The sequence below is a fragment of the Harpia harpyja genome, chromosome 1, assembly GCF_026419915.1.
Source record: "Harpia harpyja isolate bHarHar1 chromosome 1, bHarHar1 primary haplotype, whole genome shotgun sequence".
NCBI classification, from domain to species: Eukaryota; Metazoa; Chordata; class Aves; order Accipitriformes; family Accipitridae; genus Harpia; species Harpia harpyja.
This window is the reverse complement of record NC_068940.1, coordinates 29,288,758-29,557,255: the sequence shown is the minus strand read 5'-3', so window position 1 is coordinate 29,557,255 and position 268,498 is coordinate 29,288,758. Positions and strand designations below refer to the sequence as shown.

Genomic DNA, 268,498 nt, shown 5'->3' with positions numbered 1-268,498 from the left:
GAATCATACGAACAGAAAAAAGACACCTTCTACTGTAAGACATTTACAATATAAAGACAAGACAGAAGTATGTCCATTTAAACTAAAATTGCAGAGGATACAAACCCTGAATTCTAACTTTTTGTCTTTAACTTGGCTTCTCCAAGACACAATCGTGCGCACGCAGAACTAGCTTATTTTAAGCAATGTTTTAAGTTCATACTAACTGCTATACAGAAGGAAGGCAGGCACTGGCAGACCTCTAGCACTACTGATGCTTGAGCTAGGAATCCAGTGGTATTGCAGCTGCTGGGGCCAACCACATTAGTGGTTGGACCCTGAGTGCTGTTTTGTGGCGCTGCAAAAGGTCCAACTCTGCAGGAAAGACCATAGTTCTCACGGCAGGATCAGGGACATGTTACCAAAAAGAACTCCCACAGAAACCAGTAAAACCCAAAGACATTCAAGAAGACTCAACATTACACATACTCTTCCAGGCAAACACTGTGAAAATTGGAGTACTTCTACTCACAGACTTACATCACATTGTGTAGACCTTCTTACACATAAAGCCAACTCCTTCAATTTTGCTAATAAGTTAAAAGGGACATAAACCCCAGTTTGAGGCAAGTTTTGAGTTCACTGTATTCACAAATGTTAGAACTTAACACAAATATAACCTATACAAACGGAAAGAGCCAATAATAAATAGCCTTGGGCCTTTAATATTGTGCCAAACACCGTCTCAAGCACATCACCTTCCAGACCAGTGGTCTGCCAGTTTTTATTGTGATAACTCCCAAATGACTCCCAAATGCTCACCTTCAGCCTCTTGAGCAACCACTGCATGAGGCCCTGCTGCGCAGCCTCTGTGCACATCTCTGGTCGGAACTCTGCCATGTTCTCAACGATTGCTAAGAAGAAAGACACAGAAAACAGACGTTTTTCCCCACCTGCAGTTCAGCTCAAGCCTGCATCAACACTGCTTTGCCAGGTCCTTCCTAGGGCTGCACCATTCTTCTCAAAGTTACATCTTATTCGCAAAACTACCTTTTTTTTTTTTTTTTTTTTTTTTTTTTTGAGTGAGACTTAAGCTCAGGTGTATGATACTCTCTCAGTTTTCACATTGCCCACACAGTCCATCCTCAGTGTAACACCAGCTCCTGCTGGAAGAAACCTAAGATACTTCCCTTTACTCCAGCAGTAATTCTCACTGCACAAAACTCAACTAACAACAGCAGCAGTAAAAATTCCAAAACTCACGTTTCCAGCCTCTCTTCCTTCTTCCAGTCCTCGGGAGATCACAATCCCAAATGACTGAAAGGAGTGCATGATGGTCTAAATGCTAATAACAGCAACACAGTGCAAAGCAGTTACTGTGCCGTGCAAAGACTGGGGAACGGAGAGGTAATGATGTACTTATATGAAATGCAAATGTTTTACTACCTTAAAGTTAAATATATTGCTGAGACATAAACAGCTCTCATAACAGAGTATGTAGAGCTCACAGATAAGTACACAGTAAATACACAGGCAGTGGAGCACTCCTGGTGTGGTGCAGTTTCATCCATATATCAACACCTCCCTACGTAACTGCTTTGGGAAGAGGCACCTTACCAGCAGTCACGCGACAAATGCTGGCTAAAGGGACTAGGATTTACCATGAGTTAAAGTTACGCTTGAACAAAAGCTGCACTAGGTCCTCTACCGTAGTGTTGGCAGTTCAAGGGAAAAGGAGTAGGAAGGAAAGGAAGGGGAGGGATAACCCACCCCCTCTTTGTACAAAATACAGAAAGAAGCGAGAGGCTGTGCAACAGCCACTTACCCAATGTGTTGTGGACACCATCAGCTTCCTCCTTCACACTTTCATCCAGGCGCTCTAAATTCTGGACCAACAAGGCCACGACCTGGCCCTCCACCTAAATCACCAGGGTCATGGGAAAGATAAAAAGATAAGAAAGAAGACTGAAAAAAGGAAGATGAAGGAGAAAGAATGGGGTGTTAATAAAAATCAATAAGCCCTACTGAAACATCCTGCCAGACATGATCAGGAGACATTAATAATCTTGCTCTAAAATCTCAGAGGAAGCAAAGGAATCACCAAGTAAATCTGCCACTATGTTTGTCCTAATTAATTAAACAACTTTTTTGTTTCAGATTAAACAGAAAAACATCTGGAGGAAAACATGCACCTTGTCACAGTCTTATTTCCTGAACCAGCCTGACTGATTTATAATCCCCCAGAATTCTGAAGTGCGAGGTACCACAAACCACCACGGATGGGCTAGCTGTCAGCTCTGCAAGCAGCTTCACTTTCAACTGTTTGCTGCTGGTCTGCCTGCATTTCTGTTATATCTTCCACCTTAATAGCTACAAGAAGCTGAGGGAACAATGCCTACACACACAGATTGAAATCCAAAAGCCGAGTGATCACTAGTTGAAGCCTTGCATTTAAATCCTAGCAAGATGAATGTACCAAGTTGATTTCAGCAAGCTAATGAAACCCAGACAAATCAACAGCAGGAGCAGGAACCCACATCTGCAGGTGGAGCCTCCTAATCAAAAAGCTAACATAAGAAGTACGCTTTTAAAGCTGCAATTGGACAGAGTCCAGCTTGACTTTGGCTAAATTTCCATCGTGGACATAAGCTTGGAAAAGTTAAACAAAATAACATTTCCAATTCAAACACTGTTAACTAGCTTTGGGCCCAGTGAACACAAGGAAAAAATACAAGTATCAGCTGCTGTGGAAGGTAGTAGAACAATCTTCACAGATGCCCCACATTACACCTACTTCCTTCAAAAAAAAAAAAGTAATCTAAAAATCAGATATCTAAAGATATCTCCCAAGATATGCCTGACCTGTTTCTTTCAAAGAGGACAATAAAACCTCTAAAACTTGGCTATTATCAGTGGGCTGGTGACAAGGAAAACAGAGAAAGAACTTCACTTGATTTACTACCTCTCCGCACATTTTATAGAAAACACCTTCTCTAGCAGTTCCTCTCTACCATTTCATTCATCCAGCAATCTTTCCACGAAGGCAGAGTAATTAAGAACAGCCCAGAGGCCATCTGGAGGAACTCGGCTCCGGGCCACTGCCATTAACCTTTGGAAGGTAACATTATAGTGACTGGACAAGAAGGATTGTAGGAGAAAACAGAGTGGCCAAACAAAGCAAACAAAAGAAAACCCGTAATTCCCCGTCTTCCAATTTCAACATAATAGTTATGGAACAAGACACAGCCACAGTGATTCACAAACACCGCAATTCACTAGCAGAAGCTGCACGAAGGTAGGACAGATGTGTAAATCTCAAGTTTTGCTGGGCATCACTTCTCTGGAAGGCTTCTGCTCGGTTTGGCATCCTCCTCCCGCAGCCAAGGGGCAGGAGGCATCCAGCACAAACACCATGAAAAGGGGAAGTCCACCACCACAGAGGCCAAGAGGCACTCAAGACTTAACCAGGCAGGGAGCACTTAAGACTGAGCAATGCATCTTCTACTGCACATAGATCGTTTTCTGGGGTTCTTTAATCTCTACGCCAAAAAGGATCATTACCTCTAAACCCTCCTCCACCCTTAAAATGCATTAGCTCTGTTACACGAAAACTTTCACGCTTTTACTTCTTGTTAAGAAAAATGCATACCCTCGCTATAACAACAGATGTCCCAGTTCAAGCACAGATTTTTGGGTTTGAAACAGAGTTATTAGGCAGAAGAATACCAGTCTCAGGTGCAAGAGGTTAGACTGCAAGATCACAATGGCCTCGCTGTCCTTCAGATAACAATCTGATCCCTGCCACAAACTTCAATTTTTCACGGGTGAACAGAAGTCACCTTTTTCCGGAACAAGGAAGAAAAATGCAAATTGAGCTCCAATTTTCAATAGGACACTGTCCAAACCACAAATATTACTTCATTCTCCCTCCCTGCAAGAAAAAATCTCCCAGCCTACACAAATTTTGCAATATGAGCATGTTCCTTCCAAAAAAGAAGTGGTAGACAAGGTGCAGGAAGAACCTACTCCCCAATCTCTGGCATCCCATCGTGGTCCTCAATACAGCATTTCAGCTACAAGAGAGCAGGCTCCTCAGCTGGCTAACTTCATCATGGTTTTGGCAACATGCATAACCACAGCTGCAGAAAGCGTAGCAGTTCAGAGTATTTGCTGCTGTGCTGCATAAGGCAGATGTTGTTCAGGCATTGAAATAATCTGGAGTTTACTACTTACTAGAGCGTCTATGAGGACTTCAGCTCCTTCTTCACTCTCATGGAGAGTATCTATATCAGTCAGTTCTTGAAGCAAATCTACCACAGCTATGGAAACATGTGTTAGGGACAGGTGTTAAGGATAACCAACACAGAGGCAGACACATTTAATATCAAAAGTAGATTGTTCTTAGGCCAGCGTGCTCATGACACGATCCAAAACAACTGGTAATACATTACAGCAGTGGGGCACAGGAACACCAGAGCCAAGACCACAGAGACTACTTCAGCAATGAGTCCTCATAAGCACCAAAATCAGGGAATCCTAACGATTAGGAATGATAAAAACAAATGTGATTGTGTGCTTACTGTATCAGGCAATTTTACTGTTTCTTGATGATACTTATTTTTTTATTTTTTCAAATCAAAACTGCTAGAGTTGGTATAACTAGGCACCATCTTGCATTGTTAAGATTGAATATAAGCAAAGAGAAATGAGTTACAATAATCTGATTTGGGTATTCTGCTCTCAGTGATACCCCTGCTAACCTGATATGGCACACACCTAACAAGGCCACTGCAGGAAGCAGGAGTGATCACCCCCTTCTGCCTGGCCCAATTAGGACAGCATGCTCCTCTAACCGCGGACCTCGCAGGAACAGCATAGCTTCTGCCAGCCCAATTTTCACTCATTAACTCTGGGCTGCATAACACACGGTTCCCCTGACTGCTACACAGCTCTCTTGTACGACGAGACGTATTCCACCTCATTAGACCCACTTTCCTATTCTCTCAGACATGCTGATCAATCTTGCCTGAGTCCCACTGGGGTAGAACAGGATATGCAGTTTTCTGCATGTCCTATATAAAAACTTTGTGATGAATCACTTTAAAATGCACAGGCTAACAATCCAGCCTCCCAGTTCTCCTATTTGTGCATTTGCTCAGACACATAAGCAGCAGCAGGAAAAGTATTTTCATATATCTTTTCTTAGCAAGGTTTCGGTCATGACTTACCTAGTCTCAGGAAAGACTGAGAGCTGCCTGTCCTAGTCCCAAGTTAACCTATGTCTAGGCACTGCAGAAGATGTGTATCAGTAAGACTACTACTTTCTTCATGCTCTACAGCGCTCCTTAACCAAGCCAAAACTATCTGTACATTTTCTTGATGGGTAGATGCCACTTCCACTTGCAACTGCCATCAAGAACCAAACAGAAGGGTGGTTACTCCTCACTGGGCAGTCACTCATGCTTATACAAAAACAAGGGCAAAGGTGCCAGAGTACAATTTTTAAAAGCAAGTTGGAGCACAACTCAATAAGCAAGTTAAGAGAAAATAACCTGCCTTACATTTATTCTGCAAGGAATCAACTATTAATTAAAAAAAGCTGGAGGAATAGGCCAATAGGAACCTCGTGAAGTTCAACAAATGGAACATCCTGTACCTGGGAGGGAAGAAGCCCTTGTGCTGGGGCTGACTGGAGAGGTAAGCTCTGCAGAAGAGAATCTGGAAGTTCTGGTGGACAAGTTGAAGACGACTCAGCAGCATGCCACTGCAGTGACGAAGGCTAATCACAGAATGCACTGCATTAGCAAGAGCAAAACCAGCAGGTCAAGAGAAGGAATTCTTACCTGCTGCTTGGCACTTACGAGGCAACATGTAGAATATTTTGTTCAGTTGTGGGCTCTCCCAATAAAAGAGAGACTTGACATACTGGACTCAGGAGAGTGGAAGACCACTGAGATGGTCAGGGGGCTAGCACATGATGTATGAGGAAAGACTGAGGGAATGGCATTTGATCCACCCATAGAACAGAAGGCTAAGGGAGGAACTAACTGAAGACTACTGCTGCCTACTGGGCGCTATAAGCCAGATTTTTCCGAGAGTGCACAGCAAAGAACTCTAGCAGTCAGAGGAGTTCATCTTGCAGGGCATTCCTGTCTAGGAAGCTTCTGTTGAGGCTTCCAGTGAGAGTATCAGTTGTCCTATAAAATTTAGGAGATAGAAAAGCAAAACATCACTTGAAGCTTTCCTGTCTTTCATTAATAAAATCTTGTCAGTGATCATCTTTCATTCACATGTTTTGTGTAAAACTGCATGAATCATTCAGCAGATTATTTGCTCCCCTGGACATTGCTTTTGTCTCCTTGTATTAGTCCCTCAAGACACTACATTTAAATCACATCTGAAGAGCCATTTGTTTAGTTCTCTCCTTGAAGAACTCATTTTTAAAATCTTTTTGCATTTAACAAAAAAATCATTAGAAAACTTGAGCTGTATCAATTTAGTTTTATGTCTAGATGCTTCACTTTAATAGTGTTTCTATCCTGTATAAGCAGCAGCAGCACAGTGAAGAGGCATTACTACAGCCTGTGTCCTGCTTCCAATGGATCTGAAAACACTTCAGCAGTTTTATAATAAGAAATATACTTTTCCCAAAATTGCAATTCACAGGCCGAATTTCTACCTGTAAACTAACTCACAAGCAAGTTGCAACCCAATTAAAAAGAGTTCACAGGAAAAATACTGGCAAGTCTCTGACAGCAGCAGTGACCCCAGGACACAGCTTGTCATGGCTGAAAGGACAAAGCAAGCTGTATTCCTGTGCACTCCAGCTAAGAATTAGGTCTCTATCCCAGTCAAAATCCCCACAGTTTATATTTTTCCTGTGAATGAGAAATTCAGTATAAGCTTTTAATGCCATGCACATAGTACACAAAAAGCCTGCAGTGTCTGGCAAAAAAAAAGTAATGAAACTATGGTAGCCATGAAACTGGTTATGCATGGTAGGTGTTTCCCATGTTAACAAACATTTACTTGAGAGTAATTTCCATTACAGATCACAGATAAGGAAAACTGTGGTGTTTGCTGTTTTGCAGGGACCAGCATTCACTACATCAAGGTTCAGCTAGATACAAGTCAAAATACCCAAACATGTAAGCAGTGCTTTCTAATATAAACTGGTATGCAATAAAATATTTGTTCTGTTTTTATCTTCTGATCACTGCACCCACTTAGAGAGAATGAATTATGAATTCTTAATACATAGTACTTAAGGAAAAGTGCTAAAAAAGAAAAACAAGATCTGTGCATCGGACCACAACTTTTATCACTAACAGTCCTTTTAACATTGCGTATTTCAAAACACCTGAGAAAAGCTGGTAAGTATTATCTACTTCTTTACACATAAAGAAAGGATGTAAAGAATAAATTACTTTCCTAAGGTCATGAATCAATAAAAAGGAAAAAACAAGAGACTGCTGTAGTCCCAAGTCTAAGTCCAGTGTCCTTTCCACTGGGCTTCACTGCTCCCTCCATTCACTAAAGTTTGTCAGAACACAGACACACGATCTCTCAAATCATGTCACAATTTTTCAGCTTAACCTACGGTAGAATATTTTACAAGCAATGCAAGCTGAGCTCTACTTTTAAAGACTGCACAATGGTAAGCCAGGCATAGTTCTTTATCAGCTGAAGGCTAAGCATCAAGGTACCAGGATATTCAAAAAATGACACTGTTTTTGTTCAAAACTACCAAAAATCTTTAACAGTAGAGACAGAAAACTCTCTCCGATATGTCCTCAGATCTTCAGAGGAACAAGAAACAGGTGCACACAAGGATCAGGATCAGTGAGACAAGAACTAACTGAGCATGAAAATGTCTCTGGATATTTATGTAACCAGAGGGACTACCCACAACCTCAAGCTCTGAGTACACCAAATTAAAGGTGTGAACACAGGAAGAATTTACCACATTTACGAACTAACATGTAGCACTGTGGTGAGCTAGTCCATGGCAAACAGCTGAAAGTGTGACAGCTCAGCTCTCAACAAAAAGGAGTAAATCAGTCTCGTTTTTACCAGGGGCTATTCCAGACAATGTTTGCACACAGTTCAAGGCTATATGCTGTGAAGCCCATACCTTAGGTTTTCCTATATTGTTCATCTGTTCACACTCTAACACAGCCACTAAAACCTAGATGAAAGGGTCATAAAACAAGAAAGGAGAATAACAGCACTGAAAAAATTCAGAATCAATATTACTTGAACAAAGGCGGCTTTCACTTGGAGGGGAAAAAAAAAAAAAAGACGACGTAAATTCAGTGCAGTGGGAAAGAAGAGAAAAACATACACAGGAACCTGTGAAAGCAGGATATAAGAGATTACAGAAAAGTCTGTAGAAAGCCTCTCACGTGAGTGCTGCTTTAACAACTGAAGGATATCTGTGTTGTCATGTCCCAGCAGCCCGAGGAGAGACTGCACAGCGTTCAGCTCCACCAGCAGGTGATACAGGTCTGGCATCGTCGCAATCACATGCATTTCCTGAATGATGTCATTTAAATCCAGTTCAGACTCCATGAACCTGAGGCAAGACAAAAATGGTTAATAAAAAGGCAAAAAGTACATCAGTTGTGTTCAATGCACAGCTCTTTCCAAAACAGAGACCACCACCTTCCAGGAGATACCAGGAAAGACTTGTCACCCCAGCTGCACGTGGTACCGACATTTCTGATCCTCTGTGGTCACATCAATGTCACTGAGTCCAGAACTCCTAGAGGCAGTCTGTGCCTCATCCTGTCCTGTGCCTGCCCCTTGAAGTTTAATCACGTAGTAGAATAAGCCTTCCTACTACCTAATTTACATAGAGTAAATAAGCAGATTTGTTCCAATTCTGTAAATCAGTTCTAGAACTTAAAAAAAAAAAAAAAAAATCAAGAGGTTGTAGCTACACATGAAAAAAACTTTGTATATAAACTAAATTCTCCAGAGTGATGCACCTTCCCTAGCCACCACATATTAGTATGTGCATTGTATTAGTCTAAGGTGAAGTCCATAAAAAGAATTTGGGTAAGGGAAAGAACAACAAACTGGACAAAAAAATAACAGCACTCAAGCGTAGCAAGAAATTCACTTAACGTGAATAACAAAACTCCATGAAAGGAGGAAGAGGCTCACTAGAACCGCAGGTGTGGAAACACACAAAGCCTGGCTTTCAGACCCCATCCAGTGATTTGCTCACAGCATCTGAAAGCTCCATAACATGAAATTATTTTCTTCCCACACAGCCCGCTGACTGCATATGCAAGCATAACACCTTCACACAAAATGATGGCATGAAATCTTTAATTATTTGAAAAGCAAAACTCACCAATCCAGGACTCAATCTTTCAGCCCACCCCCCAAACGCCTACCACCTGCCTATCAGTGAGGAAGAGACCACTGCTCGGAAACAGCGCAGAGGAGGAGACCCCTGAAAAACGAGAGATCTGCGGTGTGGCTGATGACTCTCCAATGCCAACTGCCAAGAGGACTGATGTTGGGAGAGCTCGTTAGGGCTCACTTTTGAGAACCAAGCTACTTACGTAGATACCTAAACCAAAACTAATGAAACCTTACTGAATTTGTGCGCTCCCAAAATAAAAACAACATAAACTCGAGTTTTAGTACCGAAGTTTCACAACCTCTAGTATTAACAGAAGCAAGAATTTAATAAACTAGAACTTTTCCCTTCATCGCTAATTATTCTCTTCGTGCTGCCAACTACACACCAGCCACCACCAGAGTCTTGCTAATGCCATTCTTATTTAACAGTTAGTTTCAAATACAATTTAGAAGAATTACGTGGCAATAACTGCTGTTACATAAGCCTTATGTAACTGAAAATGTCTGTATAGTCAATAAATTAATTTAGGGCTGAAACCTAAAATCAAAGGAAAAAAGGCTAACAGAGAGGGTCTGAACATAATCTTACTTCTCTGGATTGTCAGGAAACTTTATCCGCAGCTCCTGGTTTTTGTAAGATCTCTTCTCAAAGGTGAGAATCATCTTCTTCACTGAACTTTCATCCAAAGGTTCTTCCTAAACAAATTGGAAAGGGCAGAAAACAGAGCTTAGGATGGCTGGAACGATTACCCAGCAAAACACGAAAGAGTGGGTACAGTGACGTGGTGAGACTGCAGTCGGGCCCAGACCCTTCAGGAACAAACAGCAACCCCTGGAAGTCTCACTGCAGAAAGCTGCCAAAAAACTCAGACACCATTGCTATTCCCTTATTGATTTACTCCAACTCTGAACCGAGCAAGCTCCCCAGAGCAAAACCTTGTCAGTCGGGTTTTTATAAACCAGGGGTTTACCAACAGAAGGTTCTTTGGAAAAGAACCAGAAGAGCTTCCCTGCACTTTCTGAAACTAAGTATCAGTGAAAAAAACCCACAGTTTTGCAATGGCTCATCTTTCTTGAGCTGTTCTTTTACACCTGTTATTACCTGGCACCATCAGTGCAATTGAGGCTTTTTGCTTCTGACATAATCTGCATTAGCAGTTTATGCCCATGGACGGTTTCTTTTCATAAGTCCATTGTGCTATTTCTTTTCGTAGGTCTACATATAACTGCCCTGAGTTTATGTTCTTTTGTATTTTCCTCACTTGGATAAGCTTTCACTTCTATTTTAAAGTCTTTTTCTAAAGGAAAAAAAAAATAATCAATATTTTACTCGAGTAATTTCTTTTTATTTTTTTAAGTTCTTCTAAGGTGTTTCTCAGTTGGCATTATACATTTACTGCACAGCAGTAATATAACTTTAGTTACCTCCCTGACACCTACAAACACGATTCTGTTATTTTGTTTGTTTCATTATTTTAATGCACTTCTTTTATTAAAACACTGATGATGCAGATTTTCCCGTGTAACCTCTTCCCTCTCCTCTATTTGCCTATGTTACAATCACTGTTAAAGAGAAGTTCTCAAAACAAAAAACAAACCAGACCCCTTCACATCTTAAGCCAAGTTTTGTGTCCCATCTCCTGTTCAGGATTAAATCAAGAGTTGCTTCTGATGTTGAAGATTCTTTGGTTAGCGACTCTAAGCAGCAATCTTGTACAAGATAGAAAATTTCTATTTCTTCAGCAAACTCCATTACAATAATAACACCAGTCCAAGTCTTCCATTATTATTGGATTTCCTACGTTCTCAGGCCCAACCTGTTTTAGCACCATCCCACTCATGTCACCATCCCACTCATGTTCAGGTAATCAATACTACAGTGCCCAAACCACATTCTTCCTGCAATGGGATTTCAATCCACAAAGATACTGTCACACATGCTGACACTGCTTCCCTCTATTTCATTTGACTCTTTGCTTTCTCTAACATACATCACTACAATATCTCCATTTGTATCTTGTATTTAATTTGAATTCAGTATTACAGTGTCCTGCAAATTAGCTTCTTTCCATCAAATTTACTGGTACAAAGTACATTTTGATGGCACTTACATTAACTGCATTCCAAGATAATAAACAAGAGGTTTTGGTTCTAAAGAAACCTTGGACTTCCAGCCCTTAAAATGTCTGGATGGGAGAACTGCACTTGACAAAGACGAGGGACTTGTACACTGCAGGAATCCACAAGACTCTAGCCAGTCAAGAGGACTTTTAGCCACATCCATTCGTCCTCACTGGAGCTCAAATGCTACAAAAATCCTGCATTATCCTTCTCCACTATCAGCAACAACTGTAATGGCAATAGCTCAACATCAAAAAACCAAGGGAGATTTTCAGAGACGAATGCTAGCAATGCTGTATACAAAGGACAATGATATTTTACAAACCTACATGATTCTGCAGTGGTGAATATTGCTTGTTTTTTTTATCAAACAGGACACAGACAGCAGGAAGCAAATATCTTCTAGATTTATACCAATCCATGTGTCACATTTATAAAGTGATCTTTTCCCTAGCCCTTGGCAGAAAGGCCAATGCTGCATTGGATTTCTGTCTCCAAGGCTTGAAATCATTTTCCCTTGACAGCTGCTATCCCCCTCCTCTGACCCAAGACCTTTCTTGTATAGAAGAATGTTTGTTTATTTGCTGCTGCTGCTGTACAGCTACAAAGAGGGGGAGAGTGGCAGAAGCTGCATGGCTAGGGGTACTGATGAGAACAATAGTTAGGAAACTGGTTAGAATACAGAAACTATTTCCTAAAAATATATTTTAGGAGGTGATTTGGGTATTCCCAGCCTAAAACAGAGATTAGGCTTGAAAGCTTCCCCTTCCCCCTCCCTTTTGCCCCCCTCCTTTAAACCTTCAGAGGATATCTTTGAGAAGTCCTGTTTGAAAATAATGAATACCCCGCAGGGCAGGAAAGTAAAACCATAACCTTAAGCTGTACGAGGCATGTGAAAAATCACCAGCTAGTGTCATCATCTACATGGTAAGAAATGGAAGTCACAGAGAAGTGATTTAGTGTTTGCTTATTTCCCACCACCTCCCCTTTCCCACTGGATACTAGTGATTTACTTCCTCCTCTTCCTCTTCTCCATCCCTCTCAATTATCTGAAGAAGTTTCTTCTTCTCATCATCAGTTTCTTCCAGCGCAACAGACTCCTCTTCCCTGTGACGACTGTGCTCTCGTGCACTAGCTTGTTTCCGACGTGCTTTGATTTCTTCTTCCTCTTCATCACGGGGTCTTTTTGTCCCTCTGTTAGGCTAAAGTCAGAGAAATAAGGTGAATGAATACAAGTCTTTTGTGACCCTTGCAAACCAAAATACCAGTATTACAAGACATACTGAGGAAATTCTTACAAGTTGTTTAAAAAATTTGCTTACACAACGCTTAACAACTCTGAAAACTAGGAAGGAAATTAATTTAGTGAAGTGGAACGTCACATGAGTAGATGAATGGCTCTGCCAAGAGCTATGTCAACATCCTACCTTGTTTGATCTATGAACATGACTCATGGGAAAATATCGTCATAGGCAGCAAAGACTAGTATTGCAACAATAAGAAGTGGCCAAACCAAACTGTTCAATGTCTGTACAGCTGACCATCTTAATGATCAGGAATCAGCTAAGTCAGCTGAGACAACCTCATGTTTTACAGACAGAAGACCAATATGCTCAAGCAGGTAGCAGTGAAAGATAATTTTTTACCCACCTAGTATATGAGATTATATTGAATTCTTGTGTCAATCCTAATTCACCTTGACTTCACCCATCCTTCTGTCGAAAGTTTGCTGACACTTGAATGCAGAATCGGAACCTAATTCAGAGTACGCAGGACAGGAGTACTGTTGCTTGCTGCAATTCTGCAGGGGCTTGGCACCAGATTAAGTGGTGCCCGTGCTTTTACAGTTTGCTTGGAACAACCTATTATTTTATTCCACAATTTCTGTTTAATTGTCAAAAATAAACGTAATTTGCCAGGGACAAGAAAAAGTCCATTAACCCTCATCCCATGTTTTAATTTAGGCAAAAAGCATATGAATGCATTTGCAATAGAAGGAAAAACTCTCCCTTCAAAAACCATAAGGATATTAAATTTGGTCTCTCTTTTTTTTTGAAGGACAACCAAGCTGGAACAGAAGTACTCCATGCACTATAACTACAGGAAAACAAAGTTTAATTCTTTACTATTTAAAAGGAGCCTGTGTGTTAAGAACAATGAAAACAATAAGAAAAATATTTTTACTTTCTATCACTGCTCAAGTTGCCTGGTAGATGATTTCATAACCCCATTAGGTCTAACATTTGTCCAGCCTATTTCACAAAACATTTTCTGGCAGGAAGACCCCACTCTTCTGCTCTGTGGGACCCTTTGTCTAAAAGCATAAAAGTCACATCATGCTTTCATGAACATAAGGCCTGCTTTTTAACTGAGAAACGGATTCTTTTCAGTTTTGATTCAAAGAAAGATGCAGAGGGAATAGATGACACTGTCATGCTCCTGCCAGGCCCAGCACAAGTGCAGGCATCAAGGTAGGAACTTCCAGCTCCCTAGCAGGTTGGGAACTCATGGGCCCCAGAGGGCAATAAATCTTTCAGCCAATCCTGCTACGATTCCGATGACGATGCACATGCTGCAGACCAGCTACGACTGCTTCTATGCACAACCCAGTCTACAGATTTATTGCAATATAAATGAAAAACCAGCAAATAAAAGCTCTGCTCTCAAGAAAACTCTGCTTTCAGGAGAGATGTAAAAGGAAAAAAAAAAAAAACACAACAAAACAACCCAAACCAAAAGAGGACCACCCCGAAAAGCACTTGAAGTATTAATTATAATGAGAAGCAAACTGCACAGCAGACTGACCAAGATCACATTGTTTTCAGGGTTACAATGTTGTCCACTTCGAGGAAGATGCAGAATCAAGTTTCCCAGACAACATATTAGCACAAATCAAAGCTCTAGACACTTGCTCCCAGCTAGACCTATTCAAACTCTGTTATCTATCTCCTTTCTCCCTACATCTTCTCTGCTGTTTCCATTATGGATGGTACATTCCTGACTTAAAACTCTTCTAAAGTGCTCCCATGCACTTTTAAAGCAGTTACTCAGCTCATAATTCAATAGCCATAAAGTAGAAGCATACCTGGAAATTCTTTGAAATGAAAAATCTATTTGCTTGGAGGGTTTTGTGGGTTGGGATTTTTTTGTTGTTGTTGTTGGGGGTTTTTTAAAGCAGATTCCTATTACTTATCTTCTAGGTACATTAAAATATAATTTCACATAGATCCATTTGGAAACAAATGTGTCATTGTCAACAACCAATAATTCAAACCCTCCCCAAGCAATCAGCAAACCAATAAAGAAAAGAAAAAGAAAAAAAGGTGCTCTTCTAAATGACATCATCTAAGGAAAAAACTTCAGTAAATACATAATCCTTACTCAGTGCCCTTAATGGCACAGAGGTCTCTGACCTTCGTATGTCCTTCCACTCGCTCCTCAATAATACCCAATTCATCCTAAACCACCTTTGACAGATTAATGTTACAAACACAGATATAGGAATTAGTGACATAAAAAGTCCTGAAATTTACAGCAAAAAGCCCTGCAAGACTTGCCTTGGATGTTCCTAATTTAGGGAGTCACAATTTCATTCCTCACTCTCATTTCTAAACATTAAAAAAGGAACAAAAACCTCAATGAGACTGCAGCTGTAATGAGGGACCAAGGGACACGGTGGTTTGTCAGATGCAAAGTAATGTACCATGGGAAGAGACTATATCACCAGAACAAAATCTAAATTAAAACTCCATCGTGAAACCAGCCCCATTTCCTCCGAGTACACAATCCTTAGTATCAGAATTTACACCCTGTTTCAATCTCAATTATTTTATCCTTTTTTGTATTTATTCATTGTTGGGGGGGAGGAATCTTCTATAATACATAACAGAAATCATTATGATAAATTATGGAAGTGCCCTGCATGCAATTATTAATGCTGCCAACATATTGGCAATAGACAGTAACTGAATTCCCGGGCAAACGCTATTAAGCAGGCATTAAGGTTTTTCCTTTTGTTATTGATGTTACGCAAAACCTTACTAAGAATATTGCAGTTTTCCAGCCAGCACTATTAAAACTAAGAAATCAAGGCATAAGTGAAACACCTGGGTTTCTGCTCATTTTACAAGAGATGCACAGTCATGAACAACTGATTTAAGGCAAGCATTAGCTTCTGTTCGTTGATTTTCATCTTTGGTTTGCATTTGTATTTTCTGAAGGACTGTTACCAACCAACAAGAATTAAGCAAGTACATTGTTGCACTGAAACTGGTGCGTTTTGCTAAGCAAACACATATATTTTGTCTAAACACATTTATTTAAATAATTTCATAGCTTCACACACATCTACACAAGTTTTGCCTTTCTGGTAGAAAAGGGAAAGTTAATCGCTTGATAAATAAAATGTGGGGTTTTTTACTCAGTTGTGCTAAGGTGCATTTGGCAAGAAGATGGAATTCATTAGAAAATGCACAAGAAAAGCATTTTTAAATTGTTTTGTTAGTTAAGCTTAATTTTGTTCCCATTGAATGCAGTGCATTCACAGTAATTTATTCTGAACACATTTTCATTTAAATCTAACACTGATATCACTACACAAATAACAACAAATACAAAAGGGTTTTTAAAAAGCTGACATTTATAAAATACAATAAAGTAAACAAAAGCTGGTGATTGGTAAAGGCGGAATTATCTTTCTGTTTCTCTTCTAGTCTTTAGCTGTACTTGCTTTGGATGTTCACTGACATATCCTAACCTGTTACAGCCTGGGTCCCAGGCTTCGGGTGGCAGACCTCCTCCAGAAATACACACCAGACACGGGTCATCGTTTGTGCACAGACACGTAACACAGAGCCTGCCCCTTGGTCCGGGCAGCAAAAACAACAAGCACCCGCCTTCTGTGCTGTAAAGGTGAGAGAAATGACATCCTAAATTGAAGAACAATGATCTGCCCAGGGCCCCTGCCTGGTCTCCCTCAAAGCAGTGATTGCACATTAGTATCAGGATTAAGTATCCCACAGAATCTAAAAACCTATTGTTTAGGCCCCTGATCGCTTCCAGCCTTCTCCAAACATCAGGAAGGTTTACAGAAGTCTCAGTAATGGAGTTTCGTATTACTAAGACATCTGCTTTGTAAGTAACCTTGTTACTGTGAAGCTTAGAAATTATTTGTTAATGAAATCTGAAATAAATCTTCATAAGTGATGCAGCTTCTTTTGTGACCGCATCTCAGCCGGCTGCCGCCTGCTCAGAAGAGCCACTGCAGAAAAGCTACGCATTAGCTGTCAATTTAGGACTCCTGAAAGCAAGGTCCAAATCTCCAGAGGTATCTTCACTAACTTCTTAATTTGGTTTCCAACATTTGTGATAAACCAGGCTACTATCAATCTTACTTTCCGTTGTTTTTTCTTCCTGAAGCACAACACTTCTAAATGGCGCAGGATGAGCATTAAAAACTGGAAGAACTGGCACCAGGAAAATCCGGAAATCTCAGGAAGTCCCAAGAGCTCCAAAATCATACAAACTGAGGCAAATGAAACGGAAGATGGGCACGGTACCTACATGCATACAGATTATTACTTTCAGAGAGAATGAACCCCTGTCCCAGACTTGCTCACGAGGAGCGTGGCCATCGGGACCCCTGCGGGGAGGTGCGCAGGGCAGGGATCTTCCTTCACAGACTTCTACACATGCCCCTGTTCAGTGGCCAAAGGTAAAACATCAAAAAGTAAACTAAAGATTCACTTGCGACCCCATTAGGGTACCAACACAAGTTCTGTAGCATGGGACCTGTATTCCCCAGCAGCTGAGCCGGTGACAGCTCCTCGCTTTAACCCGCAGGCAGGACAAGAGCTACCAGGTTAATAAGGCTGTAAGTCGCCAATGACCTGCTCGGCTGAGCTGCCTCTGCCATTAGATGCATCCGCTGCATTGCAAATTTACAGTAAATTATCTATACCAGCAGCAGAAATTATGATGTGCCTCCACTGATACGTGGAGATCCATCCCACTACAAACTGCACTCAACCCATTCAAACAACGAGGAGATCACCCAGCTCGGTGAAGTCAGACTTCATCCCATTATTTACTGCTTCTTCTGTTATTCAATTTTACTAATATTCCATTAAAAAATTAGCAATTTGTAATGATCACTCACAGTGGTGAAATCTGCATTTAATGAGAATTAAAATAATCTCCCTTATTCCCTCCCAAGACAATTGAAAGAGATCTCTGAAAAGAACCGGAGTTGGCTTTGTCCCCTTAATTACCCTCCGTAACCGGAGGCCAGACACAGAGGATCTGGGCACAGTCTTTCTGGGCAGAACAGCAGCAATATTTAATCATCAGTTTAGACCATCTGCAACTGTTTTGCAGCAACACATAAAGTTTATGGATTCCTGAGCTTTGTATAAACTGCCAGGTGCTGTTTAATTGTATTTTTTGTTACAAGAGGTTCCTTTTCCCACTCTGACAGACACTTGGTGCTGAATTGGTGGCACAGTGCCCGGAATCTTCCATGCCAAGTTTGGCAGTGAGGGAGAACATCTTCTTGATTAAGCAAGGGCACAGATTAGGCATTTAGAGGAGACAAATTCAAAATAATGTAAGAGAAAAGCAATTATTTTGGGTTGTGCTGAGGGAAGCTGAGAAGACCGACTCATTTTCAGCAAGAGATTAAAATCAGACAGCAGAGGTGTACACCACCCATCATCCAGCCCACCCGTCTGACAGCTGGTGCCACCCCTGCACCCAGGATGAATGAGGAGATCTTGAGCCAGCCTGCTGCTCAGCCCAATGCAGGAAACCTCCCAGACCCGTGCTCAAGTTAACCTTACAACTCCAGACAGAAAACTGGAGCAGGTGAGGGGCTGTTGTAGCAGCCAGCCTCCTCCCAGGGGCAGCAGCCTGTCAGCTGGGTACAGCAGGCAGCCTGGAGCAACACTAAGTCAATTTATCTGCCACGCACAAGTCAGCGTCCTCTCTGTGGCACAGGCACAACAGAAGTCTGATTATTCTGAATTTTATTCATTCAGTGGACAAGAATGTACATTTCTAAAAATTATACAGGAGGGCACCTGCTTCGCCTGTCTCTGAGAGCCGTGGCAGACGCCCGACCCACGCAGGCTGGGAGGCAGCGAAACCTGTTGTTTCCAACTTTTTTTTCTACCTTTCAGCCAGAATTGCCCTCACAGAAGGGAATCTCATTTTCTCAGAATCAGAGCTATTTATCTGCCTTCTGCTCCTCCCCTCCTTTCACCTGTATTCACCATTGTACCTAATTCTGGAGGTCTGCATTCAGTGATACTGAAATCCAACACTTACTCTGAAGCATTATCTCATCTACTGACAGAAGAATCATCTGTATTCAGGTGAGAGACCAGAAGAGCACAGAGCCAGGACAAACCCTTCAGGAACAATTTCAGTAGTTGGTTGAAAGCTGCAGAATGGTTTGTCCCACAGCTAGGAATAATTTCAGCAGCAAGAAATGAAATTAAAATTTAAATACCCAGCAGCTAAGCAGCATTTCTTTACCTCTAGCCCCCACAGAATACAGCCCCACGTTGTCATAAGCAATTACCCACAATGCCATATAGAAAGCTCATCCAACAGAAAGCTGTACAAAATCAAAGTGATCAAAGCAAAGTGGATGCACACTTTCCTCCAGAGCAGAAGGGAATCCTGTGGACTTCAAATTTCAGAAAAAGAGAAAAACCAACAAACAAAAACTCAAACTAGAACCTGGTTAAAAAATTACAACAAACAGAAGTTCAGCGCAGGTTTACCGTTCTGTGCCTTAGGTATAAATCGCATTACTTTTCTGTGCCTTAGGTATAAATTGCATCACAGAACAAGTACAGGACAGCATCATTAACCATAACTGAGGCGGAGAAGACCAAAGAACTAAAGGAACATGAGAAATGATCATTCTAATTTGTTATTGAAAAATCACAGAAAAATGGTAGGCAGAGAAATACAGAAGTAGGGCAGGTCTCAGAACGGCAGGACTATGCCATCAGCACCACACAAATGGATGAAGTAGGAAGGATGTTAGAGACAGACAGAGCAATCCACAGAAGAAAACATCCTGGAGCTGAATCAAGTAGGAATCTAGTGGAGTTCTCAGAGAAAGGCTATTCTTACAGCCATACTCCAGAGTATTTTGATGCCACTGGGAAAAGAAGAAGGCAAATTTCTCAAACCCAAAGGTAACTTTCCCTGTGCATCCCAAAATAACACATTCTGAAAGTACAGACATGTCCTGAACAGCAGGATGCTCTTTTTGCCTCTGAACACTTGTGGTGCCTCCACAGACTAATGCATAAGAGGATGGCACATAGGAAGGAGTTCCATAAAGAATCCTGTGTTCTGAATTAAGTAGATCTTGTCATGTAACTCCCACACTCAATTACTTTCAAGGTAGATAACGTCTTAGAGTGCTTTTCTTACCCACTGATTCAGCAGGGAAACACCACTGCTGCAGCTTGCCTAAGTAACAAGCCAATGCTACTGCGTGCACAAATCACAGCGGAAGCATCAAACATTACTGCAAACCAGCGCTCTCGTTCCCCAATCCACAGGGGAACACGCCAAATCCACTCTCCTGAAAATAAATACACGATTAACCGCATCTGCTTATAAACTGACCTCCAAACGACGAATAAGCAACAATCACATGCCAAGAGGAGAAAAACGCTCACAAGATAAAAGGAAACTTTCATAAGACGGGAAACTTTTTCAGAATACTTTGGTAAAAATCAAATTAAATGGGTTTTGTCATAAAACAGGTAGAAAAAAAAGAACGAGACCGCAAGCCACGCAACAAGCACAGGCTTTGCTGTGGGAACAGCGAAGACACCAAACCGTGCCGGTCTGTGGGAGACACGGCATCAGCAGACCCCCCCGGTAACCGGCTCCCACTGGGGCACCGCTTCTCGAAGCGGGGGGAGGGGGGGGGCAGGGGCCCCCAAAACCCCGCGACACAGTAACCGGGTGCCCCGAGAGCGCACCGGGCGCGGCTGGGCAAGCTCTGCGCGGCGGCCCGTCCCAGGCCCGCGGCCGGAGCTGCAGCGGCACCGGGCCGGGGGCTGCCGCGCCAGCGGGGCTCCGGGGCTCGGCCTCTGCCACCCCCCAGCACGGCCCGGCCTGGGCCGCGCTCGTCCCTCCCCGGCGGGGCGGCAGCGAAGGGCCGGGGCTGCTCCCCGCGCACCCAGCGCTCCCACCTGACGGGCCCACGCCACCGCCGGCTCCGCTCGGTGCCCCCCCCACGGCCCCGGGAGCCGCCGCGGGGCCGCTCACCTGGTAGCTGAGCAGCTCCCCCACGTCCATGGCACCGACCGGGCCCCGCCACCGGGAAACTGTCGCCAACGACCGGGGCCGCGCGACACCGTGCCGTAAGGCAGAGAGCGCAGGCGAGCCAGGAGGGCGCCACTCTGCCGGAAAGCGAGGCGGGAGGGCCGCTGACGGAAAGCGAGAGGCGCCACACTGCCGCAAAGCAGCCCCCGGGAGGCTTGAGAACGGGAGGGGGCCGGGCAGCCCCGCCGCGGCGTGGGTGAGGGGTGGGCGGCAGCCGCGTCCCGTGGGCCGGGCCGGCCCCGGGGGCCACCCCACAGCCCCAGCGGCTCAGGGGGCCCCGGGGGCTGGACCCTGCTCTGCCCCCGGCCCGGCCACCGCGGCCCTGGGCCGCCCCCGAGACCTCCCGCCCCCTCCCACGGCGGGCTCGGCCTGCTGCGTCGGCCTGGTCGGGGGAGCTGCTGGGCCGGAGCGAAACGTGACCGACTGATACCGAGGGAGACGGGGGGGGAGAGTGGCAAAGCGTGCTGCCTGCTGCAGAACAGCGAGAGGGCGAGCCCCCTCCGGGGTGCCAGGGCCCCCCCACGAGCCCTCGGAGACCCTCCCTGCCCCCAGCCGCAGCCCCGCGGGGCGGCCGTGCCCCGTGGGGGGAGCAGGGCGAGCGCCTGGTGCCCCCGGTGAAGCGGGACCTTGGGTCCCGTCGGCAGCTGTGCCACCGGAGCCGGGCGCTGCGTGGGGCCGGGGCTGCCGTCACCCCGGGGTGGGGGAGTGGGGTGTCCCGGGGGAGCGGGGTGTCCCAGCGGAGCCCCCCCAGGAGCTGACCCTCACCGCTGCGGAGCAGAGGCACCGAAAACCAGTGGTTTCTTTTGACACGTTTTCCGTAACCTTCTGCGGATCCTTCCCGGGGCTGAGGCTGGCTTGGAAATGCAGGAGGCTGTTGCCAGCATGTATTGACAACACAATTCTATTTATATACAGCATCATTAACCGCTGTCACCTTGAAAACAGGCCAATAACTGAGCACTGAATGCAGCAGGAGGGGACGTGACAGTCCCTCTGTTTGCTGAGGTCGTGACAAATAGTTCTGTAATTCAACAAGATGCAGAACAACAGACAGATAGAGGCATTTTTCAATTTAACAAATATGAATAATTAGAAGAGAGTCAGCTTGGCCAAAATCTTATTGAACTTATTTCAACTATGCTTTAAAAAACAGTTTCGAGCTAAAATAATTTTTCATAACATAATGATCATAGCTATTATGCAGTTATCTCAGTAGGAGTGTGGTTTGAGAACACTCACGAAATTAAAAATATATATAATGGTTTCAAAGAAGTCCCTCACATCCCCCGTTGTTTCACTAAAATATAGGAGATATCAGTCATGACAAAATTAACTCAACAAATCTGCATCTTAAAGACGAGATAAATAGAAGATAATTATTGGATCAGCTGGCTTTCCTTTATTGGGCGTTCAGATAATTCACCAGCTGTGAAACCAGAACATTTGCAGTCACACCAAGAGTACTGACACATACTTGGGGACATGATACAGCTATTGGGAAGCCTGACCAGCGACGGCAATAAAAGCAACGAGCAGTTGTAAAACACATGAAGTGCAGCGGGAGATAAGAACTGACCCTCCATCTACAGATGGAAACACCGGGCACCACGATCGCACCCACGGCGTGGAGCCAGGAGACCCAGCGGCAGGAGCTGGTGTGCAGCGCTGGCATGGGGGGGCACGGCACAACCACGCCGCCGGCTCACAAGCCGCAAACACCCCTTTATCGGTACTTTGATTTGGGGGGGGGCTGCCGGCCTCGGTGTGCGGCAGGCAGAGCGACAGCAGCCCTGGGACACCGAGGGTTTGCTGGCAGCATCGGTGTGCAAACGCAGACAGGGAAATGCGCCCAGCACTGGGTGGGGGTGTTGGGGGAGGGCAAAGGAAATAATCTTCAAATCGGAGAAAAGAAACATGAACACAGCTTGCGAGGCCGGCACCTCCCGCCTGAAGCTTCTCCTCATTAGACAAAGGGATGGAAAATGGTCGATTCCCTTCCCTGGAAGGACCGTGAGGCCAGGGGGGACATTCAGAAAAACAAAGTCAGGAATTTGAGAATTGGCTGCTGGGTTAACTGGCTTAAATATAACTTGATAGCCAGGAATCTATAGCCTCGTGGGAAAGGCACAAAAGCTCAGATGCCGTTTCTCACCCTGACGGCTGGAAATCCAGCAGAGGCACGGCCCACCACCCCACACCTGCGAAAGCAAATCAATTGTGAAAGCACCAGCACTGAAAGGAATGAATGCAGACCAGAGGCTGGGCACCAGCACCTCCTGTCCCTTCTGCCACGCGGGGAGGACAGTCGAAGCCCCTGGGATGTGGCTGGGGACGTAGCCGGAGCACCGGCTATGGCAGGGCTTGGCAGGCGGCAGCACAGGAGGCGGATGGCAGCGGAGAGCGGGCAGGAGCCCCATGGATCCGCCGAGCCGTCGTGCTGCCGTGGGAAGGGTCCCGGCCCACGCACCCCTCGTCCCCAGGCTGTCCTTAAAGCCCTGCTCTATCTGCAAACAACATCCAGAAGTAACCTGCAAAGGCTTTCCCTTTGCTGTGAAGTTTTTGCCCAGCGCTGCGAGCCCTGGGGGTGCTGAGTGAGAGGAAGGCAGCGTGGGGAACCGCAGAGCGCAGCACCATACAGTTGTCTTTGAAACAGCCACCAGCTCCTGCCGTGCCCCCTCCTGTCCCCGTGCTCTGCTGGCCTCATCACACTCCGAAACGGCCGTATTGCTGCCCAGGAAACCCAATTCCCACTAAGCTGCTGCAGGGCAGGATTCAATAACAGAGAGGTTTTATCCAATAAGGGGAGTTGGAGCACGGGGACAAAATATTGACTTAAAAAGCAAAACCAAGAGCAAAATCAAAGTATAAAAAAAGCCCTCAAGGAAATGAAAGGATGGGGACCAGCCGGTCGCCCTGGGTGGTGGGCTCTGCTTGAGGCCCGCACCAGCCTCTCCCGGGGAGCTGCGGGAAGGGGCTGGAGGCTCTGGACAGGCTGGAGCAAACCCTGCAACTTAGCTAGGTCAGGAGAGCGAGGACCCTAGCAGAAGCCGGCTCCACATCCCCAGGCACCCACCCTCGGCAGGGGCCAGGGCATCGCCGGTGCCCTCGGGGCTGACCGTGTCCCTGCAGCCCCAGGACTGCCCGGCCGGAGGTGATGGGACCTACAGCACATTTCCCCACTCCCTCGGGGACACCCCCAGGGGTCCAGGGTGTCTCAGGACAGCCCAAACCGGACCTTTCCCGACCCCTTTCCCCTAACCACGCCAGCACAAACAGGCACAGAGGGCTGGTGGCGGCTCAGCTGGCACCACGGTGTCCCTGGCTGTGGCTCTGGCCCTGGGGACAGGCACGGAGGAGCCGGGACCCAGCAGCCACTGGTGATGGGGAGAAGCTGCAGCTGGCAGCATGGCACGAGTGCCGGTATGGAAACAACGGTTCCGGTTCCTCGGCTCAGCACGGCAGGGCAGTGGGGGGATGCTCAGCACCGCAGCTGGGAGCGGTGGCGGGAGGAGGGGGCAAGGAGGAGAATCCCGGTTTAATTTTATTCTGAGTTCAGGTTTCAATCCAGATGCCTCAAGATCTAATTCCGAATAAATAATTGTACTGAGTAACCCTGGTCCCCCGGTGATTAACTAAACACACTGAGGCTCGCTGAAATTGAATTAGTGGTGTGCACTCAGCCGTTATTACCCTCCCCACGTCATGAATATTAATGAGGGGTTATTAAGAAATGTAAATGATGCCTCAGGGGGTTGGGAGCACAGGGGGGTGCAGGGCGGTGTGGGCTGATACGACAAACCATTAGGAAAACAGCCTGATTGAAGCCACTTTTTAATTATGTCAGATCTCGCTCTTTCTTGGGTGCAGCAGTGTTTCCGGATGCTTTCGTTTTTATTAAAATGAGAAAAAGGGAACAAGTTATAGCTGGAATGTAAAATGAGCATTTGCAAAGCGGAAAAGCTGCAGCCACCGAGCACCCTGGCAGCGGAGGGTGGCAGCAGGGCCCTGCCCGCAGCTGCCTGCACCCCACGGGCTCCCCACTGGGGAGCCACCAGTCTGGGCCAGCTCCCAGCCGGGCTCCCCCGCGCTGCTGGCACGGAGAGGGGGACGCCGGCACTCCCGCAGCACCCGCACCCCAGCCTCGGGGGCTCCCGCAACCGACGGCTGTTCCCCCCCGCCGCAGCCCCGCTCCCTGCAGCCCCTTCCCTCCCAGTTCAGCATCGCTGGCCAGGAAAGAGTGGCTGTGATAAAACTCATGCATTTTAACAGGTTCTTGCAGGCGCTCCCCGCGCCGCCGAATAAAAGCTGACAGGTGCAGCTGAGTTAATCAGAGTGGATAATGGAGGGAAAGAAAGAAATCTCAGACCAAATTGCTGCAGAAATCATGAGCCGGGGCTCAAAACTATCCAATTAAACTGGGATGAAGCTTAAAGGGGAAGACGGCCATTCTCCAAGCCCAGCATCCCACTGAAGCAGGAGAAAGGGAATGGCTGCAGAGCCCCCCGTCCCCCCGTGGGAGGGCAGGGGGCTGCCGAGCGCGGAGGAGCCCCCATCCCGCGGGAGGGATGTGCTACCGGGGCCGTGCTGGGTGTCTGGGTCCGGCCAGCACTGCCACATTGGCGGTTTGCTTGTAAAACAAAGCAGGCCTGGGGCTCTTCTTCCAGAGCGCGACGTTGGATCAAACGCTTTGTTGGGGCGATGAGCACGGCACATGCCCAGCCCCGGTTCTGCCATGGCCGCCATCCTGCCACGCCAATGCCAGCTCGCCTCCGTGGCTGTCTGTGACCTGCCCGCAGCGAGCACCGAACCCATCCCCTGAATGGCTTGGGGAGGGCTGGGCTATCAGACGAGTTAAAAAATGTGCGTTTAATGTGGTCGAGGCCCATTACTGTGGCCAGTAGAAATCTGCCAGCATTACTGCGGCGTTATCACAGATAGATCGGATGGCCTGGGATGGGAGCACGCACGGGAGTTTGTTAGTATTCAGGTCTCTCCACACTGATAGCTTCATAACGCCAGGCTTGCCTCTTAATTGCACCCGTAAGCGTTGAAATTACCGAAGGGTAAAATGCAAATGGGCTGTAACCTTTCCAGAGCTCACCCCCGCACTCCGTGCCGAAAGGGAGGTGCCTGCATTTCTTTCCCTTTTTCTTAATTGCTAAGGGAGCTGCCAGGCGATTCCCTCCCAAGGCCCCAGCAGGGAGAGGAGAGACCCTTCTCCAGGGTCGCATGCCGGTTCCACCAAGCTGGAGGCAGCGGAGACACCGGGACGGCCCCGGGAGCTGCCTCCCACCCTGGGATGACTGCGATGCCTGCTCCAGCCCCACGGCACAGCACCATGGCCGGCCGAGCCGGGGCTGCGAGGGCCAGGCACTCCGGTGACAGAGCAGAGCGCGGAGCAAAACTTGCAGCCTTTGCCCTCCCTCTCTGGTGCCGCCTTCCCAGCCCAAAGGGGTTTGGTGCAATGCCTGCCATGGCTCCTGGCCAGGGTCCCGGGGTGCTGGGTCCTGGAGTGCTGGGTCCCAGGGTGTGGGGTGCCGGGGTGCCAGGGCAGAGCACTTGCCGAGCCGGCCAGCACCACAGGGGCCGGGAGGTGCAGGTGCTGGCGGGAGAAGCCAGCTGTGGCATTAAGGTTAATGAGATTTTCATGAACCTGCCGATTCGTTTGGCGGGCAGGCGGGGGGGGGGGGGGGTGGGACCTCGCTAATTAAAAGGAGCTGACCTGTGAAATCAGGCTGTGAGAGGCTGGGGTGAGCAGAGGAGAGGGTGGGCAGGGGGGAAAGCAGGGGAAGATGTGCAAGGGGTGAGGGTGGCCAGTGCCTGCGAGCCCCGGTGGGGTGGCCATGGCCATGGCCAGACTGCTCCCTCCTTCCCGCCCGCTCCGGTGCTGCTCGCTGTCCCAGCACAGCTGGAGCATCTGTGCCAGAGCGGCACCTTATTTATGGCTCTGCTTCCCCGAGTTAAACTCCACAAAGTGTGACAATCAAAATTAAAGATTTCTCCAGAAAGGCAGCCTGGGGGGAAATCACTGCGGAGGCCGACAGAGATTTCCCAACAGTGACTTTTAAATTAAAGGGGAAAAAAATTCCTTTAATTTGGTGGCGTGCTTGGGATGCAGCTCACTGGGCACGTTATTATCCAGCTCAGCAAATGCTCCCAGAATTCACTTGCACTCCAAATTGCCGATCCCTCTGCGCAAGGCAGCGTGTCCCCACCTGTGCCAGCGTCCACCAGCACCGGGGGCCTGCGGCACAGCCCGGCAGGCGGTGAGCGGGGCTGGGACCAGGCTGTGCCCCGCCACCCCAGAGTCGAGCCCTGGTGGGTGCCCCCTCCCCACGGCCTGTCCCAGCTCCCAGACGGTGGTGAATGGCCAGATTCTGCTCCTGCACAGGACGAGCCCAGCCCCCAGCCAGCACAGCCGTGCTCCGGGACCCCCACGCCGGCACAGCCGATTCCCATTCCTGCTCCCAGCCCCTCCTGGTATTTAGTGCTGCAAATCCGGATCGGTCAGGGCTGGGCATATCGGCACCGCTGGGCGCGCGTGTGTCTGCCTGCCCGTGGCTCACCCGCTGAATCCCCGCCGGTGCTGTTGGCCCCTAATAAGGGGCTGGGGCAGTTGGGGGGAACCCGACGTTTTAAGACTTTCTTTCCAAGCAGAGCATGAGCTCTTCAATGCTGCTGAAAGCGAGACCCTGCCTGCAGCCCTGGCCCAGGCGCCGGCTCTGCCGGGGCCTCCTGCACCGTGTGGTGAGGACGGTGGCTGCTCCAGCATCCCCATGACACTGCCACACACAGTGTGCCCAACCACCGGGGCAGCCGGCACGGTCCCTTCCCAAATGCAGGGCTGACTCGGGTGCTCACCCCAGAGCCCCAGGAGCCTCCACAGACCCACCGTGTCGGCACGTCCGCGGGGCCACGGGTGTGCAGCTTTGCCAGCTGGATTGCACACTGGACCCAAAGCACCAGCAGACACCGTCACTGTCAAAGCCTCCTCGTTGGGATCGGAGGTACCCGCACACCCGAGATGCACCTCGCCCTGCTCTGCCATGCCACACCGCGGCACAGGGAGCACCGTGGCACAGCAAGGCACCACGGCACAGTGAAGCACTGGGGCACAGTGAAGCACCGCGGCACAGCAAAGCACCAGGGCATGGTGAGCACTGCAGCGCAGAAAAGCACCGCGGCAGAGCAAAGCACTGGGGCACGGTGAGTGCCGGGGCACAGCGAAGCACCAGGGCACGGTGAGCACAGCGGCATGGCGAAGCACCGTGGCTCTGTGCCACTCCAGGGTGCTGCAGGGACACGGCACTGCCCAGTGTCCCCACAGGGATGCCCCGAGGCCTTTCCTGTGCCCCACGGATAGGGACACAGCTCCTGCCTCCCACTTAACCCTGGGCACCTGCCAGTGGCTCCCACCTGGCTTGGGTGGGGGGCACGGCAACAGGGTTTTACTGCCCGAGCCGGAGAAGCTGCCGCTTGTCCCCGGCGTAGGAGCTACCCAAGGCGACAGGGGCTGGCAGCACGGGGCTGGCCCTGCCCGGCTGGGGTGCGGAGCTGCGGGGGGCGCGGGGGGCACAGGCAGCCCCAGACCTGCCTGTCCTGGCACAGCTCTTCCCCTTCCTCTCCCCCCGCCTTCAAGATGAAGCAATGAAATTATTTTTCTACTTGAGTAGTTTTCAATTTAGATTAAGAAAAATCTGTGCTCCGTTAGCGACGTTGCAGTAAATCACGAGCAAGCGGCACTCCGCAGCTGACAGCCCGATCGCTTATCGGCTGCAAACCTTTTTTCAAGTTGACAGGCTCCAAGTGTGACATTGAGCGAGGGCAGCGGCAGCTTGGCAGGCACGGCGCGCGGGGAGGCGGACCCCCACCCGGCACGCTCCCCGGGGCACCGTGGCTCAGCCGTGGCTGCGGGCAGCACACAAAGCAGGCAGGCAGTCCCAGGCAGGATCAGGCCTTGGGCATCACAAGCTGGGACAGACCAGGAGACGCAGAGGTCAGCGCCGGCCCCTGCAGTGCTGGCTCTGCCACGCCGCGGCACCGCTCCTGGGGCCATCGGCGGGAGCTGGCGGGGGGGACGTGCTGGCTCGCTGCCGTCCCACCGGATCCCCGCTGGCCCCAGCGCGCCTCGGCAGCATGCTGGGGCTACACCGCCAGGGCCGCTTGGTGCTTCAGCCCTTGCTCTCACCTATCCATCACCGCTGGCGACACGGTGGCACCCAACGCGGCTGCGACGGTGCCCATCGCCGACTGCACCGTGGCCACACCGGGAGCGGATCCCCATCCTCGTGCCCATCTCCATGCTGCCGCAGTCCTCGTGCCAGCACCATCAAAAGGAGCATTTGACAGAAAACAAACCTTCTTTTTCCCTCTGGTTCTTCCAGCTCATTTATCGCTTGCACGGGGCAGGCAGAGCTGTCAGTGCCTGAACCTCACTCATCCGTTTAACCTTGGGGGAAGAAACACATTTGTGCCGGATAACGTGCATCAGATGGTGGCACGGGGAGCGCCTGTAGCTGCTGTGCCTGATGGATGGGCTACACGGGCCTCGCCTGACCTGTGCTTGTATGTTATCTGCATTGCTGCCGGAGGCTTTTCATCACGCCGACAGCTCCAGCATCACCTGCCTGGCAGGAGCTCCTCACCAGGGATGGCTGCCAGCAGCAGCGGCCAGGAGGGGCCCGGCCATGCGGCTGCGGCTGGCACCACGGCACCGTCGGAGGCGGCGAGCCACCAAGCCAGGGGAGGGGAGAGGCCGCCGTGCCCGGGGGAGGGCTTGCAGGCTGTGCCCGTGCCACGTGCCTGGCTGCGGTGGGACTGGAGGGACTGGGACAACCCCGCCGGGAGCAGAACTGGCGCCTGCCGTGCCCATGGGATGGAGGATGCCCTCACCACCAGCAGTGCCACCGGCCATGGCAGAAGGGAGAGAAGCTGTTGCACTTGTCCTTTGGGCGACATTTTGCCAACGAGGGGTCCTGTGACAGTGACGGAGAGGGTACGGAGCTGGGCAGCCCAGAGCCCTGGTGACGAATGAGCGCTGCCAAGTGCCGACACAAAAGCCATTTGGTGTGGGGAAATGATAGATGCTAACACTAATTTTAAGCACAGGCAGCCGAATTCCTCCAGACAGTCGCGGTACTCAGGATTTAGGGCACAGCTGCTGGGTTCAGATAAGGTGTGAAATCAGCCCGGCGTGCAGGGTGTTACTTAATAATGAACGTCTCATGATGGATGGGGGTGGCTCAGCGATATAACCTCCACATTTGGAGCCTTTCAAATCTCTTGTCATCAATCCTGGTCCCTGCCGGGCCATGGGAGGGGGAGCTGGGAGCTGGCAGCGGGCGCACGCCCCTCCAGGCTGACACCACAGCTTGGGCTGCGCGACTCCCCCCCCTCCTCCTGCACCACCGGCACCTTTGCAGGCTGGTGGCAGCACCAGAGAGGTTCTGGGGCCAGATCCTGCCTGGGCTGGGGCGGCTGCGGCTGCTCCCTCCAGTGCTGCCGGCAGTGTGGCCCCATACACCTCCTCTCCTCTCTCCACGACCCCGACGCATCGCTGGCTGCTCCCACGTGCCGGCAGAGATCGGGCTGCCAGCGTGAGGAAGAGGACGGCAAGACGTCATACCCTCCCTGGGGACATCACTGCTTGCCCAGCACCGCGCCGTGCCTGGAGCAGCTCTTGCCGTGCCACGGCGAGCGGGCTTTGACCCACGTGGGCAGTGCAGGGACACGGCGCCAGCCCAAAATATTTATGGTAAAAGTGATACTGGAAATGGCAAGTACTGTGCTTGTCTGTAGCATTTAATCTTTCTCCTGACCTTATAAAAAAATCTATTTGTGTTGAGATTTTAAATGCACTTCTTAAATCACCCACTACAGGCTTCACACCATATTAATTTCTGCTCAAGCAAATGAGTTTGGTATTTGCTCTTTTCCAGTACCACCAACGCCAGAGCGCAGGGAGGATGCACGCCGCGTCCCCCCCACTCAGACCTGCAGCCTGTGCCCTCACCCCGCGCTCGCTCACCCCTTGCACGCCCCTGCGTGCACGCTCACACCCATGCACGCTCACCCCCTTGCCTGCCCCCACGTGCACATGCTCACCCCCATGCACACTCACCCCCCCCATGCACGGCCACACAAGCACCTTTGAATGGATCCCATCTCCTCCAGCTCAGGGGAGAGCTCTGAGCAGGACGGCCACTGCTGCCACGTCCCGGGAGGAGGAGGAGGATGACTCAGCTGGGGATGAAGGCCAGGAGAGGCTGGCACGGGGCAGAAACACCCAGCCAGGCTCCACGGAGGCGGTGGTGGGCTCGCCTGGGCACACGGCTCCTGCACACACCGGCCGCCCCCAGCACCCCCCCAGGCAGGTCCCTGCAGCTGCGCAGCCCCCCGAGGCGGCCAGCCCTTCCCGGGGGCTGCAGGTGTGCCAGGGCGGCCGGGGCAGAGCAGTGCCGGGGACACGGGCACCGCTGCAGCTGGAGCAGACGAGCTTTCGGACGAGCTTGCCGGCACAGCGCCATCGATTTGGAGGTGATTGCTGCCAGGGTGAGGCATGGTCAGCTCGCCTCATTATTGTGCAAATTGCTGGGAATGCAAATCTGGGTGCACCTGGGGAAAAATGTATTAACAATATTACTCCTGATTAAGGTCGCAGGGCACTTTCTGCTTGTTCAGTGAAGCCTGGGCTCCCTTTCCTCTTTTGAATCTAATGGTTGGTTTATTTTTATATCTGTGACTGTGAGGTTTTATCAGGTGCTTTCAAACTGTGCTCTTCCAGTCTCTTGACAAGATCCCGCCGGCAGCACCAGCTGCCCTCTTTGGGGTGCGGGATCAGACGGTGGGAAATCACTGATGGCAGACACCAGCACCCCTCCTGGCGTGGAACGGCTCGCGGCTGCTCCAGCCCCAAAACCTGCCTACCTGCCTTTCCCCATCCCGCAGCTTGAAACTCCCGAAGCGGGAGCACCGCCGGCTGGGCACCACCAGCCCTCACGTAGCACGGCATGGCATGGCACGGCATGGCACGGCACAGCCCCAGGCTGCCATGGGCCCTGTCTCCTGGCAGGCAGGGACTGGCCATAGGGCAGGCGGGGAGAGCTCATGATCTGCTTAACTGGCACTGATTTATTGCCGAGGAAATGCTTAATTTAGGCAATGTATTTAAAGGAACTAATTAGAATTGTATTAATATTTATGGGCCTTATGGAGAAGCTGATAGTTGCTATTTGAGGGTATTAACTGTTATCTTATATTGGGCAGGACCGTGGTGTTTGGAGGCAACTTTAATTGTGGTGAAAGCAGTCGAGATCTTGCCAGAAGCCAGTGACAGAAGCCCACCCGACGCTGCATGTTTGCAGTGCTAATGAATATCTGCTGGAATTAATAACCCTGCCCACGTGGTCCTCCCCCCCAAGTGGCTGAGCATCCCTCCGACAAGGGACAGGCACAGCCACCTGCTCGGGACCATGCTGCGGGTGAAGAGGAGCTGGGGAAGCCAGAGCCCTCCCCTCCTCTAGTGACACGGAGCAGCGGCACGGTCCCCACACTGGGCGTGATGCTCCCGGTCCCACCGCTGCCGGTGCTCCCATCCATCCAGCCTGGAGAAGGGGGCCGGGAGAGACCCGGGGGCAGGTGGCCCCAGCAGCCCCCAGCTCATCCGTAACCAGCTCCCTGCCCGCACCCGACCTCTCACTATAGCAAAGTTCACATCAATTTTCCTTCCCCTCATTTGTCTGTAAACCATGAAGAAAAATCACCGCCGTCTGCCCGCATCAGGCCGCCGTGGTGATGTATGGCTGTAATAAAAACCCCATTTTGGGAGGCCGCCTTCCCCGTGCCGCCAGCCGGCGCGCCTTGCATGGCCGTGCCGCCGGCCGGGCTGCGCCGCGTGGCACAGGGCCGGAGCTGCCGCCTGCCGCAGGCAGCCGTCGCCATCCCAGCCCTGGCCCCCCCCGCGCCTCCATCTCGGTCTCACTGCACCCGGCGGCTGGCGGTTATGGATAGGAGCTATTAGAGCTGGTATGGAGCAGCAGCCTCTGTGCTGCGTTCAGGCAGCCGGTGCCGTTAACTCCCAAGAGCCGGATCGTGGGGGACAGCCCGACAAGGGGCTGAGCGGGGGGGCTGGAGTGGGCAGCACCCTGCCTGGGCTGGGCACCCTCCTCGCCCCGAGCCGGGGGACGGCCCTGGGGCCACACGCTGCAGTCCTCCCTGAGCTCCCCATGCAGCAGTCGCAGCCCCCACCGACTCCGGGGACAGGGTGCTGGGGACAGGGTGCTGGTAATAGGGTGTTAACCCCACCCGCCTGCCTCACACAGGGACTTTCATCTCAGCAGCCGCGGCACCAGCTCGGGGCCGAGTGGGAGCAGGTGTGGAGGGAGCTGAATAATAAATTGGCACTTTCAGGAGGTTTTAATCTTTTCTGTTTCAAGTTCCTCTCTGTCTCTGCCTGCAGAGCTCGCCAGCGGCCACAGCCAGCAGCACGTGGGGAGGGAGCGTGCACGGCACCGTCCGGCTGCTGCTGGTGTGACACAAAAACCCGCTCCCCCTGAGCAAACGCCGCCTTTGAGGCACTCGGGTCCCCCAGCCTCAGCTCCCCAGACCTGTCCCCGGGGGACCGGGGGCACTGAGGCACTGCCAGAGCAGCTGGGCATCACCCACCAGCTTGGGACCAGCTCCCCAGTGATGCCCGGAGCGATGCCCGGAGCGAGGGCTATCCTGTGGCCGCTCCGCGATTCATCGCCCCCGCGCCTGGCAGCTGCCACTCTGTGCCCTTGCTCAGCCTTCCCGGGAACATCCCCAGCATCTGCAGGCAGCGCACTCATGCACAGCCCACTCCCCTCTCTGGGCTCTCATTAATTAGCAAATTAATAAGATGATATCAGTGCTGACAGGAGGTGTTTCTGGGGAAGACCTGCAGGTCCCTGGCGTGCAGGCAGGGGTGCCAGGCAGGGACGGTGCCACCCCTATGGGAGCCGCTTCTGCACCTGCCCCAGCCGCACCCTGCGCCCACTGCCCACGCCAAGTCCATGACCAGCTCCGGACGGCAGCGGGAACATGGAAGCTCTCGGGAGAGGCACCGGGCTCAGCTGGTGCTGCAGGATGGCACCGAGCAGGGAAGGACACAAGCCCTCAGCCCCAGCCTGGAGTCCAGCTGGCAGCAGGAGCGGAGGCTGGCACTGCGACAGGCACCTGCACCCCATCCCACCCCCAGCACAGCAGCGTGACCTGCATCCCCTGGCCATGCTCTCCCCGAGGACCGAGCTGGGAGTGAGCGGATGCGGGTGCTCGGCCAGGGCAGTGCCGGGGGCTGTGCCCACAGGACCCCCATGGACCAGGGAAGGGGCCGTATCCAGGAGGGATGTTTCACAGCAAGGTGCTGCCCAGCTCCGTGCAGCCGCGCGAAGTGCCAGGGCCACCACACCAGCTGCCTGCTGGGGGAGGCTGGGCTGAAAGCCTGGAGCAAGGGGCTGGCTGGGGCCACTGGCCACCATGAGCAAGCCTGCGCCCCACACGCCAGGCACGGGGTCCCCAGGCTTTGCCAGGGTCTGGGCTCACAGCTCCAGCACAGGTGGACGTGGCTAGGAAGGAAAGCGGGAAGGTGCTGGGGAGCACGTGGAGCCGTGGAGGTGCGGGTCAGGCAAGACGGTGGAGGCTGTGCTGCTGCAAGCCAGGCGTCCTGGCAGCTTTATTGCATGGGGCAGAGCGTGGCGGCCAGCAGCGCCGCAGACCCCAGTCCCCGTGCTGCCAGCCCTGCAGGGGGGCCCAGGCCCCGCTGCCGCCTCCTCCTCAGGGTCACTCCTTGGCTTTCCCTGGGGGACAAAAGGGGACGGTGAGGATGGGGGTGCAGGCAGGGCAGGGGGAGGCAGCGGGGTGCTGGGGAGGAGAGCTGGCCCCGGACCAGCTGCTGCACTCACCCCCAGTGCATTCACCCCCCCCAGCTTCTGCCCCCCAGCCCCGGGCACAGGCTGCCCCCCCCCGGCCCGCACCCCCAGGGATGTGGCACAGCTGAGAGCAGCTCTCGTGGTTCCGGTGTTGCATGGAGACACAACTGCTGTGCCAGGGAAGCCGAGCAGCTGCGGTGGCTGTTCAACCACCAACAGCCCCAACTGCCTGTGGCTCCACTCGGAAACGAGTGTCACAACCGGGCAAGTGCCCACACAGTGCCGGCCCCCCCACCCCGCTGGGGCCACCACGGCTCCACCAGCGCCTGCTCTCCCAAGCACACACCCTGTGCCAAATGCCTTCGGCAGGGATGTGGGAAGGCAAATTGCAAAAGCAGGCTTTTCCCCCTGCCCATGCATGCTGAGTGCCTCGGTGGTCATGTTTCCTACTTTGATAATCAGGCTGCAAAATTATGATTACTAACACCGTTGCCTGGTTCTGACCAAAGACGACGCCAGCTCCCAGGACGGAGCTCTGAGCTGGTTGAAATCACCCAGCATAAACACCCGGAGGCCACCATGCCGCGTGCTGGGGCCCAGGGACGCCGTGTGCTGGAGCGATGTGGGATGCTGCTGCTCTCCCTGCTGTGGGGAGGCTGCTCTCACTCCATGGGGAGGCCGGCAGACCCTCTGGGTCCAGCTGCCCAGCTGCAGGCAGCTCAGCTTTGTGCTCCCACCCCCTGCCCAGCCCTCACCTCTGCCAGGGCAGGGGCAGCCCAGTCCGGCCCAGTCCAGCCCCTCCTCTCACCCAGTTGCTGGCAGACCTGCTGGCACTCCTCCACCGTCCTGAAGTTGTTGGGGTTCCCCCCACAGCCGCTGTAGATGAACGGCTGGCAGGTGCCCGTGGCAGGGTTGTAGGCGTAGTGAAGGAAGCGTCCCCTGCACGGGCCAGGCACGGGCGGGAGGTGACAGATGTTACCCGAGGACACGGGGCCGTTGGAGGCAGCAGGACCCAGCCGGTGGTCCCAACCAGCCGGCAGGAGCGGGAGCGCGGTACCTCTGACCGGAGGCAGGCAGCCGCGGCCGCAGCCTGTGAAGCAGCACTTCTCATGGCGAGGACAGTCGGTGTCGTCGCTGCAGGAGCTGTTGCAGGGGGCGAAGGTCTGCAGCACCTTTCTCTTGGGGCAGACGCCCGGTTTGGCTGCAGGTGGGAAAGGAGACGGGCTCACACGTGGGGTCTGTCCTAGCCGCGGCCCCTCTCCCACCGAGCCCCCCGGCCGCCCTTACCTGGTACCGGCTGCGTGCAGTGGATGTGGCAGCCCATGTTGCAGCACTTCTCCCTGCCTCGGCACTTGCTGTCGCTGCTGCACTCCACCAGGCAGATGCTCACCAGGTTAGGGTCCAGCCGTGGACAGAAGCCCCTCTTGGCTGGGGGTGACCAGCAGGGTCAGAGCCCCACCAGCCCCTGCCCGTTCCCACCGCCCGGCCCACCCCCGGGGTGCCCACGCCCAGGTCCTGCGGGCAGGGAGCAACGGGCACCCCTGTCCCCCTACACCAGAAGGACTGAGAGCGGGGGGGATCGGGTGCAGGGGCCACCCACGCCGGCCCTTGTGGGTGATGCACCCCACGGGCAGCGGCTGTGCTCGGAAGACCCCGGCCCCGGTGCATTCCCGGGACGGGGCAGGGGGCTGGCAGGGCTGCAGGCCCTGCTCCCCGAGGTGGCTGCAGTCCGTGTCGTGTGTCCCCCCCCCCCCGCCCCACCTTGGAGGGCAGAGCACGGCTCGTTCAGGGCAGCTGGGGGGGGTGGCAGGGACCCCCTCACCTCCGATGGGGAGCCGGCACTCCTGTCCGCAGCCGGTGCTGCAGCAGCGCTCGCTGCCCGGGCAGTCCTCGTCCGAGGAGCAGAACCTGTCGCAGGGCTTCAGGGGGATCCTGCTGGGCGGGGGGCACTCGCCGCGCTTCCCTAGGAGGGCGGGCAGGGGGTTAGGGTGCGAAGGCGGGCCCCCCACCCTGGGCAGGACCCCCCCCCCCCGCCGGCGGGGCCGTCCAGCGCCTCGGGACCTGCCGGCGGGTGAGGCGGCCCCGGGGGGGGGACACGCCGCTCCCGTGGGGGGGGTCCAGCCCTGCCGCTCGGGTGCGGGCTCCGCGGCAGGCGGGGACCGCGGGGCCGGGCGGGAGGTTCCCGGCGGGACGTGCCAGCTCGGAGCCCGTGCCCCCCCGCCCCTCGCCCCCGCCAGCGGACCCCCACAGGGGGGGCGAGGGGACACCGGGGACACCGGGGCGGTGGAGGGGAGCGGGGCCGAGCTCAGAGCGCACCCCGGGCCGGGGCTCACCTGGGAGGAGAAGCCCCGAGGCCGGCCGGCAGTGGCCGGGGAGGCCCGGGGGTGCCAGCAGCAGGAGCAGGAGCAGTCCCGGCATCATGGCGCTGCCCCCCGAGCCGCCCGCGGCCGCTTTTAAGTACAGTCCGGGAGCCCCGGCCCCGGCCCGGGCCGGCGCACAGCCCCGCGCCGGTCCCCGCCTCCAGGGACGGGGACTGGGACGGGGACGGCGCTGCCGGAGCCCGGCGGAGCCCGGCCCCGCTCCCCGGCCCGGCCCGCTCCCACGGAGCAACAGCCTCCTCTGCCGGCCGCCGCCCGGGATGCTGCGCCGGGATCGGGCCCCCGCGGCCCCCGGAGCTGCCAGACCCCGCGGGCGGGGGGCACGGGGGGAGGAGAGCGCAGCCCCAGCCCCGGCACCTGCGCGGCACAGCAGGGAGGGGGCTGCAGGCGGGGGGGGGGGGCAGCAGGGAGGGAAGGGGGCCGCCCAAGCTGGAGGGACTGTTCCCCATGGCTGGGGCATGGTGGCAGGAGGATATGCCAAGCTTCACACCACCGTGTGCCAGCAGGACCGGAACACGCCATCGCTGACGGCACGCGGCTATGGGCCGTAACACGCGACGGGCACGCGGTAGCCTGGGGAGGAAGGGCGCGAGGCCGAAGCCCCACAGAGTGAGGAGCTGCCAGCGCCAGCTGAAGGACAAGGTGCTGCTCCAGAGAGACTGGTGACTTCCACATCACCACCATGGCACCGCGGCATGTGCCACATCGGGGCAAACGTGTCACTTAGGGGGACCCCGTGCACATAAACCGGGGACTAGACTGCTTTCACAGCCCCCGGGTTTCTTGCTGATGTTTCCCTTTGTTTCAGACCCCGAGTTTCTGTAGCAACAAGTGCATTTGGCCACTTGGAGCAGAGATGATGCAAACAGGAATTTCCAAGCACGGAAATACGACCGTTGAGCTGTAAAAACGTTTATGAGACTGCAGAGGTCACGTCAGCCTCAGCACAAAGATGCCTGCTTCCAGCCGGGCTGGCCTTGCGACAAACCCCCAGGCAGCGAGCGTCCCTGGCGTCCTCCCCCGCATACCGGGACCCTGGCTGAGGCCTTTCTCCCCATCTCCAGCACCAGCAGAGGATGAGCCCCTTCCACCAGCTCCTCAAGAACCCAAGTCCTGCCCCTCTCTGCCCACGGGCTGCCCCCCGTGCCTTGCTGCAGCCCTGCCAGCCCCCCCCTGCACCCAGAAAGCCAGGCTGCCTCTGCCCCACCTGCTGGCAGCACCGGCTTGTGCCCTTTGCCATTCAGCAGGGCACAGCGAGCTGTGCCGGCGTGGCTGCAGTTCAGCAGTGAGAGGTGCCACGGTGTAGACCCCCCGGCAGGGATGCGTGCAGCCTGGCCATGCCCTCGCACTGTGTGGGATGGGGAGCAAAGGTCCTGCTTGGTGGAGTCTCAAGGTGTGGCAGTGGCAGCACCGCAGGATCCCCGTGGGCACAGAGCAATCCTCACCCTCGGCATGGTCACCCTTCGCACGCTTGGCTGCGCCGAGCTCTCTGTGACCTCCCTGCACCGTTAACCTTGGGTTTCCCCACCCCATCCAGGGCCACCTCCCGCCGGTCCCGGTGCGTGGCGAGGTGAAACGCAGCCCCGGTGCTGACCCCACCAGAGCACCCGTCTGCCGGGACAAGTCTGCAGCCAGCCGACGTGACAGCACCCAGCCGCCCGCTTGTCCCCGCAGAGGAATGGCGCTCGGTGTGCGGTGTGGGACAGCGGGTGCGCCCAGCCTGGCACGTCGCACAGGCTTCCCACGCTCTGCTTCCCCCCGAGGCCACGCTCGCCCGCAGGGACCCGGCCGGCTGGCACCTGCGTCTCTGTGGGCAAGCACAGCACGATGCGGGTGCCAGGCTGGGACCAGGGCAGGCAGGCACCAGGTCTCCAGGGTGGGCATGGCCGGGGACAGACCCCCAGATGCTCTGTCCCAGAACACCCCCGTGCCATGCTGCCAGGACAGCCACCACCCTCTGGGCCACTCTGGATGTGCCAGCCTTCCCCCTGTCCCGTCCTTCCCAAGCCGGAGAGCTCCAGCCCCTTCCTCTGGGCTCCCCGTGGCTGTGGGGGTGGCCCCAGCAAGTGGCCGCATCTCCCTTTCCCCCAGGGAGGGTGCTGTTGGGTGCTGACGTCCCCACCCTGGCTGCAGCCTGGCTTCTGGGGCTGAGACGGGGCCGTGGTAAATGATTTCTCAGGCAATAACACGTCGTGGGGTTGTTGCTGCCTCGGGCACAACTGTGAAACGCAGCAAGAGTTTCGGCACCCAAAGGTTATGTGTGTGGTGGCCCCTCCCCAGCCCCACATGGATATAAACCCCCGTCAACCTGCGCTGGCCATCTGGCACCCGTGGGGAGCACCATGAAGACTGCCAGCATTTTGCTCGTGGGCATCCTCGCCCTGTGTGCCCAGCTGCAACCAGCCACCGCGGCTGCCGGGGGCAAGGGTGAGTGCTTGGGGGGCACAGGGCGGCCGCGTCCCGCCGGCTCTCAGGGTGTTGCGGGACTGGGTCCTGCATGGGATGAGCAGGTAAGACCAATCACACCAGCACAGAGCCAGGTGCTTCCCTGGCTCCAGGGCACACCACGCACCACCACCAAGCCGTGAGGCCCCGGCTTTGCAGCGAGGAGAGGGGCTACCAAGGTCTGTGCCATGCGGGCAGCGCAGGCAGGCGGGGGGGGCTTGGTGGCAGCAGCGGGACGCAGCAGTGTAGCGGGAGCCCTCCTGCCCGCGGGGCGCACCGGCCTTTGGCTGCCAGCCGGGTGCATGGCTGAGCCCCAAAGGGGTCAGATAATTCCCTGTGCGTCAGCCCATGGGCACAGCGCGGGGACCCTGAGCTGCCGACTGGCAGGGCCCGACATCTCCCAGAGGAAGGGGTGTCCCTCTCTATCTGGTCCCCTGCTTTCCCCGCTCAGGGCCAGCAGCGGGAGGCCAGCTAGCCGCCCAGGGGCACCTCGCCTGACCCAGCAACGCTCCCCTTTTAATAATTGACTGCCCTCCCTCAGCAGGCAGGGAGACGTGACTCCAGCACCTTCCCTGCTGCCATGAAGGAGCTGCAGTCACCCGCGGGGCTTAGGTGCAGCCAGCGTGACGGGGCTCAGCAGTGGTGGGCACTGCCACCCAGGAATGCTGCAGGGAAGAGCCTTTGGGATTGGGCTCGGGGCTGCTGATCCCGCATCCTCAGCCAGGATCCTCCCCTAGGATGTGCCTTGGCATGGGGAGGGCTGCCCGCAGCTGTGCTGGCAGACCCCCATGCTGCCCACGGCCATCCTCGGCCTCTGTCGAGGAAGCGCCTGGCAGAGCCAGGGTGGGGACAGCAGCATCCCGAATGCCACGCAGTGGGAATGGGAGCCAAAGCATTTCTGTCTCCCGGAAAGCGATGCTGACTGAGTGGGCTGGAGCCGCTGGCCCTGCCGCCAGCACATTCTGTCCCTCTCCAGCTGCTCTGGCTGGCTGGGGTCAGCTCCAGCTGGATCGGCCGCTCGGCAGCCAGCCGGGCACGCTGGGGCCAAGGCACAACCTTGGGCAAGCCCGCTGGCACCCACGCTGCTCCCTGCAGCTATCGCCTTCCTCCACGGTTTCCCCCTCATCTCCTGCCATGACCCCATTTCTGGGCTCCCATCTGCTCCCATCCAGCTGCTCCGGTGTAGCCCGGCTGCAGGCATCCACACTCACAGCCTCCCAGCTCCGGCTGCTCACCGCCAGCACCAAGGACATCCCACACACTGGGGCAGAGCAATTACAGGGTCAGACCAGGGCAATAACCCTCAAAGGCAGGCACCGCCGGCAGCACTGGCATGGGAGCAGCAGCTCAGTCATGGTGGGACACCGGGGTGGCCCCTGCCCTGGCAGCAGGGACGGTGCCGCTGGGTGGGCAGCGTCGGACTGGCAGCAGTGCTGCTGCTCCAGGAAAAAGCTGCTGCTGGGTCTCGGTGGGCTCTGGGTGTGCAGCACAGGCAGGGATGGTGCGGGTCCCTCACCTCCATCCTGGAGGGCAGCGCTCACACCCGCCCAGCCAACGCTCACACTTGCAGCGGCCACGTTACCACCCCATCCCACCCCGGCGACCGGAGCACCGTGCCCCAGCCCTGGCACAAGGGCTACCAGGCTGCAACACCTTTATTCAGTGCCGCCTTTATTCAGTGAGTCCCAGTGTCAGCCCCAGGCTAGAAACACCAGCCCAGCCCAGTTCCCCGAAGCACTGTCCCCAGTGGGGCTCAGCCGCACGGGCAGAGCGGGAGCATCCCGGCCAGCCTGAGCATGGCCAGGTCCTGGCAGCCTCCCCAGCATCCAGCCACCGAGCACCCCAGCCCAGAGGGTGCAGAGACAAGGACTGCCCTGCTGCTCTCCCCGCCGCCCCAGGCCTTTCCCCTGTCCCCATGCGTCAGCTCCCGCTGCCGATGGCGGTGAAGCACAGAGTGGCGGCTGGGCTGTCCGTGCTGGCTCCTGTTCCTGCATAAACACCTGCGGCAGGGAGGGGACCGCAGGCAAAGGCAAACAGTTACTGATTTACTGCCACTCCGCTCCGTGCCGCATTGTTGACTGTGGGGTTAAATTACCTGGAGACGGACATCGGCAGAGCGGACACCGGCTCGTGACTCAGGGCAGGGACCGTGTCCCCAGCCCCACACATCCCTGGCCCACACGGGGCTGCAAGATGCTCCAGCCCAGAGCTGGGGCTGCCCCTGGAGCCTCTGCCAGTGATGAGGGCACATCACCGGAGACGGGATAGGTCTCACCCTCCTCCCCGTGCAGGAGAGGCTCAGCCTGTGACCGTGCCCAGGATGGGGCCCAGGGAGCCAGGATGCTCTGAGATTGTCTCCCAGCAGAGGGGTCCAGCCCGTACCCCCCAGCCAGGCAGCACCGGCACCGCACGGAGGGACCCGCGTTGTGACGGCAGCCAAACAACCCAAGGCGTTGAGCCGAAACCAGGAGCCACGCCAAAGGGGCCAGGGTCCTTGGGGCCCCCCAGCGTAGTGCTGAGCTACTCCCCTTCCATCAGCAGTCCTGGAGGAACTAAAGCCACCACTGATAGCCCCTGTGGAGGAGACGGGAACTGGCAGAGTGGCAAACACTGATGAGAGCAGGACAGCCATGCCGGGTGATCTGGGCTGCTTGGCTAGCTGGGCCTATCCAAATAAACTCCGGCTCGACGCTGCCAGGCGCCGCGAAGCATCCTGACCCGCCGGAGGGCTGCCCACGTGCCGCGGGAGGGGTATCCCGGACAGCCGCCAGGCCAAGGGGGTCTGGGGTCCTATGGCCACCAGCCCTGCTGTGCGCCGGAGAACAAGGCGTGCAGCCAGAGCATGCCGGTGGCTCGCACCCCGCCAGCCACTTGCCCAACCGGTGTTGCCGGACAGTCCGGGCTGCATCCCTGGGGCTGTTGGAGTCTGCAAGGATGGCGGGGGCCGTGGGACAAGGCTGCGGCTGGGCAGAAGGAGCTCCTGTGGCGTGGGGGAACCCTGGGATGGGCGCATGCCCGGAGGCACAGGCAGCCTGGAGGGCCCTTCAGTCGAGGAGCGAAGGCTGGAGGAGAACACGTGGCTGGAGCAGGAGCCGGGCGAGCGGCAGCAGCCGCCGAGCCGCAGCCCCCGTCCGTGCCGCCAGCTCGTCCCGGCCTCTGGGCATCAGCGGCCCAGGCCGGGGGCTCCGCTCCAGCTCGTGACCACGGTGGCAGGGACGGATCGCCCCATGTCCCTGGCGCACCCGCACCTGCCACACTCCCCGCCGGCGGTACCGGCTGTGTCCCCGCGGCCTCTGGCGGCCGAGCCCCACGTGGGGCCACGACCGGCCCGCGCCGCGGCTGGCTCGGCGGCTGGGGCCGGACAGGGTCCAGCGTGCGGCACACAGGGGCCGCGGCTGGCGGCGGTTGGCTGCCGTTCCTGCCAGGCGAGTTTTCGGCGTGGCCGCCCGGTCTCCTCGAGGCTCCCCCTTCCTGGTCGGCAGCCAGCAGCGGCAGATACCTGATACTCGGGTTGTGCAAGCGCGAAGGGGGAGCCTGGCCCTGCCCGGCCCTTGGGAACCACCCGGAAGGCCGAGCCCTGCCACCCGCCGGCCCCACCTGGAGAGGAGCTTAAAGGCCGGCCGGGCAGCCCCGCAGGCGCAGCGCCGGCTCCCGCACCATGCCCAAGGCCCGCAGCGTGCTCGTCCTGGCGGGGCTCCTGGCTCTCTGGGCAGAGCTGCCTCCGGCATCTGCCCAGAATGTCACCAGTGAGTATGAGCGCACGGCTCGGCATGGCACAGCTCGGCACAGCACGCCCCGGGCAACCAGCCGGCATCGTTCCCAGCCCAGGGGGTCTTCTGGGGTGGGGGTCGCGGCCGAGAGCCAGCCGGCAGCCGGCGCAGCCGGGCTCAGCAGCATCCCTCAACCCAGCCCCAGGGCTGGCGGCAGCATCTCCCGCCTCGGGATAGCGGCACTCGCCCCGCCGTGGGTCCGGCAGACCCGGCGCCCACCCACGCCCTCCACCTTTGCCTTGCAGCAAAAGCCGGCGTGTGCCCGGACCCGGCGACGGAAGCGGTGAACTGCACGGTGGGGTGCCAGTCCGATGGCGACTGCGAGAGCACCCTCAAGTGCTGCCCGGCAGCCTGCGGCAAGGCCTGCCAGAAGCCCGACGGTAACACTCCCTCTTGCTCCTGGCCCCTGATGCCTGGAGCCAGCCCCGCTGCCGCGAGCCGACAGCCCGTCCCAGCCAGTGGCACCGGTGCTCCGGGACGCGGTCGCGGCCGTGGGCCTGGGCGCCCTTTGCGCGTCTGGCTGCAGCGCGGTTATCGGGGGCTGCGCGGGGATCCCGGCAGGGTTGGGGTGTGCTCCCGCAGGGCCGTGCTCACCCCTTCCTCCCTCCAGCGACACGGGGGTTGAGCAGACGCCTCCGAACGACGCTGGGGCCGGTACAGAGGGCAGGGGCCCGCGCCAGTCCTCCTCGCAGCCCTTGCTGCCCGCTCAGCCTCGTGGGCGGCCGCCAGCCCGGGACGTGGGCACTGTCCTGCCTCCCGATCCCGTGCCTGGGAAGAGTCTGCCAACGGCGTCGTCCCCGGCCCCGCCACTGGATGTGGCCCCACAGCCACCCGGCTGAGTACGCTCACTGCACCTGCCTGCAAGGATAGAGCTGGCCTGGCTGTGCCGCAGTGGAGGACAGTGTGGTACAGAGCTGGGAGCCCAGTACCGGTGGCAGGCAGCGGCAGGCAGCGGGACAGCAGGGCAGGGGCCCCGCGCAGCCGAGGCACAGGCTGTCTGAGGGGCACATGCCTCCCACTGAGGCCCAGGCTGAGCCCAGGCACCACGGGCGCACAGCTGGGACTGTCCACAGCAGCTGTGGGGGAAAGCGGGGACAACACCGCCGTCGGGGCTGCGTTCTGCGGCTGCGCGTCCTGCGCCGGCCACGCGCCCCTGAGCGGGAGGCTGAGCGCAGGGACCGTGGAGGACCACCACGCCACGTGGCCTCCCTGATGTGTTCCCATCAGGTCAAGCTGGCAGGAGTGCCAACAGGCAGAGCCGTGGGGTGGGGAAGCCGCTGGCCAGCATGGGGGTCCATCCTCCATGGCAGCCAGGGGCCAGGGCCATGCCCACAGCTCCGGGAGCTGCAGAGTTGGCCCTGCCCTCATGCCAGGGCCAGCAGGTCTCAGGCCGTGTCCCTTTGTCTTTGCAGAGAAGCCTGGCACCTGCCCACCCGTCAGTCCAGGGATCCCCATGCTGGGCGTCTGCACAAACCAGTGCAAGACGGACTCCAACTGCTCCGGGAGCCAGAAGTGCTGCAGGAACGGCTGCGGCAAGGTCTCCTGCGTGACGCCCCTCCACTGAGGTCAGCTGGGCACCCGCCAACCCCAGGGATCCCACAGGACCCGTGGCATGGCACTCACACGCCCGTCCCGCTCACAGCCCCCTCCTCCCTTTGCAGGCACAGCCGTCTCTTGCCAGCCTGGCCGCAGGGAAGCTGCTGCCCGACGTGAGTCCTGCATGCCCAAGCACTGGCCCCGCACCATCCCCGCCGGCCCGGCCGCGGTCCCGGCTCAGAGCCTTCAGCCTCAGCTTCCTCCCTGGGGTCCCCTGCTCGGGGCGCGCCGCAGCCCCCTGCACTCTCACCAATAAAGCAGCCTCTCCCTGCCATGTCCATGGCCGCCTCTCTGTCCCACCGCGCTCCCGGCCAGGAAGCCGCTCTGCCTGCTCCCGGCCACATCCTGCCCACCACAGCTGCTGCTGGGCGCCAATGCTGGTGCCAGGGCCGCCTAGAAGGGCTCCACATGACAAGTGCCAGCACTGACTGGCTGCACCGTGTCTCCAAGGGTCCCCAGCCTGTGCCCCTGCCCGGGGCTGCCCCACAGCCCCATGGCTTGGGCTGGCCCATGGCCCCACAGCCCCACGGCCCCACAGCCCCACGGCCCCACAGCCCGGGCTGCCCAGGCATGCTGGCTCCTCCGCCTTTGTGCAGCCACGCTCAGAGCGGGGCCATTGAGGTGCAGCCATGTCCACGTCCCCTTGGAGCGGACCTGCTCTCTGCCCTGCAATGGCCGGGGGACGGGGAGGCTGCCAGTGTGTGCCATTACACGAGCATCACCCAAACCCTCTCCTGCCCCACATGATCCCAGCCCGGCAGTGGCACATCACCCATGGCAGAAGCCTGAAGGAGCCGTGGGCAATGAAGCCCACAGACCCCTGCCCCATGCCTGCCCCTGCCCCCTCCCTCTCCTGCCTGCTCAGAGCCGGGCCCCGCTCCTGCTCCTGCCTCGCTTTCCCTGGCACCTCCTGCTCCTCGCAGGGCTCCTGGCACCCCGGCCCTCCTGCGTCCACCCTGCTCCTGCTCCCAGACCCCAAAACCAGAGCAAGCAGTCCCACCTGGGGACTGGCACCCCCAGACCCCCCGCCTTTGGCAGGGGACAGTACACAGCCCGGTGCCTGGTGCCGGTTCCCCCCTCTCCCTGTGGTGTGGGCGCAAGCTGGTGCACCCCAGCTCAGCGCCACGGCTCTCCACAGCAGCTCTCCCTGCTCCGTGTGTGCTGGGAGGCAACCAGCGATGCTCCCCAGGCAGGACCGGGTGGACATTGAAGACCGGGGACAGAACACTGCTCCCCTGTGTCCCATCCCTGCTCGCCAGTGGGGAGCGCAGGAACTGGGGCTCTGGGAGCGCTGCCCGTCCCCCCGGCCCGGCTGCTCGCGGGTCACCGGTGACCTGGAAAGGCCGTGCTGTGGAGGATGCGTCAGCCACGGGCCGCGAGCCCAGCGCTGCCCCGGGAGTCTCCCCCGAGCTGGATTGTTCGTGCGCAGCGCTCCCACGGTCCCGATACAGTGCTGCCGTGGGAGGGAGCAGCTCGGTTCGGCTGGCCCCCACCCCAGCAGGGTTTAAATCCCAGCCAGTGGGCCCAGCAGCACGGCTCCCCGACAGCAGCACAATGCCAGGCAAGCGCACCCTTCTCCTGGCACTCCCTGGCACTGTTGGCGGAGCTGCCGCCCACCCTGGCCCAGCAGCACCGTGCTGGGTACCGGAGCACTGCCCCCGCGGTCACCCCAGCACCACGCCGGGCCCCGTGGGGACGCTGGCCCCCCGCCATCCTGCCTGTCCCCAGCAAAGCAGGCGAGTGCCCGGCGGGGGGGAGCGGAGCCCCACGCCCCCCCAGGCTGTACTTGCCTCTCCGACCACAGCTGCCCCGGTGCAGAGAAGTGCTGCCAGAGCGGGCAGGTCAGGACCTGCCTCCTCCCCACCGCAGGTACCGCCGGCTCCCCACGAGAGACACCAGCGCCGGGACCAGGCGATGGGTGGGATGCGGGTGGGGGCCGGTGCCTGTGTTGGGTGCCTTTTGTGTGAACCCCACTCCCTGGGCACGTGGCCGCATGGAGCATCTCCCTCTGCAGAGAGCCCGGGCTACTGCCCCCGCGCCGGCAGTGCCAGCGTGGTGAGGTGTGGGATGAGCTGCCACAACGACACTGCGTGCAGCCCCGGGGAGAAGTGCTGCACCCGCAGCTGCTGCGCCCGCTGCGTGCGCGCCGAGCCAGGTAAGGCTGCCTGGGTGTCCCCATGCTGGGCTGAGGATGCCACGGGACAGCCCCCCTGGGTCCACAGCCCCCCATCACTCCGTGGGAAAGCCACGGGCACTGTGGGGCCAGGCCGGCTGCACGCCGAGCCCCAAGCCTCCCCTCTTCTCCAGCCAAACCCGGCCTCTGCCCGCGGAAGCGCGCCCAGAGGAGCACCGCTGCCTGCCCCAACCGCTGTGCCGATGACCGGGACTGCCCCGGGGACCGCAAGTGCTGCTTCTCCGGCTGCGGGCTGGCCTGTGCCCCCCCGGACACAGGTACAGCCCCACCATCCCTCCTTCTGGGGCTGGGTGCCCGCAGGCTCCGCTCCCCCTGGGCCTGGGGCTCGCCAGACCCGCATCCCCCCCTCCCAAGCATGTGCTCCCCCATCACTGCCCATGGCTGCCCCACGGCCACCCTGCGGCTGCCCCACGGCCACCCTGCGGCCACCCCACGGCCAGCCTGCAGCCGCACTGGTGGTAGCACGGCTCTTCCGCCCCTGCGAAGTCCGGCGTGTGCCCTGCCGTGCTGCCAGAGAAGCCCCAGCGGCCATGCCTGGCCGAGTGTGCAGCCGGTGGCAGCCGTCCAGCGTGTGCCGCCGGCTGCGGCTCCCAGTGCCGCACACCCACCCTGGGCACAGCCCTGGCCCTCGTGAGCCCCTGGGCAGGAGCAGGCCCTCGGGGTGCTGCGGGAAGGGATCCCTGCGCCCAGCTCCTCTGTGACGGGTGGGCGATGGGCACGGGGCTGCACCCCATCCTGCACCCCCCTCCTGCAACCCATCGGGGCTGGGTGCTGGTGAGGACTGCAGCCAGGGTTGTCCCTCACTGCTCCAGCTGTCATCCCATATTGAGCTGTGACTGGTCTCACTGGGTCAGACTGGTGTGGGTGTGAGGTGAGCGGCTGAGGGCAGCATGGGGCTCCAGGAGGGAGGATGGGGGGGCAGGATGGGGACGGGGGGGGGGGCAGGATAAGATGGGGGCAGGATGGAGGCGGAGGCTGTGCCAGGAGCGAGGCTGGGGGAAGCAGGATCCCGGCACCGCAGTGGTCCCCTTTGTCACCAGGGTCCCGCCGTGCCGCAGCCAAGCCCGGCGCGTGCCCCGTGGTGCTGCGGGGCTCCCTGGGACCCTGCCTGGAGCTCTGTGACACCGACGGCGATTGCCCCGGGGCCGCCAAGTGCTGCACCACCGGCTGCGGCCACGTCTGCAAACCGCCCACCGAGGGTAAAGCCACCGGTGCCCTGTGGGGCTGGGACCCCCCGCGTCCCCTCCCTGGCCTGTCCCAGGCTGAGCCCTCCAGGCCAGGGCTGGCACCCCCTTGGCTGTACCCACCCTTCCTCGGGGCTGCCCCTTGCCGCGACCCTCCGAGGGGGCAATGGGAGTACGGACACCCAGCTGCTGTCCCCATGGGGCAGGAGCTGGGAGAGGGGCTCACCCCCTGCAGGCAGGGCAGCTCCCCCACCCCGGAGGGGTGCCCTGCCCATAGGAGGTGAGACCCTCACCCCTCCTTCTCTCGGCATGTGCCAGCGCGGCCCGGGCTCTGTCCCCCCGTGGCTGATGGTGACCGGGTGGCCGAGTGCCTCCTCCTGTGCCTGCAGGACAAGGAATGCCCCCCCGGCCAGAAGTGCTGCCTGCGGGGCTGCGGCCGGGCATGCGTCCCCCTGCTGCGGGGTAAGGCCCCCCCCCCCCCCAGCCTGCCACCATCCTGGGTCCCAGCACCCCGGGGGCACCGCGCAGGTCTTGCCACTGCAGCGGGTCCAGCCTGGAGGGGACTGAGGGGTGCCCAGGGTGGGGGCACGCCAGGGCCCCCCATCTCTCAGGGCGGGAGCACCCATCCTGCACTGACCGCCTCATCTGTCTCTTCCAGGGACAGCCTAGCCCCGGCCGGGAAGGGCTGCGCCAGGAGCTGCTGTTTCGGGGCCTCTCCTCACCCCGCTGCCATCGCACCCCTGTGGGTGAGCAAAGAGATGCTGCTGCCGGCAGTGCCTGCCACCCCTGTGCCCATCCCTGCGCCGGACCCTCCGCACTGCTGGCAAGATGGCACCGGCATTGCTCTGATGGGCCCTGGCCAGGGTCCCCGACGCCCCCAGCCCCTCCCAGCCATGCCACCAAGGGCTGCGCTCCCCCCGCACTGCCCCACGCCAGGCCAAGGCTGAATCCCCGTCAGCTCCGTCTGCTTCACAGCACTGAAACAGAATAAACCGGCACATGGCCGCTTTCTGCTCTGGATTGCCATCCCTGTGCTCTGCTGCAGGTTCCCGGGAAGCGCAGGCAGCCCTGGGCTGCGCGCAGGCAGGGAGGTGCAGGCAGGCACCCAGCAGCTGCCCCTGCAGGCAGGCGCTGCCCTGGGGCAGGGAGAGGTTCCCGTTTCCATGCGGGTGCCCTCCAGCCCCGTTGGTGACCGTCCCACCAGGTCCGGGGGCCGCTCCGACGTCCCCTCAGCAGTCAGGGATTGGAGTGCAGAAACCAGTTCCCTCGGATTCCTTGCACCGAGGAAGGGCTCATTTGCATCCCAAAGTGTGAAAACCTGGTTGGAAAAGCAGTCACGGGTCAGGGTAGATGAAGCACTGGGACAGGGAAGGGGGCAGGGAGCAGCACCCATGTGCCAGGGGACCACGGCAGGACCTGCTCACTCCCGGGTCCCAGCCCAGCCCCATCACCGTGCTGGGACACCGAGCTGGCCCAGGACACCTCTCCCACCGTGTGGTGCCAGATCCTGAGCAGCCCCGTGCACGGAGGCTACGCCTGGCTGAGCCAAGCCATGGCTGTGGGTCAACACCATGGTGGCAGAGCCGGCAGAGCCCCTTTGGCTGCTCCCACTGCAGCACCGGGATGAAGCCATGGGGTCTGTCCACGGCCCCCACCCCAGGGAGGCGAGGGGCAAGCAGGGCTGGAGGGAAACCCGGGCAGGGGGTCGCAGCCGGCTGTGGCGGGGGCGGGGACGGGGCTGTGCGCTGCAGGGGACCGACCCCAGCTGCCCTCCCCGGCCCCGCGGGTCACCCTGACCCAAAAGTGCGGCTCGGCCGGAGATAAGCGGGATGGGCTGGCGGGGCACCAGCAGGTTCTGGGAACTGCCCCTCCTCCTGCCCCTCCTGCCTGTGGCATGGCCAGCATGCCACGGCCGGCAGCCCCGGCTTCAGCTGCCTGGGCACCCCTGCCAGAGACTTTAAACCTGGCCCCGGCTCAGCTCCGGACATGCGCGACATCCCCAGCAGCACCATGAGGCCGGGGGTTTTCCTCCTCCTGGGGCTCCTCATCCTCAGGGCAGAGCCGGGCACTGCACCGGAGGAGAAAGGTGGTGAGTACCAGCAAGCAAAGCCAGCAGCTGCCAGGCACAGGTATCCTGGGGCCAGCTCCTTGCACCCTGGCCCCCACCACGTCCCCTCTGTCCCTGCCTGACACGTGCTGGTGGGCACCATGTCCTGGCCAGCTGCAGTGCCTGCGCCGCAGCCCCCGCTGCCTCAGGGACCCCAGTCCCACCCTGGGCTGCATGGGCATGTGCGCATCCCCTGCACCCCCATGTGCATCCCCTGCACCCTGCGTGCACAGCAGCTGTCAGCACCCAGGGGTGCGGCAGGGACCCTCCCGGCCTCGCTGGGCAGCCCCACACTGACACTGGCAGACCTGGATTTGGGACATCTGTGCCCACGGACCCCAGCACCTGGCCTGGCGCTGAGGAGGGATCTCCAGGCAGAGCGGGGTCTGCGTGGCGAAGGCGGGAGCAAGGAGGGTGCTGGCAGGGGCTGGGCAGGGGGACAGGGCTGCACGGACCCCCCGCACCTGCGTCCCTGCAGTGTCTGGGCTCTGCTCCTCACGCCTCCCATCCCTTCCCCACCCTTGCATGCAGCCCCCGACTACGGGGACGGACCCAAACCCCGGCGGAGGGGCCCCGGGCTGTGGGTGCCGCTTCCTGGGCACAGACCCCCAGTGCCGGGGCCCCCCTGCCGTGGGGGCAATGCTGGGGGCGGTTGTGCCCAGGTGCAGTACTGCTCTGCCAGCCCCAAGACAACGTCCGGGTTCCTTCTTTGTTTTAACCAAACAGCTGCTGTTTGGAGTGAAACCTCCCGGCAGCGTCTCTGTTTGCAGCCCAAACAGCACAGCCCTGCCTGGAGCCGGCAAGGGGTGTTTGCAGAAACTGCTGCTCCCGCGGAATCTCCCGGCTTGCAGGCAGGAGTCAGGCACAGGTGCCAGCTGGAGCTCGCCCACGCCTGTGCCGAAGGCAGGGCTGTCCCGATTTTCCCAGTGTGGCCGACATGAGCACAGGGTGCCAGGAGGAGGAGGAAGAGGAGGAGGAGGAGGCGGCAGCAGCGAGGAGCATGCCACTTGCAGTGAGGATGTACAGGGCAGCAGGATGCTCAGGGATGGATCCTGACCTCCAGCCGGTGCTGGCTCAGTGCTGGCTTCTCCCTGGCAGGGCCAGCAACACTCCTTGTGGCACTCGCTGCCTTGTGAGGGCACACACAGCCCCGTGCCGTGCCACCCTGTGCCGCACAGGTCTCAGTGTGGGGGTACGGCAGCCCCGGGGCCGTGTCGCAGGGGAGTCTCCAGCCCCGCTCCAACCAGTCCCTCTCCTGCCACGGCAGCAGGGCTGCCTGCACCCCAGGCTCTGCCTGGCAGCCCCAGGCATTGCCATCAGCCAGGCACTGCCGTGCCAGTGCATGTAAGCCAGGGCCCCCGAGAGGCCGAGCTCCTGCCCAGATCTTGCCCCCCCAGGCTGCACTCCCCGCTTCGGTCCCCTGTCCCCTGTGGGGGGGGACCCACACCCTGCTCCCTGGGGACAGAAGATGAGGAGCTCTGCTGCCTGGTGCTGCCCTGACGCTACCGTCCCACCGCAGGGGAGCCCCAGAAGCCGGGGAGGTGCCCGCGGGACTTCATGCGCTGCCTACGCCTGGAGCCCCCCCTCTGCGCCAACGACTCCAGCTGCCCTGGCTGGCACAAGTGCTGCCCCCGGGAGTGCCGGCTCCGCTGCACCCTCCCGGCAGAAGGTAGGGCACCGCAGCATGGCCACTGGCACCACCTCTGTCCCAGGGCAGCCGGCAGCCTTCTCCATCCCTGTCCCCATCCTTGTGCTGTCTCCATCACCATGGAGCAGCTCTTCGTGCGCTGCTGGCAGCCTCCTGCCCACGGCTCCCAAGGCCGGCATGGGGCATGTGGAGGGGTCCGGGACAGGGCACGTGGCAGGGTCCAGCCGGGGTCAGACAGAGGGGTCTGGCAGGGGCAGGTTTCCCGGCGCTGCCCCAGGACGCCGCTGGTGCAGCCTTACCTCTCAGCCCCACGCCACTCGGCGTTGCAGAGAAACCCGGCGCCTGCCCGGCGGCAGCCCCTGAGGGGCTCTTTTACCCCTGCTCCTTCCCCTGCCTGGAGGACAAGGACTGCCTGGGAGCGCAGAAGTGCTGCCCGCTGGGCTGTGGTCCTGCCTGCTTGGAGCCGGTGCAGGGTAAGGCCTCCGCGGGGGCCGGCTGGGAGTGCGGCAGCAGGAGAGCCCAGCTCACCGCGGCACCCCTCCGTGCTGTAGACATTTGCCACCTCCCCACCACCATGGGCTCCTGGGGCGGCCACACGCCGCTTCCCCTACACCGGCAGCTCCTGGCAGCTGCCAGGGAAACCCAATGCTGGGACGCGGCTGCTGGGCGCCGGGAGTGTGTGGACCACAGTGAGGGACCCAGGAGCCCCGGGGCAGGCAGGGCAGCTGGTTGGGTATGCTGAAGCCTCGCACCCGCTCTGCTATGCCAGACCGACCCAAACCCGGGAAATGCCCCACGGCACAGCCGGGGACAGCAGGGCCGTGCTGGGAGCAGTGCCGAGGCGACAGCGACTGCCCCGACGTGCAGAAATGCTGCAACAGCAGCTGCGGCAGCCGGTGCCTGCCGGCAGCCCCAGCCGGTGAGACGGGACAGGACGGGCAGCGTGGGCAGGGCCATGGCTCAGGGACCAGGGGTGATGCCAGCCCATCAGAGGATGCCAGCCCTGCCCCAGCCACCCCGCAGCCGCACCACCAGCGGAGGTGCCGCCAGGACCAGGACTGTCCCCCGTCCAAGGTGTGCTGTCACCAGCGGTGCAGCCGGGAGTGCCAAGCACACAGCCAAGGTGAGGTGGGTGGGAGCCGCCCCGGAGCTTCGACAGCTCTGCCCACCCCTGGTACCCACGGCTATGCCTCCGAGCGGTGCCGGGAGCCAAGGGGACAGGGACCCCGGTGAAGCAGAAGGGAAGGGCTGTGGGGACCTGCACCCCAGCCGCCTCCGGGTTCCCGGTGCAGAGCTGCCCTGCACCACAGCTGGGACCCCTTGGCACGTGCAGGGCAGACGCTGCCCCAGCCCCACTGCTGCCTGCATTGCAGAGCGGCACCAGGGGAAGAGCTGCCGTGGAGACGGGGACTGCCCGCACCCGGAGACATGCTGCCAGCACCGGTGCAGCCCTGAGTGCCGCACCGAGGCAGCAGGTGAGTGCCGCGGCTGGGGCAGGAGCCACGCGGGGCCACACTGCGCCACGCTGCCTCCTCAGCTGCTGTCCCAGTGAGGGCCAGGGCAGGAGGGTGTGGAGCGGGGCTGGGTGGGCACCCAGGACTGACGGCGGGGACGGATGCATCCCAGTTCCCGTTGGCATCCCCGGCCCTATGTGCAGCCACAAGCCATCTGCCTCACAGGGGCCCCCACGGCCACGCCAGCCTGGCAGGAGGGGATGAGGTGCCGGAATGACAGAGACTGCAGCAGCGGGGAGACGTGCTGTGGCGGCCGGTGCACGGGGTTGTGCAGCGCCGAGCACCAAGGTGGGACATAGGGGGTGGCTGAATATGGCGAACAACAGGGGCAAGGGCGGCTCCCCTCCGCAGCCCCCATGCCCCGCGGCAGAGGGGTCTGGTGCCAGCCTCATGGTTCCTGCGGGAGGAGATCCCACAGGGCAGAGCCGTGCTGCGGTGCCTGGTGCGCCCGGGGCCACGGTGCCCACGGTGCTGAGGGGGCTGCGGTGCCAAGGGGGCTTGCGTGCCCCACGGGGGTGTCAGGGCTGCGGTGTGGGTCCGTGCAGCCATCCTGGGGCACTGCAGCCACCCCGCACCATGCCCTGCAGGGAAGGCTGGCTTCTGCCCAGCCCGTGCCGGGCTGTTCCCCAGTTACGACTGCAGAGCCTGGTGCTGGCACGACGCCGAGTGCCCCGGCAAGGAGAAGTGCTGCCTGCACGGCTGCGACTATGCCTGCCTGCCCCCATCCCGAGGTGCGAGCCGTTTGGCCCCACGCCGGGCAGGGTAGGGGCAAGGAAGCAGCAGGCAGGGGTTCCCCCCCACAGCTCTGGGGGCTGCGGGTTTGGGTGAGGGAGACCTGCCGTCGCCCCCCAGCCCCACCGCCCACTGCCCCCCAGAGAAACCAGGCATCTGCCCCCTGGCCGAGGAGGCACCGACCGCCGCGGCCCCGTGCGGCACTGCCTGCGCTGGGGACTGGCAGTGCCTGGGGGCCGAGAAGTGCTGCGGCAGCAGATGTGGCCACGTGTGCTCGGCCCCCGAACGAGGTGAGGAGACAGTCACCGGAACAGCGGTGCCGCACGACACTGGGCACGCTGGCAAACCTCCTGCGGGGCAGGTTGTGGGACGGTGCTGCTGCAGGGCAGGCGCTCAGAACACCTGGGCTGCAGCCATCAGGGTGCCCCGAGGCTCTGGGAAGGGGGGTGCCCGCAGCCCCTGCTGCCCCTTCCTGCCCCTCTCAGACAAACCCGGCGAGTGCCCGAAGGTGAAGCCGCGGCAGACGCTGGAGCCATGCGCGGAGGAGGACTCCTGCGCCCACGACAGGGACTGTCCCCGGCAGGAGAAGTGCTGCTTCTCCGGCTGTGCCATGCGCTGCACCCGCCCTGCCCGAGGTGAGCACGGGCAACCCGGCCACCGGCACAGGGCAGTGGCACACGAGCGGGGCTGGGACCCCACGTCCTCGCCCGGGTCCCTTTCTCCCACAGAGCACCCCGGGGAGTGCCCCCGGGCAGAGCCATGCTGGGACCCCCGGCGCAGGCGCGGGAGCCAGTGCCTGGATGACAGCGTCTGCCGGCGAGAGGAGAAGTGCTGCGACACCGGCTGCGGCTGGGAGTGCCTGGCTGTGCCCAGAGGTAGCGGGAGCAGCCAGTCTAGGGGGAGGTGACCGCCAGCCCCCCGAGGGTGGCCAGGTGACAACGGGTCACCGTGCCCCTGCAGAGAGCCGGGACAGGGCTGGCGGCCCGTGCGTGGAGGAGTGCGAGGGCGACTCGCAGTGTCCCCAGGGACAGAGGTGCACCAGCACCGGCTGCGGCCGCGTCTGCATGGACATCCCCGGAGGTGAGAGCCAGCCAGGCTCCCCGGGAGCCATGCGGGGCCACCCCGAGGTGCCCCACGGTGGGGTGCCCTCAGCCGGGTGCCCCCCAGCCGGGTGCTTGCCTTGCAGGCAGAGTGGGAGTGTGCCCCATCCCCAGGGAGGCGGGGACGTGCCTGGACCTGTGCAGCTTCGACGAGGAGTGTCCCTGGGGCCACAAGTGCTGCAGCAACGGCTGCGGCCACGTCTGCACGCCAGCCTCTCTGCAAGGTCAGCCCCTTGCACTGGGGAGCGTGTCCCCCCACCTGGCTGAGCCCAGCGGGGACAGAGCCCGGGGTCCCCTTGGCACCGACCCCACAGGGGCATCCTGGCCCTCCCTCCCCAGCGAGGTCCCCACACCATGACCGCGCTGGAGCCCGCTGGAGCCCACTGGAGCCCGCACATCCCGCACCCTCCCCGCTCCAGGGACGCAATCTACCCATCCTTCTTTCTATGCCTCCTCCTCTTTCCGTGCAAGTGATGAGCACGCATAGCCTCCGCTCAGAGCCACCACATCACTGTCCTCTCCTGCCTGCAGAGCGCGACGCCACAGTTGTGCCGCAGCACGGTGCTGAGCCATGCAGAGAGGAGTGCGAGGCCGACTCGCAGTGTCCCTGGGGACAGAGGTGCACCCACACTGGCTGTGGCCGCATCTGCATGGACAGCCCCAGAGGTGAGATGTGGCTCGGCCAGCCAGGACCCAGACATTGCCCCAGGAGCCATGGGGTGCCCCCCAGACGGGTGCCCCACGGCAGGGTGCTTGCCTTGCAGGCAGAGAGGGAGCATGCCCCATCCCCAGGGGCCGTGGGACGTGCCTGGACCTGTGCAGCCTCGACGAGGAGTGTCCCTGGGGCCACAAATGCTGCAGCAACGGCTGCGGCCACGTCTGCACACGGGTGCCTGGCGGTAAGGGGGACCAGGGCCGCAGAGCCACAGCTGGCACCAGGGCTGTCACCGGGGCACGCGGGGTGCCAGCTAGACCTGTGTGAAGGGCACAGCCCTCAGCACGGTCCCAGCTTGGCATCACCGCAGGGCCAGTTCCTGCTGCTGCCCCATTGCTCTGCTGCCAGCAGAGATGCACTTTCGGGGTGAGGGGACCCAAAGGGACATGGAGCAGGATGAAGCTCTCACCAGAGCTGGCCGTGCTCAGCTGCAACCGTGACTGCCGGTCCCTCTCACCCCGCAGCCTCAGGGCTCCCTAAAAGCACGTCCTCCTTTTTAGATGCTGCGTGACAGGAGAGCAGCTCCTCTGTGGCAGGAAGACGCCTTTGTTAGGGAACACGGGACGGTCACAGGCCCCAGCTGGCCTGTCCCCTCCCCACCACCTCCAGCAATAAAGCGTGTGCGTGGCCGCCTCCAGCTGCCTCTGAGTCTTGGCAGCGCTGGGCTGGCCCCACCGGGCCCTGGGATGGCCCCTCATGCTCCTGGAGCAGCCGCAGCATCGTCCAGGGCTCACCAGGGAAGGGATGGTCCCGCCAGGGCTGGGGCCAGGGGACTCAGCCCATGCCGGGTTCGGTGCCACGGGGCCAGCGAAGCGATGCAGACACAGACCCGGGTCTGGGGCAGGCTGCGGGATGGGCACCACCCCGGGCATCCATCAAGGCAGGGGCCGTTCCTCCTCTGTTAGGTCGCTTTAGCTCCCAGCCGGGTCACGTCAGCAGTTTGAGGGCAGATCTGGGGCTGGGACCCCATCCAGAAGCAGCAGGAGCTGCAAGGTGGTGGCCGGGGCGAGATCTGGGGCTGCCACGCGGTGCAGCTGAATGCGCCCGTCGCCCAGTCCCAGCAAGGGAAGGCGGCCCAGAGGGACGGGCGCTGCCTGCTGCTGCCCGCACAGGCAGGAAGGACAAGACCCAGACGTGCTCAGCCAAGGACCCGTCCTTGTATTGAAGTGTCACAGCCCCAGGGGAGGGCTGGGCTCCTCCGGCCACGCACCACGGCACAGGAGGGGACAGCCGTGCTGCTGCGGGCACGTTTCCCTGCCCTCGGGCTGGCAAGCATCCACGGGTGAGCCGCAGCCCCCAGCACGGCTGCCCTGGGCAGCGGTGCTCATCGCCACCAGCCCGGCGGGGAATGGCTCCCTGTGGGGACGGGGACGGGGACGGGGCCACTGGCTGCAGCTTCCCCCGGGCAGGGGCCGTGCCGAGGCCACCGTGCTCTCCGGGCTGGCGCTATCGGGCACCTGGAACTGAGAGACGGGGGGTCAGGAGCGGGGCTGGACCGGGCATCGCTGGGGGCAGGAGCAGCCACCGGCCGCAACACACGGCACGCACATATGGCACACGGCTAGTTACCGATGTGGGAGCAGGCTCGGAAGCACTCGCCCTCGGTCTCAAAGTTGTTCCTGTTGCCGCCGCAGCCGCCGTAGATGAACTCCTCGCACCGCTGGCTGGAGGCGTTGAAGAAGAAGCGGCGGAAGAGCGCCTTGCAGCTCCCGCAGACGGAGGGCAGGTAGCAGAAGTCTGCGTGGTCCAAGGGGGACGGGCTGAGCCAGGGATGGGACGGGGACGCCACCGGGCTCGGCACACCCGGGGCGCTCAGAGAAGTCTGCCCAGCTCTGGTCCCTGCTCACCGGTGAACACTTCACACCAGCAGCCAGCTCTGCGCCTGCCCACCCTACGGCCCCACACACCAGCAGCCCGGGCGCTCCCCCACCACACAGCGTGGTGCCCCCCCGGCGTCTGCAGGACCCAGCAAGGGCTTGGGGCACCCCAGGGAACCCCCTTCCCAGTCTGCTTGGCTCACCCCTCTTGTCGCCCACCCCTGCGCTCACCACGCTGCCACTCCAGACCCCCACTGCCGCGGCACCGAGCCCTCACCCAGCACCGGCTCCTGGCACATGTAGCCGCACTTGCTGGGGCAGCACTTGGTGGCACCGGGGCAGCCGGCATCACTGGTGCAGCGGGAGCAGGAGGCACCCCTGCGACAGGCACTGCAGTCTTCATCCAGCAGGTCCTCCACGTCCGGGATGTGGTAGCAGTACCCGGGCTTTGCTGCGGGACACAGAAACCAGGACACTGGGGAGGGCTGCAGAGCGGGGGGCTGAGCAGCCCCCCAGCACCCCAGGGCCGGACCCCCAGCCCCATGCCCCTGCGGACACCCAGCACCATGTGGGGCAACGGGGAGCACCAGGCAGCAGCGGCACCCGGAGCATCCCTGTCCCTGGGACGTGTCCTGGGCGCGCTCACCCATCCCCGGCTCCTCTCTTCCATCTGTGTGCGGTGCTGGGCCAGACCGTGCGGCCAGGGGGAGCAGGGCTGCGATGAGGAGGAGGAGGAGGAGGAGGAGGAGGAGGCGGCCGGGCGGCAGCTCCATGGTGCCCTGGGTAGCCGGATCTGGGCCCCGGGCGCAGTGGGCTGGGATTTAAGGTGCGCGGGCGGGGTGGAGGGAGTGGGGCTGGCGCCGGAGCCCGGCTAATTCCTGCCATGCGGGTAACGAGACACACCCAGGCAGGGCCCGGCCTCCCCGGTGGCATCCCAGCCACAGCCCTCGAGCCGGGGGGACCGGTAGGACGGGACAGCTGACCCGGCGCAGCCCTCGGGGAGCCCGGCTGGGCGGCAGTGGCGTGCCCGGGCTGGGTTGGGGGCACCGCCGGCGCCCACCCGCAGCCCCTTGGGGATGAACCAGTGGTGGGGGGATGTTGGCGTCGGCCTCTCCGCTACCAGTGAGCGTGGCAGTGTTGTGCGAGGGCATGGAAAGCCGTCGGCTCCGGCGCAGCCATCAGCCAGGGAAGGGTCTGCTCTCCCCGTGGTGCAGGTCCTCGGGAAAGGCTGTGCAAGAGCAGTGCAGGGGACGTGCTCCTTCTCGCCTTTCTCCCGCACTCCCTCACGGCTGACGGAGAACATCCCAGGCGGGATGGTCCCACACGCGGGGCTGAGCCTGTGGGTACCACCTCGCTTGCCAGTCATCACTGCTGTGGAAGGGACGTCCTGCAGGACGGTGATGCTCCCATCCGTCCCCCCCCTGCAGGCACTATGGGCCCTTTGCCACCCACTTCACCACCTTCTCCTGGCTTGGGGCCATCCCCTTCACCCGCTCCCCTCCGGGGGATCTGCCTGTGCAGAGCCATGCCCTGTGCCCCCCCAGGACCCCCCCCTGCTCCCGGCAGCAGGTCGGGGTCCGGCGGCTGCATGGTGCCGGCATGAGGGGCATTCCCAGGGGATGGGACGCAGCTCGCAGCCTGCCTGGCTTCCAGCCGGGGGTCCGGACCCACGGCAGCACAGGGCTCCTGGCACTGGGCTGGGTGGCAGGCAGGTCCCCGGCATCCTGCCGGCACCCGTGGGCGGGCGTGGGGTGAAACCTGCCAAAAGGAGGGAGAAACAGATTAAGCTGTTCCCATTCAGCAGGAATAATTGTCTTCCTAATTACTGCCGTAATTACTGTCCCAAGGGGGAAGGGGAGGGCGAGGAAAGCTCCCGTGGGGAGAGGCCAGGAAAGTCAGACCAGGGGTGGGGTTTGGAGGGAGGCACCACGACCCACCCGCGACCCACGGCAGCTTTTCCCTGCCTCTCCTCCAGAGCTCCAGGATGGAGACCCCGGCAGCATCCCCAGCACGGGACACGGCGATGTGACAAAGCCTGAGTGGGGCAGGAGTAAAGCCGGAGTGACATGCAGTGGCAGTTGAGGGGTGCAGGGTCAGGGTGGGCGGTGGGAAACGGACCCCTGTGCAGGGACCGTGGTGGTCCCGGGGCTGTGGCTCAGCAGCTGCCCTCGGCACATCTCCCACAACATTGAGCTGTCCGGGACATTCCCAGTGGCACCAAAACTCCCAGCCCCACACCCCGCAGGAGGGCAGGGCCACAGCACCAAAATCCACCGGGGCTACATTTTTCCCGCTATCTCTCTGCGGTATCTCAGCTGCCCGGGTGATCACTGTAACGACTGACATTGTCTTCCAGAGCAGCCCCTGGTGTCCCCGCACAGGTGGTAATGACTGACATTGTCTTCCAGAGCAGCCCCTGGTGTCCCTGCACCGGTGGTAACACCGTGGCTAAGCTGGGCAGACACCATGGTGGATGTGGAGCCAGTCCCACGGGTGCTGGGGCTTGGGACAGCGCAGGGGGCGAGGGGGGGGCTGCTTCCAGGTAGATATTGGGGTTGCACACAACAGAAAACCGTGCCCCATGGGGCACCCGTGCCAGTAACCCCTGCCCTGCCCTGCCACCGTGTCCAGCTCACACGGCTGGGGACGCACAGCGTGAGTAATGGGTGCAGCCGCGCGGGGCAGAGCCACCGGCCAGACCTCCACCGCGGCGGAAACAGTGACCAGGGCAGCCTGGCCCAGGGAGCACCCAGGAATGTGGCACCTCCCAGGGCGGGCACCCAGCAGGGGCGGGGATGGGGACAGAAACAGCGCTGTGCCACCGGGATGATGCTCCTGCCCAGACCAGGGTGCACGGCAGGAGAGGTGCTGGGGGAGCCGAGGGGCAGAGCGGGTTCCCCTGGCTGCGGCGCGTCCCGGCTGGCCCCACACGGAGCCTGCTGGCCTGTCAGGATCGATGCTCCCCGGGGCTGACACAAGCTGGGCGCTGTCCCTGCTGCCCACCCAGGGACAAATCCTGCGGGGAGCGGGGACGCCCCGGCACAGCAGAGCCAGCGCGCCCCGCTGCTCCTCTTCTCGTGGCTCCGTGTGCTCCCAGGATGTGTCATCCCGCCTGCGTGTCACCTCCATCCCGCACACAGGGACACACCAACGGGAGAGGGTCCCCACACAGCCAGGGGCTGGCAAGTGCGTGGTGCCACCCAGCCAGCCTGGACTGCAGGTGAGCACGCAGGGTTTAGATGGCACATGCACACGCAGCGTGGGCTGTACACACACCAATGCATGCACATCCATACGGAGCGTGGACTGCACATGCACGCACATGCACACACATGTGTCCACACCTGGCCGGCTTGGATTGCACGTGCGCACACACACATATGCCTGTGCCAGCAGCCTGCCCGGCCGAGCGTGCCGGAGCCCTCCAGCCTCTCGCAGGGACAGGTGCTCCCAGAAGGGAGCCAGCAGGGAAAGCCCCAACAGCTCTGGTGCTTCCATCCTTGCGACACGCCGCACCAGCAGACCTGCCTGCAGCCCCATGCAGCGCTGGCACGGTGCAGCCCTGGGGACAAGCAGCAGCTCCCGGGACGGCCCCTGCCACCGGTGCAGCCTGTGGCACACTTGCAGAACCCCCACTCGGCACAGTGTTGGGGGTGGCTTCGGGGTCCCCAGGAGAGCCAGGGCCTGAGCGATTGCCGTGGGGCTCCAGGCACGGGCAGAGCTGTGGGTGGGAAGCGCAGCCAGACCCCGGGAAGGGCTGTGTGCCTCCAAGTGACGGTGCTGGTGCAGATCCATGCTCATGCCCGGAGCCCCTGGTAGCGGGCAGCCACTGGGGCCAGGGTGGCCAGTCCCGCCAGCCCCATGGAAGGGAGCGGGAGGCGAGAGGCAGCTCCAGCACCGCATGTCAGGGACCTGGCCACCCGCTCCTGCTCCGGCAAGGATGTGGGACCCTGTGTTGCAGTCCCAGTGCCCGGTCAGAGCCCCCATGCAGTCTCCAGCTCCCTGCCCCCAGCACCGGGGTCCCGCAACCCTGGCCAGTCCTGGTCCCCAGCTGCCACCCCAAGGCGAGGTGGTCCCAGTGAGCGGGGCTGAGGGGCCAGTGGCAGCGCAGGGCTGTGGACCGTGTCCGGTCACAGGATGTCCCTTGGGAGCCAGCGATTGTTCCCAGAGGCAGAACAATGCCCGGAGAACTGCCAGGGCACCACGGGCCGCTCCACAGCACCCAGCCCGGGAGCCACCTCCGCTGCCTCGGCAGGGCCAGCCACACACCGGGGTCCCCTGGCCCCTTGCTGCTGCCTGGCCCATACCTGTTGCCCACAGCGGGAAGCTGTGCTGGCTGCTCTTGTCTTGTGGCACAGCAGTGCATGGCACGGCACAGCATTGCAAGGCATGGCACAGCATTGCATGGCACGGCACGGCATTGCACGGCACGGCATTGCATGGCACAGCATGGCATGGCATGGCACAGCACTGCATGGCACGGCACGGCTCTCTCAGGGCTGCACAGAGCCCAGCACCGAGCAGCAGCACCTTTGTGCCTTGCCGCATGGCTTGCCCAGCACCAGCAGCCCGCGGGAGGGAGGAGACGGGGGGGGTTCACGCTTGGACGGAGCGTGCCCGGCACTGGGGCACAGACCGGCTCACTGGGACCAACCTCCAGCCCCATGAGGATTTAAACCCCTGCCTGTGCCCGGACAGGCAGCCCCCACGCTGTCCGCCCCGCGCCATGCGGCTGCTGTTGCTGCTCCTGCTCCTGGGGCTCTGCTGCCTCTTGGCCCGGCTGGTGTCCGCAGGTGAGCGCGGGGTGGACGCGGGGTGGGCGCAGGGAGCCGGTGGGATGGTGCTGAGGGAGGATGCGCAGCCGCATGCACAGGGACAAGCGTGACCGTGGCTGGGGTGCAGCGTCCCACACAGCGGTGCCGTCTCCCCGCACATCCTTGCACGCTGCAGAAGTGACCGGCAAACCCCCCGACAGCTCCCCTGGGAGGGGTGCCCAGGGTCTTGGGAGCCCTCGCTCCCAGGACCCCACTGCGGAGCTGCCAATGCGCCCCAGTGTGCTCCGAAGTGAGAGCCTGGGACATGGATGCTCCTGTCTCTCCCCAGGATTCACCTAGCCTGGACCCGGACTGAGGACCCAGCGTATGCAGCCACCCCACACCAGACAGCCGGCTGGCCATGGAGGGATTCATCAGCTGCTGGATAAGCACCCGTCCCCCAATCTCACCTCCACCGCCTCACCCTCAGCTCCATGCTGAGCATCAGCATCTCTGTGTCCCTCCCACCCCCCAGTAAACCCAGTCTGTGATGAACACTGGCTGGCTCCTGCTGTGTCAGTCTCCTGGCGAGCCTTCACTGGCCTCCGTGGGACCTTCAGCCCCTGCAGGAGGGATGGGGTCCCGGGCAGGGGCTATGCCACCGCAGCCGGCGGGTCCCCATGGACCTGCACATGAATCCTGCCCAAACTCCACGGGTCCATCCATCCCTGCTGGGACTGGGCTCGTTCCTATTCCTGGAGACCCTCCTGGGAGCAGGCACCCAGTGGGACCCCTTTATGCCCCCAGAGAGGACCTGGGCTTGCCCCAGGGCCATGGCGGCACAGCCAGCCCTGACCTCACCTTGGTACGGCTCCACAGCAGGAGTGTGTCGGGGCTGCCCTGAGTCCTCGGGGGTCAGCTGGGGGTGCCCCTCACGTCCTGCACAGGCAGTGGTCCCCCAGCTCCTGACCCCACTGCCAGCACAGCATGGTGCGGCATGGCAGGCACAGGCGAGGCTCCAAGGGGTGCATGAGCTCCCAGCACCCCGGCACACTGCCTGTGCAAAACCACCAGCTCTGGGACCCATGGGTGCCCATGCCCACGTGGCTCCTGGCCAAGCCCTGCCACGGAGGCTGTTTTCGGAGGATGCCAGGGGTGCTTGGCCACGAAGCAGCTTGCCCCAGGGAGCCCCAGGGGGCTGGGGGGGACGCACCCTACAGGGAGGTTTCTCCTGGCCCGGAGATGCTCTGCTGGTCCTGGGTGGGCACCTGGTCGAGGCTGTCCCTGTGGCTCTCCCACGGGGGACATAGTCACGACACTGTGCAAAGGGCCCTGCTGAGCCCACACCGGGCAGGAGTGGGCATGGGAGCTCCCCCTGCCCAGGGCAGGGCTGGGGCAGGCACGACGGCCTGGCCGTGCCAGGCACTAACCAGGGACAGCTTGTGACACCAAGCCAGTGGCCCAATGTGGGGTTTATTAGGAAAGAGAAGGTCCTGCCCAAAACGCCGTTGGTGCCCGGGACCGGCCCTGGCAGAGTGAGGCAGAGGAGGAGGCTGGGGGTGGCCGCCCCTGCGCCTACCCACCGCGGGCTCTTCTCGCCCCACACGCTCCTTGTACACCCTGCAGCATCGGTCACCAAGCGTCATCATCATCAATGTCGTCATCATCATCACCATCATCGTCATCTCCGTAGTCGTCGTAGTCATCGTCGTTATCGTCATCATCATCACCCCTGTCATTGCCATTGTCGTCGCCATCGTCGTTGCCGTCATCGTCACTATCATCGTCACCATTGTCATCACCATCGCCATGCTCATTTTTATCATCATCATCATCGTCGTCGTCGTCTTCATCATCATCATCATCATCATCACTGTCACCATCCTCCCCACTGTCGCCCTGGTCAGACTCAGGCTTCTCTCCTGCCTCAGGCTTCCCCTCACTCTCCGGCTTCCCCCCACTCTCTGGCTTCCCCCCGGTCTCTGGCTTCTCCCCCAGCACAGGTTTCTCCCCAGCCTCTGGCTTCCCACCAGTCTCTGGCTTTCCCCTGGTGTCTGGCTTCGCTCCAGTCTCTGGCTTCACTCCGGTCTCCGGCTTTGCTAAAACCGCTGGCTTTTCCCTAGTCTCATTCTTCCCCCCACATGCCGGTTTTTTCCCTGAACTGGGTTTCTTCTCAGTGTCCGGCTTCCCAGCCAGCGTGGGCTTGTTCCCTGCCATGGGCTCCTCCCCGGACACCGGCTTCTTCCCCGACGTGGGTGTTGCAGCAGCCACCGGCTCAGACCCAGGCAGGCGCTGGTCCTTACCCACCCGCTCCGCACCCGACTCCCACTTCCCAGCCGGGACAACTCTGCAGGGCTGCGGACAAGGCACCGTGCTGGGCTCTTCCCCAGGCAAAGGGCTCTTCCCCGGCAGAGTGATTCTGGGCTGCCCTGGCTGCAGCCGCCTGGCAGGACCTGCTCCGGGGAGCCCTGGAAGGGAGCAGAAAGCAGCAGCGTCAGCTCCGTTGTGCTAGTCCTGCACTGCTCTCCTACCTGAAGCTCCAACCACAGCTCCCACCCATGGATCCCACCCATGGCTCCTACCCATGGCTCCCACCCATGGCTCCCACCCACCAGCACCCTGCGTCACCACACAGGGCTCCTGAACTGGCAAAGCCCGCAGGGATCTGCCCTTTGATGGCTCAAGGTCTCAGACTTGGCACTTTGATGCTGAGCTGGGGCATCGAGGTCAGGACGCTCCCGGCGCTCGCAGCAGCCGGGTTTGCCGTGGTGCCGCGCGGCTGCCTTCTCCCCTGTGGCTTTTCCCAGTGGGTTTTCAGGGCTCTGCCTGCCTGCTACTGCCCGCACAGCTGGGGCAACACAGCCGCCCGGGACCACGCCAGTGCCTTCCGGCACATGGCAGCATCGTGGTGGTGCCGGTGCCCGAGGGGCCCTCACCCCCGGCAGCAGCAGGGCTGCAGAGGAGCTGCCGCGGGAGCCGCAGCACGCCTGCCTGCCCGGGCCCTTCTGGGTGTCCCTGGACCGGGGCCAGCACCCGCCCACGGCTCCACCTGCGCCGGGGAGATCGGGAGAGTCGGCACCGTGCCACGCCACAGCCCACCCCAACGCCCACGGCGAGCCCCGCATCACCCGGGCTCATCCCCACCCCGCTCCCCCCACGGTTTGCCCGACCCTCGCAGGCAGCGGCACTGGCAGCTGCCGGCACCCCCAAAGCGCTGGCCTCCCCGCCGGCTGCTCCTGCGGCACGCCGAATGCCGCCCGCCGGCAGACAGCCAGCGGGCTGATTGCGGGTGCAGAGCTTGAGGAGCTGGACCGGAACTTGGAGAGAAAAAGCAAGAAAATGTATGTGTGTGTGTGTGATTGCAGCAACTTCTTAGCAAAACAAATACAAATACAGCATGTGCTATTTAACCAGGGCATAAATATATTGCTAAGCTTATTTAGGAAGTCAGTCTACGCACTCTCCTGTTAAGCAGCAGCAAACAATCCCACTCGGCAGCAGAGCAGTGCAGCACAAGGCTCCCCGCTGGCCCCTTGACATCGCTCTGAGACAGGGAATGGGACCAACACGTCAGCAATGGAGGCACCAGCACACCCGGCTTGCTGGCAAAAGGTGGGTTATATCGTAAGGCTTAAAACCAGCCTGTAAGCTGAGACCAAAAGAGACTCAAGTTCCTAGAGCAGAGCATTTGGAAAGCGATGACATTTCTGCTGACACATTTTCATCAGCGTGCGATGGCCCCAGTGTCTTGTTACAGAGCAACAGCAAACCTGGCTCCTGCTGCACTGGAGCTGTTGCTGCCTCAGAGTTTGAGCTTTAGAATAAAACGGCCTGGCTGGCAACACTTGCAGGAACATTTGGAAAGAAGGGGTTCCGTAAAATCGCAAACACTGCTCTCAAAATCACTTCGTGGCTCATTCAAAATAAATGCCATTTTCACTTCTTTGAAATTTGGCCATTTTTCCCAAGAAAAAAATATGAGCAGAAAAAATACTCTTCTTTCAGAATTTCCCTTCTCCCAGAGCAGCACGTCCCCAGCAAGGCTGATGCTTTCAGAGGGCTCATGGGGGGAGATGCCCTGAACTTGCCACAAAGCAAAGTGCAGGGGCAGCTGCCAGCCCAGGCGAGGAACATGCTGTGCCCTGGTCCGAGGCAGGCACCGGCGGATGGGCAGCAGAGCTCAGCCCGCTGGAGCTTGGCTCTAACAACCTGCACCTTCTAATTTTGGCTGGAGCTGCCCCGAGCAGGGCTGTGAGGGGTGAGGGTCCCCACTTGCCCCACGGGGGCCCCAGTCCCGTGGATGGAAGCTGCTCTGCCCAGATGGGAGGGACCATCCCGCCCCCCCAGGCAGCCCAGACTGGGTCCAGTCCACAGCACCCCAGGGCTCTGGCTGGGCTGATGTTTCCACCAGTCCCTGCCCCGGTCACTGGTTCGACTGACAAACCTCCCGAGCATTCCTACACCTGCATGCTGGTATCACCGCCGTCTCCGTCCCCGGCAGGAGTTTTGCCAAACTCGAAGATTATAAAATTTAAGCAAGGGCTAAACCTCACAAGGGTTACAACTCTTCACAGAAAGCTTTCATAAATACAAGGATTAAGACAGACATTTAAACACACATCACTGAACATCATCATCAACACTGATCTAGTTGAAGATGTCCCTGCTCATTGCAGGGGGGTTGGACTAGATGGCCTTTAAAGGTCCCTTCCAACCCACACCATTCTATGATTCTATGAAAATATGGAAAATATTCTTAAAATCTAGAGAGGCTGGGTGTTTCCAGCATGCCCATACTTGCCTGCGGTGGGTGCTGCCTGCAGCTCTGCCCACAGGGTGAGGAGCCCCAGCAGGAAGATGCCTCTCGCCGTCATGCTGCCGGAGCCAGTGGCCAGGGCTGAGCCGGGCAGCAATTTAAAGTTCCTCCCAGGCAGCCCAGGTCTGAGAATGGGAGGAAGCAGCTCCAGGTGACTTGTAGGAACCTCCCACGTTTTACTGTAATTCTGTTTTCTAAAGAGCCACTCCAGCTGCCTTTCTCCACCCACAACCAAGGCAGGAGCAGGATCCAGAGTCGGCTGCACGCCGCAGGGAGGACAGCACGGGGACCGGGAGGAAGGAAGGGGAAACCTTGGCTGCACGGAGGCAGATTCTTCACCGCAGCTCTTGACAGGAATCCCCACCGCCTTGCTGAGGGCTGTAACCGACCCCTCCACCACTGTTGCCCAGCAGTGCCCAGGGACAAACCATCCTCCCTGAGCCCCAGCGCGCAGGACGCTGCCGGTGCCTGCCCGCGACGCCGGGTGGGAGAAGGCAGGGCTGCCCACACGTGCTCCCATTCGGCTCTGTTCCTGCTGGTCCCCTTGGCAGGTCCCCACCCCGGGGTCCGGGATCCGTCAGACGGCGCTGGTCCTGCCACCAGCGCTGCCTCTGCCGGGGCATCTCCCACTTCCCGAGAGCGTTCTGGGAGGTGTGTGAAGGACGGGGCCTCCAGCGCCGCTGCTTTATTAAATGGGATTTGCAAAGACAGTCCAAGTTAGCTGCAGGGAAGGAAAGCGCCAGCCCAGAGGCAGCCCCATCCAGTACAGCACCTTCTGCCACCGTCCCAGGGGGAGCACAGCACTCGCTACTGTCACTTTGGTGAACTGCTGTATTTAAAAACCAGCAGGAATAAACATCTCCTGGCAGACAGACCACTCCTCGTACTGCAGCACCACCGGTTTCTTTTCTTCACGTCACTGCTGTGTTAAAACTGTGAGGGAGAGTACGGTGGGAAGCGCTTACATGCAAAACCTGGTGCAGTTTTAAAGACGAGAGCTCTCGACCAAGACAGGGCATCTCCTGGCAGAGAGCAGCAGCTGTGCTGCTGCTCAGCAAGATGTCTGCGGAACTGTGAGCGAGCTGTGAGTGAGCTTTATCAACAGGAGCGGCCACCTGCACTGCCCCAATGCTGGGCTGTGCCTGCAGGCAGGAGCCCATCCCTGCCCCGCAGTCCCAGCCGAAATGGGCGCAGGGGATGAGCACCCACCCAGGCAGCAGCGCTGGGGAGCTCCCTCCTTCCATATGCAAACACCCTTTGCTCCCAAGGCTGCTGTTTCGCATGAGACTCTATTTGCAGATCTTTGCAGGCCCAATATTCAAGGCTTCATTTGAACGTCTGTCTCTAAATCCAATATTTTGTTTTCTTGTTCCATTCACAAGCAGTCTGCTCCAGCTCTTTCAATGTTACTAATGTAAATTGCCAGGTTTTGGCATCCAAATGAGCGAGCTCAAAGTCTCCTCAGCAAATTAACGCTGTCTCCCGGCCCCACGGGGTCCTTCTCCTTTGTGGCCTCCCCAAATCCCTTGTAATTGCGGGACAGCCCCGCGTGGAGCTGGGCACGCACCGACAGCAGGCAGAGCTCGGTGCGATCCTTCATCCAGCCCAACCAGAGACTCCATCAAGGCACCCTCAGAGCAGCTTTCTGGGAACTCTTGAGCATAAATTGCAGAGTTTAGTGTCCACGCATGACTGCCCAATTAATTTACACATGAGCATTCAATAATTGTATGCATGAGCACCAAATGACTTCACACAGGAGCACACATGCACAAATGCCAAATTAGTTCCCACAGGAGCACCCAAACAGCACAGCACGGGGACCCAGGGGAACACACGGTGTCCATAGGCAGCATCAGCACCCAGCTGGCGCACGCGTGAGCACCCCATCAGCCCAAGGGCTGTTTTGGGCACAAATTGCCTGGTTTAGGAGCACTGCCTGTGTGGGAGGAGGCCACGGATGTCCCCAAGCTGCAGCCAGTGGGCGCATCTGTTATCTCTAATCAGTGAGTAGAAGTTTGTGTTAACGGGCAATAGATTAAATTAATTAAAAATTCCCTTGAGTTGAGAATATTTTGCCCACGGCTGAGACTCCCCAGCCCAAGGACAAGGCTGAGCAGCCCCTTACCCGGTCGAGTGCTCGCAGTCCCTGGAGAACCATACGCAGAGGAACCATTTCCCCCAGCAGCTGGGGACTGGAGCTCAGGCTGCTCCCTCCACTGCAAATCCAGCAGAAGGGTCTGCTCCGATGAAATGGTGCTCCAATGAAATGGAGCTCTCTGGGGGGAAAAGTCTTGGGATTTCAAGGACGAGCGCTCACCCAAGGCAAGAAGAGCATGGGAATCTGCCTTCAAACCCGAGGTCCAAACTGCAGGCCTTCACCAGAGACCCACATGAAGAGTAAATGAAAAATTAAATGCACTGCCACATGTACTTCCCTTTTTGCTGCTTCTGATTTCAGGGTAAAGACTTACTTAATAAGTTTGAGATAACAGATTAAGTAGTACCTTCAATTATGTGAGTGCTAACCCATTTAAATTAAGTTATTCTCAAGTCACACAGACGTGCTAGTCGGAATCTGATTTTGCAATTTTTTCCTTCCCTATTTAACTATTTCTTCCTGAATTATACACAAACCAAAGTGCAATCAATATTATAGGAGAACTTAAGGACTAGTCTGGCCGGGACACACCAGCACCAGGCAAGAATGGGTCGGGTTTGCTGGATCAAAAGACAAAGTTTAAATCTGCAGCTGTGGGGTGAGTGAAATTAATTGGTTCAAGTTTGACATTATTTCTACAATTCTAAGCAAGTGTGTGCCACTTGACACGAACACTGAAAAGGCAAAGTTCCTGCCCAAAGAGCTTTCCATCAAAGTCACATCAAAGCGATGCAGGGGCAGTGCAAGGGACGCGACTCAGGAGCAGGAAGCTGCATGGCTCCATGCTGCCAAACCTGTGTAGGAAGAGGGCTCATTGCAAGAAATATGCTTTAAGTACAGGTTTAGTCTTCTCCTCATGGCCGTGACTCAATTTGGATGCAATTTCTACGCAAACCACCCATGTCTGTTGAAGATCCAGTGTTCCACACCTCACAGCTTCACAGCTTAACCCCGACAGCCCTGTGCTTATCGCGCGTTGCCGTCACTGTTAATCACCGCCGAGCAGGACACCCCACGGAGCAACCTGTGCCATCCTGCCGGTGTCGGCAGCGTCGACTCCCTTCCACGCACCCAGCAAACCATCTGGAACAACTTGTGGGACTGCAGGGCTCCTTCCAACCCCGGGACTCCCGCGGAGGAGAGCTTTGCCTCTGCCCCTGCCTGTCCCTGCCTCTGCCTCTGCCCCCATGTCCTCCTCCTCTTGGGAACAACGCCACCGTTTTGGCACATTTCCATTTTAGCAGACCATAATCTTGGTTAACATTTAGGGAACTAATGAAGGAGAATGTCTGACAAGCACATTTCTCTACCAAAATAAACGCCTTGGAATGATGAACCCTGCAGGTCCTGTTCCAGCTCCACAACTTGGATCCTGCAGAGCAGGATCATACCTGCACCCATTGCACACGGCAGCACAGGTCCATGGAGAGCGGGATGTGCACCAGAGCCCTCCGGCTCACTCTCAGGAGCAACTAGCGATTGTTGTGTGCCCACCAGGAACATTATCTGGGTCTCTGAATGCTTTTCAGTCATGTTTCCCCTCTCCTCAACAGCCATTTCCTGACTCTCATTGATTACCTGCAGCGCAGCACCAGTCTCATGAAACATCAGAGGGTGAATAGAGAAAAGCAAACCAAAAAATCACATCTTCTGCTGTGGCAGGATGTGGCAGGCGTGTGCAGCGCCTCACCTGCATCTTGCAGATACTGGTGCCGCAGTCATTTGCAAAAGAAGCAGCCAGAAGAAAGAGCAAATGCCCACGGTGACAAGCAGCACTGCTCCTGCACCCGGATCCTCCCAGGGACGGCTGGGCTGTGGCTGGGGCAGGTCATCACTAAACTGATGCAAAGCTCGCAGCGTCCACATAAATCTGGCTTCCACGGGGCTGCAGGAGCTCACCTCAGACCCCCCCACATGCCCAGTCGGCTCCGCAGACACAGAATATCCTGACACGGATTGATGGGAAAGAGGCTCTCGGCATTCAAAGCGCTTGGTTTCTCTCACTCTTCTGTTCTCCTTCCTACCCACCTCAACCCACTGAAACAAGACTCCTCGGCGATGTCCTGCCCGCTGTCTTTCTGTGAAGGCTGGTATAATTTTACAGCATTTGATGCTAAGAAGTAATGTTATACAGGTAAAGTTTACAGGCTACGATCCCGTTCCTCCTTCCTGACCCCCTGCACTGCTCATCCTCTTACGCCGCAGCCCTGCGGTGACCTGCAAGGGCAGACCCAACACCATCATGAAGATCCAGCTGGATAACAAAGCTTTGCCTGCAAGAGTCTCGCTGCCAAATCAGGACATGGGATTGGGTTCAACAGGCTTTCCGCTGCCACCAAAAGCCTGCCTGCCCCGCAGGCCTGCCCACACTGACGACACTGAGGGACAGATGGGACTTGTCCGAAGTCTCTCTGTGAATCAAAAAGAACTCGGGTAACCTCAGCAGTGAAACAGTTGTCTGTCTCTGGCAGACATTCGCAGGTTGGCATGTTTTGTCATGTGCACCTACCGCAGAGATCCGTGGAAAAACTACCATTAAAAAACAGGGACTAGACAAGATCCAAACAAGTCATCTCATCAGTTACATTTAGATGATCCCTGACAGACATTGTTCACATGCTCTTAAAAAGACATCCCCATCCCTGCAAAGATGGGGACTCCTTTATTGAGAATTTGTTCCAGGATTTAAGTCTTCTTGTAATTGGAAAGTTTTTCCAAAGATCTGATCCAAGTCTCACTTGATTCAAACCAACACAAGGACTTCTCGTCCACTCACGGTGGCTACAGAGGGCAGCTGATCACTGTCCTTTCTGCAGCACATGTACAGAGCTGAGCCCTCTCTCCATCGAGCTCTCGCAGGTTAAACAAAACCATCCTTTTCACCTTTCCCCAGGAGTTTCTACAGCCATAGTTATTTTTCCTCTCCTCTGGACAACATCCAATTTTTGTTGCTAATAATTTGAGGCAACCAAAATAAGCACATAAAAAGCCCAGTGCTGATGATCATGAAGTTATGGCAATACTGGTGATGACTCGATCGGCCCCACATCCGCCGGCCAGGTTTGTGTAACAGCCTAATCTCATCCCGGGCTGATGCAGCCCCAGCCAAAGCGGCAGGAAGGAGACAACAAGGGCAGGAGCCTCTTCCAGCACATGAGCCCGTGAGTCACCCAGCCTCTCCCACAGCCAGCTCTGGTCTCCCACAGGTGCCGAGCATGGTTACTGCTGGGCCAACAGCTACGGCAGAAGAATCACACTGGTCACACGGGGGGGACGCAGCCACAGCGACAAATGCTGAGACACCAACAGACCATCCCCTGGAGGCACCACTACCGTGCCCGCACTGCAGACGCTGGGCTGGAGCATCTGGCAAAGCTGGCAGGGAAGGAGAAGCCGCTTTCCTGCTTGGCAGCATGGTGAAGCGCTTGCCCCCTCGCACACAGGGTGCGTGAGCACAGCGAACTGGAAATGACTGCTCGAGTTCTGCGCCATCCTCCACACCGGCCGCTCGCGATGCGGGACACTGAATGGCCTCAGCATCACACGCTTTGGGAAATCCCGTTCGCTTTTGTCTTACAATCAGCTTGGAAGTAACAAGGAAAAACGCTACCAGCAAAACAGCAAGTGATTTTTAACGTTAGACTGTTATCCAGCTGACCCAACAGAAAAGCTTCTTGTTGACTGTGACAGATGTCAACAAGACGATCTAGAAAATGACGGACAAGTTGCTTTGACTATTCTGCACATGTTAGAGTCTAAGATGAGGAAACGCTGGAGTGTTTCCTCAGATAAACAATGAGACTCCAGAAAGATGAGAGACTTGAGGAAAAAGACAGGAAGCTGCTACGATCAGAACAGCAATGAGTTTATTTTCCTGTTTCAGATGTAGAAAATAACACAAGGAATGCGCAGATCGTGGAGGGACAAACATTCACATTTCTGCAGCTGCAATTACTTGGGTCTCACGGGCAGGGTCAACGTGAGACCAGTTTCAGCTGAGACGGGTCCTGTTCTTGGGTGGAACAGCGCGACTTTTTAAGGCTTTGGGATTTATGGTTATTTTAGTCGACTGTCCATCGCTCTGCATTCCTCCATGAAGCTGCACTTCTTTAGAACTAAGGATTTCTTCACTGCTGTGAAGTGTGTTCACTTCACACACTGCTGCATGTTCTCACGCGCCCTCGCACCTGCGCGCGTACGAGCGGCTCCACGCACGCCAAGGGGTGAGGTTTAACATAACCCACGAGGGAAAAACAATGCTGGAGGCACGGAGGGAAGCCATCGTGGGTGCGTTAAATTCAGAGCGGCGACGCCAGCCTGCCTCGCCCGCTCGGGCTGTTTGCGTTCGTCTCGCTGCTCTGCCCCACCGCCGCCGCTGCGGCGGGGCCCCGGCGGGAGGCTGCACCCCGGGCCCCGGCCGCGTCCCTGCAGGCCAGGCCGCAGCTGAACCGGCAGGACGGAGGCCGCTCGCCCCGCGGCCGCCTCCTCGGAACCCGCCCCAGCCCCAGACACACACCGCGTGTCCCCCGGGGCTCCCCCCCGTCCCCCTCCCGCCCCGCTCGCCGCACCGGGCCGCACCGAGCCCGCCGGCGCCGTTGCCGTGGTGTCCCCGTCACTTCTGACGCGCGGCCGGGGCGTCGCGGACCGATGACGCGCTGGGCCCCGCGCTTCCGGTGGCGCGGGCGGGGAGCGGGGCCGGGGCCGGGGCCGCTGCCATGGGCGCCGCCCGCGATGCGGAGCAGCAGCCGGGACCACCGGGCGAAGAGGGCCTGGGCGGCGCCGAGGAACAGCTGGTCAGCACGGTGAGGCGGGGCGCCGGGGCCGGGACCGGGCGGGCAGCGGGCGGGCCGCGGCTGACGCGTGTGTCCCGCAGAGCCCCTGGAACATCATGATCAAGCACCGGCAGGTGCAGCGGCGCGGCCGGCGCTCCCAGATGACCACCAGGTACCGACCGGGCCGGCGGGGAGCTGGGCCGGCGCGGGAGGGGAAGTGGGCCAGGCAGGGGCGGCGGTGGGGGAGTCCGGGCCGGCCAGACCCCGGGGGGAAGGTCGAACAGAGGGACTGGGCTGGACCAGACCGGCTGGACTGGGCACGAGACCGGAGGGGACGATCTGGGTTAGCCCAGAGCGGGGCAGAAGGTGTCCCGCACCCCCCCGCCTGACTCCTCCGCCTTCAGCTTCGCGGATCCAGCCGTGTCCATGGACCTGTTGCGAGCTGTCCTGCAGCCCAGCATCAACGAGGAAATCCGGGGCGTCTTCAACAAGTACATGAAGGTGAGAGCTGCAGGGACAGGCCCCGACGCCCCCTCCCATCGCGGGCTGCGTACGGAGAGCTCAGCTCCCAGGCACTACACGCGGCTGTTGCATCTGTCTCATGGCCGCCAGTGTGTGGGCGCAGCGTGGGAGCTGGGCCCCTGTGCCTGCCCCGACACTGCCTGGCTGCTCAGGCTCTGACCCTCTCCTGCCACTTCCTCTCCAGTTTTTCCAGAAGGCAGCGATCAACGTGCGTGATAATGTCGGAGAGGAGGTGGACCCAGAGCAGCTCATCCAGGAGACCTGCCGGAGCTGCTTGGAGCAGGTGGGTGCTAGTGAGGGGCTCTGCTCCCTCAGCAGAGCCTGGCACCTGGCCGAGCAGAGCAGCCTGGCTAGGACGTCCTTCTTAATGGCTTTGCCATTAGCCAAGGTGGGGAGACATCCGCAGCCCGTGCGTGGTTGCTGTGCTTGGCTTCATTCTCACTGGGAAGAGGGGAGCAGTCAGGGCCGGGCAGCTCGTGCTGCTGCTTTCCACTGCTGCTGTCGGGACGTCTCGCATGGCTGGAGCCTCCACAGAGATTGGCCCCTGTCAGAGAGTCCTGGGGGGGTAGGGCAGGGTTTTTTTCTTTTACATCTTGCTTTTGTGCCAGTTGCCCAGACTTTATCATGCTCAGATTTTGCTTTTGCATCTCACCATCCGTGAAAGCGCTGCATGGCGGCACTCTGAAAGCAGAGCTGTTACAGGGCTTTCAGGTAGATACACGGAAGTGGGGGTTGCTGGCAGGTCCCTCTCTGGACCCAGAATCGGGTAACCCTTCTTTCTCTTCCTGCAGGCCAAACTGCTGTTCTCTGATGGTAAAAAGGTTGTTCCCAGGTTGCCCCACGAGCAGGCAGTACCAAAGGTAAAATTTGTTATTGTTCCCAGAGGCTTGAATGACTTGTAAGAGCTGGGAGAAGGAGGAGAAGGGTTGGAATTGCTTTGTTCTCTGCCTCTTCTTGTTCGTTCAGTGCACTAGCAAGTAGGCAGAGCTGGGGGTTGTTAGGCTAGGAGGGAGCAGTACCTGCAGGGCAAGGAAAATCCCAGGCACAGTCGCTGCTTGTTGCAGTTCGGTGCTTCTCACTGAGACGGGGTGGGGTTGGTGTTTCCCTGCATGCTTGTTCTGCTCTCTGCCTTGAGTGCAGCGAAGGAGAGAGCAGCCGGCTGGATGCGTGGGGCCCTGCCCGCCTGGTGGGGAGAAGGGCCCTGCTCATCCCACTGCCATTCCTTTTCCAGCGTGCCCGACAGGTGGATGAGGAGCTGAATCGTCGAGGGAGCCCTGTTCCCAAAAAGGTAGGAGGGTTTTCCGCACAAGGGATTTTATGTTTCAGGAAGCCTGCTACTCGTTCCTGGCCATTCCCACAGTATGAGCGCGTGCAGGTGCACGGCAGCTTTTGGGATGCCTTGGAGGTGCTCGCTCTCGTGCCAGCCAGCTTTTCTCCTTGTGACAAAAACGGCAGCTTCCCTGGGAAGGGGAAGGTAACCGAGAGGGTTCTCTCAGCCTGCACAGCTGAGTCACTGAAGGATTTCTTCCTTGCAGAGAAAGGGGCGGCCTCCAGGACAGAGCCTGTCGAACGATCGTGGGGTCTCAGGCATGGCTGCGTGAGTATGGGTCCTGAGCTAGAGCCCTTATTTTGGGAGGGTGGGGGGTGAAATGAGGCTGCCCAAATGAGGGGTACAGAAACCCCATGGTCTCCTTCCGCTCCTGCAGAAAGGAGAGGTGCAGGGGAGCGCCAGAGGGCAGGCAGGAGGGGTTTAGGTTGAGGTGTTACCCCTAGGAGGCAAAGACCTTCAAGGAAGCGGTTTTAAACAGACCTAAAGGGGTGAAAAGGTCTCGGTGGACCATTCAGAGTGGGCAGCGTGAGACACGGGTGTCGGTGGGATCTTGGCAGCCAGGGAGAGGAGAACGTGTGGCAAAGATGAGGGTCTGGAGCTGGGCACCGTAGGGGAATGCAGGGTGTGAACGAAGGCAGGTCTGGAAGGGTTGGGGCTCAACCCCTGCTGCTGGTGCCACAGTGGTGACTGCGCTGGTCCCGCAGGGACTCGTTCTTACAGCGTTTTCCTTCCCCTCAGGTGGAAGCTCAAAGTCTCTGAGCCCGTGAGAAGGGATGGACCAAAGGTATTGGCTGGCCAACACTGCTGGGCTCACCCTCTCCTCCCCTTTGCTTCTGCCAGCAGAGCCCTACTGCTGTGGGAGCAGAGGACAGCGCCGGGAGCTGTGCTCTGCCCCGATGGGCTCCTGCAGTGCAGGAGAGAAGCAAGAAGAGGAGCGAAGTGCCTGGAGGCCTTTGCTTGTCTCCCCCAGGCACTGTAGCCTGTAGCTCTGCGGTGTGGTGCCGCTGTTAGGAGACCTGGGGGAGAGCAGTGGTAGCCAGGAGGATCCCACAAGTGTTTCCCATGAGGGAAACTGCTTAGATCAGCCCAGAGGGAATGTAACTTCCCTCCTCTGCAGAAGTCCGGAGGTCTGTGGCCAGCTCCCTCCCTCCCAGGCCGGGGGCGGTTCCGAGGTTCCCCGTCAGAGAGCCGAGGCTCGTGGAGCATGGGCCGGCAGCAGCTTCATTTCTAATGTTGCCCCTTTTCCAATTGCTCTGTAGTGGGATCCATCCCGACTGACTGAAACCACAACCTTTGTGCTGGGATCTCGAGCAAACAAGTAAGGAATGGCCCTGTCGATGGAGGGTGGTGTCTCCAAGGCAGGAGCCCGTAAGACTCCTCCCGTCACTTCGCTTCTCTGCCTCGAAAGCAGCAGGAAGGGCTTGGGGAGGAGAGGAGGTGTCCCTGTACCACCGCAGCCGCCCTCCGCACCGGTGTAACATCTCTTTGTGTTCCTCTTTCAGAGCTCTCGGGATGGGAGGAACAAGAGGGCGACTCTACATCAAGCATCCCCACCTCTTTAAGGTCAGATGCCGCTGCAGGACGCTTCCTCCTTCGGGGTTTGCTCAGAAATGGTTTCTGTTGGGAATCGGGAGCGTGTGCTTCGGCTGGCTTGTTTTCTTCCTCCCCCATGCCCTTGTTTGTTACCTCGGAGCACGTACACACGCGGTCCGGCTAGCACACTGGAACATAAGTTAACGGCTTAGCGCAGCCTCCGAGGTGGTGGGTTTGCCCGGAGCCAGGGCTTGAGGTTGGAGAAAGAGCAGGCAGAGCTGAGCCCTCCGCGCCAGCAGCCCCCGGCGGGCAGCACCGCCCGGGGAGGGGGCAACGCGCTGGAGTGGGGCGCAGCGTCCCAGCAGGAGGGTGGTCAGAGCGGAAGGTCTGTTGCCTGTGTTCAGCTAGGTCCTTGCTGCTTTATTGCAGTACGCAGCCGACCCGCAAGATAAGCACTGGCTGGCAGAGCAGCAGCACATGAGGGCCACTGGGGGAAAGATGGTGAGTACGCCCGGGCTCGCGGCTCCTGCAGCCGGCGGGAACCGCGCAGAGACCCACCGCAGGGCTAGGACGGGCGGAGGAGCGGCGAGCCAGGCCGCAGGCGGCACGCTGCGGGAAAGGCGGCTTCGGCAGGAGGCTAGGCAGGGCGCGCGGAGGCAGAGGCGCTGCCGGGGCGCAGCGGAGCTCCGTCCGCTGCCCCTCGGGATTTGGGCGAGGGCGAGTAGCCATGGCCAGGAGGTGCAGCCGGCTCTGGGCCAGCCAGGGACGGGGGACGCAGCGTTGCCCTCGCCACCGCCGGAGCGGGTGCGCGGCTGCCCTGAGGTGTCCCCCCGCCTTGTGCCGCAGGCCTACCTCCTCATCGAAGAGGACATTCGGGATCTGGCTGCCAGTGACGATTACAGGTGAGGACTGAAGCAGGGGTGCCGAGCCTGGGGCTGCTGCCCTGGGGGGCTTCCACCATGCCCGCCCTCACTGCTGCACTGCAGGGGGACCCCGTGCTGGAGGGGCCCTGTTCCGTGCCAGTTGGGGGGCTCAGTGCCAGGGGCTAGGTGCTGGTTGGGGAGTTGGTGCCGGGGGTCCATGGTTGGGTGCTGGGGTTCGGTGCTGGCTGGAGGTCTGTGGTGGGTGCAGGGGTCCGTGGTGGGTGCCGGGAGTTGGGGTTCGGTGCTGGTTGGGGGTCCGTGGTGGGTGCTGGGGGTTGGGGTTCGGTGGTGGGTGCGGGGGTCCCTCTGTCTCACCCCTCCTCTCCCCAGGGACTCCGTTGACCTGCGGCTGGGAAGCCCTTCGTCCCGCCAGCATGGATGACGGAGAAGATGCAGAAGCACATGGAGACGCTTCGCCGCGGGGGGGACGCGCCGCCCGCCGAGGGCCACCCCGAGTCCTGAGGCCCCGCCCCCGGGCCCCCAATAAAGCCGCTTCGTACTCGTCTCCGCCGCCTCCTGGGGACGGGGGGTGTCTGGCCCTTTAAGGACCCGCCGGGACCCGCGGCTCCGCCTCGCGGGGTCAACGGCCAATCGCCACCTTTCCCCGGCGCCGCCCGGCGGCCAATCGGCGGCCGACCGGCAGTTACCGTGGCAGCCGCATCCCCTGCGAGCGGCGATTGGCCGGCTCGAACGGAGCTGCGCGCGATTGGCGGAGGGGACGCACGTTGGAAACATTCAAACGGGGCGCGAGCGCGGGACGGGGCCGTCGCAGCGGAGAGTGTCCTGTACCGCACCGGGATCGGGACCGGGCCGCACCGCCGGAGAGACCCCCGCACCGCCGTTCCGGACCGGAGAGCCCCGCTAGGAGAGCCCGGACCGCCGCTCGGCACCGGGAGAGCCGCGGCGGGGGCCGGGTCTCGCGCCGCGGGCGGGCGAGAGGGAGGGAGTGGAGCCCCGTGCGGCGCCGCCCGGGAGCGGGAGTCGCGGCCAGCGCCCGTGAACCGCCGGGTAGCGGTTGCCGGAGGCGGGTGCGTCGCCCAGCGCCCCCGGGAGCCGCCATGGCCTCGCAGAACGCCGACCCCGCCGCCGTGCCCAGTGCAGCCGCCCGCAAAGCGGCCGAGGCGGGGGCCACGGCGGCCCGCGGCTCGGTGGGGAAGAGGTGAGCAGGGGCCGGGAACGGGGCCGGGGGCCGGGGGCTGCCCCGCCGGACCGGACCGGTAACGTGTGCTTCCCCCGCAGGCTGCAGCAGGAGCTGATGGCGCTCATGGTGAGTGGGGGTGTCGGGGGGGGGGGGGGGGGGGTCGGGGTCCCGGGGCCCGCCGGTGGGGGGGTTGTCCCGGGCCGCCCTGACGCGCTGCCTCCGCAGATGTCCGGTGACAAAGGCATCTCCGCCTTCCCTGAGTCCGACAACCTCTTCAAGTGGATCGGGACCATTGACGGTGCTGCCGGCACGGTGAGCGACCGGGACACCGGCTTGGGGGGGGGCGGGGGGGGCTCCCTGGCCCCGCTCCCCCCGGCTGAGGGCAGTTTCAGTCCCATCCTGTCCCCCCTGCCCCCAGCTGGGGCTCCCCCTGCATCCCAGGGGTTGGGGCTGCCCCCCCCCCCCCCCCCCCCCCCGGCCCTGACTCCTGCCCCCCCAGGCCTACGAGGAGCTGCGGTACAAGCTGTCGCTGGAGTTCCCCAGTGGGTACCCCTACACCGCGCCCACGGTGCGGTTCCTGACGCCCTGCTACCACCCCAACGTCGACACCCAGGGCAACATCTGCCTCGACATCCTCAAGGACAAGTGGTCGGCCCTCTACGACGTCCGCACCATCCTGCTCTCCATCCAGAGCCTGCTGGCAGGTGGGGCCCGCAGCCACGCTGCAGGGGGGTCCTGGGGGGCAGGGGGGGTGCTGGGGCTGCCCCCGCAGCGCTGGGCAGCGGGGGCTCAGGGTTCCAGGCCACCCCACCTGCTGACCTAGTCCCTGTCCCCAGAGCCGAACATCGAGAGCCCCCTGAATACGCACGCTGCCGAGCTCTGGAAGAACCAAGCCGGTGAGTGGCCCCCCTTCACCCCCCACCCCCGGGGTGGGCAGCAGCGCAGCCCCCGACCCTGCTGTGTCCTGCTGCCTGCCTGGCTCTGTGGCTGCCCCGTGACCCTCAGCCCCATGCCCCCCCCTCTCTCCTCAGCCTACAAGAAATACGTGCGGGAGACATACGCCAAGCAGGCCAAGAGCCAGGAAACCTGACCCACACTGCTGCCTCTCCCTGTTGTGCTTGGGTCTCTGCCCGCTCCCTGTCTGGCCGCTCCCCCTGGCTTTCTGTATCATAGGCTGTTTTTAAATTAATTTTGCAGTACGAGCCACGGTTAATGTATAAATAAATGCATGTTTATAACTTCTTCCAGGGGTTTCATTGCAGCCTGGCGGCCCTGTGAGTGCCCGGAGGCGCCTTCTCTGGGTCAGCCTGGCCCCAGGGTCCAGCCAGTGCTTCTGCGAGTGTGGGCAGGAAGGGAGGGACGCTGACGCCCGTGGGGTAACAGGGGCTTTATTAACACTTGGGGTGCCTGGAGCTTGTCCTTCTTACCTCCACAGGGTGGGAGCAGCCCCCAGCATTGCCTGCCCAGGGGGGTAATGCAGCGCTCTGGCCCCTGCTCTGTGATGCCTGAGTGGGCATGGGGGGTGCCAGCCCTGCCACCTTCTCTCCTGCCCCCCAGTCAGAGGACCCTGCAGCAGTGCCCAGCGTGAGACCCCTCCCGAGCCGCCCCAGCTGCAGGGGCTGCAGTACCACCTGTCCCTGCCGGCTGCGTGGCCTCCACTGTCCACGGTGGGATGTTGGCTCTGCTCTCCGTCTCCACCAGCGTGGCTCTCACCTGCTCGATCTCTTCCTCCAGGTGCGGGGTGGCCGGGGGCTGCGCAGGACCCCCCCCTCGCCGGCTTCCCTTGCGGCTGGGCAGCCCCCGGCTCCCCAGCCCACTGCTCAGAGGGGTTGTGCCCCCCCCCTGCACGGAGAAGAGCTGGCAGAGGTGGTGGGCTCGGCGCAGATCCTGCAGGAAGAGCTCCAGAGCTGAGAGGAAGAGCACCCACAGCCTCTCCAGCTCCCGCCGCTCCTCGGGGCTCGCTGACGCCTGCCGCAGCCCTGCCAGCAGCATGCGTTGCAGCCCTGTGGGACGAGGGGCACTGAGCTGGGGCGGCCCCAGAACCCTTCCACGAGCCCTGCTGTGGGTGCAGGGAGGGCACCACAGCCGCTGCCCAGTGCAGCAGCCCCCTCCTTACCGGTGCTGAGGTCGCGGGCCTCCGCGCTCCTCCTGCGCCGCTCCTCTCGCAGCCAGGGGCTGTCAGCGCTGCCCCCGAGCTGCAACACCAGCAGCCGGTGCCCGGCCATGGCCTTGCAGAGGGCGGCCTGGGCTGCTGCACACGTCCCTGCTGCCCCTGGCATGCGGCACGCAGCCCCTCTCCCTGGTGCCATCGTGCCCTGTGAGGATGGGGCAGGGTCGGGCCCCTGCGTGGTGTCCCCTGGCTCTCTGGGGGGGTCAGCTCCCCTGTGCTGCTGCACTGCAGGGATGTGACAGAGTCTGAGACGTGTCCGTGTGCCCCTCCAGCTGCAAGGTGGTGGTCTTGCTGTCTCCACGTAGGCCAGGCGCTCTCTGGCCCCTACCCACCCCAGCCTGGGAACTGTCCCCCCCCTTGTCCCCGTAGTGCGCTCCTCCCCAGCTGGAGAGGCTGCACGGAGCCACTGCAGGTCCCCGGGGAGCAGTGATGCATGGTGGGCTGGCACAGGCTGTCCAAGCACACAGGCTCCAGCATCGCCTTGACCCTGCAGGGAGGGGGGTGCTGCTGCTGCCCCCCCCACCCTCAACCTTCTAGCCAGGTCCTCTGTGCCTTCTGGGTGGGACATGGGGGTCCTGAGCGGGTAGGCAGTGGTGGCTCCCCAGATTCCCTGTGGTCGCTCCCCAGATCCCCTGTGGTCCCGCAAGCAGGCAGGAGCAGATGCCCAGGACTCCCAGAGCTTTGCTGCCCACTGGGACCCGCCGGGGCCGTGCTCCCTCTCCCACTGGCGTGTGAACTGGCTGCTCCGCATGGAAAGTCTGAGCTCAGCGCTGGCGCCCGCCCAGCAGCCCGTGGGAACCACGGTCCCACGCTGCCCCTGTGCCCCACTGGCACAGCCCCGCGGGGTGAGCCCGACCAGCATGAGGCATCCATCCAGACATGTGCACCCTGGGGAGCGGTGCAGGGGGCATGGTGCTGCAGCCCCCTCCCCACACAAACCCGGTGAATTTCCGCACCAGCAGCTCAAGCCTTTCCCCTTTTATTGAGGCTCAGACTGAAACTGCATGCGACAGGCTGGAGGAAAAGCTCGGCCGCCAGCAGCGGGGGCAAGACTGGAGCCCTGGCGCAGGGCAGGGTCCCAGCCAGTGTGGGCGGCCGGGGGCCAGGTGCTGCGGAGCTGCTGCTCCCCGGATGGTGGTGGAGGAAGGCTGGGTGCAGCGGCCGGCCCGAGGAATGTCTGGTCCCTTACTGCACACCCTCCATCATCTTCAGGAACTCTGCAAGAGAGCAGCACCCTCAGCCCACGGCCCTGCCCGGGCCGCACAGCACAGGGGCTTGACCGGGGCCATTGCTCACCATCGAAGTCGATGCGGCCATCGTTGTTCTTGTCTGAGTCCTTCATCAGATCCTCTATGTCCTCCTCGGTGACGTGCTCCCCCGTGGCCCTCAGGATCTCACCCAGCTCCTCTATGTCGATGAACCCGTCCGCGTTCCTGCAGGAGGGTGAGGGCAGGATGTGGCCTGCTCGCCCCCGTGGGCAGGATGGGCAGGCATCGCCCCCCCCACTCACCGGTCGAAGACGCGGAAGCAGTTGGCCAACTCCTCCTCAGACTTGCCCTTGGCGTCCTCCTTCATCTGGCGCACCATCATCACCAGGAACTCCTCGAAGTCGATGGTGCCGCTGCCTGCGGGGAAGAAGCCGAGTGCGGGTCAGGCTGCCCATCTGGCGCCCACCGCCCGCCACCCACCGCTGAGGGCTTCTCACCGTCCTCGTCCACCTCCTCTATGATGGCGTCCAGCTCCTCCTTGGTGGGGTTCTGCCCCAACATCCTCATCACTGTCCCCAGCTCCTTGGTGCTGATGTCCCCACCACCATCCGCATCAAACATGTCGAAGGCGGCCTTGAATTCTGTAGGGAAGGGGGGGTCAGGGCCGGGCAGCGTGCGGGATGGGGGCCACAGCAGCGGGACAGAGCCTGGCCCCGCGCCTTGGCAGGGTCTGGCCCCTCTCCCCACCACCCCCGTGCTCACCCGCGATCATCTCCTCGCTGAGGAAGGCACGGGCTTCCGCCTGCTGGTCTGTCTGCAAGGCAAGGGAGTGGGGTCACCGCGGCCGCCGGCATCGTGCCTGGGAGCCCCTGGCACAGTGCTGCCCCAGGGGTGCGGGGAGAGCCCCTGCCCAGCTGGAGGACGCTGCCGTGCCGGGGTGAGCCACGGCCCCTGGCAATCTCCGCAGCTCTGCTGCTGCTCAGGCGCCTGCGAGGGCAGTGGGCTGCAGGCAGCTGCCTGCCCCGGGGCCCCCTTGCCAGCGGGGTGGGCTCCGTGGCGCAGGGGCCACGGTTCCCTTGTGCAGCCTTGGCATCCCAGGCACGCAGCGCTATTTTTGGGATCTCCTCAATTCCCCTTATAGGGATCAGCGGGGCTGCAGCCACCGGCACCTGTCGGCCCCGATCGAGTTTCTCCTGGAGGCGCGGGCCGGCCGCGGAGCCGGCAGCAATGCCGTGTCGCATGACCCAGCACTCGGCTTTCAGCCACCCCCTGCCACCACCACCTCTGTGCAGCCCTGAGTTCCAGCCAGGGCTCAGCCAGCGTCTCCGGGCACCCGTCCCCCTCGGGCACCCGTGCGGTTCTCCCGCGGGGCCCTGCACCGCCCCAACACCTCCCTGCCCTCGCCCACCCCGGTCAGCCCAGCCCTGGGGACCGTCTCCCTGCCGACATCCGCGGAGGCACCTTGGCAGCCCAGATCCCCTGGGCGCATGCGGTGCCTGATGCCTCCTGCCCTACCGGGTCTCGCCCCGGCACGCAGCACATGGCATGCAGCACGCAGCACGCGGCAGCATGAGGGCTCTTACCATTGAAGGCATTTCTGCTGCTTCCCTCCCCCAGGGAGTCACCACCTCCTGCAGCAGAAGACCCCAGAAGCTCGCTGGTGCCCCTGGCGCCCCAATTTGTAGGGTCCCCCGCCGTGCAGCGTGCCCCCAGCTGCTGGCCCCCCCCCCGGCCCCGGCAGCCTATCAGCTCCCCGGTGGCAATCCGGCCCCGCTCATTGGCAATGGGTGCATTTTACCTAATTTAGCCAAAGCGCTATTGGCCAAGAGCTGTGGATTAAACGTGGGTCTGAAGCTGGGATAGAAATTCAAGCCCTCCGGGGAGGGACACCGGAGCCTTGGCAGGAGGGCAGCTCTGCCCCCCCCCCCTGCAGCAACCCCCCCCCCCAAGGCGGCTCAGCAAGGAGAGGGTTAAAAATAGCCCCGGAGCCGCCAGCATCACCCAGACAAGGGGGCCACGGCTTCCCCCTGCCAGAGCTGTCTGCCCCAGCGTGGGCACGGACCATCGCCCACTCCGCTGCCGAACCCACAGCCCTGCCTGGGACAGGTTCCCAGCATGGGGCCGGGCTCCCCCTGCGGCGTCCCCTCCCTCACTCCCGCAAGACCCCGGGGACTCCAGCCTCACCCCCGCCACCTCCAGCCCCCTCCCTTCACCCCCATTTTCTCTTCGGTGGGCCGGGGCAGAGCTGCATTGCAGCACCCTGCCCCAGACGAGGAAGGGGCACCTGGGTAGGCCCTGGGGCACGAAGCCCCTGAGGGGACACGGCACATGCCCCCCTGTGGTACTGGGTCCCCGGTGTCATTGGCACCCAGCTCCCAGGTCCGGAAAAGCCCCCATCTTTCCATGCTGCTGGTAGAGTGGGAAATCTGCCTGGGCATCTCCTTGAAGGTTCTGCCCTCGCACACTGCAGCCCATGCCAGCCACCTTTGCCAGGACCCGGCCAGGGGCTAGTGGCTTTGGGGACGCACCAGCCAGGTGGGCTGTGCCCCGTGGTGCTCCGAGGGGGTTGCATGGGGGCTGGGGGGCTGCAGCGGGGTCAGGCTGACAGCACCCTGTCCTGCAAGGTCCCAGCACCGGGGACCTCCAGGAGGTTCCCTGGCTCCTGGTTTTGCCGGGACCCCCCATTCCCCGTGTGGGAGCTGGGGACAGGTGTCCCACCCTGCCTGGAGGGCTGGGGAGGCTTTGGGGCCCCCCAGGCACTGAGTGCAGAAGCCCCCACAGACCCAACCGTGCTCAGGGGAGCGCAGGGATCCCCGTCCGAGCCCAGGCAGGGGTGCAGGGTGCCGGAGCAGGGCGCAGCGGACGAGCAGGGGCAGAGGGATGGCAGCAGCTGGGCTGGTTCCTCGATATTAATAGACATTCCCAAGAAAGCAGCGAGGAGGCAGCGGGCGCGGTGCTAAATAAGGCAGGGTGAGCGCCCGGGGTGCAGCCCAGCCGCACAGGGTGCGTGGCGAGGGGCGGCGGGGTGCCAGGGCAGCCCAGGGTACGTCCCGGGGTCTGGGGGGTCCCGGGGTCTGGGTCCCGGGGTCTGGGGGTCCCGCGGTATGGGGGTCCCGAGGTAGCAGGACCCCCAGCCCCTCCCAGTGCCGGGGTGCGGGGCTCCGGTGGCCCCAGGCGGGGGGACCCGGGGCCCTGCCAGGACGGCCCGGGCAGGGGACAAGGGGAGCGGGGACCGGGGTGCGCTCGGGCAGGCGCCCGGCTCGGCCCGGGCGGGGGCGGGCGGCGGACGACAGGGACCGCGGGCAGCGCCGGGCAGCCCTGCACTGACCCGGGCCGGGCCGGGCCGGCGCCGCCGCCGCGATCCGGGTTCCCGGCGGAGGCGGAGCCGCGCGGGGAGGATCCCGGGACGAGCCGCGGCGGAGCGGCCATCGCTCGGCACCGCCCGGCTCGGCACGGCACGGCACGGCCCGGACCGGGCCAGCACGGTACGGACCGGGCCGGCAGCGCCCGCGGCGGGGACACGGCTGCACCGGGCCGGGGGCGGGAGCGGGAGCGGGGCCGGGGGTGGGGGGTCCCGGGGCCGGGGGGTCCCGCGGACGGGCTGTCCCAGCCCAGGCCCGTGCGGTGCCCTCGGCCGCCGGCGTGGCGGGCAGCCCCTGGCCCCCTGCCCGTCCCGCCGCGCTGGGGCGACCGGGCCTGACCCCCGCTTCGGCAGCTGGGCCGGACGGGATGGCCGCCCGCATCCTGCACCGCCTGCGGCACGCGCTGGCCGGCGAAGGCGGCCGGGAGGAGCGGGCGTGCGGCGGCTCCGAGGCCGAGGACTGCCCGGAGAGCTCGGAGCTGGAGGACGACACGGAGGGGCTGTCGACGCGCCTCAGCGGCACCCTGAGCTTCACCAGCCACGAGGAGGAGGAGGAGGAGGAGGATGGTGCTGGAGACGAGCTGGGGGAGCCACCGCAGCCGACCGGCACGGCAGCGGGTGCAGAGGACGGAGGCAGGTGCTGGGGCCGGTGTGCTGGGGGGGCCCGGGCGGCCGGGGCAGCAGCACCCTGGGGGGGACCCAAGCGATGGTGGGGGCCGGCGGCCCGGAGACGTCAGGGCGCTGGCAGAGCCCCGTCCCCACGACGGGTGGGCTGACACCCCTCTCCCGGTGCAGAGTGGGGCCCCGCGGCGGAGCGCCCCGGTGGCAGCCTGCTGACCCGGCAGCTGCAGGAGCTGTGGAAGAAATCGCGGGGCAGCCTGGTGCCCCAGCGGCTGCTCTTCGAGGTCACCAGCGCCAGCGTGGTCAGCGAGCGCTCCTCCAAGTACGTGGTGAGTGAGCCCGGCGGGGCTGGGTGGGCGCGGGACGGGCGCAGGGGTGGGCGCGGGTCCTGCTTCCTCCTGGGGCAGGGGTCCCATGGGGCTGGCGCTTATTTCTCTCTGTCTTTCCCCGTGCTGCTCGGACGGTGCTGGCGGCTCAGATGAGCCTCAGGTAACTATCACCGACGGGTGCTGTGGCGGCCCAGCCTGCTCCCCCCCTGCCTGGGCAAACCCCCCCGCAGCCCCTCTGCGGCCGCACACCCGGCTCTGCCCGTCCCCGCGGGAGCAGCGTGCCCGCGGCACCGCCCTGATGCCTGGCTCCCCCACAGCTCTACACCATCTACCTGATCCGCTCCGGCCGGTTCGACAAGGCCCCCGCCGCCATCGCCCGGCGCTACTCGGACTTTGAGAGGCTGAACCGCCGCTTGCGCTGCCGCTTTGGCTGCGACATGGCCGGCATCGCCTTCCCCAGGAAGAGGCTGCGCCGGAACTTCACCGCCGAGACCATCGCCAAGCGGAGCCGAGCCTTCGAGCAGTTCCTGTCCCACCTGCACTCCATCGCCGAGATCCGCCGCTCCCCCGAGTTCCTCGAGTTCTTCTTCCTGCAGGACCTGCAGGCTGCACAGCGCCTGACCTGCACCGGCATGTACCGCGAAGCCCTGGCCACCTGGCCAACGCCTACCGGCTGCAGGACCGGCTGGGGGTCTGCGGCTCCGGCCGCTTCCTCCTGACACTGGCCGGGCTGGCCGTCTGCCACCAGGAGCTGGACGAGCTTGGCGAGGCCCACGGCTTCTGCGAGCAGGCGCTGCAGCTGCTGGAGGCCCAAGGCAGCCACCCGCTGCTGGGGCCCTTCCTGCAGGCCCACGTCCACCTGGCCTGGAAGGTGGGCAAGGACAAGCGGCGCTCGGAGGCCCAGCTGCAGGACCTGCGGGAGGCCGGGCCGCCCCTGCAGCAGCAGCCCACCCTGAAGGAGTGCCTGATCAAGGAGCCTCTGGAGTGAGCGTCGTCCCACCGCCGCCGCCCACCGCTGGCAGGAGGGCAAGGCGCCGCGTGGGGCTCGTTCCCCCGGGGTGGCCGGGAGCAGCGAGGGTGATGCCGTGGTTGGGGATGGGGCAGGGAGGCAGCACCGTGCTCCCGCAGGCAGCACAGCACACGCCTGGGAGCTGCCTCGAAAATGCACTTTCTCTGTGGTTAGTCTGTCCCGCGGGCCGGGCGCTCACCAGTGCTCACCACCCGCACTGGCACGGCCGGGAGCCGGCTCCCCCTCTGCAGGGGGCTTCTAGAGTGGACGGGACTTTAGCTGGGATATACTGGCACTGCGTTAAGGGAAGGCTTCTGGCAGGGTCCGGGGCTCTTGCCAGGAGCTTCCCGTAAAACCTATATAACAAAAAGGACTTTATTTAATAAAGTCTTGGTGGGAAGAAGAGCAGGGCGCCTGCTGTGTCTGTTCAGCTTCAACTTCCCCCAGGGCACCATCGGCAGGAAGCCTCGAGCCCCCCACCCTGAGGTGGGAGCTGCCTCCTCCCCTTTCCCTGGCTCCCAGCGGCTGGGCCCTCTCCCAAGCCCGGCCCTGGGAAAGAGACCGAGGTCGAGCAGAAGCAGCAACTGACAAGCACCGGGGCACAAGGAGGGCAGAAGTGAGAAGGGGAAGCCATGTGCCACAGTAGTGCTTTCCCTTCCTGCGACCCAGCCTGCTGTGGAGGCAGAGCCCCCCCCCGTGCCCCCAGCGCTGCCCACCCTCCCCCTGCCAGGAGAGGCTCCCTCGGGCGAGCACAACCACGGGGACTAAGGGGACAAACTCCAGGGCACGGAGCCCAGCTGTTCACCTGACGGCTTTATTTAAGGCAGGTGAAGGGTGGCTGATCGTAGTGTGTTAGGTTACGTGCTGTGCAGCTGGCAGTCAGTCACAGTGGACCGCCTCTGTGGGTCCCCACCTCGCCACAGAGGGCTTCTGGCACCAGCACTTGCTGCAGTGCTGGATCCAGCCCGGTCTCCTTCGACGCTTCTTCCCGCTGCCGCCCAGGTCCCGCCTTGCCCTCATCTGTTTTGGTCCCGGGGTCCCTCCTCGGTGTGCCGAGCCCCAGCCCACGGGGTTCCTCAGCTAGAGCTTGCTCTGGTTTGGCTTTTTGCTCCACCCTGATGACTCCCTCCTGCGCGCAGGTGACAGCCAGGACCCCATCCCGGCGCCACAGCCGTCCCTGCACCAGTCCCCGGCACCCACCTGCAGAGAGAGCCTGTCAGACCCTGGCCCGCTGCCCCCCCCCGGGACAGGCAGAGCTGGCTTTTGCCACATGGGTCCCTGGGGAACATGGTGAGGACTCACCAGCCCAGGGGCTCTCGCACTCATACAGCATCCAGTGGTCTGCTCGGAAGGGCGCGTGGAACCACATGGAATGGTCAAGGGACACCAAGAACTTGATGTGGTACTGCCGGTGCGGGAGCAGAGCCGTGCCCAGGAAGGCATAGTCGGAGATGTAGGCGGCCACGCAGCAGTGCACCTTCATGTCAGTCTCTCCTGCAAAGCAACCGGCACTGCCCGTCCCCCGCAGGGTGCCCATGGGACAAGCCTGGGCACATAGCACGAGGCAAAGCCCCGGGAGCTCTGCTTCCCTGAGGGTCAGCTGCTGGCCAAGCAGAGCTGAGATGCTCTTTCAGACCCACTCCCCTTGCTGTGCCCCCTGGGGAAAGCCCGCCGTGGCTGAGCACAGCACACAGGCATCGCTTCATGCTCCAGCACCCACATCTGTGTTTCAGCCTCGAAATTCCCAGGCTTTCCTGCAGACTTTGGGCGCAGGCAGCCTCTGAATTGCAACCCTCTCGGCCCACTCCGTTGCGAGCGTGCTCCACAGGGCGAGCTTGAGCCTGAGCCCTCGGCTTGTGAGGCAGCTGGACCACCCTCCTGGTGGGACCCACCTATGTAGCCTCGTGCTCGCACCCAGAAGAGCTGCTTTGGCTCCTGCGGCTCCAAGCAGAATATGTCTGGTGGGTTCACGGGTTTGATATCAATCGGCACGTCTTCGGCTTGAATCTTGTTGAGATGCTTTCTGTATCTCTCCGCCAAGTTAGGATTCCTGTAGACCAACACAGAGAAGTGAGGTTAATGCCATGCAGGCCAGGGACACGTCCTGCTGGCAGCAGCTTCAGCCCAGGGACCCAGGGCCACACAGAAAGGCAGGAGGGACACGGCTCCTGCCTTGCCCTGTCCTGCTTCTTTCTCTACTCCCTTCCCAGGTGTATTTGGGAACTCCTCAGGCAGTCACCCCAATCCCTGCACCTCCCTAAGCCGCAGCCACAGAGGAGGGCATCCCTGGCGTGCCCCTTCCATCCCACTCACTGCAGAAACTTCTGGATAAGCTCCTCTTGCGTCAGCAGCTCCTCAGGGGGTGGCACGGTAGGCATGGTGAACTGGTGCTGCACTGGGCTCCCTTGGGAGAGCTGGAAGGAGGCCTGGCAGGTGAAGATTGGCTTTCCGTGCTGGATGGCCTTTACGGAACGGACAGAGAAGCTCTTCCCCGTACGGGTCCGCTCCACCTCGTACCTTGGGGTCTCCTGGGACAGAAAAAGAGGGCGTTCTGCTGTTGGGCCACCACGCACCACAGAGGGGACCTGACCTACAGAGGCCGAGCACGGGGGCCAGGCGGGCGGAGCCTGCTGCACCCTGAGCTGGCAGTGCCCCCCACACCCCCCCCTCTGCCCTGCCGCAGCGGGGATGGCGGCACCTCCTCACCCCTGTGGGGCTCAGCCCCGGCTTCCCCAGCCCCTCGGTTGCTGGATTCACTGCCCGGCCCCGGTCCCGCCACAGGCCCCAGCCTGCCCGACCCCCCCGCCCTGCTGCCGCCTCTCAGCCCCGGGCACCCCACGATCAGCATCCCGCCCCGGTCCTGACCGGCTCCCCCCCACCCCGGCCCCCCAGCCGCCGGGTCTCACCGGCTCGGCCCCGCTTCCCGCAGCCCGGTTCCCCCCGGGCCCGGCCCACCTGCCCGCACGAAGTAGCAGTGCAGCGAGTGGACCTGCTCGTCGCGGCTGACGGCCCGGGCGGCCGCCACCAGGGCCTGCCCCACGATCTGCCCGCCGAAGAGGCGCTGCGTAGCGGGCACCCCAGTGGTGCCGGCCCCTGCGGGGGAGAAAGCGGCGGCGGTGAGGGCGGCGGCGGCGGCGGGGAGGGCGGCCGGGACCCGGCGGCCCGGCGGCCCGGCGCACCTGAAGAGATCGAGCTCCAGCCGCTCCAGGTTCAGCACGCTGGTGATGAGCACGCTCCGCAGGTCCCCGGGCGGCGGCCGCCCCGGCCCCGGTCCCCCGCCGTCGCCCGCAGCCGCCATCTCCTCTGCGACCCAGAACCGGCGCCACTGACAGCGGCGAGATCCGGGCGGTGCGAAGTACCGCCCACCCGCGGGGCGGGGAAGGCCAGCTGATTGGGCCGCCGAGCCGCCAGTCACGCGGGCGGTGGCGGAAAACCCTGGGCCGGTTGGCTCGCTTCCTGGCAATCGGGAGAGGACGCCTCTGATTGGCCAAATTCCGGTGGGCGGTGCCCCAGCTGGTTCAATACAAAGCGGCGGGGGGCGGCGGGCTCTTTCTGGGGGCGCGGAGACCGCCGTGCCGTGCCGTGCCGTGCCGTGCCGTGCCGTGCCGTGCCGTGCCGTGCCGTGCCGTGCCGTGCCGTGCCGTGCCGTGCCGTGCCCGCCATGGAGCTGGGGTCCCGCTTCAGGAGCTACGAGGACTTCAGGGAGCGCTTCCGCGCCTACAAGCTGGCGCAGGGGTGCCGCTACGGCCTGCGGAGCTGCGTCTCCGTCCGCTGCCACAACCGGCAGCACGGCACCGCCGTCCGCGAGGACGTCGTGTAAGGGCTGCCCCGCCGCCGCCGCCGCGGCCCCCCCCGGTGTGCTCGGTGCTCGGGGCTGGGGGGGTGTCGGTGGTCCCCGGGGGAGGCCCGGCGCAGTCTCCGGAACCGGAACGCCCCGCAGGCAGGGCCGTCAGCCGGTTGTCGGTCCCCAGCCGGGTGCTGTTCCCCCGGGGCCGGAGCTCTTGCCGGTGCCTGGCTGCGTGCCCTCACCAGCGAGCCGTTCCCGAGGTCAGCAGGGTCGATCCCGACAGCGTCGCACGCCTGCGGAGAAGGACGCCGCCGGTTATGTCGCGCACCTGCCGTTCTCAGAGTCTCGGCTGTTCTTGTGCCGCCCTTACCCAGCTCTGTCCCAGCCCTCTCGCTCCCCGCTCCTTCCCCGGCTAGTGCTCCGCTGTCCTGGGTCTGCTGCTTAGCTCTGCTTTACTAATTCTCTCTGCCTCTTGTTGCAAAACCTGTAGCTTGGATCTTTGAAGTCATCCTTCTGGGACGTGGCTGGCCAACTACAGCTCCCGCCTTTTTCTGCTCAAGGGAGCAAGACACTAAATATCAGCATCTGTTGGCATTCCCTGGCTGCCTTTACCTCACCGCGATGGAGGGGTGTTGTCAGGTTTCCCTCTCGCAGTACCCGATTCCGCAGCCTTTGCCTACCGGAGCGGGTCTAGTGATAACGTCTCATTTCTGTCCAAGTTGGTGGATCCGCTCGTGTGCGCAGAGGCTGTAAGGTCGTTCTGCAGTTACACAACTGCTCCCCTTGCCTTCTTAAAATGTAATTTAATCCCATGCCTTGAAGCCTTTCTTGCAATGTTCTAACCTGCTCCTCCAGACGCAGAGGAGTTGCAGAAATGATATGTGCTTTAGGGGAGTAAGACCGAAACATGCAGGTATCGAGTTTGGGTCAATGGCTTTGCAACAGAGGCGCCGTTGGGAATGACAGCCAGGGCTGCTTGGTGGTGTCTGGTCGTGGCTGTTGTAACTGTTGATTCCGTCACTCCTCCTGCGTCTGAGCTTTCTTACCCCAGGCTTTGCTGAGCAGAAAGCCAGCCTGCGTGTCTGACTGGCATACGTGGTTTTCATGTGCTCACTAATTGAATATAGAGTTGGCATGCAAGAAAAGTCTAAACTAAGTGCTGGCAGCCTACACCACCATTGCTGACCCCACTAACGCTTTCTCAATGTTTGCAGGTTCATGCAGGTGAAGTTTGGTTGTGCCCGGACCCAAAAATACAGCAAGAAGAGAAAGCAGCAGCCCAGCTTGTGTCCGGCTTATTTTGTGTTGCAGTATAAGGAGGACATTGACCAGCTTGTGATCAGTGAACTGAACAGTGACCACGTTCATGCGGACCCGGTGTTTTCCCTGACCAGAGCTGCCACCGCGACGGCAAGCACCACGGCACGCGAAGGCCCTGCAACAGAACTGTGTGAGCAGCAGCAGGCGGGTGGGACCAACAGCAGTGCTGAGGCGCATGAGGACTCACACACGGTCGCAGGACAACCGGTGGACGGGGCGCCTGCTCCGTACCAGGCTCCCGCACTCCCTGAAGCAGCGAAGGAAAATGCCTCAGTGCTCATCAGGGTGGCTGAGGTCATGAAAACCTTCCTAAGGGTGGACAGGGGCTCGTTGGCCTCCATCAGTGCAGACAGTGACCATGGCCTGGACAGACTCAGCTTCCAGACCAGCAAGATGAAGAGCTCATTTATGCAGTTCCCCGAGAGCCTCCTGCTGCACAGGGCGCTGAGCGAGGGGGGACATGTTCTCTGCGCTCTCCTTGTAGAGAGTGAGGAGCGAGTGGGGAAAGTGGTGCACTTGTCACTGCTGAAGGATGACACAGCATCCAGTGTCAGGAAAATGCTGACCGTCTTCAAGGAGTTCAACCCCGAATGGCAAAAGGTCCAGACCGTTTTTGTGGACGTGTCCTTCTTTCACAAAGCCATCCTCCAAGAGCTCTTTCCTGCTGCCCAGGTGCTCCTTTCTGTCTATCACACTGTCCGACTGCTCGAGAAGAACGTGAGGGAAGCAGAAATCTCCTCTTCGCTCAAGCAGAACTTGACGCTGGCCTTGCAGAAGGCCATGTTTTCCCCTTCAGCTGCAAGTCTGGATGCCCTCTCCCAGCTGGTGAAGCGTGTGGTCAGCCCAGAGCTGTACAACTACCTGCGAGCCAACTGGTTCTCCTGCGAGCTGCTGTGGTGCCTGCATGCAGAGAAAGGTCTGCAGTCCTGCAGCACGCACATGGACAGCCTGGACCTCATCACGCACCGGATATCCAGCCTCTTCGGCCGGCAGCCGTCCTTGGAGGCGAGCGTTCTTTGTTTTCTGGAGTGTGCGGACTGCCTTGATTCCACGAGCTTGGAAAGCCTGAACCGGGGCTCCTTGAGCACCGAGGAGGATGGTTGGAACAGCCTCCAGGAGCAGCCTGATGCATGTGCTGGTGCCGCAGCAGGACCAGGCCCCGTTTCTGACTCTCTGGCTCTTGCCGAGCGCCCCGAGCCCACTGGGCACACTGCCACGGCGGGGACGGACAGCATGCTGGCCACACTGTGGGAGAGCTGCACGGACCTGGGCTCCTGGCTGTGCCTGAAGGAGTGGGAGGTGGTGCAGACGTCCACCCAGCTGCTCAGCCCGGTGCTGGGCAGCCTTACCGTTCGGCTGCTGGAGGACGCACACCGGGTGAGCCGGGACTGCCGCAGCTGCAGCTGCTGCTTCCACCGCCGCTACCGGCTCCCCTGCAGGCACGTCCTGGCCGTGCTGCAGGCGCACCGGGGACGTGTGGAGGAGGGCATGGTGTGCAGGCGCTGGCAGAAGAGGTATCAGCGGCTCCTGGCCCCCGGGGCCGGTCCCCCGGGCCGCGGCGGGGGCTCGGCGGGCAACCGGCCGGAGGGCAGAGGGGAGAGAGTCCGGTCCCTCAGCCTGGAGCTGGCCAACCTGCTGATGCAGTGCGAGGGGCAGGAGCTGGAGGAGCGCAGCTCGGCGCTGGCGGCGATCCTGGCTGCCTGGGCTAGGTCACCGGGGCCGCCGGCCGGGAAGGAGGAGCCGGTGCCCCCGCACTGCTCCGGGTAACGGGGACACCGAGGAGATGCGTGATGGCGGAGGGGAGCTCCCGGCCGTCCCCGGCCCCGTGCGCTGTACCGCGGCCGCTCCGGGCAGCGCCCGGACCCTCCGGTCCCGGCAGCGATGGGCCGGGCCCGGCCGGGGCCGGGCCCGGCCGGCAGGGGGCCCCAAACGCCGCCCCGACGTCATGGCGCGCCCCACGGTGATTGGCGGCGTCCCCGGCAGATAGCGGGGCACGCCGGGATACATCCCCCCCCCCCCCCCCGGAACGGAGCGGGGCACGCCGGGATATGTCCCCCCGGTAGCGGCGGCCGCGGGGAGGGGACGTGCCGCCGCGGGGCCGCGGCCGAGCGTTCCCGGCCCCGGCAGGGCTGGCGATGGCGCAGGCCCCGTCGGGCCCGGGCCGCGGCTCCCTGGTGGCCTACGAGCTGGGCGCGGGCGGCCGCATGGCCTCCGTCAGCTTCCAGAGCGCCGCCATGGGCGGCGTCTTCGCCCGCTTCCCCCGGGCGCTGCTGGTGCACCGGGCCGCTGGCCCGGCCGGCCGGGTGCTCTACGTCTTCCTGGTGGCCGGACCGGCCCCGGGGTTGCGGGGCGGCATGGCCAGGGTGGTGCACCTTGCCGTCCCGCGGGACGAGTCGGTGGGGAGCCTGGCCCGCATGTACGGGGCGTTCCGGGCCTTCAACCCCGCCTGGGCTGAGACCCGGCTCCTGCTGGTGGGGCCCGGCCTCCCCCAGCCGCCTGCGCTCGCCCAGGCCTTTCCGTCAGCGGAGGTGCAGCTCTCCGTCTTCCACCTCTGCAAGTGCCTGCAGCAGCAGGTCCAGCGGCTGGCCTTGGACGGCCGTGCCGAGCGCCTGATCCTGGCCACCCTGAGCGACACCGTGTGCGCAGCCACCGAGAGCAGCCGCAGGAAGATGCATGCCCTCCTGAGGGACCTCGTGGCGCCCGACTTGCTGCCTCAGCTCCATATTCGCTGGCTGCTCGATGATGAGATCTGGGCCGCGCTCGATGATGAGATCAGGGACAGGAGTTGGGGGGAGGCCAGTAACTACTTTAGGGACCTGGAGATCGTTACCCAGGGATTAAGCCAGGTTTTCAGCGCTGAGCTCTCTCTGGAGAGCTGCATCACCTCCTTAGCCTGGCACTACCAAAAGTGTGTTTCTAAGAGCCCTCCTGATGCCGCGACGTGCTCCGCTCCCCATCCTGATCACTGTGCCGCTTGGGCAGCTCCCCAAAGCCTGCCTGCCTCGGGTTCGCCTCTCGCCCCTGTGGCGTGCCAGGGTAAGCTGCCTCAGAGCTCTGTCCAGGCCTCCCCCACCACAGCAGCAGCTCAGCAGCAGCAGCTGGTGCCAGCTTCTCTCACAGCTGCTAAGAGTCCCGTGATTGTTCTCCAGAGTCGACTGGCAGCTCCTCAGCTCCCTGCAGCTTTTCAGCATCAGCCTGAAACCCCCCAGGCTCTCCTCTTCCAGAACGAGCCCATGAGCCCTCAGTCCTCATTAGATCATTCCTCTCCTGCGGCTAAACTGGAGGCCACAGAAAACCTGGAGGGTGACAGTGAAGAGGAGATTAACAGAAGGACTGAGGAAGGCATCAAGCAGTCTTTGAGTGATATTTGCACAAAGCCCGCTGCCAGGCTGTGCCTGAGCGAGTTCGCGGTAGTTCAGAAGTCCGTGCAGCTGATAGGCACCGGGGAGGATGCTCTCAGCATACAGGTTCTGGAGGATGCCCACACGGTCGACATGAAAGGCCTGAGCAGCTGCACTTGCCACTTCAACCAGGTCTTCCAGCTGCCTTGCCGGCACATCCTGGCCGTGCTGAATTCGGACAGGAAGACCTTGCAGCCAGAGATGCTCAGCAGACAGTGGCAGAAGGGATGTGATGCCCATCAGGCCGGGCAAGACAGTGCTGATGGCCTCTTGGAGATCTGAAGAGCTCCTGGAACGAGTCTTTGGATAAATCCCTGGTGGTGTCCTTCCTCACAGCAGAGGTCAGCCGGCTTCTCACCCACTGCAGCAGGGAGGAGTTTGAGCACAGGTACAGGACACTCCGGGAGCTGGCTGACAGCTGGATTGGGCCCTACGTCGAGGTGAAGCTCTAGCACTGAGCGGGAGCCAAGCTGGCGGCTCTGTGTGTGAGCCCTAGGGAGCAGCGGGGCAACAGATGTGCGGGAGACCTGTTTGTCACTCTACTGGTGTCCCGGCTTCCACATGCACTCCCCTCAGCCTGCCACCCTCTCAAGGCTCGGCATGGAAGGGGTAGTTTGGGCTCCTTATCTGCTGAGTGAGTGTCACCTCTTGCACAGGGCAGCTGAGGAACCAGATTGGGAACTCCAGATCATGCTGGATGGGTAGCTGGCCGCTGACCTGGCTAACAGGAGACATGGCTGGGAGCCAACCACGGGTGGTGTGGTGTGGGAGGTGACGGTATAATAACATGTGACAAAATTACTTGATCTGCAGCCAGCACCTGCAGGTCCTTCCAGCATCCAGCTGCGATGTGTTGTGCAAGAAAGCCAATAAATTGGCATTGTATTGCTCGGGAGCTGCATCTGTCTCTGTGCCAGCGCCTCCCTGCCAGCAGGATGGGGACGGTGGGGCTCACTTGGCCTGTGAGATCAGGCAGGGCTTTGGACGGTGCTTCTTGGTGGTCTTGTCTCATTGCGGTGCCCTCCAGTTAGTGGAGTGAGCCGGCTTGTTAGGAGGCAGCAGATCCAGAGGGTGGCAATCTCTGCTGCCAGCAGCACAGCCCGTGGTCTGGAGCAGAGGAGTTGTTTGTCTGGTTACGGCAGCTGCTTTCAGTTCCTCAAAAAGGGGAACCCGCCCTCCCTTGTCAACAGCTCATGTGCTGGGGGAGGCAGGAGGGGTGCTGGGGGTCACAGCAGGGCAAACAAAGCTGCGGTGAGGTGGAGAGCAAAGGCTTTAAACATACGGGGTGGGGGAGGAAAAATGCCGAGAAGAGTAAACAAGGCCTGGTCCTCAGGCATTGTTCTTGGGCTGGGTGAGCTCCCCATCCCCCCCTTGCCAGCAAGAACACCTCCAGCACCAGCAGCTCCGAAGCCTGTCATGTTGGGACGCGGCGGGCTGTGTCCTGCAGGATGTGGCGGGGGGCATCAGAGACCTCGCTCATCGCTGTGTTTCAGTCACAATTGGTGTTTTCCCCCGATTGATGCTTCTTTCATTAATGTTTTTGGTTTCGGTAGAGTTGGCCCGTTGCAGGAGCAGGACTGCTGCGTGGTTGGGGATTTCCTCTTGATTGAGGGTTTTGTAACATTATCTGATAGTATCAAATCCCGCTGACTAAATATAGTGTAGTGTTTCCTAAAACACCCTTCTGTAAACTTGGAGCTGCTTGTTTCACCCCTTAGCTGTGCTGTAGAAGTGGCCTGGAAGGCTCTGCCTGCCGGCCCCTTCACCATCTCGCTTTCTGGCGCGTGTGGGCACCCCTCTGATTTTTGGAGGGCTCTTCCCTATGCCTCTTGCTCTGCACAGCTCCGACCCTGCCTTCCCTCCAAGCCCAGCACAGGCACTGCGGAACACCAGCTGCCATCCCCACCAGCCAAAGGACGAGGGGTCTGGAGGAGGGCCCAGTGCCGGCTCCTCGAGCTGGGGAGTGCAGGGCTCCCCCTTCCCAGCCGGCGGGATAGCTGGACCCTGCACCAGGTCACCGTGACCGGCTCTGTGGCCACAGGCATGTGCCTGAGCAACAGCTGCTGCCAGCGCACCTCCCTGGGTGCTGCGGGTTTCCCTCCGGCATCCGCCCCGTCCCCCTCCACATTAGGAGCGCAGGAAATAACTCATCCTCGCTCTTGGGGTAAACATCTTTCCTAAGAGTGAAACTCGCCTGGCCGGGACAACCACCCGGCTGTAATTTACCCTCCACGTGAGCATCGTGCCGTGCCCTCCCCGTGCTCCACCTAGCCCAGCCCTTGCTCTGATCCACCTGGGTGATCCCAGCTTCATTCATGGGCCACGGAGAGGTCCTGAGCCCGGCTTTGTTCCTTGCTGGAGGGGGAGCTGCTCCCACAAGTGGCTGCTGAAGCGCAGGGGGGGTCCTAGCCATCTGAGCCCTCCTTTGATGGGACTCTTCCCACCTTACTGGAAGGCAGCTCCCCTGAAGCACCCCATGCAGCCCCACAAAATGCCCTGACATGGAAGGGGAAGAAAGTCCCCTTGGCTGGGGACTAAAAAAAAAACCCAAAGCCGCAGCTTCCTCCCCCAGATGGGAGCCGGGCAGCACACCAGCCCCCAGAGCTGCCCAGCGCTGGCCTTGCCCTGTTGAGGACTGGCCTGGCGCTGGGCTTGTGTCGAAGCCTTGTATCGCAGGGTGCCGATTCCACCAGTGGGGCCGGGTGTCCGGGCTGCAGGGGCTCTGTGGGTCCTGCGGTGCCCACCCCAGCCGGCCCGGCTCCACCGGCACCTTGGTGCGCGGGGGCCTCCCCGCTGCCAGCAGTTAGCACAGCCCCCCGATGGCAGCAGGCCCGTGGTGGGTTGGGCAGCAATCCTCGCTCCCTCTGCGTTGCTCCGTGTGCCAGCACCCCCCACAGCACGCTCACTTTCTGGCTGGAAGCGCTTTATTACTCGCTCTGACCTGTGGCACCCTCCTGCCCGCGCACCGGCCCTGCCGCACCCGTCTGCATGGAGGAAAGTCCCTCTGACGCGCTGCCCGTGCTGTCGTGTCGGCCCTTCGGTGGCATATGCCATGTGCGCAGGCGCCCCGGGGGTGACAGGACAGCTAGGGGCACGGATCCTGCCCGGGCAGCCCGCCGGCTGGCCATCACCAGTGGGGCTGTCGGCGTGGGTGGCAGCCCAGGGCAGCACCCTCCACACCTCACTCGTGTTGGCAGAAGCTCTTCAGTGGCGGGGGCAGGTCCAGGCCGTCGATGGCCAGGCGGTGGACAATGTGCTTCTGGATGACCAGCCGGCAGAGGGTCTGTAGGGAGGGAACTGGAAGACAAGAGAAAGAAGCAGCTGAGCTGGCCAAGTTGCTGGTGAGGCTGAGAGGCAGAGGGGTGTGGAGGAGATGGGCCCCAAGGCTCCCAAGAGGCACCGTGTTTTAGGGCAGCAAGTGGGTGAGGTTTGCTCTGCCGCAGGAGCAGGCATTGTCCTGCCCTGGGCTCGAGCCAGCTGTGCAGAAGAGCTGGTGCCAGGCAGCTCCGGCTGGGATGGGAGCTTGAGGGCCCTGGGCAATGAAGCTCTTCCCGTTACTCAGAGGCAGGTTGAGAGGACAGTTACGTGCCCAAGCCGTGCGTTACGGTGGCATTTGTTTTCTCTGGGAGCTGTGGAGCGGCTCCCTGGGGTTTCACGTGCCCACACCACGCTTTCCTTTCATCTCGCTCCCTTGGTCTGCTTCCACCGGTGCCGTGCCAGGCTGCCGGGTGGGCGCCTGCAGGCCGGGGCTGTGCTGCCTGCAGAGATAGCTTCTGCGATGCCTTTGAGACAACCACCTTCTGAACCGTTCCCATGGCCGCCAGCACGGGCTTTGCCCGGTTCCTGCTCCTGTGACACGTGCCCCTGTGGGATTCCTCTTTCTGGAGCCCTTGGTGGCTCAGTGGCGTGGGTGCAATTAGCTGCGGCCGGCACTCTACTCAGATCTTAAATGATCTGACTCAGGTGCAGCCTGTGGGCCTTGGTTCATCCACTGCCTCCAAGAGCCAAACTGGAGGAGAGCACCCCGGGGCATTGCACTCGGCTGGAGTGGAGCTGCAGCTGGGACCCGGCCATTTCATCTGCACGCAGCTGAGCGCATCTCTGGCTGGGGGGCTGGTGCCTCCGGGGGCTCGCCTGGGGCAGAGCAGAGCTCTGCCGAGTACTACCGCGCTGCGCCCCGACCTTGGGGCTGTTTTTGGATGGCTGGGGTGCTTATCTCCGCCTCGGCGGCATGGGGCTGCGTCATGCCGAGTGCTGGGTGATGGGCAGCTGATGCCCTTTGCCTCTCTTGCTCCCCGCCCCCGTGCCACATCGCATGTTGCCAGAGGCTCAGCTGCTCACTTTCTGGTTTTCACTTCACCAGCCAGACCCCATCCAGGAACAGAACTGCACTGAGACTGATTTTTAAACGCTGCGGAAATGTTGCAGAAACCAGAGCTACTGACATCTTATTGGAGCGGGAGGAAGCCAGATTGCACCTCTGCAGCGGTGCCTGTGCCAGCTTGCGGAGCTCGCAGGGACCCACAGCCCGTGGCTGCGGCGGGAGGAGGCAGCTCTCTCCAGAGGTACGTGCTGCCAGTGCGAGTCCCTTGCGAGTGGCCGGCGATGGGACACTCGAGGCGGCTCAGCAGCCTCCTACAGCGTGGCGTCCAGCCAGTCACCCTCAGCACGCTCCTGGGGCAGGGGGGCCTGGGCAGCTGGGCACATTTAATCTCCCTGTTTTGGATAATCGGCTCACAGCAGCTGGCAGGGAGAATCATGCGTTTCAGCCCTGAGACAGAAGCAGCTGAAGGTTGCACCAGCGGGAGAAGCGGTGGCTCCTGGCGGTCAGGGGCAGCCGGCACCAGTTCTCCTTCTGGCTCTCGTCTCACCTAATCCTCGGCACCTGCTGACTTGTCCAGTATGGTGGTAATTAGAACTTATTAGCCTGACTCCTCGCAAAAGCCAGCGACCAGCACTGGCCTTCCCAGCCCCTCCCCAGCCACCCAAGGGATGCAGGATATTGCCCAATCTCTGATGGCATCATGGGGTGTCTGCCCTGGGCACCCCACAGCCCGGGCACGCGGCAGGCACGGGGGCATGGCGTGCGTGCCAGGGCGGGCAGTGGGGCGCAGCCAGATGTTTTGATGCCAAGGCAGGACGTTGCTCAGCTGCGGGCTGCCGCATGCCTGTGGGGCAAGGCTGGGCATGGTGAGGGCTCACCAGCCCCCAAGAAGCAGCTCCGTAAGCACCGGCATTGGGCTCCGGTTGGGGGTGTCCGTCTGGCTGGGGACATGTGGCGCAGCAGGGGCACAGCTCCGTGGTCCGACAGCCCCCGGTCCGCAGCAGCCCAGAACACTCGCCCCCCTCACTCTGCTCAGGAAGGGTGACCAGGCTGGGCTCAGCCCCGACCGCCAGTGCTGGGAGCTGGCGCGAACTCGGCCCCGGCGCAGCCCTCGTGCGGCAGAGCTTTCGGCAGACACTGCCCATCAGCGGCAGTGCGGGGTCTTGCCCAATGCTCTGCAGGGGCCGGGGGCTCTCCTGTGCCTTCTACCCTGTGTCACTCTGCCCCGTGGCACGTTCTGACACTCCCACTGTTGGGGACTAGGGGGTGACCCCACCGGAGCCCCCCCCCCGGCTCCTGGCCCGTGCAGGACATGCCCCAGGGAGGGGGCAGGTACCTACAGCCGTATTCCACCGGGATGACCCGGACGCTCTTGGTGGAGGCGAAGACGTCGACCACGGCGTAGAGCGGACGGGTGGTGGGCAGGTGCCTGGCGCTCGGCCCCATGTCCCTCTCCGTTGATGACGATGTGCATGTCGGCGGTGCCGTCGGGCTGCAGGGCATACAGCACGCCGATCCGGCTGCGCCGGGCGGTCGCGGGCAGCACATTCGCCTTGTACAGGTCGTTCCAGGATGTGGCTGTAGCGCCCGGGCCTGCTGCGCCCCACCAGCGTGTCGCGGGGGATCCTCACACCGCTCGATCAGCAGGAAGGGCTCCCAGGCCGGGCTCCGCACCCCGCACCTCCTCCCCATCCACCGTGACACGGTTGTGGCTCCGGGTGATGGCGAACACCCAGGTGTCCCCCATGTTGACCAGGTCCGGCAGCGAATACTCAGGCACCACCTCCAGGCTCTGGGGGTCATGGGCTGTCAGCCCCACGCGCAGGTGCCCAGCAACCAGCCCAGCTCCTTCTCCTCGATCTCCACCAGGAAAATCTGCCCGGGCAGCCAGCGGCTCCTGCTGAAGCAGAGCCCGTTGGCGAAGCTTTCCACCCGGGTGGCCCGCGTCCGCGAAGCGTCCAGGCGGACATTGGTGCCCGTGGACGTGGTGGAAGCGCGCGGCGAGGCGGCACCGGGCAGCCATCGCCGCCACCGCTATTTTTAACCATCCCCGTCACAGCTGCTGTGAGGCGGGTGACGGCTCCTCTGGGCAGGGACAGCCGGGATGGCTCGGAGGGGTCCTAGTGCCGCGGGGGAGGGTGGGAGGGGACCCCCTGTCTGCTGGCGCGCAGCCAGGCCCCACCGGCCTCTCCAGGCCTGCAGGCGCTCCATGCAGTGCCTGCCCGGCGCTGCCCACCTGTGCCTGGGTGCCCGGCAGTGCCCGGCTGTACCCGGTGATGCCCAGCAGTGCCTGGTGGTGCCCGGCTGTACCCGGTGACGCCCAGTGGTGCCCAGCTGTATGTGATGATGCCCAACAGTGCCTGGTAGTGCCCGGCTGTACCCGGTGATGCCCGGTGGTGCCCGGCAGTGCCCAGTGATGCCTGGCTGTATGTGGTGATGCCCAGCAGTGCCTGGCAGTGCCCAGTGCTGCCCAGCAGTGCCCGGTGCTGCCCGGTGGTGCCTGGCTGTATGCAGTGATGCCTGGCGGTGCCTGGCTGTACCCAGTGCTGCCCAGCGGTGCCCGGTGCTGCCCGGCAGTGTCCAGCTGTGCCCGGTGCTGCCCGGTTGTATGCGGTGATGCCCGGCAGAGCCCGGATGTAGCCAGCGGTGCCCGCTGGCACCCAGCTGTAACCGGCGGTGCCCGGCCGTCCCCGCTGTGCCCGGTGGCAGCCGGCAGTACCCGCCGGTGCCCGCCGGGCGCCGCACCCCCGCCGCCGGCTGCCGCCGTCGTGCCCGCAGGGGGCCGTAGGCTACCGCCGGGGCCGGGTCCCCGCTCCCTCCCGTGCCGGGGCTCCCCGGACCCCCCGTCCCGTCCCGCCTGTCCCCCCCCCCCCCGTCCCGGTCCGTCCCGCCGGTCGGGGCCGGAGCCGCTCCCACGTGCGTACGCGGGAGCGGGGCAGGGGCCGGCCGCCGCCGGGGCGCTGATTGGCGGCCGCGAGGCCCCGCCCCGCTCACGTGAGCACCGGAGGTCATATGGGCGGGTGTCATGTGCCCGCCGGGATCGCCGCTTGCGAGAGCCGCGCCGGGAGCGGCCGGGGTCAGCGAACCGGGCCGGGGGGGGGGGGCACCGGGGGAGCGGGGAGGCCGTGGGGCGGCGGGGCGGCCGTGGGGCGCTGCTGGGGCCGCGGCCGGTCCCGGCCGGCAGCGCCCCGACCTCCCCTCCCGCCCCCCCCGCAGATGGGGCCGGTGCTGCTGGGCGCGCTGCTGCTGGGGCTGAGCCGGGCCGCCCCCCCGGGCCACGAGGTGACCTTCCTGCCGGGGCTGACCAAGCAGCCCTCCTTCCGGCACTTCTCGGGCTACCTCTGCGCCGGGTCGGGCCAGCACCTGCACTACTGGTACGTGGGGCCGCGCCGGTACCAGGGCTGGTGCCAGGCCGCGCCCCGAGCAGCCGGGGCGGGGGCTCGGCCGGGCACTGGGGACTGACGGCCGTGCGTCCGCAGGTTTGTGGAGGCCCAGAGCAACCCCCAGAGCAGCCCCCTGGTGCTGTGGCTGAATGGGGGGCCCCGGCTGCAGCTCCATGGAGGGCTTCCTGAAGGAGCACGGCCCCTTCCTGGTCAGTAGTCGCAGCCGTCCCGCGCCTCAGGGCCGCCGGGGGGCCGGCAGGCTGCGTGGCATGAGCCGTCTCGCTGGGGCCGGCCTGGTTGTGCCCATCGGTCACTGCCTTCCGCTTCCCCAGATCCAGCCTGACGGGGTCACGCTGAAGTACAACGACTACGCCTGGAACAAGGTAGGGGCGCAGGCGCTGCAGCCTCCGTGGCTGTGGGGAGAGGGTGGCCCTGAGCCAGTTTCTCCTGCCCTCTGGACGAAGCCCTGCCCAACACGCCCTCCTCTTGAGTCTGCTGTGGAGCCGGGCTGGAATGTGGCTCCCCCAGCACAGCCCTGGGGCCGGCCGGGCACCCGTGGGTGCCACCAGCAGCCCTCTGTCTTGCCGAGCCAGGGGTGGGGGTTTTCCCCTGACCTCCAGCTCCTCTGCTGTCCCTGCAGATTGCCAACGTGCTCTACCTGGAGTCCCCCGCTGGCGTCGGCTTCTCGTACTCCGAGGACAAGAAGTATGCCACAAACGACACCGAGGCGAGTGACCCGGGCTGCTGGGAGGGACCTGCCTCCTGCCTGCCCCTGCCTGGGCGCTGGGGGTCCTGCCTTGCTGCCTGACCCCCGTCTCCTCCTGCCTGCAGGTCGCTCGCAACAACTACCTGGCGCTGAAGGATTTCCTCCAGCTCTTCCCCGAGTACTCCAAGAACGATCTCTTCCTCACGGGGGGAGAGCTATGGGGGGGTCTACATCCCCACGCTGGCGGAGTGGGTGATGCAGGACCCTAGCCTCAACCTGAAGGTGAGCGGCTGGGCTCTGCCGCTGGCCTGGCCTGAGCCAGGGAGCAGAGGGCTTGGCAGGACCTCGCTGGGGCTCTCGAGTGGTACCGGGGTGGGACCGGCTGTGCAGCCGGTGTGCAGGGCCCCCTCCGGGGCGTAGGGCGGGTCTGGCCCCGTGGCCTTTCATCTTCTCCTGAGGTGCTGGCAGCGGCTGCTGGCAGACGTGTCTGTCCCTGCTGTGTTGCATGGGACCGGGGAGTGTTCTCAGGCACCCCTGACCCTTCCTGTTCTCTCTGTGGAGTAAACAGTGCCGTATCTGTTTCCTGCCTGATGCCGCTGTGGCTGCGGCTGCCCTGTGGGGAGCTAGAACACAACAGCGTTGTTTTCTTCTTGCCTTGCAGGGAATTGCTGTGGGAAATGGCCTCTCATCCTACGAGATCAATGACAACTCCCTGGTTTACTTTGCCTATTACCACGGCCTGCTGGGGACTGAGTAAGAGGAGAGGGAATGGTGCTGCTAGATGCGCTGTCCCTGGGCGAGCAGGACAGGGGCATGGCCTGGGATGGGGCTGGCTGGGTCGGTGGTGTGCGGGACAAGGGAAGCTCCTGGCCTGATGTGGGCCAGCAGCCGGGCTGCGGAGATGGCCCTTTGTCCTGGGCAGCTCCCATGGGCAGGCGCATTTGTTCGTGGGGCACACAGAGCACCGGGCCGAGCCACGTGCTGTGCGGCCACTGGGCAGGGAAGCTGCGGCACGGCTGTGGCCACGGCTGCTGGCTTTGTGTTGGCGTTGCCATCTGGGCAGTGTGGTCCAAGTCCCCTGGTCTCTGCCTGCAGGCTGTGGAGGGACTTGCAGGCCTTCTGTTGCTCCAAAGAGAAGTGCAACTTCCATGACAACTCCAACCTGAACTGCACGCTCAAGGTGAGGGGAGCTGGAGCCCCTGAGCGCATGCCCAGTGCCGGTGTCTGTGAGCAGCACCCACCTGCCCGGCTCTGGATGGGCCCGTGTCCTTCGAGTGTCCTGCTGAGTCCCAAACCCTTCTTGTGGCTCGTTGCAGATGGAGGAGACGATTCAGATTGTGGAGGAGTCCGGCCTCAACATCTACAACCTCTACGCCCCATGCGATGGCGGTGTCCCTGGGAGCATGAGGTGAGAGAGGCCCCAGGGAAAACGGGTCTCCAGGCACTAGCTTGCTTTGATTTGCAGCGTGTGGGGTCCTGGCTGGCAGAGGGACATGGTGGGCTGGGCAGGGGGTCCCTCTGGGACAGGCAGACCGTGTCTGGCTGCTGTTGAGGACTGCCCCAGGGAGGGGCCTGAGCCCTTGTTCCTCCAGAGCTGTCAGCCCGTCCCCGTGCTCGTTCCGGCTGCAGGTACGAGGGTGACTGTCTCATCACACATGACCTGGGCAACTCCTTCATCCGGATGCCGATGAGGTTCTCCTGGCGGCAGGTGAGCCCAGGCATCCGTGTCACCGGGCTGTGAGCATCCTCTGCCCGGCCAGCGGTGCTGCCTGTGGGCAGGAGGGGGCAGAGAGCGGCTGCTCCCGTGGGGTAGCACCAGGTGCTGCTGTGGTAGGGACTCTCCCAACTCTCTCCCAGAACCTGTTCCGGATGCCGGTAGCCCGGAATAAGGTCCGGATGGACCCACCCTGCACCAACTCCACAGCCCTCAGCATGTATCTGAACTCCCCAGAGGTGAGGAAGGCTCTCCACATCTCCCCTGACGCCCTGGAGTGGCAGGTGTGCAGGTGAGCAAGCTCTGGGCGGGGAGGGACCGCCGCGAGCGTGAGCAGCCACGTGACGCTGACGCTTCCTCCGCAGCTTTGAGGTGAACCGCTACTACAAGCGCCTGTACATGCAGATGAACGACCAGTACCTGAAGCTGCTCGGAGCCATGGTGCGTGCGGGGGAGCCCACTAGGCCCTGGGACCTGCTCTGCCAAACCAGCCTCCTGCCTGGCCAGGGCTGCTGCCCTGCGAAACACTCACCCTCCTTCTGCTCTGCAGAAGTACCGGATCCTGGTGTACAACGGGGACGTTGACATGGCCTGCAACTTCCTCGGGGATGAGTGGTTTGTGGACTCCCTCTGCCAGAAGGTAAGTGGGCAGAGCAGGGCCTGGGCCAGGCCGGTCACCAGTTCCAGGCTGTGCAGTCGGCTGCGCGCCGGGGCTGGCTGCGGCGAGAGTGTGGGCAGGGCTGGCCGCCTGCCTCGAGCAGCCGGGGCACTGAGGGTGCTGCTGCCGGTCCCAGGTGCAGGTGGCTCGCCGGCCCTGGCTCTACACTGAAGGAGGCGAGAACCAGATTGGGGGCTTTGTGAAGGAATTTACCAACATCGCCTTCCTCACAGTCAAGGTAGGGCCAGGGGGCTCTGGGGAGACAGGGAGAGGGCTGCTGACCCTGGTGTGGGCGGGCGTGCCGGACACCAGTGCTGTGGTCAGAGCGGGGCGGTGCTGGCTGTGCTGCGGGCAGCGTGGGGCTGGAGGTGGTCGCAGGGCTGCGGCAGCCCCATGGCCGGCACTGATCTGCTGCTGCCCGTTTCCCACAGGGAGCTGGCCACATGGTGCCCACGGACCGGCCGCTTGCTGCCTTCACCATGTTCAGCCGCTTCATTAAGAATGAGCCTTACTAGGAGCTGTGGAGGCAGCGCCTGGCGCCCCGGCTGCCCTCACCACCCGGCACCTCCCACACAGCCCATCCTCCCTGCCGCTCAGCTGCGCCCGGGCTCCCTGCTCCATGAAAGGAGTCACTCCTGCAGCCGGTGGGGCTCCCTGCTCCGGCCCTGGGCTCTGCCCAGCCCTGCAGGATGGTGCTCGGCCGGACAGGGTGGAGGACGGGGCTGCCTGCGGTGGGTGGGGGGTGCGGGCTGGCGGGGATGAGTCCCAGGGCCTCTGTCCTTACTGGGTGAGGAGTCCTGCCCCTGCTGCAGCCGTCTCCTCGCTTGTGGCTTCCTGTCTCACCTCCTCCCTGTCTGGGCAGGCAGCTACTTCCCTCTTGGGAAGGGAGCAGTCCCCACCACTTCCCCTCTGTCCCGCGGCCACTGCACGCACACAACCCTGGGCAGGCTCCGAGGCAGCTGCCCCCTGCTAGGAAAGCACAGTTCACGTGGTGGCTGCGGGCAGCTGGGCACTGCTCCTGCAGGGGCTCTTTCTCCTCCCCTCCAAACTGCTCCCACATCTGATCCCGGTGAAGGAGGCTTACCACAAAGACAATCCCACTGCCTGCTCACTGTCTGGGGCACACAGTGCTTCTGGGAACTCGCAATAAACTCTCTGAACAAGGTGGTTCTGCTCCTCATTGCCCAGCTCCTCGCGCTGCTCTGCTACCCCTCGCTTTGCTTTCCTTTGCTCTCCGAGGAGTACCAGTATGTGCTGAGCATGCAGCACAGGTGAGTGGAAGGTGAGGTGAGGCCTGGGAACAAGCCACCCACAAGAGCAGGGGCAGCGCGGTTGCTCTGAGCCCCTCTGCCACCGTTCTGAGCTGTGTCTGCCTCCCAAGTGCCTTGAGCCGGGGGAGCAGTGCTATCTGCTGCCTTCCCCATCTCTCCCCACATGCTGGCAGCCATGCAGTGCAGCGTGGGCACATCCTCCAAGCAACCAGGCCGCGCAGGTTGGAGTTGAGTGGTTTATTAGTGTAATGAGAAGGGGTGCAGCAGGGGTTCCCAGAGCGGCCATCTCCGCCTTGCTGCTACCCACCAGGGCACAGGTGTCCTGCAGGACATGCCAGTGGTACCGGGGAAGCTGCTTCCTACCTACAGTCTACGGGTCCAGCCCGGGATCTGCCCTCAGTCCAGGGTGAAGGAGCGAGTGGGGAGAAGAGCTAGAGCTGGTGGGGGTCCATGCTGGGCTCTGCAGGCTGTGAGCTGGGGTAGGCAGGGGCGGTAGGGACTGGGCGGTATTTCTCAATCACTTCCCGCAGCCCCTTGGAGAAGTGGAGATCAGCTCCCACCGTGAGGAATCCCTGCGACAGGGAAGAGGATTAGGGCAAGGCTGGGTGTGACTGCACCCTGCCCCAGCAGGATGTGGTCCCTGCGCCTGCTGGGGGGGGCCCAGGCTGTCCCCATCCCGCCACATACCGCATGGTTGGTGACCACCTCCTTGGTGAAGTCCATGCCTTCTGGCAGCGGGATCTGCACGCCCTTTTTAGTCCTCTCTGCAGGGAGGGAGAGATGCTGTGAAGCCGAGTCCCACTGTACCCCTGCCCCAAGCCTGGCTGTGTGCGGGCAGTGGTGATGCCTACCGTTAATGAGTGGCATGATCGTCAGCTGCAGCAGGGTCTTCAGTGGGGCCTGCAGTGAGAACAGCTGGGGAGAGAGAAGTGTGCGTGAGCGCACCAGCAGCGGCAACAGACCTGCCTGCCTGGGCCGGGCATGCCCGCACTTAGCACTGGGTGGGCTAGAAGGGGTGTCCTGCGATGCGCAGCCCCTGCCTGAGCCTGCCCCGTGCTGCGGCTGGGGCCTAGCAAGGGAGGCCGGACCCCCCGGGCTGGCATGGGTCTGCTCACCGCTAGCGACTCCAGCGCAGACTGCTTGGAGTAGATGCGAAACCTGCAGGGGAGAAAGCAGCCATGAGCGAGGCGCGGAGGGGACCTTCCCCGCAGCCTGCGCAGGACCCCAGCACGGGCCGTACCGTCGCAGGTCCAGCTGCACGCGCAGCGCCTTCCCTTGCAGAAACACCTTGGCGCTCAGCTTCGTTTCCTGAGGAGAGAGAAGGCTGAATCGTAGCCCTGCTGTGCCCACTGCAGGAACCTGGCCAGGCTGGCTGCTCCTCTTGCTCTCCCTCTGCTTTGGGACACCGGAGCCTTCCCACGCGGGGTGGGAAACACTCTTCCCGTGTGCACTGGGGTGGCTGGACAGGGAGCCCTGGCCACGCGCACCCCTCCTAGCCAGCCCCCCCACTCACCATGGCCATGCTGGAGAGCTGGACAGCAGGGCGGCCCGGGGGCACCAGTGAGATGTTGAGGAAGGCAGAGACGGAGACCGAGGTGCCCGAGGGTTTGATGATGCAGCGGGGGGGAGCCGACACCTGCAGCACCAGCCGCAGGGGAGCATCCACAGCAGGGCTCTGAGGAAGGCAGGTGAGCTGAAGGCATGGAGTGGGGCAGGGCTGTGCTCTGCCCCAGTGGCTCCCCCATGCCTCCCGCCCCGGCCGGGTGTTCCTCTCACCAGCATGAAGATGGTCCCGAAGAAGGTGGCTCTCAGCAAAACCTCCAGGTCCTTGGGCACCTTGCAGGGAGGACAAACCACCGGAGGGTAAGCTAGCAGTTGCTGTTGATCCCAGCAAAGCTGCTCCCTGGATGGCACCTCTTCTGCTCTGCAGGCAAAGCCCAGCCCTCCCTCCTGCCTGGCAGTGGGCCCCTGCCCGCAGAGAGCTGCCTGTGCATAGCTGGGTGATCTGGCACTGCTTACCTTCTCCCCCTGGAGCTCTATGGTCAGCACACCTGCCTGGAAGTACGCGTGCATGGCCGAGTCAAAGAAGTACTCGGAGAAGGCAACGTAGACCATACGCTCAGTCTCCTTGATCACCGGCTCCACCGCGTGGTTCTCCAGCTCCTGGTTCTCTCTTGCACGGGGGAAGAACATGCCCTGGGCCAAGAACAGGAGACGTTTCTGCAGCCGTAGCGCAGCCCACCCTGCTCGCTCCGTGGTGCCCAGTGTGCAGGCTGGCACAGCCACCCCCACGGGGACGGTGGGAGGGTTGGCAGGGCAGGATCCAGTGTTCACCTTGAAGTCTAGGTCGAGGGTGTCCGTGGAGACAGCTGGATCCCGTAGGAGGGAGTAGTCAATCCCAATGTGCTCATCCACATAGTTCCTCACTGCCAGGGAAGATGTGCTGTTGTGACCAAGCCTGCGGGCTGCCCGGCAGTCCGATGCCCAGCTCTACCCTCCCCATGGTGAGCGGAGTCCGGTCCCTTCCCCCAGGGCAACACTTACCCGGCACCGTGTCCAGCACGGAGTTCAGCAGCACCAGGCTGGCATGCTCCAGGGACGGGCAGATCTGAAAGGCAAGGGCCTGGGCTAAGAGGGGAATTGCTCCCAGGTCTGGACGAGGATCCCAGACCCTTCTCCTGCTGCGGGGCAGGGCAAGGCGAGGTTCCCCCAGGCTCCATCGCCTGTCTGCACTCAGCCATACCTGCTGGCTGAGGAGGAAGCGCATCCCTGTGACGATGAAGGTGCTCAGGAACTCATAGACCTTCCTGCAGGACACAACAGCAGCTCTGCAGCTGCCTGCCTTCCCCTGCGGCTCCAGCCCTGTCCCTCCATCCCCATGTGAGCACACAGCCTGGGATGGGGAAGTCCCAAGGGCGCAGAAAGGGGGGTCGGGGAGCTGGGCACAGGAGGAGCTGGCCCGGCAGAGGACAGGGCTGCTGTGGTGGGGCTAGGTGTACCTGAGTGTGCCGGAGAAGCCTGCGTGCATTCTGGCAATAGAGGCATTGCAGGTGATGTTAGAGATCTTCAGGCGCCCAGCCTCATCCTTGACCAGCTGCAGCACTGTGTGAATGTGGACGCCATCCGCAGAGGCATTGATGGACCCGATGTCATAGCTGGAAGCAACAAAAGCAGATGAGAGGAGTGCACAGCTCCTACAAGCTGCAGGGCAGGGCAGCAAGGCACCCATGGCATCCAGCGGGCACAGCCAAGCAGTGGCTGTGGCCCAGCGGTGGGGTAAGCTGGTGCCTGGGGGAGCAGGAGGGGGGGTAGCTCACAAGAACCAGTAGAGCAGCTGTCTCCGGAAGCGCAGGCTGATGGAGGCGTTTTTGATGTTGAAGACAAGGTGCTGCTGAGGCTGGAAGTGCAGGTCAGAAAATGCCAGCTGCAGGTCCATCACCTTGACCCTGCAGGGGAGGGGATGGAGATGGTCAGATGGATGTGGGGAGCTGTGTGTGCAGGGAGCGGGCAGCACTCACTGGCTGATGTTGTAGTGGAACTGCCCCTCCTTCCCATGAAGGTCCGACACCGTGATGTTCTGCAGCTCCTGCTCCACGAAGCGCAGCCCCTCCTGCTTCACTGCAAAGCAAAGCGAGCCTGGGCTGGCCGCAGCCAGGCTGTGCTGCCCTCCCGGCAGCATTGCCCCCAGCCAGTCCCCCAGCTCCTCTCCAGCTGCCCCACACGTGGGCAGGGGTCCCAGCCAAGAGCCTTACCCAAGTGCAGACCCCAGGAGCGGCGTCCCAACCTCCCTCTCACCCAGGCCCTGAGATCGGGGTCCCGTCCAGCCCCTTACCCAAGTCCAGCCCCTTAGAGGTAATCCGGATCTTGCAGGCGGGTGGGCTGTGCGAGGCCGTGACCAGCCAGGGCAGGAGGAAGAGGAGGAGGCGGCAGCTGCTGGCAGCCATCTCGCACCTGGAAGCAGAGAGCAGGGTCAGCACGGGCTGGCCCAGAGGGGCACGCAGGGGACACCCAGCCACCCTGGGAGGGAGGCGGCTGCTGCCCACCCTGCTCGCAGCCCCAGGGCAGGGGATGGCCCTGAGGAACTCCCCACAGCTCCGCTGCTCCCCACACCCCAAAACCCCCCGATGCTGCCCAGGTCCCCATCACCTGAACCCCCATGGACCAGCAGCCCACGCATGGCACAGCCCCCACCCTAGGGTGCTGCGCACAAGCCCTCAGTACAGACCCTGCGGGACCTGCAAGGTCTCACGTCCACCGGGAATACTGGCTCCAGAGCGTCCCACCCTGCCCTGAACACACCCAGCTCCCAGAACTGCACACCGAGGCGTGAGCCCAGCGTGTGCTGCTGCATTGGGAACCCCGGCCCCCGCAGAGAAGGGAGCCCTCTCCTGTGGGGCTGCCCCACAGCCCTCCCGGGCAGCCCCAGCTGCTCCCTGCCCCAGAGATGTGCTGCCTGCCCCACACACTGGGCTGAGACGAGAGCCGGAGCTTCCCCATCCAGCAGTAACAGGCAGAGCTCCCTGCAAGACTGTGGGGACGGCCCAGGGCTCCCCCCACAGCATTTTCCCCCACTTCTGTGCAAGGCAGAGGACGGGGGACCCTCCTGCCCAGGGCCCGGAGCCGACGCCATCCTTCCCCGAGGCTGTGCACGCTCCCGGGGGTTTGCCTACACAATGCCAGCTCAGTTCGGATACTTACAGTGAGGCTTGTCCTCGGCTCCCCTGGTGTGGGGAAGCTGAATCACATGAAGGGAGGGAGGGAGAACACCAGTAGCTCCAAGAGTTTCTTTTGAGCTGGCTGAGGTTCCCCTGCCTTTATATATCCCACCAGCTGCCACTCCTTGTGAGCCCACAGCTGGGAGGAGACAGCGGGACGGGGAGGATGCAGGTCTCCAGCACGCTGAGCTCCGGCTGCCTGCCAGCACAGGCAGAAAGACGGTGGGTTGCTCAGACGCCCAGACTCTGGGCTGAGCTCACAGCCTTCCTCCCCCACCGCAAACACAGCTCCCCGCGTGTCCCGCACGCGCAGCCACGCACCACATCCCTGGGCCTCGCCAGCGCTCAGCCCTGCGAGGGGCACGCGTGCAAATGCGGTCAAGGGGTCCGTCGTGTCGGGGCAGCCCCCCCAGTCTGTGTTATGAAGCCTCTGCCGGTGGCCGAGCTCCCCCAGCCGCCCTCTGCCAGCTCCAGCCCTGCCCGTCGGGGTCTGCGCCAGGGCCGGGGTCCAACACAGGCCCCGTGGCTCCGGGGGTGCCAACGGAGGCTGGTTCGTGCCCATCTGTGAGGTGAGCCCCAAGCAGAGAAGCTGCCGAGGCTGCCCGATCCTCAGCGCTCCTCCGACAGCCACTGCCCGGGCCCCTGGCACAAACTGGGCAGCTCAGGGTCCGCAGGACGTGCCTCTGACTGGAGTTCCTAGCTTGCTGCCGGCAGCCTGGCAGGCACCGGGGCTTGTAGGGGTGATGCCAAATTGGCCCCAGCAGCACCCACGCTGCCATCCTGCTCCATCCCACCCTTGCAAACACCCGTCACACAGAGGACAGGCAGCTCCTCGGGCAGGGGCTGCCTCCTCCCCATGCTCCCGAGGGCACTGCCTGCCCCTGCTCCCACCACCCCCTTCGGCCGCTTGAGTCTCCTCACTCCAAGGATCGAGGCTTCACGCTGTCCCTCCGCAGAGTCCCCTCTCCCTCCTGGGCCGTGCAACAAGGGGTTGGTCTGAGCCAGTGCTTTGCGTGCTGGGCGATTATCTGTGCTGTAGGGCAGCAGAGCCGGACTGTGCGGGGCTCGTGCTCCGAACGCAGGGAGACTTGGGAGACTTAGTGCTTACACAGCACTTATCCCTCCAGAACTGCTTTGCCAGCATTAACTCTTTAAACTGACCCCGGTGCTCTCAGAGCAGAGGGCAGGACTTCTGGGAGAGCCAGCAGGTCAGGCTGCCGCCCAGGAAGATGGAAAGCCCTTCGCAAAGCTGGGCAGCAGGGATGCTCCACAGCCAAAGGGCAGAAAAGGGCCCCACAGCTGCCCCAGCCCATCTCCACGAGGGCCGTGAGCCAGCGGTGCCCATCGGCTGCCAGCGAGCCGAGGCCACAGGCCTGCGGCAGGAGGTTGGCTGCGTCTCTGTGTGCAGAACAGCTGCGCCGATGGGCGTGTGTGTCCAAGGGCTGGGGGCTCCACTCACAGCCCATCCCCACCGGCTGTGAGGGGACAGCGGAGGCTCCTGCAGCCCCCTTCAAAAACTATCCCAGCCCAGCAGGAGGCAGGACCCAGTAACTGCCACGTCCCCCTTCCCCACCCCACATCATCCTCCAGCACGTGTCTTGGGCTGGATGCAGACTGCTCCTGCTGTGCTGCGAGTACCACGCTCTCTTGCAGGGGCTGAGCTCCCATGCCACAGGCAGCAGGGGCACGTCTGCCCCAGCAAGCGCGCAGCCCGGGGGTCCGGGAGGACGCAACCGGTGGGCACAGAGGAACCAGCGAGGTGGGCCCCGCTGCCGCCCCGGCGAGAGCCGCATCCATGCTGGGGAGCGCAGCTGGGCACGCACCCCAACAAGCCACGTGGGAAGGCAGCCACGCCGTGCCTCCTGCAGCAGCAGCTTCGGAGCAAGGAAGCGATATCGAGGAGCGCGGGCCGCCCATCTCTGCGCCAGCGTCCAGCTCCACCTGCGCAGCACCGCACCGGGTGCGGGGCAGGTGCACGGCTGGGCACGCGCCGGCACAACCGTCCCATCGCGCGCAGCCACCGCCTGCCACGGCGGCCGAGGTGCGCGGCCTTCCCCGGACCCGACTCGGCGGGCCGAATTAGCAACTAAACGAGCGGGCGCGCAAGTAGGAACACGCAAGCGGGGCGCTCCCCGAGGGATTCCTGTCCGCAGGCTACACGGGGACCACGGCCGGCGGCTCGGGGCCAGGGCCCGGCCCACGGGCCAAGCCGTCGGCAGGGAGCGGCCGCCGGGCCCCGCCCGGGCGGCGGAAGCCCCGCTGCGGGCACCCAGCTGGGCCGCTGCCGCCGGCGGCCGCCCCCGCCGGCACATCAATGCGCTGCCGCCGCCCTCGGGCCCGGCCGCCCGCTCCGCCCCGGCGCCGCCGCGCTTCAAAGGGCCCTTTGGTGGCGACCGCTCGGGGCCTCGCCCTAGCCTGTGACAGGAATCGCCCGCGGCGGGCGGGCAGGGCCGCTCGGCAGCGGCCGCCGCGGGCCGCAATGACAGGCTGCGCGGCCCGAAATAGCGGCGGCGGCGCGGCCGTGCCCGCAACGGGGCGGGCCGCCGCCGCTGCGCCACACCAAAGATGGCGCCGGGGCAGGGCGGAGGGGGGCCGCCGCCCGCCCCTCCGCGCATGCGCCCGGCCGGCCGGACGAGCGCGGGCCGGGCTCCGCGCAGGCGCGCTGCCGGCGGGCCGGGGCGCGGGGAGTGTGGGGGGAGCGCGCATGCGCCGGGCGGCGGGCGGGCGGCGGCGCCTGCGCAGTGCCGAGGGCGGGGCGGCCCCGCGCCTGCGCACCGGCGGCCCACGGTCCCGGCGCAAGATGGCGGCGGGGCGGGCGAGGCGGAGGTGGGGCGGCGGCGGGAGACGCAGCGCTGCCCGGTGCCTACAGCTCCCGACCTCACGCCCAGGTAAGCGGCGCTCCCGCGCGGCCGGGGCCTGCCCTGGCGGAGGAGGAGAAGGAGGAAAAGGCGAAGGTGGAGGAGGAGGAGGAGGAGGAGGAGGAGGTGGGCGGGCGGCGGCGCAGGGGGAGGCGGCGCAGGCCCGCGGCCGCCATCTTAGAGCGCGGCCGCCGCCGCCGCCGCGCCCGCCCCGGCTGCCCTGGTCGCCGCTCTCCCGCCGCGCCTGCGCGCGTTCCGGCGGCTCCTCCCCCGCGGCGCGCCGTAACGGCCTCCTGTCTCCGCAGCGGCCCCCGCGGGCCAGGCGCGGGACGCCCCGCTATGAGGATGCGGCCCCGGCGCGCCAGCGGCGAGCACGGAGCGACGGCCACGCGTCCCGCCAGGCAGCCCGCCACCGTAAGTACTCGCCTGCCCGGGCGCGGGGCCGCCCGGCCTCCGCCCCGCTTAGACCGTGCCCCCGGACTCCTCCCGTCCAGCCTGCAGAGTTGCCGCCGCCGCCGCCTCCGCTCCGCAGTCGCTGGGCCCCCGGCGCCCGTGGCTGCCCGCCGGTGCCGGCCTGCCGCGCCGAGGAGCTCCGTCCCGTCACCGCCTCCGGGAGGGCAGCCCCGGGAGCTGCCTCCGCGCTGCCCGGCAGCATGCTTTCCCTCGGTCCCCAGCGCGCTCGCCGCAGGTGTGCGTGCTGCCTCGGGAGCTCTGTGCTCTGCTCAGCCCGTCCCGCCTGGCCAGGCGCAAGGGCTGGCTCTGGGGAGAGGGAGAAGTACCGACGGAGGGAGGCGGTGGCCTGGCTTCCAGCCTCCTGAAGCAGCCGTGGCTCTGGGATGAGGGAGAACCTTGCAGTGTCCCGGGGGGCTCTCACTGCTCTCCTTTGTCTGCATTTGCTGTTGTCTTGTGTAAAATCCTACCTCGGTGAAATGGAAACAAATAATGATCCTGTTTGCTGTACTTCTTTGTGTCTTCTTCCACCTTGCTGTGGTCTCTCTGGTTGTGCTGCTGCTTCTAGGTTGTAAGCTCTCTGGGCAGGGACAGCGTTCTACTGTGTCTGTGAAGTACTGTATGCATTGCCATGGTGTATAAAAACATTACCGTAATCACCATAAAATGCTTACTCTGGGTCCCTTTCACTGTCTTAAGTCCCAATACTAGTTACATAAAAGTAGAGTTGCTTCTGTCAGGATTCCTGTTAGTTTGCTTTTTTCCTTTTCCCAGCCATTAAGGGTACTTGAATTTAATACTCATCGACACTGATCGAGTGATAAAAGCTTCTTGTCTACTTCCACCATCCTAGTTTATCCCTACATGGGAGAAGGCAAAAACAGCGAACCCTGTTTGACAGCCATTCTGAGCGATCAGTGGTGAAAAACGCTGGCAAGTCACTGCAGCTGGCGTGTGCTATCCAGTCTAGGAAGATCTCGATACCTAGCACTATCTGTAACTTCTTGAAGTACATCCTTGGCTCACTTTGGGAGGTCTGGTCCTGTCAGTACGTACCAGTTCATTATAATGTGTTGTCGGCGTAATGTGCAGGACACATCAGCACCTGCATGTGCAAATACGGTTTTAGTGTAAGGAGGAGGGGCTAAACACATCCTTCAAAAGTTACTGCACCTGCAGTACTGCCTGGTGAGGCTCCTGCCTTGCAGCCCTGGGCTCCGGTGTGCTTCCTTGCACTGACGTCCCCGAGGCAAGTCTGAGCTGCTGCTGTTGGCTGGGCTAACCTTGCTGCCGTTCTGGCAGCTAGCTGAAGTGAAGTGACTGTAGAGGGCATGGTGGGGTTGGAGTTCAGGAGGAAGTGTGAGTAAACAAATATTGCGCAACGCTCACCTGCTGAGGCAATTAAACGTCCCTCCGTGGTTGCATTGGTACGCTCTGTAGCAGACGCTTTTGCCTGTGGGCTTGGTTATTGTTATCTGCCGAGTTCTGAGCAGCGACCAAAGCTCCAGGTTTCTGCAGTGTCCCACAGCTTTCCTTGCTTGCCCTGGCTGGAAGGATGGAAGCATCTTCCAAGGTGCTGAAAGGGTCAAGTTCCTCAGCCCTGGCCTGCATCGCAGATTCTGCAACCAGTACTATAGACAGCTTGCTTAGCTAGTGCCTGCTAACGTTTGATAGTTGTTGGCTCCTACCATTCTGCTCTTCTGAAATAGCCAGCAGAGTTTTTACGGACAGGAATGGGAGCAAAGGTGAATAAATCCAAATAACTTAGCCTGCAAACCAAACCAGAGTTTGTACTTAAGAGATGCTATACAAGGGAGCCTGCTGCTGGGGCTACTGTGGTGTTCAGTTAAAGAACACGCTTCTGTATCCAAGATTGTACTACTGCGGCCCTAACTTAGATGTTGTGTAGGGTGTCTCCGAAGGCCTGAATAGAGTTAAGTAACTGAGGTAGATGGTAATTATTTAAAATGCCTTGTTTCCCCCTAGTTCATTGCCACTGTATTTAGGGCTGCCAGAGAGGAGCAATCTGCAGTGCTGTTTCAGAAACTTCCCTGGGGGGGAAGAATGGTGACTAAGAAGGGAAAAGCCTGGCTGTTTTTCTCTCCAGCTGGCAACATTAAATTATGATTAAGGGGAGCTTTATTGTTTCAACGGACCTTCTTTTGCATAACTGTTGTCATGCAGATGAAAAAGTACCAAAGGCTAAAACAGCCTGGCTGAGGCTTGACAGCTGGTCTGGGCCTGGGACATACTGAGGAAAGTAGTTCGGGAGTTCCCCACTCCTAGCCTGTGGTTTTCTGAACCACAGAAGTTGTTACTAGTGAAGCACTAGGTCTATTTTATATAGCAGAATTTTTTTAATAAGAGCCTTTTGTTTAAATTATGTGCAGTTAATGTGTGTGTGAATGTTGATTTAAACTGTCTCTGAGGATAACATCAGATATGGCTAGTAGTATTAGCGTGGCAGAAGGTGGTACATGTTCACAGAGGAGTGTGTTTTATTTTTTTATGCTCTCAGTCCTGATGTATGGGACCAGACACTGCACTCTTAGGAGAGATCTAGCTGAAAAGTGAGTATTTTGAATGCTGGCCTTAAGAACTCCCTGGTTGACACCATTTAAAGCTCAGCATTCCTCCTCACCAGTTGTATCTAGGATAACAGGTACTTTTCAGGGCTTAGGTGCTGTTTCATGTGTACTGGTTCAAACCCTGTTTTATTGTCAGAACAAACTTGTAGTGCCACAGCTGAGTGGGCCAAGTGGATCTGGGATCTTTCCTGCTGTAACACGGATTTTGTGTCTGCTTTTTTCTAGTGTGGTTGCTGAGAAATGGCCAATGAGAATCACGGAAGCCCTGCGGAGGAAGCATCTCTCATGAGTCACTCACCTGGCACCTCCAACCAGAACCAGCCCAGCTCCCCCAAACCTATGCGACTGGTACAGGACCTGCCAGGTACTGACTCTGCTTTTGGGAAGGCCCAGCATGGAGTTCTGCAGGGCCCTGGTAGCAGGGGAGAGAAGGTGAAGCGAGGCCGCTGAGGGAGGCTAGGAATGATGCATATTTCAGAGTGTGCTGTGGCAGTGATGGGGAGCTGAAGGGCAGGGCTGTTGTTCAGGACTGCTCCTCTCCTGACTCTCACTGTCTTCTCAGATGAGCTGGTGCAGGCTGGCTGGGAGAAGTGCTGGAGCAAGCGGGAGAATCGCCCTTACTACTTCAATCGCTTCACTAACCAGTCTCTGTGGGAAATGCCTGTTCTAGGACAGCACGATGTCATTGTAAGTAAGCCCTCATCTCTGAGGGGAGTGTGCCAATACTGGGATATTCTGCAGGGGCAGATGCCGTTATCTTGTGGACTTCAGATTGCACGTGTGGGAGGGTCTTCTCTGCCTTCAGAACTGTTCGCTAAGTCCATCATCTGACTTGGTTCTGATGAAATGTTCCTCTTTCAGGTGCACACTCAGGTAGTGCTGTTCCGGGTGTAGTGCGCTGCTCATAGAACACTCAACCTGGGGGAGTTGTGTTGCATTTTTCACATCTAAGTCTTAAAAAAAAGCATACAGACACAGGTTTAGAACAGAATTTTTTAGCTTTCTGTAGGTGTGAGTATTGGTGTCCTTATTTCCACCCATGTGGGAACCTGGGACAGTGAAATGGGAAGTTAAGAGGGCTTATTGCCTTTGGGACTTGGCGGTGGCAGCTGATGAACTAACGTGCTGTTGTTTGGATGCTCGTAGTCAGACCCTCTGGGATTGAATGCAGCTCCGATGCCACTGGAAGGTGGGATGATAGATACCTCTGTGGAGAGCAAGCAAAGAAAGAGGAGATTCTCTGAGGAGGTTCCACCGAGTGGCAACAGTGTGAAAAAGCCCAAGGTGGGTCTGGGCTGTGAAACAAATACTCTTATGGATATTGTTCAAACTGAAACCTAGGGGGTCTGGAGCTTGGACCTATGTTTTTTTGAACTGCGCAAGGTCAGGCCACCCTAGTATAACTCAAACTGTGACAGCTGCCACTCGGAAAGTACTAAAGTGGAAGCAGACTCAGGTCCTGCCAAGTTGTCATTTCTCTCTTACAGCCTGAGGTGTGGTATGGGAGTTGGGAGATAACAGATTATGACTGAGAAACATGGTAGCTTGTATGTCCGCATTAACTTATGCCAACAGCAGGCAAAATGTGCTCTAGCAATTCATGGAGGTATCCTGAGTGGTGTACTGGTGCAGGATTGTTAGGTACCTTGGGCTGCTTCCCCTTTACCTGTCTCTGTGGGGCAGTAATTCATCTTTTACATGCCCAGGCGGACGTCCCAGGGAACCCAGCTGCTCAGCCAGTGCCCAGCTCTCCCAGTATTCCAGGAACCTCTGTTTTGAAGGCATGGTGTGTTTCACCTGAAGATAAACAGCAGGCAGCTCTTTTACGACCAACTGAGTGAGTTGTCTCCATTTGTCTTCTTTTCTTGGTGGTAGGTTAGAGGCACCTGGTTTTCTAGACATCTTTGAAGAAGAACCTGAGGGACGTGACACCCCCTTATATCTTTGCAAGGAGTCTTGATAGTTCAATTTTCCTGGCTGGTGAAACAGCCCAAGGAAGCATCTTTAGAAGTAAATTTGATAATAAGCCAATGATCTGGCCCTCCTGACAACATTTGCTTCTGCCGTAGAGTATATTGGGACCTGGATATTCAGACAAATGCAGTGATTAAGCAGAGAGCACCATCTGAAGTGCTTTCTCCACACCCCGAGGTGGAGCTGCTTCGGTCCCAGCTCATTCTCAAGCTGCGGCAACATTATCGTGAGCTCTGCCAGCAACGAGAAGGTGAGTTTCTGTTGGGCTCCCCTTATTTGTCTTATCAATCCTGCGGTACTGTGGTGTTCTTCCTTCTGGTTTATGTCTGTCTTGACCTTGTGATCTCTTCTTGTGATGGTTATGCTCTCTGCGACATTGTTGGTTGTGAACTTGTTTGGCAGAACTCCAACGTGATGATCCTCAACGGAGCTTCTGGGCGTCTCTTTATTGTATTGATTAGACCCTTTTTCTGTGCTTCTCCAGGGATTGACCCCCCAAGGGAGTCCTTTAATCGCTGGATGTTGGAGAGGAAGGTGGTTGATAAAGGGACAGATCCTCTTTTACCGAGTGACTGTGAGCCAGTAGTGTCTCCTTCCATGTTCAGAGAGATCATGAATGACATTCCCATCAGGTACTGTTCAAAGACAGGGCACCTTGCTGGGTTGTTTTTCTATCGGTCTGGTCCAGTGATTTAGCAGCCACGGTTCTGTGCTTTTGTATTTTACTTTTGCTGATGAAGTGGTAGGGTGCTGGTGATGTAAAGCTTGGGAACTGGACCTGGCCTCCATGCCTTCGTGGCAGCTGTGGAACTGATGCATATAAATTTAAACTTTCCACAGGTTATCCAGAATCAAGTTCCGGGAGGAAGCCAAGAGACTGCTCTTCAAGTATGCCGAGGCTGCGAAACGGCTGATTGAATCCAGGTGGGAGTTCCTCTTACAGTGCTGTCATGTTCAGAAAAGAGAAACGGGTGATAGGGACTTTCAGAAGGGGCTGCTGCATCCCACCTTATTCAGCATTGGTCATCATCTTACTGAGGAAAAGCAAAGTTAGGAACGTAGAGAAGAAAAACAATAGTGCTGGAGGCATCCTTTGATAGTAATGTTAGAGTAAAATCTAATGTTGGGAAGCTGAATGTATGCAGAAACAAGTGAGAATCTGTGAAATACTGGACGTGGAATGCCTTCCGTCATTTATCCCTGAGAAAATAAACAGGAGTGCTTGGGCACGCACTGCTATTAAAGAGCAGCAAGCTTACACTGGTATTTTATTATACCATGTATGATTTTTCTGACAAGTTCTGCCACAGGACAGAATTGAGGAAGATGGCCTTGTGGGGAAAATAAAAAGCTTGTTAACGGGGTAGTTTTCTCAGTCACAAGCTCCTAGCAGTGGCTGCATTTGAAAATGAGAGGCAAGATCAAAGTGGACCATTTCCATGGTAGGTAAATGCTTTATCTGCCTCTTCTGTTGCAGAGAGGACAGCAGACAGCTACGCTGTGTTTTGGAGAGAGCATGGCAGTCCCTAGTCATAGAAATGTCTGGAAGCACTTTCCAGAGGAGGCCTGGGGCAGGGTGACAGAGTGGGGCCTGGAGCAGAGTGACAGGATGGGGTCTTGAGGATGTGTCAGCAGCTGTGTTCCTCCACTGACAGAAAACCGTTGCGGTGGGATAGAATATATATTGCCGTGCAGCCGTGGGTTCAATTTTGCTTCTCTGCTTTGTGCAGGAGTGCTTCACCAGACAGCAGGAAGGTGGTGAAGTGGAATGTGGAGGACACCTTCAGCTGGCTGCGACGGGACCATTCTGCCTCTAAGGAGGACTACATGGTCGGTATCCCTCTGCTTGTGCAGCTGTGCACAGGGAGCCAGGGAAAGGATGGAGGGCGTGTTGGGGCCAGATAAAGGTCCTTCTGGAGAAGGCTGCGATTGTTTTCCTTTGCTTTGTGAAATGGGAGTGACAGCGGCATGGAGACTGTGCATGCCTCTGGGGAAGTCCGGTGGTGGGTTGTGTAAGGGACTCTGGTTCTCTGGTTCTGCAGGACCGCCTGGAGCACTTACGCAAACAATGTGGGCCCCATGTGTCTGCTGCAGCAAAGGACTCCGTTGAAGGCATCTGCAGTAAGATTTACTACATATCCCTTGAATACGTCAAGCGGATCCGGGAGAAGCATCTTGCCATACTCAAAGAGAACAATATATCTGGTACGCAGTCAGCTCTGAAGAGCTATAGGGCTACAGCACTGCAACTTAAAGGCAGTGCACTCTGGCCTGTCCCCATTCAAATAGCATTACCTGTTGAGAGGGCTGCTCTGAGTCCACGGGGTTGAATTTAATCGAGTCAGAAATAGCCAGTCCAGCATAGGTCTTAGCTGACAGAGTCACACAGTGCCTGTGCAGTGGCAAGGTGTCTTTCATCAGGTACTGTTACTGGCTGTAATATCAAATATCATAAATGTATGATTTGTCAGGATGAAGTAGCTTGTTAGGAGCTGACCACACTGAACAGGGCGTTAGTTCATTTCCCTGGACCATGTTTTTTTGCTCTGCTTCTTCACGAATTCCTGGAGACAGCTGACAATCCCCTTCCCAATGCCAAGCGCCCTCTCCCTCCCTATATTCTCCTTTGCCACATTTCTTGGGTTCTGAGCACCTTCTGCACTACTCTGCCTCCCGGCATGTCACTGTGCACCCTTCTTCCTTTCCCGGCAGAAGATTCATGTTTCTTGATCTTTTCTCTGTTCTTTCTTCCTAGTTTATGTCTGTACTTCTGCCTCTAGTCACCTTTTCCTTCTTCTGTAGTCCCTGCTTCTTTCATCACCACGGTTCTGTAGTCCTTTTCCTTTTTGGGTCCTAGCTCTCCTCAGACTCCCTTCTTTAGACCCCGGTGTTTGCCTTTTGCTGCTTGTTTTTGCTGCTTGTCTTCCCACCCTGTTGAATCTGTGACTCCTTCCGACTGATCTTTCCCATGAGCTCTCTTTTTTCCCGCTGAAGCCAAGGCTAAGCTGCTGTCTGCAATGGGTAACCACAGGGTGGCAGGAAGATTCCTTTGCCTCCTGCGCTTGACAGCCTGGGAGTATTTATTGTGCTTTGGATGAGCTTGGGGCGAACTGAAACAGTAACAGTAGGAACAAGGAAAGTGTTTTACTTGTCTGGAAGGTGCCTCACGATGATGGGATGGTTGTGTGTGGTCTACAGGTCTGCTGTGTTAGAGATGGAGAAATACTGTGAAATGGGTCCTCTCTGTGCTCTGGCAGTGGGTGATGGAATTAATTTGGGGAATCAGCTCTGAACCTAGGTAGCTGCCCACAAGATCTATGAAGGACCACCATGGTGTTTTTGGGGGGACCACTCTGCTCTTTAGCCCTATTCCTGTCGCTGCATGTTTTGAGGTGGAAGGAAGATCTCTCCCAAACGTCCTTGGATTCTAATGGGCTGCCTTTCTCTTTGTTTCTCTGTAGCTGAGGTAGAAGCTCCTGAAGTCCAGGACAGGCTCGTATACTGTTACCCAGTGAGACTGGCCATCCCCTCCCCACCACTCCCCAGCGTGGAAATGCACATGGAAAACAACGTGGCATGTGTGCGGTACAAGGGGGAGATGGTGAAAGTGAGCCGCAACTACTTCAGCAAGCTGGTAAGGGCTGACTGCCAGTCCTGCATGACTGTCGTGGTTTAACCCCAGCTGGCAACTGAGCCCCACGCAGCTGCTCGCTCACTCCCCTCACAGGGGGCTGGGGGAGAGAATTGAAAAATAGTGAAACTCGTGGGTTGAGATAAGAACAGTTTAATAGAACAGAAAGGAAGAAACTAATAATGATAATAACAACAATAATAAAATGACAATAATAATAAAAGAATTGGAATATACAAAACAATTGATGTACAATGCAATTGCTCACCACTTGCCGACCAATGTCCATTTAGTTCCCGAGCAGTGATCTGCCCCGCCCCACGCCAACTCCCCCCAGTTTATATACTGGGCGTGACATCACATGGTATGGAATACCCCGTTGGCCAGTTTGGGTCAGCTGCCCTCGCTGTGTCCCCTCTCAACTTCTTGTGCCCCTCCAGCCTTCTTGCTGGCTGGGCATGAGAAGCTGAAAAATCCTTGACATTAGTCTAAACTCTCCTTAGCAACAACTAAAAACAGCAGTGTGTTACTGACATTATTCTCACACTAAATTAAAAATATAACACTATACCAGCTACTAGGAAGTAAATTAACTCTATCCCAGCCGAAACCACAACAGTGACTTGTCACAAACGGCTCTTTAGTGGGAGATTTCATTTCTCCTTGTCCTCTGAGAGGAGAGACTGTGCAGAGGGATGGAGTGCTGACCTGGCAGAGGCTGTCAGACACTGCCCTAATTGTAGCAGAAATGAGGACAGCTACTTTTACCTTAGTCAGGGTCAGGCTTCTGCTGGGAATACTTACAAGGTGTTGCGTGTATGTTTCGGATATGTACTGTGCTGCAAGTATGGTCGTACTCACAGCAGGGCAGCCCTTCCTGAGAGACGCTTGCTGATGCGGTACATTCATTCGTGCTAGTAAAGAGCTTGCACTTCATTCACACGGCAAAAGCAGATGTGCTGACAAGCCTCCATGCAGAGCCCCACCTGCTCCTGTTGTTCATCAGTGTCCCTCTCCATGTCATGGTATGTTTGTGTACTGTCTTACCTTTGTTGATTCTGTTTGTGTTTAATGGCTGGGCTTTCTCTTCCAGTGGCTTCTCTATCGGTACAGTTGCATTGACGACTCTGGCTTTGAAAAGTTTCTGCCCAGGGTTTGGTGCCTTCTCCGCCGATATCAGGTACTGTCTTGTCACAGTGGTTGTACATCAGAAAGCCTTAGTTATAGTGGGGAACTGAACTTGTTGTCTCTGCTCTGGGGGAGGTCCACAGCTCTGGGAGCCTGATGCAAAATAGGTTTTAAACTGGCTCTGATGTCTGCTCCCAGTGTTTTGAGATAGGACTGCGGTCTGGGGAGCAACTGTGGTCTTGGCAGGAGACCTCAGTGGGGGTAAAGATAAATTTTTATGAAAGAGACCTTCAGTAGTTCTTGACTCTGAGGACCAGCTGAAGGTTCATGGGGGATATATGTGAAAATTGACAGTTGGTTTGTGGGGCCCGAGTTGGATGAAATATCTAAAGAACATTCTTGGGTACATGCAGGGGACCTACACAAATTTGAGAAAGGATGAGGGGGCCCTGCATACCTAGAGGAGTGGGTGCATGGACATATGGCCCTGGGTCTGTGGTCAGTGAAGGGAGCAGCAGGAACAGCGAGTGCAGGCATGGCTCACCAGGGTTTGCTCTCCTCAGATGATGTTTGGTGTGGGTCTGTACGAAGGAACTGGCCTGCAAGGGGCACTTCCCGTGCACATCTTCGAAGCCCTCCACAAGCTCTTTGGAGTGAGTTTTGAATGCTTTGCCTCGCCCCTGAATTGCTATTTTAAACAGTACTGTTCGGCCTTCTTGGATACAGACGGGTATTTTGGATCCAGGGGGTGAGTCTTACGTTCCGGTGCCTTTGCCGTGTTTCTGTGTGGGTGCGTGCACATGTGATGACTCAAGACAGGCTGACGTGTCTGTGCGTTCAGGGCAGTAGCTGGGTGTGTACTTCAGGCTTGCCTAAAGGCAATGAGTGGACACAGACTGGCTGTGAAGCAGTCAGGAGTGTGTTGTTAGTCTAGTTAGAGGGCTCTGGTCCCTGGAGTAACGCAGTTTATAGGTCTGCCAGCGCTTGCCCTTGTTCTGAAGAATGGGAGACCTGGGCCATCGAGGAGTCAGCTTGAATCAGCAGTCGCCTTCAGTGACTACAGGTGGAGCGTGTCCCCAGTGACCAGTCCCGCTGTTAGAAGCGGCAGGCCCTGTACTGCTGGGGGTTTAGGCTTTCTGAGAGTATGACTGCCTGTTCTGAGGAAAGGGATGCTTTTTAAGGTGTGAAAATAAGAATTCTAGCCTCTCTGATAGAGATCTTTGCCTTTTTCCTGCAGCCCATGCCTGGATTTCTTCCCTATAAGTGGCTCTTTTGAGGCAAATCCTCCGTTCTGTGAGGAGCTGATGGATGCCATGGTCTCTCACTTTGAGGTATGTTCACTCACCTGTGGAGTTGTTCTGACTGGAGCTGTGCAGTCAGTCCTCTTCTCGCCACTGCTCCCGTGCCCTCGCAGCAGGGCTGTAATGCAGAACGCAAACGACGGTGACTGCTGTGGCACCGCTCTAGAAGCAGAAGTGTTTCCTTTCCGTAGGACTCATTAGACATGTCGTTGCTCAGCCAGCACTGAGGTTGTTCATTTTCTTGTTGAACCAGAAACTGCTGGAGAGCTCCAGTGAGCCTCTCTCCTTTATCGTCTTTATCCCTGAGTGGCGGGACCCTCCTACGCCAGCCCTGACCCGCATGGAGCAGAGCAAGTTCAAGCGACACCAGCTCATCCTGCCAGCCTTTGATCATGAATACCGCAGCGGGTCTCAGCACGTCTGCAAAAAGTAGGTCTTTTTCTTGGGTCCTTTTGGGAATGCGTTTCTGAAGCTGTATGGCAGACGTATCTTATCCCAAGTTGAAATCAATGGGAAGTAAGGAGCAGGCAAGGAGAAACGCAGCACATAATCACCCTGGATTTTTAAGATAGGCATACAGAGTGTTGTGAATTTCACGTTCGTTTAATGACTACCAGGGCATTTCACTAACAAAAAGCTTGCGAGTGGTGTATCCTGTGGTTACAAGTCCAGTCTGAACAGGTCATACATGTGGTGCTGTGGTGATCATCTGTGCTGCTCTGCCAGCCCTCCGATCTGCTGAACCAGCTGAGCAGCGTTTCCTGGGCTGCTGAATGCTGCAGCAATTTGGTGTCATGTGGGGGGAAGCAGAAGCAAGGGGCAGGTAGGACCTTAGTCCTCAGTGGAGCAAGCTGGCTGTTGGTCCGCTGTTTAAGCAGCAAGTTCAGGCAACAATGATTTTAGGCAACAAGTGCTTAAACACTTAAGTTCTCTGTACCTGGTTATGACTGATGCCATACAGTGATGACTCTCCTTCTGCAGGGACAGCAGTGTCCTGCTGCACATGCTGGTAGAGAGCTACGTGGCTATGCAGCATCTCTGCTTCTCCTCTGAAAGTTTGCGAGCCTCTGCCTTTACTCAGCAATGCCTGACACTGTACTCTGCCTGCTCTTTTCCTCAGAATAATGAGAGAAAAGGACAGAGACGAATACTTGTCCTAAACGTGACACGCAGGAAGAGGAGGGGCGGGTGCTGGGAAGTGGGTCTGGTGGCAGCTGTGTGACTTCTGGGCAGGTGGGCCAGGGGAGATGCTGAGTGCCTGTTGTCTTCCCTTGCAGAGAGGAGATGTACTACAAGGCCGTGCACAACACAGCCGTCCTCTTCCTGCAGAACAGTGCGGGTTTTGCCAAGTGGGAGCCCACGCCAGAGCGGCTGCAGGAGCTTGTTGCAGCCTACAAGCATTCAGGCCGGACCCTTAGCTCCTCGTCCTCCTCATCATCATCATCCTCTTCCTCCTCCTCCTCCACAGCAGACAAAGAGCGAGAGCTGGGCCGAGAGCAAAGCAGCAGCCGGGAGACTAATCCCAACTAAGATGCAGAGGTGCGAGGTGGCAGGGGAGGTGCCGGCGGCCCCGAGGAGGCCTGCCGGGACAGTGGAGAGACTGCTGGCTGCGCAGCACCGGCCTGGGGGACTCTTGCGCAGCAGCTCCACGGCACCTGCTTTCCTCTGCGAACTGCACGCCGACCCCGCTCAGGAGCGCTGGGGAGCCCCCGGCCGCCGGCAGGGAGAGGAGGTTCGGCTGCGGCCCTTGCCGGAGGGCAAGGGAACCCGGCGTGGCGCGGCAGGAGGAGCAGGCAGCCCCTTCGACGCCGGAGCGCCGAGGGAAGGGGCAGCCAGAGCTGGGACGCACGCATGGGCAGAAGGATGGCAGGACAGATGGAGGGACAGATGACAAGCACGAGTGCTCGGCGCCTAAGCGCCGTGGCTGGAGGGGCCCCGGCAGCTGGCCGCAGCCCGGCGCCGGCAGGAGAAGGATGGGCAGAGCCCGGGGGCTCCTGCGGCCGGACTGGCACCAGCACAGCTCCGTGTCCATAGTGTAAATAGTTCTGTCCATGGCGCCCGTGCTCCTTGCAGGGCTGCTCCCATCGCATCCGTGTTTCTTTCCCACATGTGTGAGTCCCGTGTTTGCCGACGCTGTGTATAGGGGAGGAGCGGAGAAGAGGAGTTTCTTTGGTGTGTAAAGACGTCTTTGCAGCTGTTTTGTAGTCGTTGTGGTTTTTACGCGGAGCCTCCGGGCTTTATTTAACCTCCTTGGGTTTTGTTTTGTAAGGATTAATTTAACACCGCTAACCATTTTATTACTTTTATCAAGAAGAGCAAAGTCTATTTTTGATTTCTGTTTCCTAGTTCTTAGGAACATTAAAAACCAGCATACAGCTCTGCCCTGTGTCCGTGCCTTTCCTTCTCTGTCGGCCAGGGGCCTGTGGTCACCCCCTGTCCTCATCTCTCTCTGGCTGAAAGGTAGAAAAGTGTTGGCTTTTTTTTTTCCAGAACTCTCTAGCGTCTGACCCGTTCTGTGCTGCAGTGCCTTCCTGGTGACTTTTTTTGCCTAATGACCAGTGCGAACCCCCTAAAGCAATCTGACCACTACCCTCTTGGGTCATTGTCTGCTGGTATGGTGAAGAGTTTGGCTTTCTCTTCCCTGTAACGACCCTTTGAGAAGGTGCAGGCAGCTGTAATCGCCCTCAGCCTCTTCAGGGCAGAACAAGCCAGCTTCTCCATGCAGGGTTTCTGCTCCGGGGTGCTCGGCACTTTGGTAGCCCTTTGCCCCCCATTCGGAGAGGCCCAGGCTGAGCCGTGCTGCAGGCACAGCCTCATCGGTGTGGAGCAGTGACCGATGCGGTGGTGAGAGAGCTTGGCTGGGCTTTCCTGCAGTCAGTCCCTAACGCTGGCCTGGGGCGGGGGGATGGCTGCTCTGAGGGGGGAGATTTCCTGGGGAGAGCAGCCTGGGGGTTGATGCACCATGCTCTTGAAGTGCAGACTTTCCCTGGCTGGACTGGTCTCGCTTCAGCTTCCAGCCATTGATCTTACCCTGTCCCTGGCTGTTGGATTAAAGAATCTTTTACTACCACCAGTCTCTTCTGGTCTAAGGAGGTGAAGGCAGCTCTGGGGGTTAAAAGCTGTGGTAGTTCTCTGACCTGGCTTTTCTGGGGTTCAGGAATTTCCTGGCTTCACCTCTGCCTCTGGATGGGCTGCAGGCACTGTGGAAGCCAGTGCTCCCCAGCTGGGTTTCCCTGGCCCAAAGGAAAACGGCTCCAGGGTGGGTTAGCATTGCCTGGAAGCCTGTAATCCTGCAGCCCGGCGGGGCTGCATTTCTTGGCACAGATCAAATGGGTCCTCAGGTTTATTAGTTAAAAGCTGGGAGATGAGGAAGTGCCGTGAATCCTGGGTGCGTGTCACGCACGTGCTCTGCAGCCAGCAGCACGGGTGCCGCTGCAGTGCCGGTGCTGCTCTGCAGTGGGCAGGAACAGCCCAGCCCCATGCGCTGGCTGCTCCGAGTATCCGTAGCTCTCCAGGGATGCTTTCAACAACAGACGAGGAGATCGTTGACATCATTTAATGACACTTGGGACAGTTGGGAACTCCAGCAGTGAAAGCAGCAGTTTGTAAAGGCTTTTTTTCCTTTTATTCGCTATTTCAAGCCAAGGCAGGCTGCTCCCGAAGTGCAGGTGACCAGAGATGCACGGATGCTGGGAAATGTCAGCAAACCTACTCCTTGGTCAGTCTGTCCTCACTTGTTTGTCTGTCCTCCTTTGTCTTGCTCCCTCAGGTGATGGCCAATTACCTTGTTAAATATGTAGTTGCCATGGTCTCACAGTGGAGGTGTAAGTGACATCGTAGCGTGGCTTCCTCTCTAGAACACCTTGTTTATCTGGACAAAGCAAGACATGGTAGAAGGGGAGCGTCAGGTTGACTGCCGTGGGTTTCTGGGTGCTGTCATCTCTGGCACTTCTCTTGAACAAGTGAAGGGGACGGTGCCTGAGCAGGAGCGTGCTGGGACCCTAGCCAGGAGCCGAGCCCCGGCAGCAGCGGTCCGTGGGCTCTGGCTCCGGAGGAGCGCAGGGACGAAGCGACAGCTGGTGGAGGGGCCAGGGGTGCGTGGCCGGGGCAAGGAGCAGGTTCTGCTCACCGGACTGAGCTGCCCGCTCCTTGAGGCAGCGAGACCGGCTGGCTCAGGGCACCCCCATCAGCCTGGCGCCAAGACAGGACGTGACACTTCCCACTGAGACACTCGGCGGTGGCCGTCCTGCAGCGCCCAGGACTGCTCGCTGCCCAGCCGAGTCTGTACCAAGGGGGAAGCCAAGGGCAGGTGACCGAGGATGGGTTGAGCTGTGAGAGGGGCTGCAGTGGTGGGGGCAGGTGGGGGACACAGCTGGGAGCGGTGGGGGGTACAAGCAGGACTGGGGGTGATGAGGTCAGCAGTCACACTGGGAGCTGGATGTTACCTGGTCCCCTGAAATAAAAGCTCTTCCAGACTCTGCCAAACCTTGATGATTTGAACAAAAAGGCCCCTCGCTAACGCTGCTCCGGGCAGCTCTAGCCCAAGTGGCTGCTCTGGTGCAGGCTGGAGCTGCAGCCCAGCACTGCGCTCGTCGGGGTGTGGACAATAATTACCTGGCAAGTTCACAGAGCTCAGTGAACAGAGTAGAGCCTTGTGTGGTGAAAAACTGTCATTTTCTCGCTAACTGGCATAGACACCCTGCCCTGCGCCCCGAGGGGGCTGAGGGCAGCAAGGTGCGACCCCATCACTGATGAGGGGCTGGAAACCCCCCAGAGCACCTGAGCTCAGGTGTGTCCCTGGGTTGGCTGTCACTGCGTGGGGTCCCCGCTGTCGCCCGTGCAAGCACTGCTGCCCGTGGTGGACAGTCGCTGCTGCTCTCCTGCCTGGCAGTGCAGCAGGAGGGAGGTTTGCCCTGTCTGCACTGGGAAGGAATCAACGCTGCCAACCTGCCCTCAGCCCTGGGCAGTGGGGGGGGGTGTCTCTGGCAGATGCTGCCCCTCAGGGCTGCTGGAAACACCCCTGCAAGGGCTGCAGCCGGGGGCGGGGATTTGGCATGGGCTGGGGAGGCACAGCCTGCGGAGAGGGATGCGACAAGTGCTCGGCCGTGCCCAGCCAGGCTCTGGCAAGTGCTGTGGCCCCCATGTGCCCCCAGCTCTGGCTCCCCAGGGTGCAGGAGTGCGGCGAGGTGGCCGGGCATGTACTGGCGGTGCCGAGCATTTCTCTGCACCCCGGGATCCCCCGTGCTGCGGGTGATGTGCTGGGCTCTGGGCACCTCATGCCTGCAGCAGCTTCTCTCCCCGGGGCTGAGCAGGAGCTGCCCGTTCCCAGGCCAGGGAAAGGCAGAGGGTCTCCCCGTGCTTTGGGGGGCCCTCAGGACCCCGATCTGCAGCCACCCTCTCCCCCGGGCCGGGGGGGGGGCTGCAGGGCGCCCGGGGGCCCCTGCCTGCAGTCCCCAGGCAGGGAAGGAGCATCCCCAGGGCTGCCCGTGAGCGAAGGGGCGGCGGGGCCGCAGGGAGCAGCACCGACACCCGGCAGCCCGGCGTGGGGGGGGGCGCCCGGGGGACCCCGCTGCCCCAGCTCTCCCCCAGGATGGGCCTGACCCCCTCCTAGCGGGGCTCCGGCCCCGGCCCCGGCCCCGGCCGAGCATCCGCCTCCCGCTCCGCGTTGCCAGGCCAACGCCGCGGAGGATGCCGGCAGCCCCTGCGCCAAGGCTACTGCCTCCGCAGCGTGGCGGGCAGCGCGCCCCACGCCTCTCCATGGGGCGCACGGCACCGCCGGCACCCTGCCTGCCTCCGCGGACGGGGCCGCGGGGCCGGGGACCGACCCACGGCCGCCTCCCACCCAGGAGCCCCGGCGTGGACCGCAGGTACCGGGGCGGGGGGGCGGGGGGCGGGCTGGGAGCCTGCTGGTCCCGCTGCCCGGGGGCGGGCGGGGGGGGCGGGACGGATTGCAGGGCAGGGGGTCCCTGAAGCCGGCAGAGCCCGGTGTCCGGAGCCAGCCCTGCCCCGAGGCCCCGGGGAACCTCCACGCACGGGGGAGGGACAAGCTGCGCCCGGGACGTGGGCCCCCACCCTGCAGCCGGTCCCGGCCCCTGGGAAAGCTGACTCCCTCCCACCCAGACACGGACGCCGGGATGGGGGCGAGTCCCAGCGCCGGCGGGCACCAGCCGGTGGTTAGAGCCGGGCCGGCCCGGGGAGGGGGCTGCTGCCGGTGCCCCGCTCTGCCACGGAGCCCCAGGGGGGTCCGACCGGCACCCTGCCCGTGGGGTGCAGCAAGGCCCGGGAACCTGCCCCCCGAGCCCTGGCTCACGGCGGCTTTCCACTCCCCCCCAGCCCGGAGAGCCCCCAGCCAGCCCTCCGGGAGCATGGCCCAGCAGGACGGCGAGCGGGGGCCTCAGCCAATGGCACTCGCGGCCCCCGAGCTGGAGTGCAAGATCTGCTACAGCCGCTACGACGCCCGCGCCCGCAGACCCAAGCTGCTCCGCTGTGGCCACCGCCTCTGTGCCAAGTGCCTGCGCAAGATGGTGGCGCTGGGGGATGCGTCCCCCCGCCAGCTCCGCTGCCCCTTCTGCCGCCGGCACAGCCCGGTGCCCGGTGGGGATGTGCAGCAGCTGCAGGACGACGGCGAGGCGCTGGCACTGCTGACGGGCCGTGAGCGGGCCAAGAAGCGGGGTCCCCCCCGGTCCCCCGAAGTCCTCCTCTGCCCCAGCGTGCTGGAGCCCGCGCCCGGCCCCGACTGCCTGGTCGTCACCATCCTGGAGGTGCCGGAGGACGTGGCCCCGCCGGAGGGCCTGGGTGGGCTGGAGGTGGTGCGGCTGTACCGTCCCACCAGCCTGGGCGCGCTGGCCTGCCACAGCCCCGAGCAGAAGTGCCGCTCCTGGGGGTGGCGAGCTGTCCCCCGCTTCATCCTGGGCGTCCTCTGCCTCCTCTACTTCAGCTCCCTGCCCTTTGGCATCTACCTCCTGCTCATTGAGCACCACAGCCTGGGCATCGTCCTGGTCAGCCTCGTGCCCTCCACCCTCCTCCTCTGCATCATCTACAGCCTCTGCCAGTGTCTGTGCCGGGAGGTCTTCGGGTTCCCCCACTCCTGACCCTGCATGGCTGAGCCCTGTGCCCGCCAGGAAGGCTTTGGGCACCTTGGAGCGTTGTCCCTTGGGTATGGGTGTTCCCCGACCCACAGCTGACCCATGGCGTGGAGGTCTGCCTGGACCACGGGGAGATGTTCAGCGCATGTTGCCTTCCCTTGCAGAACAGTGCGGGCTTTGCCAAGTGGGAGCCCGCGCTGGAGTGGCTGCAGGAGCTCGTTGCAGCCTACAAGCATTCAGGCCGGACCCTTAGCTCCTCGTCCTCCTCCTCCTCCAGAGCAGAGAAAGAGCAGGAGCTGGGCAGAGAGCAAAACAGCAACCGGGAGACTAATCCCAACTAAGCAAGCATGAGTGCTCAGTGCCTAAGCGCCGTGGCTGGAGGGGCCCCGGCAGCTGGCCGCAGCCCAGCGCCGGCAGGAGAAGGACGGGCAGAGCCCGGGGGCTCCTGCGGCCGGACTGGCACCAGCACAGCTCCGTGTCCATAGTGTAAACAGTTCTGTCCGTGGTGCCCGTGCTCCTTGCAGGGCTGCTCCCATCGCATCCGTGTTTCTTTCCCACGTGTGAGTCCCGTGTTTGCCAATGCTGTGTATAGGGGAGGAGCGGAGAAGAGGAGTTTCTTTGGTGTGTAAAGACGTCTTTGCAGCTGTTTTGTAGTCGTTGTGGTTCTTATGCAGAGCTTCTGGGCTTTATTTAACCTCCTTGGGTTTTGTTTTGTAAGGATTAATTTAACACCGCTAACCATTTTATTACTTTTGTCAAGAAGAGCAAAGTCTATTTTTGATTTCTGTTTCCTAGTTCTTAGGAACATTAAAAGCCAGCATACAGCTCTGCCCCGTGTCCCTGCATTCCCGGGACTCCTGGTCCGCTCTCCCCTCCCCAGCCAGCTCCCCTGACCCCGCTTGTCACCCTGGGGCTGTGCAGAGCCACTTGCCACGAGCCCGACCCCGGGGGACGGGGGGAGCCCAGCAGGTCTGAGCCCGGACCCGGCAGCCGATGTCCTGTTCAGCGAGCGGATGGGCGCTGCCGCTCCTTCCCATGGCCCTTGTATGCAATGCCTCCTGCGGGTCCCTGTCAATGCATGTCCGTGTCCCTCCCCGTGCCACCCCATGGCACAGCGCTGTGACAGCCATCCCAGCCCTGCGCCTCACATGTGAGCCCACCCCACACATGACTGTGGATGTCCAGGGAGGGGAAAGGGGAGGAGGTGTCAAGAAGGAACTGAATCACCTGGAAATGCTGCGGCTCTTCCTCTGCCGAACAGGGGGACCCCCCCTCGGGGACCACAGCCGGCGGTGGGGCCGGTGAACCCCCGCAGCCTGGCCGGGTGTGCAGGAGGGTCCCACTTCAGGCAGCATGGGCATGTTGTCGTCGGGCAGACGGGGCTGGGCGAGGGGCTCGGGGCAGGCTCTGCCCTGCTCCCTGGGGGTGGTGAAGCTGCCTGCAGCAACACTGCAGTGCAGGTGCCCACATCCCCGCTGGCACCCCTGCATCCTTGCTGGCATCCCCCCCGCAGACAGGCAACACCAGGAGGCCCAAGACAGTCACATTTATTAGCGCTCCATGTCCCTCCCTGCCCACACCTCCTGCTCTCCTCATCCGGGCAGCTGCCGGATCCTGTGGCCGTCTGTCCTCCCCTGCCCGGCCATGGGGCTGTCCCCTCCCCACAGCCACAGCCCCCACCTGGCCCCTGGGGTCAGAGCATGACAGCCCCAGCCCTACCCCTGCTCCAGCACCGCCGGCACCCCTGGGGGGCACCCGCTCTCACCGGTGGCAGATGCCAGCATTGCCGCCACGCTCCAGATCTTGGGTTTTTGGGGCTGCTTGCCCTGCCCAGGGCCTGAACCCCGCTCGGGGCTGCCCCCGCACCCATCCCGCATGGGGCTGGGGCCAGGGGGGGGACTTGGCGGGGTGCCCTCACCCTCGCTGTCCTCGCCATCCGAGGCACCGCGCAGTGCCCAGCCAGCTTTATTCTCCTTCTTGAGGCGCCGGCGGGCGTTGGCAAACCACGTGGAGACCTGGGTGAGGCTCATCCGGCTGACCACGGCCAACATCACCTTCTCCCCCTTGCTGGGGTAGGGGTTCCTGGGGTGCCGTGCCAGCCAGGCCTTCAGCGCTCCAGTGCTCTCCCGCGCCGCTGCCTTCACCCGCCCCGGCTCCGCGGGCAGCCCCAGCGGCACCTCGTAGGCTGGCGAGACCTGGAGGGGGCAGAGGGGTGTCAGGGCAGGATGGGGTGGGGGGCACCTGCAGCCAGAGGAGAGGGGCTGGGCGATGTGGGGGCTCAGCCCTTCGTGCATGGCACGGGAGGGGGCAGAGCTGGGTCCTGCCCATCCTTGCCCTCTCCCGTGCCCGGCACTGCGCACTCCAAACGGCCGAGGTGCAGGAGGGTGCGGGGGGGATGTTGAGGGAGTGCAGGGAGACCAGGACAGCAGCTCCCCAGCCCCGACACGAACCACCCCACACAGCCCCAGCCCGGTCCCGGGGGGGAAGGGGGGGGGGGGGGGGGGTCCCACGTCCCAGCCCCCCAAGAGCTGCCGTGTGGCACTTACCGAGGGCGCCAGGAAGCTTAGGGGGGGCGGCAGCAGGCTGTAGCCGGCCAGCACGGGGCAGGGGCATGGGCAGGGGCAGGGCAGTAGGGCTTGGGGGGGTCCCTGCAGGGCCCCCCATGGCACCCCGCAGCCCCCCGGCTCTCGGCCTGGACTCCCCTTGCCCTGAGGAGCTGCCATGCTGCAAGGAGAGGAGCCAGGGAGCTGCTCCCGGGTATTTTATAGCTGCCGGGGTCCGCGGTGACTGACAGCTGATTAGGGGGTATTAGCACCCACGAGAGTGGCAGCAGGGATCTGGGGCAGCTGATACCTCCCCCTCCCCAGCTAGTGTCGGGCAGGGACTGGCAGGGAGCATCCTCCCCGCCTGCCCACCACCAGCCAGGATGTGGCCAGGACCCATGCCAGGACCCCCCCACCGGCCCCCCAACCCTGCATGGCCACAGCGCAGCCCGCAGGGATGGGGTGCAGTGGCACCGGGGGCTGGTGCATGGGGGCCCATGTGAGCCCCCTGGCCACGGGGACGCAGCGCATATGGGGACACACATGGGACACAGCACAGCCGGGGCTTTATCGCAGTGCCAAGAGCCGTCAGTCCCCGTCCTTGACACCAGCCCTGACCTGGCCCCAGGGCAGGGGTCGGCAGAGCCCCCCCGTGCCACAGCGGGCCGGGTCACAGAGCCGGAGGCCAGCAGGAGAACTTGTGCACGGCCCAGTAGGACTTGAGCCGTGCGAGGTGCTGCCCCAGAGTCTGCTCCTCCTCCGGCTTGGCCAGGTCCTTGCCCAAGCCCCAGTGCCTTGCCCAAGCCCCAGAATCTGCAGCTGGATTCCCCGCTCTGGAGGGATGAAGGGGAAGGGGCCCCGTGGCCCCAGGGACCCTTTGCCTGGGTGGGAACTCAGCCCCGCAGGCACCAGGGCTTTCCTGCCTGCTGTCAGAGCAGGGGCAGGCAGGGCAGCGGTGGGCAGCTGCACAAGGGGCCCCGAGAGCCCACGACCCCCTGCGCCGCCCGGCTCCTGCCGCTCTGCCTCCCGCTCAGACTGGGATTATCTCACAGGTTGTATCCATCATTAAATACCGACTAATAACGCTCTCAAGATATTAAATATGTAACAAACCCGCTTAGCGCTGGCCGGGGACGGGAAGGGGAAGGTCACTGGTGCTAATGAGCCCTGCCGCATCTCCAGGCTCCCCGCAGGTCCCCGGTGATAGCAGAAGGTCCCAGGGCCGAGGTGCCAGTGCTGAGGGGCCCCGAGCTCCCACAGCCCCGCTGTGCCCCATGGCCAGAGCCCCAGCAGCACCCAGAGCTCCCCGTGTGCAGCAGCCAGGAGCTCTGGTCCCGTCCATCCCAAACCCATCCCCACCTCGGGATGGCCACGACCCTGCAGCAGCCCCGTAACCTTGTCCCCACAGGACTCCTGAGCCCTAATCAGTGCCACGGCAGCACTGCAGATCCGCTTTATTAGATAATGGGGCAGTAATCTAGGAAAGCGCCTGCGGATTGCTGCTGCGTGCCTTAACCCTGCGCGGCACAGCTGGAGAGGGAGGGCCACGGCCAGCCATCGATGTGGCGGATGGACACAGCTGGATGCTGACCGAGCCACAGCCAGACAGGCACAGCCGCATGCCGGCACGACTGGGCATGGACAAGGTGGCAGGCAGAGGTGAAGGCAGCGGGATACAGCCACGGCCAGGACAGAGCCACAACCAACTGCGGCCGATGCTGCTTGCCCAGGGGAAGTGCGGGGCCACCCACTCCCCGCTCCCCCAGCTAGGCAGGTCAAGGGGTCCAGCCCACAGCAGCCCCGGTGCCCAGGCAGGCTGGTACCTGCAGCCCTGAGGCAGGGGACGAGCAGTGGGCTCCCTGGAGCCGGTGGGTACCCCCAGCAGCCGGGGCAGGGAGGCTGCTGCTGTCATTTTGGGCAGAGCACGGGCTCTGTGTTCACAGCACAAGGCCCGGTGCCGTCCCCGTCCCCTGCATGAGCCGGATAGGGAGCGCGGCTGAGAGCCCAGTGATCACACCACACCAGTCCCGCAGCCACGGGGCTCCGGCCTCACAGAAGCTCTTGCTGGAGTTGGGTGGTTCCAGGTCTTTTTCCCCTCTGCGGATAATCAGTTTAATGCAAAAGCATAGAACTAAAACTCTGAGATTAGCTGTTATAATCACATGTAAATACTTCCAGACAATCCGCTCAGGGAGGGGCGGCGTATGTAGTTTGGGACAGAGTTACACGGGATTTAGGCTGTTTACTACTCGATTAATTTCATGACTCCAGCCCCAAGCCCACCGTTGTACCAGCTGCCCGGCTCGCTTCCCAGGAGTCAAGGTCACTCAGGCAGGAGGAAGGCGATAGCAGAGGGCAGCCGCATCTGCCAGCAGCAACCTGCCCGGCCCCAGTGCCAGGCTCTGGGGTCCCTGCGGCCCAGCCCCGGAGGAGGCAGTGGGAAGGCTAGGCCTGCCCGGCCCAGCTGGCTGGGGGTACGACCACAGACGCTGCAGGCAGATGCATACGCAGGTTTCAATCCCTTTTTATTCATAAGCATAGTCAAAGCTTGAGAATGTCAGAATCGATCCCCTCCCGCAACCACCTACAAACCAACTCAAGTCCATCCCTCTTCAGAAGAAAAATAAAACATCTTCCACCTATGCTTCTTCCTACCCTGGGTTCCTCCAGTCCAAAGCCCTACTGCTGCCTGCCCGCAGGCCGGAGAAGCCAAGGGAGGGACGGCTGCCCTCACGCCAGGATCGCACACCCCACAGCTGCGGAGCGGGGAGCGCGTGGCTGCGGCTGCACACACACCTCTCGTACCGTACTGTGCGGCTGCGCTCTCTCCCAGGATCCTCGCGTGCTAGGCAGACGTCGATCCGAGTTTGGCCCACACAGACATTATTCAGGAAAAGGGATTTCAGACCATCAAGTGCAACAGGCAAAGAGACCGTCCACACGAGAGCGCTGCCACCACGCAGCCTGCCTCAGCGCCTCGGCTGCGGCGCAGTCTCTGCTGGAGACAGCTGCCTGTGCCGGAGAGGATGCGCAGGACCTTCGCGGCACGTGGCCAAGCAGCAGCATGCCCCAGCCGTGGCACGCTCAGACACGTCCCTCGTAGCCCCGAAGCAATAAGGCAACTGCTGGCTGAGGAGGCTCCTGCCTGGTACAGCTGTCCTGCTCAGCACGGGTGTCCCAGCACCAGCCGGGCCCGGCCCCGGTGCTAGTCCGCCAGCGTGATGACGTCGTAGTGAATCCCCTGCTGCAGCTGCTGGATCTGCTCGGCCGTCGCCTCGGCAGTGAACACGCCCTGCGCCTGGGCCATCGCAGCATCAGCCACTGCTGCAGAGCAGAGGGGGGTCAGTGTCTCCTTGCGTCCAAGGGCGGGGGAAGAGCAGGCGGCTGCCCAGGGCCCCCCTCCGTGGGGAACAGGCAGGAGTACAAGAGCACAGGGGCCACCGTGCCTCGTACGGGGCTCCAGCAGGGAGCTTAGCTCTGGTTAATTCTGCAAACACACGTCAGGGTGTCTCCACCCTGTGGAAGCCGCTGCACCTCCCAGCAGGGCAACTCATCTCCGGGGGGAGGGAGCTGATACTATTCCACAACGGATGCGCTGGGACCAGCGAAGATCTCCCCCTCAGACACCAAGGCTGGCCGCTTCCCAGAATTACAGGGAGGCAGGCAGCAAGGTGGCAATCTAGCCTTGCCAACCCCAGACCTTCTGCCAAGGACTGCTGCGTGGCTGCCCTGCTGGCTACAGCAAACGAGCAGCCTCTGCAGGCAGAGCTGGTCTGAGACCACGGCATCTCAGTGGCTGCTAACAGGCATCGCAAACTGCCTGGCAGGACTGGCACCCTGAGACCCGGAGGGAGACAGGACTGCCAGAGCTACGCCAGAGCTCAGCCCCGGGGCCCTGGTCCTACCTGAGACTGCCGAGTGTGCAGCTGCCTCCAACTGCGCCTGGGTGACAAGCTGCTGCTCAGGTGAGACAGGCATGTACTGGATCTGCAGGGAGGAGAGAACAGGAGAGTCTGGGAGGGGCAGGGTCCCTCCTGGAGTGCTGCTCTGGCCACAGCTGCTGCAGCAAATCACCAACCCGCATGTACCTTCTACTTCACATCCCTCCCTCCCTCCATCTCCACCCGTGTGCTCAGAGCCCATCTCACGGCAGTCCCGTCAGCTCCAGCCACCATGTCTGGCCCCTTACCTGTGGCTCCTGGAGGAACTGGCTGCCCTGCTCGTACTGGATGTGGGTGATCTGACCATCCTGTACCTGGGGAGAAGAGCCGCAGCGAGGCTGTGTCAGGGCTAGTGGGCGTCCCTGCCCCTGAACAAAGCTGTGACTTGAACAGAGCAAGCCACAGGGCGCAGGAGGCCCAGCCCCACACACAGCACCCTCATGAGCCCCATCCACCATGCGAAGGGAGCAGACAGCCTGAAGCTTACCTGGATGTGATGTCCTTCCGGGACAACAACATACTCATGGGGAAGCAAGTGCTGTACACCATCCTGGGCAATGATGTACTGAACCTGCAAACACAGGGATTCAGACCCCAAAACATCACCGCTGCCCATCCCCTACACCGCAACAGGGCTGGTTCTTGTCTGGCTTCTGTGCCTGTTTCCACCCCGCCTCTCCCCACTGCCCCCAGCTCTCCCTGCTCCAGCTGCACAGAATCTTTTGGTTCTCGGGAGGTGCTTCTCCCTCACCTGGTTGTCAGAGGTCACTAAGTGCTGTACTGTCTGTCCGTCGGCAGTTGTGATCTCCTGGATGTAAGTAGCCTCCTCCTGCAGGTCAGCAAGCGTCCAGTGCTGTCAGTGGGGGCGGGCCTGACCACAAGCCCTCCGAGAGGAGGGAACCCACGCAACTCGTGGGGAGCGGCCACACAGGGCGGGAGGATGAGACCGACGGGCCCAACTCACCTGGCTCGCGACGCTCTGCTCCTGCGCAACGATGATGTGCTCCTGCCCCAGAGCCTGCTGCAGCCGCTCGGGAGCCAGCACCGCCTGGCCGGACTGCAGAGCCGCTGGAATGCAGAGAAAGCCGATGCGGACACTGCTGGGGCTGCGGCCAGCCCCTGCCAGGTGCCCACCCCAACAAGGAGCACAGGACAGTCTCTTAGCTCTGCTCACAGAAGGTCAGAAACTAAACCAAACTCTCTCAACATGAAGGAAACCAGAGGTCACTGTGGGCAAAACACAACCTCCACATCAGACTGTGAATTCCGCTTCCCATTTCAGCCATGAGCTGCTCACAGCACCACTGCTCCTGCAACGTACTGATCTATTGGGACCTGCTTGGAGCAAACACTGGACCCCTAGTTCTGCACAGAACCACAACAGTCAGCGCCTCATCGGGAGAGCTCCCTTCACCCAGTCCCCTTATCTTTGCACCCACCAAGTCCTGCCACCGTTGGCAATCCTAATCTTCAGCAGGAACCTCCCGGCCCTGACCCATCTCAGCCCTGCTCAGCCCCCAAGGTGGGTGAATCCCTGCACAGGGCTCTGGCCACAGGAAACCCACAGACCACCCCTAGTCACAAGGACACAACTTACTCTGCAGGGTGGCCAGTGTGTCCTCATCGCTGTTCAGGATGATGGTCTGCTGGGCAGCAGCTGTAGGCGCCCCTGGCCTTTTCCCCTCTGAGCTGTGCAAACGCTGCATGTGGAACTTGAGGTGCCCATTACGGTTGAACCTACAGAAGCAACAGAGTGAGGTGGAGTTCACCACGGGCAGCGCACGGCCTCTGTGCTCTCTGCAGAGACCCTGGCCATGAGCACCACAAGCACATCCTAGAACATGGCCCATCCGTGCTCCCAAAACGCCTCTGTCAGGCCCAAGTACTGAACCTCCCCATGCAGAAGTTCCTTGGAGACAAAGATGGGTCCACCTGCAGCAGGAACTGTTCTCAAGGGCAGAGTCCCCTCTAACAGGGGACTGCTGCCAGGGGAGGGTCAGCACAGCCAGCTCTTTGCCAATATCCTATTTCCTCTTGAGCCTTGAAGAGCTCTACAGGATCCCTCGAAGCAGCAACAACCTAGCAGGCTTCACTCACCTCTGCCCACAGATCTGGCAGGCAAAGGGCTTCTCGTTGGTGTGCGTCAGCATGTGCCTGCGCAGGTCCTTCTTGTTCTTGGAGGCAAAGCTGCAGTGGGTGCACTTGTGTGGCCGAAGGCTGGCATGCTGCACCATGTGGCTCTGGGGGTAGAAGGAGAAGCGCAGGGTCAGAAAGCCCCCGTTTCTCCAAACGTCTTGTTCCCAGGGCTGCTCTGTGCCAGGGAACCTACCCGAACCTCCGGCCAGAGGGCTGCAGTGAATGGACAGTCAGGACACTTGAAGGTGCTGGGCCCAATGTGGGCTCTCTTGTGACTCTCCATTTCCGCTCTCCCTGTGAACATGGCTGTGCAAATCTTGCATGAAAACTTTTTGGCTGTGGAAATCTTGCACGAGAGCTTCTTGGCTGTGGAAACCTTGCATGAGAGCTTCTTGGCCATGCCTTGGAGTGCAGGCCACTTGACCTTTGGGGATGAGATTTCCTGTCCCTCGGAGGCTGGGGATAAAGACGAGTCCTTCTGGAGCTGCCTGGTGACACACTGCACCAGGGGCCACTTGACGCTGGCAGGCTGTGCCTCCTGGCCCTCCGCAGGCGAGGGAAAGGCAGCGTCCCCGCTGAGGGGCTGAGAGAGAAACACCCAGTCACACCTGCTCACACTGCTGCCCGAGACAGGGAGAAAGCTCAGCTACTTACCTCAATGTGATGGAACTGGCTCCCTGGAATGCCAGACGACATGATATAGTGATTGTTATGCTCCTTCAGAGCCTCCTCCGTCATCACAGCTTCACTCACCACAACCGTGTGGGAGGTCTCCGCAGGGCTCTCCTCTTCACTGCTGGAGAGGACAGGGTCAGGGAGGATCTGCCTCATCCACCTCACCACTAAAGCCTCCTCATTTGAGGTCAGAAGTCTCCCCACTCCTCCCATGCAGCTGACCTGTACAGTGTGCCTGGAGCCTGAATCTCCTCACTGATGGGTGTGATGATGCTGTACTCTGTCGTCCCACCAAAGGGGATAGTGATCTGCTGCAGCTCTGAGCCACCCAAGGTCGCCTCCTCATAAGTCTCCTGCACCAACGTCTCCCCAGGCTCTGCCATGTGCAGCGTCACCAACTTCTGCTGCTGCTGCTCCTCGGAGTCTATCTCTGCCCCCTCCTCCTGTGCCTGTGGCTCACAGGGGGCCTGCGCCTCTCCTGAATCACCTGGCTTCACCACTGCCACCTGCGGAGGGGACAGCAGCTCAGCCAGAGGAAGGCAAGACACCTCCTGAAGTGGAACAGGGCTCGGCACTGTGGAAAGACTGTGGAGGGCTGGGAAGCCTCCCCCTGCCACCTCCTGGCAGGCACGGTACCTGCGCCCCCCCTCAGCCCTCCTCACCTGCAGCGAGCCCATGGCCAGCTCTCGCTGAGTGCTCATGTTCAGCAGGAGATCCAGGGCGGTCTGCGTGGCCAGTTCTGCTGATCCAGCCACATCTGTCAGGGTCAGAACGGGAGGGTCAGTGTCCTGGTTTTGGCTGGGAGAGCTACTTGTCTTCCTAGTAGCTGGTATAGTGCCATATTTCGAGTTTGATATGAGAATAGTGTTGATAACACACTGATGTTTTCAGTTGTTGCTAAGTAATGTTTAGTCTAAAGTCAAGGATTTTTCAGCTTCTCATGCCCAGCCAGCAAGAAGGCTGGAGGGGCACAAGAAGTTGGGATGGGACACAGTCAGGACAGCTGACCCAAACTGGCTAATGGGGTATTCCATACCATGTGATGTCATGTCCAGTATATAAACTGGGGGGACTGGGGGTGGGGGGAATCACTACTTGGGAACTAACTGGGTGTCAGTTGGCGGGTGGTGGGCAACTGCATTCTGCATCACTTGTATATTCCAATCCTATTATTATTATTTTATTTTTGTTATTATGATCATTATTATTTTATTCTTTTCTGTTCTATTAAACTGTTCTTATCTCAGCCCACGAGTTTTACTTTTTTTTCCAATTCTCTCCACTGGGGGAGGAGGGCACGGAGTGAGTGAGTGGCTGCGTGGTGCTTAGTTACCGGCTGGGGTTAAACCACGACAGTCAGGCACGCACTGGCCCACCTCCTCCCCATCCCCACCCTCTTTGCTGGCAGCTCACTCACCTTGTTCGTAAATGATGGTGGCCCCTCCCAGGGAATCCTGCGAGAGGATGGGGGGCTCTGCTCCCGGGACGGCCTGGACCGCATGGTAGGTGACGGGGCCAAGAGGTGCCTGTGTGAGAGAGAGCGCTGACAGCGCGGCCGGAGCCAGTGAGCACCAGGAGGAGCTGGGGCGCGGGCAACGGCACTCACCGGCAGACTTGCCTCTGGCTCAGCCGGGGCCTGCACCTGGCTGTGCTGCTGCTTCAGCTCCTCGATCTGCTGCAGGGTGAAAAAGGGGCGGCGGCGGCAGGGCGGCTCCTCGGGGTGCCTCTGTGCCCACTCCTCGAAGGAGTCGGGATGGCGGCAGTGCACGTGGAGGCGCAGGTTCTTCTTGTGCTTGGTGGTGAAGTGACAGAACTCGCAAGCAAATGGCTTCCCTCCTGTGGGACACAGGAGGTGGGAATTAAGCAGGAGTTCCCCGAGGGATGGCGGGGAGAGCAGACAGGCTCTGACTGGCTCCTGGAGAAGCAGGGGGTGTAGGACGTTGGCGCACGGGACAGGCAGGCAGCTCCTCTCACCCGTGTGCTTGACAGCCATGTGTGACACCAGGAAGTCCTCCCGGAAGGTGGAGTACTTGCAGAAGCTGCACTTGTAGGGCTTGTCGTTCATGTGCGACAGCTGGTGATTCAGCAGGACCTTTTTGTCCTCGCAGACGTAGTCGCAGAACTCACACTTGAACCTGCCAGCACAAAGCCGCCTGTCACATGGGCAGCAGGGACCTTCTGTCCTCCCCTCTGAGGGGAAGCCAGGACACAGGCTCTACCAGGGCATGCCACAGGCTGTTGCCAGGCTCCTACCTGCGGTTGGCAATCGCCTGGATGTGCGTCAGCAGGTGCATCTTGAAGGTGTAGCGCTTCTTAAAGGACTTCCCGCACTGCAGTGAAACAAAGCAAAGCAGCATTCACCTCCCGTCCAGCCTCACTCATCGCCAGCCCTTCCCCAGGCTGCGTCCCGCCCCTCACCTTGTCACACATGTGGGGTTTCTCCGTGCTGTGCGTCTTCATGTGCTGGGTAAGCCTCTTCTGCATGGGGTAGATACGGTTGCATACGGGGCACGGGAAGGAGTTCAGCTTTGGGGGCTGGAGGGAGAGCACGAAGATAAGCTCACCTAGGAGGGGCTCACCAGTTTCCTTACCCTCTCCCCACTGCAGGACCTGGGCTGCCTTTCCTCAGGTGATCCAGAAACACTGCCTTCAACAAGGCACCAAGAATTTGTGGAAGAACCAGACATGCCTCTTCCCATATAACAGTGCTGAGAGACAAGACAACAGGGTACCCAAACTCACCGGATCAGCTCTCTTCTTCCTGAAAAAGAAAGAAAAAAACCCCCTCATGTCAGCCACATCCCAAGTCTGAGCTCCCTTGTACCCAGACACCAAAACTGCCTGTTTTGGAAAGGGCCAGAGGTCAGGGGAAGGGGCAGCCGTGGCTGCCCTCCCAAGGCGGGAGGAACAGTGTTAGTGTCATTCAGCCAGGCTGCAAGACAGTCTCTAGGACTGCACCTCCCTTACCTATCCCGGCTGTGCACTGTGGAGTGCCGGATGACGTCCTTCTTGTACACACTGGTGTAATTGCACTCCTCGCACTTGTAGGGTTTGCTGCCCACGTGGTTGAACATGTGTTCCTGCGAGAAGCAGAGTGGGGGCCGTGAGACCTGGGGCTACCAGCCACCCTCATGGGTACGAGAGTAGGACAAGACGGCGCTCACCTTGAGGGAGGACCAGCGCCGGGAGCGGTAGCTGCACTGAAGACACTTGAAGAGCTGCGGGTCATTGGCCTCGTGCGAGTTGACATGGAAACGCAGATCATCGTGCGTGAGGAAACGTGAGCCACAGATCCGACACAGGTAGGGCCTCATCAGGGGCTTGGGTGACTTGTAGTAGTACCTGCGGAAACAGGATCGGGGCTCAGAGCTGTGGTGGCAAACGGGCTGGACCGGCCCTGGGCACAGGCCAGAGGGCCCAGCGCTGGCTCAACACACACCCCTCACCTGCGCCCCATGTACTTGCGGTATTTCTTGCCCAGGAAGCGGCGGGAGGGCCGCCCTCGCCTCCTGGGGATGACGTCTGCATCCTCAGGGCCGGTGTTGGAGGAAGGGTCCTTGTTCTCAGAATCAGACTGGCTGATGCTGGGCTCTGCCAGGCTCTCGCTGGTCCCGTTCTCCAAGCCAGAGGAACTGGCTGCTTCCGAGTTCTGCAGCTCACGGCTCAGTGTGCTTTGGGACGTCACCAAGGGCTCCACCTCCCCTCCTACTTAGCAAAACGCAACACAGCTCTGTCACACACCCTTCTGGCAGGCTCCCGGGAGCTCATCTACAGCTCCCTGCTCCAGCCCAGCATGGGGCTGCTGCCTCCCACTTCCCTCACCTTCAGGCACATCCTGGGGCATGTCCTCCAGACGTGGAAACTTGCGGGGTCTCCCCGGGCGTCGACGTGGCCTCTCCTCGCTGGATGTGGGGACAGTGCGGCTGTACTTGGGCTGTCGCCCACGGGGCTCATCCTCAGCTGGGTTATAGTCACTGTCCTCTGGAGATAAGTGGCCCAAATTGTCAGACAGAGACTGGGAAAAGACTAAGCTATGTAAGATGTGGGGAGGACGAATCCTACCTTCAGGGTCATCAATAGCACCAGCATCCATGATATCATCCTCCTCTTCTTCTTCTGGGACCTCCTCCTCTGCAGTCTTTGGAGCAGACCCCCCCTTTCGTGAACGTCCCTTCTTCAAAGCCAGAGCTGAACCCACTGCCACAGAGAACAGAATGAAAACTCTTTACCAGACTGTATAGTTGAACAGGTCCTTACACTCATGCTCTCCACCTTCTTTCTTCCCTGAAGAGAGCAGAGCCCGTCCACAGTAAGATAAATTTTCCTCAACCCTTAGCACACACCTGGCTGGAAGTGCCGCTCTTTCATGTGGTTAATTAGCGTTTTCTTGGAGACGCTCTTGTACTGACACATCTTGCACTTGAACTGCTGCACCACCACCACCTCCATCATCTCTTCCAGGGTCTCCATGTCCGGCTGGTCCAGCTCCTCCCCACCATCCGCCTCTCGGGCCTGATCTGGCTGTGCGGGCAGCTCCAGCACTTCCAACTGCTCGGAAGGGTCTGAAGGACCGGGCTGGTCAAGGCATGTGGAGGTAGGCCCATCAGCAACAGCTTCTATCGCCAAGCTATTGGCCAGAGCAGAAGTGGCCATCTGGGACACCATGGGGGCACCTGAAACACCAAAATCAGCTCAGCCAAGGAGCAGACCCTTACCTGCATCCAAGGCTGCACCCACCCCTGGGGCACAGGGCTGAACATGAGCTCAGTAACAAGCCCCCAACAGTCAGCACATCCCCAGGAACTCTGGTACAGGGCCGATGCACCTGGGATACCCGCTAAAGGCCTCACCCTCGCTGAAAAGGCTCAGGGGCAGAGGCAGCCACCGCAGGACACCCCAGGGCGTACCCTTACCATCATCGGGCCCCTGCAGAATAAGGTACTGCGTAGTCTCTGCCCCACCATCCTCTGCGCTGGTCACAGCGATGCAGCCTGGGAGGAAGAGGAGAGCAGAGTGGTAACTGCCAGATGTGGGGGCTGTAGAGTCACAGGCTCACTGGGGCTCTCCCAGCTTCAGACACAAGTGGGAAGGAGCAAGGAAGGTCTGGCTCCAGGGACGGAGCCTGCCCCGGGCTGCTGGCACTGCGGCTGAAGGAGCAGCCGGACACGTAGGATTGTCCGGCAGCCACAGCAGCCACGAGCTCCTCGTCAAACCCTCCAGCTACTGCAGCAAGGCAAGAAGAGTAAACCCCCGCTGACCGAGACGCATACGTATGCGTGTACATATTTCCCCCTCACCTCCCAAGGTCTGGCACAGCAGCAGCTCCCTTCCCCAGCCCCAGCACCCTGAGCTGTTTGCACGCGGGGCACTCCAGATGGAGTGGGGGCTGGTGTGCCACATGTGCAAGCAGCTGGGAGCACGCACTCACTCTGGATGATGTCAGGCCCAATTGTGGACTCGATGATTTTGTCGATGGCAGAACCTAGGTCCGAGGAAGTGGACGCGGTGGAGTCTGACACGATTGTGGCCCCGTCAGTGATGACGCTGGAGTGGACCAGGACTTGTGGGGACTCCGACACCATGATGGACTGGCTCACAGTGGAGACACTGGAGACCAAGGTGGACTGGGCGATAGAGGATGAATCTGGCAGGTAAATCCGGGGAATGGCATCCGTGCTGGAGCTGCTCTCCGACACCTCTTCCTGGCGGAAAAAAAAAAAAAAAAAAAAAAAGAGGCCAGGAGAGCTCAGCTGAGAGACCTTTGCCAAACCAGGCCCTTGGGGGAGCCAGCACATGCCAACGACACCGGCGCATCCCTGCAGAACTGCCAGGAAAGGCATCAGAGCGATTCCTTTGGTATCGCCAAGGACCCCGGACCTCCAGGGCTGCTCTCGCTACCGAGGAGAGTTCTCCTCCTCAGCCCGGCAAGCAGACACCCAACCGGTAGCGCAACAGCGCCTGCCGGGGCTGCCGAGCTACAGGGCTGGCTCCCGAAGCCGAGTTTGGCAGAAACGTCTAGAGACGCCCTCTGGAACCAGAGCCGCCTCCCTTCCCCGAGCCGACGGCCGCCCCACCTTCCCCGTTAGCTCCTACCAAAGAGACCCCGCTGCTGTCGGAGCTCTGGCCCACGCCGGAGTCGTCCGCTCGGGAGAGGGGTCCGGGGGCCGAGGCGGCGTCGCTGCTGTCCGCCGACACGGCCTCCGAGGTCCCGACGCCCAGGCCGCTCTCGGAGGGCTCCTCCCGCGCCGCCTGCGGGGCCGCGTCGCTGCTGCTCTCCACCGCATTCTCCTCCATGCCCGCCCTGCCGGGGCCGCCTAGGCTCGACCTGAGGGGGGGAGGCCGCCACCGCCGCCGTCAGGGCCGCGGCCCGCCGCCGCCGCCCCGGGCGGCCCCGGGGGGGATCCCGCGCCGCCCCTGGGGGCACCCGCGGAGTGGCCGGAGCCGCCGCGGCCCCATGCCCGGGGGCAATGGGGGGGGGGGTGTCCCGGCCGTCCTGGCGCGGGGCCCCGTCGCCCGCCCGGCGGCCCCGGTCCCGTCATGCCCCGCGGCCCTGCCCGGCCCCCGGCCGCCATCTTTGCCGCGGGGTCCCCCCCCCCCCCCCCGCCCCGCCGCCTCCGCGCGCGCGCACACGGCGGGGCGGCCCCGGTGCGCCGGGGCGGGGGGAAAGCCGCCACCGCCGCCGCGGCGGGGCGAGGGGACCCGCCACCCAGCCGCCCGGCCCGCCCGGCCGCTGGCCCCGCGTCCTCACCCGGCCTGCCGCGGCCCCACCGCCCCTCCGCCGGAGCCGGCATCACGGCGGCCGCCATGCCCCCCCCGCCCTCGCGCCGCGCAGCGGCACGGCCGCGCGGAGCCCCGCGCCGGGACTACTTACCCCGGCGCCCGCCCCGCCCGCGGCGCTCGCCGCCGCGGGGACGCGGCTCCTCGCTCCGGCCGCCGCCGCCTCCTCCGCCTCCCGGCACCGAGCGGCGCCGCCCGCCGCCCGCGGGCTGGGGGAGGCCTCGGCGCCCCGCCGGGGACTACTTTCTCCGCGGAGGGATCGTGGAGAAGGCGCCGTGCCTTGCGTCATTGCGTCACGAAGCGGCGCCCGGGCCCTGAGCGTCGGCGTCGCGCCGGGTTGTGCCCGTCACGTGACGAGAAGACGGAAGCGGAAGTGGCTGGGGCCGGGGCCTGCGGCTTGGGGCTCTCGGTCCCGCCGCTCCGCTCCCCGCCTGGCCCGGCCCGGCCCGGCCCGGCCCGGCCCAGCCGCGCTGACTGTGCCCTGCAGTCCGCAGTCAGAGCCCCATCCCGCCGCGGCTCCCTTTCTGTAGCCCACCGTGGGCACGGGGCTCGGCGCGGCTCATGGTCGCTTCTGCAGACCCAGCTGGGGCTGCCCTTCCCCGGAGCGACCCTGGCCGAGCTGCGGGGGCCTCTGCCCTGCCCGTCCCCGCAGGGGGCCCGGGGCCTTGCCGTGTTCAGCCCCGGCGGTCACACGGTCTCAGGCTGTTAAGCGCTTTCCCTCTCATTCCCCGGTGTGGAATGGTGCCTGCTGTAGGTTTGCTCTGTCTTATAGAAGCCAGACTGTCCTCTTTTGATAGCAGTTCTGCAGCTGAGCAATAGCCGTCTTCCTCTCTTCTCTTGCTGACCAAAACCTGTTGTCCGGGTTGGTTTACACCCTGCTGCAGATGGCGATGAGCCCCCAGTTTGGCAGGCCTGGGTCAGCTGCTGGCAGCACCTCCAGTGCCCGTGCTTGAGGCAGACAAGCTGGGGGGCTGCTCTGCGCTGGCCGGGGGCTCCCAGCATGCTGCAGGTGGTGGGGCTTCACAGGTACCTCCTGCCGCCGCGGCGTCCCCCCAGGGATGCACTTGGGAGCCTGCTGCTGCCCCAGCTCTCCGGCAGTGCTGTCGAGTGCGGTGGCGTGCCGTCTCCTCCAGCTGAGTTCAGCTGTGGACGGAGAGCCTGGGCTTGGCCTCTGCTGGCCGAGGCCCCTGGCCCAGCCAGCCCATGCTCCTCATTGACGTCTTTAATGATCCCCTGGTTTGGGTGGCTCCTTGCTCTCACCAGTGTTTTCTCGTGCTGCAGTGCTCTACTGAGAAAGTCTCTATCCCGGGTTTTCTCTGGAAGAAAGGCAGCCAGGTTGCGCCTGTGCTCTTTGGAGGCTAGAATGTGTTTGGGCCGAACCTGGCTGCTCAGCCCCCATGGAAGGGACGTGCTCGCTGAGTGAGGGGGGTCGGGGCTCGGCATCCCGGCCAGGTCCCAGGGCTGCTGGGACTGAGTCAGCCCGCAGTGCGGCTCTGTCCGGAGCAGGTCTGGGTGGGCAGTTTTATTGTCTCACTGGCCAGAACGGCCGGTACAGAGCTGGTGCTGACGTGGTGCCAGCTGCGGGAGGACAGACAGTGTCTCATCTGGCACAGGCTGTGAGCACGGAATTAGCCTGCCAGAAATCCAAGCGGACGGGTGTTGGACGAGCAGGGTGGGCCGGATCAGCACTCTGCGTTGTTTGGCGGTGGTGCTTCTGGTCCGGGGCGAGGGGGGCGGTGGCTGGATTCAGCCCCCCTCAGCCCCGGGCTCCTCTGTGAGGCTCTGCGGGTCCCTCGCATCCATCCGGCACCTCCTGCCCCTGGCGAGGCTTCCCAGGGTGCGGTGTGCCCGGTAGAGGCAGCAGAGTTGCTGCTGCTGAACTGCCAGCCTGGTGCACGTGCATCTTCCGGCTCTTTCTCGAGCTAATTAAATACATTCTTGAGAGGTTTATGCCCTTATCTATCACAGGGAGACAGCATCAGTGAGACCCGTCCCCGGGCTGGCGTGAGCTGGGAAGGGGCTGGCTGCACGAGCGCTTCTGCTACAGCAGTGCTGCCTGACAGTGACTTGGGTGCCGAGTCCCCGCGTGCAGCTGGCTGCTGCGATCACCGTCATGCCAGAAGCCGAGAGAGACCGAGGGGGTGCCTTTTTTTCCCATTACCCCTCTTTAAAGCAACGCTGCGTAGCTCTGCAGTTGCTGCATGGGAAGTGGAGCTGGGGAGGACGCAGAGGGCTCCTGTGGCTAATGCCCCCTCTCTGATGTCCTCTCTCCATAGCTCATGCTGGAGGAGCCTGGCACTGTCTGTGACCAGCCGTGGGTCTGGCTCCGTCTGTGGGCTTGGGGTGTCTTTGTGCTCCCTGTTGGGGGAAGCTCTGCATTTCTGTCAGAAGGGGGGTTGGAGGAACCCCTGGCAAAAGCTGCCTCCCAGGCAGAGGAAACGGGATGGATTCGTGTTGGACTAGCAGGTGTCCTCTCTTTTTGCCTTCAGTCAGCTGCTGTCTGAAACAAGTGAAGGATTTTCCCAGCGGGTGATGGTTCCAGGGCAAAGCAGCCTGACCTCTGGGAGCCCCAGGGGCTCGCATGGATCCTCCTGATGCTGGCTTGACTGATGTAAAGTCGCTTAAAGCTTCCCTGTTGCCCTGCAGAGATACCCCATGTCCTTTGTCTCAAAGGTTTGTACCAGCGGGAGCTTTGCTGAGATGGGTAACCTGCTATTTTTAAAAATGCTCCGTGCCCCTGAGCAGGGGTGAGCAGGGAATTTCCAAGCCAGGCAAAGCACAGCTCCCGTGCTCTGCTCTGGAGACACAGCTCCTCTCTGATAATGCTTTGCCGTGGCGGCTCTTGTGCCTGAAATCATTTCAGGGCCAAAGAAAACATAAAGAATATCAGCAAGAGGCTTAAGAGAATCCAAAAATGGATGCGGCACGCATTGGATGTGTGTCCAAATACTTTAGCAGGGGGAGCGCCAGGTTAAAGGCCTTTTGGGAACAGGCTGAGAAGACAACACAAATGCTTGTGCCTGGAGAATAAAGCGATAAGACTCAAGTGGGATATGAAGCTGATTTTTAACAGGCCGTCCCAGGCGGTGGAAATTTTCCCAGCTCTGTGCTCTCCAGCCTGGATACGACGCTTGGTCGGAGCTACAGCCAGACAAGCTGCTGCTCAAGGCAGGGCAAGAGCGCGCTGACCAAGCGACTCTGGTCAGGGTCCTGCTCTCGCCGGCGCCCCTCGGCCACGTTGGTCTGCCCCATCCCCGGCAGCGGTTTGTTGGCCATGCTGACCTGCCTCGCTGGCTTGCCCTGCTCCCACAATAGCTTCCCCGTGAGCTAACAGCTTCGGTCAGTGTCCCAGAATAGGTGGTGGCTTGTGCTGAGCACGGTGCCCAGGGCAGTGCCCCTCCAGCCTCCCTGCAACCCGAGCCCCCGGACTTCCACAGTCAGTGATTTTGTCATCCGTGCTGTTTGTTCCTCCCCATTTCCTTTTTTCTTTTTAAAGAAAACATTGCTGGCGATGTTTGTGTAGCTGCAGGGCATTAATCCACATCAACCAGGCTCGTATTTATATCCCACCTGGGAAGGGCAGTTGCATCAGCACATTTTGTAAAACAGTTGAGCAAAACAGCCCTTGCTGCAGGAAATGGGTTTTTCTTCACACCAGATTGCTTCACCACTCAGCTCCTTCCCAGCAACAGTGGCTCCTGAACAAGGCGCCTGGGGCTCTCCCGGGGGATTGCTCCATGCCGGGGTGGCAGCAAGCCGGGATAGCTTCCCGCCGGACAACACTCCGGCCCCTCTGCCGTGTGCTTGGGCCTTGCTGGGCCACCGGCGCTTCTGTGGGGAGCGGCCTCCCTCCAGTGCCGGCTGTTCCTGCCGGGATCTCTGCTTCCCAGGGCACTAGCGCGGGTGGGAGTGTCGTAGGATAATGCCCCGTTTTCTGTGGCCGCCAAGGCTGCGGCTGAACCCGTGGCCTCAGCCGTAATGCCACCCTTGGGCTCGGGCAGGACACTCCCGAGACAGGCAGGAGCCGCTCCCAGCTGCTCCCTAGGGGCTCGGAGAAGCTGACAAAAGCCCATGGTGGGGCCACTTATATCCTCACAAGGTCCCCTTGGCAGGAGGCGGCTCACTGGCCCCGGCTCTGCTCTGCTGGCGGCTGTGCCGTGGGCACGGAGGGGCTCTCCTTGGGGTGAGGTGGCACTGCATGGCCAGGCTGGCTCCGGACAGAGCGTGCCACCCAGCTCCCTGCCGGCACTCCCACTACCACTCTGTTGGGTGGTCCTGCCTGCCGGAGGGGGCCGTGGTGTCCTCGTGTCCTGCTGCCTTCTGGGCCGCTGGTGCCTGCCGTCCTGCACGCAAGCTGGAGCAAAGGTGGCGCCGAGCCGTGCCGTACGCTGCCTGTCCTGTGTATCTTATCTTGTGCCCAGGTCGGAGCCGTGGCTGCCGTTCCCGCAGGGCTTCGGGACCATCGACGGCCTTTCCAGGATGCGTTTGGAGCTGCTGAAATGCAATCAGCCGTGGCTGCGGCGCTGCCTGGCCCCTCCTCGCCTGCCAGAACGGCTGCTGCTGCTGGTTGGTTTTTTTTTTTTTTCCCCTTCTGGAGGGATCCTGTGGCTTCCTTCCCAGAACCTGAGACCTCAGAGCCACGGTCCAAGGCCACCAGCTTCCACCCTCTCCTGTGCTGCTGATTCATCACTGCTGGTTAGTTAAAAAAGGGTAATCAGCAAATTACTGAAATATAAGTAAAATAAACAAGGTGGGCAGGAGAACTGTGTGTAGCAGGGCCCCAGAGGCCTTAAACGTGTGCTGTGCTGGGCCATTCCCATCGTCTGCGCTCATCGCCTGTGCAGGGCTTCGTCCTGCCGAGCACCCGTGGAGTGGGGGAGCTCGGTACCCCAGCGCTGCCGCGGGGGCTCCCAGCCTGCGCCGGACCCGCAGCCCTGCCCACGGCCAGTCCCCCTCAGAGGCCAGAGGGGCCCTGCAGCTTTCGCACAGCGGCGGTCCTGAGCCCCACCAGGCAGCGACCGGGTTCGGTGTTGGTCTGGTCGGTCCCCCCTGCCTCGTGGGAGGGGGTCACCAGACCCCAGGACCAAGCGGGCAGGCTCCGGGGCTGCTCTCTGCCCGCGTGGTCTTCAGAGGTGCCCGCAGGGCTGGTGGCTCTCGCCTGGGTGCTCTCAGCCCTGCTCCCCCCCCCGGCAGCACAGCAGCTCCCTTGGTCCCCAGTGCTCCCGCAGCCCAGCGGCTGCCTTCCTCCCCTCCCACGGCACTTGTGCCTGCAGAAGAGGTTTTAAAAGGCCCCAAGGGTCGTGCAGCCCTGGTAGCTCCCCGGCTAATGGCCAGGCTGTTTGCCATTCCCTCGGCTGCCTGGGTTTTGTCCATATGCCTGTGTTGACAACTGAGCCACTCTGAATTAATTTGGCAGCAAGCGTTAGAACAGTTGTCAAATGTTTTACTGAAATCCGAGCATGTTGCATCTACCACTCTTCCTTCTGCTTCTTGTAGTTTACAATTAAATACAACGAGTTTTGCCCATATTTCACCTTCTACAAACCCCCGCTTCTTATTCTTGAGCTCTTCCATCACTGACAGCCGGCAGGTTCCTGGCGCCGCATTGTCCCCTTCGCATGCCTGACAGGCAGGCAGGTTCGCCGTCATTGTCACAATTGCTGCTCTTCCCGTTTTAGCAGGCAGCTGCCGTGCCCGTCTCACTGTCGGGGAACAAAGGGCTGCCCACCCGTGCTGTGCTGTGCTGGCTGATGGTCCGGCACAGCAGCTGTGCCTCGAGGAGTCTGTGGCTCCAGCCCTGACCTGCCCCACTCCCCTCCCGGCCCCTACCTTACCCCTGTGGGGCGCAGGAGATGGCATCCATGGACCTGATCCGGCAGGTCACCCCAGAGGGGATGGCTCCGGGTGGCTGAGGGGATGACAGCAGCAAGGCTGCCTGTGGACACCCCTTCCCAAAGCCACCACAGGTGACAAAGTCTCAGTGCTGTCCCATGCAGCCCACAGGAGCCAGGGCAGACCTGGTCCCTGAGCCCCTCTCACGTGCCTGAACGCACTGTGCTCCCGCTGCTGGCAGGTGGGGAAAGCTTGGTAGAACAAAAGTTGGTCAAAGCTGGAGGCAAAGGCTGAGATGGGACAAGGTTGAAAGGATGGGAATGAGTTTACAGCAAAGCAAGTCATGAAACACAACAAGAACCCCACGGCGTTTGGAGCTCTCGCACCCATTTCCTACAGCCCCGGGGCTGCCGGGCTCTCCACCACACTCTCCAGCAGATGGGACGGTCTGGGCTGTTTTCCCTCCAATTGAATACAAAGGCAATTTTGGATGCCTCTGCCAGAGGCTGACTCGTTTCTTCAAACCCTTCCTGGATTTCCCACCTCGAGGGCTTCCCAGCAGACAGGAGCACGGTTTCCTCTCCATCCCATGGTGCTGGGGTTGCGCCGTGTAGCAAGGGCTCCACACAGGGGTCTGCAAGGCACTGGGCCCCCTCCCGGCATCGGCAGGGCTGTGTCCAGCAGGGAGGCTGCCTGGCTGCCTCGGCACAGGCTGTGCCACCATGCCTGCCGCCGGCCCCGGTGCCCGGAAGAGCAGAGCACTGGGTGGGAGATTCCTGCTCCAGCATCCCTGTGGGACCCAAACAGACGGGGGTTCCCGAGGTGTGAAGGGGCCGGGGAAGGCGTGGAGGAGGGATGTTCCAGCCCGATGTGGGGAGGTGACTGTGCCGCTCACCTGGGCGCCTGGAGCCGGTGTGACGGCCGGGGGGATCTGTCATGTGCGGTTTGCAGCTGGGATCGGTGCTGCCGAGTGATGAAACTGCAGTGCTGGTTTCAGTGCCTGCAGGGTGGAGGTGATCCGCCCGGCTGACACCGGCTGCGTCATCCTTGCCCAGACAAGAGGCTGCGGAGAGCAGCAGCGCTGGGGCTGGGGAGGCAGCAGGGCTGGGGGCCAGGATACCGCCTCCTGCCCTGGGGAAACAGGAGCGAAGGATTTGCAAGAAGCTGGTGTCGAGGGGGTGGGGAGTTCCCCAGGTGAGGCAAGGGACAGGCAGGGTCTGGCAGGAACAGGCAGGGAGATGAGCAGGTATATCCACAGAGCTTCAGGCAGGCAGGGAAGGCATGCGGGGCTGGGGACCGGCAGTGCCGGGAGCGCTGCAGGGCCGTGGCACGCGGTGCGGTTTGCCAAGAAGGGTCCTGGGTCCAGCTGGAGGATGCGATCCCAGCCCACGCGCGGCCTGGCGTCGGGGCAGCAGATACGGGAAGCGTGTGCAGGAATGTTGTTTCTGTCTGGAGACCTTGAGCAGGAGCAATGGGGCTTCCAAGCCTCTGACGCAGAGCTGCTCCCTGTGCCTTTGGTCCCGCTCCTGTGCCAAGCGTCCCCGTGCCCGGGACACCATGCCGTACAGCGGGCCGGTGCTGGCTGGGGCAGCCGGCGCGCGGGTGGCAGCTCTGCCTGGCTTTGCCATGGCAGCCATGGCACTGGCGCTTCCTGTGGCAGCTGCCAGGTCCGAGCGGCTCCCTGCCCTCCACATGGGCCACGCTTCCCCGCGGTGGCCGGCGCTGTGCTCTCCCCGACCCGGCGCTGTCTCACCCGCACAAGATGCTGACTCCCTCTGGCCCTGCTTCCCCTTGCCGCCGCACTCCTGCCCGGCCCCTCACGCCAAGCGGGCGTCTGATGCTGTTCGCACGCCTGAGCCTGCCCTTTGCTCCCGCGCCCCCCCTGTCCCCTGCCCGGCTCTTTGGGTGCCCAGGTGTGAGGCAGCGACTGTGGCAGCCGGGTGTCCCCTTGCCACCCTGCTCCTCAGCTCTCCCGCCACTGTTGCCACCCTGGTGCACCCCGTGGCTGCGGCTGTCGGACCTCCCCCCGGCCGGCTAGTGCCATGCTCCCTCCCTGGCTGGCTCCCACCCTGCTCACCTGCGCTGGGGGAACAGAGCTGGGGAGGGTCTGGGCCCGGCTCTGGGGATCCCTGGCTCCATCCAGTCCCCCCAAACCTTGCTGCTGGCCCGGCCAGCACCTCCCAGCTGGAGATCTGCAGCCTTGCAGAGGTGCTGCCACGTTCCATCAGCCTCTGCCCCGGGCAGGGCTGCTGCATCCCCGCCGGTGGGGATCCAGGCAGGTGTCCGGCGCCAGCCAGGGTCCCAGACCAATTTCCCACGGGGGTCTCCCCGCAGTGCCTGCCTATGTGAGGGTGGCCATGAGTAAGGGCGTGGGAAGGGGCTGCGGTGGCTCTTCCTTCCCCTTTTGGCAGTGGCGGTGGTGACAGGCAGCCTCGTGGCTCGGGCAGCCGGCGGGGACAGAGGATGTCCGCGTGGTTTTTTCCATATCATTCGTCCTTACAGGGGCTCTGGGTGTAAACGGTGTCCCTGGGCAGACATGGGCTGGGCACAGTGCCCAGATGTTCCCGGGGTCCCTGGCAGCCAAAAGGCCTCTCCTGCCTGCTGCGCTGCCCGTGCTCACCGCTGCCCTCCTCTCCCACCAGCGGCAGCGGCTGCCCCGAGCATCCCTCCGCCATGTGCCCATGCCAAGGAGCCCGTGCCATGCTCCAGCTCCCCGGCCTGACCCTGCAGCTGAGCTGGCCAGGGCTGCCCCGCACAGGACCGGGGCTACCCACCAGGTTCATGCCAGCAGCACCGAGCCCATCCCCGTGGAGTTCCCCTGCCCAGCTCTGAGGTTGCCGGCGCTGCCAGACATGGGGGTTTCCCTGCTGCCCCGGCCCTGCCCCTGCTCCCTGCGGAGCCTCCAGAGAGTCACCAAAAAATCCCCCGGGCTGGTGCCAGGAGGAAGCTGGCGAGCGGGGCTGTGAGTCAGTGGGAGAGGCCGGGCCGGGGGGCAGAGCTGCGGCCAGCAGACCCCCGCTGGGACTCCGGCCACCCAGCTCAAGGATGCTCAGGGCCATTGGCCTGAGCACCCTGGAGACGGTGCACCCTGGAGCCAGATGGGGCCAGACAGGCGTGGGTTTGCTGGGACGGGCTGCGTGGCGTGCGGGGCCTTGGCTCTCGGCTCCTGCCATCGCTTGCTCCGAGCCCCCTCTCTCCTCCAAGCCCCATCCCTGCCAGTGCTGCTCTGCTCTGCTCTGCTGGGCCATGGCTCTGCCCTGAGGGGTGCCGCAGGCGGCACGGCGCTGTGCGGTGCGGGCAGTGCCGTGGCGGTGTGCCCAAGCTGTGGGAGCTGTGGCTCCTGCATGCGGCGGAAACGAGGGATGGGAATAGCATGGGAAAGGCCCAGGGATCTGCCACAGCGCCGGGGAGACCAGAGCTCGATATGGCCCCCCTGGCTGCACCCCAGCACCGGTGACAGACGTGCCCTTGCCCGGGCTGTCCCAGGGGTGCTTTTGCATTCAGCTCCTGCACCGGTTCCGTGTGCTGTGGGCTGAGGTCCTGGCAGCCTGGAGAGCGGAGAGCATGGAGCGGTGCCTTGCTCCCCACGCACCCCAGCAGCCATCAGCTGCGGCGGGGGCCTCAGGGTGCCTCGGCAGAGCCCTGTCCTCGCCCTGGCTGCCGGCCAGGCAGGGAGCATTGGGAGCCGCTGCCTCCTGCCTTGCAAAGAGCTGTGCCATGCACAGGGGTGAGGGGCGGCAGGCTGGAGCCTGCAGGGAGGGGAGGTGGTGGGGGTGGCCGGGTTGTGGGGGTCCCAGGTCTTCATCCTACTGGGAGAGGGCTGCACGTGGGCACCGTGGGCTGGACGTGTGTCTCACCAAGGCGCAAGGACGGCGGCTGCTTGTGGAGCAACTTCCTCTGCCGAGGAACCGGAGCTGCTCTTGCAGGGCTGCGGCGGGGAGTGAGGCAACCCCACGATTTCTCAGCACCGCTTCCTCCCGGCGGGGCTCGCGCTGCCTGTGAGCTCCCCGCACCCGGCCGACTGTGGCCCTGGGGCTGCATCCCGCTGGCATCGGCAGCTCCCCTGCATGCGGCTGGGTCGGGAGCAGGGCTGCGGGACCCCGGCTGGGTGGGGACGGGGTCCGGGGCAGACCCTGTGCCTGGGGTGAGCCCCCTCAGTGAGCCCATCTGCCCCGCACGGGCAATGCTCCCTCAGGGATGAGCCGTCCCTTGGGCATCGGAGCTCCTCTGCAAGGGCACAGGGGAGCATGACCCCTCTCCTCTCGCCATCCCCCAGCCTTGCTGGATGCCAGCGTAACCTTTTTGTCCTCTGGCCAGGCCAGGAGCTGTTTGTTCGGCTCAGCCAGAGCAGGGGTGATGCAGGGAGGGGGTGGCTGCAGGGGCACAGCCTGGAGCCTTCGGGAGCTGGCAGCACAGGGCAGCAGCAGGGATGGGGTGGCCTGGGAAGATTGTCCTCCCGAAGCCAGCTGAGGGCTCAGCAGGGACCCGTGAGCCAGGCGTTAGCGAGACCTGGGGAAGGGGAACCTGTCCTGGGACCTGTGTCTCGGGCAGTGTCGCCAGGCTGCACTGGCCCTCCTGCCTCCCCCGCTGACGCTGCACCTCTCTCCCCGCTCTGCCATCTGTTTTCGCCTCGTTCCTCATCCCTGTTTGCTTTCCCCTTCCCCACTCCCGTTCCCACAAGCGTCGGCACTTTGGGAGAAGCAGGAAAACACCATCCCATGGCGAGGTTTGTGCTGGGCCAGGCAGGAACCTGAGTCAGCAGCGCCCTGCGGAGCAGCCGGCAGCGAGGATGGGGCACCCCTGTGTCCCGTGGCACCAGCTGGAGCATCCCTGGGCACGGAGCTGCTCCTGGGCAGGCACTGCCCCTGGTGCCGCAGGGCTCTGCTGGGCGGCTGCCAGCAAGTGGGCTTAGAGGCACCGGTGGGGTGATGAGCCACAGGGACCTCCTTTGCCGGGAACACTCTGGCCCACCGGGGTGGTGCAGCTGCGGTGGGGGACATGGGGACAGATGCCGTGTCCCAGTGAGGGTCCAAGCACTGGCATCTGGCTCCCAGGCAGGCGGGCTGCAGGCGCCGGGGGTCTGGGCAGGGGATCTCCTGCCGGCTCTGCCCGCACAGCCCTGATGCCCACCCAAGCCCCTGTGGGTCCGGCTCTGGTGGCATCAGCCCTTGGCCGGCCAAACTCAGCATCAGCCAGTGTGGGACACGGCTGCAGGGTTCTGAGCGCCCGGCCGGCCCCCCCCAGCCTCGGCAACCCCCTGCTATCCCCACTGCCACCATGGCCTTGGGGCCAGCAGGGCAATGCCCGCTGCAGGGCAGCCCCAGGACAGCCGTGCCACGCCGTGCCCCGGTGCAGCCACCCGGCCGCTCTCCCTCGCGCCCGCCCTCACGCCTTGCGTGCCCACGGGACGGAGCGTGTTTAGTAAACAAGGTGATGAAACAGTTAAGGCAGGGAACGGAGGAGCCTGAGTGTGCGTTTCGTCACCGTGGGAAGGGAGCGTGAGTCGGCGGCTGAGGGGTCTGAGGGTGACTCACTGCCCTCCCCGCCAGATAAATAGGGAGCGGGAGCCCGGCGGCACCCAGAGCAGAGCTGCAGGGACCCGGCACTGCCACCGCTGCACCATGGCACTCATCGTCCTGGCCCCACTTGCCGTGGGGCTGCTGGCCCTCTCCTGCTGCGCGGCCCCCCTCCAGAACAAGCCGCAGGCCGTTGTCACCTTCCCGGGGGAGCTGGTCAGCACCCTGTCGGACCTGGAGCTGGCGGAGGTGAGGGGAGCGCGGCCCCATGGCCCCCTCCCGGCACCCAGGACCCTGAGGGGCTCCCGGGGCGGCAGCGTGGGGCTGCGGGCTGAGCTCAGGGGCTGCCCGTCTCCCTGCGTGCCGGGAGGTGCCCGGTCTGGGATCGGGCACTGGGGGTGTGCGGTGGCCAGGACTGCCCGAGCCCCATCCCGCCTCGCTCAGCCCCTCCGGCTGCCTTTCCTTCCCAGAGCTACCTGCTGCGGTTTGGCTACACCACGGAGGGGGAGGCGAGGATGGGCAGCAAGCACGTGTCCCTGACCAAGGCGCTGCGCAAGATGCAGAAGCAGCTGGGCCTGGAGGAGACGGGGGAGCTGGACGCTGGCACGCTGGAGGCCATGCGAGCCCCCCGCTGCGGTGTCCCCGATGTGGGACCCTTCCTCACCTTTGAGGGGAACCTCAAGTGGGACCACATGGACCTGACGTACCGGTGAGTCTGCCTCAGGAGATGGAGCCTCGTGCCCACAGGGCGATGGTCCCTGGGGGATGGAGACGGGCTCAAGAGCCCAGGCGGGGTGCCAGCCTCAGCTCAGCCCGCCAGCCGGGCCTCGGCACTGCCGGCACAGCTGGGTCTCGGCACAGCCAGGGCCAAGCCGGCACAGTGGCAGCATCTGCTCCCCGGCGCCCGGGAGAGCATCTGAGCCCCAGCCTGAGGGTGGTGGCCGGCTGCTCTGCCCGGCCATGCCAGCGCTGCTGTCCCCTCCCGGAGACGCGCCTGGAGCAGGGTCACTCCTGCGTCATGAGCTGGGACCTGGCGGTGCTGACCCCCCACCTCCCCCCGGCAGGGTGATGAACTACTCCCCTGACCTGGACCGTGCAGTGATTGATGACGCTTTCAAGCGGGCTTTCAAAGTGTGGAGCGACGTGACCCCCCTCACCTTCACCCAGATATACAGCGGCGAGGCGGACATCATGATCATGTTCGGCAGCGGAGGTGACGTCCCGCAGGCGGGCAGGGAGCTGGGAGCTGGCTCAGTTGTGGCGAGAGGGCTGGCGACATGCCCTGCCCGCGGGATTGTCACCCTGCCTCTGCCCGAGTTGTGCCCGGGGTCCCCACGCCCCTGCATGTGCCAACAGGCACGTGCGTGTGCGGGCATGCAGAGGGTGCGCAGGTCTCGCGTGCTCGGGGGTCCGTGTGTGCGCTGGGGGCACGGGGGGCTTCTCTGGTGAGGCTGGCTCTGAGAGTGCTTGTCCCTGCAGAGCATGGGGATGGGTATCCCTTCGACGGCAAGGACGGGCTCTTGGCCCACGCCTTTCCCCCGGGCCGGGGCATCCAGGGCGATGCCCACTTTGATGACGACGAGCTCTGGACACTGGGAACCGGCATAGGTAAGGGCAGGGCCTGGCGGGTTGGGGGAGGCTGATGGCAGCCACCCCAGCCCCGTCGCTAAGCCGCCCCTCTCCCGAGCAGTGGTGAAGACCCGCCATGGGAATGCCAACGGGGCCAACTGCCACTTCCCCTTCATCTTCGAGGGCCGCTCCTACTCCCGGTGCATCACGGACGGGCGCACGGACGGGCTGCCCTGGTGTGCCACCACCGCCAGCTACGACCGGGACAAGAAATACGGCTTCTGCCCCAGCGAACGTGAGTAGCGGTGGCCGTGACTACAGCCCCTGCCCGGCCTTGCGTGTGCCCGGGGCTGTCCTCACCCTCCCTCGCCCTGCAGTCCTCTTCACCAACGGTGGCAACAGCGATGGGTCCCCCTGCGTCTTCCCCTTCATCTTCGAGGGCACCTCCTACGATGCCTGCACCACGGACGGGCGCTCTGATGGCTACCGCTGGTGTGCCACCACCGCCAACTTCGACCAGGACAAGAAGTATGGCTTCTGCCCCAACCGAGGTGCGAGCGGGGATGGGGCGCACGGGGTGGCCGGTCCCCAGCCACGGTGCAAAGGGTGGGTGCCCGAGGGGTCTTGGGCTGTCCTGGGGTCCGGCTGGCGTGTCCAGGGGCCAGGGCCAGCCCCACTGACACTGCGCTGCAGACACAGCGGTGATCGGCGGCAACTCCCAGGGGGACCCGTGCGTCTTCCCCTTCACCTTCCTGGGGCAGTCCTACAGCGCCTGCACCAGCCAGGGCCGGCAGGACGGCAAGCTCTGGTGTGCCACCACCAGCAACTACGACACTGACAAGAAGTGGGGCTTCTGCCCGGACAGAGGTACCAGCCCCCCTGCCCGCACCCTCTGGCCCCACGCTGTGCTGCCACACTGGCATGCTCCCCGCAGGGGTCGCAGTCCCTGTCGCTGGTGTGTCCCATCCCACTGGGCACTGAGGCTGGTGCTTTCTCCCAGGTTACAGCATCTTCCTGGTGGCTGCCCATGAGTTCGGGCACTCGCTGGGGCTGGACCACTCCAGCGTGCGTGAGGCCCTGATGTACCCCATGTACAGCTACGTCCAGGACTTCCAGCTGGACCCAGATGATGTCCAGGGCATCCAGTACCTCTACGGTGAGCAGCCATGCTGTGGCCAAGCATGCCAGGGGTCCTGTGGTGCTGGGCTGGCCCCCAGCCTCACGGTCTCCCCTGTACTTGCTCAGGTCGTGGCTCTGGCCCCAAGCCCACCGCCCCTGCACCCGTGCCCACCAAGGAGCCCGAGCCCATGCCCACGGAGGCTGGCAGCACCTCCACCACCGAGGAGGAGGAGCTGACGCCAGAGCCCACAGCCAAGCCCATTCCCGTGGACCCCAGCCGGGACGCCTGTGTGGAGAAGAACTTCGATGCCATCACAGAGATCAACGGGGAGCTGCATTTCTTCAAGGATGGGTGAGCAGCAGTGCCCAGCACCTCCTGCCCTGGCAAGTGCCAGGGTGATGAGGGGATGTGGGGGGTCACAGGGCTGTGCCAGGGGTGTGGGGGGACATGGGGCTGTGCCAGGCTGAGGTTGTCAGGATGGCTGACCTTCCCCACCAGGAAATACTGGACCCTCTCATCCTTCTGGAAGTCGGGCATCCAGGGCGCCTTCTCCATCACAGACACCTGGCCCGGCCTCCCGGCTGTCATCGATGCTGCATTCCAGGACGTGCTCACCAAGAGGGTCTTCTTCTTCGCCGGTGAGCTCTGCCCCTGCTGCTGTCGGGGCCCTGGTGTCAGCTGCGGCACGAGGAGCCCGGCGCTGCCCTGGCAGCCTTGGGGCCAGCTGACGCCCATGCTCTCTCCCGCCTGCAGGTCGGCAGTTCTGGGTATTTTCTGGCAAGAGCATGCTGGGTCCCCGGGGGATCGAGAAGCTGGGCATTGGGAAGGAAGCCGGCCGCATCTCAGGGGCCCTGCAGCGGGGCCGTGGCAAAGTGCTGCTCTTCAGTGGGGAGAGCTACTGGAGGTGAGCAGGTGGGATAGCCACGGTGGTGCCTGCCAGCTCGCCCTGCGAGGGTCTGGGACGCAGGAGTCCCGGCAGCCCCCAGCATGGCTCTGCTCTCCCCGCAGGCTGGACGTGAAGGTCCAGAGGGTGGACAAGGGTTACCCCCGCGCCACCGATGACGTCTTCACCGGCGTCCCCCTCGATGCACGCAATGTCTTCCTCTACCAAGGTGAGTGGGGACCTGGCGGGTGGGGGCTGTGTGGTCACCCCCGGGCTGCCCTGAGCCTCCCACGGGCAGAGGCCGCCCCTCTGCGCCTGGCACGGGGCAGGGGCTGCACTGTGGGGAGCAGCCCTGAGGCAGGGCATGCCATCAGCCCCAGAGGGTCCCTGTGGTGGGGCTGGCCGAGCCCCGGCGAGGGCCATCTGCGGGGGCCAGATCCCCTCGTGCCCACGCCACTTGGGCAGCTGTCAGGATAGCTTCTCGCACGGCCGGCCTCCCACTGACTCTCCATTCCCTTCGCCTCCCTCCTCGCCCAGACAAGTACCACTTCTGCCAGGGCAGCTTCTACTGGAGAATGACGCCGCGCTACCAGGTGGACCGGGTGGGCTACGTCAAGTACGACATCCTGCAGTGCCCCCAGCACTGAGGGCCCAATCGGCCGGCCGGCTCCAGCCGGCATGCTGCTCCCTGCCCATGACTCCCAACTCCCAGGCTTCCGTCTCGCAGCCTGACTCCCCAGGGCGCCAGGGGCCGTGCAGCCTCGTGGCCGTGGGGCAGCCCCCACCGAGGTGGGGGCTTTGCTGTCTTCTCAGCAGAAAGGGGCAGGGAATCCGGGGGTTGCCCCTCAGGAGCTGCCCAGCCCGGGGAGCCCCGGCTGGGGAGCAGGACTCTCGCCGCAGCCAGCACCATGCCACCCCTGCCAGCGCTGCCTCCGCCGCGCAGAGGCATTTGCCTGGTGCAAACCACACACGGATTTATAACGACTTTGTCTTTTTCCTGAGCCAGCCGTGCCGGGTCGGGCCGGGCTTTGCTGGCAGCTGGCACCCGGGGACTCGGCTGGGGGGGGGGCGCGGGGCTCTGCCTCGCTCCTGCCTGCTGCCTGCTCTGCCAACCTCCATCTGCCCATTTTTAATAAAGACAATCCTTTGGACACAGCCTCCGAGTGCTCCGTCAGCCAGCCAAGGTGCCGGGCCTGGGGCATCGCCCTTCCCCGGGCTGTGGGGTGCCAGCATTGGTGGGGAAGGGGGCGCTGGGCAGGGGGGCTGCAGCCAAGCCCCCTCTTCTGCTGAGGGCTCCGGGATGCCTAAGGGACACTGGGTCCCACCGGCGAGGATGTCCCTCGGCCCCAACATCCCCCGCCACCAGCCCCACGCCACACGCAGCCCCCTGTGCCCTTCACCCTCCAGAGCCCCTCCTGCCCCCCAGGCCCTGGCTCCCCCGTACCCTACCAGCCCCTGGCCCTGCCCTGCGTCCCCGGCTCTCCACCGGCGGTGAGGGACAGGCGTTTGTCACAGGCTGGGACACGGCGTGTGGCCGGGCCCCCCGCTGCGGCCTGACCCCCCCCCCCCCCCCCCACCCCGAGCCGCCCTGCCCCGGCCCGCCCCGGCCTGTCCCAGCGCGGCCCGCGGAGCCCAGCGGCGGGGCCGGGGCCGTGTCCGGGGGCTGCCCGGGGCCGTGGCAGGGTGGGGCGGCCGCAGCCCCGGGGCTATAATTAGCTGTAATTAGCGGCCGCGGCTCCGCGCAGGGCGGGGGCAGAGCGCGGCCCCGGCCCGGCCCGCCGGGGTCCGGTCCCAGCACCCCCCGTGCGGCGGCTGCGGGGCGGAGCGGCCCGTCCCGTCCCGTCCCGTCCCGTCCCGTCCCGTCGAGCCGGGCCGAGCTTAGCGCTAGCCGAGCCGAGCTTTGCCAAGCCGAACCGAGCCGGGCCAGCCCGCCCCGCCAAGCCGAGCCGTGCCAGCCGTGCCGCTCGGAGGCGAGCGGTGCCAGACCTTGCAGCCGCGGGGGCGGCGCGGCGGGCGGTGCCGCGGGCACTAGGACCCCGGTCAGCGCCCGGCGGGGCCGCGCTCGGCGGCCGCCGGGGCCCGGAGCCACTTGTGGAGGCGGCGGGGCCATGAGCCGGCGGTTCACCGTCACCGCGCTGCCCCGCCACGGCCCCCCGGCCGCCCGCGGGCCCGACAGCGGCGCGGGGGGCGGCCGCCTGCCCGGCCGCGACGGCAGAGGTGAGCGCCCGGGCACGGCCGGCGGGGCGGGCGCCGGGGGCGGGGGGGGGGGACGACGCGACACTGCGTGGGGCAGAGCTAGTGGGGCAGGGTCCGCGGGGAGGGGTCTGTGGGGCAGAGCCGGTGGAGCAGGGTCCGCGGGGCAGGGCAGGGTCCACGGGGGGGGGCCAGGGTTCCCAGGGCAGGGTCCGCGGGGGGGCGTCCCCGGCACAGGGCAGGGCCGCCAAGGCACGGCGGGGGGGGTGCGGGGGTCGCCCCGGGCTGGCGATCGGTGGGGCCCGGCCCCTCGGAGGCGGCGGGGACCCCCGGAGTGGGGCTGGCATGGGGCTGCGGGACGCAGGGGCCGGGGGGTGCTGAGCGGGGAGCGGGGCTTGGCTGCCCGGGCAGGACCCCTCATCCCAGGGCTCTGCCCCAGGGCTGCCCCCGCTCCTTGTCCCCATCCCGGGGGTCTGTCGGAGCAAGGCCCCGCTCCTGCAGGACCGGCAGCGGGATGGAGCCAGGATCGCGGCTGGCATGCGGGGGGACGGCTGCGGGGTGCAAGGCCGCAGGCCGCTCCTCGGGGAGCTGCGGAAGAGGCTGGGCTGCGGGGCTGCGGCTGGGCCGGCGTGAGGGCATGGGGAAGGCAGGCGGCAGACAGCCCTCGGTGGCGGCGGCCCACTGGGCCGTGGCGGGTGCGGGCGCCGGGGCCGGCAGGCCGTCGCCTTGCGGTGCCCAGGGGACGTGGCGGCAGGGCTGTGGTTGTCACCGGAGCTGTATCGATCCTAGAAACCCGGCCGACAGCAGCACCGTGCTGCGTGGAGCTGTGACCTTGCACCCTCGGCAAAGGGCGCTGGTGGGAGGCAGCGAGCAGCTGGATGGGCGCTGCGACACCCAGGTCGGGCTGTGCCCCTGCCAGTGGGCTCCAGCTCCCGGACTGTCCTGCCCGGCATCCCCGCCACAGTGGGGTGGCGCAGGGCTGGACCCGGTGGTGAGTGGGTGCAGGGCCACTTGTCACCCCACGGCATCCTGGGGTGGCTGGGCCTGGCTCATGGGCTGCGTCGGGGGCAGAGCAGCCGGTGCTGAGCCGCAGCCTGCGGCCCTCTTGGAACGGCTTATCAGCTCGGCGGCTGACCTGCTTGCGGGGGGCTGGGTGAGGAGCAGGGGTAGCTGGGGTGAGCATGCCGCAGGGGCCGCGGCAGGGGAGGCGCGGGGATGGCGGTCGTCCCTCCCCGGCTGAGCTGTGACCTTGTGCCCTCGCAGAGGACAGCCAGCGGCCCGGCCCTGCAGGCCGGCGCCCCGGGACCAACCCTGCACCGTGGCTTGGCTGCAGTCACGGCAGGGCACGTGCCGAGGGGTCGGGGCAGTATGCCGGAGAGCCCCCGGTCTGCCCCGATGCGCACCCCACCTCGCTCGGTGGCACCGGGGGCTGTGGGTGCAGCCACCGGGGGATGGATGGGGAGGGGGTGCCGTGGGGCTGCGGACGGCAGAGCTGCCTGCGCGGCGGCGGGCAGGGAGCAGGTCCCGGGCCGGTGCTCGGTGCCGCCTGGCCCTTTGCAGAGCCACGCGTGGGGCTGGCCGCGGCGCAGGGCTCACGGAGGCTCGGGGCCCTCGGGTCTGCATCCCCGGGCGGGAGCAGGTGGCGGCTCGGTGCCGGGGTGGCGGGAGGGCCCTCCGCCCCGGCACTGTGAGATCACCCGCTCCCGGCGGGGGGCCTCGCTCCCGGCGGGGGGCCTCGCTCCCGGCGGGCCCGGCCCCGGGGGCAGCCTGCCCGGCGGACTGCTGCCGCGCTCCCGGCGCCGTGCCGGGGCGCTGGGGCCGCCGCGCTGCCGCCCCGCCCGGCCGGCTCTGCCCGGGGAGGGCTTTCGGCCCCCTGCGGACCCCGGGCGGCGGCGGCGGAGGGAAGGGACTGCCCGGTGGGGTGTGGGCGGGCGGCCGGGGCTGGGCGCGGGGCTCCGGGACGGCGGGGGAGGCGCAGTGCCCCGCCGCCGCCGCCAGGGGGCGCTGCCGGGACGGACCGGCCTCCCACGGGGGGGTGTGCCCCGCCCCGCCCGGCCCCGCCCGGCCCCGCCCCGCCGCCGTCCGCGGGACCCGGCCGCCCCCAGCACCCGCGGCGTGGGGGAGGCCGGTTCCTCCGCGGGGCCGGGGGTCGTGTGGGCGTCCCACGGGACCCGGCCGTGCGGGGCTGGGCCGCCCGCCGGGAGGGGGGGGCAGCTGCCCTGGCTCCGGGGGGGCACCGGGGCATCCCTGGAGCGGAGCCCCCCCCACTCCGTGTCCCGAGGCAGCCGGGCTCGGCGGCAGTCGCCATGGCAACCAACCGGTTAAGGAGCCTCTCTCGTTGCCACGGAAACCGGGCCGCCGTCATCCCCGCCGGAGGCTCCTGGTGCTGGGGGGGGCTCAGCCGCTCTCCCAGACCCGCCGGGGGAGGGCGGGACCGCGGGCAGGGCTGTGTGGGGCCGGGGGTGGGCACCGGGGGCGGGTGGGCTTGGGCGGCAGCAGGGACCCCTGATGCCCTCAGGGACACCCCACTGCCGGGGGCTGGGGTGCGAGGGCACGGCAGGGCCCCCCACGGGGTGCTGGGGCTGAGCCCCCTCTGCGCCCCGCTCAAGGTGCTGGGCGCAGAGGGGTGCGTGGGAGGGGCAGGCTCTGTGGGGGCTGCGTGGGCGGGGGGCCCAGCCTCCCCTGCCCAGCCCCTCCCGCTGCCGTGACCCCCTGGGTCCCCCAGCCTGGAGCCGTGCAAGGCAGGTTTGTGGGAGATGGCGTGCTCTTGGGAGGTGTTGCTAAAAGTGCCAGGGGTCTGCGCCGTGGAGGGGTCACATGGCATGGGGGACTGTTCCCGGGGGGGCTGGGGCAGCCAAAGCCCGAGCTGCTGCCTGCAGCACCTTCCTGAGGCCTCTCCATGCCGCTGAACCCACTGTGGGGTGCTCCAGCAGGGTGCCAGGGGCTGGGGGTGCTTGCACAGGCCGTGGGGCAAGGCAGGAGGTGCCACGTGGGACGCAGGACACCCCAGTGCCTCGGTCAGCTGCGCTCCCGTGCCTGACCCTTTTGGGAGCAGCCGGCAATGGCTGTGCAGCCGCTCCTTGGCGGGCACCGTGCCCTCCGGCCCTTGCTCAGCTGTGACAGCCCGGCATCCCCAGGGCGCTGCAGCCAGCATGGGGCTGCTCGGGGGGGGCTCCTCGGCTGTGCTGCCCAGCAGCAGGGCCCGGCGGGAGGAGGTCGCTTCCGCGGCTGATCCCTGTGCTGGGCTGCCCGGCCGCCCGCTGCTACGGCCCCGCTGCCGGCAAGACATCTGGGCAGGGCAGCTGGCATGACGCACCAGCTGCACGCGGCGTGGGGCTCTCATGACACAGGAGCTCACGTCCTCCTGCCCTGCCCCACTGCCACCCTTCTGCTTTTGGCCTTGGGCAGCTGCACTGGCTCCCAGCTCCCTGTGGCTCTGCTCCCAGCCCCACGGTTCACCGTCCCGCCCTCCACATCCTGTCCCGCCACTGGAACTGGTGGCAGGTCCCAGCTGGCACCCGTGTCACCTCCAGGCTCTGTTTTTGCCCTGGTGCTGGTGGCAAGGCCCTGAGCTGTCTGGACAGGGATGAGCAAGACCCCTCCATCCCGCCGAGGTGCTGCAGGACGTGCTGCCCCCGGGCTCGTGGGGCTGGCAGGACAGAGAGGTGCGGGGTGTGCCGTGATGCAATCCTCCGGCACAGCCTTTGGCTCTGTGTGTGCATCGCTGCCCTCTGCGCCCCGCTGCACCTCCGGGCTCCCCCCAAACCCTCCCTCCGTCCTCTTGAGGTCTCTTCTGCCTCAGCTCCCGGGGACTGCCACACTGCCTGGCCTCATGCCCAAGAGCCCCCGGTGCTGCGAGGAGCACCCTGCCGAGCCGCGACGATGGGGTCTCCTGTCCAGGGAGGGTGTGGGTTGGGCAGGCTGCCGACAGTGCCCAGGGATCACTGCAGGCAGTGCAGCGTGCCGACTGCCATCTCTGTAGCGCAGCTACCCTCGCCTCCCGGGCAGGCTGCTGCCAGGCTGCCTGCTCTGTGCCCTCAGGAGGTTTCCCAGCGCCTCCGGCACATGTCTCGCTCCTGGGAGGTTTGACCGCTGCCGGTGACAGGACAGGCAAGGGCTGTGCGGCTGGCTGCTGGGACGCCTGCCTTGGGAAGGGCTGCGGGGATGGTTCCCCCCACCCGGGCTCTGTGCGACATGGCAGGTGCAGGGGGGTCTGGGATGTGCTCGGGGGGGCTCTGCGGGTTCTGCAGTGGCAGCTTGCAGGGATGTTCTGTGTCCTGGGCCAGCTCTGGCTCTTGGGGGTCTCACACATCTCGGCAGTCTCCATCCCAGGGCAGGTGCAGAAGCATTGGGGCAGGGTGGTCCAGCTGTGCTGTGCCAACCCCTTGGCCTGGCAGAGGAGCTGCACAGCCCTCCCTCGTCTTTTCTGGGCAGCCTCTTGCAGCTATGTGGGGCACTGATGCCATGCCTGGCCCCATGTCAGGATCCTGCCTGCACCCAGGCTCGGGGGCCACTTGCAGCTGATCCTCCTGCCGCCATGCCCAGGGAAAGCCGTCTGCCTCCCTCCATGTCCAGCTCCTCCATGCATGCCCTTGCACTGCCTGCGGCCCTGGTGCCAGACACCTTTCCTGGCACCCTGGGCATTGCAGGGTGCTGGGAAAGGGGTCTGGCACTGGGGCTGCAGGCAGCACAAGGGCATGGGTGCTGCCCAAGCCATGCCAAGCCTCTCTGCTCCTGGCATGCTGGGGCCATGTACCCCAGCCCCAGGGCATCCCGTTCACAGGCCAGGGTTAAGTCAGTGCTGTGCTGGGGGATTGAGCCCCTACGGTCTGGCTCTGCCCCGGGGACACCCTCGATGTGGCCCCCCAAGCAGGTGGGACCCTGCGCATGGGCTAAGCAAATGCAGGCGATAGCATAGACCCCCTGCGCTGCCGGCAAATCCCAGCCCCTGAAATGGAGCCATAATCCAAGGATTAGGGGATTAGTGGTCTTTCACGTGCTCCCTCCCCCCATCTGTTTTAGCAGGAAAATCCCTCTTGTGCGGAGCCCACGCGCTGCGGCCTCCTGCGCAAACCACCCCCTCAGCGCTCGGCACTCGCCGTGGCTGGCTGGCCCCTGTGCAGCCCCCGGCCTGCTGCCCCTCTGCCTGGCCACAGCCTCCGCGCGTGGGTGGGCTCTGCAAACACCCCAGGACCCGCAAGGGAGAGCGGCTCTGCCCGCTGCATCCTGCCTGCAGCCCTAGCTGTGCAGGCAGCGTGCGGGGGCCAGTGCCGTCCCTTGGGAGCGGGCCAGCCCCTTGCTCCAGCACTGGCTCCCACTCAAGCCGAGGGACGCGGGGGCGAGGGGACGGTGCTGGTGCGGCTGGGCACGGGCAGAGCCCACGCCGCGGCCGGTGCACGGAGGTCCTGGGCAGGAAGGGTGGTTGGGGGCCGAGCGAGGGGGGGGGTGGCAGTGCTCTGCCCGTGCTGAGGCAGCCGCTGAGCTGCCCACCCTGCCTGCGGGCCGTCCTGCGTCGTTTGCCGTGGGGCTGGGGCTGTGCCAGTGTGGGGCCTCGGGGACGTGGGGCCCGGGGGTCCTGGCTGCAGCAGGCAGAGCAGGGGCTGGGGCTGCTGGCAGGGCCGGTGCGAGGGGTCCGAGCCCCCCCGCCCCGCAAGGTGAGGGCCGGGGAGCCTCTGCGCTGCAGAGCAGCTGGCCCCGTACCAGGAGAAAGTAAACAATTAATTACAGCCGTCAAGAAGTAACTAACGCCAGCGGGCTGTCATGATCTCAGCCTGCTCCGGAGGAGATGCCGGAGCTGCAGCCAGCTCTGGCTCCGGGATCCTCCGGATTAAGTGGGTGAGAGAAGGGGGGGCTGCGAGCGGCCCTGCAGGGTCAGCGTGGGGTCCTGTGGGCAGCCCCCAGCCCGAAGGCGGCCCTGAGCCCGCGGCCTGCTGGGGGACGGGCTGCGACGGCCGGGGGCTCCACAGGAGGCAGCAGGGCCCGGGGGGGGGGGGTCGGCCCCTTCACAGCCCTTCTCCAGGGTTAGCCCCGGCCTGCCAGGCTGCGGGTCTGAGGGGGGCTGCGCCGGGGTGTTCGTGGCGTGGTGTGACCCTGGCCAAGCCCACTCCCCTCTGCGGGCAGCGTTCCCCGCTCTGCAGGGCTGCTGCAGCCTGGCTGGGCAGAGCGGGGTCGGCAGCCTCTACCGGACCCCTGGCCCCGCTGCTGGGTGCTCTGGCCATCCCCCTCCTCCCCGGGGTGCCCTTGGATGATGGTGGCTGCAGGCCGGTCCTGCTGCTGCGTGGGCGGGGGGGCTTCGCCCCCGGCCCGGGCCCTGTTGCCTGCAGAGGGGTCCCCACCGGCAGCTGCCTCCCCTCCACCGAGAGCTGCCCGCCGCTGCGGGCAGGGGCCGGGGCTGCCCGGGCAGGGGGTTGCCCTGACCCCAGGCCTCAGCGTCAGTCCCGCAGGTGCAGGGTCTGTCCCACTGCGCACCCCGAGCCGGTGCCCGGTCCCAGGGCTGCGCCGGGGCCCGGTGCGGGGTGAGGGGGCTGGTGCTGTGCCCGGTGCGGGGTGCGGGGCTGGTGCGGGGTGCGGGGGCCGGTGCGGGGTGCGGAGCCGTCCCGCCCGCGCCAGCCGGGGCCCGCAGCGCTGCCGTGCCCTAGTTCCTCCCCCCGCCCGGCTCAGCCGGGAGGCGGCGTGCGCTCCGCTCCGCGCCCTCCCCCGCCTCGCCCCTGCCTGCCGCTGCTCCCCTCCCCGCAGCGGCGGGGGCAATGCCTCCTGCATACGTGATGAAGTGAGCGGCCGGGCTGGGCTCCGCCGGCAGCAGCGAGCCGTGAGCCCGGGCGCCTCCGCACTGCAGCCCCCTCCCACCGGCGGCGGCGGGGGGCGGCGCGGGGACGCGGCTGGCTGCGGAGCGCGGCGCTCGCAGCTCCCGGGCAGCAGCGTGCGGCCGCGGGCAGCCGTCGCCATGCTGAACAACCTGGCCGACTGCGAGGACGGCGACGGCGGCGCCAGCCAAGGTGAGGGACCGGGACCGGGACACCGGGGGAGCCCGGGGCGGCCGCCCCTGCCGGGCTGGGGCCCGGGGCTCGGCGCTGAGCGGGTGGCGGAGGCGGCGCGGAGCCGGGGGCCGCGAAGGCTGGGCGGGGGGGGGGGGGGGGGGAGTCCGCGGCCGCCGGACCCCGCCGCGGGGCAGGCGGGCGGCAGCGGCACCGGCCGCGACGGCGGCTCTCGGTCCGCGGCCCCGCGGGGCTGCGGCGGGCGGTGCGGGCGATGCGGGGCTGCTCCCGCTCCCGCTGCCGGCGCCTCCGCTCAGCACCGGCCCCGCTCCCGCCGCTGCGGCAGCCCCGGGAAACGGCGGCGCGGCTGGAGCAGCGGCTGCGGCGGGGCCGAGCCGTGCCCGGAGCTTGCCGGGGAGCCTCCTCCGGGCGGGGGCTGCGGGCTGCGCTCCGGGCGATCCCGCCGGGCGCCGGCCACCACCATCTCCCGAGCAGACCCCGGCGGCCGCTGCGCCTGCCCGCTCCCGCCCGCCCGGGACCCCCGCAGGGGTCCCCGTGCCCGGCTGCCGCCCCCCCTTCCCCCCCCCCCCCCCGCTACCTCCTCCCGATCCCTCCCTACCGTCTTCCCCGCTCCGGCTGCCGCCCCCCCATCCCTGCCTACCTCCTCCACATCCCTCCCTACCGCCTCCCACATCCCCGCTGCCGCCCCCCCCCCCAGCCGTCCCTACTGCCGCCCCCCATCTCCGGCTGCCGCCCCCCCCACCCCTCTCTACCACCTCCCTCGTCCCCGCTGCCGCCCCCCCCCGTTCCCGCCGTCCCCCGCACCCGCCGTCCCCCGGGGCCGCCGCCGCTGTCCGCGGTGCTGCCGCTGTCCGCGGTGCTGAAGCGGCCGCCCGGGCCCTGCGCCGCGGCCGGAGGGAGCCGCTCGCCCCGGGGCCGCTGCGCTCTGCAGCGCCCAGCCGAGCTGTGCCGTGCCGAGCCTTGTCGTGCCATGTCGTGCCAAGCCGTGCCATACCGTGCCAAGCCGAGCCGAGCCGAGCTGCCCCGCTCGGTCTAGCCCGTGCCGTGCCCTGCCAGTCGGTCTGAGCTGTGCCATTCCCTGCCAACCCGTGCCATGCTGGGCATGCTGCAGCCCCAGCGCAGTGCAGGCGGGCAGGGCTGCTGCGAGCTGTGGGCGAGGGTCCGGGGCTGCATCCCCGCGGGCGGTGGGGCCACCAGGCCCTGGCAGCAGCCCTGTGACTGCTGGCGCTGTGGCCTGAGCTCTTGCCGGGGCACCCACCGACAGCCGAGCTGCTGCGGAGGGTCCTCGGGCCCCTGCAGGGCCGTGTCCAGCCCCAGGTGCCCAGGCAGCTGGGCCAGTGCAGCACCCTCTCCTGCAGGTGTTTCTGTCGGGCACAGGGATGGGTTGGAGCCAGGGAAATGGCAGTGATGTGCCCGAGGGGACCTGCGGTGCCTCTCTGACTCTCCCCAGCCCCCCACCAGGTCCCCGCCCGGGGTCTGCTGAAAGCCCCAGCCAGGAGGGGACAGCCAGCTCTGGCAGTTGCTGCGTAAGTCCCTGGCTGCCTGCAGCGAGGCTCTGGGCACAGCCACGACGAGGCTTTTGGTGTTCGCTCCGCTCCGCCGACCTGAACCTGTTTATTTGCTTGTTTATTCACAGCTCCACTCAAGGTCAGGGCTGGCAGGAGTCTTCTGGGGGCATCTTGTTGGGCTGGGGGGAGCTGTGCTGGCCCCTGGCCGTGCCCTTCCCTGGGCTCTTGCCCTCCCCTTGCCCTCTGCAGCACCAGGATCTATCCCACTTGCTGCATTTCCATCAGTGCAGCAGTGCCGGCGGCGTGGTGGCAGGCGTTTCTGCCTTGCTGGGGTCTGGCAGGAGGGCTGAACATGGTGCTACTACAGATGGACCAGGCAGACTGCCCCTGGAGCTGGGCCTGGCGAGATGGTGCCCTGTGGGCTGGCGGGTATGGGCCTGGAGGCAGTGGGGGACCTGGGGGGCTTGGGAGAGCAGGGAAGCATCTGTGGGGAGGGCGATGGTACAGCCCCCTGTACCCATGCTGAGGGCAGCTGCTGCAGGGGGGGGTGGGATTACACCCCCCCCCCCCGAGGGTCGCATTAAGCTCCCTGTGCGGGATCTGTCTGCAGTGACCGTGGATGCCCCAGGGGGGTGGCAGAGCTGTTGCATGCCAGCGGGGCCCCCCCCATGCATGCTGGCTGCTCCAGTGCTGGCCGGCCAGTGACTTGCTGAGCCCAGCAGAGCTGCTGAAGCCCTGGGTGCCACTTACTTAGGCCATTTCTCTTGGATAGGACAAGCAGCATCCCCGCTGCAGGTCCCTGTGCTGGACAGCCTGTGAGAGCCTCATGACAAGGGCTGGAAGGGCTCCAGCCCTGGCAGCCCGGCAAGGGCTGGGCCGGTGGCAGACCCTCTGGGGAGGTGTTGGGGAGTGGGGAAAGCAGGCAGGGCTGCTGCCTGCAGTGTCCAGGCTGGCAGCATGCATGCTCTGTTTGGGGTGTGGAAATGTCAGACGCAGCCCCGCTGCAGGCTGCTGTGCCAGCACCCCAGCCTGCAGGCACCAGGCTGCCCAAGGAGGGGAGACCCAGGGCCGGGAGGCTTTGCTGCAGCTTGTGTCCACGGCCATTTCCAAGGCAGGGCTCCGGCTGTGTGAGAATCTGGGAAGCTGTTTAAATGCAGCCAGCCAAAGCGCCTGTGCTGGAAATCCTGCGCCTGCAGGGCCGGCTGATCAAAGGGAGGATAATCCCAGGTTTAGGAAGGAAGAGGATAGGTCTGAAGTAGCAGTTGGTCCAATTTGGGTCAGGCAGTGAAAGAATCCAGCCCAAAAGGCCACTTGCTGTGCCTGCTGGCTGGAGGGGCGACGTGCAGCCCTGGGGTGGGGGAGCATCCCACCTCTCCCCACCCCATTCCACCCTACCCCACCACCACGATGCAGCTGGGAGACGGCACTGCTGCATGCACTGCCAGCACGAGCCAGCACTGCTCCGGCCACCAGAGCTGCAGCCAGACAAGGTAGCCTCTGCCTTGGCGAGGGGCACGGGGCTCTGTGGCCTCTCTGAGGTTACCCTGCCCGGGGCAGCTGGCAGATACCCTTGCTCAGGGGAAAAGGAAGCCTGGGTGGGAGCAGAGGTGCGAGCCACCATAAGGGCCCCTTAGCCATCCTCTTCTGCCTTAGGCACCCCCAGGCCAGCAGCCCAGGGCCAGGCCAGTGGACGTGTGGCCGAATCCCCTTGATGGCTGGGGGTGACAGAACAGCACCGTAGCCTCACCGGCCAGCAGCTCCTGTGAAATGGCAGCAGCTGGGGACATCAGACAGGGCCACGTGCTCACCCGTGTGCTCGCCGGGGTCACCCTGGGGTGCCCCTTGCCGCCGGCTGCAGGCAGAGCCCTGAGGAGCTGGAGGAGGCTGCTCGCCAGCCAGTGCTGTCGAACACTCTGGCAAAAGTCAAGGTGCCCTGCGCACCTTGCGGGGAGCCCCAGGGCGTCCCTGGGTGCCGCAAGCAGTCGCCGCACTGCTGCTGCCCCTGAGGCTGGTGGGACCGGTGCGGGGTGCGAGTGGGAGCCCCCACGGGGGAGGTGGCGCAGGAGGGGCCGGCGGCCAGGCCCGCACAGGGGGTCCCTAAGCTGTTGGCACCCCTGTGCCAGCATCCGGCAGGCCCTGGGGCACTGCAGGAGCACAAATGGAGGTGCAGGGGGAGCGTGGGGTCAGGGCTGCCCCCACCGCATCCCCCCTCGCCTGCTGCTCCTCCTGGCTGGTGCCGCAGCCCCAGCGCCCGATGTCCCTGGCCAGGGCTCACCGTATGTGGCGGCCAAGAGGGAGCTGGCCCTCGCGGTATGCCGTGGAGGGGACAGGCTGGCCGTGGCCAGGCAGGAGCAGGCAGCAGCCCTGGCAGCAGCTCTGGTTAATTAGCCTGTAGGGTTTGGATGCCTGGGCTCCCCCCCAGCCCTCGGTGCCTTGCGCCATGTAAGCGATTAGGGAGGATTTGGGATAAGGGACGTGACGCTTCCCAACCCAATTTAGGGCTGAGTAAAAAGCCATTAGGGAATCAGATCGTGGCTGGTGCTGCAGCCCTGTGGGGCAGGCGAGCTCCCGGGGGCACACGGACGGTCCCTCAGCTCTGGGGGCCTGGGCTGCCAGGGCGGGCAGCGGGGTCGGCTTTGGGATGCCCCGGGCTGGCAGGGCCGGCGGTAAGGCCTGCCGCGAGCGGGACTGCGCGGTGCCCGCCGCGGGGCTGCGGGTTCCTGCCAGCAATCCCGCCGCGAGCCCTTCCAGCCGCCGCAGCAAATTAAAAGGCCGATTCATGTCGAGTGATCCCTGGGGAAGGGGGAGGCTGAGCGCCGGGATCGAAGCCTGGCACGGCTCGGCTCTGCTCCGCTCCCGCTGCCTCTCCCCGCACCGGGCTGCCTGGCCTTGGCGCTGCCCAGCCCCGTCCTGCGCTCCCCCCCCGGTGCCGGCCCCGGGAAAGCGGGACACGGGCAAGGCCCGGCGAGTGCTGGTGGGGCTGGTGGGACACCTGGCAGTGGCCCCCCCGTGTCCCCGCGGCCGGGAGGTGTCACCCCCTCCGTGCCGCCGGGCGGGGACTGGCCGTGGCGGGTGGGGGACGGGGTGGGCCCTGCCCGGGGGGGGGGCTGCAGTGCCCCTGCCCGCCCCTGCCCGCACAAATCCCGTGGCAGCCGCCGGGGAGAGGCTGCACCGGCCCCTCTGCGGCAAAATGGTCTCCGGCAGGAGCGGGGAGCGCGTTGTCACCTGGGACCCCGCGGCCCTGGCGCTTAACTCCTTCCAGCCTGGGGGGGGCCAGGGGCGAGGCGGGTGGCCGAGGGTCCCCCCCCACCCCGAGCCGTGCCCCGGGGATGCCGGAGCCGTGCCATGTGCACGTCCCCGTGTTCCCCCACCTCCCACCATTCCCGGGGCCTTTCCCGGCAGCATCACCCAGCGAGGGGCTCCTGTGCCCCCGGGCCGGCCCTGGCAGCCTGGGCGATGCCGGCCCGGGGCCATGGGCCCTGCGGTGGCCGGAGAAGGGCAGTGCCCCGGACCGGGGGGGTTGGAGGGGCTGCGAGGTTTGGGTGCCGTTGTGGTGCCGGTGGCTTGGAGCGTGGGCACCCCGGGGTGCTGCTGGCATCTGTCGGGAGGAGCCGGGCAGTGCCAGGCCTGGGGGGGGCTCGGCCGCGCCGTCCGGTGGGTGCTGGTGGGCCGGGGCGCGGGTGCTGTGCGGGGCCGGCGTCCGGCCGCCTGCGCCGTTACATAAGAGCGGGAGCCGAGGCGGCCGTGGCTCGCCGTTGCCGTGGAAACCAGCACGGTGATGTCGTCGGTCGGGTTACCAGGCGGCGAGGCGAGGCGAGGCCCCCGCGGGCTCCTCTCTCCCGGTGGGGTTCCAGGGCCTCGCCAGGCCTGCGAGCACATCGCCCTGCCAGGCTGCCCCCCGTGCCGTGCCCCCGAGGCGCCGCTTGGTCCCGAGGTGCGGAGGTGGGCTCCGGACACCCCCGGTCCCGCGCCCTCACGCCCGTGCACCGTCGGCCCAGAGGGCAGCCCCCTTGACGCGGCGGAACGTCCCCGGAGCCGGTGCAGGTGGGTGGGAGCTGTGGCGAGCGGGGGGGGTGCCAGCCCACGCCACCGCTGTTACCTAACGAGCGCTGGGTGCGGCGTGTTAGGCCAAACCCAGAGCAAGGATCACGTTGGGTCCATGCTGAGAACCCCCCGCGCACCCTTCGGTGGGGGACACGGGGCACGGCATGAGTCGGCGGTTCAGCGCATGGCGCTGGGCGTGCATCCGAGGGGGGCTCCGGAGCGAGGCCGGCCGGACCTGTGGGCCAGGGTGTCCCGCTGCTGCCGCCATGGCCATTCCTGCACAGAAAGAGCCTGCGGGCTCTGCCCCACAGTTTGGCTGCGCCGTCGGGGACACTGCCGCCCCACCGCTCCACGCAGGAGGAGCCCGGGGACCGGCGGGAGGCAGAGGGCCAACCCGCGGGTCGGCGTCACCTGCGGCGCTTGGGGCTTCACCTCCCGGTCAGGCAGGAGCGCCGCGTCTGCCGGGGAAATTGCAGATGGTGAATCACCACCGCACACAGGCAAAACGGCTCCCAGGATCCCGAATATGAGTCAACTGGCAGCAGGCAGGCGGTCTTCAAAGGACCGGGCTGCTCCAAACAGTTGCGGGGTCTGTCCCGGGGCTGCCGTGGTGCGTGGGTGGCTGCACCGCCCTGGCCCATGGGAAGCCCTTGTGCCCCTGGGTGCTCCCGGGCTCCATGCTCAAGGCTGGCGGAGAGGACGGCTCTCGCCCTGGGCCCAGGGTGCGGAGCAGGTCTGTAACCCTGCCTGTGCGGGCAGCCTGCCCGGCAGTGCTGCTGCTGCCAGCAGCATGAGTGCCCTGGCTGTGGGGTGATGGTGGCAGGGATGGGTGTGTGGCGGGGAGCCCCTCTGCTCCTGCCCAGGGCCAGGGACCAGGCCCGGCTGCCCCGGTTTCCCTGTGCTGTGGGGGCCGTCGACTGCCAAGCCACTCTGCCCAGCACCATGTCCTTTGGCTCCCCACGCCCACGCGGCCCCTGCCCCCTCCCCTCTGGGCCTCTGCTCAGAGCTGCGCCACTCCAGCGGCACCATCCTCGCTGCCGCTCCATTTCCAGCCTGATTTATTTCTGCTGCTCTGCAGCTCGGCTGTTTTCCTTGCTGTTAAGCCGACTCCGGGTTTCTTCTGCACGAGGTCGTTAATGCAGCGAGCAGCCACGGCCCTGTCCCAGCAGCTCTGCGGGCTCTGCGCCGCTGCAGGCGCCTCCTCTGCCCCGCGCAGAGCAGCAGCGCCTGCCCTCGGCAGCGGCATCGCCGGCTGCCTTCCCGCCTTGCGGCGCAGCCGGCGAGGCTGCTGCCCCGGCTGCTGTGGTGCACGTCAGGGAGCAGGACCAGACATCTGGCCGCTCGCCCTTCTCCCAGGCATCGTGCCGGGACCGTCCCCCTCCGCGGTGGCACGCTGAGCAGCTGGCCGCATCCTGCACCTGCAGACGCAGCGCTGCGGGCAGCCCCGGCGCGCTCACCCGCGGGCACCCCGCGCCGTGAGTTATTGCTGCCAGCTGTCCCGCCGGGAGGGTTCCCCCTGGATCCACACCGCTCACCTCACTGTGTGGATGCGCTCCGGTGGGTCCGCGCGCCGGCCCAGCTGGGCAGGGCAGCACATGGCTCCTGGGGATGGGTGGCTTCTGCCACCACGGGAGGTGATGCTGGCGTCTGGGACGCAGGGCTGCCATTGCCTGCACTGGGATCGGGCACCAGTATGGTGCCCGTGGCCCCGGCAGCCCTCCTGCGAGAGCTGGGGTGCAGCCGTGACCCCTTGCAGCATTAGCCCCGCGGGGTGGATGCTCTCCCGGTGTGGGCTGGGGCAGGGGCTGCCTGGCTGACCCAGCGGCATCTCTGCAGGCGATGGCAATCCCAAGGAGAGCAGCCCCTTCATCAACAGCACGGACCTGGAGAAGGGCAAAGAGTACGATGGCAAGAACATGGCCCTCTTCGAGGTAGGGTGCGTGGGCGGTGGGGCGGGGAGGGTCCCTGGGGAGGGAGCTGAGCTGGGCAGCTGTCCCACAGCACCCCGACCTGTGCCCTGGGCACCAGGACACACTGGAGCCCCAGGCCAGGGTCCCCCAGCTTCCACAGCCGTGCCCAGTGGGGCAGGCAGTGGGGTAGCATCTGGCGAAGTCCCCAGGTCCCAGGGCTGGCCAGGGTCCCGAAGGACTGTCCTCACGCCTCGGGGCTCTGCTCTCTACAGGAGGAGATGGACACCAGCCCCATGGTCTCGTCCCTGCTGAGCGGGCTGGCCAACTACACCAACCTGCCGCAGGGCAGCCGGGAGCACGAGGAGGCTGAGAACAATGACGGGGGCAAGAAGAAGCCAGTGCAGGTGAGGGACTCGGGAGGGACGCAGCCCCTGCCTGTGCAGTGCTGGGCCACGGGCTGCCCTGGGGACAGCCGGGTCCCTCGGCCCCTGCTGCTGGGTGGTTTCACCAGGGGTCCCTGGCTGTGTTGCAGGAGGAGCGGGACCCCTCGCTCCTCTGCCAGCCAGGCCCGTGAGCCCTGATGGCTGCCCGCTCCCTTGGCAGGCCCCACGGATGGGCACCTTCATGGGCGTCTACCTGCCCTGCCTCCAGAACATCTTTGGAGTCATTCTCTTCCTCCGCCTCACCTGGGTGGTGGGGATCGCCGGCATCATGGAGTCCTTCTGCATGGTCTTCCTCTGCTGCTCCTGTGTGAGTGACAGACCCCCGCTGGCCTCACCTGTCGTCTGGGGGTCACCAGCTGAGCTGGCCAGGCTGCAGAGAGGTGCACTAGCTGCCAGCCCACCCTGCCCCTGCCCCTGCCCCTGCCCCTGCCCCACTCACAGCAAGGAGAAGCCTTTGGCTTCCCAAAGGAATCAGCAGCAGAACAGTGCTCAAATGGCGACCCAGATCATAGCTGCCATGCGGGGGGGGCTGTGGTGGCAGGGGGGTCCCTGCCCTCGCCCTGCACGCAGTGCTGCAGCAAGCCATCCTGCCAGGACAGTGACCCCAGGGCAGAGGCTGGTGGGGATGAACACGGGCAGTGTCCTGGGCAGTCCGGGGACCCCCCACCCCTCGCGGTGCTGCTAGTCCCTCCAAGGGGACCTGCCTGCCAGTCCATCCATCCATCCGGCTCTCCTGTGGGCATCCCGGCCCTGTGGCACATCTCAGCGTGGCCCCAGGGAGCCCCATGTCCCAGCATGGCCCCAGCTCTCCCTTCCCACTCCCCTGTCCCCCTGCCCCAGCGAGGAGGGAGGTCTGCCAGGTGCTGACACTGTGTTTCTTCCCACAGACAATGCTGACTGCCATTTCCATGAGTGCGATTGCCACCAACGGTGTGGTGCCAGGTAGAGCCCGTGCGTGTGTGTGTGTGTGTCGGGGGCGAAGGGAGCTGGCTCCCTGCCGGGTCGGGCTCCTGCGGGAAGCCCTGTGCCCCAGAAGGGCCAGACCAAGCGTGGCAAAGGGCTGGGAAAACAGACATCATCCCCCAAGGCCATCCCGCTCCATGAGCCATGCCAGCCAAGCTCTGCAGCCGCCCTGCGCCACGCTCGGGAGGGTGGACGTCACCGCCAGCCGCTCCCCAGCCTTCTGCCACCAGCCCGCGTAGGTTCCCCGTGGCCCAGAGGGAGCGCGGAGCTGGAGCTGCCACCCGTCCCCAGAGCCGCAAGGTGCAGATGGCAGCAAGAGCCGCCAGCCGCGGCTCCTCCCTCCGCCAGACTGGCGAGGCCGCGCGGGAGCCAGGGAGACATGCTGGCAGGAGGATGGGGAGCCGGGCGCCATGGGCTGGGCGGTGGGGTGGCCTCTCCCACCGGCCTCCCCGAGCTGCGCCAGACGCGAGGACGCTGCTGTGTGCGGTCTCTACCCCTGGGGAGGCACTGGCGGGGTCTGGCCGTGCGGGTGCCCCTGGGCTGCCTCCCCCAGAGCATGTCCAACCCTGCAGAGCCCCAGGGAGCTGGGATCGGGCGAGCTGTGCCAGCCCAGCTAGTCCACCGGGCTGGGCACAGCAGTGACAGCCCCAGTGCAGAGCATAATTAAAGGTATTTATCATCCTGCTGCCACAGCGGGACCATTGATCCTGGCAGCCTGGCTCTAAGGGCTCCTCTGGGAGGACAGAGCAGGGCCCATGTCCCTGGGGCTCCAGCACCTGTCTGGCGTCCCAGGGGATGTGTGTCCCTGCAGCCATCACACCTGACTGCTGGACTCCCGGGGAATGGCTTTGCCAGTGCAGTCGCTCCCGTTGCTCCGGGGCCCTGGAGACTGCGTCCTGCTCTGTGCTGCAGCGGCATCCAGGGCTGCCCCAGCTCCATCCTGCCCTCAGGGATGCCTGGCAGGGCTGGGGGTCCTGCTGGGGTCTGGCCGGGACCCACTTTTGCTCTTTCCGGCAGCGGGTGGCTCCTACTACATGATCTCGCGCTCCCTGGGACCTGAGTTTGGTGGGGCTGTGGGGCTCTGCTTCTACCTGGGCACCACCTTTGCCGGCGCCATGTACATCCTGGGGACCATCGAAATCCTGCTGGTATGTGCCTGGTCCTTCCCCCTGCACAGTGTTGAGGGCTCAGATCCTGGCGTGGCAGCTCTGCCCTTGCCTGCCCGTGCTGCCCACTCCTCGTGACCCATCAGGGAGCTGAGGCTTTGCAGTGGGGCTGAGGGACCCTTCCCTGGGGTCCCCTCCACAGGGCCGTTAGCCAGACAGTGATGCCATGACTCTCTCCCAGGCCTACATCTTCCCAGCCATGGCCATCTTCAAGGCAGAGGATGCCAGTGGGGAGGCGGCCGCGATGCTTAACAACATGCGCGTGTACGGCACCTGCGTGCTGACCTGCATGGCCACTGTGGTGTTCGTGGGGGTCAAGTACGTCAACAAGTTTGCCCTGGTCTTCCTGGGCTGTGTCATCCTCTCCATCCTCGCCATCTATGCTGGTGTCATCAAGTCGGCCTTCGACCCGCCAAGCTTCCCGTGAGTACAGCGTCCCACGGGACTGTAGCGGGGCTGGGGTGCACAGGCGCATGGCTGAGTGTCTGCCCACCCCCCCCCCCAGGATCTGCCTCCTGGGCAACAGGACCCTCTCGCGCCATGGCTTCGACCTCTGCACCAAGATGGTGGTGGAGGGGAACGAGACGGTGGGTTCCAAGCTCTGGGAGCTTTTCTGCACCTCCCGCTTCCTCAACGCCACCTGTGATGAGTACTTCACCATGAACAACGTGACCGAGATCGAGGGCATCCCCGGCGCCGCCAGCGGCCTCATCCAAGGTGAGCACAGCACGGGAACAGATGCATGGGGATGGAGGAACGGGGATGGAGGAACGGGGATGCAGGCGTGGGGATGGAGGCACAGGATGAGCCCCAGGGGAGCTGTGGTGGGGCAACGGCTGTGCCTGCTGGGCAGCTCTGCCAGCCAGTGCCACAGGGGGCCATCGTGCGTGTGGGCGGCTGGCCCCTCGGCCATGGCAGGCTGGTGGTGTGGGGCTGTGCCGGGTCCAGGTGAGGGGGCACGTGGGCGATCCCTGCCATGGGCTGCTCTGGCCCTTGGGCGCAGCGAGCTGCGCTCACGCCATGCTGGGCAGCAGCATGGACTCCTGCACCGTGCGACTGAGCTGGGTGCTGCAGCTGCCCGCGTGCGGTCTGTGCCAGCCAGACCACAGCAGGATGGCTCTGAAGGATGGCCAAAGGCTGGGGAGGAATAAATCCTCCCTCTGCTTCCTCTTGGCCTTTGGAAAGGCTGGTATTGATCTGAGGTTTCATGAGGAGTGATCGCCCCTTGGGGGCACTTCGCTGCTGTGGCCGCAGCCGCACCGGGAGAGTGGCCAGGGCCGCAGAAAAACTCGTGAATTTGCTGGGAGGAGCCACTTTTGACCTGTTTTTTTCGGAGCTGCTGGTACATTTGCCAGGTCCTCACACTCCGCAGTGGGTGGCAGAGGCCGATGCTCTGTGCTACGCTCAGAGGGCATTTGCAGACCCCTGCTCCGCAGGGCCATGCCGGCAGGATCTGCTCTGGGCACTGCCGCGCCAGGATGGGTGTCGGGGCTCAGGAGTGCAGCACTCTGTCGGGTTCCCTGCCCCCGGAGCCATGAGCAGGATCAGCCCTTCCCCAGTGCAGCAGCCGGGCCGGGCGCTCCTGTGGTGCCAGGCTGGGTGTCGGGACGGTGGCTGTGCTGGCCTCGCAGCACGCTGGGTGCATGCAGTGAGCTTGCTGCAGCTCCATCTCCAGCAGGTCCCACAGAGCAGGGTAGAGGCTGGGGTGGCCGGGCATGGCTAGTGCTTGCCGGGGGAGCAGCCCTGGTTGCATCTCCATCGGGTGCCGAGGCTGAGACTGCGCCGCAGCGGCTGCGGCACCGCTCCAGCCCATCCCTGCCGCCGTGGCTGTGTAGACCCAGGTGTGGGGGCTCAGGCTTCACTAAGTGTGTGGCGCCTGGCACTACGGCTGCCAGGCCGCATCGTGGCGATGTGGTGGAGCGTGTTCACTGGGTGTTTGGGAGGCTCCCGATGGCATCCCATGCTGAGGTCTCGTGGGGCAGATAAGGAGTCCCTGGCTGCTGGGTACAGCCCGCTTCTGCTGACAATGGTCCTGCCAGCGATGGGACACAGACCCCCCAGCTGGCCCGGCCAGTCTTTGTCAGGGCAGCAGACAGCAAATGCTCCTGCACCTGGGGTGTGCGGGGCAGAGCCAGCACCTGGCTCTGGGGCAGCCGGTGGCGAGGGTGACCAGGCTGGCAGTGTCTTGAGATGGGGTGTCACCACGTGGCCCCGGCAGATGTGGCTGGGGCTGGCTGTGCTGTAGGCGCTGGGTCTCCCTGCGGGGAGAAACGTGCCTTTCTGGGAAGATGAGTTGGGCAGGGCTGTGTCGGTGGGGGCCAGCCCCGTCTGTCACCCGAGAGCGGTCAGGGGAGGTCGCGCAGCCGGGGAGGGGTGCTCAGTGCTGGGTGCTGAGGGCTGGCTGGTCCCTGTGGGGCCTCTTTGGACCTGCTCAGCAGCCCCTTCGCAATGCCGCACCGAGGGCTGTCGGCCTCTCCCCGCCATGCCCAGGCGCTGGCTGCTCTATGCTGCTCCAGTTTCTCACTGCGATCTGCGGCCAAGGCAGCACGCGGAGGGACAGTAAGCCTGTTACATCAGCCCTGCACTCGTAATCCCATCAAAAACATTATCAAGTTACTTTGACACGATCCACTTTCCTTAAACCTGTGTTGATCAGCATTAATTATATTACCCTCTTAATTATTTGCTACTGCAATCCCATGTCAGCTGCTCCAGTATCTTGCAGGGACGATGCCAGCGGCAGGACGGACCTGCTCTGGTCGCCCACCCGTGCTGCCGGGCCTGTCCCCAGTCCGGTGTTTCTGCACATCCATGACAGGCCAGGGATGTCCCATCCCTCGCCTGCCAGATGCCAGCAGCCCTGGCTGCCGGCCATGCCGGCTGCTTAGCGAGGCCGGGGCGGGCAGAGGCAGCGCTGGACACCCCGGTGCTCCGTCGCTTTGGGCTGCGGGGCTGGAGAGTGCTGTGCCGGGTGCGGGCGGCTCCCCGGCACCTCCTCATGCCGGCCGCACTGCCCGGCCTCCTGCCTCCTCCCAGAGAACCTCTGGAGCTCGTACCTGACCAAGGGCGTGATCGTGGAGAAGCGGGGGCTGCCGTCCGTGAGCCCCCCCGACACGCCGGTGGACATGGACCAGCCCTACGTCTTCAGCGACATGACCTCCTACTTCACCCTGCTCGTCGGCATCTACTTCCCCTCGGTCACAGGTGGGAACCGCCGCCGGCCCCGCTCGGGTGCCATGAGGCACCGGCTGGTGCACGTGCCACCGGGCGCGCTCCCGCGGAGCCCCACGTGCGCCTGCCCCCCGCGCTGGGTGCGTCGGCGTCAGCGGCGTGGGGGTGGAATGCCGCCCGCGCCTCCCACGCAGCCACCCGCGCTCCAGATCTGACGGTGCCGCTTGACGCTGCGCTGACGTCCCGCAGCTCTGGTATTTATAGCTCCCCGGGGGCGGATGAGCCCCCCCCCACCGTCCCAGTCCCGCTGCGGAGCCAGTGCGGGGTGCAGCCGCCGGGTCCCGCCTGCAGCTCCGCTGGTGCCAGAGCCAGTGGGACCCCCAGGGCTGTCCCAGGCATGGCGATCGCTGGCGGGGTCTGGCGCCATGAGGGTCTCGGCAGCCGGACGGGCCCTGCAACGCTGCTCGGCGCGCGGACCCTGCCGCCCTCCCACCCAGTGCCCATTTACTGGCAGGTCCTGGTTTTTGCGTGGTGCATGTCCCCTCAGTGACGGGGCTGAGCTACAGGTGGCCGTGTCCCGGCTGTGGGGCACGGTGGGACGGCCGCCCTGGCCGCTGCCATAGCAGGAGTGCGGGTCGTCCCTCAGACCATGCCGAACCTGCCAGCGCCAGCCGTGTCCCAGCCTGGCCTCCTGCCTTCCCAGAGCAGTGCCGGGGCTGGACCCTGTCCCGGTCACTGCTGCAGTCACCATCCCTATTTGAGCTAATTAAAGGCTAACGAGACAAGTCACTTAAGAGTGTTTTGAGCCTAATCCTTGAGTGGCCTCAGTCAGTGGCTCGGGGGGGAAGTGCTGGGGAGACAGAGGAGCGGGCTGGGGGCCCTGAGCCATGGCAGTGCCTGCTCCGCCGCCAGCTGTGTGCCCGCTCCCCATCCTGGCACACCGCTGAGCTGGTGCCTTGCCATGCCTAAGGCTGGCATGGTGCCCAGCATGAGCCGTTCTGCCAGCTTGGACGGGCAAGGGCTGCGACTCTGCCCACCATGACACTGTCCCGTCTTTCCCCAGGCATCATGGCTGGCTCCAACCGCTCTGGAGACCTGCGGGACGCCCAGAAGTCCATCCCCACGGGCACCATCCTGGCCATCGCCACCACCTCTGCGGTCTGTATCCTCCAGGGCTCACCTGAGCCTGGGCCACAGGGCTGAGGGTGGGTGGGCTTGCTCTGCGGGGCCAACCTGCTCAGGTGCCTCGCCGGGCTGGGATGGGGGTCCCGGCACCCCACTGGCGGGGGGCGGGCAGGCACTCTGTGTCCTCCTGGTTCTCCTTGACCGCCTGGCAGATATCAGCTCCGTCGTCCTCTTCGGGGCGTGCATTGAGGGGGTCGTCCTGCGTGACAAGTGAGTGTCCCGGGGCCGTGTGGGGCAGGTGTGGGGGGGAGCCCAGCAGCCTCCCGAGAGCAGCTCCTGGGAATGGTCTGGGGCAGGGGCAGCCCCAGGGGGAGGTGGGGGCATGGGGGGGGCTGCAGCCAGGACACACTGGGCAGATGGGGTGGCACTGGAGGGTCTGTGGGGCTCCCGGGGTGAGAGTGCCAGGGTGGGGGGGCTTTTGGGGCTTGTGTGCGCCCTGGCCATGTTTTGCTGCACATCCGCAGACCTTCCTCCCGCTCCAAGGCTGCAGGCAGCGCGCTTGTTTGTCAACAGGCAGGACTGCCTGTGTATCTGGGGCAGCCCAGCTTGCTGCACGCGGCAGGTGACACTTCTGGGTCGCCAGCACCAGCACAAACAGGATCCAACTACACGCAGTCTTAATCAGTCTCCTCCCAGCGCAGGGGATGGGGAGCCCCCGACCCACACCCCTCCCTCGTCCCCTGCCACAGTCACAGGCAGGGGGATGGGGACAGACCCCCAGCTACCTGAGACCCCATTCCCTTGCTCACCCCCCGTGGGTGGTGGGGGGCTGTCAGCAGCCGCAGCAGGGTCCTTCCCCGGTCCTTTCACACCCCCACCCTCCCCGGTGGTGTCCCTCGGTGGCAGACCTGCTCAGGGGGCTGGGTTGTGCCACCGCGCTCTTGGGGCTCAGCCACGGGACAGAGCCACAGGTGATGCTCGTGCCCCGCAGGTTTGGTGAAGCCGTCAACGGGAACCTGGTGGTTGGCACCCTGGCGTGGCCATCCCCGTGGGTCATTGTCATCGGCTCCTTCTTCTCCACGTGTGGGGCCGGTCTGCAGAGCCTCACTGGAGCTCCCCGCCTCCTGCAAGCCATCTCCAGGGACGGGATCGTGCCCTTCCTCAGGGTAGGTGTCCCCTGAGCCCAGCACTGCCGGCCCTGAGCGCCCACGGCTCCCACGAGCGTGGGAGACCGGCAGACACCCACACTGCCTCCTCCCAGCACCGCCGCCTGCCAGAGCAGCCTGGCTGCCCTGCCTGCGTCCCGCTGGCACCGGCGTTGTGCCGGCGTTGTGCCGGGCTGTCTTGGGGGGGTTTGGCTGCCGTGTCGGTGGGAGGAGAGCGCCGGGAAAGGTCAGGATCCCCTCCCCCCGCTGCCGTGCCGCTTCATATTTTATCTGCTCTCTGAAGACGCGTTCTCACAACCTCATCTCTCCAAATCCAACCCGACAGCTCCCCCCCAGGGAAGAGTGGGCTAATTTTAGCCTCCCTCCTTCACCCTGCCAGCCCCAGCCCGAGCTCTCGCTGGCTCACGCTGCCTGCACCCTCTAATGCGTCCAGACACGCACCCCTGGCCCCCGTCCTCATGCCCAGACCCCCGCCATGTCCCCACAGCTGCAGGAGGGGCTGCTCTCCACCGGCAGCATGTCCATCCTGGGCACCGGGTGCCCGACTCCACGCTGGCTGTGGCCAGGCTGAGCTGGGCCTCCTTCCTGGGTGGGGGTCCCAAGGGGACAAGGGATGCTCTGGGTGCAGGGAGGGCTGCGGGGTCTGCCGGGAAGGGCGCTGTACCGGCAGTGGGAGCCAGCCCCGCCAGCCCTGGGATCGTTCCCCCAATGGGACCTGGCTCGGGATGCACACCAGCTCGTGGCGGTGCTTGTGTGGTCCCGGGAGGGTCCAGCTCCGTCGGGCTGTGCCGAGGACCCTTGCCCAGGGCTGCATGGTGCCGGTGTCGCGGAGCCCTACCGAGCCCCTCTCCCCTCCTTGCTCCCAGGTCTTTGGCCACGGCAAAGCCAATGGTGAGCCAACGTGGGCCCTGCTGCTCACAGCCTGCATCTGCGAGATCGGCATCCTGATCGCCTCCCTGGACGAGGTGGCTCCCATCCTCTCCATGTAGGCAGCATGCTCTGTCCACCCGCACCTTCGCGAGCGGCAGACGGGCCCGCGCCCCCTCGTCCCGGCCAAGCGGGTGGCATGTGGGGGTCTCTGCTCCTCGGGGGGGGACACCTGGGAAGAGGGGAGCCCCACAGGGAGCCCAGGGCCCCTCCTTGGCCAGCGCTGGGACCTTGTTGCTCTGCGACCCCGGCTCCCCGGTCCATTGGCAGTGCCTGCGCCTGTGCTAGCCACCCCGGGGCTGGGAGGTGCGGCGGGGCCCAGCTGCAGCCCCAGTCCAGCCCAGCACACCCGGCTCAGCCTCATGCTCTCTCCTGCAGGTTTTTCCTCATGTGCTACATGTTCGTCAACCTGGCATGTGCAGTGCAGACGCTGCTGCGGACGCCCAACTGGCGGCCCCGCTTCCGCTACTACCACTGGTGAGCCGGGACGGGATGGGAACAGACGGGGCGTGGTGTCCTGCCACCCCCCGGCCACCCCGGGCCGGGGACCCCGGTAGCGCTGCGGGGGCCAGGACGCACTGACAGTGCCGGGCTCTCCCCAGGACCCTGTCCTTCCTGGGCATGAGCCTCTGCTTAGCGCTGATGTTCATCTGCTCCTGGTACTACGCGCTGGTCGCCATGCTGATTGCTGGCCTCATCTACAAATACATCGAGTACCGCGGGTAAGGGTGGCCACAGGGCCGCAGACCTTGGCCAGCGCTGACAGCCGTCCTTCGGCGCCTCAGCTCCTCAGCGTGGGCTGCTGAGCTCTGCCGGGCTGCTCGTCCTGGGACGCTCCGGGGTGCCAGCGTGGTGCTCCGTGGTCAGAGCCATGGGCATCCCTTACAAGCTGCTGGTTCCCACAGGGCGGAGAAGGAGTGGGGCGACGGGATCCGGGGGCTGTCCCTGAGCGCAGCCCGCTATGCCCTGCTGCGGCTAGAGGAGGGGCCCCCACACACCAAGAACTGGAGGTGAGGCCAGGCTGGGGACCGGGGGGACCGGGGGGGCCGGGGTGGGGGCTAGCCGGGGCGCGGGCACTGACTGCAGGACCGTCCTTCCAGGCCACAGCTGCTGGTCCTGGTCCGCGGGGATCAGGAGCAGAACGTGGTGCACCCACAGCTCCTGTCCTTCACGTCGCAGCTCAAGGCTGGCAAGGGGCTCACCATCGTGGCCTCCGTGCTGGAAGGGACCTTCCTGGACAACCACCCACAGGCGCAGAGGGCAGAGGAGGTGAGATCTTCCTGCGCCGGGGCCGCTGACCGCGCCAGGCTGAGATCTGCCCGCTGTGGGTGCCCACGACCGTCCCCAGGAGCCCAGGGGCATTTCTGCCCCGTGGACGGGGCTGGTGCCCTCGGCTGGCCAGGAGAGCAGTGGGGTGGCACCAGGCAGAGCCTGAAGACTCCATGCTTCAATGGTGTTCAGGGCGCCGCAGGGACCTCCGGACCCCTGCCCCCCTCCCCAGATGCCAGAGGTACCAGCACCAGCTGGGCACTGGTCCCAGTCTTGGCCAGCTGCTGCAGGGCTTGGCACGGCACAGCACAGCACGGTGCCTGGCCAGGGGCTGCTGTGCTGAGCAGCCCCTCAGCTCCCCTGCAGCCCCTGCAGCCGCTGCCACCCAACCCTCCCCACGGCCCCAGTGCCAGGCAGGGTGGGAGACAGGAGCCTTTCCCCGCTGGAGCAGGAGCCCTCCCCACCCTCCCTCACCTCCGCGCCAGCCGGGCAGCCTGTTAATGAGATTAAGCCCTCGGAAGCAAACAGTTTCTCTCCCATGCAGACATGTTATAATTTCTCTAAGTAAATAACTCTAATTGCTGCTCCGCCGCCCGTCAGAGCCCTGGCACAGGGACACCCTCCGCTCGGCATGGCACAGAGCTGTGCGCCAGCTCCGCTCACCATTGGGCCTCAGCCCTCCCAGCCCGGAGCCACCAGCCTGCTGTGGGGCACAAAGACCTGGGCACCCTGTGGGGACCTGCACCCCACAACCTGCACCCTGTACCCGCACCCTGCCTGGCCAGGGTGCCACTGCCAGGGCTGGCGGCTGCCGTGCTTGCGATCTCTGACCTCCCTCTCTCACCACTAGTCCATCCGCCGCCTGATGGAAGCGGAGAAGGTGAAGGGCTTTTGCCAGGTGGTGATCTCCTCCAACCTGCGGGACGGCATGTCCCACCTCATCCAGTCCAGCGGGCTGGGGGGGCTGCAGCACAACACGGTGCTGGTGGGCTGGCCCCGCAGCTGGCGCCAGAAGGAGGACCACCAGACCTGGAGGAACTTCATCGGTAGGCACCGTGGAGGGCAGATGCTGCTGGGTTGGGAGGGGGGCTGCGAGCCACCCCGGCTGATGTGGCCCTTCCCCTTCCAGAGCTGGTGCGAGAGACCACGGCTGGGCACCTGGCCTTGCTGGTGGCCAAGAATGTCGCCATGTTCCCGGGCAACCAGGAGCGGTTCTCGGAGGGCCACATCGACGTCTGGTGGATCGTCCATGATGGGGGGATGCTCATGCTGCTGCCCTTCCTCCTGCGGCACCACAAGGTAGCTCGGGCCCCGCAGTGTGGGGCAGGGGTCCGGGGCTGACCCCACCGAGCTGTGCCCATGCCTGCCTGCCTCCCTCCCTCGCAGGTCTGGCGCAAGTGCAAGATGCGTATCTTCACGGTGGCGCAGATGGACGACAACAGCATCCAGATGAAGAAGGACCTGACCACATTCTTGTACCACCTGCGCATCACCGCGGAGGTGGAGGTGGTGGAGATGGTGAGTGCTGGGATGGGGCACGTGCCGCAGTCTGGGATGCTGCGCGTGGGAGAGCCAGACAGACCCTGCCACAGGGGACACAGCACCATGTGGGGGGGGGGGGGGAACGCAGCACCATGGGGGGGACACGCAGCTCCACAGCAGGACACAGAACCACAGGGACACATAGGTCCACCGAGACATGCAGGGCCAGGCTGGGAGCAGTGGGTGCAGCTCACCCTGCCCCACGGTTCCCCCCACAGCACGAGAGCGACATCTCCGCCTACACCTACGAGAAGACACTGGTGATGGAGCAGCGCTCCCAGATCCTCAAGCAAATGCACCTCACCAAGAATGAGCGGGAGCGGGAGGTGAGGCCGCAGGACAGTCTGGGTGGGATCCAGCCCCCATGGTGGCTGTGCTGCCGACCAAGCAGCCCCACAGCTCTATGCACTCATCCTGCTGGGGAGCCGGGGCTGCAGGCTGGGGCCTGCCCGGCCAAGCCCTCTTCTGCCCCGCTCCCCTGGCTGACCCTGTCCCACACAGATCCAGAGCATCACGGATGAATCCCGCGGCTCCATCCGGCGCAAGAACCCAGCCAACACGCGCCTGCGCCTGAGTGTCCCCGAGGAGCAAGTGGGGGACGGCGAGGAGAAGCCGGAGGAGGAGGTGAGGGGCTGCGCCAGGATGGGGCCCAGGCAGGCGGCTGGCCCTGGCCCCTGCCCACCGTCCCCCTCTCCTCTCTGCAGGTCCAGCTCATCCATGACAAAAACGCCACCACCTTCTCCAGCAGCTCCCAGTCCCCTGGCGACGAGGTGGAGACGGCCCCTGAGAAGGTGCATCTCACCTGGACCAAGGAGAAATCTGTCGCCGAGAAGAACAAGAGCAAGAGCCCTGTCAGCCCTGAGGGCATCAAGGACTTCTTCAACATGAAGCCGTACGGCCCCACATGCTGCCACCCAGTTCCCACCCGTGCCCCGCATCCCCAGCCATCCCTGCCGGCCCCGGCCAGCTGGGTGCAGGCAGGAGCCTGGCAGCACCAGTTTGGTCCTTGCTCTGAGAAGGGGGTCCAGCAGCCCGGGTGCCCTGAGCTTGCCCCTGGGGAAGGGCTGGGTGGGAGGTGGGGTGGGGTCCCCACGCAGACCTGCGTCGGTGAGGAATGGGGCAGCATGCGCTGTGGGGACTTGGGGTGCACACCCAGCACTCACCTCTTCTTTCTCTCTCTCTCTCTCTCTCTCTCTCTCTCTCCCCCCTGGCCCCATCGTGCTCCTGGCAGGGAGTGGGAGAACCTGTAAGTCTGGGCTTGGCTGGGTGCCGGGTCCCAGGGTGGGGGGAGCCAGGTCGCCACTTGCGGGGCAACATGCCCAGAGCCATCGGGGTTGCCCCCAACGCACAAGGGCGGCTCGGTGTGCCGCGACAGCTGCTGCTGGCGCAGTGCTAGACGGCTTGCCCGGGCGGCACGCGGGGGCCGTGGCTGCCAGCCCCTGCGCAGACTCTGCACGCCGCGCGGTGCCCGTGCCGCGTGCTCCCCGTCTGCCCCGTTACGCTGCCGGCAGCTTGCTGCCAGCCTGGGCTCAGGCACCTGCGGTGACACTCGCGCCGTCTGCTCCTGCTCGCTCCTGCATGGCTCGGCCCTGAGCAGCCGTGGTTTGCCACTGCCCGTGGGCACCGTGCGTGGCCCTGCAGCTCACGGCTGCTGGTGCAGGCACAGAGTTGCCAGCAGCCATGCCAGGCAAAGCTTGCTGCACCCTGAGCTCATGCCGCAGCCCAGCCCCGGACCCCTCTGGGGCAGGAGACCAGCCCTCCCCGTGGTCCCTTGGGTCTGGTGTGGCACCGGAGGGCCGCTGTGCCCGTCCCTGTACCCACACGTGCTGTCGCCCCCAGGAACCAGTCCAACGTGCGGAGGATGCACACGGCCGTGAAGCTCAACGAGGTGATCGTGAAGAAGTCCCAGGACGCCAAGCTGGTCCTGCTGAACATGCCGGGGCCTCCCCGCAACCGGAAAGGGGATGAGAACTGTATCCTTCCCAGAGGGCCGCCGCCAAGACCCCTCTCTGCAGCGGGGGGCTGCGGTTCCCCCAAAGCTGGTGGATCTTGCAGGCGAGTGCCAAGAAGCACCAGTTTAGCACCTGAGCCCGGCCCCCCCCCACACACCTCCTGCCCCCAGCTGGGTCTGACAGCCATCATTGGCACCAGCCTGCCTGTCCGGCAGAGCTGACGCACGCGGGACGGGTGGGGGGGCACGTGACATTGCACCTGAATGCGTGAGCGTGACGGCACATCGTGGGGGGCGCGGGCAGAGATCCGCGGGGCTCGGCTGTCTGCTGGGACGGGCTCAGCCACAGTGCCCGTCATGCGGCACCAGGGCGGGTGGGCTCTCCCGTCCCCTTGGCTTGGGACTGACCCCACCAGCTCCCAGCTCCGGTGTGGGGGTGTCAGTGCCGTGGGTTCAGCTCCCCAGGCGTGGGGCCAGGCAGGGATGGCATGGGGCTGTCCCCATGCTCCATCGTGGCAGTGGTCCTCCTTGACGGCCATGCAGACATGGAGTTCCTGGAGGTGCTGACGGAGCACCTGGACCGAGTGCTCCTGGTGCGTGGTGGGGGCCGGGAGGTCATCACCATCTACTCCTGAAACACGGCGCGCCAGAGAGGTTTGTCTGCACGCTGAGAGCCCCGCCACCCCTTTGCACCGTGCTCCTGGAGGGGAGGAGGGAAGGCCTGATGGCAGCCGGTGCGCAGAAACTTCACCTGGCTTTGGCCGTGCCCCTGATCTCTCCATTCGAACTGCAGCACCAGATCTTCCGGGAGCATCCAGCACCAGAGCAGCTGTTCCTCATTGCAACATCACAGCACTGCTGTCCTTGTTTATATATAAATATATACAGTGTATCGCGGACTGAGCACCAGAGCCCAGCGCTGCCGCCACCGCCCGTCCCTGGCAGGGCCAGCCCCGCTGCCAGCCCCAGCACTGCTGCTTGCAGGCCCTGGCCGGGCAGGAGGGTGGCTGTGCCGAGATGGACACCTGGCCCCGCTGTGCCACTACCCCTGCGCGGAGCTTGGCTGGACGCGCCTGCGCCCTGTGCCCTATGACCGCCCGCCACCCGTGCCCTGCTTCCCCGCGGAGGCGCTGGGAGAAGAGAGAGGCCACCAGCACGCTTCCCTCGCCGGACGCTCCTCTCCCCACCTCCAGCAGCATCCGGGGCTGCCTCCCCCGGCGCTGCCCCCCACCCCGGCCGCCCCTCGCCAGGATGGGCCTGGACAGCCCCACCTCGCCGCTGCCTGGGCGCAGCCCGTCTCTGGAGGCCGTGGGCCAAGCTTGCGGAGATGCAGCGTGATGGTTTGGAGGGGGCAGAGGGTGGGGGGCAGCCGCGGCGGGGGTCGGGTGCTGGAGCGCAGCAATCCCGTGACAGCACGAGCCTTGGCCTGGGGTGGGTGGGTGGGGGTGTTCCCTGTCCCCCTCCCCACCGACCTCAGGCTCTCTCTGCCCTGGTGCTCTCCCGGTGCTTGTGCTGGGGTCGAGGCGTGGAGCTGCGGTGGCCGGAGCCGAGCAGAGGCCCTGCCACGGTACAGCGTGAGCTGGAGCCGCTCTCCGGCCGCTGGAGCTGCATGGGTGCCGCTGACCCCCCGAGGTCCCAGCACCTCCTCTTGTCCCGGGTGCAGAGGAATCCTGTCCCAGCCCGGCACTGCCCCCGCTCCCCCACCGCGCCGCACCGAGGGGCACCGGGGCCTCTCAGGCCCCCGGCACCGGCCAGCCCGGCTGGTTCCCGCACCTGCACGTGCGTCCGGGTCCCCCCCACGCTCCGCTGTGCTCCCTGCTGCTCCCCAGGGCTTCGCTGCTAACTGGCCCCAGCCCCAGGCAGTCGCAGACGCTGCCGTGGGGCTGTAGGAAAGTCCGGATCCGTGCGTAGTTTTAACATATGCAAAGTCCGTTTGCCTGGTCTGACAGGGCCAGCCCCCGCAGCGAGGGGTGGCTGTAGGGGTCCCACCGTCCCCCGGCGTCACGGCACTCTCTCACCCGGCTGGCCAGGGCGGCCCAGGCACCGGCCACGCGGCCGCTGCAGCCCGAAGCCTGTCCCCTCCCGCCGGCCCACGCCGCAGCAGGCAGCGGGGCGCACCAGGACAATTCAAACATGTCTTACCTTTGGCAGCAGCTGCAGGGTCGCCCCTGCCCCCCGTCGTCGCCCCCCGCCCCCCCCAGCATCTCTCATGACAGAGAAACTGAGGCGCTTTTAACAAATGTGAACGGTTCCAGGAACCACGCAGGAAGCGGAGCCGAGGGCAGCCAGGGCGCCCGCCGGCGCCCGCCCCGGCCCCATGTACATAGTGTACATAATACAGTACGTGTATTTTTAAAGTGATCATATTTATGTTAATAGAACCAGATGAAATCTATATATAGAGATCTATATCTATTCTGAGAGATGCAGGGCTCTGCTAGCACCAGGCCGTGGGGACGGAGAGCCGAGACGGGCTGCTCCTGCACAAAACGGGCGCCCATCCGTCGCACCAAGCGCTCTGGAGCGGTGGTGGAGGCTGCAGCCTTCCCCGGCCACCGGCAGCCCCTGGGAAAGGGCCAGGTCGCAGGTTCATTCTCTTCTCAATTTAGCTTCTTAAGAGTTTTCAGGGAAAAGAAGTCACAGACTTTTCTGAACTTGTTTCACAGCAGATTTGAGCTTCCACTCGAAGTGCAGCCTGCTAAGAGTTGCCCTCTCCCGGCAGTGCTGGCTGCTTTGCTCCAGCCTGGCCCGAAGCGGCAGGGCTTTGTCCCCTGGCCAGAGCTGAGCCCCCACGCTGAAGCACTCGCCTCCTCGGCCCCCCCAAACCGCTCCCCAATGCCGCCCGGCACCGCAGCAGGTGCCGCGCGACCCGCAGCCTCCCGGCTGGTGCAGAGGGAGCGGGTGCTGCCGCAGCATCCCCACGGGTGGCCTGGCAGCAGCTGCCTCCTGCCTGGCACAGGCAGCCCTGGCTGGTCCCAGCGTCCAGCCCCCTGCCTGCCCGTCCCTCCTGCCCGCTGAGAGCAGCTGCAGCCCTCGGCTCCTGCCTGCCTGAGAGCAGGAAAGTCTCTGCACCGCACAACTCCAGTCCCCGCTCCTGCAGAACTCTACTCCAGGTCCAGGCTGAAGCTATTTGGGGCTGCTTGGATAAAAAGCAGTAGGTGGTTTGATATCTTTCTTTTTTTTTTTTTTTTTTTTTTTTTTTGCTTTAAGATACTACTTGGACACGCTCCCAGACCAAAACCAAGCCCCAGCTGCACATCTGTGCCTGCTCATACCTTGCTCCCACATTTCCATCACTCCCAAAGTGCCTCCCTTTTCTCCAGCAGCAGCCCCAGCCACAGCCAGACTTTCTGCCATGGTAGCTCAGCTACCTGCACGGCTGCATCGGTCTGTGTTGCAGACTCTGGCATGGAAGCTAGTCCCAAGGGCATGGGGAGCTCAGCGTTTACAGGAGGTGACTGTCGGTGAGCTGAGACCTGGTTTCAGCACAGGAGCGTGATGAATGCATTCATCAGCACAGGGCTGATGAATGGTGCAGACGCACAGGGCAGCACTCTCTGGTCCTGCCGCTGCCTCAGCCACTCAGGGAGCTGTTGGAAGAGCAGGCAGGTGTCTGCAAGTGAAAAGTTCCTTTAGCTTTGGGAAGGGCAGCCCCACAGGAACCAGGATTTGCCAGTGTCTAGCTGCTCTGCCCCTTGGAGCTGGTCCTACACCACCACACACAAGCTCCAGTGCTGTTTCCAGCCTCCCAAAAATTATTTGAGGCACTTCTGCAGCAATGAGGGAGGCACGCATAGCAACCTGCCCCCTCATCTCATGTGCTAGCACCGTGCTTGTTGGGCCTAGAAAGCTTGCCAGCTGCCCTGCCTCTTCAAAAGATGCCAGCCCGCTCCCTGCGGTCACCCTCTAATTAGAGCTTGGCTATTGCCTGGCCGCGCCGCTGGGCCTGCAGCTGTGGGCTCTATCCTGCAGCAGCAAGCCCGGTCCCCTCCCGACCCAGCACATGGATGGGGTCAGCACCGAGGGCCTGACTGCAGAGGCAGGTTACGCGCAGCAGCAGCCGCCACCGGCGCCTGCCTCTGCTGAGGCCAGACAGCATCCACCCACGGCAGTGTCAGGGGAAAGCGCTCTTCCTTTGGCTGCAGGTACAGGGTAGCAGGGAATGACGGTCTGCAGAGCAGCGGCGAGAGCAGGCCAGGGCATGCTTCTCCCCTGAGAGGTTTGCTTCGTTGTCTCCCCAGCATCACCAATAGATCCCATTCCCCCTCAGCACCACTTCAACCCGACAGTAAAGCCGCAGCCCTGGCTCCCCCAGGGAGCAGGAGGGCGAGCTCGTTCCATCACTACTGCTCAAAAAAGGTGTTCTCCTTCCTCATCCTCCAGCAACAGCAGGGGCACAGCTCTAGACAGAGCCAGGGACTGCTTCAACACCCCCGCCAGGCAAAATTTGGCTGTGGCAAGAAAGGTGCTGGTTTCCACAGCGAGTTCTCACTCGCCGTTGGCTGGAGAGGGCCAGTTTTAGCAGACAGCACTGCATGTTAGTTTACAAACCCAGCCCTGCACGTTTGGCCTCTGTGAGTGTTCAGTTTCCCCATGGAGCACCCTTCTGCCGTTCCACCTTGGTGAAGACAGTGTCCTCCTCTGGTAGACATGCAAGTTCCTCCTTGGCACATGCGCAGACACGTTTCGGTTTTTGTTCCAGACAGGAAGGTCTTGACCCCCCCAAGTTTGTTTCACAGGCAGGCTGCTGCCGGGAGCAGCGCTGAGCAGACACGACCCGCCAGGACGGTGGGCTGGAAGCGTGGCCCGCAGCAGGTGGGGAGCACACATACCCACAGCCGCGCTCGGCCAGCACGCAGCACCGGGGCGGCGATGGCGTACGCTCCAGTTCCTGCTGCGGGAGCCCCGAGCAGGGAGCTGCCCTATCCCTGTCAGCTGGGCAGGCGCAGGCCCCTGCGCGCAGCAGCAGCAGCAGCTCACATCGCTGCAGCCACCACACGGTACAGGCAACAAGCCACAAGACAGCACTTAGAGGAGGCGCAGGCAGCATCCAGCCTGGGTCGGTGTTGGTCCGTGGCTGGACAAGAGGAAGGACTAGATACTGCACAAGGGTAAGAGTTGCACTAGAAGAGTCAAGACCCTCCTCTGTGTAGCAGGACTAAAAACTAGCAGAAAGACCAAAAGGTCTGAGATTTGCTGGTTACAACACTTTCTGTGCTACATGTGCAATATATTTGTTATGAATGTTATCACAAAGTCAGTTCATTCAATAATCTTTTAATCACTGTAGCTAGATGTTCTGCGTCCATTCAAGTGACTTTTATTCGAGTGCAATATTTCAATAGACACGTAGTGACCTAGTATGCTTTGTGTTTTAGAGAATCTGTGTGCAGAGCAATGCAATTAAGTTTAAAACCTTGTAAATAAAACAGGTTGCAAACCAAAAAAAAAAAGAGTATTAGGCTTGTGTTTAATTTCTGTGTTTCAGTATTGTGCATTAGGCCGCCTCAGTACAGACCCTGTGTTCTCTGTGCAGGTATTAATGGAGGAGTGGCTCCTCAGCTGTTGAATGCTCCCTGTTAATGCTTTACTGCTTTAACTGTATTCATTTTTCTAGACTCCTGTCTGCACAAAATGCAATAAATGATTTTATTACACCCTTCACTACTTGCACCGGGAGTTTTCACTTGCTTCCAGGGTCTCCGCAGCTATTTTGCACTTGGCTGCTACCATTTCCGTAACAAGGAGCAAGCCCCAACAGGGAGCAGCAGATTGCAGAGGAAGCAAAACATCAGGAGAGGAACAGCGTCTCCCCAAGTGCGACAGTTCCCAGTTTAAGCTCACGCAAATTTCTGATCACCCCAGCAAAGATGCTTTACCTGTCTGCCAGGCTGTAGAGACAGAGAAAGGGATCTAACAAAAAGAGACCAGAAGAGGAAAGATGGAAGACAGACATACTTCCATCCAATTTCAGGTTGTATAGTAACGGCAGCATGAAGTCAAGGAAGGCCGGTGCTAAATGCACAGGGACTTGTAGCCCTAACTTCACACAGCAGCTGTACAATTAACAGCAACTGCAGCACAGACACTGGACCAGCTCGCTGCTGGTCCGAGGGCACACCCTCCCCTCCCACCACCAGCAGCCGGAGAGGCTTCGGACCTCTCAACACTGGCCCCTGCCACACACTGCTCCAGCGCACAGGTCCCTGAACGGGCACATGGGCTGCTCTGCCCGAGATCATCCAAGTCCAGTGTGCGAGAATAAGTATCTGCTGAGGTACTTCAAAGTGTTATAAACTGAGACAGACTACAATATTCTCACAACGGGTCACAGTAAGTTTCATACGCTCTCCACTTAGCATCCAGTGCTGGGCAGCATCTGACCCAGCTTATCTGGAAGAAGAGAGCAATGGCAAACGCAGTGGAATAATGTATTCCAGTAGTACTCAAGCTGTCAAGTGTCAAAAATACAACAAAATGTTTTTCCTGCCTTTTTATTAGAAAGTAATGTTGTCTTGTTAACAGCACAGAGAGGAAAAAAAATACAACACAAACCACCTGGGACAAAGAAAATCCTCTCCTCCAAGAACACTGCTTTCTTAGTTTCTTTCGGTTCTCTGCAGGAAGCCTGCAGACTCTAAGAAGGCCGTGATGGGGAGGTCCACACAGTTAAGAGATGTTTTGTGTTCTGGTATCAAAGTATGTTACTGGTTAAAAACACGGTGAAGAATCACTGCCTGATTTTCCACTCAACTGTCCGCTGCAGCTACCAAAGTGTTGAAAAAATGTACAAAATTATAGTATTGCATCTTGGCACTGCCTCTCCACCTTAGATGGACAAAACACCAATCAACAGTGAGATGAAGTTTCAAAGAGCAGACATTCACCACCTAGTAACTGGCTGTGGGTATTCCCAAGGGAGGGCCAGCAGCACATCAGCGTGGCTGTGGCTGAGCTGTTGGGCTACAGGAACCAACGTCCCAAATCAAAATAATAAGAAAAGGAAATTTATATGCCAAATTTAACAGATTGATCTTAACACTGACTGCCTGGTGTAGGAAAATTGACAGACCATTTGAAATCTCTGCCTTGGCTGGAAGCTCTTGTGTTTCAGATCTGCCACAGTACTCAGACCAAAGCTGTCAGTTTCCATGAGCTGGGCAAGGTGAGGAGTGTTTCTCTGCCTCACTCTGCCAGGACATGACAGTCCAGCTATAAAAGGACCAAAGAGCACGGTCCTGGGTTACTGAGTAGTGGTCAGGCATGTGCTTCATGAGTTCAGCTGCTAGCGCTACCACTGTACTTTCCAACTGGCTTATATGCCATTAAAAAAAGAAATAAAAAAAGAAATCTAAAGAAAGACAGTGCCCATTCCAAAAAGGTGGGTCTCCAAGAAGGCCCAGTCAGCATACCACTCTGTTCAGTCCCCTATTTCCTCAAAACCACTGACCCAAAACTATACTAAGACCGTTCAGCGAGACCAGACTGCGTCGCAATGTGAAGATGCACGAGCTACTGGGAGTGAGGAAATGCAGAAGGACTGTCATTCCAGCAGCTTCTGGGACTGGACAAAACAACCGATTATCCAAAGCAGCTCTTCACACATCGTGCCGCTGAGAAAATAGAGCATACGTCCCCAAACACTGCTAACCAGACCGAGGTGAGGAAGGGCAGCGCTAGCAACAGTCAGCAGCAATGCCACTGGGGGTACACTCTCACCAAAGTGGAGAGGACATGCATATCCAGGGGCATTTGTCCCATGTCGAGGACAGGAGACTCTTTAAACAGCTATAAGTATGGAATGGCAAAGGGAAGGGGAAAGGGCCCAACAGCTCAGCTTTAATAGTGTCGCTGGTAGGAACCCATAGGTTGCTGGGCTGAGGACCCTGCTCGCCCCTGGGCCACGGTTTGGCTCACTAGGTGGGAGAGTGCAGGACCACTCTGGATAAGGGTGTCCAAGGCTTTCTGTACACTAGGGTTGTCAAAGTTGATACCAGAAGATACTGGCCTTTGAGCAGGTACATTGCCGGGCGCCGGGAGGCGATTTTGGTGCTGACCATAGAGTGACTGAGCTTGTGGAGGAGCTCCAGGTCTTGGACCCGCATTTCTTGAAGTGCCTTGGAGAGCAGGAAGCTGCGTGCTTGGAGTCTGCAATCTCTGCTGAGCCTGGTTTAAATTTCCAGCACTCATCTGTGCTGACCGGGCCTGACCGCTGGCCATGTTAGCAAAGTTCTGGTTCGGAGTGCCACCTGAAGAGCCCGCAGAGGCTGTAGAACTGCTGTTTGCTACAGCAGCTGCTGCTGCCGCTGCCCCGCTGTTGAAGAGACTGAGGATTTTTGCTTGAAGCTCCTGCTGAGGATTAGAAGAGGACACTGGAACAGAAGGAGCAGAGACCAGAGGCTGTGAACCCTGATGAGCCTGAGAGCTTGGAAGGCTGGACTGACTACCCAGAGATGATCCTGAAGGTGCCCCCAAAGACTGTCTTGACATGGATGCTGGGAATGAAAGGAAAGAGGGTTAAAGCTCTGCGAATGCCCTTGAGGGGCACCTAAACAAAACTAGTGAAACAGCTAACAAAGACACAAGCATCAATGAATACCCACCCTCTGAACAGGAGAGCTGCACAGCTCTGGGGAACCCAAACCACTCAGCAGAACTGATGCCTTTCGTGTAGCAGCCACACCAGTTATGGCAGTCCCATGGTTTCCCTGAGAGAATCCAGTACAGAAGTTCTTTCACATGAAAGATCTGAATCATCTCAGGACTCCCAAGGAGACGTGCATCTCAATAAAAAGAGGCACTGTGTGAGGAAGTTACGACACTAGGACTCCTCTGCAATCCCAGGACTGTTTTCCTGTCCCAGCCCAGAGGGCCCACAGACCATATGATTAATAGCCTTGCCTGGGGCTGAGAAACCTACCCTGCAGAGAATCAGTGCTTCCCCTCAGTAACCGTTCCTTCCGGTCTCTCAAGTAATTAATTACTTTATCAGTCTCCTCAGCAGTTAGGTAGCGATTGTCAGCCAGCAGGTTCAAGAGAGTCTGAATCCCTGGAGGGTGACCTCCTCTGACACCCTCCTCCATGGGGGGTGGGCGCTCCCGCTCCTGCAGAACAGCTTCATCTGCCATCTTGGCAGCCTGCCGGGCGATTTCCTCACGCTCCTTCTCCCGTGACTCTGTTTTGTAGCGCTCATAATTCCTTGCCACCAGCACCATGGCATCAGCTTGGGGCATGTTGCGGTGTTCTGCACAAGGAAAAGAAATGCTGTAAGTAAACCAAAGTGATGTTAACAGGAGGTGCCTTGCCTCACACGCACAAGCACACCTCATTCAGCAGACAGGCACCGTTCTGGAATTGCAAGCGTAGACTTGGGAAGCTTCCTAGGCACACAGTAACAGTTCAATTTCCTAGGCCAAGAGGAGGCTCAAGGCTATTGCCCAGCAAGGCCATCCTTTTCTTCTGTGGCTGAGGGCTCTGAGAAGATATCGTATCAGCCCAAGAAATGTCTTTCTTGCCTCTCACCCAATTAAAAGGGAAAGCAGCTCCCTCTGCTTCTCACATAAATTTTCTGTGCTCCAAGAGGAGACAGTTCCAGCCATTCTACTGCTAAACCCTTGGACGGATCCAAAACTTGCCCTCTGAAGGCTGCTAAAGTCTCCCAGAGGAGGACAGCGATGGGAGTACTTTTTGGTTCTGTGCTGCCAATGCCTTAATACAGTGAGTGTGTATGCAGGAGATAGGGAGGAAAGAAGCACTGGCTCGATGTCACATTGCTGTTTATGTTTACTATTCTGGGGCAATAAGCAGCAATCAAGTTCTTCTGTAATACAATGAATAATAGTCAATTCCAACGTTGGGTTTGGGTTTTTTTTTGCAGGTGCCTTTTAAAGTTTTTGAGGCCATTATTTCCATCTCACAAAGCACACACACAAACATTTCCCTGAACACAGACAGATTTAAGCAGGAGATCAAAAGAGCCTTTACTTTCCAAGAGGTGCCTAAAGCTCTAGGCGCTTTTCACACCCGCAGAACATCAAATCCTGCCACTTTTTTCCTCCTAACATGAAACTGGGGTTCACTTTAACATTACTCTTTGCACAAGTTGTGAAAGAGTTCCCTGAAACTAATGTGAATGGAAAGGTGGCTGCCTGCGGTTCAAGTGAGCACATTTAATCTCTAGAAAGAGCTGTGGATGAGCTAATGACTGGGCTCTTTATCAGATGTGATACACCATTAGATGCAGTAAAGAAGAGAAGCTTTGGTGGGAACATGGGTGTTAAACGAAAGGAGTTAAAACCAAGGGCAGTGGAAAGCCCAGTGAAAGTGTGTGCGAGCTGTATTTCTGCAGGAAACGAGGGAGCCCTCCTATCACATCTGCCTCTGATGTTAAAAGAAACCAGGCTTCTTCAGTTAGTAAGCACACAAAAAATAGTGACTGTGCATTCAGAAGCTTACTCTCCCAGATGAACCTCACAAAACATTATCTGAGAACACAATAAGGCAGAAATAACCTTTGAAAGCTCAACTGCGTTATGTGAACAGGCCTATGACCAGAGGAAAAGACTGCTTTCCAAGAGTACATTCTGACAAGACTTTTTTTAATACCTATACCCACCCTCACAACAACCAAGTCACACCCTGAAATGGAAAGTGATGCACGAAGTGTAAATGGCAATAAAAAGGTGGAGCATGTACACCCAATGACTTTACAGTTCTATCTTTTCATAACTCTTCCCAGTTTCATGATCAGATCTTTACCTTGACTAAATACACTATCCTTATTCTGTTTTCCTTAAATCACATTTGGTTTTAAAATCTGTCCTGTAATTTGTCACATTCCAAACATGCTCTCTTTGAGAGCAACAAGTGATAAACTGAGGTTGGATTGTTATTACTCAGAAATCTACGAAGGCAATACAGTCATTTCTAGATCTGGGGTTCATGACTTGCCTTAAGATGCAAAGGCTGGTGATGTTAGGTGCTAAGAACACAGATGAGATTCCCTCTTGGCAGAAATTAAGACAGTCCTTTTGACAAGGGACAAATAAAGTATTACAGAAGCTTGTAAATAATGATATTAACATTTATGACATGGTGTCAAGTAATTAGTAACTACTTATGTCACAGCAAGGATGAACTTTGTCCTGTGTGATTCTGCTTGAAAGAGAAGTGTTCTAAAGCAGCACTTTGGGCGGTTCAGAGTGACCACACAGCTACACAGCCTACTGAGACCTCAGTACCTTGTGGGGTGCCAAACATGATGTTAACAGTGCAAGAGCGGTGAACTTGATGCTGCTGGGTGATGACAATGGCAAAAGGAGACCCTCCTCTGCTCACATCGTCCAGGGCTTGCGTCAGTGACATCTCTGTGTTGAGGAAGATCAGGTCCACTACCATGCCCAGATCCCGCACCTTCCGCCCCACTGACTCCGCGTACTCCCTACCACAAAGCAAAGCCAGCAGAGTTTAACAAGTCAGTCACATACAGAAACAGAAACCCTGGCACATTCACCCTCTCCGACATCTTAGATTTGCTTTTCTGATGGCTTGCCAAACTTCATAATGTTTAACAGGACAGCATTAAAGCAATCTCTTTATAATAATACAAAAGCCCTTATTTTGATCTGAATCAGTCATTTCAGTTTAACTGAAATAAATTACAAATCAAGCCTTAGCTTAGCTGAGAAACAGAGTGTTTGTAAAGGGATTTACACTATTATAAATTTGTTTACATACAAATGTGTTTAAACTGAACTCATTAAGTGAGGTAATTTATGCCGGCAGAGATCTAAGGGGTACACAGCAGAGCAGCCACCCTACAGAAGTCAGTTACTTGTGCTACATTCAGTACCTTAATTGTTCAAATGCACCTTATTCCTTATTGTCTTGCTCTTTTGTTCTACTAGCTGCTTTCTGCTCTAACCCAGCATCAACACAGCATCTACGGATCCACTGTTCCTGTATCCACTGTCCTGCAGACTTCCCATTCCAAGCACAAACCATAGCTCACATGGCTGAGCTTAAAGTTTTCAAGTCTTTTTTTAAGCTTACTATACTGAAAACTGCAATACTGACTGCACATGCATTCTGAGAAATTTAGTCTGCACGCACCCACACCTTTGGAAAGAACTTCAATTTATCGTCCTTGGATGCAAACATTGTAATGGTGACTAAAACTGTTGCCCCCACCAACTGTCTTTTTAAGTATTTCTAAGTTACGCTGATCGTGTATCTAAGTCATTTGGGAGTCATCTTACAACAGGTCTATAGTAGGTGACATCAATGTTTCAATACCCAAGACATATTAACATGCTCTGGCTCTTAACGTTTGTAGCTGTTACAGACCAAAACAATCCTTAGGATATTAAGCTGATCCTCTTTGCACAAAAAAATTCTCCCTGTATCAAGTACAATAACTTGTGGTCTATTAGAATATCTTCCAAGGACTTTTAGTCACCAAGGGATAAAGAATCTAAAATTTCCTTTCAAGATTTGTTCCAGTAGGTAATCAACTCCATTAAAAGAAAACCACAGAAGTTTATTTCTAGTTTCACTGCTTCCCTTGTTCCAATTTCCTGTTCTGTCTTCTACCACCAGATCAGCGCCAGCTCCTTCTGCCTCACAGATATAGCAAAGTTAAATATAAGCAACTCTTGATCTTTTTTCCACAGGGCTAAGGAGACAGAGCTTTAAATTTCCCCTTGACAAACATTTTCTTCAGACTCCAAGCCAGATCTATGATTTATTTACATATTTGCTACTCTTCAATATATTTATTTGTAAAGATACAGACATCAGACTGATGCCATCACTACAGCCTCCCTCCCACTGTACCAGGCGTAGGTGTACCTCCCTGTTCCCAACACAGCGCCCACCCCATTAGCTCAGTAGGTGTTCAGACTGCCACAAGAGATTGCCCTGATTACTACTTACACATGCTTTTGATATTGTTCATGACTTCGTTCAGCAGTGATTTTATATTTCTTGCATGTTGGATTAACGGTAACGACTGGTATCTGGCCTAGTAACTAATCTGATAGGAGCTCTGAAACGAACACCCCCAGGACTCCACCCTGACAACTGCTCTGTACTATCTGCTGGTTGGCACGTAATGGTAAGTTCCATATTATTCAACCCATGAATAACAAGTACAGACCACTATAACCTGTTATGACAGCAGACTGATATGAAGAGTAGGTAGAAAAGTATCAGGAGAAGGTATAGTGATAGGTGACAAGGAGGAAATAAAAGTAAAGCACAAGATTCAACATTTCTCCATCTCATCAACATATATTCCTAGAACAGCAACAGGAGCTGTAGCTTTCTGAGGGCTGTAAAGCCACATTCCTCAAGAGCAACCTGTAAAACAAACAGTCTCAAGGCAGGACTAAGTTTAATTCCATTTTCTTCTACCATGTAATAAAAAAATTGGTCATAACTATTTTCTTACTTTGTCTGTTTATTCACCACTATCACAGAACAATCCACAGGTCTCTCTGCATCAAAACGTCTCTTGATTTCCTCATAGTACTGACGGTACAGCTCCTCTCGGCGCCGCTCCTCACGCTTCAGACGGTCTGAAAGCAAGCCACAGGGACAGAACAAATAATGTCCTTTGGACCTCCTCGGAGCACCACAGAATGCAACGCACTCAGCACTGCAGGCATCTCCCGCATCCTCCCAGAGGAAGGATGTGAATCTGCCCATTAAAATGTTACAGATGCTCACCTTCTGAATTCACCGGTGCTCTATCAAAATGGTCTTTGTAACGGTCATAGTAAGAGTCATCCTTCCGCCGATAGTAGTCTTCAAGGCGAAGGTAACGGTCATAAGCTTCATCTCGTCTGCAACATTTACAGAAGCAGCAAGGGTTTCCATGCTCCAGCACAATCTCAGGCAGTAACTTTGGCCAATGCATCACACACAGACCTTCCTCAAGTTTAATTTCTGAAGTGCCCACCCGCTCCCCACAAGACACAAAGTAGGCACCCAACTGTCCCCAGCCAGAGCAATTTCCTTATCTTAAATGCCTGACACCACTCAAACCAGTGCAGCCATTGAGGCAGGAATGCCATAAAAATGTTGGCAAATACAACCCTGTGGAGATTACCTGTACAAAGGGTCCCGAGGGTCTCTCATATCCCATGGATCCCTCATATCCCGTGGATCCCTCACATCTCGTGGATTTCTCATATCCCGTGGATCTCTGTATCGATCATACAGTGGCTCCCGTGGGTCACGAAGATCTCTAACATCACGAGGGTCCCGCAAGTCTCTTGGATCCCTAATATCCCGTGGGTCTCGCAGGTCCCGTGGGTCCCTGTGGTCTCTGGCGTCGCGCATGTCTCTAGCTCGAATGTCTCGAGTGTCTCTGGAATCTCGCCCGTTTCTACCATCCCTGCCATCTCTGGGGTCTCTCCGTGGGCTCCCCCGAAGAGGGGAGCGGTCACGTCTAGCATCTCGGCCATCCCCGTAGGCATATGGCTCTCTAAAGAAAACACCATGGAAACTCCATTAGACTGCTAACGATACGAGTACAGTTACCCCTAGATCTCTTACCTGAGGTGCCAAAGTGACCCTTCTCTCAGCAGCTGAATCCTCCCTCCTATCCCACAACAGCAAGAATTGCCCAAAAAACCCTACTTATTGAAGCAGCCTGGAGAAGCTTCTTAATTCTAATGTTTATCATAGCCAAACAAGACCCAGAAAGCTCCTTAATGGAGCACCACTACAAGTGTAGAGCACCTATGAAAGAAGTGAACAGGCACCTCAGAAACCACCATTTCAAGGCCTCCAGCCTCCAACGTCAGCCACAGATCATCTATCAAACATGTTTTTGCAAATTCTTTGACAGAATTCAAGGTGCTGTAGCCTAATACCCACAAATATGCAATAGCCAGGAGCATTCAAGGGATCCATTAAATTCACTAGTCAATGACAGCAGAATACCTTAAATAATTTGTTATTGGCACGTGATTAAAAAAGGAGCTTGTTGTGACCAAAGACACTGTAGGTTCCGTATTGTGGTTGGGTTTGTGCTGCTAACAGAAAGCAATGATAGCTACCACTGTGTCCTGGATTTGAAGGGATAGTTTCCGTAGAAAGCCAGTCTTACATTTACGATGTCCCATGTTAAGAGGGTACTAAACCCAACCAGCACCACATCCTCAGCAGCAACAGGCTTCTCTGTCATATCTGAATGATCCATCTCATTCAGACTTTGTACTGCACTGTCTTCGGAGGCAAGGAAGAATAACATTCCAGTGTTCATCTTTTCCCAAAACAGCGGGGTTTTTTTCCAGGTCATATTTTGTTTTCCAGAAAAAAACATAACTTCACTCTTGTCTAAGCCAAACATTAAGAAAAATCTTGCAGAGAAACTACTGAGCTTCACATGTTTGGAATGTTCTTTCCCCAAGATACTGACAACCATTGGGAAAAAAAACAGCTTTTTGAATCTTTTTATTTTCAAAACTTGACAGACTTTTAGAGTCCTCTACCAGCCTAATCTAGTTCATGAAATATAAGCAGAACATAAGTCAGCTTCCACTACAGTGCATTCACGTAGCAGTCACCTGGAGAGAACAGCAGGAGCAGCAAGTCAGATGTGCCCAAGTTCAGTGTCAGGTAGAGTGGACAGTAAGGAGACGGATGTGCAGAGTCTGTGCATGGGCTTTGGTGGTTAGACACCCAGCTGCGCTGGGAGATACACAGGAGCACTGGCATTCTTTACTTTTACATCAGATACAAAACAGATCTTGGGACAAACTACAGAGTTGCCACCAAGAGCATAGATAGCCTTCTCCTGTAAAAGAAACACTGTATTTGCACACAAACAAGTGTAAACTCCCTCAGCCTCTTGGACACACAAATCCGCTTTTTGTTTGTGACCTGTATTGAAACCACATCCCACGAGAGATACACATCATCACCCCCTTCCCCCCAAACTACAATGAACAATGGCAGAAGCTCAGGGGAATCTCCTGATTTGCTCTAATGGATATTGAGTAACTGATCTTTCTGTAGCTGTAAGACTATATAGCAAAACAGCCAGATGCAGTGTAATTGTTTGGCATATGACATTTATTCCAGCTGGAGTGGGGGTGACCAGAACAGGCCACACTCATTATCTGCAGAGACAAAAAGATCTGGAATGAACAACGCACAACTGCAACGAAGTACAGACGTGGCACGGGTCCCCTCCACTCTTGCACCTGCATCGCTGCCCTGCTGCTTGCAGAGAGGCAGCAGCACAAAGGCACAGCAGCCTTCTGCTTCCGCACCTCTGTCACCACAGTCTGACTCCTGCAGCATCAGCACTGCTGCCCGCATCTGCTCAGGACTCAGTACTGCTGGCCCAGCACCGCCACCTGCGGTGCAGCATGCGACTCTGCACCCGGGCATCAGCAGCCGTCGTTCACATGCCTGCAGCGTCGTCCAGAGTCCATCATCGGCAGCCGTGCCAAGGACTTGATGCCCACGACCTCATCGCCACCCATGCCCATGGTGCTGCTTGGGACCTGGTGCTAGTAACATGGGATGGCCACAGTGTCTGCAGTGCCAGCTGGAATCCAGTGCCTGTCACAGTGGCACCAAAGCCTTCGGCAGCCGTGGCGGTAGTCCAGTCCAGCACCACTGCCCACAGCTCACTCACCTCCAGTGCTCCTTAGGGCCCGTGACATGGGCATCTGCTCTTGCACACATGCAGGATGACACAGGTCCCAATGCCCACAGCATCAGTACCCGCTGCTTGTCCCTCTGCAGCGTGGTTCGAGGACCAATGCCCATGGCATAGGTGCCTGCCTCTCATACCCGCAGTGCTGCCCGGCGCCTTCAGCGTTATGCACCTGTGGTGCCACTGAGGCCAAAGATGTGCCATCAGTGCCTGCTGCTGATATACTTGCAGTATTCTTGGGATCCTCATGCCAGCACTGAGCACACCTGACACGGCCCAGGCGCAAGGCTTGCCGCATCTGTAACGGGAATCCACAGCTGTGTGCCCAAAGCATTTCCTGGGCCTGACACCCACATGCTGGTCTCTGCAAGTGCATTTGGCCCTGTGCAGGGCAAGTGTAGCACATACAAAAGACCTAGATGATGCCAAGAATTGCAGCTACTCATTCTCTGGTTTTTTTGTGGTAGACGTCTTGCACTTTTTCCTCATTTTTGGTAATTTAATGTGTCGAGTTAGTAGAGCACACCAGACACGTGAGAGCTTCATTACCTTCAAGTCCAACAAGCAACACTCCTTTGTGTGGAAAGCTTTACAGCATAGGCATAGAAGATGCATGCCTCACAGCAAACTATAACCACAGCACATCTTCGTGCGCTCCCTAGTAATGCCATGGAAAGGAAACTGAAGTCGCCTTCCTGTGACTGGACAGTCTGTGTCTTCACTTGCCTGTGACTTCACACACAGAGGATATGCAGGAGCTGCACACGCTGTGCCTACCGAGAGGTGGGAAGGTACACATCACTCTAATCACACAGAAGGGGACTGGTTCCAGGTACTGACAACGCAAACATGCATGCAGACAGGACACAGTGCAATAGAGATGTTTGCTCTGTCTTGTGCTTCGCTCACATGCTCTTTTCCAGACTCATTTCAGCACTGGAAGCTTTCGACTTCTGAAGAGGCAAGATCCCGAAGTCCTCTGCAGCATGGCACTGGGAATGCTACAGCCCCTCAGCATTCTCTAGATATGCCTCGGCTTCTCTGATACTTGAGGCAGGAGCAAACGTCAGGTGTATTCTTCCTCACAAGTCTCTTACAACCTGTGCTGCAAAACATAACGCTTAGCTGTAGTAACAGCAGCAGACACGAGGTTTCCCTCGTGCCTCCTGAGGTGTCAGCACCAGAAGGGCTCTTGGCAGTGGAGCGGCCATGTCCCGACTGTCTCGCTTGAGCATCTCCGTTTGACTGGGGAGGTGGCGGTAGGGAAGAGACACAGACATTTAGCACAGGCCGCTGGGCTCATGCCCTAAAAGCCTGACCTTCCTAGTACAACTCACTGCTTCCAGGTACTTTACCTTCGTGCCGGACTGGACCTTGATGAAGCCTTATTCATATTTCTTCTTTCCACTGCTTTCTTAATATCTGTAAAGAATAATCAACCCATCTGTTCAATGCTATGGAACAAAAAAAAGATCATCAGCACAATTCAAATGAAAGCAACTTAAGCTCAACATCATCCAGATGGTGCAAGAAAATCCATTCAGCAGAGAGACATTGCCACTTTGACAATTTTTTATTAAGTTTAGATAGTACAACGTAATGAAATTTTCATAGATTTCTCTGACTTCAAAATAGGGTGGACAGCTTGGGTGAAGTTTTAACCTTTTAGGTTCAGGCCTACATCCAGACTCTTCATTCCATAAGAGAACCTCTTTCTTCTGCAGTCTATGAGCGAGCAGAAAGCGACTCATGGACTCTAGGAGAAAAAGCAGAGTCTGAAAACCAACGAGAAAGGAAGCTGATGGCCAGCACAGTCTTAAGTTCACAGCCAGTCCTGTTCAATGGAGTATGCCGCTACCCTTGTTGAAAATAATCCAAGGGTTCTCAAGTGGCACATGCAACTGCCTTCCAAGGGACTGCTGCAGCGTTAAGTTGTACAGCCTCCACCACTGAGGAAACGGGATCCAAGGAGCCTGAAGCACAAGCTCCTTATGAAGTCAACATGGTGCATTCAAAACACCACTGTTAACATGATGCAAACTGATGCAACAGATCAGAAATTTGAAAATTGATTGGCTTCTGAGCATCTCCATGAAAAACACCATGAAGTGAAATACAAAGAAGTAAGAGAGCTGAAGAAACAGTCTTGTCCTCAACCAGAAAAAGCGAAGTTGCCCAGAACTGGCAGGGACCCATATTGTTCTACTGTGAAGCAACAAAGCCTTCCATAACAGCTGATTGAGGATGAAATAATGTACTTGAGGGGGGCAAGAACAAACAGAAATGACTTCAGATGTTTTACTCTGAGACCTCTTTAAGCAAAAAGAACAAAACAAACCTAGGTCCTATCTGCTCTCTGAGAATCTATCAACAATTAAAATTTCTTATTAGTTATTTACATTAACTACTTTCAAAGCTCTTGCAAGAGAATAAACATGCCACAATGTCCTTAGGCAGACTCAGTCTTAACATCTTCTGTACCTTCCCAAACTATCCTTCATTACTTTCAAGATTAAAATTAGAATTAAGGGATTAGTTCTAATTTTTGTTCTTCTTGTCAATCAAGAAGCAGCGCGGTTTTTTTGTGTTTTTTTGGTTTTTTTTTTGCAGGGGGAGAGAAGCAAGCACAATCTGAACATTAACTACAAATGCAGCATAACAACGTCCACAGGACCGCGAAGCATTCTCTCCAGGATCAAATACAGCCACATTGTCTACTGTGACTGTGCTGGTTTTGGCTGGGATAGAGTTAATTTTCTTCATAGTAGCTGATATGGGGCTATGGTTTGGATTTGTGCTAAGAACACTCTTTGTAACACAGGGATGTGTTAGTTATTGCTGAGCAGTGCTTACACAGAGTCAAGGCCTTTTCTGCTTCGCATGCCACCCCACCAGCGAGCAGGCTGGGGCTACATAAGTTGCTGGGACCAGGGACACAGCCGGGACAGCTGACCTATGGGATTTTCCAGAATGTCGGACATCATGCTCAGCATATAAAGCTGGGGGAAGAACGAGGAAGGGGGGGGGTGTTCATCTTCCCAAGTAACCATTACACATGATAGAGCCCTGCTTTCCTGGAGATGGCTGAACACCTGCCTGCCGATGGAAGCAGTGAATAAATTCCTTGTTTTGCTTAGCTTGTGTGCACGGCTTTTGCTTTACCTGTTAAACTGTCTTTACCTCAACCCATAAGTTTTCTCACTTCTACTCTTCTGATTCTCTCCCCCAGCCCACTGTGAGGGGAGCGAGCGAGCAGCTGCATGGTGCTTAGTTGCCAGCTGGGGTTAAACCACAACAGTCACAAACTAAATTTGATAGACATTTAGTCCCTACATAGTTTTACTCATTAAAGATACGAAAACACTTCTATGCATTTGTGGAAGTATTAGTATAATGCAACAAAGGAGCTAAACTCTCCCAAAGCCTTTTACCTTATTGTGTTATTAGCAATTATATTTAATACTCAGACTGTAAAACTGAAGCAACTGTTCTCCTTGCATTTATTTTTTTAGTTGAGATTTTTTTCCCCCTCTTAAAGTCAAGTGTTATCTTTAAGCAAGACACTATCTGCTTTCTTTGGTTTAAGATTATTTTTATTTTCTGTTTTAAGATGCCATTGCAGAAACCTATTATGTTTTTTACACTCAATACCATACATTTCTTTCAAATAAAAAAAAGTATTTAAATCTGAACAAAAATATTTTACTAGAAGAAAAAACACCTTTGACAGGGATCCTTCTCTTGTCCAAAATGAACAGATTTAATAACATTTTATTTAATGCCAACAGCATTTACACTTTAAGTATTTGAACACTGACAAAACTTCCAAGAAAAAAAAAAAGTCTTCTGTCCTGTAGGATTTTGAGATGACAGGGTCACTGTAATCATACAGTGTAACTTTCTGAATAAACACAGGTGATAAGAGTTTCTTGAATCACATTCCTATCTCAAGTGCAGCAGTGGCATTGAACTAGAGCTTATCTTTTAGCAAAACATCCAATTCCAACTTAAAAGTCTTCAGAGCACAGAAACCACCAAAGCTCCAATAAGTTATTCCAGAAGTAAATTACTTTGCTGTTAAAGAAAACTATTTATTTTCATTTAAGGACTTGTCATACCTATGCCTACTAGATTAAAACTCACTTATCTCCAGGTCTGTCTGTAACACACAGATCACATCACTCTTTTATCTTGAGGCTTTTGCTAGGGCTTGTTCTTCAACTCTTTAAGCCTTCTTCAGGTTTTTCTGAGGCTTCTCCCATTTAGTATTATCCTTTTTGAACCAGGTACACCAGAACTGAACACAGTATTCCAGCAGCAAAACCGCACAGGTATCAAACCTCCCTACTTACAAATCTGTGTTTTGTACAGCTAAGGATGACAAAAGCACTCTCGCTGGGTGCAGATCTTCCCTTTTGGCTTTACTGAAAGCTCAGTTCTGCCTGCATCCAGCTTAGGAAGAAGCCCAGGTCATTTCACCATCAGTGACTCAATCTTCATTATTTCATTCTCTTTTTAAAACATGATTGTGTGTTTTCTTTCCAAGTGACTTATGAAAGCACTATATGGCCAGGAATCAATTTTTCCAGAACACCACTCAAAGCACTGAGCAATTCCATCTATGTTACACTGAGATTCATTTGAAATCCACTTAACCCTATGTTGTTTTTAATTGTTCTAGTTTCTTAATCAAATCAAACATCTTACAGGAGTCTTTTACATCAACACTGCTATTTTCAGCCACAAAGCTTGCAGTATCATAAGTTAGTTTGACAAGATTTATATTGATTGGCATTAATTAATTCCCTTCTCACTGAGTGTCAGGTGAAAGAATCCCTTTGTTATCAGGGGCTGATGCCAGGCTCATCCTATTTACACTGCCTGTCAGCACATCCACAGCGCTCCGCTAGGTCCCTGGAAACTCCCTAGTTTTCCAAGGCTTGTGGAAAAACATTAATGGCCCAGGCAGGTCTTCCTTTCACTGAGCCTCATAGATGTTAATTTCTTTTGAGAGGTCTAGTTTTGGTAGCTGCTGTTTTACCTCTTTTATTTTGCTACTGAAATGGAAGTTATATTAAAAACACTTTCTGCCTCTTCAAAAATAGACAGCAGAAGCATTAACTGAAGACTACTAGGTGGTCCTTTCCAGTTTGAAATTTTATCATTTCCAGACAGTTACACCATAGCTTCTAAAACAGCCACAGTTGTTCCTATTTAAACTTCTAGACTTGGACAATGCTGCCATAATTTCTTCTTGTATCCTTCTACCCTCCTTGCCTATTTGCCTTGATTTCCATCTTCAGGCTCATATTTGTTACTGTACACACACCGTCCCACAAGTTATTATTTATTGCTCCTTTCATTCCTTTATAAGTCAAACTGTTTCTTCAAATTAGCATAGCCTTACTGCAAAAGTAATTTTTTGGCTTGTACTTAATAGATTTCTAACCATTCATTTCTGTTTAAGTTTGCTCCCAGCTTATTTAGCAGAATTATTTTCATCTTTATGACAATGGCCTTTTTAAAGCACCTAGTATTTATAGTACCACTTACAGATTGATTTCACATATGCAAAAACACCCGTGTTAAGATTACTTATCTAACAAGCCACTAAGTGCTGTGATCAATTCCTCTGAACCTGTCAAGATGAAGCCCAATCTTGGTTGACAAATGTTTTTAAAACTATATGTATGAGGTTTCAATGACCGCTTTCCAGGGCTCACATGTTGAACAGTTTCTTACACAGGGTAATAGAGCTTTTCAAATGCTAACACATAAAAATGAGTTCAAAGTAAGACCTAGGTAGCAAGATGAACCACACTGCAGATGAACCACACAGCACTTGCAGCAAATAACTTAGAAAGCAAATACATACCTAGTAAAAGTGATTTCAGACTAACATCAGGCAAGTTCCACATAGTGATCTTTCCAGAGAGCTTTAAAACAAAAGCACTCTTTCTACCAGAATGCATGCTGGGGTCAGTAGGAGAGCACGGATCAGTTTTCCTTACCTAATCTATACCCTTTATAAAGGCGACCCTTCTCACCGTCCAGAGCGGCCTGGACATCTTCTAGACGGTCATACTGCACGAACCCATAGCCATGGTACATGCTGAGGGCTGGAAAAGTTAACAGCAGGGCAAGACCAGTTACAACTAAGGGACAGTACTAACCCACACCCAGGCCATCACGTAACCCCACCAGATGAACAAGCAAAGGGGCTCTACCCAGAAATGACTATGCAAGTTTCTTGGGAAAATCAAATCTACCAGGATCAAAATGTAGAGCTTAAAGACTCTGAAATGTATTTTATAGATCAACTTCCTTCTGACAAGGCAGTGACCAAAATACAGCCCAGGAAGTGACCAAGATTTGATTAAGAGACTACAAAGTCACTTGAAAGAATATTGTAACATCACACGGCAACCCCAAAAGCTAAAACATAGCTGATATATACGCATTACGTTTCAGCTGTACTGAAGAAATCGCTTTTTCAGAGAAAACACAGGCAGAGAAAATTATCATTAAAAGGTCACTTTTTAGGAACAGCATTAGTCACTCCTCTCATCATCATCAAATAGCATTTGACAAGCATGAAAGTTATATTTCTCACTGAATTCCCAGCCACAAAAAGGCATAAGATAATATACTAACCCCTGATTTTGCCATATTTTGAAAATATCTCTTCCATTTCTTCACGACTCATGTGGTCTGTGGGCAAATTGCCGACAAAAAGTCTTCTCTCTAAATCCTGAGGATTGGTGCTGTTAGTGAAGTCGCTCTGTTTGATGCTATTGCTCTTGCGTCCTCGAGCCATTTTGCTTTCGCTCCAAATCCAACTCTTCGCAAAAAAGAAAAACGGCCATGCATATAATTTCAATCCATGACATTAAAATTAAACTGGAACAAGATTAAACTTAACAGCTTTGCAGACTAGAAGCCAACTGGGTCTGCTTGACGCAAACTTCACTCCAGAGAAATCTTAATACAAGGGATACAGAGGTCTGGCAAGAACATATACCACAGCATTCTGGTTGAGCTTTTCTGTAACGCTAAAAGGTAGTAAACCTAATTATTTTGCAGATAAGTTTTAATGGTTTAACTCTGAACTAAGATACAAATAAAACTCATTTTCCACTAAAACATCTTAACTTTAAGCTTTTCTATACATCCATTGTTGCCATATCTATTTCTTCAGTCCACTGGTAAGAAGTGTTGAAATTTATGCAATATTTTAATAAGCGGAAAGGAAGCACTCATCGCAACATTGCATAACAGGACCCAAATATTTCAATACAGGCTCTGAATGAGATATCAGGAAGTACTGTTTAAACACTCTTAAGTGACCACACTCGGATCACTTCACTAAATGTGAAATCTTAGCTTTTCAATACCAGAAAAGCCAGTTTCTCATTCATACCCCTATGAAACAGCATACCCTTGTCCCCATCAAGACGTCAGCTCCCACAGAAGACGGGTCCACAGCTGGGAATTTAACCACCCCCACGTAAGTGCTGTACCGCTACCTCACCTCCCCCAACATGGCAAAAGTACACTTCCTTAACCCACACTATTGCAGACAAAGCTGGAGCAGTCAGCGACATTTACTGCACAAACTTACCCAAAGAATTACAGAAAAAAACCCCAACAAACAAAAAACCAACATAAACTCTACCAAGCTAACAAAAACACCCCACCAAATCCCACCCAGGATTTATACTTTCTGGTTTAAAAGTCACCATTACATAAAGCTTAAAAAAATGAAAAACACCAAAACTTCCAAGACGAACTTGAAAGTGAAAGTTTGAAAACCATTTAATAAATTTGTCATACTTCCTAAACATTCATCTACACAAATGCAGGATGGGAATTTTCTCTTTATAGCATGCAAGAAACCTGGAAAAAGAAAGCTGATAAAATTGAGTATACCAACAGAAACTTCTCCTGTTAATCATGAGATGCCTACAGCCAACACCCTCCCTAACAGTAACCTATATTCATTACACCTTAAAAGCAGTCTCTAAATAAACAAGTCAAATGTCCAAAAATATAAAACAGTTTTACATAAATACTTTTACAACACTTCACTGGCATGAAAAATACATCTACTCCAGATTTGAGATGTAAAATTCTGTTGTTGGTTTTGGTGGGGGTATTTGTTTGTTTGTTTTTTAACATCAATCAACTTTACATTCATATCACTTTTCTCCTTCTTTTAGGAAACCCTGCAGGGACAGGAGGCAGAGAAAGCCTCCCAGTCTAATAAACTTTTAAAAATGAACTGAACTGCCAGAACAGGGAGGAAGGAAAAAAAACCCCAACACCCAAACCAAAAATCAAACAAAAAGTCATTTCTTCTACCATAGTTCCTTCAATCCTCCTGTAAGTTTGTCCACACACACAGTTTTACCTTCCCCACCAGAAGTACCAAATCTCATCCCATTTTTCTGTATGGAAGCACTAGATTTCTATTCTACTATTGCAGCTCAAGTTCTCATCAGTTGAGGGGAAGAAAGTTTTCAAAATTCTCCCAAAACAATTAAGTGGCTATAAAACATGGAAAGACTCATCTAGTCCAAGTTCCCATTCAGAGCAGGGTTGGATCCAGTTGTCACAGCCTTCTCCAGCCAGGCTCTGAGCACTACCAAGGACAGGGACTCGGGGCCCCTGCGAGCACCTGCTCAGGCAACAGGACCTGTGCGTACGGTCTCCGGATGTCACATATACACACAGCAAACAGACATCAACAAGACCCATTAACTGCTGCTGGTGGGACATTTCACTTTCAGTACAAAAAGCAGTAAGAAACTCCCTTTTCTTTTTCTTAAGGGTAGAGATAGCAGGGTGTGGCTGGGGAAGAGGGTGCAAGAGCTTTCCATATGAAAAAAAACAGGGAGCTATTTTTCCATTTGGTTACTTTCAAAACAAACCAATAAATCCCAAACACTCAGATGGGCTGAATTACTAGAGAACTTTCACATAAGAGGATCTGCTGCCTCTCACCATTTTCCACTTGGTAGATTACATAGTTAAGGGCCATTTAGTAATCATAAGACCAGAATAAATGAATGTTGTCCCAGGTTTAGGCACACTACACCAGGTGAATGACTAGTTTCCACATTAAGTCTTTTTCTACAAATGCAGCTATGCACCAGGGCAGCTTAAAGGTGCCAATCCCCTGCACAGAAACTGACTGCCAGTCCGAGCAGGTTCCTACCACAGGACAGCCCACATCAGCTCGTGTGCCAATAAATCCTCTGGAAATTAATTAAAGCCACGTTTCCCAAAAAAATCTTATATTAATAGCGCTACAGCTTCAGAAAGCGAGACACAGCTGAAGCGGGATATCAAAACTAACTCAGCACAAATGAAACGTGACACACAAGTCTGCGAGAAGTTCCTGGGCGAGGCAGAAATAATAACGCCAGCCACCACGGAAAGGAACGGTGCCGAGGAGCGGTGAGCTTCCCACCCAGCACTGGCCTGCGGCTCTCAGCACCTCGGAGCCAAGCCCCACCGGGCAGCCACCCCTGCCGCGCTCCCGGGAGCCAGGCCCGGGGCCAGGGGGTCACTCGGGGCAGCGCTGGCACCCACTTGCCCTAGTCCTCTGCACCCAGGAGGGCAGGCAGAGCAGCGTTGCACACAAGGAAAACGCTGACATGGAGACGGCTTGCGCCTTCCTCCCCGGGGATCCCGCTGCTGCTGCGGGAACGCGAGCCAGGCCTCTCCAGCCCCGGCAGCCCACGGCCCTTCTGGCCCGCTCTGCCCAGCGCCTTCCTCCAGCAGCGGCGGGGAACACCGCACGCCTGACGCTCCGTTGCCGGCCGCGCTCCTCGCACCGGCGGCGGGTGCTCCCGGGGGCTGCGACCCGCCGCGACAGCGACACCGCCCGCTGCGCCTCCGGACTGGGGAGCAGCCGCTCTTCGGCTCCGTTAAGCCTGCGCACCGGCCGGCCCCAGGCCGCCCCCACGGGGGAAGCGGAGGAGCTCCAGCCAGCCCGCGCTCCCCACTGCCGCTTCCCGGCCGCGCCGGGCGGTGAGGCGGAGGCGCGGCCCGCCCGCAGGCCGCGGGGCACGCCCGGCCCGGCCCGGCGCGGCGGCCGGGAAGGACTCAACCCTCCGCGGTTCGTCTCTGAGTCGAACGCTCCGCGTAAAGCCGCGCCGGAGCCGCGGGGCCCCACCCGCCCGCCCGCAGACTTACCGCCGCGCCGGGCCCAGTCCGCCTCAGGCCGCCGCCCGCCAGGACAAAGGCGCCAACCGCCGCTGCCGTACGGCGCCGTCGCAAAGAGGAGGAGGAGGAGCGACGCCGGGACGGCAACGCCTCACGCTTTACGGCGCGACGCGCTGACGTACCGCCAGCCGCCATGCCTGCCGAGGCAAGGGTCCGGCGCGCTGGGCTGCGCGCCCTGCCTGGCTCCCGGCATGCCCCGCAAGCCGCAAGGCAGGCTGGGATTGTAGTCCCGCCGAGGGCGGCCGGCCGCGGCCGCCGGGTGGCGCCACCAGGCCCCGCGCGAGGCGGGGAGGGGCGGGACGGGGCGCGGTGGCCGGGGCCGGGATCGGGATCGGGGCGCGCGGGCCTCCGCCGTTGCCGTCGTACCCCCCCCCCCCCCACCCGCCGCTGCCCAGCGCAAGGCTCGGGCTCCGCGGCTGCGGGCCAGGCCCTGCCCACCGTGAGCGGGGCCCCGGGCTGCCGCCCCCAGCCGCGGGGGCCTGCCCCGCTGTGCGGGCACCGGGACCTGGGCTGGCTGCGCGGACCGGGGGCTCCCGCCGCGGCCCCCCCGCCTCAGCAAGCTCCTGCCGGGCGGGGAGCACCGGGCCCCGCCGCCCCCGCGCCGCTCGGGGCCGGGAGCGGGGCGCGCTCGCAGCCCAGAGCCGCAAATGCGTTCCTCCTGCGCGGCCCGGTTCCCCAGGGCTGCGGGGACTTCCCAGGCCGGGCCCGCGGGAGCCGGGCCCAGAAATCCCCTCCCCACCTTTGCCTCCTCTCTCTGCCCTCGAGACTCCCCTGGGACCCTTCGCTCTCTCCAATGAGTCAGTTTTGGGAAGTGACGGCAGGCTGGGGAATCCAGAGCACGCGGTTCCCGCCGCTGCCCGCCCTGCCGTTGCCCTCGGGGAAGCACGCTGCCCTCCCCTCCCACCGGCCGCTGCGCGGGAGCCGGAGCGACCTGGCGAAGGCCACAGGCGGCCGGCGGCGCGTGGCTGGCAGCCTCCAAGCCGGGGCTGGGGCAGTGACTGTGGCCCGGAAGGCTGTTGCTGCGGTGCGGCCACGCAGGTATCACCGTGGCACGGGCACGGCGTGGCGGCGGCGGCGCGGCGTGTGGGTGGGGCACCGAGGGATGCTGAGAAGCCACTGCCTCTGCCCGGCTGCACACCGTGAGGGAAAGGGGAGTCCAGGGAAAGTCTCCAGAGTGGGCAGGGGAGCCTGGAACTTCCCCGGGGACAGCTCGGGGACTCCTCCAAGGGAACTGAGCCAGAAGCCGGTGGCCGGCCAGAGCCACAGCCAGGCCTCCAGCGCTTTTGCCCCTTCCCGTTTCTGGGCTGACGTATTTGTGGGGAGTCCGAACAGAGGCCAGGGCCTGCGGGCAGTGATGAGGGGCTCTGCAGGGCCATGGCTCTGAGTTACCGTTGGGAAAATGGAAGTGAAACCTCGAACTTCTGCCTCAGGAGTGAGCTGCCAGGGCCAGAACAAACGCTTTCCTCTCACCGTGGCCCACATCTGACTCCTGCCCCTGCCTGCACCTCGTTCACCCCCGGGAAGGCACAGGCAAGACAGCGGCTCCACGGGGCTGGCTGGAGACAGCTTCCCACCTCCAGCGGCAGCAAGACAGCCACACAGAGCCACACCGCAGGGACCCCCCAGACCCAGCGGCTCTGCCGACACCCCGGGCGGCAGGCGGGGGGGGGGGCACCCGGGGGTCCCAGCAGGGACGGCTGCTCCCCCGCCGGGATGGCGGCAGGAGAGGCCGAGGCGGGCGCCGCGCTGCCCCCGGCCGAGCATCGCGGGCGGGCCGGGCTGGCACCCGGGCTGCGGCAGCACTTCCCCGCCGGCCGGGCTGAGGGCACGGCGGCCGGCGGGCTGGCACCGCGGGGCTGGGGGGGGGCAGCGGGGGTCCAGGATGCGGAAGGGCCGGCGGGGAACTGCCTGCCTGCCCGCCCCCCCCCAACCCCACCCCGGCCGGGTGCTGGCGGGGCTCCCCGGACCCCGCGCGGCGCGGGGAAGCCCCGGGGGCGGCCCAACGCCCCCTTCCTGGGCGGAGAACGGGCCGAGGCGTTATAGGGCGGGCGGCCGCGGCGAGGGGCTCAGCGCCATGAAGCGGCTCGGGCTGGTGGGGCTCCTCGGCGCGGCTCTGCTGGGCGTGAGTGGGGCTGGGGCGCGGGCGCTCCTTCCTTCCCTTCCTTCCCTTCCTTCCCTTCCTTCCCTTCCTTCCCTTCCTTCCCTTCCTTCCCTTCCTTCCCTTCCTTCCCTTCCTTCCTCACTCCCTACCCTCGGGCGGAGTCCCGGCCCGCAGCCGCCGGGCTTTCCGGGAAGGGGCACGGTCCGGCCGCTCTCGCCCGTCCCCCGTCCCCGGCGGGAGGCCCACAGCCGTGTCCGTGTCCGGGCCGGCAGCGGAGGAAGCCCCGGCAGCGCTGCCGCCCGGCGCAGCCCGAGCCGTGCCGAGCTCCCCGGGTCCGGCCTCCCCTGGGACCCCCCCCCGGGAGCGCGGGCGTGTTCGTGGGGAGGAGGAGAGGGCAGCGGGCAGGCAGGGCTCTGCCCGCGGCCCCCCCTGCCCGCCCTCGCTTTCGCTTTCCTCCCGTGGAGCGGGGCTCGCCGGGGTCCGCAGCCCAGCCCTGCGCCAGGGCGGCGACGGGGCGCGGGTCCCCGCGGGCAGGGACGGGCAGCGTGGAGCCCCGGGGCTCCGCGGGCACGGCCGGGGTCCCCCCAGCCCGGGTCTCCCCAGCCCCGGGGGGTGCAGGGAGAGGCCTGCCCGCGCCCCTTTCACTTCCCTTTCTGCTCGGTGTCGGACCGGTGTGACAGCGGGGCCCGTTCCCTGACGGCGGGGCCGGTTCCCCTCTGCTGGGTCGGGCATCCCCGCGGCCCCGTCGAGCCAGGGCTTGCCCGAGGGGCCCCGCGGGGGTCGGTAGCGCCCGGCCCCCAGCTCCTGCCCAGCCCTACCTCACCTGCCGGCCCACAGCCCCATGGTCATCTTGTTCCAGGGCTCTGCCGGAGCCCCCATCCCGCTCCCTGGAGCCCCCATCCCGCTCCCTGGGACAGCCAGGCTCAGGCGGGTCTGCCAACGGCTGCCAGGCTACTGGAGATGGGCAGCGTGGGGTTGCTCTGCGCGAGGGTGCAGTGCTGTGGGTGCCCTGCACCCGGACTGGCCCAAGATCTGGTTCCCTGCTTCTTCTCCACCCTTCCCTATGCACACAGCCCCCTGCTAGAAGGAGCAAGGAAGGGCCCTGGCTGACTTTTCATGGATGACATACCTGCCCGGGGCTTTCCTGCCCCTCAGGGCCAGTGTATCAGCCTTGGGAAGGGGCTGGCAGTGCCCTGGGCTCGGTTAACACTGCAGCCCTGTTGGCAGGCGCAGGGGCACAGGGCAATGTGTGATCACTATCTGGTAGGAAATCTGGGGAAATGTGGGGCCACCCTACCGGAATCACTGCCACCCCACTTCAAAGAGAGGATGGGTGGCATCAGGCAGCGTAGGCAGCTCTGCTGCGGTCTGTGGTTAGTGCAGGCATGGGAAGAGTGGTGAGAGGAAGCCCTCACCTTGGGATGTGGGTTGGTGCACAGGTTAGCACACATGTGCTTGCAGAAGCGAGGCAGTGCTGGAGTGCTGGGGAGCAGCATGAATTCACAGGTTTTGTTTCTTCCAGTGCTGGGAGCCTGGTGACACCATAAGATGCTTTGATAAGCAGTATGAACACAAGGGCAAGTGCTGTAACCGGTGTCCGCCAGGTATGGAGACCCCTTCCCCTTCCTGGGGACCCCAAGGCCTGGCTGTGCCAGGACCCACTGCCTGGCCACAGTGGAGCGAGCCCAGCTCAGTGTGACCGAACCCCTCCACCCTGTTGCCAGCAGTGCTGACAGCTTCACCTCCCTGTGTCACCTCAGTGCTAGAGCAACTGGGGACCTCATGGGCGCCCTGGGAGACCCCCTGGATGTCACCAAATCTGCCACAGCTCTCTTGGGACTGTCTGTGTTCCTGCAGCTGCAGGACCCCACGGCACAGGCAGCTTGTGGGGAGAGTGCTGGCACTACCAAATCATGATGGTATTTGCCAGCTCCTGCTGTCACTGCCAGATTGTTTCCCAGTCCTTGGAGTGCTGGAGGCAGTGAATGCCTTCCCACCCCGCTCTCCTGCCCCAGCACCCCTCCCTACCTGGCCCCATGCAGCATGCACAGCCAACAGGCGAGCTGGCCCCTGCAGCCCTGGCTGCTAGAGCGGCATCAGGCTACTGAGCAGCATGCTGCGGTGGCCGTGGCATCCACAGCTGCCAGTGCTTCCTTGTCCTGCTGGCAGAGCTGCTGCCTGGAGAGGGGGAAAGCCGCCTTGCCCCCTCCTCACCAGCCTCTATTGCAGGGCAAAAGCTGGTCTCTGAATGCAATGGCACAGAAGACTCCCTCTGTGCCCACTGTGAGAGCGGACACTATCAGCAGAGCTGGACCAAGGAGAGGCACTGTGCCCCCCACGATATCTGTGAAGACAGTAAGTGCTCACTGGCCCTGGCCTGTGGGGGCTGCAGGGGCTGGTGTCCCCCCAGGCTTGCCCACCCAGTGTCTCACTTCATCTGTGCTCCCTTTGCCCAGATGCTGGCCTCATTGTGAAGAGGCAAGGAAATGCAACACACAACACGGTGTGCCAGTGCCAGGCCGGCATGCACTGCTCTGACACCAGCTGCCAGACCTGTGTGGAGAACCAGCCCTGCCAGCACGGCTTCGGCTTTGTGGAAGGTGAGTCTGACCAGCTCCTCCCTCGCAGCGGGACTGATGGCCTGGCAGCATTTAATGTCAGGTCTCTGGGGAAAGGGGGCTCCCTCAGCAAGGTGTCCCTAGCAGTGCTTCGGGAGAGCTGTGCCTGCCGCTGTGCCTGGCAGCATTGCCACAGGGAGTGCCGCTCACCTCCCACAGCCCATACTGACCTTCCTGCAACCTCTGCTCCTCTCCAGCCAAGGCCATGGTGCGGATGTCATCTCCCTGCGAGCCCTGTGCAGAAGGCACCTTCTCCAATGTCTCCTCTAAAACTGAGCCATGCCATCCCTGGACAAGGTATTGTCCGAGTGCTGACCACATCCTTCACCCGTCCCCAGCTGTGCCCAGTCCCTGTGAGCACGTCCTCTGCTGCCAGCCTCCTTAGGGACTTTGGGGACCAGGCGGCTGGGATGGTCTCTGAGGGACACAGCATCAGGCTGGCGTAGGGCAGGAGTGAGAGGAGCAGAGCTGGGAGGGCGGTGAGGTCCAGGGCAGTGTGGCTGAGCTTGAGGCAGACATCCAGGCACTTGTGACTGTCCCTCAGCATGTGTGCAGAGTGCTGGCCCCTCCAGGGACGTCCATGCTGTCGTCTGCACTGGGGAGCAAGGGATGAGGGGCTACAGGGACCCCCCTATGCCCTGTCCAGGCTTTCCCTCCCAGCACACTCCTTGGCTGTAGTCATCAGCCAAGGCACCAGCCCTCTCCGTGGGGAGTCTGGCTTTGAGGATGCCATGGGCTGGCAGGTAGTTCCTGTCTTTAGAAAGCTGCTTGAGGGTTAATTGCACTCCCTGGTAGAAATGTGAGCCTTATTTCCAGGCTGAATTAGTCTTGCTTCAGCTGCCAGCCACTGGATTTCACTTTGCTTTTATCTGTGCCCAGAAATTACCTCCCCACGGAGCCACTTGTAGCCTGTCATCGAGTCATCTCCAAGCTGTTCTGCAATAGCTGCAGTGCCAAAGCCCCAGGGTCTCCCTGACCAGGAAGGGTCAAATATCTGCTCCCTCCTGTGCCTTGTCCCCACATTTGTCCCCATCTCTACCAGTTTCAGCAACTCCAGACCAGGACCCCGGGGTGGGGCCCTGCTATGAACCCAGCGTCCCTGTCATGCAGCACAGGCCCCAGCGTTGGCCCTGGCCACTCGCCCCTCCAGAGCCCAGCAGGCTCAGTGCAGGATGCTTGCTCATGCAGCTCTGGTGGCTGCCCAGCCCTGGCCATTCCTGTTCAGGGGCTTTCTGTGTGCTCAGGCTGCTGCTGTGGTTACATGGTCTTGTTCTTCCCTGCAGCTGTGAGGAAAAGGGGCTGGTGGTGAAGGAGAAAGGGACGAACACCTCGGATGTGATCTGCGGTAAGTGCCTGGTGCCCTGGGCTGGGCCAGTGCAGAGCAGAGATCTCTCCTGGTGCTCTGGCTCCTCCAGCACTCGGAGGAGCTGGCCTGGCCCGCGGGAGTTTTTGGGAGAGTCTGACCGCACCGCTGGCATGATGCCTTCCTGCTCCTCTCTGTCCCTGTGAGGGATCCCCACAGGACTGGGTCTGGAGCAGGGGTGGCTCGGGGCACTCGGTGTCTTGGTGGGAGTGTCACGCGGGTGCCTCACTGACCCCATCTCCCTCGGCAGAATCGGGCAGGCTCTCCTTCCTGTCGGTGCTGATCCCCATCACGGCCGCGGTCGTCACGTGCCTCTTGGGCATCTGCATCTACTGCCTGGTCCACGCAGGTAAGGGGCTGGGACACAAGAAGCGATGCCTTGACCAGAGGGACCATACGGGGCTGAGTATCCAAGCAGGGAGGACAGCGGTAGCTCTGCTGGGAGTGGGGCAGCCTTTCTGGGGGCACCACCAGGGCACGGCTCCTCGAGCCTGTTGCCCTGCCGTGTCAGTGGGCTCTGTCCTCGGAAGCAGGCATGTTTGCACTGCTGCGGCCCAAGGTGGGCCAGCTCTTGGAGGAAAGTGCTGGTGCCCTGTGGGTCCAGCCCGGCTCCCCCGCCGTGGCCCCCAGCCTCTCCAGCCTGGCAGTGGCAGCAGGCACAACGGGAGCTGCAGGACCTGTGGTGCAGCAGCACCAGTCCCGGCTCTGACCCCTGAGAGCTCCCTGCAGGGCAGGAGCGCTCCCCCCTGACTGCTGCCTTCTCTGTCCCTCTTTCCATCTAGATCCCAGGCGACGGGTGCACAAGCAGGTAAGTTGACCCGGAGCCTTCCTCCAGCAGCGGGTTGGCATCCCTCCTGGGCACAGCTGGGGATGTGCCAGCAGCAGAGAGCAACAGAGCAGGGGCTGTGGCTCTGCAGGGCAGGAGGGGTGGGGGCTGTCCTAGGGCTGCCTGGCTGGGACAGGACAAGGGCTGGGGCGACCCTGGAATGTTGCTGTCAAATGCTGTGACAGGAGGGACCCGCACAGGGTGAGGCCCTGCCCTGCACAGGAGTGTAGCAGGAGCCTGTGGAAAGACGAGGCCACAGAGGTGGGAGGTGTAGCTGCCTGCCTCTGACCCCTGCCCCTGTGCAGATACAGGCCAGGAAGCCTGGAGAGATCCTGGAGGCTCAGCAGCCCATGGAGGTGGGGGAGGAAGTCTTCCCTGTGCAGGAGACCCTGCTTGGGGGCCAGCCCGTGGCCCAGGAAGATGGCAAGGAGAGCCGCATCTCGGAGCAGGAAAGGCTGTGAGGGCGCAGGGCACTGCCTCCGACAGAAGCACAGATCGGGGCCAGCCACCGTCTCCTCCATCCCTTCTCCAGCTGGGAAGGAAATCTAGCATCTGGCCTCGCTGCAAATTAGGTGATGCTGCAGTGGACCATAGCACAGCCACCCCCATGGGGATGCCACAGCGGTGCCTGGTCTGCCCGCCTGCCCAGGGCTGCCACGGCTGAGCAAAGCTCAGCTGCCTGCATGGGGATGCAGCGCAGGGCCTGGTCCCATCGCCCACCTGGGGTGTTGCGGCAGAGCGTGGCACCGCTGCTCTTGTGCTGACCCCCTGGCAGAGCCTGGTGCAGCCACTGCGGTGCAGCACAGCATGGCTGCTTGCGGGGAGGCCCTGGGGCAGAGCCTAGTCTGCCTGACCACTGGGGCTACTGGGCCCAGAGTGCAGGCTACTGGTGTGGGACCACCGTGGCAGAGGGCAGTCCAGCCATGCGCCCAGGGTGGCTGCGGTAGCACCCAGCTGGGCCGCCCGCGCTGGAGCTGGGCCCAGTGGGTGCTGGTGCTGTGGAAGCTTGGGACAAGGGCAGCAGCCCCCGTGTCGGCCTGGCCACCGGGGCCCCCACCCCGTGTCGGGTCCCCCCCCCCCCCCCCCCCCCGTCCCCCCCCCGCCCCGTGTCGTCCCAGCGCTGCCGGGCTCCGTGAGGACAAATAAAGGCAGGACTCGCAGTCCCGGCACTGCCTGCCGCCCTCTTCTCTGGGACGGGCGGGACAGGGACCAGTGCCTGGAGCGCTGGGCAGCGGGAACCGGACCCGCCTCCCCCCCGGCACCGAGGCGCGGCGGCCGGGAGATGGTGCTGCGGGACCGGCGCGGGGCTGCGTGGGGCCGTCCGCGCCCGCCTCCAGCGGGGGGGTGGTGTGGGGGGGGGCGGAGTCCGCGCTCTCCGCGGCCGCGCTCCCTCCGCCGCCCGGCTCCGCTGGGCTCGGGGGGGGGGGGGCTGGGGGGGGCTCTCCCGCCGCCGCGCCCCCCCCCCCCAAGCGGCACGCGTGGGGACACGCTGCTCGGCACGTGCCGCGCGGCCCGGCCCCCGCCGCCCGCGGGGGGAGCTGCAGCACTGCCGGCCACGGCGCTGCGGGGGGGAACGGCTGGGCTGCACTGTTCCCCCCCCACCCCCCCCCCCGCACCGCCGACAAAAAGCTGTACTTAAACTGCATTGTTCTCCCAGTGGGCGTGAGCAGCACGGCCTGCAGCCCCTCCTGGGATCCCCCCCCCCCGCTTCCCTGACGCCTACCAGCGCTCCTGGGACCGATGCTCCCGGGAGGGACACTTCCAGTGCCGATGTTCGTGGGACAGATGCTCCCACCGGAGGAGGGAAGAGAAGAGATGCCGTGAGCTGTGCTTGATTCCTGCCCCAGAGCCTCCCTGCATCTGCAGCCGGCATCCCCCGTGGCCACCGGGCAATGTGACAGCTCCCACCCGCTGACCGCTGCCTGCCAGGGCAGAGCACACGGGCTCCAGTCCAACACAGCCCCACCGCCCCTGCCCTGACCTCAACCCAGCATCACAGGGGACATGAGCGTGCAGGCAGGGCTGCCTGCAGCAGGCAGACTCGGTGCACCTCGCCTTGCCAGTCCATCAGCACATCGACGGCGTGGGGCCCGTCTCACTGCAGGGCAGCGCTGCGGGGTGCTGGGGAGGCAGCAGCAGAGCTGCCGTGGGCCCTGGCTCACCAGCATGGGGCTGGTCTGCAGCAGCACCGAGCTGAGCATGGGCTGCAGGTACCAGGAGCAGCTGCAGCCCGTGACCCGCCACCACCCCGAGCACATGCAGCATGGCATAAGAAAGGCCATAAATCCCAGAGCCGGGAGCAGCTGGAACACGGAGCGACTTTTACTGTAAAGGCAGTGGCACATTATTTAAGGCTCCTCTTAAAACCTAATGTTAGGTTTAATAAGGGAGATAAAAGCATGTCAGCAGCTCTCCCTCTCAGAGTCGGCACTCCCAGCAGTGCCGGCGGGATAGTCCCAGGGCTGGGCAGCACAGCGTGTCATGTCCGTTTTCCCCCCACTTCCACCCCCCCCCCCCCCCCCCAGCACCAGCCCAGTAAACACCCTGCCCTGGGGACAAACTTGACCCTGACTCCTGCTGGCCCCACCAGTCCTGCCAGTGGAGAGGGCTGGCATCATATGGGCCACAGACACAGAGCCTTTGGCCCCAAACAAGAAGCTTTTGGCCCCATACAGCCCCCAAAGGACTCTCTCCCCACAGCTGCCCCACAGCAGCAGGCTGGACCCTCTGGCTCCCTGCCTCCCCAGTGCTGACCTCTCCCTGCTGGCATGCAGCATGTTTAATGCCTGCTCCCACGTGTCAGACATGTGCCATCTCATTAGTGTGTCTGTCCCCCAAAGTGAGAAGGGAGAGCACGTGAGACCTAATTGAATGTAACTAATTATTCACTCCGCAAATGCTCTGTTTAAATGGGATTGTGAGGGACAGAATTACTCATTCTGAAAAGGAGAGAGAAAGAGAGAAAGACAGAGAGAAAACAAATAGAGGCGGATGCTGGAGCTGCAGCTCCCTCTCTCCCCAGAATACCAATTACTGGATGAAGTGATTGTATAAATCTTTACCGAGTGAACGAACTGTACTAGTCACTTAACTGTACTAGTCACTTACTCCTGTCCTCTTATTACGAGGAAGCAATGAAAAAATCATCCCACTCTCCAGTCCAGTTAAGGGCTCCCAGTCGCTGTCTCAGATGCTGTCCACAGCTGGAGAGCTCGTCCCAGTGCTTTCCCAGGGTGAAGGTCCTGCAGAGACAAGGCTGAGCGCTTAGCAGGGATGCACAGCACTCCTGCACCCCTGGCCCCGGGGAAGAGCAGTGTCTGCGTGTGTCCCAGGGAGCTGCGGGGGGCAGGAGCCAGCCGATGCCATGCAGCACCCTGGGACACAGGGAGACTTGGGCTGATCGAGGGCCCCAGTGCCACACGAATGACAGCTCACCCGGGGATGCCGGTGCCTGGCACAGAGGCACCCTGCGCCTTGAGCCTGCAACTTTCCTGCCCTCCCCTTTGGTGGGTCCAGCCCTGCCAGGGCCCAGGCCCCTCGCTGCAGGCTCCTGCAGCGCTCAGAGACCTCCCCAAGTGCTCACCGAATGGGGAGAGCACGGTGCGTCCCAACCCCTTCCCGTGCCAGAGTCTGCGTTTCTCGCTCCCCAGCATCTCTGCTCCACAGGCTGGAGAAACACAATCATTAGGAGCGACCTCCACCACTCTTCCCTGCCACATCTTTTAATCCCAGATCCCTCACACAGCTTCCTCCAAACACACCCCATTTCTGTCCTTGGCAGCAGTGTGGGATGGGAGAGGAGGTCATGGCTGCACAGGGCAGGGAAAGCCGACAGGCACCCACACCCTGGGGTCCGGCTGCATGAGCTGGTGAGGACCCAGCCAAGTCCCATGTTCCCCGCAAGCAACACCAGGACCCCCTCACCACAAGACACCCAGCACCCTGGGGACTGGTTTGCCAGGACGAAGGCCACCTGGTCTCCACATCCTGCTGCAGCCAGGAACAGACACAGCAGCCCCAGGGTGCTCCAAGGAGGGACTGCACTGCTGCACCGGCACCCCAGGACCCTGCGGGTGCTGCAGCTCCCCAGCTTGTCCAGGGGGTGAGAAGCTGCTGGAGGAGCTGTGCGGTTTGGGTGACTGCGGGGGAAAACAGACTGGCAGCAAGTCAGCAAGGAGAGGGCAAAACCTCCAGCCTGTCCTGCCTTGTATCGGATAGGGATTTGACCGTTGCCAGCAGCGAGTTTCCATGCACTGGAGATGTGCGTGTGTGGGTGTGAAGGAGAGATAACATCATCATCATCATTACAAATGCAGCTGTGCAGTTCCATTCTGTGCTTATTGGCTTTCTTCTGTTTATCTATAAATAATTGCAGGGACACAATAGACTTTTAAGACTGCCAAAGAGTTTGTCTCCCTCCAGCAACCGTATTGCCACAGTGCTGCCACCTTATCTGCTTGTAGAAAGATGAGGGTGGGAAAAATATTTACTGTCGGGGATATTTGTCATCTGCAAATTACCTCTGCCTACAAGCCACAGCGGTGATAGGACTGACAGTGCTGATCTGTATTACAGGCATGTGAGCCCGGGGGTTCTCCATGCTGCCCCAGACCCACCTGAGCCTCCTCCCTGTTAGCTGGCAGGGCAGGCAGCACTGTGCCAGCAAATCTGCCGTGCGTGCAAAGCCACGCCATGGGCTGCAACTACAGCCCAAAGGGATGAGGGAAGCAGCAGCTGATGCTGAACTAGGTGCCCAGCGAGTGGCTTGACACAGAGGAGCACCGTGACGGGATGGCTGAGGCACTATGCTCAGAAGTTTGCAACGTTGGCAGCACCTCCCCGAGCACACAGCTGCACCCCCATGCTGTGCAGCCAGGGCAGCAGCCCCACAGCACAGCAGCCCCAGGCACCGACCACCTTGAGAGCCCCAGGCCTCACTGCTCTCCTGCAAAGGACAAATGTGCCACACACCCCTGCCGCTCTCTCAGCATTCACATCTCTGCCAGCTCTGCTCTGCCCACTCTCGCCAGCCCCACCAGCCTTGCTTGCCATTGGGATTCCTGCAGCCAGAGGCTTTGCACAGCACTTACCACTGCAGTATCCAAGAACTGATCTAATTGATGTGACACCAACTATTCAAGTATCACTAAGTGCAGGATTAATGCATCTGTGTGTACAAACCTCCTGGACCCTGACCATGAAATTATAACTCTGACATGAAAGGAGCCAGAGCAGTATCACCAGATCTCAGCTGAGCCAGCGCCACCGCAGCACCAGCCAGCCCTGCCAGGACACCTCCCGACGGCTGCACGGAGAGGCAGCATTGCATGGGATGCCTGCAGCATGCAGCTTGCTGCAGAGAGTCAGGGCCTGCTGCTCCCCACAGACCAGGCTGCGGCCACGGCATGCCCTGCACAGCCAAGCCAACCTGGGCAGCATCATCCACATGAGCTCTGGCAGGGCTGCCACGGCCATCATGACAGCCGACCCAGGGAGCTGCATGCTCTGCAGGGCAGCGCAAGAGCCATTTCTGGGCTGCTCCACGCAGCCCATGCAGCTTGCAAGGCTCTTGGCTTGGATGTGGACTGGTGCTGGGAAAAGCCATTCATTGCATTTGAAATTTTACTATGAAATTAAGCTACGCTTGGACACACAGAGCTTGGCATAGACAGCAATCTGTATTTTGTGAATTGCTTTCTACAATCAATTAAAGAAAAGAGATGGCTGGTGGCGGGGGGGTGGGCAGCGCACACGGCGTGGCTCCTCTTTGGGCTGGCTCCAGGTCCCTGTCATGCAGCCCAGAGAAGCAGTCCTGGCGCCCAAGGGAGCAGCCTCAGCACGGGGAGACCACAGGGCTGGGGAGAGCCTGCACCCAGCGGAAAAGGACCTGGGCTGCTGTTGATGGGGAGGACGGCCCATCAGGGACTGCTCTGCTGCCCCTATGCCCGCATTGATTACCTGGGTGAGGGGCTTTTGCCCTCCACTGCCGGACGCCTGCTGCCCTCTGCATCCCGCTTGTGACCACAGTCACTGCCACACACCTCAGCTCGGGATGCACCAGCCACCGCCGGAGCCATGTCTCACCACTGTTCCGCATGCCCTCCTCACGCCGCCAGCATTGCCTGCAAGCAGGGGTTTGCAGGGCACAGCCCTGCGGTGTTTACCACGCAGCCGCTGGTGAAGCCCCACTGGGCTCCTCACTACATGGGACATCGTGCAGACCCACAGGCTGGCCCCAGGCATTGGTACCGCGCCAGCTGGCAGCGGCTCAAATTGGAGCCCTCCTTGAGATGAACCTCTGTCCCCTCCCAGCCTCACCCCAGCTCCGGCACCCCTGTCCCTCCGCAGCACACCGTGGCCCCAGCACCACTCCGGGGCAGCAAAGCAGAGAGGTCCCATGTGAACTGGGGGATGCAGCAAGGCACAGCCAACATGGCAAAGCTCTGGCACCACCTCCCATCACATTTGGGCAGCAAGCATGGTGAGCACAGTGCAAGCATCGGGCTGCTTAGATGGCCAAGGGCTCGCCCTGGTTCTGGTTTGCTCAATGTTTTCATTAAGGACCTGGATGATGGAATAGAGAAAGCGCTTATTAAATTTGCAGATGACATGAAGCTGGGAGGGACTACAAGTATCTTGGAGGACAGGATTAGAATTCAAAATGATCTTGACAAATTGGAGAAATGGACTGGAAAAAATAGGATGAAATTCAACAGGGACAAGTGCAAGGCAGTACGCTGAGCCAGGAACAATCAGCTGTGCAAACACAGGCTGGGGATGGCAAGGCCGGCGGCACGGAGCTCAGCCGGCCATGAGACCGCACAGGCGCTCGGGCAGGAATGGGGCAGGCAGGAGGCACGCTGCCTGCTCAGCCTGGTGGTCCTTTGGGAACCAGAGGGAGCAGGGCCCACGAGGAGGCAAGATGAACGGATGGAGGGAGTAAGAGGCTCTGTGGACAGGAGAGGAACCTCCTCTGGCCTCGAGCACAGACTGAGCCCTCGGAGCTGTGCCACCAGCTCTCCCAGGGTCCCCCACACCTCTCTGGTGCCGGCCAGGAACCACGGCAAGATCCAGCTGGACCCCGACCCCTGCGCACACCGGGAGCGGGGCCGAACAGGGGTCCCTCCCCGGGCTCTGCCATCCCCCCGCCTTTGCCAGCTCAAAGCCAGGGCAGCTGCTGCCCTGCAGGGTCCCAGCAAGACACCCCTAAACTGGCCCCAAAAGATAATCAGCCTTTCCCCTTGCAGCCCCGCTGAGGCAGAGCCCCGGGCACCGGCACAGCCCAGCGCCATAAGCTTTGCTCCGAAGGTGCTTCCCATGCCTGGGGCTCAGCTGGGGGGTCTGTCCGCAGGCCCCTGCCCCACACTGCGCGCTCCTGCAGCCCCAGCCATGCCTGGGGGGCAGCGGAGCCCAGCGGGTGCCCAGGGGTGGACATGGCTGCCTGGCCCGGGCTGAGCCCCCGCAGAGCCCCTCCTGCTGCCTTCCCTTCACTCCAGCAATTAGAGCTCCAGCCAGCACCCTCCCAGCCTGTGCAAACACCGAGACTCATTTAAATAAATTAAGAAGACATAATAAATCAAAGGGAAATGAGGGGCTGTGCCTGGGGGCAGGGGAGTCACTCGAGTTTAATTACATTGGCAAGCCTTTTGCAACGAAAGCACAGCGAGTCCCACATGCGGCGAGCGCAGATGTGCAAGAAGCGGGCACAGCTCCGCAGCAGGGCTGGCGGCACCGCCCCGAAGCCTGTTGCCCGGCACAGCACCGGCACAGCACCAGCTGCGCCGAGTCAGGAAAGCGGGGCACGTGCCTGCAGATGGGTCCCAGGCACTGGCCGCTCCTGGACCCCCAGCAGCAGGTGCCCGCATGGGCAGGCTGCATCCCGGCAGCACAGCGAGAGCCCCGGCACGCGGCCGCCAGCAGCTCCCGTGGAGCTGCTGGCAGCGCCCAGTGCCGCAGGGGAGCTGCTGGGGCAGCCTGCGGAGTCCTGCTGGCCGCCCAGAGCCACCGAGCCTGGCTGAGGCTCAGGGAGAAGCCAGCAGCACCCCTCCATCACCGCACGAGATTTACAGCCCGTCCCCCATTGTTTAAAGACTCTCACTCACGGCTGTGGTGGGGACTCCAGAAAGAGCTTTGTGTAGAGGCAGCAAATTTATGAGACTGGCTCTGAATCCCCAGTCACATCAGGGGCCAATTCGTCTTCCCAGGGCTGAGGATGAAATTAAATTATTGTAAAATAAATCTGTAAAAATGATGAAAAGACCATCACCCGGCGGCAAGGGCGGGGCGCCGGGAACACACGCGCAGCCGTGACGGATGGGGCTCACCGGGTGATAAAGCGCCCAGGACCCAGCAGCTCAGGGATTTTTGCTGTAATCTCACTAAAGAGATGTTGTTTACAGGAAAAAGGGTATTTTGGGGAGGAAATTGCATTTCAAGGTTAAAGGAAAAAAATGGAGTGAGTCTCCCCGGGAGCCCGCTTACGTGCAAGACGGCGGCAGACAGAGACAAGCGCGGGTGCTGGAGAGCAGCGGGCTGGGACACGGGCTGGAGGCAGCGCCTTGCACACCCACACGCAAATGGCCAGGGCCAAGTGCATGCCAGCTGGCGTGGCCCTGCCCTGTCGCAGCGGTGAGCAAGCCCCGGCACAGCTGACGCTGTGCCGCCAAGGCTCCCGGCCCAGCCACAAGGCAGGAGCGGGTGGCGGATGCAGGCAGGGATGGGGGCTTGCTGGCCCCGTGGGACGCCCAGCTGGGCACGGCCCTGGCAGAGCGGGCGGCGATTGCCCGGGCTCACCATGGGGAAGCCACCGGGACCTGTGGATCCAGGACAGCCCGAGGAGGCTGGGCATCCCTGTGGGTGCTGCCAGCCCACCCCGACGGAGGAGCTGATGCGGCGCTGCGGCCAGCGGAGTGGGTGCTGCTCCCCAGCCCTGGCGTCCCCGAGGGCTGCCCAGCCCCACAGCAGAGGGTGCCTGGCCTGTCTCAATGCCGGCAAACGCTTGCTGCTTCCTGTGATGAGCCCTGCAAGGAGGGCCTGAGCGACTGCCCCCCCATCCGATGCTTAGGGGGCAGGGGGGCACAGGTGAGCAAGTGCACTGCCCAGGGATTTGCAGCCTCCCAGTTTCAGTCTCATCCTACAAGAAAGATGCTGGAGAGTTGTTTGTTTGGGTTTTTTTTTTTTTTCCCCTCTGAGACTATTGGAAAAAATAATGACTTCATCTTATACTGTGTTGGCTGGCCATTTAACAATAGGCCATTAGCACGGCTCAGCATGGGGAAGGGATTTATTTAGGACACATGGTTGCAAAGACAACCCAGCACCAGGTGCTTAATAGTGTTTCAGAGGTATCAGAGTGTTGCAGTGCTCAGAAAATGCAGCTGTAGGGAGTTCAGAGACTTTATTCTTCAATTCTGTGAAATCCCACAATACCAGTAGAGATTTCTCAGCTCTGCCCTAAGCACAAAAGCAGTGTGGAGAAAGCAGCGGCTTTGCAGGGCCAAGATGCCAGCCAGCTTCCAGCCACAGCACATCCCGGCCCCCCCAGCGCTGGCGGGGCCGGCTCCAGCTGGCACAGCTCAGCCCAGCACCAGGCATACCCGTGTCCTCGCCCCCACCCAGGGCCACTCACAGGGCCTGTTAAACCCAGTGCCTCCCCTCTGCCCCCAGCAAACGCACTCCAAGCATGGCACAGGGGAGGGAAGTGTTCCCCAGCCCCAGGAAAGCCCTGTCCTCCCAGGCAGGGCTGGGTGCTGGCAAAAGCCTCCCTTACTCATCCCCAGCCACTTGTGCCATCGCCCTGGGCAGCCCCAGGGCACCTGGAGGCTCTGCCGGAGCCTTCCCCCGTTTTGATGGCCTGGCCAGACGCTGTCACCCACCAAGAGCCTCCCTGCTCCTGCAAACACTGCCGCACAGCCCCAGCTCCAGCTCCAGCCCCTGCCCTGCCACCAGCACCGGGGCAGTTCAGTAAGCACCAACACATCCCAGCCCACGGATGGACACAGAGCTCCTGAGAGCAGGGATGGGATGCCGGGCAAGCCCTCCTCACTCCTGCTCATGCTGCCCAGCAAGCGCTCACTCCAAAGCCCCTGGCCCTGCCAGGGCAAGCTGGCGATGTTTTTGGGAAGGGTTGTCCCAGCACCTGGGGTCTCTGCAGCACAGCGAGAGGTGCCCTGTTGGCAGCAGCCACAACAGCTGGCCCCTTCCCCAGCACAGCCCTGGGAGAGACAGGACAGAGGAGCAAAGGCAAGCACTGCAGAGGGAGCCAGCCCTCCCGGCCCCAAGCAAGCAGAGGTGGAGCCCAGCAAGAGCAGACTCACCTGCGCAGGTACGGCAGCTGCAGCACACAGCATCCACACAGCAAACACGGGGGCAAGCTGCAGGGAGCTGGTGGCCTGGGTACCCACGGCAGTCCTCAGAAGTGGTGCAGGCTCATCGCATCCCAGGGCCAGACCATGTCTGCATGCACCCTCCTTGCCTGCAGAGCACTGTTAGCCTCCCTGGAAGAGCAGGCTGGGATTCCTCCCACCACCCCCACCCTAGGCTGGGCAGGAAGGCAGTGCCCCCCTCTCCTCTTATCACCGCACAGGGACGTGGTGAGCACTGCCCTAAATCAGCCCCATGTGCACCTAATGGCCTGGGTCACACCCACTCAGGGCACAAGTGAGTTCCAGCCATCTGCCCATGCTGCTCACACAGCCTCCCAGTGCGTTCCAGCGCATCCCACATCTCACCCAGGGCTCCCACAGTTGAGCAGCTCCTGGCCTTCCCCAGCCCCTATGGCCGACGATGCAGAGCCAGGGAAAGGCGCTTTGCTGGACGCAGAAGCCTCCACAGCCCCTCGCCCGCAGCCTTGCAGTGAGCGGGGCTGTGCCGCACGTGCCGCGGCACGGCGAGGGGTCCTGCGGCAGCAGGCGGCGAGGCCGGGGGCAGGAGCTGGCGGCCGTCCCGCGCAGGCGGCAAGGCAGCAGTGTGCCGAGGTGGAAGTAAAGAGTTACTGAGCAAGCAGACGTTCAATAATTCATGGTCACTGAACTGCAACAGGAACAACGACAAATAATAATACAGGAAAATGGGGAAAAACCTGAAATCGTTAGGCCAATGGTTCAAGCATGAAGAGAGCGTGCTGAGGGAGCGGGGCGGCAGTCACGCCATGCACGGATGGAGGGATGGATGCCAGCTGCACAGCGGTGCCCTGTCCCCGGCCTGGCACCCCCAGCCCAAGGGCCCTCGATGGGGCCATCGCCCCACGGGGGCTGTTCTGGGGCACGTGCCCAGCCCTGGGGATACTGAGCAGTGCCATGTGCCAGCCCTCAGTGCCCTCCGAGCCTGGTCGGCATGCAGGGAGCTTGTTCACATCTCCAAGAGGCAGGGAAGGCAGATCTGCTCTCCCTAATTATAATTAGTGATGCCTACCATGGGAATTTGCAAACATGGTTTAATTAGAGCAGCTGGGCTCCCTCCACATGCGGCACCCTCCCCAGGGTCAAGGACAGAGCAGAGCAAGGGAAGCAGGAGCTGGTGGATGCTCAGCAAAGTTTGGCTGCTGGGCCCACACAAGACTTACCCCTGTTCTTTGCCCAAAGCCATGGCCTGGAGGGCTGGCAGGGCTTGGCTCGGCTCGCCTTGGCTTGGCTCAGCTTGGTTGGCAGCGATCGCCCCATGCCTCTGCACAGACCCTTTCCCAAGGACCCGGCACTGCCAGGACTGCACTCTGCTCCCGGGGATGGGGAGGACACTTGTGCACACTGACTCAGCCAGAGGCCAGCAGACAGTGAGCTGGGAAATTTAATCTGCAGCTACAAGAAAGGGCTGTGGAGTCTCTAGATGCATGAGCCTGCTTCTTCTGTCAAGAAGAAAAATAGGAAAGGGGCGTAGGGAATTAGACAAAAGCCACGAAGCAGAGAGGGAGGGTGGGGGGGAGTCGGGGAGGGCAGGCGGTGGCCGACGGCAGCCCCAGCACGGGTACGGCTGATGCTGCAGCCGGGGCAGAGCCCCATGGTGGGAAGAGCTCGGCTGTGCCTCTCTCCAGCCGGACCTTCCAGCAGCCTCCACCGTCCCAGAGCCAGCACCGCGCAGCCTGTGCCGGGGGCTCCTCGGCTGCTCCCCTCCCTCCTGCCCCAGCGCTGCCGCCGCAGGAACCCTCTGCTGCGCCATGAGCTGCCAGGGCTCTCCCCGGCTCCGCAGTCAGCAGGGCGGACAGCATTCACGGCTGTCCCCCCGGTACCATCACCTGCGAGGGGTGCAGGACGTTCGTCTGCGCTGCCCCGACCTCACTCTGGGAAGATGGGGTTGGGGACGTGACTTGCACTTGCTGAGGCTGAAGCACCGTGCGTTGCGGTGCCGCTGAGCATGGCGGGGGTTGCACAGCTCCCACTTGCCAGGAGCACGGCTGCAGGCTGGCCTCATCTCAGCACTGGCCAAGCAATGCCACTGTCTGCAGCATACTTTGGGCAGAGCTGGGACCAGGATTGTGGGAGATGTCAGTGAGCGTCAGGAGGAGACGGGGCTGAGCAAGAGCAAGCCCCTGGCAGGCTGCATCTCTGGGTGCAGCCAAGCCAGCCATTGCCCGGGTTCTCCCATGACTGACCAGGCTGTCTGCAGGGATGAATTTTGGCAACGTGAGTGAGAGCATCCCGAGCTCAAGGACAGTTGGCTGTGGAGGCCAGGCAGCGGCAGGCACAGCGTCCATGCAGGCTGAGCCATGGGCAGGACACCTTGGCATCGCTGTGTGGAGAGCAGCGACCTGGTCAGAGCTTCCTGAAGGTCCCAGGCACTGCACCGGGAACCTGGATGACTAATTGCCATTGTCACCAAACCTAATTAGGAGGGTGGCCACAGCCAGCAGGAAACTGTAGGTGTTAATTCTTTCTGGTGGGAGCGGTACCCCGTCCAGAGGGGCTCCGGCACCTCACTCTCCCCAGAGCAGCTCTTCTCCCCAGCTGCCCGCAGCTGTACCCCAGTCCTCACCCCTCCTGCCCCGCACACGCAGCCTTTGCCCGTTGGCAGGGGAACGCCAACCGGCCAGCCCCCCGCTCCACAAAGCCACGCTCTGTGCCCTGCATGCTGGGGGGGGCATGATGAGGCTTTTTGCAGGGAGAGGCTGGGGTGGGTGCCCGGGTCCTGCTCACTCCTCCCCGCACTGTACACCATGCTCCCGCTGCCCCTGCGAGGCCGTGCGGCGGTGAGGGGGAGCCGAGCTCAGTGTCTGGGTGACAGGTTTACAAATCACCATTGCTGTGTGAAGAGGGAGCTTGGCTGCCTCGGCATTCATCCCCGCGCTAATTACTGCCTCCCCGAGGAACCCGATCCATCTCGCTGTAATTGACAAAAGGCAATTAAAAAGCAGTTGTGAATAAAGGGGGACATCTCTGGAGGGCCTGACAGGAGAGATTTAGGTGCTTTGCTCCCTGGCGCCTTGGACACGTTCCAGCAGCGCGGCTGGGCAGCGATGTTCGGGGTGGCCATGCCCCCTCCTGCCCTGCTCCCGGCTCAGCCCCGAGGCATGGGCGCTCTGCCCAGTGCCTAGTCCAGCCTTCTGCTCGCCCGCGCCTCCTCCTGCCCTGCCAGCTGCAGGACCGGCCGCTTACCCCACGCCTGATCGCCAGACAGACCCGGAGGCGAGGCCGGCCACGTGCTCTCCGGCCACCTTCCCGCAGGTAGGGACTGGGGCAGGAGCAGCAGGGTCCTGCACCCATGTGGGGCCAAAGCCAGCACCTGGCAGAGAGCCCAAACCAGGGGCTCCCCTCCAGCCCGCGCTGGGATAAGCCCCCGGAGCTGGGAGAGCCCCAGCATCTTCCCCCACCAGGAGCTGCGGGGGACACGGGGAACGTGGGGAGAGGAAGGCAGAGCTGCATTGGGAGCAGCGCTGTGCCTGCCTGCCATGGGAGCACCATGGCCCTGCCGCCTGCGCTGCCACAGAGCGTGGCCTTGCAGGAGACAAAGGGCAATCAGCAGCAAGTGGCACGGAGCTGGGCGTGAAGAGCCGCTGATTGAGGAAGAGACACGTCAGATGCCTCTTGTGCAAAGCAATCTTCTGATTGTGGAGAGCAGCAGGTGCGGGCGCTGCCAGCTCACCTGCGGAGACGCAGCCCTGCCTGCAGAGGTGGAGGGAAGGGCAGCGTGAAGGCAGGGGGGATGCGGGACAGCGTGTCCCCTGCATCCCTGCACAGTGTGCGCCTTCTGTCCCCGCACAGCAGTGCCCTGTGCCCCTGCATGGAAATGCCCTGTGTCCCTGCACGGTGTGTGCCCTGTATACCTGTGCAGCAGTGCCCTGCGTCCCTGCAGGCGTTTCTCTCCTGAGGGCTGGGCAGCTCTGCTCCAGCCGCGGAGGGATAGACCACCCGGGGACCAGGTGCCAGGCATCCCCACGGGGAGGAGAGGGCAGGGGCACCAGCCGAGGGAGCGGAGCCTGTCGGCAGGGCAAGCTGTGCCTGCCCCGAACTGTGCCAGCTGCTGGCGCTGCCAGGGAGCCAGCCCCGAGGCATGGCAGAGCACAGAGCTGCGCCTTCCACCTGCTGCTGGCTCAGGGCTGGGGCTGGCGAGAGCTGCCCAGGGAGAGGCGAAACTGCCCCGGGCAGAGCTGCAGCCCCAAAAGCGCCCAGCGCGCGTGGCTCAGGCAGTCCTGGCCCCTCCGCTTGCCCTCTGCGCCTGCAGCAGTGCCGGCTGCACGTGGCTCGTGTTGAGGGGAACCCGCCTGTCCGCGGCCCCGTGGTGGAGGTGAGGGTCCATGGCTGCCCTGTCCCGGGGAGGGGGCTGCCATGGGGCGCGTAGGTCTGGCAGGGCCATGCCGCTCTCCAGCGGTGGCAGATGGCGGGATGTGCTGATGCTGGGATGTTCTTCACCATCTGTTGGGTCTAATTGACTTCCTGCAGAAGTTCTTAAAAAAAATTAAACCAGTTGCAAGAACAAAATTGTTAATTAAAAGGCCTTTTGATTAGCTAGACAAATATTTACCAATTATGACTGACCCTGGCCACTCCATTTTTTGTCTGCAAACTCCACAATCAGCAGTCATCTCAGCAATTACGTCTGCGCCAACGATTGCCCCGTGAAATCCCTCCCCTGGGGGTGTCCCTGCAGTGGTGGGCAGGAGGGACCCCGGTGCTGCCGAGCAGAGGGGTGAGCTGACCCACTGCACCCCGGGCACAGTCACGCACCAGCCCCACCTGTGACCCCCACCAGTGGCTGCACGGGTGCGCTCCCGCCACCCACCGCCCGCCCTGCTGCAGATGCCTTGCTCCGGCTGCAGTGGCTTCTGGTGGTGGCATCCTCCCCTGGGTCTGGCGCTGGTCCCCAGGCAAGGAAATTAGGCTCATGCTGCACCGTGCGTCGAGAGGACACAGGTCCCAGCCAAAAAGCTGTCTGTGCTTTCGGGGGAGGCTCAGCACACGGCAGGGCTTCCCACCGGCTCCAGCAGTCTGTGCCCAGCCTCGGGGCAGGGGCTTTGCTTCCCGTGGCCAGCACTCCATGGCCCTCTCCCACACCTGGGCAGTGGGTGCCAAGGGCCGTGCCGGCCACCCGGGACCCTGCTGCAGTGCCCAGCCGCACCCCCAGCCTGCCGGAGCAGCAAATACTCCTTCCCCCCCAAACCCACTGGCACCCTGTGGCTGCAGGACGGGGAGCCTGTGCCCGTCCTCGCATCTGCCCTTCTCGTGCCAACAGGTCCTGGGCACATCGCGGCCCATTGCCCACGGAGCTGCACAGGGGCCAGACCGGAGCGACTGCGGGCTGCGGCATGCCGGTCCCCACCTCCACGGAGGGGACCCAGGCGGTCGTGCCGTGCCAAGGGGTGCGCTGGGAAGGAGCCACGGGGTGCAGCACCAGCCGCGCACTCCCAGGGCGGGACGTTGGTTTTAATGTGGTAAGAAATTGATGGATGATTCTGAGCGAGCGAATGTTCAGTGTAAATTACCCATGTTAGGCTCCAATCCGTGGCTAATTCATTAGACACACGTTTCTACACAAAAATAAAAAGCCTTCTGCATGCATTGTTCACCAAATGCTCTGAAGAAAAGATGTGGGAAGGCGAGGCAGGCTCTTGACCCACTCTTCTGGTTAAATCCTAATTCCCAGCCTCTCTGCTCCCACCACAAGGAGCGGGAACAACTCCAGCCCAGCGGCACAGCCTGCCAGGGAAGCGCTGCCAGTGCCTGCCCGTCCCTGAGCCTGCCCGGCCGCCGGGCTCGGCACCTCTCAGAGACCAGAGGGGCCAGGGAGGATTGCGCAGCACAGCATGGGGAGCACTGACTGCTGGCTCTGGCAGGAGAGCAAACCCTGGGCGTCAGACCCGGCAAAATGCTGGGATGGCTGTGAAGGCCCATTCCCATGACCTACCACCATTTAGAGTCTTATTAATGGAGTGGGAAAGCTAATTGTGATTAAAGTAACGATGGTGCTAAACAGATAATTCTGCACTGAAGGGCCAGATAGATTTTTAAAAAGTGAGTAAAAAAGGAAAAGACAGAGTAACCAGTCTTTAAAAATAGAGATCAGTAAGTGAGGACTCATTTTTTTATTAGTCCAGGGATCTCAGGGGAGACATGCGTCTGCATCCCCAGTGCCTGAGACTGCACAGCTCTTAATAAATGGCACGCCAGCGATGCTGGGCCTGCCTGCTTCATTACCATGACTACTGCACTCTGCTTTTGCAGAAAACTAAATATTGAACAGAGAGCAGGTGCGTGGAGGATCCCAGCCCTCCCAAGCCATCAGCGCGTCCCCCGGGAGGGAGCGCTCGGCCGCGGGGCTGCAGGCTGGGCAAGGCGGCGAGCGTCCCCGTCCCACAGCCCTGGCTGCGGGAGCCTTCGTGCCCGAGCCAAGGGGGCAGGGACCAGGCCAAGCCCTGGGTGACGGGATCAGCAGGAGACCCTTCTCCAAGGAGCTTAAAATTACTGCCTGAGCGGAGCAGAGCTCCTTTCCCCACCAGCAGCGGCAGGGAGAGCCCAGCCGAGGCCTCATCCCGCGCTGACCAGCCCTGCAAAGGCTGCAGGAGCGGGACTCTTCCCAGCACCGCGGATCCTCTTCCCCTGTGTTGGCCGTTTTGCTGTGCCTGCCTGCGGCAGGGAAGCTGCAGGGCACTCAGTGCACCAGCCCGAAGCAGACGCACCCCAGGGATGGGGATATGTCGTAGAGCCATCCCGTATCCAGCCTCCCTGCGGGGCTTGGCTGCTGATTTCAGCAGACCCCGGGACCTAGAAACTCGGCAAACATCCTGTGGCTCTTTCTTCCTGCAACGACTAGCACAGGAGGCAGCGGGGAAGGAGTTTGCATATCAGGACTGCTGGAGGTTATTGCTTTCATAAATAGATGGCATGCAAGCACTTGAGGTGAGCAAGGCAGGAGGAGAGCCCATGTCTCGGCGTGGCTCCTGCTCGCAAACAGCTTTTGCCTCATCTTGCATTTCAAGGGCTCCCCAAGACCTGTCTCTGCCCAGCGGCTACCGGACTGCTGTTCCCTGGGTGCCCTCGGGCCGTTCTGCTACCCAGTGCTCTCCCACCCTTGCTGCGCATTTCTATTCACCCCTCTAAATGTTCTAATACTGTAAAAGATCCATCAGAAACCTTCCACTCCAGAGGGATATATATTATCTAAATTTGATAAGACAACTTAATTTCTCTCCGTGTCTGTTACTGGCGATAAAACTGGGAGACTTTTATGACCCGGAGTCCTCTGTAAGATTGTCAGGAACTTATTATACAAGGTATAACTGGATTTCTCTCCACAGATGGCTCGCAGCCATGAGCTGTAACGCAATTCTGCAGCACATTTGGTAGAATAAATGCAAAGAGCTTGTTACAGTGAGTTAGATAAGAGAGACGGGAACACGGCTCTCGCAGGCTAATTCGGCATCTGATCTGCCTTTTCCCTCGCTGTGAAGGACGACTTGGAAAAGTGCATTTCACGCTGAGGAACGATCCAAGCCCTTCCCAGAGCTGCCTGGGACCAGCACGGCAGCCAGTGCGGCACACTCGGGGGGACAGGACCCGGCGTGCCGCAGCAGAGCTGCCCGCCCCGGCCCTTCGCACACATCGCAGCCATTCCCCTGGCAAACCAGCACCAGTAGGTGCCTTCCCACATGGCAGTGAGGGACGGCAGGTCCCTCTCTCAGGCCCTCACGGCAGGCTCATCCGTTATACTTATCACACAGCCCATTCAGGCTCTGACCAGATAAAGACTGGTGATTTTTTATTTACTGATTTTTTTATTTCAGCATCCTGTGGGCAGGATGCCATGCAGCACACTCATTTATCTCAATTTGCTCCCTCCCACCTCCCGTCCCTAATTTTTCAGCAGAGCCTTGGAGGTGAAAGCCTTATCTATGTGGCTCTCCTGCACACGGAAAGCAATCGTGGCCTCTCCTTGTAGGGGCCCTGACGGGGCTATTTACTATCGGAGCAGTGGCTACGTGGACTGGAGATGTGATCGGTCCCTCCGCAGCTGCATGTGGCCCTGGGGCGAGCCAGACACTGCACTGCTGTGCCCGAGGCTGCAGCAGGGCTCATGCGTGGGGCTGCAAAGGCTCCCGGTCACGCAGTCGTTCCGCAGTGACTGTCCCCGAACAACAAACACTCCCCCGAGCTCAGACCATGTTCGAGCAAACGGGAACCACTGAAACTGATCAGCTGGTGACAGCATCTTCCTCTTGTGGCGGTCCTGGCCGCCCACTCTCACGCAGCCCCACTGGGCTGCAATCCCTGGCACGGGCCGAGCCAGCCCCGCAGCCCCCCGCACCCTCCCCGGGGCTGCTGGCAGGATCCCCATGTACACACTGTCCCCCAGACTGGGTGCTTGGGGGGCCCCAGCTCGGCTGAGCAAAGGCCAGGCCAGGCTGCTGCCTGCGCCGCGCCTGCACCCATGCAGCGCTGCAGGCAGCCCCTACAGCCATTTGGGAAAGCAGTGCTGGTCCTCGGACCCTGTGGGGCACAGCGGGGCCTGGAGCCTGGCTCAGAGCGCAGGCTGCGGCACAACGCGGCCACATTAATGCTGGGCAGAATATGTTGTTATGTGCATCAGGTTTTGTAATGGAACATGTTTAAAATTCAATAGAAAGAAAGATTAAAAAATAAGTTTCTTATCTAAAGGAGCCATAGAGCCAGTGAGGAAATTATGAATGTCTCGTTGTCCAAGGTTAAAGAGTGAGAGCTGAGGCATGAAAAGGCAGGAGATAAGATGAAATGTTTTCTGTTCAAATGAATGGGCTCCACTCTGCTCCGTAATAAACGATCAGTGTCAATATGACAAATTAATTCTGCATTGAGCTCCATTCAGCGTGTGCAGGGCGGGGAGGGACCGGTGGAGCGGCAGAGTCCGCGGGGCAAAGCCGGGACTTCACCGCCTGTTGCTCTGGGAGCGTCTCCTGGAGGGCGGCGCAGGAGAGACCCCACGTCTCCGGAGGCTGCCCTCGGCCGGGAGCTGCACCCCGGCTCTGCAGCCCCTCTCCATGGCTGGTGGAGGGTAGGGGCTGCCCCGGGGCCTGACCACGGGCTGCAGCCACCCCTGGGCACCCCCCAGTCCCCGGCTCCGAGCGCTCCTCTACCCATGGGGAGAGGGGGACCGTGGCAGGACCCCAAGGACAAGGGGACAGGGATGACGTGTACCGGGCTGGCAGCTGCGGTGGCTGCAGCAGAGCTGTGCCAGCACGAGGAGCTGCTGGCAGAGCAGCCAGGTGACCCCGCGGAAGAGATTGGACCTTTTAAAAGAGACAGTGACAAATGAAGCTCCCTTCCAGCTCGAGGCGCGGAGGCAGGGGGCAGGGAAGCGCTTCCAGGAGCCACGAGCTGAAGGTCACCCAGGACCCAGACGATGCTGCCATGGGGCCGGGAGGGGATGGTGCAGGCAGGGTACGAGCAGGGCAGGACGGTGGATGCGGGACCCGGGTGGGTGATGCCGGAGGTACAGGCAGTGGTGCGAGGAGAGGGGGAGCGGGAGCCATCCCCACCCCCGGAGAGGACAGGCAGGGAGCAGGGGGCCTGTGGATGATGCTCCAGAGCACCGTGGTAAGTGCCGTGGCCCGGCCATGCCAGTCCTGCCCAGGGCGGCCCTGCCAGACCCGAGCCCCCACGCTGGTAAGCGATGCTGCCAGGGACTCGTTTCCCACTGATGAGCAGTGAACCCCGTTCCTTGGGGCGGGAAGCAGGCTGTCCGCCCAGGCAAAACCCGGTCAACCGGCCACCAGCCCTACTGCTTTTGAGGCACCGCTCCTGCTGGAGAGCAGCCTCCAGCCAAGCCCGGTGCTGCAGCTTCCCGGCGGAGCGGGAGCCAGCGCAAAGGGCTGCACCATACCGGGCAGGGAGGTGACGGCCGCGCCAGGCCAGTGGATGCCAGCGGAGGCACGGCCGTAACGGCAGCTGTTGCTATTCACGGGAGATCCTTAGCGCAAGACACACTCTCGCAGAAGACAAATTGCAGCCGACACACAACACTGTTGCTTTGTGTTTATCTCCAGCTGCCTGAGGGCAAGAGCGGGTGAAGTTACGGGAGATGTGGGACGGCTGGAGCAGAGAACTGCCGCAGCCCCGAGCGCATCCACGGGCCCATCCTGCCCCAGCACTGGGCTCCCTCACCACCAGCCTCTGCCCAGGCAGCCAGGGACGGAGCAGAGCTTTGCCCTTGCACTGGGCAGGCATCTCCAACGCTACCATTGGGGCAGGACCGGCTGCCGCTAATGAACCAGGGGGGTGCCCCCCAGGGATGCAGCTGCACATGGGGGACAGTGTCTGCGAGGACGGGCTTGCTTTGCAGGTCCCAAGCAGAGCGGGGGGCATCTGGCTGCCGTGCCGGTCCCGCACAGCCGTGCCGCCGCCGGCTGCACTGCTGCAGAGCTGAGCTGTACCTGCCGGTGCTGCAAAGCTTCCTTTGGAGGTGCAGCAAGTGCTCCTGCATCAGCACCCAGCTGCCCCAGGAGGGGATGGGCAGGGCTGCCTGTGCCGTAGCCCCCCCCTCGCTGCAGCACCATGGGCTGGCGTGGGAGCCTGGGGACCTGCGGCAGCCGGGCTGCAGGGCCTGCTCCTGGAAGAGTTAACAGCCTTCCCCACCTTGTTCAAAACACTGACATTGGAGCTGAAATGGAAACAGCATCTCAACAGCTGAGATTAAAACAAGAAAATGAGTATAGAAATTATGTTTGTTAAAGCGAAATAGCTAATATAATCCTCAAAGGATTTTTCCTTTCGACTTAAAAAAAAAATCTAATATCTTCATTTCCATACCTTTTTTAAGCTAATTTGTGGAAAATTAAAATGGTGAGCCCACAAAGGCTGCAGTTTAATTGAATCTTGCATCAGCCCTTGGTGAGCAGTCTCTCTTGGATTCCTTGATTAGTTCCCTCCATTAAATCATTTTTGCATCGTTTAGCTGAGATACTGTCTTCTGGCGGGTCTGGGACTCAGGGACCTGGATAGCTCAGTCTCCATCTGAGCAGATGTAAAACGACATGCCGTGCTCTGGAGAACTGTCATATTTGGCCTCCCGTGTCCGCAGGACTCACTCCTGTGCCTCGCTGGCCCGGGCAGGCAGCGCCATGTGAGGCTGCCTGCTGGCGCTGGGCCTGGATGGGGCTCAGCACATCCCCAGGTGCCGGGCACGGCACTGCGGGACTTGCACGGGGAGCAGCCGGAGCAAGCCCAGAGGTGGCAGGACAGAGGGCAGCGGGAGCAGCGGGAGCAGCGCTCGGCACCAGACAGCTTAGAGAGGGCACGCTGCTCTGGCCGTGGGGGACACGGGGTGCGGCAAGGACCACAGCCTGACATCCAGGCGGGAGAAGTCCCTCTGCTCTGCCTGCCTGGCAGCACCCCATGCACGGTGCTGCAGGCACTGGGCCCCGGCGGAGCACCGGTCCTCAGCATGGGGCACACATGCAGGATGTAGCCGCAGTGCTGGAAGCCGTGAGAAGTTCACCTTCTGTCTCTCCCTGCTGAACATCCCCTTTTTCTAAGCGCAGATACATTACATTTGGCAGGGATGGCTCATAACTTAGTGGGAAGAGCATTTACAGCCTCCTTGTCCCGTGGCACAACACCCCAACAGGGACAGAGCCACTAAATCTCTCCGAAGCCACCAGCAGCAGCTGCACACCAGGACAGCCAGCACGGCTCTGGCCCCGTGAGCCATGTCCCAGCCCTGCCGGCTGCCCGACACTGCCCCACGGAGATGCAGGCGCTTGACAAGCCAACTCTCCCTCATGCATCCCCCAAGCAACCCTGGCACCTCTCCCTGCCCCAGCCACGGCGCACAAATTTTCTGATGGCCTTGTCAGGCTATCATGTCCTGTAGATTAAAACAGATTTATATAAAGTCCTTTTCACCCCATTAGATTACTCTGGATTAACCTTGATCTCAGTAATAGATGCTATAAATGTAAGTCCCGCTCAGGGGGATTTTATCCATATGTTCTTGGAAGGCAGAAAGTAGATAAATTCTTAGAGAAGGTCTTACTGAGTGATTAGAAAGATTTAACCTCTTCAGAGCCAGCCGGAGCCGCGTGCCCCTCTGTGGGGCGAGTGCTCAGCCCCACTGCCTCGCGCAGCAGCCCCCCCCACAGCCCCACCACCCCCGGCCCCAGGCTGGGGCACATCCTGCACTGCCTCTTGGGGAGGGGGATGCAGCGTGTGGTGCGACGCCGGCCTGACACTCTGCTGCTGCACCGAGCCACCTCCGCTGGCAAGCTCATCTGCCCAAAGCGCAGCAGGCAGCCCTGCCTCCTGAGAGATGCTGGCACGTGCGCAGGCAGGGCTGTAACGGGCTGGGCACGCTGCTGGCCAGCCATTCCGCTTCACAGAGCCTGGCTTTTACGCTGCCTGGCTCTGCGGTAAAGCCTTGACTTTGCACCTGAGTGAGAGTTCCACAGCAATTTCCTCCTGTATCCCTCAGGACTGCGAATGCCCCGGAGTGGGTGGTTACCACCAAGCACATGAGCTCTGCTAGCGAGTCCTGCACGGCCTCTTCAGAGCCAAGGGCTGCCTGAGGCTGATGCTGCCCTTGATTTATAGCCTGTGGTTTCCTTGAGAGCTTCATGCTTTTTCCATCACCAGAAGGGAAAAGCCTGTTGGGCAGAGCAGACTGCAGTCCTTTGAGTGTTTGATGGCCAAGAAACAGTTAATGCAAGGAGTGATGAAGGCAGGGTGAGGAAATTCAAGCAGCTGTGAGAGCAGAGGAAGCTGTGCGTGGCACTACGTGTGCACCTGTAGGTGTGGCCCAAAGGGGTGGCAGCAACCAAAATTAATTCCCCATCCTCTCCTGCTGCTGCTATTAAATTGCTCTAAGCGCAGGCTAGAGCCAGAGCCAAGCTCAGCTCTTCCAGGAGAGTTTGGCCAGCAGTTGCCTTCTGCTTGCTGATCAGAGAAGCACCTAATGGAGGAAGAGGAGTTTGGCACTGGGCTGCAGAGAACTGGCCCCGCTGGAAGCTGCTGTGATCACACAGACTGTGCAGAAGACAGGCACAAGCTGTTGACAACAGACAACAGTAATGAAGAGGAGTCAGCTCTGCAAAGCTATGCAGTGCTGCAGACAGCTGGGGTGTATTTGGGGTGGTCTGTGAACACGCTGGCTCCTGGGGAGTCATTAGTTTTGGCTGCAGTGCTGCTGCACAGCGCTTTCAAGGTTGGAGAGGGTGGGAAGGGGTGGTACCACTGGCTTTGACTTTACTTGAGCATTAATCACTGACTGTCTAGCATGGTCCTGGCAGGGAAGAGGCAGCGGTAGGAAGGGGCTGCAGTTCTGCCCCTGGCAGCAGAGCCAGGTCCGGCAGGCTTGGCAGCATGCTGCCCGTCCCACCTCCCGACCCGAGGTGCTCCCACGGCGCCCGGCTCTCCCTGGGCCGGGCTGGGGGAAGGCTGGCCAGGTTGTCAGCATTGCCTTGCCAGGGCAGGGTGCTGCACTGCGCACCGGGCGACAGCCCTGCACGATGGGGCAGTCCCGGCACAGCGCAGCCCACCCCAGGGGGGTTGCGTGGGCAGCCCAGCACGGCAAGGGCGTGCGCTGGCCTGTGCCGGAGAGGAGGCAGAGATGTTACTGTCCTCCTTCATCAGTCCCCAGCACGGGGGCTGCCTGCTTGGTGAAGTCTCCTTGCAGCATGCCACGAGCAGGGGCTGGTGGAGGTCAGCTGCCCCAGTTACACGGAGAATGCAACCAGCCTCGTGGAAAGGCTCCTCAGCACCAAGAGGCAGAGGAAGCTTGAACCCAGCCTGCTGAGGATGAGGACAAGCCTGTGTCCTGCCCGGACTGAGCTGGCACCCAGGGAAAGGCTTGCCGGGACTGGCTAGACTGTGTCACGGCCAGTGCTGCTCACAGGGGTGCAGACTGTCCTGTGCCCTGCACCTGCCCTGCCAGCAAGTGCAATCCTGCCTTGTTGGGGGGGGTCACTCGTTGCACCAGACTTTGGCAGCCGCACTGGCAGTGTCCCCCCTGGGGCTGCATAAGCTCCATGCACCACAGACCTGCCTGCAGCAGAGGAGGGCCAGGGAGAGCGTGCCATCTGCCCTCACTCATCTCTCCCAGCCAGGCTGTGCCGCGAAGGCACCTCTGTGCACGTGGGAGACGTGAGCACCAGAGGAGGACTCGCACCGTTAGCAAAGTTTGATGAAAATGCGCATGGTCGGCAGTGCCTTGCAGTCAGGGCCTCCACCTGATGAGCTGCGGCACGAGGACAGCCGAGCCAATCAAGCTGGCATGAGCAAGAGCTGTCTGCTAGGCAGCAGGCGCACGGGACGCAGTGAATAATACATCCCCTGCCCTCAAAGGCCAGCATGTTCGTTAGTGCATTGACCTCGCTGCCTTCCTCTCCTGCCAGCATCTATAGCGCAGCCATAGCCACACATCTCCCCAGGGAGGGGAAGCCCCACATGCCTCGCATCAACCAGGGCCCACACTCTGTCCTGGCTCTTCTCCTCCTGCAACAGGCGACATTTCCCTGGCTTGTGTGTCCCTCTGCAGGGCTACGTCCTTCCCCAAACCCCACAAGGACCCTGGTTGGGCACAAAGCAGTCTTGCACAACAGTGTGTGCCGCTGGGCTCTCCTAACTCGTGGGAGAAGCGGCTGGTGACTGCTCCCCCATAACCATCAGTGGGATCAGGGCTGCTGCCAGCAGCTCTGGAAGGAGAATCTCTCTTGACAGCCTGCTCCTCGCCGGCCCCTGAGCAGCCCTGCCAACTGCTGCGCAGCACCACGGTAGCGCCGGCTCCTGCCTTAATGCTGCTGCCACCGTGAATTTGCAGAGCCTCCGTGTGTGCCGTGACAGGTTGCCAGGTTCCCTGTCCGGAGGCACGTCTCTCCGGAGGGTGGCTCTGCAGGCTGTGCCGTGCCACATCTCTCTTCCCTGCTGACCAGGCTACTCCGCACGCCCAGCCGAGCCCGCGGCTGGCTCTGCCCGTGCTCCCAGCACTGCTGGCCTCCCTGGGCCCCTCGTTCCTCTGGGCCCGGGAGCCTCGCTGGATCTCTCCTTGGGACACGGCTGCCGTCGCCATCACCAAAGGGCTGGGGTGTGTCAACTCCCCCTTGCGTGGAGCCGGCAAGAGCCCCCAGCGCCCTCGAGACAAACCCAGGCCTGGCTGGTGCTCACAAAGCGTGGCAGCCACGGGCAGCACGGGTGCTGCATGGATGCTCCAGCCCCTGGGCTCGCAGGGAGCAGCCAGGGGCAGACCAGGCACAACGCTGGCCTCACGCCCGCACAGCCACCGGGTCACCAGCAATGGGAGCACAGAGAGCCCTGGCCAAGCGTGGTGCGGTCCCAGGCTGCGCTGTCGCCAGCCACTGCCTCGAGGTGCCAGAGTTTGTCCTGCTGTGCTCCCCCTCCCAGGGGGCCAGGAGGTCTTACCGAGACGTACAGAAATTCTGCCTGCTGCCATGAGCTGTCACCTCCGATTCTGCTGAATATTTAAAAACCGCCTGAATCTGAAGTGACAAATCCATCATTGACCATCTGCCACTCTGCACGGTCACCCTGCAGCAGTCCCTGACATTTCCAGCTCTGCCCTGACACGAGCCAGTAACTCAGAGATGAAAGGCATCAGCCTCAGCAGGCTGACAGGCGCTGCCCCCCACCAGCCCCAGGCCCCTCCGCATCCCACGCAGAAGGGGCAGCCGGGGTACAGGAGCCCCTCCCCGGCACAGACTTGGTGACTGTCTGCTGACTCCTGCCGAGCACATGGCTCCACGCTCGCCAGCCCCACCGCCGGCACAATCTGTGGGACAGAGCCCATGGGACACCCCGCTGAAGGCACGGCCGTCCCCAGAGCCGTCTGGGAGCAGCACCCCAGCCATCCCTGAGAGGGCTGCTGTCCCTGGGGACAGGGGCTGCTGCAAGCCCCGTGGGCAGCGCTGTGCCCTCCTGCACCTGTGCCATGGATTCTCCCTGCACAGCAGAGTGCGGGGGGCTCCAGTGCAGGGTCCCCAGAAGCCTCCCCCTCCCCAGGGCTGCACAGGAGCCCTGCCACATCCCCACCACAGGACGGAGCAGCTGGGCCGACACGCACTCTGCAGAAGGAGCTGGGTGGATGCCTGCTTGTGCACGAAGGACAACCCACCCCGGGACCCCCTCTCTGTCACCTGGCCATGGCTGTTCTGTTTACGCCAGGCAGATCAGCATTGGCACCTTGCAGACCCACAGATCCCTGGGATGGCGGCAGGGAGCAGGCTGCTTTGAGGCAGGGTCATTCCCAGGAAAAGGGCAAGCATTAATTGCCACTCATCCTCTTGGCAGCAAAACACTTGCGCTCCTCTGCTCTGCTGCGGCAGCTCCTGCAAGGTGAGCCCATGCTCAGCCCCGTCCCTCCCTGCCACCACAGGGACCGGGCAGAGGGGGTCCCCTCACTGTGAGGTGCTCTCCCGCCCCCGCCAGCTGCTCCCCACACTGGGTGCAGGAGAGTGTTAATAACTATCAGCTTCCCAGTAAGGCTGCCGCACCCCGCAAACCTGGTTTGGGGCTCCGTGGCAGAGGCAGTCGGTGGCACCGCTCATCCTGGGCCCCAAGCCAGAGGCAGTCCTGGTGCCGTGGGCCGAGCCCCAGAGCCCCAGCAGGGAGCGGGGGCTGCTCAGGAGCTCTGCCCGGGGCCCAGGATGCTCCCAGGCAGGCAGTGTGGCTCCCGTCCCCCGGAGTCCCAGGAAGGGCCAACAACACCCACCACAGCGGCTGCGCCGGGTGCCTGCGGAGCCGCTCCTGGCAGCCCTCCCGCAGAGGAACCGCGCCGCAGCAAGCCCATGGGGCTCCTTACCACCTCTCCTGCGTCCGCAGCAGCCCGACGGGTGGGGGAGTGGGGCCAGGTGCCAGGAGACCCCACGGGGGATGCTGGGGGCCGTGCCCTACACCTCCATCTTGGCAGGGGCCCCAAGCAGAGACAGCAGGGCTGTGGGAGAGCTCCCGCCTGCTGTTTGCTCCGTACTTGTAGCTGGCACAGAGCTGCAATTTACAATCAACCTGCTGTTTGAGCTAATTGTGCTGTAATTGCTGAGCTGTGCTCCCTCCTGTTTCACCAGAGAGCGGCGGTTCTTACACTCCTCTTGGCAAGCCGGCACATCCTGTGGTCAGCCCCAACGATGAGCCCACTTGCTCCCACCCCAGCCGTGCCCCAGGCAGAGGCAGTTTTCCTTTCACTCCCTCTGCCAGCAAACACCATCTCCCGTGCCGGGACGCTGCTGGTCCCTCTAGGAGTCCCCACTGGAAGCGGTTGCCAGAGGGCACAGGGTGACAAGGCACCTCCACGCCACGGGATGCGCGGATGGGCAGGCACAGGGCACTTCTCCAAGAGATGCCTCTGCCTCCTTGGAAGGCATCTTGCCAATGTTTCATTTTGATCAGATAAAATTTGTGCAAAGAGGGGAGCAGAGCAGACTGCGCCGGAGTCCGGGGGACCGGCAGGATGGGGCCTGGGGTGCCCACTGTCCCACTGCAAGGTGATGCGCTACTGAGCGCTAAGGGGGGCAGATGCCAGGTTATCCATTGCTATTAAAGGACACTGTCACTGGAGGAGCTGGGCTGGTTCCCAGCAGCTCCCCGTCACTTCCCCGTGCTGACGCCGCAAAACTTGTACATCCTCCGTGCTATTTAAAAATCCCGTCTTTAATAACGCAGAGACATCAGGCACCTGCAGGACAGGCGCAGGGGGACATCGGGCACCACGGGGACAAGCGCAAGGGGAAGCCGGAGAGCAGGGGGGGGCTGCAGGCGGCCCCGGCCCCGAGTGCCCAAGCGGGCGACCCCCAGGCTCGGTGCCCCCCGGGCTCGGTGCCCCCCCGCTGCGCCCTGGGGTCCCCCCCGGGGCCGGTGCGTGGTCGCGGCGGGGCAGCGCCGGCAGCGCCGCAGGCAGCGCCGGGCCCGGGGGGCGGGGGGGGCTCCCGCCGCTGCGGGGCGGCGGGGTGCGCAATCAGCACTAATCAGGTAGCTCGCTAATTGCTGGGCCTCCTGCGGAGCGGTGATGGCTGGAGGGCGCCCGGCGGCGCGGCTGCAGCGGGCGGGCGGTGGGGCGGCCCCGGCCGGGGCTGGGACGGGGGTCGGGGCCGGGGTCGGGGCCGCCGCCCCAGCCGCCCTTCCCTGCGCATCCTCGACGCTTCTCCTCCGGGGCAGATGCCGCGTCTTTGGTCCCAAAGCATTTAGAAAGAGCGAGCGCTAGAAACTCACAAAGACGCTGCGATTCTTCCAACCGAAAATGGTTTCCGAAGGCAACCTTTCCGAGAGAACTTGCCCCTCTTCCGTGGCCCAAGAATTTTTCTCCAAGGGCCGCGTTCTGCACCAAGCGTCGCGGCGTGGTTCCCGCCGTGAGGGTGCCTGCGGCCGCACCCTCGCTGCCCGCTGTCGCCGGGTGCCAGAGCAGGAGGCAGGGCGGGTTGGCTGGGCGCTGCGGGGCACCGAGGGGCATCGCGCCCTGCGAGGAGCCCGCTGTCCTGGCAGAGCGGCCTGCCCCGCGCACGCGCCTCGGCAGGACGTCCGCAGCCCGTCCTCGGCATAAGCTTGTTCCTTCGCACGCATCTCCGCCTGACAGGCTGGGCCCTACATAAATTCCCACCATAATCACACTGAGAGCTATCAAACTATCTAATTTAATTTCTTTGTGAAAATAAATAGCTAAAGTGGCCCTAGGTACATGCATAAATACTTCAGCTTTATGTTGGGCCTGTTATTACTTCTCCCAGCTTGTGTAGTTGTAATGCACACTTAATAAGTACATATTTATTGCACGTCTCGTCCTGGTGGAATAGTGAGGAGGTTTTGCTGAATAAGCAGGAAAACAGCTTAGTCTGTAATAAAAAAGGGAGGGAGTTAAAAGAAAATATGCTGGGTAATTAATGATTGGGCTTTGAACAGCCATAATTTTTTATTAAGCAAGTATGCAAATATGGCGTAAGTGGCTGTGTTAGTATTCAATGGCTTTTTTTAAACATTGATGGCTGATCTCTGGTAAGTCTATCTCTCTTTTTTCTTTATGCCTGTGTGCGCAGAGACATGACGGTGAGCAAACGAGCATTTCTGCATGTCTGTGCATGTATTTGGGAGCATGTACACTGGGAGCGCACATTGCTCACGTGCAGCCCCAGCCAGCGAGTGCACATGTGGCTTTCAACTGCTCCCCAGGTCTGCACAATACACTGCATTATCTTCCTCCTCGCCTGCTGTCATCCATTGTCTCTGTCTTTCTGCTGCTTGCTTTGCCTCGCCTATACATTTGTTGCATGCTTCATTAATCCTGATAAATATGTGGATTAGTGCTACAGGGGCTGGGTACACTGGGCTGGGAGAAGAAGCTCCAGGGATGCTGCCACCACGAAGCTTCCAGTGCCCTGCTCCCGCTGGCCAGTGCGGGCACCCATTGGGCTGCCCATCCACCAGCTGTGCCTGACAGCACTGCCGGGTCCCTGCTGCAGCCCCTGGGACACGGTCTTGCCACGTACCCCGCACCTGCGGCTGTGGAGAGGGGAGAGCAGGCAGTCCTGGAGCGCGGGACAGGCAGGGAGAGGGATGATGGGCCCCTGGGGTTGCTTCCAGAGCTCCATCCTTCCTGTGAAGGCTACAGCAGCCCTGCAAAGCAGAGCTTTCCCATGCAGAGCTGCTCCATCCCCAAGCCCAAGCACCACAGCAAGGCAAGCCAGGACAGGCACACAGGTGACAAAAAGTTACTGAGCCATGGCCAAACCAGCCAGGGCTATCGCTCCTCTGGGTACCAGAGAATGCTGCGCCCCGTGCAGACCCCAAGGCACGGTGGGGCACTACGAGAGGCTGACACAGGCTGCACGAGCATTCGGCTGCCCTTCTCTGTGAGGAGGGTCCCAAGGGTGCGGCTGTCCTGGGGCTCCAGGGGCAGAAGGGGCCATGCCAGCCCCACGGGCATCCCAGCCACAGGGTCTGATCAGGGCTTTTGGGGCTGTTGATGCTGCAATACAAGGGAGCCTTAGAGACCACGGGGGGCTGCCCACAAACAGCACAAGGAGGCTTAACTCCCTGAATGGGTCCTGCTGCTCAATGGTCGGAGAACACGGCTCAGTGGAGCAGGTTTTGACACGCCGAGCTGGAGCTCGCTCCCTGGGGAGCAGACCCCGAGTCCTCCTCCCCACTGGAGCAGCAAAGCAGGGAAAGGCACCAGCTAGTGAGGACAGCCAGGTTGCAGGAGTGACAGGGCCATGGCAAAGCACACAGCGACTCTGGCAAACAGCAAGCTGATCTCCCCATTAGCCCTCATTAGCACGTGGCTGAAAGACAACACGAGTTTAAATTAAGAAGACATCACAATGGTCCCAACTGTGTTACTGCTGTGCTCAGAAAGAGCCCGACAGCTGCTATTTAATATACCTTCATGATCTGTCAGGGCATATGCATGCTGTGCAGCCTAGCATCTGTGCATCAGCACACACATGCTTCTGCATGGCTGCACGCCTCCACATGCAGACAGCAGCACCTGCCTCTGCACGTGCCCACTGCTGTGCAGGCATGACTGCTGTGCACGCCTGTGTGCGGGGGGGCCGGACAGCCACGCTCAGCCCTGCTTTCTGGTGCTGCCAGACTGGCCCAGGACATGGTGGTACAGGTCTGCTGCTGGGGCAGGAGGGTATTCCCAGAACACCTTGCTATGGCTCTGTGCGTGCCTTTGTGCTGGGCAATGGGGATGTGCCCCGTGCACGCCTCCACGTGTGGCCGTGACAGCTCTCACGTGTGCGCTCACCTGAACTCCAGGGACCTGGGAGACAGCTGGAAGAAGCCTGGCTGCGGGCTGGTGGAGCTGAGGGGCGGCAGGGCACAGGCTTCTGGGGGGAGGCAGCGTCACGCTGGGATTACTGCTGCCAGCACTGCGAAGTGGTGATATTAGCACTCGGTATTTATACTGCATGTTCCCAACGTGATGCTTGCTAATGACTCCCACTGACACGGGGGAGCTGGTGGCTGTCATGAGAAGGGAGAAAAGAAGCAACTTGCTTGTGGGCATGGAGGGAACCAGCACCTGCATGACGGGAGGTGCGGGGGGGGCTGATGCTGAAGGCGTGAGCTCGCCCCTCTCACCAGAGACAGGCACCTGCTCGCAGAGGATGAGCAGCCTGCTGGTGTCCCACACTGGTGTCCCAAGCTGCTGCCTTGTCTGCAAGCTCATCTGCCAGCCCATGGTCCATGCCCGCTGGCCTGCAGGAGCCCAGATCAAGGACGGCACTTGCCCTTTGTGCCAGGACATGCAGAAGGGCCGAGGCAGTCCGTCCCATAAACGGGATGGGTGGCAGGCGCTGCACCATCCCACAGTGCCAGCAGCCTGGTGGGTCTCGCACAGAGATGGGATGTTCCCATCAGCCTTGGCCAGGCAAGGAAAGCTGTGCTTACGGACTGATTGCTTCATGTCAGGCACTGCCAAGGCCACAGCAGTGACAAACATTCTCAGCCATGGATTTCCCTGCCAGGCTTGTGAATTTCCCACATATTTAGTGACAATATTGGAAATGCATCCGAGTGCATTAAGCTCTTTCAGATGGCATTTACTATGCACCAACACCTGTGCAGGTCACACATCATGCAGCGAGCCCTGCAGGCGCTGCCCTGGGCAGCTCTGGGCACCTCGTGCAGATGGGGGACCGGTGGGCATCAGCAGCCGGGAACCGCAGGCTGTGACAGCACAGGGGCTGGGGCTCTGCCGACCCCAGGAGGCCTCGGTCGCTGAGACCACTGGACCCCGCTGCCTGGGTGCCAGGCACTCCCATGTGCAGGCACCACCCATCCATGTGCAGCAGTGCCCGGGGCAGGAGCCAGGCAGCACTTACAGCTTTCTGCACCACCCTCCATTTGGCTGCCCTTAAGGGCAAGGTCTGGAGCCCGACCGGTCGGCGCTCACCTCACTGCAGGGAGCACACCAGACCCCCAAGCCCTGGGAGCATTCTGCACGCCCTGGGGGATACAGCAGAGAAATGAGTGTGGGGACAAAGTGCCAGGCACCCCTTCATTTCAAAGATGGTAAATGGGAGAAGGAAAGGTCATCTTCCTGGGCCCCCTCACTGGAGGAGCAGAAAGCTGCAGCACAGAGCTTAGTGCAGACCTGCTGCCTCAATTATTTATAGGTACCATGGGTAGAACAAGTTTTAATGACATTTGTGCTGGAGCTCAGCAGTGCAGATCTGCACCGAGCCAAAGCGACATGTCAGAGGCTTTACAGATGGTAAAAGCAGCATGTCAATCACAGTGGCATGCTCACCTCAGTCCCTATATCGTGCTCTCCCTGCCCTGCGGAGAGCCCACCCGCAGCCCCCATGATGGATTGATGGGCAAACCCACAGACACACAGTCATAAGTCACCAGGCTTTTTTATGGGTAAATCACAAGTAATAAGCTTTCCCAGTAGAATTAGAATGACATCCTGGAAAATTATGCTCTGGTTTTACAGCAGATGTCAGAAAAGCAATGGACTCCTTGGAAGGGGGTGCCTGTCCTCCTGTCAGGCAGCCATGGCTCGAGGCTGGGCAGCACCTCAGCACCCCACGTTGGGCAGCCTTGGGAAAGCTCTGCCGGGCTGGGGACATCTGTCCATCCACCCAGCCACCCACCTGCCTCCCTGTCCGCCCCGCGCCAGTCCTCCTCAGCCCCGGGGTGGTGCAGACCAGGAGCCGGTTTTGTGGGCAGGTGCTAGCAGACTGGGGCAAACCTGGCAAATGCAAACCTAAGGAGGAGATGGGAGGTGAAGGGGTAGGACAGACCTGGGGATCTGACCTGCAGCTGGGCTACATTGGCTCTGCACACAGGGACCCATCCTGGACCGCAGTGGCCCCGGGGTGATGGGAGAGTGTTGCTGTGCAGAGGCAGCGCTGGATCTGTGCAGGACAGCCTGGCAGGGGAGCACGGCTGCCTCTGGGTCCCGGTAGTGTCTGTTGCTGTGGTGGCAGCAAAGGGATGTGTCTCTGCCTAACCTTGTAATCCTGCAGCCACTTTCTCTCTGCAGCTGGTGGGCTGGGGGTCCACAGGCCAGGGTCCCGGCAGCCAGACCTGGAAGCAGCAGATGCTCCCAACCAAGCCGGCTGCACATGACACGCTCCAGCACCTCCAGCGCCTTCCTGGAGAGGAACCCAGGTCACTGAGCTGTCTGCAGCATCTCCAGCTCGCCCATGCATCCGACAGCATGCCTTGTTCTGGGATTTAAAGCTAATCGGTCCTAGTGTCTCTGCATTTCTGCTTGCAGAATGTCATTTTCTTCAGAAAATGCTCTTTTGCAATTACTGTGAATTACACATGAAAAGCAAGCGACCACATATTGATTGGAGCCCAGGAAAAGCACCAGAGCCATTTAGAGTAGATTAACTTTTTCTGGAAAATGGTTTCACAGTTATTTAAAGAGACTAATCAGTTCATTTCAGGTCATTTGCCATTGTTTCTGTGGCGTAGCCTCCCCCCAGCGCATGGCCTGGAATATCCCCCTCTCCATTGTGGGAAGAGCTGAGGCGTTCCCGGGAGGAGGTGTTCCAAGAGGAGGGAAGGAGCCCTTGTCCCCATGGTGTGTGCACAGGGTGCTGCTCTCCCGGTCCCTGCTGGCAAAGCAAGTGCTGCCCAGGGCGTGCGCAGGGGACCCCTCCTCAGCTGACGAAAGCACAAGTGAGCTTTGCACCAGGTGCAGCAAAGGAATTGGGGAGCCGCGTTCCTGGGAAGCAGTCCCTGCCGCAGACCAGGGCTGGGCAGCAGCTCTGGGAGCTGAACCTCCAAAGCAAGCCGTGCCCGGACTGGATGCGTGCGGGCTGAGAGGCCTTGCAGAGTTGCACAGAAGGGCTCTGGAGAAAGCTGCAAGCAGCAGAGTGCAGCTTTTTGCTGCCTGACAGCTGCCTCGGAGCCAGGGCCTGCCCTCGGCACCGACGGTGTGTGCCGCGGTCCCTCCTGTTCATGGTCATCGCACCCGTGCATCCTCACCCTCCTCCCGCTCACCGCGACGGCAGGGTGGCAAGGCCATCCAGCACCCTGCAGGCAGAGCAGGCGCCCTCCCTGAAATATTTCAAAGCATTTTTTTCTTTGGGAAGAAAGTACTGAAGTCAAATGGCTCCTGTGGTGGAATACTTTCCAAATGTCAACACAATCTGTGCTACATTACGGCTAAATGTGATAATCTTAACGCCTGGCTTCTTAATGTCAGTGGCACTGAAGTCTGATGGATTGACAGACAGCCAGAATGACATGCAGTCATAGCCGATAAGGGCTCTCTCCAGGGAAATCACAGCTTTTTAAAGATGTTGGCAGCTACTAGCAAGTACCTTTTTATTTAAAAGGATTACAAGCATTGATTGCACTTCCTGTTTTCTTTTTATCACATTTCTGCACCAAGTGAAGCTTGTGCTGCGAGCTGAGCCTTTCAGACAATTATTCTGGAATAATGAAGGCGTGTCATGTTGGCTGTAATGAGTATTTTCAATGCCTAATTTGCGTGCAATGTGAAGGGATTTCAACAGCTGCCTGGTTCCTGGCTAAAGGTGAGTGACTTCTGACCGCGGAGGAAGCTGCTGTAGGCTGACTCAGCTGGGGATAAGTCGGGGTGGATCATTTCTGTTAGCAGTGCGTGCTTCCCACAGCAGAAGAGGGATTAAAACTTCTCCAATTACCGTGGTTAAAACACTAGCTAAGGGGATGCATTCTTCTTAGAAATGGCTGGTGTCTGCTCCCCCAGCGAACAGCTGGACTAATTCATGCTCACCTGAGCAGCTCCTCTACAGCAGCAATTCAGACAGATGAAAAATATATGTCCATAAAACCTCAGTGTAGCTGGACAGGGCAGTTAACAATCCCCGAGGCACAAACACTCGCTGTCGCTGGCAATAGATGAGGGATGTCTAAGAAGAACCGCTTGGCATCCTAACCACAAATGACTGGCAAACGCAGTAGCAGAAGAGGCGGATGGGCAGCATGCCACACTGCACAACCCAGGAGAGGCAAATGCTGAGGCACTTGGCTCCCGCTCCCGTTTTTACCCTTCCTTGCTGCCCAATGTCGTGACATTAAATGCCAGACGCTGAGCCCCCACACCTGGGTTCCAGCATCAGTGAGGGCAACGGCAAGGGCAGGCTGGACTGAGGCCCTTTGTAAAGCTGGGGCTGTGCGACTACTGCGCGGGCTGGTTTTGCTTTGCTGTCTTGCTACAACGGCTGCGTGTCCCAACTGCCTCAGACTCCGCCCGCCTGTGTTGGATCCAGCTTTGCAAAGCCCAAGGTCTTTCCCTAAGAATTTGGAGAACAGTCATTAAATCCATGCTCATCCTCAAAAGAATCATGAGGCCGGGAGAAAGCCCAGGCTGGGATGCTTGAGTAGCTGATAGCCAGCCTGGCCGCGCCACACGGCACCGGTGTCCTGAGCGGGAAGCAGTCCTGGCAGGCAGCAGGAATGCCATTCTCCACCTCAGCGCGCTGGCGTGCTTAGCAAGACGAGGGGGAGATTTCAGCCCCACTGACTGACTGCCCAGGAGCAAGATTCCAAGGCCAAGTAAAAGTCAATGGGTTTGTTTCTCTCTAACTCCTCTGGCTGTGGCAATACATAGCCATGACAGCTGCCTGGAAACTCAGCTCCCGTCCGTGCCAGTGAGTGGGGAGGAATACCTGCTGCTGCAGACCACAAGCCTAGGTCACCTCCGGGATCCTGGAAACACTCCCGGGATGGGCTGGGAGGCAGCGGAGCCACAGCAGGAGAAAGCACAAACTGGAGCACCGCAGCACAGCAAGAAACCCCTAACAAGACACAGCTGCTGTCTTTGCACTGAGCACAAAGAGCAGAGATGCAAAACTGAGATTACGCTGAGCCGCGAGATTCTGATGCCAACCCTAAAGGAAGCTCAAGGGCTTGGTAATTGAAAGGATGCAGGGAGCTGTGATATTAGCTGTGGCAGAGGTGGTTAAAGGAGTCAGCTTTCTGGTGACAGGGCAGCTTCCTCAGAGGATATGGGGGAAAAAGTGGTCACCTTCCTAAGCAGCATATTGCCAACGTGAGCAGGAGGTGGAGGCTTACATGGCCTTGCTTGCACTCAGTTACCAGAGATGTATTTTTCTCCTGGGGGTGCAGATATCACTGCCCTTTTTTCATTTCCCCTTAATGATCCCAGCGGATCACATCCATCTTTTGTAAATAACTCTCTGGAGGAGGCTTGGACACCTTGCCTTCTGGAGCTCGCCATGGCTCAGAGCGAAGGCGTTAGAGGTGACCGCTGCAGCGTCTCTGTGCTGGGGCTGGGAGTGGAGCTGCAGCATCCAGCTGCCACCATAGCACAGGGGCACAAACTTTGCGGGATTCATTCAGCATGTGATAGCAGCAAACGCCACCGTCCTCCGCCAGCAGACAGCCGCAGGCTGCGTCCCGTGTGGCGAGGGTCATGCCTCAGCCTTGGAGTGGGGTGGACTCACGCGCAGGTGCCAGGAGCCCTGTGGAAGGACATGGAGCACCGTGGGAGCCAGGGCACCCGGGGAGCAGCCGCTCTTTAGCAAAAACACCGGACAAAGCAGCACCACTGGAGCTGCCACGCTCCGCTCCTGCAAAGCAGCTGGCCGCAGCAGACTTCCTTCAGGCAAAGAAACACCCGAAGCAGCAGATGTCGGCACGCAGGGCACAGCACGGCCACGTTCCGACTGCCGCCATCACCTTCTGAGCGCGCAGCAGTCGCCTCCGCATGCACCTGCTTTGCTCCTACAGGAGCCTGCTCTGCCCAGCAACTGCCTATTCTGTGCACTCGCTGCCCTGCTCCACGCAGACAAATGTGGGCATCATTAACGAGCTGGGAGCCCTTGGCCCACGGTTCGGTGTGCTCCACACCCTGGGGCTGCCTCTGATGTGAGAAAACTGACCTGGAAGAAGCATCTTCACTCCACATTTGCCAGGAAAGCAGCCCCTGGATTTGCCCAGCCAGCCAGCTCAGCCCCTGGATGTGAGATAGTCCTGTCACTGGACACCAGTCTGCAGAGCAGGACTGGCTTCCTCTCCTGCAGGAGCAAGGAGGAGATCAACCTGCCCTTGCCCTGCCCTGCAAGGAGCCAGAGGCTGCTGTGCAACTGCTGAAGAGAGAGAAGTTGCTGTAGAAAAATTTCCTCAAAAGGTGCTGTGTTAAGGGGGCATGGAGCTCTTAAAACATCTTCACAGACGCTTCGGCAATCAGAGCTCTCAATAATCCTCCTCTTTTGTAGTTAAGGGTATGGTTCTGGCTGGCAATTTGTTGCTTTGAGCTCTCTCCATTCCTCCACAATATCAAGCAGCAAATCCTTCTGCATGGCCCAGGCTCCTCACACTGAATGCTAGGCACTTGTTACCTCCTTTGTGAGGAGCACACTAACTGCAGGCACTTCCTCTGTCAATGGGGAGTTCCTAGGACAATCCAGCCCACCTGATCCCCACAGTCCCAAGATAACTAGGCTGCTTGTCTGGGTGCCTGAAGTTGGACAGCAGGGTTCAAAGAGAGCACATCTCTGTGCTGGCTGCAGCTGGAACATGAGAGCTCTTGTTTCTAAGGTCCTGGGCTGAAAACCCAGGGTGCAAACACACAGCAACCATCAGCAGCTCTCTGCAAACAGCAACTGGCCAATGTGTCCACAACTGCTGGAGCATACAGCTGTGAGTGCATCGCTGACACGCGTGCTGTGTGTGGGCAATTAACGATACTGCTCGCCAAAAGGCCTCCTCAAGGCTGGCAGCTATAGAGGCATTTGCTGCAACTGTGAAAAGAAAAATAGTGCATACATTGAGGTCTGGCAGCACACCTTCAGCATCTGAAAAACCCTCCGGCCTCAAGACTCCTCCCTTTGGTTAGAGCATCCCACTAACTGCTGTCGTCAAAGGTCACCAGATGCTTCTTCCATAACATTTAGTGAATAATCAAGGGAGCAGGATGGGAGTGGAGGCACAGGGATGGTGAAGGATACGGAAATGCTTAAAGACCTCAGGGATCAATAAGCCTGTTTCGGAGCAAGGACTGCAAGATGCTATTTAAATGACTGTCGCTTTATGGAGAGGTTTAAATTCTGCCTGTGCTATCTGCTGACCTACATTATGCCACCACAGAGTTT

The 268,498-nt window shown here is 61.0% G+C and overlaps 22 protein-coding genes and 1 long non-coding RNA gene across 46 annotated transcripts in view; 13 read left to right on the top strand and 10 right to left on the bottom strand.

The window, feature by feature from the left end:
• The window catches only part of CTNNBL1 (catenin beta like 1), a 56,439-nt gene extending 35,525 nt beyond the window's left edge, over nt 1-20,914 (bottom strand). Inside the window, exons 1-7 of one of the 2 annotated variants that reach the window (XM_052782957.1) lie at nt 20,773-20,914; nt 12,489-12,677; nt 9,944-10,050; nt 8,415-8,554; nt 4,213-4,310; nt 1,805-1,898; nt 802-893 (exon numbers count right to left, since the gene is read on the bottom strand). In XM_052782957.1, the coding sequence (XP_052638917.1) occupies nt 802-893; nt 1,805-1,898; nt 4,213-4,310; nt 8,415-8,554; nt 9,944-10,050; nt 12,489-12,677; nt 20,773-20,802 (750 nt within the window). In that variant the 5' untranslated portion in view covers nt 20,803-20,914. Of the gene's footprint in view, nt 1-801; nt 894-1,804; nt 1,899-4,212; nt 4,311-8,414; nt 8,555-9,147; nt 9,217-9,943; nt 10,051-12,488; nt 12,678-20,772 lie in introns of those variants that run through there. The other variant, XM_052782966.1, reaches the window with a different exon arrangement.
• A 22,160-nt stretch (nt 20,915-43,074) lies between these two features.
• LOC128139924 (WAP four-disulfide core domain protein 2-like) lies at nt 43,075-45,171 on the top strand. The gene is made up of 4 exons (XM_052783065.1): nt 43,075-43,284; nt 43,554-43,688; nt 44,721-44,873; nt 44,970-45,171. Exons 1-3 carry the CDS (start codon nt 43,197-43,199, stop codon nt 44,870-44,872), a joined length of 375 nt encoding a protein of 124 aa, XP_052639025.1. The 5' UTR covers nt 43,075-43,196; the 3' UTR covers nt 44,873; nt 44,970-45,171.
• A 19,130-nt stretch (nt 45,172-64,301) lies between these two features.
• Nucleotides 64,302-68,312, bottom strand: LOC128152185 (putative surface protein SACOL0050). The gene is made up of 2 exons (XM_052810274.1): nt 67,471-68,312; nt 64,302-65,137 (listed from the first exon to the last, which is right to left on the bottom strand). Exons 1-2 carry the CDS (start codon nt 68,003-68,005, stop codon nt 64,302-64,304), a joined length of 1,371 nt encoding a protein of 456 aa, XP_052666234.1. The 5' UTR covers nt 68,006-68,312.
• A 5,990-nt stretch (nt 68,313-74,302) lies between these two features.
• On the top strand, nt 74,303-79,229 carry DNTTIP1 (deoxynucleotidyltransferase terminal interacting protein 1). Its single transcript, XM_052783078.1, is given in 14 exon segments — nt 74,303-74,448; nt 74,520-74,590; nt 74,823-74,919; nt 75,125-75,223; nt 75,732-75,800; nt 76,172-76,228; nt 76,476-76,537; nt 77,009-77,054; nt 77,530-77,588; nt 77,773-77,833; nt 78,233-78,304; nt 78,650-78,705; nt 79,057-79,076; nt 79,079-79,229. Coding segments are annotated over 14 exon segments (966 nt in total). The 5' UTR covers nt 74,303-74,361; the 3' UTR covers nt 79,189-79,229.
• Nucleotides 79,230-79,485: 256 nt separating this feature from the next.
• UBE2C (ubiquitin conjugating enzyme E2 C) lies at nt 79,486-81,109 on the top strand. Its single transcript, XM_052783041.1, has 6 exons — nt 79,486-79,885; nt 79,966-79,993; nt 80,093-80,179; nt 80,367-80,571; nt 80,704-80,763; nt 80,899-81,109. The coding sequence occupies exons 1-6, from the start codon at nt 79,785-79,787 to the stop codon at nt 80,955-80,957; spliced, it is 540 nt and encodes a 179-aa protein (XP_052639001.1). The 5' UTR covers nt 79,486-79,784; the 3' UTR covers nt 80,958-81,109.
• An 8-nt stretch (nt 81,110-81,117) lies between these two features.
• On the bottom strand, nt 81,118-82,347 carry LOC128139907 (regulator of G-protein signaling 9-binding protein-like). The gene is made up of 2 exons (XM_052783028.1): nt 81,984-82,347; nt 81,118-81,870 (listed from the first exon to the last, which is right to left on the bottom strand). Exons 1-2 carry the CDS (start codon nt 82,174-82,176, stop codon nt 81,425-81,427), a joined length of 639 nt encoding a protein of 212 aa, XP_052638988.1. The 5' UTR covers nt 82,177-82,347; the 3' UTR covers nt 81,118-81,424.
• A 653-nt stretch (nt 82,348-83,000) lies between these two features.
• On the bottom strand, nt 83,001-84,991 carry TNNC2 (troponin C2, fast skeletal type). The gene is made up of 6 exons (XM_052783053.1): nt 84,829-84,991; nt 84,008-84,059; nt 83,743-83,886; nt 83,548-83,662; nt 83,334-83,470; nt 83,001-83,254 (listed from the first exon to the last, which is right to left on the bottom strand). Exons 1-6 carry the CDS (start codon nt 84,838-84,840, stop codon nt 83,223-83,225), a joined length of 492 nt encoding a protein of 163 aa, XP_052639013.1. The 5' UTR covers nt 84,841-84,991; the 3' UTR covers nt 83,001-83,222.
• A 1,321-nt stretch (nt 84,992-86,312) lies between these two features.
• On the top strand, nt 86,313-88,968 carry SNX21 (sorting nexin family member 21). Its single transcript, XM_052782994.1, is given in 5 exon segments — nt 86,313-86,730; nt 86,961-87,239; nt 87,402-87,556; nt 87,874-88,213; nt 88,216-88,968. Coding segments are annotated over 4 exon segments (1,089 nt in total). The 5' UTR covers nt 86,313-86,730; nt 86,961-86,974; the 3' UTR covers nt 88,545-88,968.
• Nucleotides 88,969-89,358: 390 nt separating this feature from the next.
• On the bottom strand, nt 89,359-91,923 carry ACOT8 (acyl-CoA thioesterase 8). The gene is given in 8 exon segments (XM_052782943.1): nt 89,359-89,669; nt 89,671-89,765; nt 89,868-90,059; nt 90,458-90,615; nt 90,879-91,116; nt 91,512-91,641; nt 91,643-91,658; nt 91,745-91,923. Coding segments are annotated over 8 exon segments (972 nt in total). The 5' UTR covers nt 91,864-91,923; the 3' UTR covers nt 89,359-89,645.
• Nucleotides 91,924-92,220: 297 nt separating this feature from the next.
• On the top strand, nt 92,221-95,581 carry ZSWIM3 (zinc finger SWIM-type containing 3). Its single transcript, XM_052782877.1, has 2 exons — nt 92,221-92,381; nt 93,567-95,581. The coding sequence occupies exons 1-2, from the start codon at nt 92,227-92,229 to the stop codon at nt 95,437-95,439; spliced, it is 2,028 nt and encodes a 675-aa protein (XP_052638837.1). The 5' UTR covers nt 92,221-92,226; the 3' UTR covers nt 95,440-95,581.
• ZSWIM1 (zinc finger SWIM-type containing 1) lies at nt 95,574-97,968 on the top strand. The gene is given in 2 exon segments (XM_052782893.1): nt 95,574-97,347; nt 97,350-97,968. Coding segments are annotated over 2 exon segments (1,716 nt in total). The 5' UTR covers nt 95,574-95,807; the 3' UTR covers nt 97,526-97,968.
• A 2,011-nt stretch (nt 97,969-99,979) lies between these two features.
• NEURL2 (neuralized E3 ubiquitin protein ligase 2) lies at nt 99,980-103,647 on the bottom strand. The gene is given in 8 exon segments (XM_052782929.1): nt 99,980-100,370; nt 102,738-102,846; nt 102,848-102,961; nt 102,963-103,028; nt 103,030-103,071; nt 103,073-103,231; nt 103,234-103,374; nt 103,376-103,647. Coding segments are annotated over 8 exon segments (792 nt in total). The 5' UTR covers nt 103,421-103,647; the 3' UTR covers nt 99,980-100,254.
• Nucleotides 103,648-104,378: 731 nt separating this feature from the next.
• Nucleotides 104,379-109,025, top strand: CTSA (cathepsin A). The gene is given in 17 exon segments (XM_052782918.1): nt 104,379-104,473; nt 104,614-104,771; nt 104,877-104,931; nt 104,933-104,989; nt 105,113-105,163; nt 105,421-105,507; nt 105,612-105,692; nt 105,694-105,768; nt 106,148-106,239; nt 106,582-106,666; nt 106,803-106,894; nt 107,116-107,194; nt 107,344-107,492; nt 107,566-107,641; nt 107,751-107,840; nt 107,995-108,096; nt 108,290-109,025. Coding segments are annotated over 17 exon segments (1,464 nt in total). The 5' UTR covers nt 104,379-104,422; the 3' UTR covers nt 108,374-109,025.
• A 326-nt stretch (nt 109,026-109,351) lies between these two features.
• Nucleotides 109,352-113,975, bottom strand: PLTP (phospholipid transfer protein). Its single transcript, XM_052782907.1, has 16 exons — nt 113,828-113,975; nt 112,962-113,080; nt 112,648-112,747; nt 112,447-112,575; nt 112,129-112,284; nt 111,873-111,936; nt 111,674-111,737; nt 111,464-111,555; nt 111,149-111,325; nt 110,906-110,965; nt 110,643-110,804; nt 110,370-110,437; nt 110,245-110,287; nt 109,981-110,044; nt 109,817-109,893; nt 109,352-109,701 (listed from the first exon to the last, which is right to left on the bottom strand). Exons 2-16 carry the CDS (start codon nt 113,071-113,073, stop codon nt 109,561-109,563), a joined length of 1,509 nt encoding a protein of 502 aa, XP_052638867.1. The 5' UTR covers nt 113,074-113,080; nt 113,828-113,975; the 3' UTR covers nt 109,352-109,560.
• A 2,625-nt stretch (nt 113,976-116,600) lies between these two features.
• PCIF1 (phosphorylated CTD interacting factor 1) lies at nt 116,601-130,154 on the top strand. 4 transcript variants are annotated; one of them, XM_052782841.1, is made up of 18 exons: nt 116,601-116,732; nt 117,008-117,116; nt 119,671-119,722; nt 119,966-120,104; nt 120,303-120,427; nt 120,887-121,024; nt 121,447-121,577; nt 121,810-121,964; nt 122,199-122,346; nt 122,555-122,638; nt 123,445-123,544; nt 123,757-123,919; nt 125,176-125,348; nt 126,439-126,525; nt 127,037-127,221; nt 127,711-127,804; nt 128,028-128,203; nt 129,052-130,154. In XM_052782841.1, exons 4-18 carry the CDS (start codon nt 119,981-119,983, stop codon nt 129,302-129,304), a joined length of 2,136 nt encoding a protein of 711 aa, XP_052638801.1. In that variant the 5' UTR covers nt 116,601-116,732; nt 117,008-117,116; nt 119,671-119,722; nt 119,966-119,980; the 3' UTR covers nt 129,305-130,154. The 4 variants fall into 4 exon arrangements, with proteins under 4 accessions (XP_052638801.1, XP_052638810.1, XP_052638794.1 ...); XM_052782850.1 differs by lacking the exon at nt 119,671-119,722 and adding an exon at nt 117,197-117,390; XM_052782834.1 differs by lacking the exon at nt 119,671-119,722.
• A 3,208-nt stretch (nt 130,155-133,362) lies between these two features.
• LOC128140384 (E3 ubiquitin-protein ligase RNF182-like) lies at nt 133,363-135,689 on the top strand. Of its 2 annotated transcripts, XR_008234731.1 has the most exons (3): nt 133,363-133,641; nt 134,108-134,930; nt 135,024-135,689. XR_008234731.1 is itself a non-coding variant. In XM_052784058.1 (2 exons), exon 2 carries the CDS (start codon nt 134,140-134,142, stop codon nt 134,863-134,865), a length of 726 nt encoding a protein of 241 aa, XP_052640018.1. In that variant the 5' UTR covers nt 133,364-133,641; nt 134,108-134,139; the 3' UTR covers nt 134,866-135,689. The 2 variants fall into 2 exon arrangements, 1 of the variants encoding a protein (XP_052640018.1); XM_052784058.1 differs by having other exon boundaries at nt 133,364-133,641; nt 134,108-135,689.
• A 714-nt stretch (nt 135,690-136,403) lies between these two features.
• On the bottom strand, nt 136,404-137,781 carry LOC128140326 (iroquois-class homeodomain protein IRX-1-like). Its single transcript, XM_052783932.1, has 2 exons — nt 137,406-137,781; nt 136,404-137,054 (listed from the first exon to the last, which is right to left on the bottom strand). The coding sequence occupies exons 1-2, from the start codon at nt 137,580-137,582 to the stop codon at nt 136,575-136,577; spliced, it is 657 nt and encodes a 218-aa protein (XP_052639892.1). The 5' UTR covers nt 137,583-137,781; the 3' UTR covers nt 136,404-136,574.
• Nucleotides 137,782-139,910: 2,129 nt separating this feature from the next.
• On the bottom strand, nt 139,911-150,982 carry ZNF335 (zinc finger protein 335). Of its 10 annotated transcripts, XM_052782739.1 has the most exons (28): nt 150,903-150,982; nt 150,248-150,479; nt 149,583-149,856; nt 149,068-149,145; nt 148,498-148,827; nt 148,217-148,351; nt 147,977-148,135; nt 147,601-147,862; nt 147,319-147,496; nt 147,122-147,234; nt 146,897-146,915; nt 146,573-146,689; nt 146,408-146,484; nt 146,129-146,289; nt 145,761-145,990; nt 145,572-145,680; nt 144,817-144,911; nt 144,377-144,660; nt 144,134-144,275; nt 143,673-144,062; nt 143,441-143,583; nt 142,941-143,080; nt 142,308-142,411; nt 142,095-142,172; nt 141,831-141,914; nt 141,592-141,657; nt 141,308-141,389; nt 139,911-140,726 (listed from the first exon to the last, which is right to left on the bottom strand). In XM_052782739.1, the coding sequence occupies exons 2-28, from the start codon at nt 150,446-150,448 to the stop codon at nt 140,608-140,610; spliced, it is 4,170 nt and encodes a 1,389-aa protein (XP_052638699.1). In that variant the 5' UTR covers nt 150,449-150,479; nt 150,903-150,982; the 3' UTR covers nt 139,911-140,607. The 10 variants fall into 10 exon arrangements, with proteins under 10 accessions (XP_052638699.1, XP_052638726.1, XP_052638717.1 ...); XM_052782766.1 differs by lacking the exon at nt 150,903-150,982 and having other exon boundaries at nt 139,911-140,723; nt 150,248-150,724; XM_052782757.1 differs by lacking the exon at nt 150,903-150,982 and having other exon boundaries at nt 144,134-144,272; nt 150,248-150,723.
• An 833-nt stretch (nt 150,983-151,815) lies between these two features.
• On the top strand, nt 151,816-155,694 carry LOC128139801 (uncharacterized). Its single transcript, XR_008234515.1, has 2 exons — nt 151,816-153,604; nt 155,353-155,694. It is a non-coding gene; the product is annotated as an uncharacterized LOC128139801 (long non-coding RNA).
• Nucleotides 155,695-162,323: 6,629 nt separating this feature from the next.
• Nucleotides 162,324-167,002, top strand: MMP9 (matrix metallopeptidase 9). The gene is made up of 13 exons (XM_052782720.1): nt 162,324-162,528; nt 162,750-162,988; nt 163,344-163,492; nt 163,759-163,887; nt 163,970-164,143; nt 164,226-164,399; nt 164,542-164,715; nt 164,849-165,004; nt 165,094-165,319; nt 165,467-165,606; nt 165,722-165,872; nt 165,977-166,080; nt 166,389-167,002. The coding sequence occupies exons 1-13, from the start codon at nt 162,385-162,387 to the stop codon at nt 166,496-166,498; spliced, it is 2,070 nt and encodes a 689-aa protein (XP_052638680.1). The 5' UTR covers nt 162,324-162,384; the 3' UTR covers nt 166,499-167,002.
• Nucleotides 167,003-167,936: 934 nt separating this feature from the next.
• Nucleotides 167,937-201,888, top strand: SLC12A5 (solute carrier family 12 member 5). 3 transcript variants are annotated; one of them, XM_052782631.1, is made up of 27 exons: nt 167,937-168,068; nt 182,428-182,522; nt 182,774-182,905; nt 183,105-183,251; nt 183,832-183,886; nt 184,925-185,055; nt 185,255-185,496; nt 185,579-185,790; nt 188,110-188,277; nt 189,308-189,406; nt 189,582-189,639; nt 190,361-190,535; nt 191,402-191,520; nt 191,841-191,939; nt 192,065-192,184; nt 192,368-192,472; nt 192,563-192,731; nt 193,582-193,777; nt 193,861-194,030; nt 194,118-194,249; nt 194,492-194,599; nt 194,775-194,897; nt 194,978-195,165; nt 195,505-195,519; nt 196,113-196,246; nt 196,768-196,878; nt 197,018-201,888. In XM_052782631.1, the coding sequence occupies exons 1-26, from the start codon at nt 167,960-167,962 to the stop codon at nt 196,857-196,859; spliced, it is 3,393 nt and encodes a 1,130-aa protein (XP_052638591.1). In that variant the 5' UTR covers nt 167,937-167,959; the 3' UTR covers nt 196,860-196,878; nt 197,018-201,888. The 3 variants fall into 3 exon arrangements, with proteins under 3 accessions (XP_052638591.1, XP_052638581.1, XP_052638600.1); XM_052782621.1 differs by having other exon boundaries at nt 196,768-201,888; XM_052782640.1 differs by lacking the exon at nt 167,937-168,068 and adding an exon at nt 174,736-175,039 and having other exon boundaries at nt 196,768-201,888.
• An 814-nt stretch (nt 201,889-202,702) lies between these two features.
• Nucleotides 202,703-223,209, bottom strand: NCOA5 (nuclear receptor coactivator 5). 7 transcript variants are annotated; one of them, XM_052782652.1, is made up of 10 exons: nt 223,100-223,181; nt 219,554-219,740; nt 218,911-219,018; nt 214,255-214,321; nt 210,335-210,712; nt 209,953-210,068; nt 209,675-209,801; nt 207,465-207,664; nt 205,145-205,468; nt 202,703-204,719 (listed from the first exon to the last, which is right to left on the bottom strand). In XM_052782652.1, exons 2-10 carry the CDS (start codon nt 219,714-219,716, stop codon nt 204,064-204,066), a joined length of 2,139 nt encoding a protein of 712 aa, XP_052638612.1. In that variant the 5' UTR covers nt 219,717-219,740; nt 223,100-223,181; the 3' UTR covers nt 202,703-204,063. The 7 variants fall into 7 exon arrangements, with proteins under 7 accessions (XP_052638612.1, XP_052638667.1, XP_052638640.1 ...); XM_052782707.1 differs by lacking the exons at nt 218,911-219,018; nt 219,554-219,740 and having other exon boundaries at nt 223,100-223,193; XM_052782680.1 differs by lacking the exons at nt 218,911-219,018; nt 219,554-219,740; nt 223,100-223,181 and adding an exon at nt 211,800-214,004 and having other exon boundaries at nt 214,255-214,323.
• A 1,930-nt stretch (nt 223,210-225,139) lies between these two features.
• On the top strand, nt 225,140-231,104 carry CD40 (CD40 molecule). Of its 2 annotated transcripts, none has more exons than XM_052782597.1 (9): nt 225,140-225,251; nt 226,753-226,834; nt 227,460-227,585; nt 227,687-227,830; nt 228,046-228,145; nt 229,132-229,193; nt 229,462-229,560; nt 229,994-230,019; nt 230,343-231,104. In XM_052782597.1, exons 1-9 carry the CDS (start codon nt 225,204-225,206, stop codon nt 230,496-230,498), a joined length of 843 nt encoding a protein of 280 aa, XP_052638557.1. In that variant the 5' UTR covers nt 225,140-225,203; the 3' UTR covers nt 230,499-231,104. The 2 variants fall into 2 exon arrangements, with proteins under 2 accessions (XP_052638557.1, XP_052638567.1); XM_052782607.1 differs by having other exon boundaries at nt 225,141-225,251; nt 230,349-231,104.
• Nucleotides 231,105-268,498: the final 37,394 nt, after the last annotated feature.

Coding starts and splice junctions, on each gene's coding strand:
- LOC128139924 (XM_052783065.1), top strand. CDS start 43,197: ATGCCCAAGGCCCGCAGCGTGCTCGTCCTGGCGGGGCTCCTGGCTCTC. Junction 43,285..43,553: donor ATCTGCCCAGAATGTCACCA/GTGAGTATGAGC, acceptor TTTGCCTTGCAG/CAAAAGCCGGCGTGTGCCCG. Junction 43,689..44,720: donor GGCCTGCCAGAAGCCCGACG/GTAACACTCCCT, acceptor TTGTCTTTGCAG/AGAAGCCTGGCACCTGCCCA.
- LOC128152185 (XM_052810274.1), bottom strand. CDS start 68,005: ATGGGAGCACGTGTGGGCAGCCCTGCCTTCTCCCACCCGGCGTCGCGG. Junction 65,138..67,470: donor GCAGGCAGCACCCACCGCAG/GCAAGTATGGGC, acceptor GCTCCCTTCCAG/GGCTCCCCGGAGCAGGTCCT.
- UBE2C (XM_052783041.1), top strand. CDS start 79,785: ATGGCCTCGCAGAACGCCGACCCCGCCGCCGTGCCCAGTGCAGCCGCC. Junction 80,180..80,366: donor TTGACGGTGCTGCCGGCACG/GTGAGCGACCGG, acceptor CTGCCCCCCCAG/GCCTACGAGGAGCTGCGGTA. Junction 80,572..80,703: donor CATCCAGAGCCTGCTGGCAG/GTGGGGCCCGCA, acceptor CCCTGTCCCCAG/AGCCGAACATCGAGAGCCCC.
- LOC128139907 (XM_052783028.1), bottom strand. CDS start 82,176: ATGGCACCAGGGAGAGGGGCTGCGTGCCGCATGCCAGGGGCAGCAGGG. Junction 81,871..81,983: donor GGCCCGCGACCTCAGCACCG/GTAAGGAGGGGG, acceptor CTCGTCCCACAG/GGCTGCAACGCATGCTGCTG.
- TNNC2 (XM_052783053.1), bottom strand. Junction 83,663..83,742: donor AGAGGAGGTGGACGAGGACG/GTGAGAAGCCCT, acceptor TCTTCCCCGCAG/GCAGCGGCACCATCGACTTC. Junction 83,255..83,333: donor TGGCCGCATCGACTTCGATG/GTGAGCAATGGC, acceptor GCTCTCTTGCAG/AGTTCCTGAAGATGATGGAG.
- ZSWIM3 (XM_052782877.1), top strand. CDS start 92,227: ATGGAGCTGGGGTCCCGCTTCAGGAGCTACGAGGACTTCAGGGAGCGC. Junction 92,382..93,566: donor GCCGTCCGCGAGGACGTCGT/GTAAGGGCTGCC, acceptor CAATGTTTGCAG/GTTCATGCAGGTGAAGTTTG.
- PLTP (XM_052782907.1), bottom strand. CDS start 113,073: ATGGCTGCCAGCAGCTGCCGCCTCCTCCTCTTCCTCCTGCCCTGGCTG. Junction 111,937..112,128: donor GGCTTCTCCGGCACACTCAG/GTACACCTAGCC, acceptor TGTGTCCTGCAG/GAAGGTCTATGAGTTCCTGA. Junction 110,288..110,369: donor GTGCAGCTGGACCTGCGACG/GTACGGCCCGTG, acceptor TCTCCCCTGCAG/GTTTCGCATCTACTCCAAGC.
- PCIF1 (XM_052782834.1), top strand. CDS start 119,981: ATGGCCAATGAGAATCACGGAAGCCCTGCGGAGGAAGCATCTCTCATG. Junction 121,965..122,198: donor GCTCTGCCAGCAACGAGAAG/GTGAGTTTCTGT, acceptor GTGCTTCTCCAG/GGATTGACCCCCCAAGGGAG. Junction 122,347..122,554: donor ATGAATGACATTCCCATCAG/GTACTGTTCAAA, acceptor AACTTTCCACAG/GTTATCCAGAATCAAGTTCC.
- LOC128140384 (XM_052784058.1), top strand. CDS start 134,140: ATGGCCCAGCAGGACGGCGAGCGGGGGCCTCAGCCAATGGCACTCGCG.
- LOC128140326 (XM_052783932.1), bottom strand. CDS start 137,582: ATGGCAGCTCCTCAGGGCAAGGGGAGTCCAGGCCGAGAGCCGGGGGGC. Junction 137,055..137,405: donor TAAGCTTCCTGGCGCCCTCG/GTAAGTGCCACA, acceptor TGCCCCCTCCAG/GTCTCGCCAGCCTACGAGGT.
- ZNF335 (XM_052782739.1), bottom strand. CDS start 150,448: ATGGAGGAGAATGCGGTGGAGAGCAGCAGCGACGCGGCCCCGCAGGCG. Junction 148,828..149,067: donor TCTGCAGGGGCCCGATGATG/GTAAGGGTACGC, acceptor TTGGTGTTTCAG/GTGCCCCCATGGTGTCCCAG. Junction 140,727..141,307: donor TGCACACTCGGCAGTCTCAG/GTAGGACCAGGG, acceptor TCTGCTCTGCAG/CAGTGGCTGATGCTGCGATG.
- MMP9 (XM_052782720.1), top strand. CDS start 162,385: ATGGCACTCATCGTCCTGGCCCCACTTGCCGTGGGGCTGCTGGCCCTC. Junction 165,320..165,466: donor CTGCATTTCTTCAAGGATGG/GTGAGCAGCAGT, acceptor CTTCCCCACCAG/GAAATACTGGACCCTCTCAT. Junction 165,607..165,721: donor GAGGGTCTTCTTCTTCGCCG/GTGAGCTCTGCC, acceptor TCCCGCCTGCAG/GTCGGCAGTTCTGGGTATTT.
- SLC12A5 (XM_052782631.1), top strand. CDS start 167,960: ATGAGCCGGCGGTTCACCGTCACCGCGCTGCCCCGCCACGGCCCCCCG. Junction 189,640..190,360: donor GGGGTCGTCCTGCGTGACAA/GTGAGTGTCCCG, acceptor CGTGCCCCGCAG/GTTTGGTGAAGCCGTCAACG. Junction 196,247..196,767: donor CCGGAAAGGGGATGAGAACT/GTATCCTTCCCA, acceptor ACGGCCATGCAG/ACATGGAGTTCCTGGAGGTG.
- NCOA5 (XM_052782652.1), bottom strand. CDS start 219,716: ATGGCTCGAGGACGCAAGAGCAATAGCATCAAACAGAGCGACTTCACT. Junction 219,019..219,553: donor AAAATATGGCAAAATCAGGG/GTTAGTATATTA, acceptor TAACTTTTCCAG/CCCTCAGCATGTACCATGGC. Junction 205,469..207,464: donor CATGTTTGGCACCCCACAAG/GTACTGAGGTCT, acceptor TTCCTTGTGCAG/AACACCGCAACATGCCCCAA.
- CD40 (XM_052782597.1), top strand. CDS start 225,204: ATGAAGCGGCTCGGGCTGGTGGGGCTCCTCGGCGCGGCTCTGCTGGGC. Junction 227,831..228,045: donor CGGCTTCGGCTTTGTGGAAG/GTGAGTCTGACC, acceptor GCTCCTCTCCAG/CCAAGGCCATGGTGCGGATG. Junction 228,146..229,131: donor CCATGCCATCCCTGGACAAG/GTATTGTCCGAG, acceptor TCTTCCCTGCAG/CTGTGAGGAAAAGGGGCTGG.